Raw genomic sequence first — 287,675 nt, 5'->3', positions numbered from 1 at the left:
CGTGTGCTAGTCTGTGGGCAACAAGATAGACTCACCGCTCTGGAGAGAGAGAGATTTGGTAGTGTGAGAAGGGTTCCCACAACCTGGCATTATACACTTAAAAAAATTTAAATGCATTTATTTATGTGCGCGTGCGTGCGTGCGTGCGTGTGCGTGTGCGTGTGCGTGTGTGTGTGCGTGTGTGTGTGTGTGTGTGTGTGTGTGTGTGTGTTGGGGGGAGGTGATTTTGTACATAGCATGCGTGTAGAAGTCAGAGGACAATTTTCTAGAGTTAGTTGTTACCTTCCACTTTGTTGAGGCAGATTCTCTCTGGCTTCTGAGCTGCGTTCTTGAGGCCAACTGGCCATGAGCTTCCATGTTATTCTGTTGCCCCTTGCCTCTCATCTCCCTACAGGAGACCTGGGATTAGAGGTGTGCCCTATGGCGTCTGGCTTTCTTTGTGGGCTCCAGGGATTGAGGTCTGGTCATCAGACTTGCCCAGCTACACCGTGCCCACCACTCCACCCCACCCCATGGACACAGTTCCAAAAGTTGACACAGTAACAGGAGTATCCATCTAAGTCCCCAAGAACCGCAAGAAAGTATCCAATTCTGGACGGGACTTTGCTCAGTGTTCCAGGAGTCTAGCTCTCCAGGCTGGGTGCCGCACGTGGGAAATGCCTTCTCAGCAGTGAGGAAGGACCATCCCTTAACCGAATGCGCCAAACACTCACCAACACACCTCAGACTCCAGCCGCAGCTTGAGCTCAGCGCGCACGGAGCACACGTCTACTTCTGGTGTTACCACGCGACCTCCGACCCTGACTTCACCTTCAGCCTCCCAGTTCTAAGGACTTACACAAGTGAGTTTCCCACCTAGTCACAGGGGAGGTTTTATTTTTGTTGTGGATTCTATCTTAACCACTTGACAGCCGACACTGGGACATCCTTTTTGCCGTACTCGTCACCTCAGCAAAGCCTCAAACACAGCTGGACTTCAGGGAGTCTGTTCTCTGTTCTTCACACAAGATTTTAAATAAATACATTTCCCCCCCTAAAAGAAACAGCCCTTCCCCCCCATTAATGCTTTGGTTACAGTATTTTAATGAGCTTCATTATGACATTTTCATACATGAACATAAATGTATTTCCATCTTATTTACCTCTCCTGTTACTCTCTTTCATCTTCTCCTATTCCTGCTAATCTCCCTCCTTTTCCACAGTCAGCTCCCATCGATTTTCTTTTTTTGGTGACCCCGTGAATTTTATTCTCTCTCCTGTCCTTCCTCCTCTTCTTCTCCCTCACTTCCCAAAGCCTCATCCCTTAAAAGAATTTTGGCTCAGATTTGATTCTCAAAATCTAGCTCCGCTTCTCAGCTCTTCCAGTACCTCAGCTCTGGACCCCAAGACCTCAGCTCCTCACTGAACAAGGAGGCCTACTAGGCAAATGGCACTTGAAAACCCTCCAAGTGCTGGCTCTGGCTTCTGCAGAGCCTGAGACACTCCAGCCTCCTTGGAACAGCTTCCCCGTCCCCACCGAGGCCTCTGCTGCCCTTTGCAGCCATCCCTGGTTAAGTTAACTATCAATAGTTCTCACAGCTATCTCCCAGGAGGCCTACGGGGCTTCTGTGCTGGGAAAGCTCCTCATGGGTTAACCATGAGTGTTGCCAGATTCTCCAGGTAAACCAAAGGCCCAGCTAAGGGTTCCTACATGACTACACCAGTAAAGAGAGGATTTGGGACCCAGGACTAGACTACCCAGCAGAGGTTGATAAATGATGAGGCATGAATTCTTTGTTAGTGGAAACTGATTAAGCTCTGCCTGGATAGAGTGGGAGCCAAGCTGCCTGTGTTCTGTTCGAAGTAACTGAACAAGCTGTCCTTGCCTTCAAGGCTGAGGCTTCTGGGGTGCAGGTGGGTGGCTAAATCAGAGCTTTAAACATGCTGTACAATGTAACACAAATCCCCCAAGTCTTAAGTCCCTGCAGAGAGGACAACACACAAATCTTCCTAGTTACACCTTTTTTTTTAGGGTTCTGTGGGTAGCTGTCCAGAGCATGCAGGTCTGGGATGGTTGGATCACAGATCCCGGTCCAGCCCTGTAGACCTTGGCCACCACAAAGTCTCCAAACTCTGAACTGTGCATCATGTGCTTGTCTGCCTACAGAACACACACAGCAGGGTAGGTCCTTTTTTGGAACCTGGTCCCTGACATGGCAACTCCTGGTGGGTTTGGGGGTCTGGGTTGAAGCTTCCTGGACAGAACTGGCCATTTTGTGTGGCCTCTTGGCATTTGTTGGGAGTCAGCCTTAGAGAGGAGGCTGAAGATTGTGGTCCAGTAGTGAGCAAGAGGCAGGGCACAGCCTGAGCTTAGGACAGAGGTTGTAGGGTATGTATGGTGCACAGATGAGCTCTATCCAGCTAAGGAGGGACAGGGTTCTCAGCCTTGACATCAAAAGCCTCACCCATAGCAAGCATTGATCACATGAACCTTATCAAAGTTCAACACTCTCTACTGCAAAAGACCCCATGGAAGCTTGGTGTGGTGGGTCCATAATCCCAGAACTCAGAGAGCTGAAGTAGGAGGATTACCTTGAGTTAGTAGTCAGCCTGGTTTACACAGTGAGTTCTAGGTCAGCCTGGGCTACCGAGTAAGGACATATATTTTCAAAGGGGAGGAAGGGCTTTGCTGAAGGAGGATAAACCACACGATGGAAGAAAGTATTTACAGGCCGCAGGTGTCACCAAGGAATAGAATCTAGAAAAGAGTCACACGTCCAACGCTTTAAAATAAATAACAAGCAAGTCATCCAGTTGTAAAATGGGTAAAAGGCGCACCAGAGAAGACCCAGAGATGGGAGGTGAGTGTTGGAAAAGATGACTACCATTAGCCTCCCAGGGAGATGCATGTTAAACCACAGTGGGATATTATTACCTGCCTGTGGGGATGGCTAAAATGATACAGAGTGATCTCAGGGCTAAATCGAGTGGTGATGGTGTACACTTTTAATCCTAGTACTTGGGAGGCAGAGGCAGGCAGATCTCAAGTTCGAGGCCAGCCTGGGCTATCAAGTGAGTTCCAGGACGGCCAAGATGACACAGGGAGACCCTGTCTCAAAAACAAAATAGAACAAAACAACAAAACAAAAATCTCGGGGTAGAAAGGTACCTGGTTCCTGGCCAGGGCTGTTCTGAAATCAGGACTGGGAAGACTCAGGCCCCACCATGGACTCATCCAGTGTTCACTGCTCACTGCTGCCAGCCAGCCTTGGCCACTGTCTATCAACCGCCACCCAGGGTGTAGAGCCGGCCAGGGTCAGGCTGCTCTTGGCCCAGTTAGGAAGCCAAGCCCTGATCCACTCCTCTGGACAGCTCAGGACAAACTGTTACTAAAATCAATTATTTTGAACTTCTAAGTCTGGAAACCCAGTCCAGGCTTTTTAGGGGATCAAAGTGACTGCTTTCTTTCCTCTGTTTATGCTATGTGTGAAATAAACCAGGCAATTTGAAACAGATAAAAGTTTTTTTCAAGAATTAATCTTCTAAACTGTTTTCAACTTAATGTAATAAGAGCGGTTGCTATTTATATGTTTGACTCTATGCCAGGCCCCACGCCAAGAACTTTTTGTGAATCATTTATTTGGATTTTTACGACCTTAAATATTAGGCTACTCCTTTTTCATAGATGAGGAAACAGGTTCGGAAAGGCTAAGTGATTTGTCTGCGATCACACAGTTAGAAAATGGCATTTACAGAGACAATAGCCACAGCCAAAGCCTTGCCCACTGGCCTCCCAACAGAGTGAGGATAGCTTCCTCACTCACACAGCAAAATGCTGGGGTCACCGCTATCAATTCAGAACCGGGTTATTGCCGGAACCTCACATCTCAGTGCGTGACATCATTCCACTGGTCAGAACCTACTTGCATGTACGTTACTAAAATGTGAAGGATGGTGGGAAATGTGGTCCTACTGTGTGCCTGGGAAACAGGAAATGGTTAACTCATAGCGGTACCTCACCCAAGTCTGCCTAAAGGGACATTAAAACGAGCCACACACACACACACACACACACACACACACACACACATCTGGTATGTGGTGATGGTGGTGGGGTGAGGTGTGCCATGACATGTATGTGGAGGTCAGTGGAGAATTTCCAAGGCTTGATTCTCTCCTTCTACTATGTGGGTCTGAGTCCACCTCTGCCCAGGGCTAGCCAAGTGCACTCAAGTTCAGCTGAGCAGAGAGACCTCAGCCCAGACTTCTGGCTCTGGCCTCTGCCTCCCCGACCTGCCAAAGCAGCCCATCTTGTAGACAACTCACAAGCTCCAAAACAGCAGGAATTTGCACTGATTCAATTAAGCAATTAGCCTTGGAGCTGCAGGAGAGGCCTGGACTAACTCCCTCTGCAGACAGCTGGATGGCTCAGAGCCTTGCATTCCTGATTTTGGCTCTTCCACGGGCAGCCAGGACCTTGCCCACTGCCGTGGCCCACCTCCTCGTGAGAGCAGGTGCCAGAAATGCTGATATGCCTTGGAGGAGTGTACAGTTTACCCTCCTTCCAAGAAGGAAGGTCGATGTGAATCTGTCTGCAGCAATGGTACGGCGCCCCCAAAGAGCAGTCGGTGGGCACAGAGAGTCCTGGGGAGGTTACGATGGGGATTATAAGGGGGGGGGAACTCAGTACACAGACTTTCGTGTAGATGGGCACTGGCCTCTTCCTGGGGACACAGGACAGCCTTAGCCATTCAGGAAACTTCTCTGTGCTCTCTTGCTCAGACAGAAACCGGAGCAGTGAAATGTGAGACTCCACTGAGAGACTCTCAGAGTAGGAGCCAGAGCTGAGAGTCAACTAGAAGCCCCTCTTCAGCTCTTTCCCCCGCCACACATGCAGTTTCTGGGGAGCCCTCCAAGAGGATGAGCCCTAATGTTTCAGCAAGGGACTCTTAGGTAGATGCAGTGTGAGGTAAAGTCCTCTTTGAGAGCTCACTGTTGTTCGAAAGCAGTGATTCTCAACCTGTTCTAGGGGGGGTCGAATGACCCTTTCACAGGGGTCACCTACGACCATCGGAAATATCAGATATTTACATTATGATTCATAACAGTAGCAAAATTACAGTTATGAAGTAGCAACGAAAATAATGATACGGTTGGGGGTCACCACAACCTGAGGAACTGTATTAAAGGGTTGCAGCATCAGGAAGGTTGAGGGCCACTGCTCTAGAGGTTGAGATGCCCTCTGCTGTTCCCCTTACCCAGGTCATGTGGCACACGTGGTCCTGTCTTGAGTTCCAGCAGCATGCCATAGGCTGGAGCCCCTGGAGGGCAAGGACAGAAAGGTGGACTCTGGACCCTCACTTCACAGGTCACCTGACAGTTGGAGCAGATGAGAGATAAACAGATGCCCGAGATACATGTGTACTTGGGGATATGGACTGGGCTGGGCAGAAGACCAGAAATCATGTGTGGAAAGCATCCACGGGTCTTCTCTGTCTGGAGCAGTCGAGAAAGGTGAAAAGCCACCATCTCCTGGAGGCCACCAATGGGGTCTCCCCATCTTGAAACTGCCCAGTTGGGGGGGGGGTTCTGAGCTTCTTCTGGGTCCTGATGGGAGCAGGGGCTCTGCAAGCTGCATCAGGGCCAAGTCTCCAAAGCATCGAGCATCCCTAACCAGGCAGAAATGAAGCTGGCCTGGTAACCAATCACACTCAAGGAGGCTGAGTCATCCCAGCAAGCATTGATTAAGCAGCAGCTGCGGGCCCAGCATTGTGGTTTGTGGGGTGGTGGGTGGAGGGCCAGAGGAAGTGCCGGCACACCCCTACAAGGAGTGAGAAGGTGGCAGAGGTGAGACAGGAAGAGCCAAACCCAACAGTGACAGATATGGCGAAGGCAGAGTCATCTTGACCCCTCAAGGCTGGGCGGCTCGTCACCAGCAGGCAAAGCAGCTCCAGGTCATGGGATCCCGACTTGCTCTTAGTAGACGGAACTAGGTCCTTCTGCTCAGTTGCCAAGGACAGTCCTGCCAGGAGGCAGAGGTCAGCGGGAAATGACCGTTGAGTCCTTCCGCCCTGGGGTATTTGTGACTCTAAAACACGAACCACCTCAGCCGCCCACAGGTCCTCTGCCTTACCAATGGTCCCTTCGTCTCCCTTGGACAAGGAGCTCTCGGGAGAATCTGGGGCTCACTTCTCAGATAGCTGAAAATAATACGAAGAGGTTTCTATTTTGGAAGGTAACGCTTACATAAGGTGGAACCTTTCAAAGTGTTCAATTGGATCCTATTTAAGGAAATATCAAAGAACCCCACAGACATGGCTGGGAGGAGGCTGCTCTGGCCTCCCGGCCTCCGTGGGTTGCCGTGGTCTGTTGTGTAGCTGCCCCCCCCCCCAATCCACTTACATGGTCATCTCATCGTGAGTGGGCCTCGTAGTCAGCCCTATGGATGGGGGCCGTCTGTTCTGGGCCACCGCCTGCCTCTGGCTGGCTGAGTCAGGATACCCCCTGGAACCTTGCCTGGATGCCCCAGAGTTACCGCAGGTACCACCAGGAGGACTAGACCTGGAGGCTCTAATGTCTTGGGGTTCTGATCCAGGTTTTCCAGCGTCACATCCTCTGTGCTTAAGCTTTACGGCATGGTTTCTTGGGAACAGTGAGTGCCTATGTGGAGAAGTGGGGAGGGAGAGTTCAGACGCTGTGTTAAATGCCCGCTTACTTCCATTGGCCAGATCTGACTCTGAGATTTTGCCAGAAGGCAAAAGAAGGAATGAGGAAGAAAATGTCACATTTCACGACTTTCTCACACTAACCGGAAGCAGAGTTTCAAAAGCAAGCCTCACTCTCCTCTGAGGGAAGAGGCCTTGATCTCCTGGAGTGTGGCTCTGACCTTCTCAGATTTGAGAACCAGAGAAACCAGACAAAGAGTAGCTCTGCTCTCCATCCTGGTGGGAGAACCTAGAGGGACCCTGGTCCTTCTTCAGAAGGGGCCTCCATCATAACTAACCTTCTCCCCACAGCTTCTGGGACATCACCCAGGCAGGAAAGTCAAAACTACAGAGAAGACTTCAGAAGTCACTTGTCTTCTCAGAGTACCATGGCTGGTGGATTTTAGAATGGTCCTAGGACCTGGAAGGACATTTGCATCCTCTTTCCTGACCCCCACAGGAGCAGATTTGGCAAAGGCCAAAGAGATGGTGTCTTCAGACGTCTGAGCAGTTCTTATATTTTGTTCTTTGGTGTTTTGGATGATGGCAAGCATCCGTGCTCTGCATGCCAAACCCGCAATGGTTTAAGAGCCGTGGCGCATACTTGGAAAATGTTTGGCACACTTACTTTGGACTTGGAAAATTAAGCACACTTAGGGCTATTCTTTCGTCTCCATTGAATTCTTAGAATGGGACATCTGATGTTCCAGGAGGGTACCCTGTTCTATCTATCGCCCACTGAGTATCTTCTGCTTCATTACTGAACATTCTCAGTTTGAAGGCAAAAAACAAAACAAACAAAAAACTTCCACACGGACAAGGAGGTGCAAATCCTCTACACAGGGATTGCCCATGCAGAGGTGCATGGGAGCTGTGGGGAAGCAGCAGTTAATGCCAGTCTTCAAGGGACATGGGGTAAGCATAGTTTCAGGGGTTGCCGAGGTCATAAGAATACACAGTACAGGGTCTTGTGAGCCACGCCAAGCAGACCAGACTGTCTTGGCATGAGCGGAAATTTGTAAAGTTTTTCAGGGGAAAACAAAGGCTCAGTTGACAGAATACTTTTGCTCAGCCTTCATGAAGCCCAGAGTTCAATTCCCAGCACGGCATAAGCCTGGAGTGATAACACATGCCAGTAATCTCAGCGCTAAAGAGGTGGAGGTCAGCCTGGGATATATGAGATCCAGTCTCAAAAAAAAAAAAATGTTTTTTAAAGGGAAAATGAGTTTCTGAGATTGACATTTCACATGTGAGAACACACCTGCCACAGAATCCTTGCTCCTAGGATGTCAAGTGTTTTGCACCTCAACTATGATTTCCTGCTGGCCAGGGGTGCCTTTTAATCTCAGTGGGGACAGTCCCTGTCTGGACCTGGCCCCCTGAAGCAGATACTGCAGGCATAGAGACCTACCTAAACTCTTTGTGGCTGTTGTTCCCTCACACATCATCTCGGCAAAGGAGTGCCTGAGGGTAATCCGAGGATAGAAGCAGAACCCAGTGGGGAAAAGAACTGGACTCATTCTCGAGCCATGGTGTTGATTTGGTCACGGAGTTTGGACTTGGCCAGTTAGACAGGGAGCATGGAGAGAAGAGGGAGAGAAGGAGAAAAGTGGCCCTCGACATTTGTGAAGGGGTTTAAGATTCAGTCTCTTCTCTTGCCCCAGCCCCACCATAGTGTGTGGCAAGACCCTGGGCGCCTTCCTTAGACTGACCATCAGCCAAGCTCCAGAAGACAGCCTTGTATTGCCACAGGAATCACCCACATTAGCCCATAGTCCAACAACTCCTGCCATGTGCCGTTTCAGAGGCCGGAGCTGTAGCAGTTCTTACCCATTGGGGCCCAGCACCAAGCTGATCACAGACAGGGCTTCTGGTATAAGTTGGCCGACCAACTAGATGGGAAGAACTCTTTCCTTCTCTGCCTGAGCCCTGGGTTCCGAAAACCCCTTTGGGCCACAGGACACAGCTGAGGACTTTGTGGTTGGAAGTCTTTGTACCTTCACGTTACCTTGACTAGGAGTTACCTCTCTCAGTGGTCTCACTTCCTCCTTACTATGCGTACCCCTTTTCTTCCCCTTTCCCATTACCAGAACCTTCCCATGTCTCACCAGAGAGAAATCCTCTGTTCCCTTCTACTCCTTCCTGGACGGCAGATGAACCTAAGGCCTAATCAGGCCTAGTCAAGGGCCATGCCTGAGCACTTAGGCTCTGTCCTGGAAGAACTAAGACCCTCCCAGAACTCTGTAGCCCCAGGCTCCTCCAAGGCTTGGAAATCACTTAGGCGGGTCATTATCCCCGCTCCAGGACTAAACCTGGTGCCCCTGACATTAGGGACCGCTTTCTCTTCAAGCCAGGCAGGCTCCTTCCGAAGCAGACAGCATAGGACATCTGAGTGGCCCAGCTTTCAAGATCAAAGTCGCTCCTGTCCTTTGGAGGGGAGAAGAGGAAGATCACATTTCAAAAGAATTCAGAGAGGAAAGAATTAATCCATCTGCTTGGCCTTGGGCCTTTCATTCTGGTCCAGAGAGTCCCTGTCCTTCCTGGTGACGCTGACTCCCTAACCTAAAGAAAACTTAGTTTTCTTAATTAAACCCCAAAGGGGTGTGTGTGTGTGTGTGTGTGTGTGTGTGTGTGTGTGTGTGTGTGTGTGTTTTAGTCAAACCCTAAGCTAAATGAGACAATGTGTGGAGAGGGCTACTCCGTGCCCTCTCCATGGCCACTGGTCAACCATCCAACAGTGATGCTGTGACCACTGGCTTCCTATCCCAGGTAGAACCAAGCCTAGCTTCTCCTGTTAACCCGTGGGAAGAACTCAAGGTCAGATGCTGACCCTCCCATCATCTCTGGGAGCCGAGTCAGCTGTGGACTCCACTCAGAGGATGCTGTGGCCTGGGATAATACAAGGAGCACACTGAGAAAACAGCAGACAGAGAAACAGTAGAGACAGTAAGAGGGCAGGATGTATGGAAAGAAGAGCCTTCAGCATTGGGTACATTTGATGGCCCTGCCACCTAAGGACCTGTGTGACCTTGGGAGGATTCCTTCACATCTCTGAGTCAATTCTTTATCACCTTTATAGCCATATAGGTCATTCAGTGAGTATGTACACTGTGTTAAGACCCTTTATTATCATTTACCCCTTTTAACAACTCAGCTGAGTCAACATTTATTCCTATTTTAAGCATAAAAAAAAAAAAAAAACCTCTAAGGTTTGGGGAGATTACCACATTTTCCAAAGACCAGCCGGCAAGTAATGGGGCCAAGATTTCAACGGGGCTCCATGTGATTCCAAAGACGGTGGGTACGTGGTAGAGTGACCAGCGGCCCTTAAGAAGACATGCTCCCCTGTCCTACGTCCCACATCCTGTGAATGTGTTCTTACCTAGCAAAACAGGACATGTACATGCTGGTATAGTTCTTGAGATGAGGTCACCCCGGGCCATCCCCTATGGGGACAGAGACAGAGGGAAAGAAGCCTGGGAGGTGGAGTCATGTGAAGACGGTGACCCAACACCTTGGTTTGCGCTTCTGGCCTCCAGAGCTGTGAAAAGATGAATGCCTCTTGTGTTGGCCACTCTGTGTGTGGGCATCTGCGGGGGCAGTCTTCAGATACTGCTGGCACAGGGGTGGGGTGGGGTGGGGTGGGGTAGGGTGGGCGATGACAATGGATTCAGCTGCATGGCACTGCTGGCCTTTGGTCCCAGGAGACTTAAAGGATGTCCTGATAGTTGGATCCTCCTCCCAGGCTGGATCGTACTGTTCAATCCTGGTCCTGGTTAGCACATCCAAGTGGCCTTGAGCCACCTCCCTTGGGAAGCCACTCTGAAGGACAGCGTGAGATTCCCATAGACTAGGGATGGGGCGGGGCCCAAGCTGCCTGAGCAGGAGCAGATATCTCCCTCCCTCCTTCTGGCAGCTGCCCTGCTACACATTTGTGCTATGTGTGGTGCCATTCAGCCTCCCCGCCTGCTCCCATCCCAGACCAACTGGGCCAGGAGAACCGGTACATAGAACCTTTGGTGGAGGACCAGGGGCTGGGAGTCAGTCCCAGGCTCTGATGAGTGGAGCTGGCCACTTACCCTGTCTGAGCCGGATCTTGAGTCGACCTTTTTGCAAACTGGACACAGTCACTGCCGTGTCTGTTTGACAGGGACCTTGGGAAGTGCTGTGGAGCCAGGCGGTGGTGGCGCACGCCTTTAAGCCCAGCACTCGGAAGACAGAGCCAGGTGGATCTCTGTGAATTTGAGGCCAGCCTGGTCTACAAAGTGAGTTTCAGGAAAGGAAAGCTACACAGAGAAACCCTGTCTCGAAAAACCAAAAAAAGAAAAAAGAAAAAAAAGAAAAGAAAAAAAGTGCTGTGGAATGATATGAGAAATGATATCAACTGTTTTTGCTGGTGTCCACCCAGGTGCATCCCTTGAAGGACTTCTGGAGGGACAAACAGACAAATGGGTGCTGTTGGACTCCTTATTAACGACTCCTCTATGTTTCCTGTCAGGCTCCTGATATCTTTCCAGGAGGGGTACAGCATCCGTGACAATTCTTTCTCCAAGTCTTCTGGATATGATGGAATAGTACAAGAGCTGGGCCATGGCCAACATCAAGAGAAAAATAACTGAGAAACTTGGAAGCTAGAGACGAACCAAGAATGGGGACAGCTATGGGGCTAACCATGGGGGAAGGGAGGGAGGCAGGGAAGATCCACTATGTGGCTTCAGAAAAAGGGGCTTCTTGCAGGGCGCTGGTGGTGGCACGCACCTTCAATCCCAGCACTTGGGAGGCAGAGGCGGGTGGATCTTTGTGAGTTTCGAGGCCAGCCTGATCTACAGAGTGAGATCCAGGAAAGGTGCAAAGCTACACAGAGAAACCCTGTCTCGGAAAACCAAAAAAAAAAAGGCGGGGGGGGGGGGGGGGGGGGCTTCTGGGATTGTGGCCACAGCAATCACAGTGGAGGTCCTAATATAGAACATGGATAGTCCATGCATCCATCTGGGTCCCCCAAAATGTGTGTGTGAAAGAAGATGCTGTTCTGGGAAGAAGGCTGCTTAATGCTGGGTAGGCAGTGAGCTCAGGGACTCTGAGGCCAGGATCCGCAGCAGCCTGGCGCTGTTCTGGATATAGCCATTGTAGACACCAAAGGCTCTGTAAGACCAGGACAGTTTTTTTTAATTTATTTTTTGCACTGGTTGTGTGCCAGGAGGAGCAGGGAGCTGTCATGGACTCCCAAGAGACGCTCATATGGCCAGGGCAGGAGCCAGGCAGGAGGGCAGGGTCAGCCACAGTTTCTGATAATTTTAGCCTCGTGGGGAGAAGACCATTGTCTTAGTTTAAATGAACCCACCCCAGGGAGGCTCCCCTCAGGGACAGGAAGGCCAGCAGAGGTGGGGTAGCTCAGGGGACAACGGCCTCTGGACCTCTCTGCCAGGAAGAAGCAGCCCCAGGTCCAAACAGCAGGAAGACAATCCAACTGCATCCCCGAGGAGACCCAGAGGACCACTTGCTGATGGAGAAGGGACAGGGGGCAGATCACGGGAACGGAAGCGTTGGGAACATGGCCAGAGTTAGGAGCACAGGCCCAGCTGGAATCAGTTGTTAGTCCGTCCCTTTGGGGACTTTCCACAGGACAAACAAATGTTCCCCATCCAGGACAAGGGGTCAAAGGCCTTTAGGACACAGAGGATGTTCTGGTTCCCTGCCGCTCTACCAGCCCTACTGTGTGACCTTAGAGGGGTCTGAGATGCCAACTCCTAGACAGCATTTTTTTGAGGGAGGTGTATGCTACAGTGGTCTGAGTGTTGACAGGGTTGTGGTACAACAGGTTTCCAGCAGCTGTGTCCCTCAGAACCTGGTAACAAGGGCACTGTCCCAGGGCATTGGCGTAATTAAATAAAGACATTCTGACGTAGTCAGCTTGTCTGTTCTCAATCATTGCATGTATATATAAGCTCTAATGCCCCTTCTTTCCCTGTTTTCCACCTGGTTCTGGCAACTCAAGGTTCTCATGAGACACCAAACACTGTGTCACCCAAAAGTCTACACGACTATCCCAATGTTCAGCTGAGATCATGCCCGGGCAGCATTCTGGGACAAGATCCAGAATTGGAGCTTGGATCCAGCCAGTCTGGCTCCAACATCCATTCTCTTCCCCTGGGGGTGACCTTATGGGACACTCTTAGGGAATGGCCCTTGTTACTGGGGGCTCCCCTTGCTCTTCGAGCCAGCCACCTGGACAGTTAGGATATTGTTAAAACAAAGCCCGGAGGTTTTATGTGGATCTATGTCCTGATAAGGTAGCACAATGCGTTTGATGAAGGCTAGTGTTCTGGGCCAGAGAAACCCAGGGTCACCATTTGCCGGGTGACCTCTGCCAGGGACTTGGCCTTACTTGAGGTTTGTTTTTCTCACTTGTCAAAAATGATAGTATCTGTTTCTAAAGTCACCAGGAGAGTCACATGAAATGTATTTGGGAAGCTATCAGAGCAACCTCTGGTTGGTCAATTTTCTAAAAATATAGCTCTCATTCTAATACACTAACATCTCTTGTTCCTCTGTTACTGGAGACAAATGTATTTGACTGGTTCCTCTGTGTGTGTGTGTGTGTGTGTGTGTGTGTGTATACTCCCCGATATCTCTGAACCCCATCCACATACTTTGGTCTGTCTGCTAAATGGGAACAAGTCCTCCATGCATGCATCTGGTTACTTTGAAGGGTGGTAACAAACGCACTCCACTAAACGTCAAATCCAGGTTGCAGAAGGATAGGGATCGCCCAAGATTTTACATCCAGCTAAAGACGGGGAGAATGTGAGATCTTTTTTTAAAAATTCATTGTTGTTATTACTACTACTACTACAACTACTATTATTTTCTGTGCATTGGTGTTTTGCCTGCATGCATGTCTGTGTGAGGGTGTCGGATCCCCTGGAACTGGAGCTACAGGCAGGTGTGAATTGTCGTGTGAGTGCCGGGAACTGAACTAAGGTCCTCTGGAAGAGCAGTAGTGCTTTTAACCCCTGAGCCATCTCTCTCCAGCCCAAGTGTGAGATCTTAAATGGAGGCATGTCCTGGAATTTTATAGGAAAGAGGCTCTGGCTCTACTCCTGGCCCCGAATAAACTGGGCTTGGTGGCATATGCCTGCAATCTCAGCACTGGAAAAGTAGAGACAGGAGGGTCAGAAGTTCAAAGTCATCCTAGGCTATATTAGTGATATTGAGGTCAGCCTGGAATGCAAATATATATATATGAAACCAAGGACATCTTTCCAATCTGACTTGACTATGGTCCTCAGCAAAGCCTTCTTCCAGAAGTCATTATCTGAGCAGGGTGGTGGTGGCACACACCTTTATTCCCAGCACTTGGGAGGCAGAGCCAGGTGGATCTCTGTGAGTTCGAGGGCAGCCTGGTCTACAGAGCAAGTTCCAGGACAGGCTCCAAAGCTACACAGAGAAACCCTGTCTCAAAAAACCAAAAAAAAAAAAAAAAAAAAAAAAAAAAAAAAAAAAAAAAAAAAAGAAGAAGAAGAAGAAGAAGAAGAAGAAGAAGAAGAAGAAGAAGAAGAAGAAGAAGAAGAAGAAGAAGAAGTCATTATCTGGGTTCAGTGGATCTGGTTTCACTGGATCCAGGATAGGAAATGTTGAATCACTAAGACAGAAAACCTATCATGGGACTGGCAGTCCTGGGCACCCTGGGGCACTGTGTGAGGGGCTTTGAGATGGATGTTTAGGCTGCTGGGTTTGGTCTGATAGGGTAGGGATCCTGCCCCAGGCCTGGCAAGGGAGCTGGACAGAGCCCTCGACTTCATTAGGAGACTGCAGGGGACATACTCCTTTTTCTAGGACAGAGGCCCAGGTCTGGGGTCAAAGGTTGCACTTTGATCTCAAACCTGACCTCAGCTCAGCCTCACAGGTTTCAGGAATTGGGTTGTGAGGCCTGGATTTTTACTTCGTGTTGTGTTATGTCTCTGTTTCCCTGTATTACTGGTAGAGTAATAACAGTTAGCAGGCTTTCCTTAGCTTATGCAAAAGACACAGTTCCAAGCTCGTCACATGGATTAACTCACTTAAGTGTCTCAGTGGTCGACTATTCCTTGTTGTGGTGGCTTGGATGAAATGTCCCCCATAGGGAGTGGCACTATTAGGAGGCCGAAGCCTTGTTGGAGGAAGTGTGTCACTTGGGGGCGGGCTTTGAGGCTTCAGATGCTCAAGCCAGGCCCAGTGTCTCTCTCTCTCTCTTCCTGCTGCCTGTGGGTCAAGATGTAGAACTCTCAGCTACCTCTCCAGCACCATGTCTGCCTGCATGCCGCCATGCTTCCTGCCATGATGATAATGGACTAAACCTCTGAAACTGTCAAGACAGCCCCAATGGAATGTTTTCCTTAGTCAGAGTTGCTGTAGTCATGGTGTCACGGCAATAGAAACTTAAATACTTATCAACTTGTTTTCTGGCTCAGGAAACTGCTGCAGGAAGTTCAATGGGCCACCCAAGAACACTTAGCTAGAAAGTGATAGTTCCCCGGGTCCAAATCCACACTTGGGCTCTGCATGAGGGCTTACCATGCCAGGCTCTGTGGCGGGGGAGGAGTTAGTGGACAGACTCCTTCCAATGACCATGTGTCCTGGTGCCACTGTTTTCATCCCCATTGCGCCCTTGGGGAAACTGAGGCAGGGGCAAAGGTTTTCGGATTTACCTCTAGTCACACAGATAAAGAGCATCAGTGAGAGCCAATGTACTTCATCGTTTTGCACTAGGCTTCACAGAAGACGGCCATTTCTCTGTTGCCCACTGGCCTCCTGTTACTGGAATTCCATGCCATTAATGTTACCACGACCTTCACTTCCGTCTCCTTCACGTGGCCCCCTGGAATGGCCATGAAGATTTTTTTTTCTGCATAGGTTTAGGCTTCTCCTCTTTCTTCCAAGCTCCTGAGTATGGAACTATCAGAAATCAGGGCAGCATCCGGACACTGGAAATACAAATGTCTCTTGTCATTAGAGAACAGGCTACTGGGCCCAGACCCTCAAGTCCTGTCAAGAGGAGAGCTTCCAGAAAAAGCCGTGGCTACTGGTTCTGCTAAGATGGCTAAACAGTTGGGCTGGGGAAGCTGTGCTTCCTGCCTCCCTCCTACAGAAGAGCCCAGAGTGGTCCGGGTCTAGGATTTGGATTGCAACCCTGGCCTCACCTTGGAGTAGGCAGCTTGACCTGACTCTTCTCCAGGGTGACAACGCAGCCTTGATACCCTTGGCCTGAATCCACAGGACTCAGGCCCACTCTGGTAATGGTCCTGAGGTAAAGGTGAGACAGGAAGCACCCGAGGCTGCTAGTACGTCCACGGGTCTTGCTTCTTCTACTGTGAGGAGCCTGCTGATAAATACCCGGGTTTGATGGTATTCCCTCAAAATATGCTCCAAGAAATAAGGCACTGTTACACCAGGGATTCTGTAGTCAAATAAGTTTGAGCAACATTGTCTGCCGTGGTCCACCCCTAGAGAGCCCACGCCAAAGTCAGCGTGTGCTTGGAGAAGCTCCGTTCGAAAGGCCCACGTTCAGTTTCGCTTCACCTAGTATCACCCATGTTCGCTCACCCATAGAATGTTCTAGAAAGCTTCCATAAAGAGCATATTACAGAAACTCTGGCCTCTTCTGCTCTGCACCCTCCTCATTGGAGCCAGGCCCAAGGCAAACCACTATGAGCAAGCACCTAGGGTCCCCTACCTTCCTGACACCTCTGTCTCCCACAATGTAGTTTCTGCAGAGCTCCAAGCAGACAGCAGACTCTGGACTAGTCTACTCCCTTGCCATTATTGCTAGCCTTTTTTTTTTTTTTTTTCCTGAACCTCATAGACAGCGGAAGAGACGGCTGAGCTCCAGAGCCACAGTGGAGGCCTGAGCGGGGTCCCACCTGCCAACAGAATCAGGAGTCTGAGAAGGGCCATTTGTAACCAGGCCTCTGAGAAGGCTTCTTGGAGGAGGTAGCCGGGAAGCTAGGCCTGATGACCTGATGGAATTGGATAGGGTCAGGGCTGGCCACAGCCTGGGGACCACATGGGTATGGGAAAAGTACAGAGGGCAATGTGTCTCTTCTGTGACTCTAAACCCATAACCACACAGTCCACTGGGGAGAGCAAAAGCCTTCTGGCTAGGCAGCTCTGCTCCCTGGGGGCAGAGAGAGATGAGACACATCCTGTCTGTCCTCAGTCCACCAAGGGCCATCGGCTTTGATCTTACACATCCCAGATAGCTCACTGAGGTATTCCTGACAACCGTGTGGCCTTTTATACTTGAAGAGGGTCTGGGGGAATGGTCTTTGGTGTGTCCCCTTCCAGTGACAGCCTTAGCCCTGTACACTGGCGCCTGTCCATTACTAACGTAGCTGTGGTGGGAACGAAAAGTGACACCTGAGGTTTCAAGTATAGAGAATTGTTCTTTTTTTTTTTTTTTTCCCTATCAACAAACACTTACCAAGCACGTGTGTGTTTCAGGTGCTACCCTAGATACTGGGGACCCAGAATGTCCTATGCTCCAGAGAATCCTACGAGTGTAAGCCTTAGGAAGACACTGCTGTTGCCATTTGCCCCAGAGAGCTTCCAGATGTCCTGAATAAGGACGCTTGTAGGAGGAGATTGCTGTGTCAGGAGGTGAAAGTGTATATTTTCCAGCATTCTCCCTGAGAAGTGTCAAAGCACAATGGAGCCCCCTGGGAGACGTCTCTGCAACAGTGTTGGGGTACCTCTTGGGGAGAGAAGGCATGCAGAGGCCTAAAAGGGTGCCCGGCAGAGGAAGAGCCATCCAAACGCACTGTGGTACCAACCACATGAATGTGTGGCTGCCCTGGAGAACTGCAGGTCACAGTTGAAAGTGAACCCAGGTCCGGATCATGAGGCACCCCTTCGGCCATGGTGAAGGGTCTGAACTGTACTTGAGAGCTCTTAGAGGGAAGGGACTTAATGAAGTTTCTATCATTAGGATGTGGTCTAGCTTTTGTTGGGGGAGAGGGCAGAGAGTCTCATGTACCCCGGATGGCTTCAATTTTTTTTTTGTTTGGTTTTTTGTTTGTTTGTTTGTTTGAGACAAGGTTTCTCTGTGTAGCCCTGGCTGCCCTGGAACTCACTCTGTAGACCAGGTTGGCCTCAAACTCAAGAGATCCCACCTGCCTCTACCTCTTGAGTGTTGGGATTAAAGGCGTGCGCCACCACCGCCCGGCAGCTTCAAACTTAATATGTATCTGAACTTCTGATTCTCACGCTTACACCACTCAAGTGGTTAGATTCCAGGCATGTACCACCGCATCTGGTTTTCTATGGTGCTGGTGGGTAACTCAGAGCTTTATGTATAGGAGGCGAATAGTCTTCCCTCTTAGCTACATCAGCCCCATGAAAACTCACTCGCCTTGTGGCTGGAGTATGGGGAACCAGCGAGGCAAGCATTGCCAGAATACCCAGGCTTCCCCAGCTGGCTGGAGCCCAGTACAACTGGAGATCATTTGGCTCTATGAAATGGGGCTGACCATTGATGTGGGTGGGGACTGTGGGTTTCTCTCCAGAACAATTTCCGCACCAGAACTATTTCTTAGGTATCGGAGTGAAGGACCTGAACGGAGATCCCTCTCATCCTTCTGTTCATGTTTTATGTGGCTTCATGCACTGAAGAGGGAAATGAAAAAAAAAGAAGAAATAGAAATGTGCCCTCCTGGGGTCCATGCCAGTTGGAGGTTTTTGTTCATTTTATTTCTGAGTGGTGGGGACAAGGAGGGATGGAGCAGCCTCTTCTCTGAAGGACCTGGGAGAAGCGGGTATCCTTAGGGGGGTGCTCCAGGGAAGCTCAGGCTTTGAGTGGCCTCTTGTACCCACCAGGGGATCTGAGAGGCCTGATAGCCAGAGCCCGGGTCCTGCTTTTTCTTCCAATCAACTGAGAGTCTTCATGCTGGGGAAGAAAGCTTCCCCCTCCCCACGCTCCTTGGCCTCTCTAGAATAAGGAAAACACTCCCCAAAGGTAGCATTGCTGACCCTGGCTGGTCAGCAGTCCCTAGATGTGTAACCTGAGGCAGGTCAGGCCTCCAAAGACCTGGAGGCGGCAGAACACAGGCATGTTGCCTGGTGGCTGAGAGGGAACACTAAGGCCTGGCATCCACTCATGCAAGGCTGGCTCATGTGGTAGTCTGAATGTGATTGGTCCCCATAAGCTCATAGGGAGTGGCACTATTAGGAGGTGTTGTAGCTAGAGTTTTCCTGCCTTGCCCACAGTCAGGACAAATCTCTCTCACCCGCCAGTCCCACAGCCGCTCAGACCCAACCAAGTAAACACAGAGACTTACATTGGTTACAAACTGTATGGCCGTGGCAGGCTTCTTGCTAACTGTTCTAACATCTTAAATTAATCCATTTCCACAAATCTATACCCTGCCACTCGGCTCCTGGCTTACCGGCATCTTTACATGCTGTTTGTCAGGGTGGCGGCTGGCAGTGATTTCTTCTGCCTTCCTGTTCTTTTATTTCTCCTCTTTGTTAGTCCCGCCTATACTTCCTGCCTAGCCACTGGCCAATCAGTATTTTATTTATTGACCAATCAGAGCAACTTGACATACAGACCATCCCCCAGCACAGCCAAGTGCAGACCATCTCAGACACCTGCACTCAGGCCTGTGGTCCTAATCATCCTCTATGCAGACCTGCTGGGTAAAGCCACGAGGAACCCGAGAACGGGCTCCCACAGGACATACAGAACATCCCACAGCAAGGTGTGGCTTTGTTGGAGGAGGTGTGGCCTTGTTGGAGGAAGTGTGTCACTGTGGGGGTGGGCTTGAAGGTTTCCTATGCTCAGAATACCTCCCAGTGTCTCAGTCGACTTCCTGTTGCCTGCAAGATGTAGGACTCTGGGCTACTCCTCCAGCACCACGTCTGCCTGCATGCCACCATGCTCCCCATCATGATGATAATGGACTGAACCTCTGAAACTGTAAGTGAGCCAGCCCCAATTAAAAACGTTTTCTTTGTAAGAGTTGCCATGGTCATGGTGTCTCTTCACAGCAATAGAAGCCCTACCTAAGATAGCTCAGTACTGTGTCTTCCTGGCTTCAGCTTTCTCAGCTGAAAAGAGAGTCTGCCCATTTTTAACAAGGTCCCAGGGAAATGCCCAGGGTAGCTCTTCTGGCCCACGCACACACGCCTATAGAAAAGGAACAATGAACTTCTCAACCCGGACCTGGGCTGAAGTGTGGTGGGGCCCTGGAAGGTGAGACCTCTGTTGGTAGGTGGGTTTCGGGCTTTATATCACCCATCCCTCCCCAGAAATGACAGTCAAAAGCCACTCTTAATGCTTTGCTGGCTTCAGAATTTCAGACGGGACCCACGGACCCCTGGGACCTGAGAAGCATTAACAAATCCTAGAAGGAAGGGCTGTCCAGTATTGGGTTGAAGTCCTCAGGTCTGCTTCCCCCCTTTTCTCTACGTTCTGGTTTCCTTGTTTGTTAGATGGGAATGCCCCCACTGACCCCATAGGCCGAAGCCAGGGAGAAGAAATAAATGAGAGGGGACTGAGGGCCTTGTTTACATTGCTCATCACTATATCCCTGGTGCTTAGCTGGCCTCCAATAAATGTTTGCTGAACAAATCATGCTAGCAAAGTCCACATTTGAGTGACAGGCACAGCATCCAAAGTGGGCCATAGCGCTGTGCCAACTTCCACTCTTCGGCCTGGAGCTACACGTGCACAGTCCCGGGTGCGATTACAGACTGGGACGGTCCACACCCTCAAGAAGATAGGGTCACCGCCCAGCCCTGGCCCAGCTTCATAGAGAGGGACATCCCTTCTGTGTGTGACCATGTGCTGCTCTCTGAAGCTGCCCTGCCGGGAGCCTCCATTGTCCGCCCCGTCAGACGCTGAGATGCTCTGTGAAAGGAAGTGGGATTTCTGGACGCCGCAAGAGGTCACCCACCTCTGCCCTGCCCTGCTTTGTATTGTCCTTCTAGCCTAGAATAGGGCTTGGTTCCTGCCTCCCATCTCCCCTCAGCGCCAGCCTGCCTGGCCTCACCCACTTTCCTCTCCGCCCCCCCTACCTCTCCCCCCCACCCCCCTGTCCCTCGCCGCCCCATCCTGGCTGGGGACCAGAGTCCCCTTCATGCATCTGTTTCTCTGCTTTCCTTTCACGCCCACGCCATCTCCCATAGGCCCGGTTGCTGATTTAGGAATGCCCAGGCCCACTCCTTGACTCTGGCTGGCCACTCCGTAGTGTGAGAGCAATGGTCAGATCTCTGCCGCTTGCTCGTTCCACACTGGCTACTTCAGAAATAGCTTCAAGCCCGCTGCTAGCAGCCATCTGTGGCCCGCGGCATGTGTTCATCAAGTGCTTCCCACGGGGGAGGTCAGGCAGTGGCGAACTGGGGGAGGGGGGGTTGCTGGAAGCACGGAACTCAGGCTAGGACTCTTGCTCTCGGGGGGACTGTCCCAATGGGGGTAACAAACGACCCCTGAGAAACTGAGTCCTCTCCTCAGGACCGAAGCTTGCCCCCGCTATTTCTGTAACTGAACCGCCTCTGCCTGGGAAGGGATCCATTGCAGAAGTCACCTGCAGAGTCAGGATATGAGGACCGCAGGGCCAGCGGAGCCAGCCGGAGGAAGTTGGGTAGGAGCACAACATTTATGGAGTACTTATCGTATGTAGGGTTCAAAGCACACTGGCTGCACTCATCCTGTTGCGCCCCACCCCCCACCCCTCGGGTTTGGCAAGGAGAGCATGATGGTTTAACCTTAATTGTCAAGTTGATTTGACTGAGAAATACCTAGGAGATTAATATAGCGCTGTTGCCATGATAGAACACTATAACCAAGCTGGGCAGTGGTGGTGCACGCCTTTAATCCCAGCACTTGGGAGGCAGAGGCAGGCGGATCTCTGTGAGTTCGAGGCCAGCCTGGTCTACAGAGTGAGTTCCAGGACAGGCACCAGAGCTACACAGAGAAACCCTGTCTCGAAAAGACAAACAAACAAGCAAACAAAAAAACCAAACCAAAACAAAACAAAAAACTCTATAACCAAAGACAACATGAGGAGAAAGGGTTTATTTCATCTCACATTTCCAGAAAACAGCTCAACACTGAGGGAAATCAGGAGCTTACGGCAGAAAAACCTGGAGGCAGGAATGGAAGCAGAAGCAGCAGGAAAACACTGCTTTCTGGCTCGCTCCCCCTGGCTTGCTCCGCCTTTCTTATACAACTCAGACTCACCTGCCTAGGAACAGCACCTCCCACGGCGGGCTGGGTCCCCTTCACAGACATGGCCACTGGCCAGTCTGATCTGGGAAATTCTCCAGCTGAGGTTCCTCCTCCTTCCCAGGTGATGATGGATGGATGGATTGTGTCTGCCTGTGAGATGGGTACAGTCGTGTTTTGTTATATGTGGAAGTCAGAGGGTAACTTCTGGGGAGTTGGTTCTCTCCTTCCGAGTTGTTTTGAGGCAGGGTCTCTTGTCTGTGCCCGGTGTTGTGCACGCTTGTCAGCTGCATATGTGAACTTCTCACCTCGGGATTACAGATGTGTATCACCACATCAGGCTTTTTACACGGGCCCAGGGAACCGAACTCAGGTCATCAGGCTTGTTTGGGGCAAGCTCTTTTCCCCACTGGCTGGCCCCAGTGAGCTCTGTTTTTTTTTTTTTTTTAAAGGTGAGGCCATGTGGTGTGTGGTTCACGCCTTTAATCCCAGCACTTGGGAGGCAGAGGCAGGCGGATCTCTGAGTTTGAGGCCAGCCTGGTCTACAGTGAGTGAGTTCCAGGACAACCAGGGATACACAGAGAAACCTCGTCTCCAAGAAAAAAAAAATGGGGGGAAGTAAGTGTTAAAAAGGATAGGACACTTGTTATACAGCAGCAATTTATAGCGGGTCTGGGTTTCCAAAGCCAGTGCTCTGAATCACTGAGTCACCTCCCCCAGGATGAAGCTCTAGAAAGGTAGGAGGTGAAAGATATGGCACCTAAGTAAAGGCTACCCAGGGTCTCCCTGAGGACGGCCCTCGGGAAGATGGACTGTGATGCGTGGTTACCCTATCTGAGGCAGCAAGCAGTTCAAGGCCGGCTCAGCCTTCTTAACCTGTGTCCCTGTGGTCCATCCCGGGTACTGCTCAGGCAGGCAAGCCTCTGTGAGTCTTGTGGAATGAACAAGGGATACCTGGCCTGGCTGGGAGGAACCCTAAGGGGTCTAGGCAGTCGGGCAGCCACTCCTAGTGGAGACAGCATTGTCTACTGCGGACCCTAGGGTGAAGGAGGATCTGGCAGAGTGGGGGGGGGAGCTCCCTGGTGGATCAGGGTGTAAGTGCATCCTCTGCTAAGACTGATCAGCAACAACAGGTCTGGGTGCCCCCCTTCACTCTGAACAAGCCCAAATTGCTTGCGGGGGTGGGGGCAGGGTGAGCCAGGCACAGAGGGCTGAAAGGCTGACTGGCAGAGGCCCGACCCGGGCAGCAGGATGGGGGAGCAGTAGACAAGAGGGAGAAAGCTGGCCCGACATTTGGAGCCAGGGCTTGAGGGCCTGGTAGCAGCTGTGCTGAGCGGCAAGCATTGTCCAGTTGGAGGGCATACGTGTCTAGACAGGTGGCTGAAGTCCAGTGACAGAGCTCTGGCAATGGGCAGTTGGGTCCTGCATGGCCTGAATCGGTGGCATAGAAGACCTTGCAGATGGTAGTCCAAAGGCTGCTATGGTTAGGGGCAGGAAGCCAGGCACACTGGTGTCTCAGGCACAGCATGAGACCTTGGCACACATACCTGTCATGATGGCTCTTATCTAGTCAATATGGCCTTGGCTGCTGGGGCCAGCCTGCTGAGGACAGCAACCCAAAGCCGGGACCGCAGCAGTGACAAAATGCCACAGAGCGGCTACAGACCGAGGCTGAGGCTGGGAAGGGGAGTGCCTCTGTTTGCAGCAGCTGACTCCCCAAGACCTACTGGCTCCAGAAAGAGAAGGGCCGAGGCTGGTGCTTTGGGCCTGTGCCAGAGAGCTGTCTATCAGTGGCTACGCCAAAGGAGGCTTCTCTACCTTTGTTAGAAAGCCTAAGTGGAGGATTGGGGGGCGGCCCAGTTGGTGAAGTAATGCCTTGCAGGTGTGAAACCTTGAGTTTGATCCCCCAAATTCACGTGAAATAAACCTGACACAGTGGCCTGTGTGAGCCAGAGCTGAGAAGGAAGACACAACAGTTAGATTTCTGGGGCTCACTGGTCAGCCACCCCGGCCTTCCTGGAGAAAGAACTCCAGGCCAGGGAGAGACTGTTTGAAAAACAAAACAACTTCACTAAAACCAAAAACTCCAAACAAATAAACAAAGGCCCCCAAGGAAAACCAAACAAACTCAAGGTGGTTGGCATCTGAGGAATGACAGGCAAAGGGTGTCTTCTGGCCTCCACTTCACACACACACACACACACACACACACACACACACACACACACACCCTAACTAGAACAGTTCCTAGAGAAGCAGGGGCCACATGAAACTTGTACGGTTCTTCCCCTTAGAAATCACTCAGTCTGCTATCGACGGAGCATGGATGCCTAGCAGGGACTCCCACTGATGGTGGAGCAGTGTGATACCCTGGACTGATTCTGGCCAGAAATGAGTCCTTTCTCTTGGTCAGAAGGTCAGGGTGACGACTCCTCCAAATCTCTTAAAGGGACCTGGAAAGGAGAGGAAGGGAGAGTCCTTGCTTAATGAGTACAGAGTTTCTTCGGGGATGAGGAAACCGCTTTGGAAATAGTGGTGTTGGTTGCACAACATTGTGAGTACCATAGCAACGCCACTGGATTCTGAACAAAAGGTCAAAATAGCAAAGATATGCTCTTCTAACTGGGCCCCTCCCCTTTTTGGTGGCTATCTATGTACATTTCATGCTGCACACACATGTATTTCATATAATAAAACAGGGAGACTGAGATTGTAGCCAGCTGCCTAGCATGCATGAAGAAGCCTTGGGTTCGATTCCTAGCTCCCTATACATTGGGTATATGTCTGTGGTTCCAACACTGAGTCAGGAGGACCCGAATTTCAAGGTCGACCATGGCTACATTAAAAATCTGAGACCCCCGATTTGGCTGCAGGAGATTCTGCAAAGAGAGAGGGGGCAGGGAGAGAGAAGGAGCATTGCCAAGGTCACGAGGAACAGGGAAGGACCGAGAATGGGGTATAAGATGATAGCTAAGCACACCACGTGGGAACTGGAACTGGAGCCCGAACAGAGGAAGGTGCATTTACTGTGCATTACCGGAAACCCGATGGAAGGAACATGCAGTCTGCAGCCGGGGTGACAGTGTCACTCGGGTGTTCATTTCTAGCCTTGCCAAATGTGCCTGCTTATGTAAGACGCTTGCCTTAGCAGAAGGTGGGTGAAGGATCCCCGGGAACTCTCGTGTTCTTTCCAACTTCTGTGCACATCAAAGACAAAGGGTCGTGTGGATTGCCCAGGGGAGCTGGGGACGGCTTTAGTGTGTGTGTCTCCGCTCTGCCCAGGGCTGGCTCTCAGTCTCTGGGTGGGATCTGTGGCTAGCTTTGTGGAGCCCAGTCCCCGCTGGAAAGACAAAAGCTTGGGGAGGTGGGTGTTGGAGCTTGGGTTGGGGCCAGGTGAGCAGTGCTGAGCAGCGCCAATGGTCACGCTGGGGGGCTCTGTGCTGGTCTGTGTTGCTCCCCGTCTGGTTCGAAGGGTCTCTGTTCTCCAAAGGAGGGTCCCAATCATCCTTGTGAACGTGAAGTATACCAAGGGACCAACGTTGTGGATCTGGCTGGGCCTCTCACACAGCCACAAATGTACGGAACACACAGGACTGATAGTCCTGTTGTTAGCTGGTCTGTGAGGAGCCACATGCCAGGCTTCTGCTGCTGACAAGAAATGGTTCCAAGTACCTCAAAAACTTCTCCAGACTCATCGCTGGGGGACTAGGGCTCTGGCCATGGCCTCCACCCACCCAAAGGCTTGATGCACGGCTGCTCTTCATTCACACCCTTCATACCCACCAATTCGCCCTGCTGCACTGGCCCGCACAGGCCCCAACATGCCAATCTTCCTCCCGGCATTTGCATAGGCACTTGGGTTTCCCCTTCCTATCTTTCGTCTTATCTCTTCATTATTGATGTCAGTTTTTCACAGTCTTGGTCAGCACTATTCTCGCCCCCTCCCACTCCCACACAGATACACACAAGTCGGTCACAGTTCCTCTCTCTAGCCGCACAGAGTCCCGCTCAGGGCCTGGCACAAATGAGACCTTGTTAAGGACTGACAGGTGTTGCTGTGGTTCTGGGGCTCTCTTGGAAGCTGATCCCGGTGTTGGGTCCAGTCTGACCACGAAGGCAGCAGGGGTGTCCTCCTGTCCTTCTGTCTGAGCCCTGGCTAGGTCTCCACTTTACCCCAGCAGAGCGGGGCGATGCCTCTGTGCCCCTGGTGGAGCAGGAAAGAACCACAACCCTGGGCCAATTTATACAACACAGCCCACTTATTCTTGACCTGGATCAGATCTCTGAACTTACAGAGGACGGGGAGATTCTCCTAGTTTCCGGTTTCCTGGGGATGGCTTCAGACACCTCCAGAGCACAGTAACCAACTTGATAATGTGGCCAGTCAGCCCTGGGCAGCCCGCGTTGAGGGAGGTGGAGAGTGAAGGTAGCCAGTGCCAGTAGCCTGGGGATTAGGGGGAATCAAACAGGACCCCCTGGCTGTCCCCTATCACAGCAACTGTCCTTACTTCTTAGTCATCGGGACTTCCATTTCCGATGTGGTTCTACCCAGGGCTTCTTTCACTAAGAGTGAAAACCTGGGCACAGAGATGTGTGTATCTGAGATGTGCTTTCTCAGCTCCAAGTGGTCATGCAACCCACACTGACCTCCGCTCTGCGGGCAGCTGCAGCCTGAGGCTTCTGCAGTGGAAACCACAGGGGGTGGGGGAGGGAGAAGGGAGTGAGCATTTAGTGAGCATGGACTGCCCGGCAGGCTGACGGACAGATAGTTGGTTCCTGGGTCTCCTAAGACTCTGTTGTTTCAAGACAGGGTCTCATTGGATAGTCTGGTATGACTCTCTGATCCTCCTGCCTCAGCCTCCTGGGTGCTGGCATCCATCACAAAGTGGGTGCTACCATGCCTGGATCCTTGAGCATCCTCACATCTCACCAGCAGCTGCAAGGTGTGCTCAGCCCGTCCCCCACCACCCCCAAATCGAGATACTGGTATGGGAACTGGTAAGGAATGAACTGCCCAAATGTGCCAGGGAGTCAGACTCACGTGGCTTGGCCCCCAGAGTCTGCCTTCTTTCCTCTGTGCTAGAACATGAGAAACACGTGATAAATCGAACCCTCTAGGCTGGGTCACTACCCATGCTGAGGGAGGGACATTCTGAGCCTCCAGGAAGATCAGGTGGCAGGACCAGGGACACAATTGATGGTGTCTTTCCTAACGGGGAAGGCTATGTGGTTAGATGGCCAGTGTTCTCACAGGCTGGGGCAAGGCTTGGCCCAGGAGAAGGCAATTCAGTGCATCATGTTTGGAATTGTGGAAACACAGCCATGGGGTACAGAGCTACCCTCTTCTCAATGCTCCTATAGGCTACTATGCGGGCCCCTTGCTTGTTGTATCGTCCTTGGAGAGATCATACGTGTCCTGGGAAAAGCCTGACGGGATACTCTTCTTTGCCTCTCTGGATCTATCCATCTTTCCAGGCCTTGCTCTCATCGGCTTCTACACCATCACACCTCCGAGACTCTGTAGGCTCGACCTTCCTCGCCACAGTGGATATTTCTTATCTCCAGGCAGCAATTTCCCATCGCCTTAGGAGCTAGTCCATCCTGTCAGATGGATGGATGCTCTGCTGGTACCATAAACTCTCAGAGAACCACATGGTCTCCACGTGCTTTGGTGCCCAGCAAGGGTGGCCTTCCGTGGGCTCTGAGTTCGAGACAGAATAAGAAGCAGGGGTGAAGCCGTACTTTCGTGAGAGTCCTGAGCACAGACCAATGAGACTCATGTTGGAAGCCCCGGCTAGGGTCTAGGCAGCAGGGGACACCCCTGCTTTCCCTGATCTAGGTCTGCGAAAGGCCCATCTTGCATGCGGCCTAGGCCTGGTGCATTGTACACTTCTGCGTACAGCCTCTATTCTGAGCTACAAGTCTCTCGGGCCAGAGAGGAGCGTCTGCCCAGAACATTCTGTGACTACAAGCTGTGGGTGCTGGGTATGATTGCACAAAAATGACCAGTTGTGTCTCTAGGAAAACACAGAGTGACCAAAAAAAAAAAAAAAAAAAAAAAAGCCTAACTCCCCCACTGACCTCAGAAATCCCAGGGATCAGCTGGCTGGCTCGTCCTTGGAAATGGCCCTCTGGCAGGACATGGTGGGGAGGGGGGATGGAGTATTTAAACTGAGGCATCCCTTGCCAGGGGAAGCAGGCGGGGGCTTCCCCAGGCTGGGTACAACCTCCAGGGTCTCTGGTCAGTGAATCATGGAATCGCAGACTTCCTCCCACAAGAAGCCCCGTTCTCGCCCCAGAGCCCTTCCCTAGAGTGCTGGTCTATAGCTACACACCCTTCCCATCTCGAGTAACTTCACCTGCCTTCCTCTGATGGGGTCTCCCTGCAGCCCCAGCCCTTAATTATCTTGTCTTAGGTCTCAGGGACGCATGGGCCAGAGCTTATCCATTGGATATGGGTTCAGGTTGAGGAGTGCCTAGGGACTGAGAAATTGACAATGTTTGCTACAGAGTCAGGCACGCAGCAGCTACAACCATGGCCAGGAAGGTGGGACCAAGGCCTAAGCAAGGATGCAAAGGACGACATAACGGGGAAAGACAGACCTGGCTGGCTTCCTGGAAGAAAGGGCACTTGACACGTGCCCGTCAGTAAAGACAACCATGCCTGGGGGTGTTAGGACAGAAGAAGGGCTGGGGGGTGTGTGTGCCACTCAACAGCACTTGGCTAGCATGAGTGAGGCTCTCGTTATACCCACAGCACTGGGATAAGAGGTCAGGGAGAAAGAGGAGGCAGGCTGGGTCGTGTCCTCGGAGGAAGAACCGGCTACAGAGATGGGTGGGTGAATCCAAGACTGGGTTGAAAAGGACCCGGTTTCTTGGAAGATCATGAGGCCAGTGGGGCCATCGCGCATCATGATATGTGTGGAAAGTGCGCACCCCCATGGGGGACCCAGCATGGTGCTCAAGTCATGCTCAGTTGTGACCGAGTCTAGTGACAGATTGGCATACAGTTAGAGGGAACCCAGTTTCATTGGTTTTCTGAGTACCCGTGAAGACAGGGACTTCTTCTGCACTCGGCATAAACTTAAAAGCACCGCCCTGAGAAGAGATGATGACCACCATTACACACCTTTCTCTTCCGTGGGCAACCAGGCCTGCCTGCCTTGTACACAGCGTGGAAAAGACTACTCACCAAGTCTAGAGAGCTCCCAGACAAACTCCTTTCCTCAGACTGAGCCTAAGGTTGCGCTCCCAACATCTCCTCTGGTCTTCCTGACAAGGAGTCCTCCCAGACCTCACAGAAGGCTACCCAGAGCCCACATGGGCACCAGAAGGAACCATTTACATTAGCTACATGCACATCTGTTTATTCTTTTCCCGGAGTTAATTGCTCAGCCAAGGCCTCCTGCCGCAAGCAAGAGACATCAAAGTGTCCTTGGGGTGCTCGCTCCTCCATGTGCCGTCCTTTTGCTTCCCCTGGTAACTAGGCCGACCAGGACTTGGCTTCAGTTTGCAAGTAGCTTCCAAGCAGAAGAACACACCGAGGTGTCCCAGTCTGCCTCCTATTGCTGTGATAAACATGAAGACCAAAAGCAACTGGGGGAGAAAAGGGATTATTTTATCTTACAGATCGCAATCCATCGTGAAAGAAATCTGGACAGAAACTCAAGGCAGGAACCCAGGGGTGGGAACTGAAGCAGAGACCATGGAGGAAATGCTGCCTATTGGCTTGCTCAGCTTGCTTTTTTTGTATACAACCCAGGATCACCTGCTCAGGGGTGGCACCATCCACAGTGGACTGAGTCTTTCTACATCAATCAAGAAAGTGCCCCCACAGACGTGTGTACAGTCCAATGTTTTGGAGGCATTTCCTCAACTGAGCTTCCCTCTGTTAGATTGGCTGACCAGTCTGGCCTCAAACTCACAATTCTCCTGCCTTAGCTTCCTGGACGCTGGAATTGGAATGGAGCACCATATTCTAAAAGCGAATATTTGTTAAAGGAAACAAATGAAGAAACACACACACACACACACACACACACACACACACACACGAACTGGTGTTTGAGAAAAGGGACCGCCTTGGGTAGATGGCCAAGCTTGGTAGAAATGGCCGGGGAACTGTCACACAAGCACAGGCCCACTCTGGGGAGAGTAGACCACAGGCTCAAGGCCAGACAAGAGGTGTGTGAGCCCAGTGATTTCTGAGCCCAGCCGAGGTGAGCATCCATTAGCAAGAGGCAGGACTGGGGAGGAGTTAGAAAGGGACCCCTGAGCGAGAAGAAGCACGCAGGAGAAGGAAGGGTAAGGAAGACTGAAACTTCTGCCCTCAGTGACTGGAGAGCAGGAGCGAGAAGGGCAGGAGAGGGGAACACTATCCACGCATCGTCACCGTCATGGGATACTTCAGCCATGCACCAGTCAGGTGGGCCCCCCGAGAGGGCCCTGAGTCAGCAGTGCTTTTCAGTTCCACAGGAAAGGTTGAGACTCTGGGTCTGGATGCAGGCAGGGACTCAAAGCCCATGCCGGCATTTCATACGATTCAGGGGCTGTGCGGCTTGTGGCTGGCTCGGGAACCCACACCTCTCCAAGCTGTCTTCACTCTAGCCCCAGGGCAGGTGGCCGGTGGCACAGAGAGTGGAGGAGATGAAGCCTGGTAGTAGACTTCCGGGGCGGGGGAAGGGAGCTCTGTGCAGTAACCCAGGCCCACGATTTGCATGTGTGCGCGTATTTACCAGTGTCTGAGGCAGTCCAGTACGCCTGAGCTGTTTTCTCCTTGCCAACGCAACTTTGCCAAATCTCCTGGCTCGCTGAGACACACACCCTCCACATGGCCAGACCTCAGTACTGCCTCTGTCGGATCACCCCCCCCCAATCCCCAATGTGTCTAACACTGTTCTCAAAGCACCTTCCTGTGCAGGTCCTGGGCACAGACATCAACCAGACACTGTCTAGCCCTTGAAAGGCCAAGTCTGACATAAAGGCCAGGTGGCCCAGCTTTCCAGGTGGCATCTGTGGCCTGGCTCCGTCAAGGGCAAGGATACATTCACGCCTGAGCAGAGAGACTGCCATGCCCACGTTCATGCGCTATAAAATCTGTTTTGAAATCTGTGTCCAGTGTGAAAAAGCTAAATTGAAACGCTGCCATTTCTTTCTTTCACTCTTATTGATTGATGGACACTGGGTTTTGAATCTGTGGCTTTGTGCATGCTAGGCAAGGACTCTGTCACTAAATTATCACCTTGGTCCCCTTGAGACTCATTCTCTTAGGGTGCTGAGAGGACCTGCCCCTGACTCAATGGCCTTTAAGAGGACCCCTTGAGTCTAGGAACAGGGGAATGGACAAAGCTGTTGGACCTTCAGCTGAAGCCTGCTCAGGACTCTGAAGCCAGGTGCCGTCAATAGCCCTGGTGGGATCTGTGTTAAGCTGGATGCCAAGGAGGGCACGGGAAAAGGCCACATAGGAGGTGAGAGCGGACAGACCCTCAGTATGTCCCATGCTGCTCCTAGGTCAAGTTGGTGAACTGGGGCCTCACCTCACAAGGCCAGAGGAGATTGGCCACTGAGTGGGGGCCTTGTTTGTGCTGCAGTAGCTGCTGAAGGAAGCATCTACCACAGAGATGATGCAGAAGTGGAGAGGATCTTCTAGAACAGCGGTTTTGAACCTTCCTAATTCTGTGACCCGTTTATTTTATGGTGACCCCCCCCAACCATAAAATTTGCTACTCAGAACTGTAAATTTGCTACTGTTATGAGTCATAATGTAAATATCTGATATGCAGGGTATCTGATATGTGACTCCTATGAAAGGGTTGTTTAAAATCCCCAGGGAGTTGCGACTCACGGGTTCAAGAAGGAGTAGCTCATACTTTTCAGAGTTTGAGGCTGGAACAAGAGCAGAGGAAGGAAGAGCTGGGCCCAGGAGCTGAGGTGAGCACTTGATCTGGTCTACAAGGACCATTTTCCCTACATTGACTGAGCATCTCCTGGGCTCATGAGTAATGGAGGCAAAGCCAGAGAAGGTAGGGATCCACTCAGGGTTTACAGCCAACAGTCGGAAGACCTCAGAATCTCAGCCCGTACTATGCCCGGGCCACAAGTTAAAACTCCTAGAGAAGACAAGGAGTGTAGGCTGGGTTGAGGGGACAGCCGCTGAACTTGGACGAGACAGTTCTCATGGTGGTGTTGGCTGAATGCTCTCATTTCTCATGTGATAGGAACATTTTTTTCATGGAATGACTCTCTAGGGACTCTCCCTTTTGCTGCGGGCTTCACTTCTGGAGGGCCTCAAGGAAACAGTTGAACCTAATAGCTGCAGGGTTTTACTCTGGGCCCCAACTTGTCTTATGATCCTTAGTTTCCTCAGCATTTAAGATCTTATTCTTGTTGTTGCTTGAGGCTGATCTGGAAACTCTCAATCTTCCTGCCTCAGCTTCCTGGGCACTGGATTACAGGCATGCGCCACCACACCCCCAATGTAGGAAGATCTAATAATATACAGCCAGTTGCTGCAAGGATTATCAGTGCTATATGCAAAGGGCTAGACATATAAATGTGCATAGAACAAGAGCTATGAATATGACAGCTGGCAGCTGCGGCCACCTCCTCCTCGTCAATGGTCTTGGCTTTCCCTCTGAGAGGATTGTGCCCACCTTGGCAAGAGGTATTTGGAGGCAATCTCCCCCAGATTCAGGACATCCCGGGAGAGATACCCTGGACATAAGGAAATCACATGGCCCCTCCAATCCTGCATCCTACCCTTTTTACATGGCATCTGAAGGGAGCTAGCTGCTGATACAGACAGCTGGTCCTGCAGCGTGGCCCCTCACAGGAGAGATTAGCTGTGTCATGCATCCATTTGTAATGAAATAGAAACGTTTTTGATTTCTCTGGGAAGCCGGATTCTCTACCAAATCCTTGCAGCTTTCATCCTTGGACATGAAACAGCTCATTCTCATCTCTTACCAGGCAGCCATTAGAGAGAGCCCATGAAATCTGATCACCTCCTTGTCTCCCCACCCCACCCCCGCATGCACGCACACGCGGCAGCTTTGATGGCTGGGAGGGAGTCAGTTACCCTCTGCCTGCTGCTAATAGCTCTATGCATTATTGAAGAGCTGTGTTTGCAGGGGCAGACCCATCAGTGAGACATCCCCAGCGGAGGTTGAGATTCAGCTGCCTCCCGGGCTCCTCACTGTGGAGTTTCGGGGTCTGGAAGAGCTACTAGAAAAGGGCACCTGCAGTTGGGAGAGATGGCTGAGCGGTTAAGAGCACTGGATGCTTCTCCAGAAGACCCAGGTTCGAGCCCCAGCGTCAACATGGAGGCTCATAACCATGTGTAACTCCAGTTCCACGGGATCTGGCACCTATGCCCTCCCTGGGCACCAGGCACAAACAGGGTGCATAGATGTGCAGACAAAACTCCCATACACATACAAATGAAATAAAAGTTAAAAAAAAAAAAAAAAAAAGCCAGGCATGGTGGTGCATATCTTTTATCCCAGCACTCAGGAGGCAGAGGCAGGCAGATCTTTATGAGGTCAAGACCAGTCTGGTGTACATAATGGGTTCCGGGATCGTCAGAGCTACAAAGGGAGACCCTGTCTCAACAAACAAACAAACCAAAAAGGAAGGAAGGAAGAGGCACCTGACAATGTTATCTGCCTACATACTCTTGTTGGATGGCAGCTGATAAGAGACAAGAAAATAAGATATGGGGTCTGGAGAGATGGTCCAGCATCAGCATGGTGGCTTACAACCATGTGTAACTCCAGTTCCAGAGACTCCAACACCCTCTCCTGGCTTCTATGGGTACCCGGCATGCTTGTGACGCACAGACCTACATGTAAGCAAAACACACATACATATAAAATAAATTCTAAAATTTTTAAAACGAGAAGAAAAAAAAGGCGAAAGATGGAATGATAGCCAGCTGGCAAAGGTACTTGCCACCAACCCTGACAACCTGGGCTCAATCTCCGGACTCAACATCATGGAAGGAAAGAGTCGACTTCCGCAAATTGTCCTCTGATCGCCACATGTATGCTGTGGAGTGTACACACACACACACACACACACACACACACACACACTAAATAAATAAATAAATAAATAAATAAACAAATAAATAAATAAATACAATGCAAAAATAATTAAAACACGTGTAAAAATAAAAGAGGTGAAACCAGTTAGTTACCAACTTTCTCAACTGTCCTAGACCCAAATGGACAGCTAACTGAAAGCCTCCTCAGGAGGGGATGTACTCTTGGAGACACGGTGTTCACTCTCCCCTAAGGCCTCCCTCACTTGGTTACAGTGAGGCTGAGGCAGACAGATAACCCTCTGAGAAGAATTCTGATACCGTGCTTTCCGGGCAAGAAGAGGGCTGGGACTTAGTTATCCCTGAGAATTTTCTGGGCATGCCAAGGAATATGGACATTGTTTGCCTATCCTTGCTGTTCAAATAGAATAACTAATCAAATGGCTTTCATTTACTCTTTAAAAACACTAAACTGGAGAGATAGCTCAGTGGTTAAAAGCAGTTCTTGTTTTTGAAGAGGATCTGGGTTCAATTCCCAGCACTCACATGGTGACTCACAACCATCTCTAACTTCAGTTCTAGGAGATCCAATGCCCTCTTCTGGCCTCCATGGCACCAGGTATACATACATACATGCATACATCAAGCAAAATACCGATACATACAAAAAGGTACAATAAATAAATCTTTAAAAACAAAAATAAAAAATTAGTATTCAAATATCTGCAATGTGCCATGTCCAGAGTGAAGCATTGGAAATCAGATCATGAGAGAGGACAGACATCGAGGTGACCCCAATGACTCCTGCCCCCTGGTACTCCTGTGCTTACCCAACTGTCTCTCACACTGAAGAGTGCTGACCTGTGTGGCCAGTAGAATATTCCATGGGACTACAGAGATGGCTCTGAGGTTAAGAGCATGTACCGCTCTTCCAGAGGAACCAGGTTAGGTTCTCAGCACTCATGGAGGATGGCTCTCAACTCCCTGTAACTCTAGCTTTGAGAGATCCAGTGTCTTCTTTTGCCCTCATGGGTACATGCAGACACAGACACACAGACACACACAGAAACACACACACAAATATATATATATTCCCAAATGATGGACCCGGGGTGGGGGTGGGAGTAGCAGGTGGGCTAAAGTCCATGTCTCCCATGAGTTTCTCAGCCTGGTAGAGAATTAGCTATTGATCAGCTATCACAACAATAGTTTACAATTTGTATAAAAGCCTCTATTTAGGAGGAAGGGACCTAGACAGAGCAGTCAGGGAAAGGCTCCGGGAGAGCCCGACTTGATCCAACTCTACAGGGTAGGGATAACTAAAGAGAACTTAGGTCAAGGGACAGCTCAGACAGGGAGTGAGCTGGAGGCTCGGGAGACTAGGAGACCAAGAGCTAGAGAGCATGAAGTGCTACATGTGTGTAGATGTGGAATTTACAGGCTTGCTATTTAGCCTAAGCACAGCGGGAGCCTTGGCTTCATCACTTTAATCAAATGACTAAAGTGCTAAGGTCTGTGTTTTCAAAGCTTCCTTTAGTTCCCATGGAGCGCGGTTTGGAGATAAAACGAGGCCCAATGCCGGTTGGTGACAGACGCTCAAGAGAGAGATATGGGGTGTTTAGAAAAAGTAGCACAATACCATGATGGTTGGGGTCAAACCAGTTCAGACCCCAGAAAAAAAATGCAGTCCAAGTAATGTTCAACCTCTGGCTCTGAGCATGGTTTTGTCCCATCATAAATTATGGTCTGGTATATACCCTGTGTCCCTATCCCAGTTAATATGTGCTAGCCCTACATGCTCAGGGCCTGGTAGAGATGGTTACGTTTAGAAGAAACCATGGTGGTGGGGGTGGGGTGGGGTGCTTGTACAAAAAGATGTGGAAGAAGCTTGTAGTTCAAGACCTGACTTTCTGTCTGTCTTTGAACGTGGGGCATAGCGAAGGGCATCCGGGAAACATGCTCTCACCGAGAACTACACAGCAGTTCTCACAGGACGAGAGGTGAAAGCTTCTAGACCATGTGAAGGACATTGCTGTTGTCTAAGCTTCCCAGTCTGCAGTCAGAAACAGGCTGAGCCACCCTGTAGGGAGGCCACGGGACCCACTACAGGAGACATCCAGGGAAGAGCTGGTGTGTTTCTTTCCTCACAAAGGGCAGGTCCACGAGTTCAAGACCTAGGTTAGAACGAAGGCCCCCTAGGGAGCCCTGAAAAATGTCTTCAGAAGTCCTGAGGTTAGAAACTATTTATATAAGAATACTAAGACAAAACAAACAAAAAAAACCCAGATGTGGTGGCACACATCTGTCATCCCAACACTTGGCTTGGAAGTTCATTGTCGTCCTTGGCTACATAATGAATCTAAGGCCAGCCTAGGTTACACAAGACCCTGTCTCCAAACAAACAAACAGAACAAAACACAGAGACTAAGACAGTCTCTGCCTATTTTTCAATCTCATTCATCCAGATAATAAAATGGAATGTTCTAGAATCCAAGTGGCATGAGGTATTGCAGGGGACTGAAGGGAAAAGCAGTATCAGAGCCCGTTCACTAAGGCCATTCTTCACACTGTCTACTTTCGTTTGAGTAAATACATTTTCATAAATGTATTTTACTCATATTAACATATAATGGGCATATTACTATTTTAAAGAAATCATTGAGTAATTTGAAATATGCCAAGCTCCAATTATCAGCATGGCAAATATTGAGAAATACAATCTATTAAAATAAGAGGTCTTGGAGAACCTGTAGCTCAAATTCTAATTGGTCCTATAATAAAAACCTGGAGCCAGATATCGGGGTCAATGCTGAAAAATCAGAGGAAACAAGCTCCAGCCACTTCTCACCTCGCCAACTCCTCAGCCAAAAGGGGAAGGTCCTGTTTCCACGAAACCTCAGACTGAATGCCCCTGAGTCCTCAGTCAAAAGTCCCCCCCTCCCAACTCCTGTCTCCTCCCACCTTATATTCCTTCCTCTGCCCAGCCATATCACTTCCTGTCTCTACCTGTCTAGTGCTGGGATTAAAGGTGTGTGCCATCACTGCCTGGCTCTGTTTCTCTTTTAGACTGGATTAATCTCATGTAGACCAGGCTGGCCTTGAACTCACAGAGATTCATCTGCCTCTGCCTCCCGAATGCTAGGATTAAAGGTGTGTGCCACCACTACCTGGCCTTTATGGCTAACTCTATGGCTGGCTCTGCCCTCTGATCTTCAGACAAGCTTTATTTGTTAGGGGTACACAAAATATCACTACAAGAACCTGCTTACAGTGGTACACACCTGTAACTCCAACCCATGGGAGGTGGAGGCAGGAGGATCAGGAATTCAAGGTCATTTAGCTACATGGCTTGAGGTAAGCCTGAGCCACATGAGACCTTGTCTTCCTCCCTGCCCCTCCGCCCCCCTAGATATCTTAGGGGTCTTCATTTATTTGAGGGAGAGTTTTGTTGTTGTGAGTTTTTGTGGTTTTTCTTTTATTTGTTATTATCTGACTCTATAGCCCAGAGTGGCATAGCCCAGAATATCCTCAACCTTGCTATAATCTTCCTGCCTCACCCTCCCACATACTAGAATTATAGGAATAAGGTACCATGTCTGCCTGGGGTCTTAATTTTTAAGAGTGTAAAACGAGGGTCCAGTGACCAAAGAATTTGAGAACTGCTGATCAAGGGTAGGGATGGCCTCCATTTCTCAGCTCTCTTTAGTCGTCTCTTCCATCATTAACCAAGTGCCATAGTGGGTCTGCAACAGAGCCGGAAGCGTCACAGCCTCTGGAGATGGACTGCTGTATACATTAGTCCTCAGCTAAATGATGGCTTATCTTCTGTCACTGAAGGAGTTTTGACCACTCCGAGCTTTTCTGTTCCCCTGTTGATATATATATATATACACAATGATGTTTCAGAAAATGACTCCATCTCTCCCTGAATTGGAACCTTTCCACTTCCCCAATCAACTGGAAATATTAAGGCTCCAATAAGCACTAAGTCATGCCAAGTCTTCCATGGCTTCCAGCATCGCTGCTCCTGACCAGCCTCACCCAGCTACTCTAGGCTTCCTGGAGTCTAAGGGGCTCTAGCAGGACTTTGTGTAGATGCCATGCAGACAGCATCCCCAGTGAGGCCTTTTTTTTTTTTTTTTTTTTTTCCCCTGGAGCTGAGGACCGAACCCAGGGCCTTGCGCTTGCTAGGCAAGGGCTCTACCACTGAGCTAAATCCCCAACCCACTCCCCCAGTGAGTCCTGAAGTACCTTTTCCCCTCCCATCTGCAGCTCTGCTCCCACAGGATGCAGCTCAATAATCATCTCTTTTGTGAAGGTGCCGGGGACCCTCTCCAAGGCCACTAGAATGTGGCAGACTCCTCTGTTCCAAGGCCGAATCCTCACATCTGCGGTAGAGCTGAGGTCTCACCTATACCTGTCAGAATGTTTTGGCTCTGATTGGTTAGTTTCTCATTTCTGACTGCTCATTGTCCTGGTTGTTAAAATATTTTCAAATCCTTCCCTTCCAAAGTCCTTCAAAGAAAGCATTCAAATATTTGCCAAATGACTCAATGAACAAAATGTTCTGGGCTCCAAATGGCACAAGAGACATTGCTTTCTGAGCCCAGAGGTCTTGGCTTGTGATTAGGAAGTTTTCCCCAGAGCTGGGGGTTGAACCCAGAACCTCGCACATCCTGAAACTATGCACCATGACTGAGCATCCCCACCTCCTGCAATCCCAGGCCCTTCTCCACCACAGGTCTTGCATGGGAGGCCGTTCTGAATGCCTCAGTCAATTGTCAGCTTCTTCTGAATCACAACACAGCAGATTGGCAGGGCTTGAAATCTCAACATTCTCTTTCCAGCCCCCTGGCTTATCACCCACCTGCACCAAAGAAGATGTATCCTACAGACTTGGGTCTGTCTAACATCCTTGGTCCAGAAGCGTCTCTACTGAGGCCTCAGGCTCTACAATCCTGATTTACCAACTCTCATTGAAGGTTAAGTTCCTAAGGGGTAAGTGGCCAAGAATTCCAACTATGTGAAACAGTTATGCATTTGAGTCAATATCCATTTATTGCTGGGAAGAATTATATTCTAAATTGAATCCAATTATTCCCTCCATGGGTGGGATACTCAATATTCCACATATTGAGTGGATGGGTGGGATACTCAATAAAGGCTGTGGTCACGACTTTCTTACATGGTACCAAGTGTTGTCTGCTCGATCAGTAATAGCTGGGAGATAGTAAATGCATATCAATGCCATTTACTTCATTCAAGACATCTGTTCAGTGTCTGCTAGTGTGTTAGGCTTTAGACTTAAGTTTATAACACACACACACAGATACACCCACAAGCACACACAGACACACATACACTAACATACACAGACACAAACACATGGAGACACACACAGAGTCAGACAGACACACAAATAGACACACACAGAGACACATAACACACACACATACATACACAGAGACACAGACAGACAGACAGACAACCAGCCAGACACACACACACACACACACACACACACACACACACACAACTTTTGCTTGACAGCATCAGGAAAAGTAGCTTCACAGATAATCAAACATTCAAAATTATCCAAGGAGGAACTGGAGAGAAAACCTCATTCTACATAGCTCTCCAGGGACAGTTAAGGTGATCTAGAAATACCCAGTTTCCCTAAGGTCTAAATTCCTGGCCTGTAGTGAATGGGAAGCTGGTATCAGGCCTTTCAAGACTATGGCTCACCACCCCCACCCCCAATCTGCCTTGTGGTGGTAAAGGCAAAGGAAAGATGCCCTCCCCCTTTACCCCTCCCACCTGTGGTGGGTGAGGGAGCTGACACTGGCCCTTACCAGCTGCAACACTCTGGAGAGTGGACCCTGCACCTTGCCTGAGGTGTAGGTGTGGGAGAACCAACCCTGATGACCCGCCCCGCCCCTTGCTCATCACTGCAAGGGGTGAACTAACCTTGGTGGTGAGGACAAGGAAGAGCCGGCAGGCTGACCAACCCTGCTCAGAATCAGAGCTCAGAATCAGAGTTATGAGTTGGCCTACTCCAACATCCATACCATCTACCATATGCTAGAGCACATGAAGGGGCCAATCCTGCAGACCCAAAGCTGCAGGATCTCCATGACACAGGACAACTGGATATCCAAGAAGAGTCCCAGCGAGGGCCCAGCATCGATAGTGTCGTAGAAACCAGAGGCCTCGAACCAGACCAACGACTCTTTGCAAAGAACACTTCAAGAAGAGATATATGGACAAAAGGGTTTCCAGCGTGACTCACTGTGTCACACTGCAGCTTCCATGACAAGATCGATTTTTTTTTCCTTTTCCTTTTCTTTTTTTTTTTTTCCTTAAATTTTATTTTACTTTGGGGGTGGGGGAGGTTGCAAGGGCAGAGGGTGGATACAAGGGGATGGGGAAATGAATGAGATGGAGATTCATGATGTGAAAGACATAAAGAATAAATAAAAAGTTAAAAAAAAAAAAGACTAGCTCAAGGGGCAGGCTTCTGGGCTTTCTCTGGCTGCTCTCTACTGCCCCCATCTATGGTCATTTGGCCAGGCTGTCTGGAGGCCACAGGACAGCGGGGGGTGGGGGGGTGGGGGGGGTTGGGGGGTGGCGTGGTGTGTGTGTTTGTGAAGGTGGGTGTCCTGTCAGCAGCTGGGACTTTGCTGGGCTGTGACAGCATAGGTAGGAGTGGCCATCTACAGCTCACGACAGGAAGACTTTTCTGCTTAGCTGGCTTGTCCTGCAGCTGTCTAGAAAGAAAAAAAAAAAAAGAGCCAGGGAGATGAGAGCCCCGGGTGATTGATGGGGCTGTGTGTGGCTTTCTTTGGCTCCAGTGCATTGTTTTCAATCGGGGAAGGAGAGGCTTATCTCTCATTTTTAATTGATTTTAATGCTGCTCAGCCAGGCTAGATCAAATCTTAGCTTCTCCATGGCCTATTGAAGAATGGCTTGAGGAACTACCTGAATGTTAATGAGGGCCAGAGAGAAGGCAGAGGAGGCATAGAGGCCCTCATAGGCTTCTGCGGCCAGCCACTGTAGCTCAGCCTTGGGCTAGCCTGTCACGATGGGCTAATGTGTGCATTTCAGGGGCCGTGTAGATATGGGAATGTTCCAGGAGTCTGACCTCCGATTGGTGGAGCTGATGCAGAGGGATGAAAGTGTGTGGTTGTAATTACAGTCTGAAAGACCTAAAACTAGTACAGGCTTTGGACTCGGGTTGGCCAGCTCCACATGACTATAATGAAATGTCTGAGGCAGTTAATACACAAGCAGGAAAGGTCTAATGCAGTTACCAGTTCTGCGGTTTCCAGCCCAAGAGTCTTTGGAGTAGCACAGCCCAGAGGTGAGCAATGAAGGAAACTGCTTACTCGGCGAGACAGGAAGCCCAAAGAGACAAAACTGGCACTCCACAATCCCCATCATTGACACGCTGCTGTGACCTAAGGACCTTGCATAGACCCCTCTTCTCAAATACTTCACCATTTGCCGCCACGAACACTGAGCCTTTACCATGTAGACTGTTGAGAAGCACTCATCTAAACCACAGCAGGACTCCAGCGAGCTGATGCCAGATACACCCACTCTCTTCCCTCACCGGGGCTTCGACCTCCTCTTCAGGTACCTTTGCCGTTCTCTGTGGCGGCTGTCAGGACACCTTCTAGAAGCCAGGCTGCTCTTTCTACAAGCTGTTTTATCTCTTCCCAGCCCCCACCCCAAGCCCCACTGGACTCTGCCTCTCCATGAAGTCACATCAGTAGTGAAGCCTCCCTGGTCCTCAGCCCTCTGCTTTCAAACTGGGATACTGGCATTGTTTGGAAAGTCAAAAAGAAAAGGAGCAGGCTGAGCCTTTGGAGGCTGGTACAGCCCACCCCGGGGGATGGCACTGACTCCTATTCTGGCCCCACGATGAGATGCCCATCTAGTTTTCTTGAGTAAAAAGAGCCAGTAGGTATACCATAAGTTTGGGTTTCAAATCTACTCCTGGAGAGGAGCACTTAGACTTGGTCACTGGGATACCCTAGAAGGTGGTGTGTTTACGATGGGATGGGAAAGAAAGTTTCCTTTCCTAAACAGAAGCATTCTACTTCTGATGGATTTCCTATCAGCCTCTTCCTGTGGTGACCACGGTCATCTCACCTCCAATCTAGTTCTTCTAGATTCAACAGAGCATCCTGAGGGCCTCACAAACTCCAATGGTGGGTAGATGAGTGAGGAGGAGGAGGGTATCTGTCTCTCCTTATTTCTCAGTCCCTCTCTCTTCCTTGCCATTCAATAAGGAGAGCTGGCTCAGTTTCTCATAGAGACTCACACAAGCCAAGAACAGATTTTTCCAGTGTGTCCCAACTCGGAAACACCTTCTTTCAGGATGCCATTGCCTCTAACTGGTGCATACACATACAAATGTGGTTAAAGCCAGGGCCGCCGAAACACACGTCTATGAATACATTGTCAAATATTGGTGATGAGAGGACGGTTTAAGATTCTTTTTTTGTTTTTATTTTTATCCTCTGTGTAAGAGACCTAATTATCTTCTTGGTTTTGAGGATACTGGCAGAGGACATGAGATTCCTGGCCCAGGAATGAAGGACAATTAACATTCACAGAAGTCTCAACAGCCACATTACTAGCACTCAGTTGCCAGTACTGACTTTCACACAGTGTTGTCAAGAGGACTGGATGACACCTGAGTTACTACATTGGGGAGACACCAGTGTACACCATCAAGTGTGAAGCGGGCCTATGCTTCACTTAAGAGACAACTGGATCTACCAAGGCTGTCTACTAGACAACGTCCTTAAAACGATACTTCAGTCTTACTTTGCAAGATCTGAAAAAAAAAAGTCAAGAGATCTATGAAGAATTATCTAACATCCAGGTTCACTCTGACACACACTTTCAGTGTGTACTCTCGTAGCATGAACACACCCAAGGTCTGCATAGGAAATATGCATATTTAGATTCCTACTCTTTGAAGGTAGCCTGGGATCTGTTCCCTGGATGCTAAGATTCTATCATTGAACTGCTTGGAATTTTTTTTATTTGTTTATTTGTTAGTTTTTGTTTTGTTCAAGACAGGGTTTTGAAACCTGGAACTTGTCCTTGAACTTGCTTTGTAGCCCAGGCTGGCCTCGAACTCACAGAGATCCAACTGCCTCTGCCTCTCAAGTGCTGGGATTAAAGGCATGCACCACTCCCCACCCCCACCCCCACCCCGTGAACTGCTTGGATTTTTATAAAGATATTTCAGGTTTGTTCCTTTTATATAAAGACTATTGTCTTCCAACCAGGACCATTCTTTCTTCTTGCTTTTTCTAGAACTCTTGACGGTGAGAGCAAGGTTCCTTGTCCTGACTTCCTGTGGAGGGTGCTCATCACTGTCCTCTGCTTGGCCCCTTTTAGGCTGCCATTTCCGGGCTCTGCTGTAGCTACCAGTTCAGTGTGCAGTCAGTCACTCCCCTTGTCCACGTGTGCTATGTTCTGAGATCCCTGATGGGTGTCTTGAATCCATCCACATAGTACAGTACTCTAGAAAGGCTGTTTTTTTTCCTACACATGCATTCCTGTGATTAAATTGTTAAATTAGACTTGGTAAGAGATTAACAACAATTACTAGTAATGAAATAGATTACTGACATAATTTTATTTAGCAAATATGAATTCTTTCTTGAATTTTTCACTTAATATTTTCAGACTGTAGTTGTATAGTAATTGAGGACTGGAAATGAAACTTCAGACAAGGGAGTCCCTGTAGTCCTTTTTATTTTCCAAGGAACATTATGAGAGAAGGTTTGGGTTTTGTTTGTTTTGTTTTTTGTTTTTTCAAGATGTGTGTGTGTGTAGCCCTGGTTGTCCTGGATCTCGCTCTGTAGACCAGGCTGGCCTCAAACTCACAGAGATCCTCCTGCCTCTGCTTTCTGAGTGCTAGGATCAAAGGTGTGCATCACCCCGGCCTGGCTCCAGACAGGTTTTTACAGTGTAGTTTTGCAACTCAATTGTGAGGTTTTTAAGCATGAACTCTGTAGTTGGCAACATTGTCTCTTCATGTCAAAAGGTTGGCCATGCCTGGAGAGCGGCTCCCTAAGCTCCAGGGGGCCATCCCGAACCCCTTGAAGTTTCTCTTGTCTCTGTTTTGTCCATTGGTGCCTCAGTTTCCCTGTTTCTCATCCACATGTAACCCATCTTATTGGGCTCTTTGGAGTCAATGGGGCATAGTCCATTGGTCCTTTGGTCCATTGGTCCTTTGGTCTTGACTCAGGCAGTGGGCAGTTCTGATTCTCTGCTACCCAGTGCCCCTCTTCAGAAACCCGAGTGAGGGGTAGGTCAGTCAATGGGGTAAAGGACTGTGAAGAGTCCTAACTCCCACCTTTGAAGAGAAGGTGAATCCACAAGGGGCAGGAAAGACACAAGGGCCGGGCTCAGAAGCACAGAGCATGGGGCTCGTGTTCTGTAGTGACATGCTCTGGAGCCAAGTCCTCTGGAGACAGGCTTTCAGGAGGAAAGGGCTTCTTTGCTGGAGAGGCCGTGGCAATTTTAGCAGTTGTGAGTTCAGGTCCACAGAGGGGGCTGTCTCAGGGTGTGTGGGTAGAGTGAGTGGGAGTGGTGTACCGAGGTGTATCCTGGGAGTCAGAGTAAGTGGGCAGCTGGGGCTTCCTAGGCTAAGAGGCAGATGTGAAGGCATCCTGGGCTCTAGGAGTGTAAGGAAAAGTGGAAAGGGCCAGAGTCTGTAGTGTTGTGGAATATTATTTTAAGATGTGTTACATTTGTTTGTGCTGTGGAACGTGTTTTAATGATGCAAAGATGTGTTGCATTCTTTTATGTTGCATTTGTTTAACTCTGTGATGCTGTGTTACTACTGTGCCTGTCTAAAACACCTGATGGTCTAATAAAGAGCTGAATGGCTGATAGTGAGGCAGGAGGAAGCATAGGCAGGGTTGGCAGGCAGAGAGAATAAATAGAAGGAGAAATCTTGAGAAAAAAGAAGAAAGAGCAAGAGAACAAGGAGAAGAGGGCATTAGGGGCCAGCCACCCAGCCACCCAGCCACCCAGCCAGCCACAGAGTAAGAGTAAAAGTAAGGTATACGGAAGTAAGAAAAGGAGAAAGCCCAGAGGCAAAAGGTAGATGGGATAATTTAAAGTTAAGAAAAGCTGGCTAGAAACAAGCCAAGCTAAGGCCGGGCATTTATAATTAAGAATAAGCCTCCACCTGTGATTTATTTGGGAGCAGGGTGGCACACCCCTTAAAGAGCCGAAAAGAGTCAAGAGTAAAAACCACCACCACCACCGTCGACGTCCACTCCACTGCCATCCAGGACAGGAACGGAGCAGAGCTGGAGAGGAGCCATGCAGAAAGGATTCTTATTACAAGCTTGGAGCTGTGTTAGCTGATCTTTTCGTTGATGTGGGAACTGGGTCAGGAGTGGGAGCTGCCACCCCCTCTCCACAGCTTAACCTCCTGTTCCTTCCAGAAGACCAGTTATCTGAACGTCTTCTTCCCCAGCACCCACCCTGCCCGCCCTCCTGAGCAGGCTGGATTCAGCCCTTGGTTCCTCCACCGGCCTGCATGCATGAGGCCTGAGCTTACATCCACTGTTGCTGGGTCTGCCGTGCCGAAGCCCTCAGAGGCAGAACCAGGTCCTGTTTTTCGTGTCTCTCTGGGCATGCAAGTGACTAATGAACTGCACTGTTGCAGGTCTCTCTGCTTCAAGCTTTGCCTGAAAGTCCTGTGCTGACTTCCCCCGAAGTCTACATGCAGCCTTCTACCTAGGAAGCTGCTCCTGCCGCTCTGGTTTCTCTCGTACCCGAGTTCCACACGACAGTTTTAAATTGCGAATAAACTCCTGGACGGTTAGTGGGGGCATCTTGGAGGTCGTTTGAGGGAAGGAGAAATACCAGACAATGAATCTCAGAATTCTTGGAAGTGAGAATATGGGGGTGGGGGGGGGGGGGGGGGGGACGGGGTCCCATCTAAGTCAGCTCACACTTGGACAGCTGTCTGTGGCCCAAAACCGGCTCTCACCTGGCGGCCCGGCAGATACGAGGCTAGCTAGAAGGAGCCACAGAACTCATAGGTTTGGGTATCAGTGTCTCAGATATGAGTCCAGGCCGGGAAGAGTAAATAGAGAAGGTGGTGGCCCCATGGTTTATCTCAGGCAAGCGTCCCAGAGTTTAGGGCCAGAGGATGGCCAGTCTCCCATCCCATTGGTGGCTGAGCAGGTGACAGGACTCAAGGTCACACCCAGGTCAGATGATCTGTTCTCTCCTCAGTCTTGGTTTGGTACAGTGGCCCACCTCCTTGGTCTCTCCAGCCAGGAATCCTGCAGGAAAGGGAGGCTGGCTGGAGCTATAGGACCCTGCCAGGTGGGATATCTGAGGAGGTGAAGAGTAACTGCTCTCTCTCTTCTTGCTGAAATTCTCCCCACAGCTGTGCCCAGGAGAAATAACAACCGAGTGTTTCTCACACACCTTGACCTCTATTACGTTAACTGCAAGATAGGCAGGAAAGAAGTTAAACATACACATATCTTCTTGTTTCTTGGTGTTTTGTTTATTTTGAGTCAGGGTCTGACTAGGCAGCTCTGGCTGTTCTGGAACCCACTGTGTAGACCAGGCTGACCTCAAAGTTCCCAGAGATTCACCTGCTTCTGCCTCCCGGGTGCTGGGATCCAAGGCATGCGCTACTACCCCGGCTCATAGCCTCTTGTTTGAGGGGAGGAGGAGACTTGGGGCCAGAGAAGGAGAGGGCCTTACTCAAGGTCACTCAGCAGAAAATGCTGGTGTCAGGCCCAGGCCCAGCTCCCCTCTGCATGTCCCACTGTGGTGCCCACGGCAGGCAGTACTGCTTTCTCCTTCCTCACTGTTTTCCTGGGGACTGAATGCTGAGGACAGCGGGGACAGCAAGGGATGTGACCGGAACAGGAAGTGGAACCGGAAGTGGATCTGGAAGTGGATCTGGAAGTGGAACAGGAAGTGGAACAGGAAGTAGAGGCTACAGCGCCCAGGCTGTGGGTGATATTAGGGTACAGGGGTCTCTTCAGTCTCCATGGGATAAAGTCTGGCAGGGTGGGGCAGCAGAGTTCAAGAGAACAGTCAGAAATCCACCCCTCACCCACACCCCCAACCCCCCCCCACCCCGATACTCAAGTGTCTCCTGGTAGGGACCTATCCACTGCCTCCTCTGGGCCACCTCTCTGGTCTCACCTGCCTCTTGACACCATTTGGGCTTCTACTTAGCACACCCTCGTTCTCTGTCACTCTCTCAGTTCTGCCGCTCAAGGTCGCAAGGGCAGGCACCTGTCTGGTTCATCTCCGGTCCCAGTACACAGCTCAGGGAATACGCAGAGCAAGTACCGGGTGCACAGTGCAGAATGAACACACGGGTTAAAAAAAGAGCGGTCACTGTGTGGGCCTTGGCCTGAGGATGTAGCGAAGTTCGTGGAGTGCTTGCCTGGGCTCTGGGCTGATGCCCAGCACCTCATATACCAGGTATAGCGATGCTTGCCTCTAATCTTAGCACTTGGAAGACAGAGAGAGGAAAGAGGATCAGCTGAAGTTCAAAATCATCTTTGGTTACACAGCCAGCCTGGACTATGGGTCTCTATCTAAAAAAAAAAAAAAAAAAAAAAAAAAAAATCAAGCTTTATAACATATGGCCTGAGCACAGTAGGGCACAATAGGTACTTACTGGAATAGAGAGAGGAAAATAAAAATCCCAAGACCTAGCTATGATGTCCCCATGCCACCATTGGCTCCCCATCTATTACGCACACATACATGTGCAAGAGCATCCTTCCAGGACGCTTCGAGGAAATCCTGCTCTGTAACAGCCAAATAGTCTTACCCAGCACACCAAGTACCTCACTCTGAAAGCACACTCCCCGGACTTCTGCTGTGACACTGTGGTGCAATAAGAAATAAGTGTGTTTTGTCTCCTTCCCTGGCACACGATTCAGAAAGCCTGTAGCCTCTTCGGAGTGATAGGACATCTTTGTACATTAATGACGTGACAGGTGATTGCTCCCCAGACAGATGCAGGGTGGAAAGCTGATCACCAGCCAAGACTCCAGTGACTGAGGACTGACCCCAACCTCAGCAGGGAAGACAGAGGAGCTGAAGGTCGTCGAGTTGATCTCTGATGGGTAATGATTTAACCAGTTACACCACCTCTCAAAAACTCCAAGGGAACCAAAACAACTAGGTTCAGGAAACTTCCAGATTGGTGACCACAAGGAGGTATTGGGGGGAATGGGTGACCAGAGAAGAGGTAGCAGCTGCCCACCCAGTCTTCAGCCACAACTGGACATCTGTATCACCCCTCACCAAGGCGTAGGGAGGGACCACTGTGGAAGTGGGGAGCGGGTATTGTAAGAAATAGATATTGGGGAGCACTGGAGAGAAACAGTGTCTTCTGGACGTGTCAGGACTGCTACCCATACTCATGAGCTGTGGTTGCCTGCGCGAGACATGCACGTGATCGAGCCAACAGTCTACGGGAGCCCATGCCTGTGCTGACAGAGCAATCAGTGGACGGTTGCTTCTAGGGGAGGGCCAGACAGTTTTTCTTTAAAGGCCTCTGTAGCTTCTGGAAGGTTGACTGTGCTTCCGTGGGTACCACCCCACCCCCACATGAGCACAAACAGGACTTGATGAGCTATAAAAATTAAAGGAGGTGAAGGGGGAGGGGGTAAGGAGGTGAAGGTGGATCTGGGAGGAGTAAAGGAAAGGATGGGTGGTTGATATGATTAAAATACATTATATGAAATTTTAAACTATATATATATTCCCTATTTCCAGTCTTGTCTTATTCATCCCTCTCATCCGGTTGTTCATTTGAATCCTTCATTTATCCTGTAGAATAAATGAGCAAACCTAAGTGAAACGTTTCCCCGGCTTCTGTAAGCTGTCTTAGCAAATTAACTGAACACCAGGCAGGAGCTGTGAGAATCCTTGATTTATAGTTCACTGGAGGAAGCGCACGCTGCCACCCCAGGGCTTATGATCGGCACCTGGAGTGGGAGAAGTGTGGTGGCATGAACGCGGGATGAATGGACACTACCCGCAGGTAGAAAGTGTCAGAACTGAACCGAGCTAGGACTCCCCGCTGCTACCCGCTGAGAACTGCTTAGTGTGTGGGGGTAAATGTCCTCACACGTTCATGGGCTGTTGGACATGCCCTGATGAATGATGTGTGAGAGCAGGAAGACACTGTTTTGTTTTTTTTTAATCTTTGACACCCCTCCCCCATTCGCTCGCTCGCTGGTGAGCGCACAGCAGTTCCAGAGAAGCCACTCAGCTTTCCCACATCTCTGTCAGCTGCATTAAGGAATCAACCCCGGAAGGTGCCAAAGCTTCCTAAAAATATCTCCAAAGCCTTGATGCAGAGCGGCAAAAGTAAGTAAGCTGGAAGTGCATATCTCATCCCCGGGGAGCCTGCCTGGACTCTGGGCTATCCCCACACCCACTTCTCCTCCCCCAGGGCCTACACTGGCCTGCAGGAGCCTGGATCGGAACATACAGACTCCTCAGATGCCTAACACCTCCAGAGAGCAGCTCCAGTGTGCCCATACGCAAAGATGGGGAAACTGAGGCCCAGAATGAAGCCAGCCAAGACACCCTGGATACCGCTAAGGGGCTCTGTCGAGTCTTCTCTGTGGTCAGAGGCAGACAGGAATGAGGACAGAAGCAATTCCCTCTGGACCCCAGGGATGGAACGTTGTGCCTCCGGAACAGCTTGACTGTCCCCTCCCCACCAAGTCACTTGAGACCTTATTTCTTTAATTAAAGAATGTAATTTATCCTTTGAGACTGTCCCGCATGTACACACTGTACTTTAATCATGTCCAGCCCCATTTTGCCCAGGAGTAGCTGTCTTTGGCGAGAGCTTCCTACTGGGTGCTTGGACATGCGATGCTGCTTGGTGTGGGAGAGGGAGGAGATGGGTGGATGGTACTAGCTTTCTAGTTGACTAATGAGGAGTTTCCAGAACTCACCCAAAGTCTCAGCTAGAGGATGGATCCTGTTCCCTGTGGGATCTCCAGGCTCCTAAAGCTGGATGTGTTCGTTCCCAGGGCAGGGAGCCTCTGCCTGTAGTCACCAGCTCTGTCTTATCCCCCTGCTGACTGCGGACCACAAGTCCTCTGAGGGCTCTCCCTCTGGGGTAGTGGAAGCCGCTTTGTGACAACTACTCATGCGTCCCTTCCCTTTTGAGCTCCCCACCCCCCAAACACACCTAAGCATGGCACAGCTCTGCAAGCCACAGACTGGAGCAGGCTGTCTTTTGGGCCACCAACCAGCTCCCAAATAAAGACACGGAGACTTAATATTAGTTATGAATGCTAGGCCTTAGCTTATGCTTATCCTACTAGCTCTTAAAACTTAATTTAACTTCTTTTTCTTCATCTATGTTTTGCCTCAGGACTTTTCGTCTTTCATTCCGTATGTTCTACTCCATGTTTTTTCCCTTATTCTCTTCTTCTCCTCCTCCTCCTCCTACTTATTCTCTCTGATTCCCAGCCTTGCCTATCTCTCTACTGCCTAGCTATTGACTGTTTAGCTTCTTATTAGACCAATCAGGTACTTAGGCAGAGCAACACATCTTTACATCATTAAACAAATGCAGCATAAACAAATGTGACACACCCTTACGTAGTTAAAGTCATAATCCGCCACAGCAACAAATGCAACACATCTTTATATTGTTAAACATTCCACAACGACAGTCAGTGCCTGAGCCAACTTCCTTCTTGAATAGTCCTCTGAACTATTCTAGGATCTATGGTATGGAGACCAGAGTGGGGGAATTCACCCTCCAGCTCTGTACGTCTGCCCAGTTCCCCACGCTCCCGGGTGCCTAGAGCCCTTTGAGTGTCCCTGGGTCCCATGCTCCCACCTTTCTGGTCCAGTAACACGGGCAGGACCCCCAGTGTCACTCTTGTATCCCAGCACTCTGATTGTGGGTACCTCTTCTTTGGTTGTGGCCACACCCAGCTGTGGGAGGCGGGGAACTCATCCCAGGCATCCCTTCACTTCCCGGAGATCTCTTGGCTGCCTCTCTACTTTGTGCGCTCCACTTTGGGATCTCTGGACACTGCAGGATTCGTGAGCACCGGTTGTCCGCTTAATGCCAGGCATATGCACAGGCCAGGTTGCCGTCTTGCTATGCATCTAGTCCTGCAGTAATGTGATCTGGTGAGCAATTTCACACAGGACAAGGTAGGAGAACTTGCTTCATTTGGACCAGCACCAGAGGTTTGAGGGTAGAAGTCTGAGCCTTAGGAGTCCTAACAAGCTAGGCTCAGCCACTTGCCCTCACTACACCAATTAATGACACAAGTAATAGAGAAACATGGAGAAAGGTTTATTCAATAGATCCACCCTGGGAAGGGGAACTAAGAAGGAAGTCCGGTAATGCTGCAAATCCATCTTCAAGCTGCGGACGTGAGATTTAGGTTTAAATGGCCAGCAAGAAGTATGCATAACCATGCAGTCTTGGTCAAGGTAGGCAGGAAACTGGAGACTAGAGATTAGCATATGAACATTAGCCAGTTGACAGAGAAAGGCAAGAAGCTATTGCTACCCTGGCTTCAGATGACAAATGGACATACCCGAGTCAAGCCACAACATACATACTTGGGCAGGGCATGGTGGTGCACACCTTTTTTTGTTTTTGTTTTTGTTTGAGACAGGGTTTCTCTGTGTAACAGCCCTGGCTGTCCTGGAACTCACTCTGTAAAACAGGCTAGCCTCAAACTCACAGAGATCCACCTGCTGAGTGAGTGCTGGGATTAAAGGCGGGTGGTGTACCCCTTTAGTCCCAGCATAGGCAGGGTTATGTAGAGAGGCCCTAGTTGTCTCAAAAAGAAAAAAAAAATTAAACCTAGAAGAGGCAGGTGCTATGTAAACGTCCTAGAAAGGCTCGGGTATCTCCCAAGCCAGTGTTTATGGGCTTTGCCTTGGCTCACAGGCCCCCTCTCAATCTTGGGAGTACTTTCCTTTTCTTGATGAATTCTATTTCCATGTCTAACGTTGTGTCCCTGGTCCACTTCTTTGTCACGGTGGGACAACTATGGATACTTCCACAGGACTTAAATCCTGTATATAACAAAAGTGTGGCCCTGCCCATCCATGGGCTATCCTTGGACCCTTGGTCTGTCCTGCAGAGTGGTGTGACAGGGTTAGAACTGTGTAAAATCTCTCCCCGGGAGACACAGCTCATTCTCCCTCTGTCTGGTACCAAGGTTTCAGTCTTGCCCTTCCCTGTGGCTCGAGCTCCTGAAGTCCCAGCCTTTCAACATTCTGATAAACACAAGGGAGCCATAGCCATCTCTCTTGAGAATATCTTCACTCCTTCCAGGACCGTCATAAAAGAAGCTAACGGTTTAGTAGCCAGCAGGGGCAGGATTCAAGTTCTTTTCCAGGCCAATGTGCCGATTCTTGGGATGGGAGACAAACGCTGGAGGACCGTTATTATTATTATTTTTTTCCTGAACCTTCCAGTCAGAGGCTCTATGCCTGCAGGGTAACCAGAGGACATGGGCCCCAGGGACCCCTGTGCTCCCCCCCTCTCCCCCTCCCCCACCATTAGAGCCCCAGCTGGTCCGTTAGACTAGACAGGAAGAAGGCAGGGAAACAAAGGGGTCTGTGGGTCAGTCAGATACTTCCTCTACAGCACAAAGCCCCATCCCTCCCCCAGACTCAGACCTCAGCCTTCAGGACCCCAAAGAATGCCTGGAATGTAATGGAGCCAGACAGCCCCTGGGCTCCTGAGGACAGAGGAAAGCCGGCCTTTGTGCGGGCAAGCCTAGAAAGGTCACTCCCTGACCTACGGTCCTCCACTTACCCCATTCCCTGGGAGTGGCTGGACTGCCCCTTTCCTACAGGGACCCCCAGCGTCTCTTGCTTGACCCTATTTTTACAACAGCTTCAGGAGAGAGAAGTGGGGTGTTCCAGGGGGTGATAGCCCCCGAAACGGTCCACATTCAGCCTTCCCTCCCTCCATAGGCCACGTGGCTCCCAGGCGTTCACTTGAATGATCAGCGCCCCCACTTTTTATTTGCTGCCTTGGGCTCCACTGCTCTGGGCCCCTGGGCCCTTCAGTGTTGCCGGGTGTCCCAGCTGTCCTTAGAAATGGGGCTCTTTCAAAGCCTATGTGGATCCCATTATGTCAGGAGACGGACAATAAGTCTAAGACAGGAGGAGTAAGGAGCACCCAGGAGAGGGTGGGGGTGGGGCTGGATCTAGTCTGGGCTGAGGTCTCCGAGCGACTACTTGATGGGGGTAAGTTGTGAGGGTTCCCCCTGCCCCTCCCCCCCCCCAATCCATGGAAGGTGGAGAGCGACAGATGTGTAAACACTGTTTGTCCTGGGAGTGACAAAATCAGAGTCAGAAAGAGGAGTCCAGGGAGCCAATGTCGGTTGAATGCAGAGGGACCGTAAATTATAAAGTCATGAAGTTCAGCAACCTGGACTTTTTGCTACTGGGCAGGTTAGAGAGGTGGACAAGGAGGAGGGAGGAGTCTGGGTAGCAGTATAGCCATCCTGGAAGGAACAGAGACATTATGGAGCCGTGGCTCTCAACCCTCCTAACGCTGCGACCCTTTAATGCCGTGGTTCCTCATGTTGCGGTGATCCCCCAAAACCATAAAATTGTTTTCACTGCTACTCCATAACTGTAGTTTTGCTACTGTTATAAATATGTTATATATATTATATCTATATCTATATATCTATATATCTGTGTTTTCCAATGGTCTTAGGTGACCCCCGTGAAAGGGTCGCAACCCACAGGTTGAGAACCACTGTTCTAGAGACACTTGAGTCCCTTCCTTTGGCTATCAGACTATTGTAACAACGGTCTTCAAGAAACTGGAAGCCTGGTCCCTCTTCCCATTGTGGCCATACTAAAGACATCTATCTGCTTTTCAGTGTTCCGCGTCTGTTTAATCGGTATGTTGAGGACAAGTGAGCACGCCCACCTTGCTAAGGCTGTCAGGGAACAGGCTGTCTAAGGACGTCAGCACCCAGGCATCTCTGCTGGTTCCCAGCCGTGGCTCTTTTGAAGGAGCAGGACCTAGGCTGGGCAGCTGTCTGTCACTGCCACTTCATACTCGCTGGGAGAGGACTGGCCCTGGGTGGGGAGGGGGACCAGGATGGAGAGCATAAGACACAGTGGTTTTCTTAAAATATTCCCACCTGATGGGAAGGGAGGAGGATTGTAAGGATTTGGGGGGGAGGGTGTGTCTGGCGCCTTATTACATCATCAGCGGGTGACTACGTCCCAGCCTAAAAGCCGGATGTGCACCCCATGCTCTCTGTGTCTCTCTCTGTGTCTATCTCTGTCTCTCTGTCTCTCTCTCTCTCTGCACCCCTCTATCTGTGTTTGCTTTTCACCAGGCCTAGGCCTGGCGCTCTCTCTCTCTCTCTCTCTCTCTCTCTCTCTCTCTCTCTCTCTCTCTCTCTCTCTCCCTCTCCGTCTCTCTCCCCTTTTCCTAATAAAGCTCTAAAAGATACCACTGGGTTCTGTCGTGACTGTGACCTTTCCACACGGTAACCAGCGCCAGCCACCAGCGCCGATGCCCTTTCAGAGGCTAGCCTAGGTGGTCCTCCCCACTCAGTGCCCCCAGTTCAGGACTGGTGCCTGCTCAGAGACCCAGTAGTTTTCTCTCTGCCTCTGTCTCAAAGTGGCCCTTGGTTTGATTTAAACCTTGGCCTACAGTTCTGGTCTGTGGCTTAAGGTTCTCAGGGGTTGGCGAGTCATCGGACAACTAGAGTCTGAGGTCCCTATCAGGTACCCAGTGGAGCTGGTGGCCAGAGTGGCTTGGTCAGGGGGGGTTGACGATGAGCATGGCCCCAGGTCAGCTCCCTCTCAAAAGCCAGAGAAACATGTTCAGCTTGACTGTGACTCATGCTTCCTTAGAAGAAAACTTTGTTTTTTCCTTCAAAAATCGCAGACTTCCACCTTCAGACAATAGCGTGTTCTCAGGAAGTCATGCGTTTTGTTTTTCTGTGGATGATGCTGGGGGTTGGTTTGTTTCAGAGTAATTTACTGGAATTGGACCTGCAGGCGACCCTATCTCTCAGACCAGGCTGATAGCCAAATAAGGTCCCCAAATCTGGCAAACAGAAATACAGGACCCTAAGTTTTATATATATGGTCTAACTATGTACCTTGCAATATCGAAGGCATACTTAGACTTGGGGAAAATTTATTGATCTAAAAAATCCATTTTACTCTATAAGTTACTTGGTAATCTTGCCCTGGCCTGAAGTCCACAAACAGCTAATCCCACTGGGTATCCATTCCTGGCCCTCTGCTTCCTGATGTCACTATCTGAAGCCACCACAGAACCCAGTGAGTCGTCTGCTCATTGGCCCAGCTCTGCCTATGCCCTTACACTTGGTCTCAGGTCAAAGGCCAGGCCTGAGGCTGGTCCAGCTCTGTCTATGCCCTTATACTTGAGCCTCAAGCTAAAGGCCAGGCCTGAGGCTGAGCTTTTAAAGCATGCTTTGCCTTCCACTTACCACCCTGTCTCCACTTTTGGGAAGGTAGATAGGTAGTGGTGTTTCCTGTCCTCTACCATTACCCTCCCTGGGATCAGTCCCCTTTACCTGATCACTGATAGGAGAGGCTGTGCCCTGTTCTCCAGCTCTTTCCAGGGCTTTCTGGTCTCTTCTTGAGAGGAGGTGAGCCAAGCGTTGGCCGTCCTTGTGTCTTTGGTGTGGAGATAGTGTTATTGTCACCATTCTGAGGAGCTCCCCTAGAACTGTAGGGCCTTAATTCAGACCAAGCCAGGATCTGACATTGGCACTTAAATTCTTTATTTTAGTTATTGATTTTTTTTTTAATTTTGTTTTCTCGAGAAACAAAATATTTTTTGTTTTGTTTTCCTGGGTAGCTCTGGCGGTCCTAGAACTCGCTCTGTAGACCAGGCTGGCCTCAAACTCAGAGATCCCCATGCCTCTGTCTCTGGGATTAAAGGCGTGTGCCACCACCCTCCAGCTGACACTGAAAGTCTTTTCTGGAATTCTGGCTTTGCTACTGGTGGGCAACTTCAAGCGGATGCCTAGGTGAGGGACTCTTCTCCTTCTCATGTCCCCAAGACCCTCCCTGCCTTTCCATTCTGCCTCACTTGGACATCACCTCAATCAGTTCCACAGCCCTGCTCCCTGATGGCAGATTCGTCCGTGGCTGTGGACACCCACAGTCAGCTCCTCTCACTCCCGGCATCTGCTCCACATAGCCATGTTTAGAAGGGGAACTGAGTTAGGCAGTGGCGGCGCATGCTTTTGCCTTTAAACCCAGCACTCAGGAGGGCAGAGATCTCTATGAGTTCAAGGGCCAGCCTGGTCTACAAAGCAAGTTCCAGGACAACCAAGGCTGTTACATGGAGAAACCCTGCCTGGGGCTGGGGAGTGGCTGGGGGTGGGAGGAGGTGCTGACTCTCTTTTCAGGCCGAGTTACTGGGATCCAGACTCTTTGCTTTCATTTGAGAGCCTCGTCCCACAGCTCCTCTTGGGATGTGTGTTTCTTCTACTCATTCCTAGTCCACAGCCTCAGAAGTTCATCCCCCATACTTGGCTTTGTCCCATTCAACTGACAGTTGCCCTCTGGGTACCTGCCTCGGGCATGGCCACACATGACCCCAAATCCATAAGGATACATAAGAGGTTCATGACCACACATGGCCCCGAGTGCATGAGGGTACATAAGAGGTTCGTGGCCACACGTGGCCCCGAGTGCATGAGGGTACATAAGAGGTTCGTGGCCACACGTGGCCCTGAGGTTCTGTTGTGGTTCAGCAGGATAGGAGAGTGGTGGCGATGTCCAGTAATCATCCTGTGGAATCCTCAGGTCTGCTCTGGAGGGCACTGGAGCTACCCATGCCAGAAGACCTGGGGCAGTTTCCGGAACGGCAAGGTCTGAACTGAAATTCCAGGGGTGAGTAAGGTACTGCCCGGAAAACCCTTGGGAAAAGAATGGGCTTTCACAAAGGTGACTCATGGGCGTGGATGGTCTGAGGCTTGGGAACAAGCAGCTCTCCGCATGGAGGGGTGGCAGCGCCTGAGTCCCAGGGCCACCATACTCTTTTAGACTTCTGGAGCCACGGCTCCCTGTGGCCCAGGACCCTAGCTGCCCTTCCTGCCCAACACTCCCCATGTTGTTTGCTTTTTGTCTGTTTTCCTGCGCCCAAGCCATTCCAGTGTTATCGCTCTGTTTCCCTTAAGGGTCATAATGCCAAGCTGGAGTTGGCACCATGGATTAGAAAACAGGCTTGAGAGCGGCTGGGCCCCCTACTGGGTCCTGGGAGGAAGTCAGCCATGAAAGCCAGGAAGACCATGTCCTGTCTGTCCCACACTCCCCTGAGCCCATTTGGCCTGGCAGAGGCTGGCCCTGCCCATAACATGTCTGTGCCCCTGGACATGTGGGTGGAAACTCTTGCAGGGGTGATCTGGTCCTGAACCCTTCTTTGAAGAGCAAGACAGTCCCTGGAGTAGATCTGGGACGTCCTGACATAAATCCTGTTGACTTCCTTCCAGGCTTGCTTGTTTCCTTTCGGTTCGGAGCACCAAGATTTGTATATAAAATAAATAAATAAATAAATAAATAAATAAATAAATAAATAAATAAATAAATAATAAATAACAAGCCGGGCGGTGGTGGCGTACGCCTTTAATCCCAGCACTCGGGAGGCAGAGGCAGGCGGATCTCTGTGAGTTCGAGGCCAGCCTGGGCTACCAAGTGAGCTCCAGGAAAGGCGCAAAGCTACGCAGAGAACTCCTGTCTCGAAAAACAAACAAACAAACAACAAAAAAAAAAACAACAAAGACCTCCCATAGGCCACCCGAGCTCCTGTTTTTGGTTCCATCCTTACTAGCTATGACAAACAGATGAGGTGACTTACACTCACTGAACTCTTGTGTCTTCAGTTGAAAAGGGGTTAGAACGATTGCGAAGATTCAGTGCGATAATGAAGAAAAGGATCTGAAGTCTAATACAGGTTGTAATGGTTTCAGCCCTCCCGCACCTTCCTCCCCCACCCTCTTTTTTTTTAACAGAATCTTGAGCCTGGGTTAGCCATCAGTCTGTCTTGTTAAGTCTTTCAGGGTGCGTGTGGACAGGCACGGGTAAGTAACCATGACTCTAGGGCTGCCATCCTGTGCGTGGCACTTCAAATATCTCCTTGCCTGGCCTCAAGGGAGCAGAGAAGCTAGGACAGCCCGACTGTGCCTTGACAGCCGCCAGGGCCAGAGCCTGGTAGGGGCCATCAAAGCATGTGATAGAATAATGGCTCCCCAAGCAATCAGATCTGACTCTTGGGACCTATGAATGTCCCTGCAGTGGATTGAATGACGTCCACCCAAATAGATATGCTCCAGTCCCCACCCCTGGTACCAGGAGATTAGACCTCATCTGGAAATGGAAGTGCTGTGTCATTTATTTAAGTCTCTTGAGATGAGACCGTTGTGCATTTCATGAGCCCTAAATTGGATGATGGACTCTTTATAAAAGGGGGGGGGGTGGGATTGAATTGAGGACAGATGCCATGAGAAGGCAGAGAGAGGTTGGGGTGATGCTACCAAGGCCCGGGACACTAGGAGCCTGCAGAAGATAGAAGATGTTGGAGGGGGGACCATTCCAGAGCCTCCAGAGGAAGTGTGGCCCCCAATACTTTGATGCTCGGCTTTAGGCCACGGCAGTATGAGAGACTAGAGTTTTGTTGATTTATTTTTTTTTATAATCTTTGGGGACTGGTAAAGGTTATGTATTAGAATAAGTTAACTCCAAGACAACACAATGGTTTTTCCTGCCCAAGGCTGGCTGGAATGGCTTTTCTCATTGTTATTTTTATGGGAGGGAAGGTGGGGTAACTTGTTTGGGTTCCTTACAGTTCAGAAGAAGGAGAACAGCTTGAACTGCTGTCTGAAGGGGGAGAGGCAGATGAGGCTGTTCTGTCGGAGATAACCATTGGCTTCTGTGGGGGCACAACCCTTGTCCATCCCCATCAGTGTGAGAATAGACAAGCGATTCCCTGCCCTGCCCGCTGGCCTTGCTCACCACTGAAGCAATCCTCAGGGAGGCCGATGTCAAAATATGAAAGCATCTCGCACACTTGACATGGTTTTGAAAGCCGCAGAAAACGCAAAATCAGGCCCTTCCCTCAAGATGTCCTCAGCAACCCCGGGAAGTGTCATGTTCACAGCAGGGGGAACAATTGGACTGATTAATTGTGCGTCTGTTGATGTCGCCTTGGCGGCGTGCTCCCGACTTCTGTATGCATTGCTGTGGCATGGCCATCTGCCAGATGGAAGCTGGTACACACACAGCATCTTGGTACAACGCGCAAGGCCTAGAGATTCGAGCAAGCTTGGTAGAATTTCCATTTACTAAATGACTATAATCACTAAGCAAATTATTCATCCTCTAGCAGGGAGATTTGGAAATAGGTGTGTGTGTGTGTGTGTGTGTGTGTGTGTGTGTGTGTGTGTGTGTCTAAAGCCACAACACGTTCTGCTGAAGATGGTAGAAAATATTTCAGCTTCCAGGGGATCTCACCAGTTAATTTTCTGCAAGCCTGTTGTCTGCGGCTGCCTCCTTTCACCTCTGCAGGAAGCTCTACGCTTGGGTCAAACTGGCCTCAGAGGCAAAACCCCCATTCCAGTCTCCAGAGTGGGGAACACCAGGAAGGAATGAGAGCTGGATGGCCAGGGAAAAGGGGTTACTATACATCAAGTCTTGTGGGCTAACAATCCGGCTAGCCTGGTTCTGTTGATACCCAGCCTTCACCCAGCTGATGCAACAGGCATTGCGGGCAAGCTTGGCTTCCTGTTCACATTACTGGAGTCGGCCTCTTTACCCAGCTGTATCCATGGAGCAAGGGTTAAGGGAGACAGGCCTCTCTTTGGATGGACCGAATCATTCCACCACGCTGACCTGGAAAAAAAAATAGAACTCTGGATTCAAGTTCCAGCTCAGGCCAGAGCTAACCCGAGGACCTAGGGGAAGTCGTGGTGGTCTCGGGGCCCCAGTGCCCCCTCATTTCAGTCTACAGTGGACCACGATGCCGGCTTTGCTTGATTTTGGCCGAGGCGACAGAAGGGGAACTGTTTGTTATTCCTGGCATAAAAAGAACCCTTTCCCAGCTCATTAATGTGAATGGTGTAAACGTCTGGAAGCCCGCCCGAGACAAATCCCCGGCCCTTCCCGCATTCCCCACTCACTCCTATATTGTGACTAGGAATTTGTTTTTGGTTCCTCTGGTACTTTCAGAACGTTAAAGGGACGGGGAGGGGGGAGCGGGGGGGGCGGGGGGGAGGGGGGCAGGTCTGCAGCTATTCACAGCCCCTCAGGAAGCATTTGCGGAGCTCAAGGTCACATTCCAAGGGCCAGGAGCCAGACAGGATGTTTACCTGGATCAGTGGGTGCTGCCGGCAGGAGAGAGGCATTGCTGGAGACAGGATGCCCAAAGATGCCCTGGTCCAAAATTTCCCAGGCTTACTGAACCAATCCTATGATTTATTTTTTTATTTTTTATTTTTGAACATTAGGGTTTGCCTGCATGTATGTCTGTGTGAGGGTGTCGGGTCCCCTGGAACTGGAGTTACAGTTGTGAGCTGCCATGTGTGTAAGGATTATGTCCTTAATTACGTCACTAGCCTGCAACGGTGTCCCAGCCTAAAAAGCAGGCATGCCCTCTGTGCCCTCTCTCTTTCCATATTGCCTCTCCTTCCGTATTCTCTCTCCTCACTCTCTCCCTTTTTCTCCCCTCAATAAAGCTCTAGAAAGGTAACCAAGGCTCGTGATTCTTCCGTCACTGATACATCCAGCACTGTCCTCCATTGGCATGGCCACCACCCACCTAGAGCGTCACCGCTTAACCAATGATGTGTGTGCTGGGAATTGAACCCCGGTCCTTTGGAAGAGCAGTCAGTGCTCTTAATCTCACAGCCGTCTCTCCAGCCCCTCAGCAGACTGCTTAAATCTGGAAATGTAATCTCCCATCTCCCCTTCCTATTTGGTCTCCATGGTGACCCTGGTTCTCTGGTTCCTCTTTGTGTAGGCTCCCAAGGGATGTTAAGCAATTCTTGTTGTTGTTGTTGTTTGTTTTTTCAAGACAGAGTTTGTTTTGTTTTGTTTTTGTATAGCCCTGGCTGTCTTGGAACTATCTCTGTAGACCAGGCTGGCCTCGAACTCGGAGATTAAAGGCGTGTGCCTCCGCCACCACCAGCACCTAGAGAAGCCCCAGGATGGTATCAGGTGAGAGGCTGCATGTAAGTGAGGGAGGAAGGGGGCAAGGCTTACCCATTCCTCTGATCTCGGAGTCTGAGCCTCAGTTACATGCTTGGCCCTTGGGCTGGGCCCTTCCATAGGGTCCTGGAGAATGACCCTTCCTTACTCTCTGGGACAGCCTCTTCCTTTGGCCACCAGAGCTAAGGAAGGCAGAAGTGGTGAGGGACCGTGAGGTTCTGACATGAACTCATACCCAAGGAGGGGATGCTTTTTGAAAGACAGCTGTTGTGGTCTTTATTGTTTTTGAGCCCAAGTGTCGTGTATGGAGGCAGCTGGGCTTACAAAGTGTTGGGAACTGAACCCGGGGCTTCCAGAATGCAAAGGAAGCAAGCGCTCGACGAACTGAGCCGCCTTTCCAGTCCCTGAAAAGGCAGCTGTTGTAAAGAGAGGTAATCAGGAAGTTTCCAGAAGTTGGGGGGGGGGGGGCTTGAAGAAAGGGAACTGAAACCTGCCTCATTCTCATACAGTCTTTCTCCTCGGGTTCCTCTGCTCAGTCTTTGCTCAATTTATTACTGTTTGAATTCTTTCTCTTTACTTTGGAACTTTGTCAAGTGTGTGTGTGTGTGTGTGTGTGTGTGTGTGTGTGTGTGTGTGTGTGTATGTGTGTGTATGTATATATGTGTGTATGTGTGTGAGCGTGTATGTGTGTATATGTATGTGTGTGTGTGTGTGTGTGTGTGTGTGTGTATGTGTGTATGTGTGTGTGTGTATGTATATATGTGTGTGTATGTGTGTGCGTGTATCTGATTTTTCCTTGTTGAGACAGGGTCTTACTCTGTGCCAGCTCAGACTAGCCTGGCGCTCTCTATGTAGCCAGCCCAGGCTTTGAACTCTTGAGCAAACTGGAACCTCACCTCCTATGAGGAAGCTTCCCAACACAGTCCTTCCGGCCACTGGTCCAGCTTTCCATGCCTGCCACTCTTGTCTTCCCAACTGCCTTGTAGCTTTGTGGAAACCCAGACTGACTGTAGAGGCTGCCGACACTGCAGCGGAGCTGGCTGGGTGTCTAAGCTCTGCCACAGTCTACCCCGCTGGCTACCGGCATCCTCCCGCACTACGCGTGACGTCGTAGTGTTGGAACGTGATTCGTACCTGATGCCAATACGTGGCATTGGTCCCAAAGTTCTGCAGGGGCCGAGGCCTCAGTGGCACCTTAAAAGTGAGTGGGGTTTATACCAGCATCCAGGGTCTTCTTTTCCATGGCAGAAAAAGCAGCTGTCCTGAATCCAGCCTCGTGGCTCCAGCCTGTTTTCTGGGAAGCGGAGTGTATCGTCAGAGGGACGGTTGCAGTTTCTATCACTCAGAGAAGCAGCTCTTTTCTAAGACCCAAAGGATATACAGTTATATCCTTTTGGTCACCGGGAAACAAATGACCAGGGGACCGAATGCCCCAGGAATGGATCTATTCAGTTGGAAGTCTAGCCTGCTTGGCTCTCAGGAATTCCCTGGGGATTTCCCTGGGGTCATCGGGTCTTTGAACTGAAGTTTAACTCTAGATCTGACGGAATGACAGAGAAGGCCCTGCCTGGACTTACACATTAGGCCAATGTCACCCGTCCTCTGGCAACACCCACCTTAGAGGACTTGGTCACATGTCCCCAGCTCACACCTGAGCAGGCAACAGAACACATGACTCTGGAAATGTCCTGAGATTAGCGACCCACAGACAGTAGATGCCCATAATTATATGACATGCACCGAGGTTCTGGAGAGTATGATTCTGTGAAATAATGCATCCACAGGAATGTGGGAGAGTGTGTGATCATGGGTGCTGGGTAGGTTTTGGAGGAAAACAAGGAGGTGGCTGAGAACTTAGCCTTGGAGACAGCCAGGCGTGGCGGGACCAGCAGAGTGGAAGAAGAAATTCAGCAAGCGGAAAAAGGTCAGGTTGGAGACCCAGGACAGAAGAACAGAAGCCGCCAGGAGGTCACTGGGAGGTGACAGGGAGGTCAGGAAGGTCACAAGGGCTTTGGGTAAGAGTATGTCTGCCTTGGTCTGGGAAGCTGAGCAATGTCACAAGAAAAGCTAGGCTGGGAGAACCATTGGTCTGGCTGCTCCAGGACTGGCTGGTGGGTAGGTTGCAAGAAGGCCAGGTGGCCGGGCGGTGGTGGCGCACGCCTTTAATTCCAGCACTCGGGAGGCCAGAGCCAGGTGGATCTCTGAGTTCGAAGCTAGCGTGGTCTACAGAGTGAGATCCAGGACAGGCACCAAAACTACACAGAGAAACCCTGTCTTGAAAAGAGAGAGAGAGAGAGAGAGAGAGAGAGAGAGAGAGAGAGAGAGAGAGGCAAGAGTGGGAGTGGACTAATCAATGAGCCGAGGAAAGAGCCCCAGCGGCCCAGAACCCTTTCTTTATACAATGTCGACATGACACCCGCTTGGCTCTTTTGTATTTCCCTGGCTTTTTCCACAAATGCTTTGTTCCTCGGATGGAACCTATGTGGGGAAGCATTTCATGTCTTCCTCTGCACACTGGCTTCTTCTTGCACGTTGATGGACGTTTGAGTCCCTATTCTCCTGCTACACGTGGGCACTTGACCTTTAGGCTAGATCAAGATCCTAGAGGAGCAACTCTTCTTGGTAGACTGAAGGTTGCCCGTGGGAGGGGCTTGGTCCAAGTAAGACTCCACTCCGGCCGGGTGGCGGCGGCGGCGGCCGCCTTTAATCCCAGCACTTGGAAGGCAGAGTCAGGCGGATCTCTGTGAGTTCGAGGATACCGAGTGAGTCCCAGGAAAGGCGCAAAGCTACACAGAGAAACCCTGTCTTGAAAAACCAAAAAAAAAAAGTTTCCCCTCCCAACACTAGGCCAGGTTGTCATGGAGCTTCGTAACAGAGACATCGGTGTATTAGCAAAGGCAGGCAAGGACCTGTCTCTGTCGGCCCCGGGATGGCCTCTTCCCTCCAATTTCTTCACTGTGTCTCTGTAACTTCCTTCCCAGCTGGGCTGCGCTGTAGCCTAGAGCAATCATGGATTTGCAAAAGCCAATAGAAGAGGAAGGTACCCGGTGTCTCACGATGATCCAGCAGGCCGGAAAGCTCAGTGTGGAACACTCAGCACTGTGTCACTTCCCCCCTCAGGTAACTCTCCGTGCCTCAGCTGTGGGCCGGAGTGGAGGCAGGACAAAGTTCCTGTCACAGAGCTTCAGCAGCAGGGCTCAGAAGGGCGGCTTGGTGCACAGGCTGGGGACCCAGCTCCAAGTTATGTGAAACAGAGGTCATCATGCGGTGCCTTGCCCTGGGTGACTCCATCTTACAAAGCCGCGGTTGGCTCCAATTTGAAGACAAGCACATCTTTGTGCACACACACAATACTTCGTGTGCGAAATAAGGCATGGGCACAGACGGATAACTTAGCCATATAGGTGAAAGAAAGCCACCTTGGAACTTACTGAAGTAGATCAGGAACATATGGGCACATGGGTGTATTAAGGCCATATTAGAAAACCCGAAACCAGGCCTGTGAACTTATTAAACACTGCAGGCCATTGAAAGACACAACCACCTTTCCCAGAAACGAAAGGAGAGTGATGGCAGTAATGAATGATGGCGCCACTAGCCTGCTCCACTCTTTCCTGCGTGCGTCAGGGGACGGACAACCCCCAGCTGTCCCTAGGGCTTAGCTTACACAGTCTCCAGTCGTCTGTCCAGTCATTTATCTGTCCATCCAGACCCAGTCTTGTCCCTTGCCCCGAGGGAGGAAGGTCATCTGCGTGGACCTGTGGCTCAGGCTCAGCTCCGTGAGCCTCAGCCTGGGTTTGTTCGCATCCAGCTTCATGCAGCCACTTCCTTTGCATTTACATCAGTTCTCTGCCTCCTTCTCTTTGAACTCTGTGGCCTCTTCAACAACTTTGTAACCATGCTGCAACACACACACACAAACACACATACGTACAGGCACATGCACATGCACGGGCGCGCGCGCGCGCGCACACACACACAGTCCATGTGAAGTATAATGTGTGGTCTGAGAGTTAATAGTGATTAAGACTAGAATAAAAGAATCTAGCCGGGCGATGGTGGCGCACGCCTTGGGAGGCAGAGGCAGGTGGATCTCTGCGAGTTCGAGGCCAGCCTGGGCTACAAAGTGAGTTCCAGGAAAGGCGCAAAACTACACAGAGAAACCCTGTCTCGAAAAACCAAATAAATAAATAAATAAATAAATAAATAAAGATATGAATGAATAAATAAATAAATAATACATAAATAAATAAATGAATTTTTTTGCTGACCAGTGACCATGCTATCAAGGAAAACTGAAACTGTTCAGTAAACTGTAACCAATGAAACCAACATAGCTCGTGGATTTATTGTTCTTCAACAAATTCGGACACTAGAAAGACACAAACAAAACGCCCATGTTTCTGACATAACACATTCATGACATAATGGCTTCTTTTGACGAGTATTTGGTGACCTACCTATTCTGAGAGGTAAGCCAGGATACGACTCTAGAGGAGGGCCTTGGCTTCTGTGGGCTACAAGGCAACGCCCCCCAACCTATTTATTACTTGGAACCCAGGGCTGTAGACTTCCCACACCTAGAGCAAAGCCCTCTGGGATGAGATCTCATGGCGCGGATCACTCACCACGGTTAGTAACAAATAAAGAACCCCAGCCAAGGCCGCTATGGCGCCATCCTTGACACTCAGACAACCGGGGCAGTTCCTTCCCCAGGGGCTCTGCAGGTGTCCCTTACAGCCTGTGTCCTGAGGAAGCATGGCATTCCCAAAGACTGGGGCCAGGAAGTGAAAAAGCTCCCATGTACAACACAAGTGATGGGTAAAACGGCCTGGTGGGTTGGTGGGCGCTGGTTACCAGCAGAAGAGCCACGGGCCATGGCTGCCAGAGTTAGAAAGAAGCCAGGCCTGGAGACAAAGAAAGATGGCGGGAGCAGCGTGGGAAGAGAGAGAGAGAGAGAGAGAGAGAGAGAGAGAGAGAGAGAGAGAGAGAGAGAGAGCAGAGAGAGAACACACACACAAAAAAGAGAGGTGTGGGGGGGTCTGTGTCCGGCTTTTTTTTGTTTTTTGTTTTTTTTTGAGACAGGGTTTCTCTGTGTAGCTTTGCGCCTTTCCCGGGACTCACTCCGTAGCCCAGGCTGGCCTCGAACTCACAGAGATCCGCCTGGCTCTGCCTCCCGAGTGCTGGGATTAAAGGTGTGCGCCACCACCGCCGGGCACGTCCGGCTTTTTTTGAAGGCGGGGATTGTGTGACCATGCAGCGGGCACGCCCTCGCCCATGGCCCTGGTGACTTAAGACGTTAGACCCGGAAGAGTGAGAGCAGGATCCTAACAACAAGAACCTCTGCAAAGCTGTGGGGAACGAAAAGGCGAGGTGTCTGTGGTTTACTGGGGCAGGCTATACGCCATGTGCCTGGCCTATATACAATCTCGACCCATGCTTATCACAGAACTCTGAGCAATGTGGCGGTCATCATTCCACAGGGGCGGGAACTGAATGAAGCCCAAGGATAGAAAGTGAGAGGCTCATGGCCATAGGTAGTAGGTGGGCCCTGCTCTATGCCGACCAGTGAGGTGAATACTCAAGTCCAAGTCAAGTGGCCTCAGTGCCCCGGTCATATAGACAGGTGGGTACTGTTCCCTCCCAAGCCGTCCAGACAAAGCCAAGTCAAAGGCCATCCCGGCCCTCGGTTTCCTGCCACTCACAGGGACATTCCTAATTGCACTTGGGTGGTAGTGGTAGTGGTGGTATGGTAGCTTCAGGTAGTGCAGGAAACTCCACAGGATACAGCTGAAGCCGGGTGGCCACCAGATACAGGCTGTGTCCACAGAGAACAAAGGGGGCTTCCCCTAGTCCTTATAAGCACAAGTCTTTTCCTCCGGGGGACACCACCAGCTGAAGCTCCTGAAGCTGCCCGGTGTCCACCCACCACCTCCAGGAACTCTGTCAAGGCCAGGATCAGCGTCTGAGCTGATTGTAGGAGGAGAGCTTCCCTGGGGCTGAAGAGACAGGGCTTCCCCAGCCCCTGCAGGATGAGGTCATCCGCTGTTTCAGGCGGCGGTGGCGCTAAAAGATCCGTAGGCATAACAAAGCTGAGCCAGGAGATAGCCGGCGGTGACTCATCGGTAGGCCAAGCACCGGGGGGCTTCCGGGCCTCAGAAGACACAGACACAGAGGCTATTGTTTGCTCCGGAAGACCCCGTGGAACAGCAAAGCTCAATGGCACCATTTGTTTTCTCCCAAGTCCTCAATCAGTGAGAGTCCTCTAGGCTGCCTGGGGCCCCCCGGGGGAGGAGAATCAATATTCTGTCACTCCCCCGGGAATACACCCCTCCCCAAATAGCAAGTCAAGGCCTGGCTTGAGAGGCAGGCGGAGCTTGGCTCTTAGCCACAGTTTAAGATTCCAAGACGTAGGGGCTGGGGAGAGAGCTCCTCCAGGGGCAAGGGGTTTGCTGAGCAAGCGTGAGAGCCCGAGTTCAGATCCCCAGCATGCAAGCGAAAACTAGGTGAGGTGGCCTGCCTCAGTAATCCCAACACTGGGAGGGGGTGGGAAAACTGGAGGTTCCTGGAGGCTTCTCCCTTCCCCGGCTAGCCAGTCCAGCCAAAATGGTGAGTTCCCGGACCTTGTGTCAAAATATAAGGTAGAGAGCAATAGAGGAAAACATTCCATGTTAATCTCTGAACTTCACGGGTGCACAGGTATGCCCGGGTGTGTGCATTTACACACACACACACACACACACACACACACACACACACACACACGGCCCCCCCAATCTCTAAAACTCATTGATTCAAGTGTCTTCATCTTTCCGGTGGAGATAATTTCAAAAGACAAAGCTCTTATGAGGACGATCGATCTGAGCCAGCAGGCACAGACAGTGACTAGCTCAGGCTGTGCAGCCATGATGACTCCATGCCTAGCCTTCTCATCCCACGTCCCACCCTCCAGGCTTAAAAACAACAAACAAACAAACCAGACACCAGGAATAAACCTCAGGCCAATAGAGGAAGCCGCTGATCCACCACTATGGTAATGCACAGATCAGTTATCCAGAACTATAATATTCTGAACTCACCTACACTGTCTGGCCCCAGAAATGGGCCTACCCTCATGGACACAGTGCCAAGGGGACAGAGCCTGGTGTGGAAAGCATAGAGCCCAATGGATGCAGCTGGGCACAGATGTGGGCATTAAGCAGGGTGACTGAGGGGCTGCCACCCAGCTTGTGGGGTCGGAGGGAGAAGAAACTACCCATCTTAACGAGTTAAAAGGACCGGGGCTGGGCAGTGGTGGCGCACGCCTTTAATCCCAGCACTCGGGAGGCAGAGCCAGGTGGATCTCTGAGTTCGAGGCCAGCCTGGACTACAGAGCGAGATCCAGGACAGGCACCAAAGCTACACAGAGAAACCCTGTCTCAAAAAACAAAAAAACAACAACAACAGAATGCTAGGCATGGCTCTGTGTGCCTCTGTGACCCCAGTGCTTAGGGGGCCAGGGTAGGAAAAATAAAGAGAATTTCGGGAGCTTGCTGGCTACAAACCCATCTCCTGTTTCAGTGAGAGACTCTGTCTCAAGGGACTAATGTGGACAGGGACGGAATAGGACACCATGTGTCTTCCTCTGGACCCCCCTCCCCAACATGTGTATTACACACACAAAGAGGGATTCAGAAAAAAAAATTAATGCAAACACAAGTGACAAGTTCACAATCAGGTGGCCAGGTTACCTGATTATTGGAGAAACACAAACTGAGACCAGAGGGGGCTATGGGAAATAGTGATTTTTTTTTTTTTTAAACAACAACAACAAAACCAAACCAGCCAACCAACCCAGAACAACAACAAGACCGGTTCTCTAAGATAATAATACATGCAAAGTTATGGGGGGGCGAGGAAGTATTGGGAGTTGGTGCTGGGAGTAGACACCCAGACAGACAGGTGATGGGCAAGCTAGCACTTTTCATGAAAAGTCAATATGGAAATTCAGATGTGCAGGTGTTATGAATGGGTATGGATGCCTCTACTGAGGCCAGAGCCCCATAGAGATGCCAGGAGAAGTCTGGTGAGTCCTTCCGTCCACACTCTCTCTGTCTTTCAGGTTCTCATCAGCCAGTCTGGAATCCAGCCCCAGGGAAGGCAGCAGACACCAGACACCAGAGCCCCACCCACTCTCCAACTGCTGACTCTACTGTGAGGCGAGCATTGGGCCAAGGCTCAAGCCCTGGAGAAGACGAGCGAGCGGTCTAAAGCTCCGGTCTGACCTTGGGAAGCCTTCCACCCCGCTGCCTGTTCTAGTGTTATAGTGGATCACAAATTACCACGAATGTAGCAGCTCAGGACACCACCTCTTTGTTTTCTCACGGTTCTCCCTGAGGGCCAGGAGCGTGGGCACAACTGATCTGGATCCTTTTGCTCACTAACCATGAAGCTATTTGTTGGGCTGTGTTCTGGTTTGGAGGCTCATGTGGGGAAGAGCCTATGTCCATCCACACTTATGAATTTTCCTGCAGTGATGTGATGAGAAGGGGGTGAGTTTGGAAGTGGGGGGATCAGCTGGAAGCCGCCTTGGGGTCCCAGCTTCTTTCTGTAGCTCCTTTCTGAGATGGCTTCTCCTCCATCATGTCCTCACGGAGCAGCTCCCTATCCAGCATCACCCTCTCTTCATGAGGGTTTCGTGGGAAGATGGTCACGGACAGATGTGATCTCAAGCCAGATGTGGCACTCACAACCAAGATCCTCAGTCATTCCCGGCCTCCATTCCTGCCTGAGCCTGGCAGGGCATTAAGAGCAAGCGCATGTTGGCTATGGGGGTGGGAGTAGAGGAGTCCTAACTCCCACACTGTCTATCACAGAGGAGGTGGGCCTTCCTGTCTTAAGAGCCTTCAGATACAGGAAGTGTGTTCAGACACTGAGACTGGACCCTCAGGCTAGCATCTATCACAGTCCCCAAGCCTCAGGACTGTTAGCGCTCAACCACTCACGCTCTGAGGGACCTACTCTCCCTGGCAGATCTGAGGACACCCAGAGGTCACTGTTGGGACCTGGCCAGCCATGCCCACATACGGCCCTGTACATGTTGATAGTGAAGGAGATGGCTTGTCCAGTCTGGCCAGTCCCCCAAGTCAAGCAAGGTTGGTCCCCGTGTGGGCCGGGCATTTCCATTCCTGTCTGTTCCTTGGAGTTTCTGATTCTCCTCAGATTCAATGCCTGCCTCAGACTCAGGCCCCGTGATGGATGTTTCAATCCTCCAGTCATATTACTGATCCCTGAGCTATCAGATGGGCGAGGGGGATTTCTTTTGTGATTGTAAGAGATTTACTATTAAATTTCTTCGTGCAATCAAAAAAGGACAAAGCTGTGTTCCCCCCGAGAACCCATGGCTTAGTGTGGGCCATGGGAATTACAGCCCTACAGTGGCTGGCCCTTTGCTACTGGAGGGGGTTCTTGGGGTGTCCCATGATGCAATATCCAGATACTTTGTGTCTGGATCAAAGAACCGAGGAAGCCACGAGTTACCAGGGAATCAGGGTTCTCTTGTGCAGGTTTTTAGCCTTGTTGATAAAACAATTTTAATATGGACTCGGAAACAAACTTCAGGGTCATTTTATTTGAGTTTGAAAAACCACACTGTAGGCAAACCTCTGGCAGATGGAGAAGGGGAAGAGAGAAGGTCAGGCCTTTTGAGTTAGAGTCAGCAGCGGAGGCCTGTTAAGCAGCTATGTGGACAGGAGAAGAGGGTGTCTTCTGAGAAGAAGAGAGATCGCAGAGTGTCAGGGCAAGCACGGTTGGGATTTGCAAAGAAGAGACAGAACGTGGGAAAGAAAAAGCACTTCTGAGTTAGAACTCAGGAGAGTGGGCAAGCTTAACAGTGAGGTTCTGTAATTACCCAGAGGGAGGGGTTCCTGGGGTAAATAAGTACATTATCTCATTAAGGAGATAATTATTCTTCCCATCTCAGCATGTCGTGGGGGTGGGGGTGGGGGGTCTCGCGGCCAGCTGATTGACAGGCCTAGTTAGATTAACTCTGCAGAGAGGGGACAGTCATGGGTAATATTGTAAGCTTTGGAGCAGAATTGAATGGCATGTCTCCAACGTGGGGCCAGAGGAGGAACTCAGATTCTGTTCAACAAAGCCCTGATATTTCCACCTTCTCATATGGTATTTTATTTATTTATGTATTATTAATTAATTAATTGTCAAAGCAGGGTCTCTCTATGTAAGCCTGGCTGTCCCAGAACTCTGTATATAAATAGGCTAGCAGCAAACTCTCAGAGGTCAGCCTGCCTTTGCCCCCCAGTCCTGGGATTAAAAGCGTGTGCTACTATGCCCATCTTCACAAGGTGTTTTAAATCTTAAGGAGTTAAGATGCTTCCTTTTCTGCAAATGAGAGTATTGTTGTGGAAATGAGAGGTGGGGGTCCAGATCTTATCACAAGAGAGGGGTCTGTCCTTAATGGCCTTCCTGCCTGCTAAAAGCCTGTCTAGCTACCTAACACCATGGAGGCAGGCAGCCATCATTCTGGAGGCGTTGTCAGGGGCCTCAGAAGGCCAGGACGGGCTGGTTCCGGCAAGCTTACAGGAGAGAGACTGCTCCCACTTCTGGATCGAGGGCCCCCCCCCTTCTCTGTCTGTGCTCATGGACTGGCCAGGGAAGGCCTTGACTAACCAACCGTCCCTACAACAAATTAGCTCTCAGCTTCTGCCCGTGCTGACTCAGCTTGCCTGCTCCGCTCTCCCGGAGCGCTGAACCTGATCTTAGAACTCCCTCAGCTCTACCTCCCTTCCCCAGCCTACCCACCCACTCATCACAGACTCTAGGGGTGTGTGTGGGGGGAAGGAGCAGAGCCAGGAAACAGGAATGGCACAAGGCTGTCCTCCCAGGAACCTGGCCAAGGCCAGCCATTGTTGCTTAGAGAAGCACCCTGGGGTAGGGGTTGGAGTTTGGCTCTGGCTTCTTGCTCAGGCCAGCTGTGAGCTCACCTTTAGGTGAGGAATTCACCCCTGGGAAGGGGAATCCGATGATTACACATTCCTGAGGCCCTGAGTCAGGCTTGGCTGGGCCTCCCGCTTCTGGAATGTATTTGGGCCACTGGGCTTCAGGGAAAGCAAGGACTCCTGCTTACTCTGCATCAGGCTAGCCCCAAGGCCAAAGGCTGGGGGCTCCTTTTAAGGAGGAGAAGCCCTGGCTGACTCTGGAGACACTAGGACAGTGGTTCTCAACCTGTGGGTCCCCCAGAGGGTGCTGGAGTGCCCCTTTCACACCGGTCCCACATCAGATCTCCTGCCTATCTGATATTTACAGTGCGATTCATCACAGTAACAAAATCGCAGTTATAAAGTAGCAACGAAAATGTGGTTGGTGGGGGAGCGTCACCACAACACGAGGAACTGTATTAAAAGGGTCGCAGCAGCATTAGGAAGGTTGAGAACCACTGCTCTAGGATATTGTCACAAGACCTGTCTGTGGGAGCATCAGCCCCAAGCTGCCACAGAGTTGGTGCCTTGTTTAGAGCTGGCTTTAATTGCTCTCACCGGACAGAAGTTGAAGAGGAGCCAGGCCAAGCAGGGCCTTTCCTATAGCCAAGGGAGCTTTTCCCTCACGCCTTCCTTGTATAGGCTACCAGAGGTCATGGATTGGAGAGGCCCTGGCAGCTCTGGCTCTCCTCAGAACACTGCTGTTAAGTCTGAGCCCTTTGCCCTGGTCCCATCTAGGAGTCTGTGGATGAGTCCATGGTTTTTCAGCTATGTCCAGCATTGGCCACTGCCGGGGAAAACACTCGCGGTCATCGCTGAGAACTTGAGCTGGGCCTTTCACAGAGTGGCCACATGCTCCGGCTTGCTGGAACAGTTCTGGGCCACGAAGGTGTGTGGAGAGAAATACAGCTCTCACCCTGAGGGAATGAGATTATTTTCAGTCAAACGTGAGTAACGATGGCCCAGGAATGTGGGTTCAGGTTGCCCTGAATAGCATGTTCCCCCGGCAGAATCAGTGACATGAGTATTTATAATCACGGAATGGCAAGAGTCATAAGAGAAAGCATTTCCCCAAATACGGTTCGGAGAGCTGCAGACAGGTCGCTCACAGCAAGTGGGGAGATCTCATTCCTGGTGTCAGATGTCACCCGGTGACATTCTTAGCTTTCAGCCCGGTGGAAGGCAGGGATCTGTTAAATTAACACATTCCAAAGGTTTTATCTGATAGTTGAAGGGATGTGGGATCGGACCAGCAGCAGGCAACGAATGGCTGGCTACTAGAAGGACTGACAGGTAGTCCGAGATAACTCCGAATCGCTAACATTCCAGTTCTCCACAATCAGGAAGTGCCAGTCAATCAGCCGGTAGTCTTTCGGCCTTTTACATAGGCGTGGCTTTATTCTGGGAACTTCAGTTCATAGATGATTTTCACAGGGCTCCAGCTGGAAGTTAATTCTACACCTGCCTCTGTTCCACCCGGACCAGGCTGGCTTCGAACTCACAGAGATTGACCTGTCTCTGCCTCCCGAGTGCTGGGATTAAAGGCGTGCGCCACCACTGGGTGGCATCCATCCTGTTTCTGTTTTATGGGCAGTCTTAAATTATTTTGTATTCGAGCCCTACAGTACCTGACAAAGAGGGACATGGAAAAATACCTCCATTTCACCGTGAAGACACTGGGGCTATGTGAAGTGACTTGCCCTACAGTCAACAAGGGGCACATCTGGAAACGGTCAGGAACTTGGCTCTCCACTTCAGTCCTCTTTCGCTCATCAGCCAAGCAAACTCCCTAAGATTCTCCACTTGACCCTTTGAAGCACCCAGAGCGGGTGAGCTCTCTTCCAGGCCCCGCCCCTTGGCGCTCACTTCTTCTCCGTTCCCGGAGGGGCAGCGTGGGCAAAGGCGCCGCTTTGCACAGCGGCATCCTGGCACAAGAAGCGTCACTGTGCCTACCAGGTGGCACGTCTTGCACAAGGTCCCAACCCTGGGCATTAGGAAACTCCCGGGAGGCGGCAGGGCGGAGGCCGGCATTCAGAGATCTCAGCTTTGTGAGGAGTGAACTCTGTCGTGATAGATAGAGTGATGCGCTGCCGAGCTTGGCTCTGGCGTCCTGTTTTGGTCCCAAGGGGCAAGGCTCTTCTGGCACCACAATAGAGATACAAATGGCTTCCTAGACATGGATGAACCCTAGGCTTCTCCTGCCAGGGAGCAGGGCCCTCTACCTTTTGAGCTGGCCTTTGCAACATGCATTCTTCATGGTAAAGAGACTCGGGCAGTGTTTGCCTTTCTTGGTTAGGAAAGGTCAGACATCTTTTAGAACAGGGCATAGGCATCTCCAAGCAGCTGTGGAAAGAGCAGTTTCTGAATCCCAGTCCCCCCACCCCACCCCCACCCCCACCCCCACCCCTCCCATCTCAACACCGGCCTCTGGGGAGGAGGCTACAGCAATCCCATGCCAGATGTTCCCAAGAAAACAGATTTAGGGAAAGGATGTTTTCTCAAAAGTTACCAAAAATAGAGAGATGAAGAGGGAAAGGCAACCTCTGACCCACTTAAAGATCCATTTCCCAGTAAGGACTTTCTAAGTCACAGCCATGGCCGAAAAGGAAGAGGCCCAATAACTTTGGCATAAAAAGGTAGATCTCTGGCACACCAAAAACACGATAGAAGGCAAACTGAAGATAACACACAGTTAAACACAAATATAGGGACCAATAAGATGCCTCAGTGGGTAAAAACACATGCTGCCAGCCGGGCAGTGGCGGCACAGGCCTTTAATCCCAGCACTGGGGAGGCAGAGGCAGGCGGATCTCTGTGAGTTCAAGGCCAGGCTGGTCTACAGAGCGAGATCCGGGACAGGCACCAAAACTACACAGAGAAACCCTGTCTCGGAAAAACAAACAAACAAACAAACAAAACCCACACCTGCTGCCAAGCTTGACAGTCTGTTCTTTGGAGCCCACATCATAGAAGGAGAGAACTGACTCCTGCAAGTTGTCCGCTGACTTCCACATGTATGCCACGGCATGTGCATGTCCACACACACACAGTAAATAAGTGTAAAAGTATAAATATAAACAAATATCAAAATGGTAATGCAAAGCCTGGAAAGTGATTTTTCAATAATTCCATCAAAACCTGGCTAGAGGGGCTAGGAAGATGGATGATGAGTCAGTGGTGTACATCCCTTGCAAGCATGAGGACCCGAGTTTAGTCTCCAGCACCCACACTGGGGAGGTAGAGTCAGGCATATCACTGGGGGCCAGCCTTGCCTGCTGAGTGAGGGCCCCCCGTCAATGAGAGACCCTGCCTTGAAAAGCAAGGTGATTGGCTCCAGAGAAATGACAAGGAAAATTGACCTCTGGCCTCCACACTCACACGTACACACATGAACCCATATCTACATACCAAAGACCAGGTTAGACGAACAAGTAAGGTATGTCATCCACACCCCCCAGACCCCCTCACCCCACAGGACCAGTGACTGAATATATGGCCTTAAGCATGTGAGGCAAGGACTCACAGACACTACAGCCCCAGGCCTGGAGAAATGGTGAGGAAGGAGGATACTAAAAAAAAAAAAAATGGTGACTTAATAATTACACTTTTATTGTTGTTGCTTGTCACACAAATTACAGTTCTGAAATACCATTATCTGCCTTTCAGATGATAAGATTTTTCTCACTGGTATTACCCTAAGCTGGGACAGACAAGCATTTCCTCAAAGAGAGGCAAGCAAGCCAGGGGCAGCCCTTGTGGGAACCATCTGACAAACGCATCCAGGAAATTTCAATAAAAACATACCTTGGAATTTTCTCCGAGGAAATAAGACTTTCAGACAAAAATTTATAGACAGATATGATCAATAAATCTGTTGAATACCAAAAAAAAGTAGAACCCCAGATGTTTTAAAATATGTAATTACATGTATTATGGTACATCTGTAGGGATTGCATGCCTTTTCAAATGCTATTATTGAGGAATGTTCATGCTGCAACAACAAAAAGAAATGAAAAGAAAGATAAAAAAGAGAAAGAAAGAAGAAAGAAAGAAAGAAAGAAAGAAAGAAAGAAAGAAAGAAAGAAAGAAGAAGGAAGGAAGGAAAAGAAAAGAGATTTGGCTCTGTCAATCATGTCTTTCTATACCAGGAAAGCAAGCTATGGTACTTTTCTCTCTGATGCTATGGTACTTTTCTCTCTGATGCCACATCCTACACCATCCATGGTAGTTGCTACCTCACCCCCCATCCCCCCACCCCTACTGTTCTGGGGCTGCTGGGATGTCTGCAGATTCTTCAGTGTTTCTGAGGTTAGATTAGAGACTGGAGGTGGTGAACAGCCTAAGGGAAGGCTGAGGGCATGCAGCCCAGCTGCCTGGGTCTTTCAGGACAGTGGCGGTCTCTTGGTGGACCAGTAGTCAGTCAGTCCAGACAGTATTAGGACCACTGTGTTGGGAATAGGTCTACCAACAGCAACCAAGAGCTGTGGAGAATTTGACCAGTGAGCCGAATGCCTTGGCAGGGGGGACAGGCTACTGTACCCTGAGAACTGTCACTTAGCCCTGCTGGCACATATAGACCTCTCAGGAAACGTCTCCTGATCCAATGCGCCAAGTCGTGGGATACCTCAGGTAGGCGCTCTCAATGACAGTAACGGGTGGCCAGACTACGAACATTAGGGTACCCCATGCTGGCTACCAAAGCAAGTGAACCGATCTCCCCAAGAATTTTTTTTAAGGCTAAAATATAGTTTTAAAAAGATTTACTTATTTTTACCTTACGTGTATGAGTGTTTTCCTGTATGTATGTACGTGTATCATGTGTCTGGTGCTAAGGAGTCCAGAAGAGGGTGCTGCATCCTCTGGAAGTGGAGATTGTTGTGAGCTGCCATATGAGTGCTAGGAACTGAAACTGGGTCCTCTGTGAGAGCAGTGAGTTCTCTTAGTCACCAAGCCATCTCTCCAGCCCCTAAAATGTAATTAGCAATATTTGTTTGGGTTAAAACTTACATTATAAAAAAGTTACCTTATTTTCTATACTTTCAATTTTTTTCTATATCAATTATATATTACTATCAAAACATAAAGGTTGCTGGGCATAATGGGGCACTCCTTTAGTCCCAGCACTTGGGAGGGAGGCAGAGGCAGGAAGATTCTCGGTGAGTCTGAGGCCAGCCTGGTCCATATAGTAGTTTCTAGGCCAGCCTGGGCTACATAGTAAGACCTTATCTGAAACAAACTAATCAACAACAACAGCAACAAAATACATACAGAGAGAGAGAGAGAGAAAGCAAGAAAATATTAAAAAGGCCATTTTTTTTTAGATTTATTTATTTATTATGTATACAGCATGTATGTCTGCAGGCCAGAAAAGGGCACCAGATCTCATTACAGATGGTTGTTGAGCCACCATGTGGTTGCTGGGAATTGAACTCAGGACTTCTGGAAGAGCAGTCAGTGCTCTTAACCTCTGAGCCATCTCTCCAGCCCCTAAAAAGGCCATTTTTTAAAAATCATATACATGCACAGACTCACCAGCAGAAACACAGCCCAAAGAAAAAAAAGACTCTCCATCTCCAGCAGCCATCAATTGCCAACAGCCCCTCAGCTAGGGAGAGAGCTTCACAAGTCTGTCTTGTCCATGATGGGATCGTGATTGGCTTGCTCTTGTGCAGGTCTTGCACAGGTAACCATAGCTGCTTGGAGTTCATGAATATATTGGCCATGCCATGTGCAGAAGACAGCATTCCACAGTGCTCTGCTCCATCCTTCTGGGTCTTAGATTCTGTCTACCTCCCTCTTTTACAATATTGTCCCCAAATGCTCTTCTTCTGTTTTGTTTTGTTTTTAATGATTTGTTTTATTTATGTGTGTGAGAGAGAGACAGACGGACAGACAGAGTGTATGTGCCTGTGAGTTCTGGTACATTCAGAAAACAGAGGCATAGGATTCCCTGGAACTGTAAGCCAGGTGGGTGCTGGGAACCCAAATCAGGTCCTTTGCAAGAGCAATAAACACTCTTAACCACTGAGCCGTCTCTCCAGCCCCATGTGCTTAGCTCTTACACAGCAAAGTGTCTTCTGAGTGATTCTAAAGCAGCTTTTCTGCTAGGAACTGCCAGGGCTGAGTTCCAGTTCCATCTCGGCAGGGTACCGCAGCCCAGCAGGAGAGCTCACAGTCCAGTCTCCTCTCTGGCTGACCAGCATAAACCAGAGAAGCTAGCTGACCAACAGGACTCAGGGTGAGGGCAAAGGTCATCCCTCCTAAGAGGGCTTGCCTAGGAGCCCTTCGACCTCAACGACACTCTTTGTAAAGACACCCGTTACCAATGTTCAGGGATCAGGTATTGTCTTAGCTAATGTTCTATTGCTGTGAAGAGACACCATGACCAGAGCAACTCTGATTAAGGAAACCATTTATTTGGGGCTGGCTTCCAGTTTCAGAGGTTTAGTCCATTGTCACCATGTCAGGAAGCATGGTAGCAAGTAGGCGTGGTGCTGGAGAAGGAGCTGAGAGTTCTAGATCCAGATCTGAAGTAGCAGGAAGAGAGAGACACTGAGCCTCACTTGAGCTTCTGAAACCCCAAAGCCCGCCTGCAGTGACGCACCTCCTCCAACAAGACCACACCTCCTCCAACAAGACCACACCTCCTCCAACAAGACCACACCTCCTCCAACAAGACCACACCTCCTCCAACAAGACCACACCTCCTCCAACAAGACCACACCTCCTCCAACAAGACCACACCTCCTCCAACAAGACCACACCTCCTCCAACAAGACCACACCTCCCCCAACAAGACCACACCTCCTCCAACAAGACCACACTTCCTCCAACAAGACCACACCTCCTCCAAGACCACACCTCCTCCAACAAGACCACACCTCCTGCAAGACCACACCTCCTCCAACAAGACCACACCTCCTGCAAGACCATACCTCCTCCAACAAGACCACACCTCCTCCAACAAGACTACACCTCCTCCAACAAGACCACACCTCCTCCAAGACCATACCTCCTCCAACAAGACCACACCTCCTCCAACAAGACTACACCTCCTCCAACAAGACTACACCTCCTCCAAGGCCACACCTCCTAATCCTTCTCAAGTAGCACCACTCCCTAATGACCAAGTATTTAAATAGATGAGCCTATGGGGTCCATTCCTATTCAAACCACCACAAGTATGCTATGCAGTTGAAGTATCTGATATCTCCATGGAGAGAAGCCAGACTGGATGTTTTGTGATGTCTCATGGAGACCAGATGCTTGCCAAGCAAGCATGAGGTCTTGAGCTCAGACCCCCCAGCATCCACATAAAAGCTGGTTGCAATAGCTGACATGTATAATCCTAGTGCTCTTATAGAGAGATGGGAGGTGGAGGCGCGAGAATTCCTGGGAGCTCATGGGGCAGCTAGTCTGGTGTATACATGTTAAACAAAGCCCTGTCTCCAACAAGGTGGGAGGGGAAGAAGACTGACATCTGAAATTGTCCTCTGATCTTTAGGTGTGACCTGTGGAACATGTGGCACTCCACTGACACACGAACCAGCAGCTGGGCTCTAACAGTTTACAGCTGGTCATATACTCCATGCCCCTTAACGAGGCAGGCGCAAATCTTTCTTGGTGCCACCCATCACCAGGCATCATCAGGCTACAGAAAGCCTCAGAGAGAGTGTGCCTTCTCCCCCATCACAGGAACCACCACCACTCAGAATCTGGAATCCTCAGGAGTTAGAAGCTGTCATGGTACAAAGCTGACATGTTTATTGTCAAGGCTCTGTACCCATGGTACGTGCTGCCCGTCACCTCTATTTCTTTGGAGTCTCATAAAATCGGTTCTGAGCAGCAGACACAGTTACGGGCAGCCGGGTGGAGGAAGCTGTAAATCTGACCCCAGCTAGCAGGTTGCAGGGACACACATCACCCATCATGTCCTTGTATAGTCAAAGGGCACAGAGATTAGAAATTGATCGTGGAGGAAGCTCGCTTCCCCTTTCCTACTCTGCTTAGTGGAGGGTGAGCAGGTTTGCAGGGGGAGCCCATGCTGTCCCAGGGTAACCCCGATCTCACAATCACAGTCCAGCAGATCTCTCAGTTTCCTTGGGGTTCTCGGGGAGTTGTTCTGCTGAACTCAGGCCTGGAATGAGTCTCTGGGAGCAGGCATTGGAGGAATGCACACAGGCCAGGGACCTTGTAGAACTAATGCCCTCCCCCTGCTTAACAACCCGAAAGGAAACTATGTCTAGAAGATGTAAGATCACAGTGATAGCAGCATCCTGGGCCCCAAGGTCAAGAGGACATGGTTGATGATCATATACTTACAATCTCTTTCCTAGTGCTGGTCTCCTTGTTCCTTGTCTCTAAACTGGGGCAACCCATTACATCAGGGCTAGCTAAAATAAGTCACCTCTTCCATATGGACTCAGCCAGCTTTACTGCAGCTGCCTAGAGCACTGAGTGGCTAAGGATTCTGATCAGGGTTTGATCCAGTTGTAACGGGAAAGAAGTCCAGTGGTTCATTAGTGATGTCTGCTATGGGTACAGGCAGGAAGGTGAGGGTTTGGGTGTGCTAAGGTGGGTGAATGATATGCGAGGGCACTCTGGGGTGTAGACTGTGGTAGTCTAGGAGTGATTGATGGCAGAAGAAAAAAAAAAGATCATAGAGGAAGCAAGTAGGCCTCCAATGAGTATCTGCTAGCATCAAAAATCCTTGTTAAGTTCAGGAGATCCTGAGGTCGCAAGAGTGGGCTGTTGGCTAGGAAGACCCTCATGACCTAGCAAGAGCCTGCCTTTTCCTTAGGTCGAAGGCTGAGGTCACAGGACAGTTAGTAGTACTGTCTTGAATTTTGTTTTCTGTGTGACTATGGTGCTTGCTGGTGAGGCCTTAAGCTTGAATCAAGAAGGCCAGGTGCTAGCTGGGGCTGCCCAAGCATCTGCTAAAGCTGTATGGGACTAAGGACTCCCGCCTCGATCCCTTCCACAGCCAACTACTATACACTGGGGGCTAACAGCAACTGCAATTGATTTCTCACAGTTCTGGAGGCCTTGGTCAAGGTACTGTTGGATTCAGGCCTGCTCTCTGGGTCATAGCTATGACTACAGGTGTTAGAAGTTCTCTCTGCCCCCGTGTGTAATCACACTAGTTCCCGTCACGGCCATGGGCTGTGCCATGGTGACATGCTCTCTTCTTAGAAGCCCTACCTTCCAATATCCTTATCTCGAGTGGGATAAGGATTTCAACATATGAGTGGGAGTGTGTGTGTGTGTGGGAGGGGGTACAAGCATTGAGACAGAGGACCTCTTCCCGTCAGACACAGAGCCCACCACACCTCTTCCATGAATAGAGGAGACAGACATTCAGGGAACAAAGTGCTTTGGCAGCCTGGGAAGGGAAACCCCAATACTACTAGACCTCCTTTCCAACCTAGAAGTGTAGATCACGAGGTTGAAAGAAATATGGAGAAGCCTCGGAAAAGAATAAGACCCATGCCAGTATTATGGGTATGCTCTTGCCAAGGGTAGTCACGTTAAACTGTCTTAGCGGGAGACATACATACCACGTTGGCGGCTCACGGTTTGCCTCTGAATGGGTTGCCAAGAAACTCTCTGTGACTTTCTAACAAATGAGATTAGGGGGTGGTTCCAGAGGTGTGTCCGATGGGACTGGGATCTGCTCAGGAAAAGCCAGGAGCCACTAGGGTGGCACAAGATTGTTTAGGGTGTGTCCTTTGGCTGTATTGGGTCACTTCTGGTGAGATTCCTAGACAATTGCAGGTATTCATAGTTAGGAAAGGAGAAAGGCCTTAAGCAAAGGTTAATGGCGACTTGGATTTTTGATTATCAGCCGGCAAGAGGTTTTAACCACACTCTGGTGTGAGAGACCCCTTTCTTTTCCTGTGCTCTTGTAATAGTTCATCTTTCTGTCCTGCCTCAGTACCTCGGTCTAATTTACACAAAAATGCCCTGTGTATTACATCCCTGGTTCCACATCAGCTACTCTCTCAAAGCCATCCTCTTCCTCCTCCTCCTCCTCCTCCTCTTCCTCCTCCCTCTCTTCCTCCTCCTTCCTCCCATGGCCACAGAAGAGTCAGTTAAGCAGAGAGGGAGAAGGAACGCTTGATCTGTACCTATGGCGACCACCGACTCTGTACCTGGTCCTCACCTGCTTGCTGGTGTACTCCTTTTTACACCAGTGCTTTTTTTCTGATTCCCCGACTGCTCGACCACATAGAAGCAAATGAGACAGTGCACTAACTTCAAAGCCAAAGAAGCCGCTGGATGGACTGTCCTCGAAGTCCCCCACCAGGCAGAGGGGTGACTTTACCTATAAGCCATGGGTGCTCCTTTCAGGCTTGGCCAGGTGAGGAAATCTGTGGCTCAGATACCTCCGACTGGCAACGAGACGCCAGTGCCTGGCTAAGGCATAGGCAGTTACTATGAACTCTGGCATGCTTACTCGGCTTTTCCCGGGATGTACTTAACATCTTGGTTCTGGAGTCTTCCTGTGGGGAGAGCCTGGAATATGAAAACCCAGCATTCTTTTCCCATCCCTTTTGGGATCTTGAAGCACTACTGCCAATCTGAGGCTTCTTGAGCACTCTTACCTTTAAAGCTGCGATCAGCCGCCGAGTTGGCTCAGTTGGTGAAGGCACTCTAAGCCCCATAACCTGAGTTTAGTTCAAACCCTGGAGTCTGATGTGGTGGGAGGAGAGAACTGACTCCTGCTTGTGGTCCTCTGACTGCCATCATCATCATCACCACCACCACCACCACCATCATCATCATCATCATCACACCATCATCACCATCACCACCACCACCATCATCATCACCACACACACACACACACACACACACACACACACACACACACACACACACACACTGCTCCTGCCTGACTCTCTTGTATTGTAATAGCAGCTCCTCTGTCATCTTGGAATGGCTCCTCATTTTTTTTTTTCTGAGAAAACTCCTAGTCAACTTCTAAGATTCTACATAAAATATCACCTCCTCTGGGAAGCTTCTACAATGGCCTCAGTCTTTGTGTTCCCTGAATTTATGTGCTAGAAGTTGGGGCCTTTGGGAGGGGATTCCTGTCTTTATAAAGAGGCCCGAGAGACTATCTGACCCCGTTCACAATGAAAAGACCCTGTAAGAAGACTCCATCTATGACCAGACAGTAGGGCCAGGCACCTAGCCAGTGGTGCCTTGAACTTGGACTCCAGCTTCCGGAACGGTGAAGAACAAATTTCTGCTCTACATAAACCATCTGGTCTACAGTAATTTTTTTTATTGCAGCCTGGAAGGGCTGAGATATTTAGCCCTATGTGGTGGTGGCAGAATGGTCACTTCCTCCTCTTCCTGTACTCTCCTTACCTCTCCAGCCTTTGTTTTAAACAACTTTGATGTTATTTTAGGTCCCAGGGTCCTTTTTTTTTTTTTCTTTTTTTTTGGTTTTTCGAGACGAGGTTTCTCTGTGTAGCTTTGAAGCCTGTCCTGGAACTCACTCTGTAGCCCAGGCTGGCCTCGAACTCCCAGAGATCCGCCTGGCTCTGCCTCCCACGTGCTGGGATTAAAGGCGTGCGCCACCACCGCCTGGCCCCAGTGCCTTTTTTTATCTCTTCAATCCCTAAACTGGGTCTTCATAGCTTCTCTTGGGACCTTAGGCGGGATCTGGACTGCATGAGTGGGTTTAGGACCCAGCTCAGGGCTTCCTTGAAGGCCACATAAAGAGGCTTGAGCTGGAGTCACATGTAATCAGTCCCCTCTGGAGGACCAGGACAGACTTGGACCATGAGGCTGAAGGCACCCGTCTTGACCCAGACCGCTCCTTCATGTTTATGACTGGAACATAGAGTTTACAGTCAGGAACAGGGTGAGGCTGTCGGCTACTGCCCAGTAAAACATAGACATGTGTTCCATGACTCTGGAGCCAAAGGTCACTTCCTGGGTCACCCGGACCCAGCCCCCAGCAGCCCTCCACAAGTAACACATCCTCAGTAGTTCTAATTTTGCCCCAACTTTACAGTTTATGTTTTGGGGGCTAAGGAAGGTCTTGTGTAGGTTTAGCGTCCTGGATGGATTTCCATGTGACCCAGATCCATCACGATTTGCTGGGGCACCGCTCTACTGCTAACCTTTTTTCCCACGGCTGTCAGAGATGAAAGTTAATTTCTTTTTTTTTTTTTTCCGAGACAGGGTTTCTCTGTGTAGCTTTGCGCCTTTCCTGGAACTCGCTTTGTAGTCCAGGCTGGCCTCGAACTCACAGAGATCCGCCTGCCTCTGCCTCCCACGTGCTGGGATTAAAGGCATGTGCCACCACCACCAGGTGAAAGCTAATTTTAAAGAGAGAAGATGGAAAGTAAGTGACGGGAACCTTAGGGATTCCACGGAACATGGATGTACTGCCAAGAGGATCCTTCACCTGGGGAAGCCCTCTTAACTGATTTTACGGGTCACAGATTTTAGAACTGTCCGTAAGAACGGAAGCAGGGGAGACACACATTGATAAACCAACCAACCAACCAGCCCAAACCTGCTGGATATGATTTTTCTACATTCGGGAATCTAGAGCATGTTCGGATATGGCAGTCTATTCTGAGACTAGGAGTAGGTGGATTTAAGAGCTGACTGGCTTTCCCTTTCCTAGAAGGTGAATCCTTATCTGTGTCTCCAGGATTCCCATGGTCTTCTATGACTGTACTCTGGCCAGAGGGCTGGGTGGGGAGCAGGCTGCCTCTTTAGGTAGCTTCATGCCAGACCTAGTCTGGGAGTGACGTAGTGACCTAGCCAGGAAGTTCAGCAGCTTGACTTTGTGGGTGTGGCACTCATTTGCTACGCCAGGAAACCTCCTTCTGTGACCTGTCAGAATTAATACCATTTGGATTCATTTCTCTGATCATCATGCTCTTTAAATTCTTCTTAAAAACGTTCCTTTTTCTTTCAGGGGTTTAAAGATGGCCAACTGAGTTTCTCTCTGGTGAGGGGACAGAAGGAACAGGAAAACAGGGTGGGGAGAGAGTGGCCAGAAGGGCACAGTGAGCTGGTATGGAACTAGATATTAAGCGTGGAACCAAAGGTCTGGGCACCGCCCCAGGGGTTCTGAGGCTTGCTGAAGAGGCTGCTAAACCTAGTGAAGGCATCTCTGTTTATCTGTCCAAACTCCTGGCATCCGGTCCAGGCCAAGGCTGCTGGGATTCTGAAACCACAGCCAGGGCAAGAAGATGGAAGACCTGTCAGGGCTCCAGGCTGAGCGAGGATGAGGCATAGGAGCTCCACACAATCCCTCCCTCGCAGCCACCCCTGGGGGCAGGGAAGGACATCCCTTGCTGGCAGCACTACTGACCTCAGGCAGCCAGAGGGACGCCCACAACCCAGTGAGCTGCCTGGGCTCAGGCCCAGCTGGGGACACAGATTTGCGTCACCCCCATCATCCAGGCCACTTGAGTCAAGCAAATGAGATTTAGACGACTTAAAATCAGATTTGGACACAGTCCAAACCAGGCTTCTGTCTGGAAAGGGAGGGTGCTGGGACTGTGAACAGAAGCCAACAAGTTTAGCCTTTTTCTTTTTCTTTCTTTTTTTTTCCCCCTCAAGGAAAATATACTTATGGACAACTTGTGCAACAGAACACACACACACACACACACACACACACACACACACACACACACAAACACACACACCTTTTTCCTTAAAGATCAGACTTAAAAACTTCCAGTAAAAATACTGCTTTTAAACAGATTCCAAACAAGGTCCTTCCCAGAAGTGTGTGTGTGTGTGTGTGTGTGTGTGTGTGTGTGTGTGTGTGTGTGTGGTGAAGGAAGAGTTCTGAGTTTAGACTATGCTTCTTAACTGCTGATTGGTTTGGAATCAGCTCATTTCATGAGTCTTAGTTTCCCCCATCTATCCCATCTCACTCAGAGACGGCAACAAAGAGCTTCGCTGTGTACAGTAAAGGGTAGCCTGTCTGCGCAGGCTCCTTGTGAACATCCGCTGTGGGCATGAAAGAGCATTTCAGATACAGTGTCTCAGATGCTCGCAGGGTATCGGACCACGAGTGTCGGGTATGGGTATAGCTCTAAGGCCATGGGCAATGGTGACGTCACACCCTTTTGTTTGTCCCAGACAAAGTCAGTTAAACTTCCTTATGGGACAAGTTATACCAGGCCACAGAGAGCTTCCGGGGTGCCCCAGCCTCAGGGCCATCGGACCCTATGCGGCCCCTACGACTTGGTTTGTCATACCAGCCACCGAGCAGCCGTGGCCTGAGGGTGTCATTAAGGCAGAGTTGGTCTGGTTAGGGATATTGGCCTAGTGACCCTGCCCCCATCCTGCACCGGTCACTATGACAACAGCTCAAATAGGCCCCAAGGGCTCAGGAATCCCCCTTCCACAGAGGGCGAGGTTGGCTGAGGTCAGACAAAGAGGGATTAATAGAGCCCTGTTCTCATTAAGCCACAAAGTGCCATTATGACAAGCTACGAGGGCTCTACCAGAAGATGCATCATGCTTTCAAGTCACAGAGAGCCTGGCAAACTGAAGAGAATGTTCCCAGCGTGGTCCCCAAAGTCACCATGGTACCTCGACTCAGAAAAGGACAAAAAAAAAAAAAAATAGAAATAACCCGAATACCAAACGAACGGCCGTCTCCTGAGCATAGGCTTCAAACGACAGCATCGATTGTATTCATTAAACTCTTCATGATGCGTGAACACAAGTTCATGTATCATACGACGACGACGATGCTTTTGTAAAAAAAAAAAAAAAAAGACATACAGAAAGTCTAAAAACACTTCAAATGTGTTAGCAGTAGTTGAGTCTGAGGCGATGTATAATATTCTTCTTCATCTGTGTTTTCTGTAATGAGCACGTACCTCTCTTGTCTTTCTTGTGTGTGCTTGTCTGCATGGAGAGGCCAGGTTGAGAGTGGGGATGTTCCTTAAATGACTCCCTATGTTATTTGACATTTATTTTATGTGTATGCATGTGTGTGTTTGTGTGCGGATGTGCGTGTGAGCGAAGGTGCCCGAGGTCAGCGGCTTTGGATTTCCCTGGAGCTGGAGTTACAGTGGCGGTGAGCCGCCTGACGTGGGTGCCGGCAACTTTTACCTTGGTTCTTCTGAGAGAGTACTAAGCCCTCTTAACTGCTGGACCACCGCTCCAGCCCCACCCTACCTTAGTTTTTGAGGCCCAGTCTCTCAGTAAACCTAGGGCTAGAATTTGGCTCAGAATTTGGCTAGAGTGCCTGGTCCGCAAGCCCCAGGGACCCTCTTGCTCCCATCCCCCCAGTACCCAGGATCACCGGAGCGTCTGGTCTTTTTCATAAATGTTCTGGAGATCAAGCCTGAGTGCTCATGCTTGCTCTAGCAGCATTTACTGGCTGAGCTATGTCCTCGGTCATTCTCTTGTATGTTTGTGTATGTATGTATGTATGTATGTATGTATGTATGTATGTATGTGTGTATATATATTTAGGACAGGGTTTCTCTGTGTAGTCCTGGCTGTCCTGGAACTAGCTCCTGACCACACTGGCCTCAAACTCCAAGATCCACCTGCCTCTGCCTCTGAGTGCTGGGACTGAAGGCGTGCGCCACCACTGCCCCGCGGCAGCCTTCTCCCATATTTTACAAACACTTAGTTCCTTACAAATTGGTGCAGGGAACTAGAAGCTGCCATCCTTTTCCTCTGGAGTTCAGCTCCTGTTAGTAAAACTCAAGAAAAGGTGCTGTTTTGAAAAATCAAGACGTTGGTCTCAATTTTTATTGATTCAAGTACTAATACTTTCGAAGATGATTTTATCAGGCTGGTGAGATGGTTGGCTGGATGAAAAGCGCTTGCAGTACAAGGCTGATCACCTAAAGAGTCAGATGCGGTAGTGGGCCCCTGCCATCCCAGCGCTTAGGAGCTCACAGACCAGCCAGCCTGGAGTGGGAACAAGAGAGACCCCACCTCAAAAGTAAGTGGGAAGGTGGGGAGGCATGAACTAACTCCTGAAAGTTACCCTCTGACCTCTCCGCACGTTTTCCATCACACACACACACACACACACACACACACACACACACACACACACACCAATAATGTTTTTAAAAATTAATGTTCACATTGACCAGCGCACAGGTGGCCCTCGGCTGTCACAGATTCAAACAACCAGAAACTATGTCTAGGGGGAAACGTGACCTTAATGGATAGGTACAGGCTTTTCCTTGTCATTGTTTCTCCAGCAATACAGAACAATTAAGAACTAGCTGCATGGTATTTACAATGTATTGGTTTTTATAAGTAAAGAGGCCATTTAAAGTATATAGGAGGATGTACATAGGTTACGCTCCTCGGCTACTTGGAGGGACTTAAGCATCCTGGCACTGGAATTCCAGAGAGATCGATGGAGCTAACCCCGTTGGATAATAAGGAATGACTGTGTAAGCAGATTATCCTAAACAACTCTGCTGTCTTATGCCTGATCATAGAGTATTATGAAACAGCTCATTCTAAGCTTTATCATGATGAAGGATCCAATTCCGACTGTATCATAGAACATGTGGGTCTCAGGGCCACTGGATGAGAAGAACAGTTTGTGACGACATTAAATGGCCCGGGATGACTTGACTTGCCGAGCATGTAGACTTACTCTTTGTAAATTTGCAGTTTGGGGGCTGGAGAGCTACCTCGGTGGTGTAGAGCACTGGCTGTTCTTCCACAGGACCCCGGTTCAATTCACAACACCCACATGGCAGCTCACAACTGTCTGTAACTCCCAGGGGGCTCCAACACCCTTTTCTGGCTTTAGCAGGCCTCAGGCACATCTGTGGTGCACAGACATACAAGAAAAACACCCCCCCCCCGACAAAAACAAATAAATTAATTAAACAATAAAGTTGCAATCTTCTACAAACAGAATGTGTCTCCACATTCTGCCTGTTGCTATTCTTTCCCACTTTTTCCAGTCTGCTGTGTCTCATTTGCCATCTTTTTAGAAAACACACATCCACTTGACACAATGTATCAAGTAAGAGAACATGGGTCTGGGGGCTTTGAAGTGAAGGCACCCACCACCCAGCTGAGACCCAAGGTGGAGTGGAGGCCATGACTCTTTGGGGGCAGGAGCTAGACCATGGAATACCACGAAAGTCATGTTACAGACACAAAATCCTATTGCGTTTTTATCCTGACAGCGGCTGAGAAGTTTCATTAAGGGAAGCATGTTGCTCAGATCTGTGGGTTCTGTGTAATTAATTTTTAAGTTTTTGGTGCTGGGGAGCAATGTCAGAGAGCCTCATATATGCTAAGCACATAATCTACCACCAATATATACCCTCAGCCCTTATTTAATTTTTTAAAAGATGACTGGAAATGGGCTGTGAAACCATAGATCCTCACAGACCTTATATGCATGCTCTCTTTTAGCTGGTCAATCCAAATGCGTGTTCGCTTTAAGAGGAGGCAGGGAGGAGATGCCTTTCTGGCCTCTGTGCCAGAGAAAGTGATGACTCCTCTAAATCACGGATTTGTTTCTATGTCGTGGTCCCGTGGAATCTCTGTGCATATAATTTTACTTCCTGCTCCAGATTATCTTAGATGACTGCTTTCAATTTGCCCAGAATTCTTGGTTGTTGTTGAGGCACAGTCTGGTACACAGTCAATACTGGCTTTAAGCTGACCCTCCTGCTCCAGCATTGTGAGTGCAAGGGATTACAGGTAGGAACCACTATGCCTGGGCTTGCAGAAGTGATGGGTCTTGGCTAGGTTCTCAAATCCCTCAAACTTCTCATTCAGCAGATTTTTTATTTTTTTCCTTCTTAAATCCAGTGATTGTTTCAGTGTGAATTTATATCAAATATTACTTTAAAAAAATCGGGAAAGTCCATGATTCTAAAAGCACCAGCTTGTAAAGAAAAAAAAATGCGATAAGTGTATCAAAACTGAAAACATTTTGGACTGAGAGCAAGTCACTATTGAGTGCTCAGCCCTAAACAGGACATCAATATCACCTCCTCCAAGAATTCAAGGACCATTGCAAAAGAAGAAGGAGAAAGAATGTAACGGCCAGAGGATGGAAAACGTGTCATGAAATGCTGTTTTCCAGAAGTGATGTGGCATTGCACTCAAGAACCAAGCAGTTGTAGATACCTGCATAAGACCACACAAGACTGGGCCACCAAAGCTGGTGGTGGTGGCGCACACCCTTAATCCCAGCACTCGGGAGGCAGAGGCAGGCAGATCTCTGTGAGTTCGAGGTCAGCCTGGTCTACAGAGCGAGATCCAAGACAGACACCAAAACTACACAGAGAAACCCTGTCTCGAAAAACAAACAACAAACAAAAAAGATTGGGCCATCAGCCTTCCATCAGTGGGGGAAGGGCAGTAAGGTCCAGTCTCTTTTTCAGGGGCTATTGGCGGGAAATGGCTGTTTTGGGGTAGAGAGTAACTTTCTCTGGTGCTGAAGTCATTGCTAAGTTGCCTTTGGTTAAATAAGTAAGCCCCCATACATGCTAATACAAGCAACCTTAGTTAAACTTAAAGACTCACACACACACACACACACACACACACACACACACACACACACACGAGACATGAAAACAGGAGTAGGAACTTGTTGGGAAAAATAATGGGTTCAATGGGAGTGGAAGAGGGGTGATTGGGGCTAATTTAGGGTGAACATGACCAAAATCTATTATATACATGTATGAAGCTAACAAAAAATAATAGACGAAAAATCGTGAATGTACACACAAAAGTAATACGAAGTTAAGTCTTCTGGTTTTCAAAGAAAGTGTAAGGATAGCCCACGCAATGGGAACAAATATTCGCGAATCCTGATCAAGGATTTATACATAATATACACAAGGAACACTAACTCAAACTAAAAAGACACAAAATCCAATTAAAAAAAAAATGGGCACAAACTTTAAACAGATGTGTCTCCAAAGATGATATGCAAGTGTCTAATAACATTCACATGAGGAGACAGTCAACAGCATTAGCTCTTAGGGAGAAGTCAACTAAAGCCACAGTGAGATACACTTCAGTGATGGTGGCTAAGAGCAAAAGACAGACATCGGCTAGTGCCAGGAGGGGACAGATGGGCACCTTTGGGCTTCTTTGGTGGGCATGTCAAATGGTGCACCTCAGAAAACAGTGTGCCAGGTCCTCCAAACATTCAACATGGAGTGGCTGCATGCCCCAGCAATTCCTCTTCAAGTCCATGAAAAAACGAAAGCATAAATGCACACAAAACCCCATCGATGGCAGTATTTATAAGAGCCAATAGGAGCTGCTGGGCTTTCAGAACCACGGGAGGCAGAGGCAGGTGGATCACTGATTTTCTGGCCAGCCAGGTCTACAAAGTGAGTTCCAGGACAGTCAGGGCTATACAGAGAAACCCTGTCTCGAGAAACCAAAACCAAGACTGAAATCAAAATAACAGGCAAACAAAGAGCCAATAGGTGAAACAACCCAACAACTGAAGAACGGCTGAACAAAAACGTGAGCCATCCATAGGAAGGAATAATATTTGGTCACAGGAAGGAACAGCACTAACAGATAATGCTGCAGCTAGATGAATCTTGAGACCTACATGTGATGTGGAAGAAGTTGGGATTACCAAAAGGCCATGTGTAAACACCATTCTGTTTGCCGGAAATGTCCAGAGGGAAATAAAACAGAAAGTGTCCATCCAGAGCTTTGAAGACGGGGGTTGAAATGTGATAGCTAAGTAGTGTGGACTCAATCTCTCACCCTTCTCGATCCCTTGTTCTCTCAGGTCCTTCCTTTGCTCTTTCTTTCTGGGACAAGTTCTCAGCATGTAACCCAGGCTGGCCTCAAGCTCATGGGCCTCATGCCCCCTGCCTCCTGAGCATTGGGATTACAGGTTTGTATTACCACACCTGACTTGGGGTTTCTTTCTGAGGTGACGGGTATTCTAAAATTGGTCGTGGTGGTTGTGTAGTCTGTGAATGGAATAAAACCTGTTGAGTTGTACGGTTCCCACGGGTGTGCCGTATGGTGTGCAAATTATATCCTGATAAAGCCATTGAAAAGCACCTGGTAGCTGGGTGTGGTGGCGCACACCTTTAATCCCAGCACTTGGGAAGCAGAGAGAGGCAGGTCTGTGAGTTTGAGGCCAGCCTGGTCTACAGAGTGAGTTCCAGGACAGCCAGGGATACACACACAAACTTTGTCTTGGGGAAAAAAAGAGAGAGAGAGATACACACAGAGAGAAAGAGAGACAGAGAAACAGAGGAGGGTGGGAGAGAGGGAAGAGGGAGGGAGGGAGAAAGGAAGGAAGAGAGAGAGAGAGAGAGAGAGAGAGAGAGAGAGAGAGAGAGAGAGAGAGAGAGAGCAAAGCACCTGCTATTCATCCTCTTTGGGCCACCTAGAAGGCTGGGGATGAGGATGGGAACTCAGGTATGAGCCTAAGCCGGTTCAAACTCCAGCTCAACTACCTGGTCCCAATTGCACAATCCCACAGTGCAACATTCTCAGACAATCACTGCACGTCCTTCCTCGGGGAGACAGTGACACCCGAGGCACAGCATGCTTGTGGGGATCTGGAGGTGTGGGCACACCGGAGGAACTGAAGGGTGTGTCCTGAAAGGCCTGCTATGGTGTGAATGGGTCCCCTGGAGTTCACATGATGGCACCGTTTGTAAAATGCTTCCAGCCTAAGCGTGAGGACCTGAGTCCAATCCCCAGAACTTTAAGAAAGACTGGGCGTGGTGCTGCGCTCTTGGCAATCCCAGAGCTGGAGAGGCAGAGAATGGTGGAGCCCTGGAGCTTGTTGGCCAGTCAGCAAGTTCTGGGGACAGTGAGAGAGACACTGTCTTAAAACCAAAACAAGGTGGATGGCACTTGATGAATGACACTCAGAAGTGTTGTGGGAATCATTGATGCGGGCCTGCTAGCCAATTGTAAGGGGTGGCTTGTCCCAGTGGGCGTGGTCTTCTCTGGAGAAACGTGACCCAATAAGAAGTGTGTGTGTGTGTGTGTGTGTGTGTGTGTGTGTGTGTGTGTTGGGGGGGGATTGTTGCTCTCTTGGACAGTGTGGAGCTGGCGGCAAGCCACGGGGAAGCATGGCTGGCAGTTTGGCCACACACACACACACACACACACACACACACACACACACACACAAGTTGGAAGGAAATCCAATCCCTCAAATTTGTACGTTAATGATATTTGGAGCGGGAGTCTTTGGGAGGTAGTTAACACTAGGTGAGGTCATGAGGGTGGGGCCACTATGATAACCTTAGTGGCTTTATGAGGAGAAGAAGGAACCCTGAGCTGGCATGCTTGCTCTGTGTCACCATGGGATGCCCCGTGTCCTCAAGGCCAGATGCCTAGCAGATGACACACTGCACGCCCTTATACTTTCCAGCCTCCAGAACCATTAACCAAATAAACATTTACTCTTTATAAACTACTCGGCCTCAAGTACTTTGTTATAGCAACAGAAAACAGACCAAGGCAAGTCAATCTAAAGGCCCCTGTCCTCAGAAGGTGTCCTATATACGTGGAGCTAGTAGATTCCCTTTATAGGAACAAACTATTATTGGTCTTGCTATTGTTTAAATAGCAATGTGGGAGGCCTGAGAGATGGTTTAGAGCTTGCTGCTAAGACTGATCTCAATTCCCAGTATCCACACCGTGAAAGGAGAGAGCACTCTAGCAAGCTGGCTCTGACCTTCACACACACACACACACACACACACACACACACACACACACACACACACACCATTGACACACAAACTCCTCCAACAAATATTTAAAAATCAAATAGCAATGCACAAAGTTTATCGGAGTGAGAGCCTCGGAGAGGGAGGCAGGAGCTGCCCCTGTTCCACAGGAAGCCCGTGAATGGTATTGAGGTGGCTGGCTGTCCACACGTCAACGACCTTAAGTGCCTGGGCCTTAGCTGGAGCGGCAGTAGGTGTTTAGTCTATGCTCTTGCGTCCTACTTTTCTGGGCCCCTGAATCAGCAAGTGCATTTAAAGTCTGACCAGATGACTCTGAGTCTGGAGGCCTCAGTTTTAAAGTTAGTGAGGCTGAGGACACATGGACAGAGTGCTTGACCACGGTGGTCTCTCTAGGACACTCTTCTGGAGGCCCCAGGGTTCTTTTCCCAAACCCCTCCAGCACACTCAACTCTGTTCATGTTTCCGGGGTATTCTCCCTCAGAATCCCAATGTTCACCCGCTGGAGATGTTTTCCTTTCCTTTTCTTTTCTTTTTTTTTTTTTTGGTTTTTCGAGACAGGGTTTCTCTGTGTAGCTTTGTGCCTTTCCTGGGACTCACTTGGTAGCCCAGGCTGGCCTCGAACTCACAGAGATCCACCTGGCTCTGCCTCCCAAGTGCTGGGATTATAGGCGTGTGCCACCACCGCCCGGCCGATATTTCCTTTTCTATACAGCAGCTTCACATTAAGAGAGTGGCATGCTGGGAATCAAACCCAGTTTGTCTGAGCCAGAAGTCTGCATGTCTCCCAGCCCCGCCTCCAGTCCCCTCATTTCTGTACCCCAGTGCTGACTTCTCTGTAACTCAGGCTTCGTGCATGCGACCCCTCTAATCTGAGGCTAGGGAGCTTCCGTTTCAAGTCCGATGGGAGAAGAGGAGAAAGAAACACAACGCGCCTCTCCCTACTTCCAAGCTCCGAGTCTGTCTCTCAGGATATCTGTTGTTGCCAAGAAAGATGAAGCAGATGTCTTGGCAGTAGCTTCAAAAGCTTCCTGCCAAACCAGGGGAGAGCTTGTCTTCGGTCTAGCTGCAGCCAAGACAGACAAGCCCCGGCCCACATTAGTCACAGGAAATGTGCCGAGCACACACACACACACACACACACACACACACACACACACACACACACACGAGAGAGAGAGAGAGAGAGAGAGAGAGAGAGAGAGAGAGAGAGAGAGAGAGAGAGAGAGAGAGAATCTCCAACCTGGGAGGCCTGCAGCTCCCACAGCCTTCCTTCACCAGGATTTCAACACTGACTGCTGAAGTTGAAGTTGCTTGGCAAGACTGTGACAGGCTTCAAGTGCTCATCCTCCACTCCCCCAGGCCCTAGACTTTGCAGGTCATCTCCCTGTTTCCCATCATGCATTACTCCATGGCATCCCGGCTTGGTGGGGAAGGAGACCTGGGAGGGATGTGCAACCACAACACCCTAGGTTTATACTTTTTTGGGGGAGGGGATAGATAAAATGCATATAACATAAAGTTCACCACTCTAATCATCTCCAAGTGTCCAATTCAGTGGTATTTAGTACACTCACTCTCTCTTGCAAACACTACCACCACCCATCTCCAGAACATTGTGTCACAGCAGGAGGAATCTTATATCAACAAGAAATCTCTTCTCATTCCTCCCTCCCCGAGCCTCTGGTAATTTAACCTCCCATCTCTCAGTCTCTGAATTTTCCATGTTTCATGTAATTCCTATAAACAATATTCTCTAGCTGGTGACCATTGTGAATGGCTTCTTTCATTCAAAAGTTTATTCATACTTTAACTATACTTCATGTACTTTATGGCTGAATAATATTCTAGTGTATGGATATGCCACCTTGTCTTTATTCACCCATCATGGGCATTCACCCAAGATGGGCATTCAGGTTGTTTCCACTTTTAGTTTATTAAGAATAGTGCTATGAAAAATTTTTTTGTATGTTTCATTTATTCAAACATCTGTCTTCGGTCATCTTGCCTGTCTACTTAGTCGTGGGATTGCTGGGTCATATAATTTCTATTTAGAAGTCTTGATGAAGATTTTAAGAACCACCAAACCAAGCTAGGTGTGGTGGTGTGCACCTTTTAACGCAGCACTCAGGAGGTAGAGATAGATGGATCCCTGAATTCAAGGCCAGCTTGGTCTGCAGAGCAAGTTCCAGAACAGCCAGGGTTACACACAGAAACGCTCTCTCAGGGGGAAAAAGAAAAAAAAGAAGAAGAAAGAAAAAAGAAAAAAAACTATTTAATTTCCTTTTCTGGGTTGTTTTCCATGCTTTCGATGATGAACTTTGATGCACAAAAGTTTCTCTATTTGATCAAGTTTAATTTATATTTTCTCTCCTTTGAGCTGAGTACGCCTCGCATGCACTGGGTAAACCAGGCACGGTGGGTTTCACCCATAACCCTAGCGCTTAGAAGCAAGAGAATCAGAAGTTCAAGGTTATGCTTGGCTACATAGCAAGTTTGAGACCAACCTGAGCTAGATGAGGGCCTGCCTCGAAAAGCGAGGGGGGTGGGGTGGAGGGTGGAGAATCACGTTCCATAGGTGTACAAATTTATATCTGAATTCTCAGTTCCGTTCCATGCATTCGCATGTCCAGCCTCGTGCCAATACCATAATGTTTTCATTAGGCAAGTCTTGAAATCAGGACCTATAAGGCCTTCAACTCTGTTCTTTTTCAAGGCCGTGTTGACTGTTCAGAGTTCCTTGCAAGTCTATCTATTTTATTCCTTTGAGACAAGGTTTCACTCTGTAGTAGCCCAGACTGGCCTGGAACTCATGGAGAGTCTCATGCTTTAGCCTCTGAAACACTGGGATCAGGAATGAGGCATCATGCCTAGCTCCATATGCATTTTCATATTAGCTTTACTGTTTCCCCCTTTTTTTAAGGCCACTGAGATTTAGATATGGAAATCATTATCCTATATATCAAGTCAAGGGCTATTGCCATCTAACAAAATTAAGCCTTAAAATAATTTAGATTTGTTTGTTTGTTTTCTGTGTCAATTGTCTAGCTTGAATGTATGTATGTGTACCATGTGCAGGCAGTGCCCTCAGAGGCCAGAAGAGGGCACAGGAGCCCTTGAGACTAGAGTTAGAGAAGGTTTCAGGGGCATTGTGGATGCTGGGAATCGAACCTGGGTCCTTTCAAGAACAACAGTGCTCTTAATGGCTGGGCCCACTCTCTAGTCCCAGTGTTAATTAAGACTTTCAACCCATGACTACAAGCGTCTTTTCATTCCCCTGGGTCTTCCATTTCTTTGAATAGTGTTTTTTCTTCTTCTTTTATGGGTATGTATATGTGTTTATGTTGCACACACATGTACATATGGGTATTCATGTGTGTGGGTATATGTGGGTGTGGGTGTCTGTAGGAGTGATGTGGAAACACAAGGCTTATGTTGGGAATCTTAGTCAATTGTTCTCTACCTTATTCTTTTTTTCCCCTCTTTGGTTTTTCGAGACAGGGTTTCTCTGTGTACCTTTGGAGCTTGTCCTGAAACTCACTCAGTAGAACAGGCTGGCCTTGAACTCACAGAGATCTGCCTGGTTCTGCCTCCCGGGTGCTGGGATTAAAGGCATGCACCTTCACCACCTGGCTCTACCTTATTCTTTTTGAAGCAGTCTCACAATCAAATCCAGAGCTCACCAATAAGCCAGCTTGTCTCGGGGTCCCTTGTCTCTGCCTTCTGAGGCTAGAATTACCAGTGGGTCACCACGCCCACACAGCATTTACATGGGTGCTTAACTCTGGCTTTAGCTGCTGAGTCATCTTTCCAGGCCCATCAATGGTTTACGGTCCTCAGTGTGTAAGTCTTCATCTTTCTGGTTACATTCACTTCCAAGTATTTTATTTTGTGAATACTATGTACACGGAACGGCTTTCTTAACTTTCTTTCTACATGATATAGAGGTATAGGACGGATTTGTATGTTCCTATGGTATTCCTGGGCTTCGTTGAACTCATTTACTAGCTATTATGGTTTTCTGTCTGTACGCATCTTTTATGAGTGTCTGTCTACATGTAAGATCATGCCATCTGCAGAAAGAATACTTCGACTGCTCCTTCAGCCGTGTGGGTCCCTTTGATCTCTTCTTTTTTTGCCTAACTGCTCTGGCTAGAACTTCTGGTCTGGTTGTTGACCTGAGTGAGTGAGTGTGTGTGTGTGTGTGTGTGTGTGTGTGTGTGTGTGTGTGTGTGATCAGGACTTCACCAAATACTCTCCTGCCTCTTGGGGTCGTCCCTCTGGGGCCTTCAGGGTGGCTCCCACCCCTGCTCACTCTCCAATCATTGCCACAGCTCCGGGTCCCACCTCGGCCCACCATTTCCTCAGGAAACACCCCATGTTTGCAATAAAGAATGTTTGGAGGGCTCTCTGGGCCTAGTCCACGTGGCTCCATCTACTCAGGTGGTATGAGTTCTCCTGGACCCTCCCCCACTACCCTGAACATGCAGGCGTAGGGGTATATCACAAGGGCTGGGGAGCATGTGGGAAGCCTTTAGACTTTTTTTTTTTTTTTTTTTTTTTGAGGCCAGGTTTGCTGGAAGAGCTATGTCTTAAGACATGCCTGGCACAGGAAAAATAAATCCCCAGACCTTCCAGCATGACTTGGCAGAAGAATGACGGTTGTTACAGAATCATAGGTGGGTCTAGGGCACCTGACCCGTGGCAGGTAGCACCTGCTGACAAGCCATAGAAACAAAACCCAGAAGACTGAAATCATGTCCCTTTCAGCTAGAGGAGGCCAGAAGTGCCCCATGCCTGAGCCAAGCACCTCTGTGAAGCAAATGGGTGGGGATGCATATGCCAGGTTAGAACACGAAGCAGAAGGAGCTTAGGGTGGTGCTCAGTACCTTCCCGCAGGAGGCCCAGGGGAGGTATAACATAGACAAATTCTCACAGGGGTCCTCAGACCTGCTCAGGGACAAGGCCAGAGTCTGCCCTGCGGATCCTTAGTCAAAACTAGCACCAAACGACCCCCCAGAAGCATTTGGCAAAATCACCTCGGTGAGATATATTAATATCCTCTCTCAGAGATGATGGGTCCAGCAATCCGGAATAAATAAGAATACAAAACCCTGGGAAATATAACCAATAAGTCTGAAATTGTATATTCTCTCCAAACAAGGTATAATGCAACGAAATTTAAAATGAATTACAAAGGAGTAGCAACCTTGGAAACAAGCATAAACACACAAACGTTATAAGCATTCTAAATAGATTTTTATATTTTAAAGAAGAAAGACAAACTTTGAATTCACACTTGTTGAAAACCAACCAAAATGAGATATGCTAGACGATAAAATGTACAGGAGGTGGCCCAAACTGTGCTTTGATGGATTAGGTAGGAAATACTAGGTGCTGACGAGGCAGCTTCATGGGAAAGGCACACATACAAATAAATCAATGTGGATAGAAATAGAAAACATAGTAATGTGCACATTTTAAACCCGAACTATCTGTTTTTTAAATTTTCATTTACTTATTTGAGACAGGGTCTCACTAAGCAGCTCTGGCTGTCCTGGAACTCACTAGATAGACCAGGCTTATTTTTGTTACTTTATTTATTTATTTATTTTGAGACAGAATTTCTCTGTGTAATAGCCCTGTCTATTTTGGAACTCGCTTTGCAGACCAGGATAGCCTCGAACTCACAGAGATCCACCTGCCTCTGCTCCCAAGTGCTGGAATTAAAGGCGAGATAAAAGGTCAGTAGAAGGGCTGGAAGATGGCTCATTTGGTAAACTTCTTGCCATGCAAGTATGTAAATCTGGGCACAGCAGGGTACACCTCTAACCCCAGTGCTGGGTGGGGTAGAAGGTAGAGACCAGAGAACTCCTGGAGTTCCCTGGCCAGCCAGCCTGACTGAAGATATCAATCTAGTTTTCAATCTAGGGTGTTTTGTTGATCTTTCTTTTAGTGTCTGTGACTCAAAAAATAAAGGCGGAGAATGACCGAGGACAGACACACAGCATTGACCTCTGACCTCCACAAGCATGTACACACACACATGCACACACATATATTAACAAGTCTATATACCACATGCATACATCACACTCACACATACACATATACCTTTACACACATTTAAAACAGAAAGAGCAGTGGCATTCATTGCTCACAGATATTAGTGCCAAGAGAAAGATTTAAAAAACCCTACATTGAAAACTGAGTTGACAGCACAAAGATAATTTTAGAGTTATTGGAGAAGAATGTGCATTTTTTTTTTTTTTGAAATCTAACGAGGAGGATGCTTTTCTAGAAAAAAATATAATGGATGAACATTGACTGGGAAAGAATTAGAAAAACATCTACAGAAGAAATAGATAAGGGCTCCGGAAGGGGTACGGCTGTGTGACAGGCAGGTGAAGATGGGCTGGCCTGGGCTGCTTGTGTAGGGATCTTGTTGGTAGTGTGGGTATTCTTGCTCAGCTCACTCTGCTGTCCTGATCTCCACATGAGCATAAGAACCCTATTCTTGAATTCAGACTCTCAGACTTGTTCCTTAAACTTGAGACCCTTGAGCCTCAGATCTAAGGGGTGTCCCCAAGGCCAGCTCACATGCCAGGGCAGGGAAATGATCTCAGGCAGGCAGGGGCAGCAGCGGAAGCCTGCCTCTTATTTATTAGCAACAATAATGGCTCAGGCTTAAAGTCGGGGGCAGGAGATGACGCGCTTAGCTTGTCCTCTGTAACCAAGAGACCAAACCAAACAAAGCAAAATGAAGTACCCACTTCTTCTTGGTCACTGTCAGCATCAGAGCGAGTACGGCCTTTGAAAGGGGAAGGCCCTGGGACTCACCAGGCATCCCCCTCCTTGCTGTTATCATAAGCATTGAGCAGCGTGAAGTCCTCAGAGATGAAGCCATCACTCTTTGCTTCCTTAGAGTCACACAGCAGCACTTCCTGGATGCTAATAAGCAAAGGCCGGACGCTTTCTGAACCCAAAGGGCTTCGTGGAGACCCTCAGCAGGACCAGGGCTTCACAGCCTGCTCAGGAGGGCTTCACGCCCAGGACAGCCTGTCTTCCCCATAGTCATGTGGCCCAGGCTCCTGGGACTCAGTGAGGGCTTCAGGGAGAACTTTGGACATATTTTCCCCGACTCTTGCCTGACACTGGACAACTTCAGGAAGCGACAGATAGCTGGAAGTCACGGACACAGAGATAAAGCCAGTTAGTGTCCAGGGCCTCCAGGCCCGCTGGGGATTTTGTCCTCATATTTCCCCAGGGGGCTCTAAGAGGAGACTTCTTTTCTTCCACAGACACCCCTAGATCTTTCCTTCTACGTCATTATTCGCTGGATAAGAACCCTGACCACCATGAGGAAGATGTCTGCTAAGCTTTACTTCCATCCCAAATGAGGGTCAGCACAGGGGAGGGTCAGGGTGTAGAGAGGCGGGGCTAACATCTAGGCGTGGCCGTTGTCTTCTGAGTGAGGAGCCCTGCTCCTGAAGGCTCCTATATGTTTTTTTGTAGTCAGGTAGATTGGCGTGCATACATGCAGGTGTGCGTGTGCGTGTGTATGTGTGTGTGTGCGCGTCCATTGTGAGAGTGCATCTGGAGGCCAGAGGTTGATGCTGGATGTCCCCCTCAATCATTCTCCACCTTAGTTTTTGAGAGAGTTTTTGTCTCTCGCTAAGCCTAGAGCTCATCAATTTGCCTGTGAGCTCCAGGGACCTGCTTGTCCCTGCCTCTCTGGTGCTGAGAAATAGGCACACGCCGCCATATCTTTTTTGTTTGTTTGTTTGTTTTGTTTTTTTGTTTTTTGTTTTTTCGAGACAGGGTTTCTCTGTGTAGCTTTGCGCCTTTCCTGGATCTCGCTCCGTAGACCAGGCTGGCCTCAAACTCACAAAGATCCACCTGGCTCTGCCTCCCAAGTGCTGGGATTAAAGGCGTGTGCCACCACCGCCCGGCTCCGCCATATCTTTTTATATGGGTGCTGGGGATCTGAACTCAAGCCCTTTGCCAACGGAATCATTTCTCCAGCCCCTGTTTTTAGATAGAGTGTATCATTAAGCTCATTTTCGGTGTGTGTATTCTACGTTTTGACAAATGCATGGATGTATCTGCTATTGCTGTGGTCCTCAACCTTCCTAACGCTGTACCCCTTTAATTCAGTTCCTCATGTTGTGGTGACCCCTGACCTTAAAATTATTTTCAGTCTACTTTGTAATTGTAATTTTACTACTGTTATGAACCATAATGCAAACATCTGATATTTCTGATGGTCTTAGGTGACCCCTGTGAAAGGGTCGCTCAACCCCAAAGGGGTTAAGGCCCACAGCTGAAAACCGCTGCACTGTAGGATTGTATTGAGCAACTTCCCTGTCCTTCTGCTCATCCTTCCTTCCTCTTGGCCCCTTGGCAGCCGGTGATGTTCTCACTGGCCCTGCAGTATGGCTCTGTCTGTGTTACTGCATTGGCATGGCTCAGTTCCGTCTTTCAGATCGTCTCTTTCACGTAGCAATGTGCATGCTCGGCTCTCCCCTTACCTCTCAAGGCTTCCTAGTGCATCTCTTCACAGTACTGAATCTATCCCCCGGTCTGGTTCCCGTCTTCATCTATTCACCCAGAGGAGGGCAGCTCGATTGCTTCCACGTTTGAGCAATTAGGAGAAAAGTCGCTGCGGTCAACAGCGGGTGAGTGTGCGGACTCCAATCTTTCAGCTCCTCTGGGTAAATACCAAAGTGCACAGTTGCCGGATCGGCTGGGTTAGGGCTGGATTTGGACCGCTGGTTCCTCTTTGAACAGCTTTCCCGAGACAGGGCTTAAAGACAGTAAAAGCTCCCCATTTAAAGTGAGCAGCTTGGTGAATCTGGGTGAATGTGTACAGTTACGTTCCTGTTCAGACCCTTTCCCCACGCCGAAACGTAAATGTTTCCTCATGGCCGCTGGCGGTTGATTCTCTCCCCCCACTCCTCAGTCCCCCAACCACTACCATCTGCTTTCTGCCCACACTACAGTTTGACCCTTTCCGCACACACAGGATCCCGCAGGGCATTCGGGGTCTGACTTCTTCGACGTAGCATGTTTTGGAGGTCCACCCTGCCACTGGAAAGCTCTTCCTCTCCATGCTGAATGGTGTTATACCATATATGGATAGACCGTGGTTTATTCGCCCGTTAACCCGTGGGTATTTGGGTTGTTTCCTGTGGACAGGAAGCTGCTGGGAATAACATCGCCGTGAACATCCATGCCTCAGTGTCTGTGTGTGGCTTCTGGAAAGAAGGGGGTGTGTGTGTGTGTGATCGCTCTGCTATCCAGTGGGAGCGAGGCATGGAGGCGAAGCTGAGGGGAGAACAGGGAAGCCATGCAGGCGGCTGCCTCTGTGCACAGCCTCCTTCCAACGGCACCCAGCCCGCAGCTCTGAACAAAAGGTCAGGGGCTGGGAGAGAGAGGAAGATGTGTTTATTTTCTCATCTCCATGGTGCTGGGAGGAGGTCGCTGCTCCCACTGCCCTGCTGTTAGGACTGAGCCCCATCCGAAGGGCTGGTTTCCAGCGTGTTCCATCCACCCTCCTTCCCACATCCTCGATGGCCCACGCCCAAACAGCATGACCCCGGCCTCGGTGGATCAGGTGATTCTGTGCTGCCATCTTCCGTGGTCCCCAAGCCACCGTAAGGCGGGGGGAGGAATGTCACTACCCAACCCTGCGGACCAACCGTTAATGAGATGAGAGTCTCTTCTTACTCAACACCTGTACTCTACAGCATCACCACAGCTCCCCATTCCACTCAATCTCTGGTCCTCCCTCTTAGGGATGTCACAGTCCAGAAGGCCCGGGTTCGAATCCTAGGGCCACTCAGACAACCAGAAAGAAGCCGCACTGGAGCCGAACACCAGGCTGGGGCAGGAAGTGAGGTTACTGTAGGGTCAGCTTCTCTGCAGCTTTGGATGCCGGGGAGACAGGTGGACACGGAGTCCGCTGTCCTACTTTCTAATCTAAAAAAATAGCCCTCCAGGACCTACAGCACATGTCAGAGGAAGTCAGTAAAGTGGCCATTAAGCCAAAAATGAAAAGACAAGCAAGCATGGCCAAGAGCCTGCACCCCAGAGGCAGGAAACCAGCGTGGGCCAGCCAGTTCTGAGAGAGGGGCACATGGCCTTCATGCTCCGCCAGGCGCCAGCCACCATGGCTTCCTCAGAGCCTTGGCTGACTCCCTCAGAGGCTGAGTGAGAGGATCACGGAGAGATGCCAGGAGGGATGCCCAGGAGCCAGCTGCCTGGGAAGGGTGGGCTATGCAGAGCCAGCCACACAAAGACAATGTTCCGGAGGGCAGGTAAGGCTCCAGAAAAGGCCTCCCCTGCCCTGTAGGAAGGAGGGCAGGCATGTCGCTGTCTCCACCATTAGCAGAGACATCTCTGAGAGTCAATGAAGCTTAGTCGGGCAGGATGCACAAAGAACAGACGCCAAACCACGGGCTCCGCACAGAGCCGGATGCAGCACCAGAACCCAGTATGACAAGACAAGGGGGGAGGGAATACTGTTGGCCCGGGGACACTTGTGAATGGCGAATGTCCAAGGCAGGAGGTGGATAAAATGGATTGAAGAGGGTCTCCTCGAATTTCAAGCCTGAGCCCAGAACGGTGGTTCTCAACCTGTGGGTCGCGACCCCTTGAGGAGTCGCATGACCCTTTCACAGAAGTCGCATATCAGAGATATCCTGCATATTTTTTATATTATGATTCATAACAGTAGCAAAATTACACTTACGAAGTAGCAATGAAAATAATTTTATGGTTGGGGGTGGGGGGTGGGGTCACCACAGCATGGGGAAACTGTGCTGAAGGGCCAAAGCAATAGGAAGGCTGAGAAGCTGTGAGGATGGTTTCTGAGGGATCGAGGCTGTGAACATGGTTAAGAGCGAATGAAGTGTATTGTATACTAGATCGGGCGACACTAGCGTCATGGCTAACGTTCTTACGAAGGGGAATGAGGTGCACAGAGATGTGGGAGAGACCACTCCACTGTGTGAAGACAAGAGACACACGGGGCACAAGTCCCATGAAGCTGGAGGCAGAGACCAGGATGAAGCTGGACACATGCTGGGATATGCCCAGGGTGGCTCAGCAGTCCCCAGCAGCCAGGGAGAAGTAGGAGGTGGTCCTTGGAGGCTATACATACCCACGCATTATGTTCCAGAACTGTTAAGGAGGACTTTTGTTGTTGTTGTTGTTGTTGTTTTGTTTAGATTCACTTTGTTAGGGATGATCTCAGATACCTATGCGGAGACCAAAAACCCGGGCCAGGATGCACAGAACAGACGATATGTGCTGGCAGGTAGCAGAGAGAGGGAAACGTTTTGGTGGTGTTGGACGTTTGGGCGGGAGCCTAAAGAATGGAACTGAAGCTAGATGGCTTCTGGGAGGACCAAGTCGAATGACTCATTTTCCATCAGGTCCATTTCCGTGCCTGGAGCAGGCCCTGCAGACAGTAGGTCAACAGGGATGTTCACTATCTAGACAGCCTGTTCTTCCTTGTGTCCTCTGAGCCCTAGAGCCGTGCACGCCAAACTCCTGCCTGCCTCTCCTCCACTCACACTGTCTGCTCTGTGCCCCCTTCTTGCTCCCGACGGCTTGTGTTCACTTTTCCAGCTCTACTTCAAAACGTGGTCCTTCCGTCACAGGACTGACGTGCTTCTGTTCTGTTTCCCTAGGACACCTGATACCCTGTGTTGATAGGACACAGTTCTGCACACAGTAGGCACCCACTGAACACTGTCTGGAGATGGAGAATTGCATATGACTGGTCAACTTGGTTGTAGGAATTTAACTAATCTAGTTTTACTAAAAAAAAAAAAGTGACGGGAGGCTGTGCTATTTGCTGAGTTGGCAGAGAAGCATCAGGATTTTCAGAGGAACGTTATCCACAGAGGGAAAGCCCACGCACGGAGCCATTTGCTAAGCTCTTGATCTCTGTGCTAGAGGCTGCATGCAGCTTTATCCCGAGTGTGACCTGAGAGGCCTGATCTCTAGCCCCTCTAACCAGCAGCTCTGGCCTGGTTAATTATTATTTCCCTCTGGCCAGGGAAATAAGAGCTGAGGGTCAGCAAGTGAGGTGGGACTGATGTTTGCAAGTCATATTTATGCACTGCACAATGCCCAGCATGTATTCAACGGCCAATGCTGATGATAACAGGCTCGCTGAGGTGAATCCACAGGCTCTGACCATTGCCGCTTGGTAGGCAGCTTGTCTTGGACAGAGCTTCCTCTATGACCAGCTCCTGAAGCTTCCAGCACAGATGAGACGTTTTGGTTATGTGAATCCAGCACCATCATGCTACAGCCTGGGTGGACAAACATCCAGAAGCTTCCATGGCCCCAACTTGACCACCTCCTCACCAAGGTGTGGTAAGTCACATGAGAAGAGCTGGCTAGCTGTTCATGTCACTCCTCTACCGGTCCCTGGCCACCTTTCCCTAGTCAGAGGTCCTTAGAGTACAGAGTATGATGGTGGTGGCCCCAAACAGCAGTCTATGGGCTTCGGGGCATCTTAGGCTGGAACAGAGAGCTCAGCCACTCCAAGGGGCTTTGTGCATCAGGTCTGCGCTGAGCATCCATCTGCCTGTGTGGAGATACAGCTGCACTGGGAAGTGCCTGCCAACCAGGCAGGAGACGCACTGGTGGCTTTGTGGTTCTCTTTCTCCAAATATGTACAGCCAGGTGGCGAGTGAGCCAGAAAACTAAAGACAGCCTTCCACATCGGCCTGACACTGGGCATTAAATCCACGGCAGTTTGGGGACACAGAGCCCAGGTGACAGGTGGGAACAGAAACCGCAGATCCTAAAGAGCAAGACTTGGCTGTGGTTAGCCTCTGATGCAAGGGTTCCGGCCTCCGAGCAGATCCTTAAGCATATGCCGATGCGCAGAGGCGCAGAAATGGTCCCTGTATTCAGTAGGTGGGCACTTCCCAGCAGAGCTCAGGATGCAAACGTGGCCAGGATTAGCCCTAGAACTGGGACTTTCCAGAACTGTCCCAAGTTCACGATGTTCTGAGAAGAACAATGATAGGAGGAAGGGAGCAGCGGATGCAGCCGCTGGTAACACATCCTGCCCACGGGGCCCATAATAGCCTTCAAAACAAACACACGCTGCTGTTCACCCTCCGGTTTCTCTTGCATGGAGACATCTGAACTGAGGCAGGCCTCCCGAGTCTGAGTCCTCAGAACAGCCGGATGGTTCCTTCTTAAGAACAAAGATTCTAATTCAATCCTGACTATGGAGTGGCTCAGCCTGCTCTCTGTACATGCCTGAGAATCCCTGGGAAGCTGTTTGCTCTGCAGGGGACGGCAGCCTGTAAAGTTGTTTGCTGCAGAACCCAAGGCAAAGTAGCACCTTAGGGTGTTGGAGAGCAAGGCCAGGCCTGTGGACATCCACCAGGCAGGGCATGCCTGAAATCATGACAATTCCAGCCCCACGTGGTACCCAAGATGAGGATCTGGGGAGAGGGGGTCCTCTTTCTACACAGGGCTTGGCTGAGTGATTACTGGCCAGAAGCTCCACTGGACCTGGACCTCTGGGCCCTCTGCCTCAGTTTACAGAGTGGGAAAGACTAGAATCCTTCCTTCCTCCTGGTCCCAGCTAAGAGGGCTGGGGCAGAGTCAGCAGATATAGATAGAATACCTTCCCTGGTTGCAAAGGATAATCTTAGCTCCCCATCACAGAGAGAGGGGAGGGAGGGTGGGAGAGAGAGAGACAGAGAGAGAGAGAGAGAGAGAGAGAGAGAGAGAGAGAGAGAGAGAGACAGACAGACAGACAGACAGACAGAGGATGAGAGAGAAAGCGTCAGAGTTAGCAGAGTACCTTCCCTCGTTACAAAGGACAATCCCAGCTCCCCACCACACACACACACACACACACACACACACACACACACACACACACAGAGAGAGAGAGAGACAGACAGACAGACAGACAGACACAGAGAGACAGACAGACAGAGACAGAGAGACACAGAGAGAGTGTTAGTAAATATAGAGTATCTTCTGTGGTTACAAAGGACAATCCCCTACACATACCACCACCACCACCACCACCACCACCACCACCACCACCACCACCACCACCACCACCACCACCACCTCTCTCCCATCAGCCCAGGCACGGAAAAGAACAACACTAAAGATGTGGCATTGTCACCCACAGACTTTACTGGATAACCGGAAGACACAGATCAGCTATGTAGGTCACAGACCTGGGAACAAACCAAGTCATGATTGGAAAACTGCCATCTGCGGAGCAAAACACCCGTGCCAGGGTATCCCAAAAGCTCCACAGCAGACAAATCCCCACTAGTGACCAAAACCACACTAGAGAATGGTAGCTCAGGTCTTGTTAGGGATATCGCCTGGGAATTGGCCCATGGAAACCCCTACACACCCATTTTTCCTATGCTGATCTAACACCCACTTTGGGTGCAAGGTGTGTGTGTGTGTGTGTGTGTGTGTGTGTGTGTGTGTGTGTGTGTGTGTGTGTGTATGTGTGTGTGTGTGAAAGAGAGGTAGAGAGCTGGTAGCCAAGGCACAGAGGAACGGATATAGAGGAAGAAGAAGTGTCTAGGGAGGCCTGGGAACACAGCTGGAAGGCTCTGCAGAGGACTGGGTCATGTGGCCATGTGGCCTCTCCCTACTTACTGAACTTTCCTTTGCAGTCAGTCAAGAGGGAGCTGGGGGTGGGGGTGGAGGGCTCCCGGGGCCCGGGCAGGGTTCTGGGCACCAAGAGATGGGAAGGGGTGAAGGCCTGCTCGTGAACGGAAAGTAGAGTTGGGGTAGGGGCTATCTGGGGTCAGTTCTAGGCTCTGAGGAGACCCTCAATCTGGCTCTGCTCCTCCGCCTACGACCATCTGCGCCCTCTCATCCATCTGGCCCTGCTCAGAACTAGGCGGCTGACAAGGGACACGGTAAGAAAGATGCAAGCCAGGTCAGACCTGGGACTCCCAGCCTGCTCCTGTAGGTCTTATTACAAGGTAAGAGCCGGGGACCCCAGACGCTGACAGCAGCAAGCGACTGGACAGTGCCACTCGGGAGCTCCTGACGGTGGCTCCTGGACCTGAGTGGGCCCTTCTAATGCCTCTGTGAAGCACAACTGAGCCAAGAAACAAAACAGCTGCATTTTGTTAAAAAAAAAACAACAACAAAAAACTATGTGTTTCATACAAAAATAAAAACTAGTTCCTAACACAAAGAATATACTCTGACATTCTTTGCTCCAGGAGACTCCATCTACTGGAAGGCACAGGGTCGATTGTCCTGGTGCATGGCTCCTTCTCCTTGGCTGGTGGCTCCACCGGAAAAAAAAAGCTAACAAGTTCAGATCCTGAGGGCAGACAAGGTCTTGGAGGAAAAACCTCATCGCCTCATACCCCAGAGGTCAAGCTCTGGGAGATGCTATGAGCCATTTTGTTGACACCTGCATCCAAGGAGCCATGGGCTGGCCAGGCCCTTCGTGGGACAGGAAATGGAAGACCTGGAGTTCTGGAAGTCCTCCGTGCCCTAGAGAGGCAAGGCTGGGCCTAACTTTTCCTTTTAGCACAGAAAGCCCAAGGGGATTCAGAAGGGACTTGGGTCAAGGCAGTCTGGATAGCTGGGCCTGAGCAGCCATGCTAAGGAGAGACTCCAGAGGTACCCCTGTTAGCCCAACCTAGGCTCAGGTAAGCCTTCCTTCCTGCACTGAGCTGGCAGAGCCAGTGAATACAAGCATGTGGAAGGCGTCCCTTCCCTGGTGGACATTGTCCTCTGATCTCACTCCAGCTCTGAGGTCAGGCCCCTGTTGAGCCATGTGAGGCCCACACCTCTTTACAGTCAGCTGGGCTGGGACAAGGCAGCTTGATTCCTATGATGTTCCCAACTCTACGCTGGACAGAGAGTCCTTGTCCATCCCACAGCCCAGGAGAAAAGGAAACCGTGTGGTACCGGGATGGGGGCATCCAGGCTTCCACTTCCATTCGTGGTCCTTGCCTTGGAGACAGAACCCACGTACTCACAAACAGGCCTCTTCCCCCGGAGGTCATGCAGCCAGCCGCAGACCCAATAGAGGTTGGAGGGGGTTGAAGTCAGAAGAGGCTGGGGGAGGCTTGGGCAAGTGTGTCGTGGTCTTGGATGTACTGCAAGATGTCCATTTCGTCCATGGCCTGGATCTGTTGCTGCTTCTGCGGGCCAGCCCCAGTTTCTGCCGGGCCCACAGAGGTGGGCGCAGCTGGTTTCTTGGGCGGTACCGGCTTAGCTGGGACTTGAGGCTTGGGCTTAGTCTGGGGCTTGGGTTTAGGTTCAGACCCTAGGCTCAGAATCTGGTCCAGGTCCTCTTCAACTCTAGGGAACCAAAGAGAGCAGTCTTAGAATGCAACTCTATCCACAAAAGAAACAAGAGTTTGGAGTAACACCATTCCGCGCATGGGCACTGAAGAGCTCCCGGCTTGCCTCATGTCAAGGCCTCGTGCACTGTACCATCCAACCAGCACTGAGGAGAAGCCCAAGGGCGGGGCTTTCTGACCTCCCACCCCCACCTCTACAGCAGCCAGGGTAGAGCCAGTCCCTCGGCGGTGACTCCAAACCTGCTGGTGTCTTCAGAGGACTTCCCTCCTAGCCCTTTAGAAATAACTGCATGCTATCTGGTACCAGACTCCTGACCTTCACTGGGCACTTTAGAAACATCACCTCTCTCTCAAATCCCGACTTCAGGGAAGGACATATGTGTGGCTTTTTTTTTTTTTTACAGACAGGAAGCTATAGTCTGAGAGGCTGGGTGGCTCATTGAGAGGGCACTAAGTTACAGTCGTGCCTAAGTTACATCCTAACAAGGATGCCTGATCCAGGACGCCCAACATCAAGCTAAATCAGTTTACCTAGAGAAGCAGTGAACATGGGATTCTGAGCTGCTGTGGGATGGGGCCTGCTGGCCAAGGCCTATCTCTCTGAGTCACTGGGTTCTAGACAGAGCCCCATAAAGGCTGGAGTGGACTCAGCCAGGACTCACCAACATTGGGTCATGTGAGTCTGCAGCAATGACTCAGCAGTTAAGAGCTTTGGCTGTTCTTCCAGAGGACCCAGGTTCGAACCTCAACACTCACACCGAGGTTCACAACCACCTGTAACTCCGGTTTAAGGGAATTTAATTCTTTTGGCCTCTAAGAGCACTGTACACATGGTGCACAGATACAAATGCAGGCCAAACAGCCATACACACAAAGAAATAAAATTTAAAAAAAAATTTTTCTTTTAAAGATTGGGTGATGGCACAATCCTCAGATTGCCCACCGGCTGATGGGATTGAGGCTGCCCTGGTGACTGGCAAGGAGGAGAGCCTGCTTGACTACTGACTAGCTGGACGGACGGCCCACTGCCCAACCGTTCTTAGGCCAGGGGAGCTTGCGTTGTGAGGTTCCCAGCGGAGAAACTGGACGTGCAACACAGACCTCCGCCAACCCACTCCACCCGTCAGCCCATTCGGTGCTGCGGCAAACGAATACCACAGGTCGGGCCTTTCCATGTCTCCAGTTTGTTTGATGCGTTCTCAACACGCTGTCTGGGAGCAGAGACAAACCCCACTCTACAGAGGCAACAGACTGAGCTCTAGTGAAGTGAAGGGCCCTGTCTTGGGCTCCACGGCGAGGGTGAGGATTACAAAGTACCTGACTCAAGCCGGGCGGTGGTGGCGCAAGCCTTTAATCCCAGCACTCGGGAGGCAGAGGCAGGCAGATCTCTGTGAGTTCGAGGCCAGCCTGGGCTACCAAGTGAGTTCCAGGAAAGGCGCAAAGCTACACAGAGAAACCCTGTCTCGAAAAACCAAAAAAAAAAAAAAAAAAAAGTACCTGACCCATAAGAGGCTGGGGCTCTCTAGAGGGCGGTCACCTTCCTGGGTACCCCTGCACGGAGGTCCCTTCTCCAGCGTCAGGGAGGGGCTGTCCCTCGTGCTGACAGTTATTTCCACAGGTGTCCTTCAGCCATGCCAGGTTAGATGAGCACAGCCGCGGAAAAGCCGACAACCTGGGGCGGTGCCGAGGGGGTCAAGGGAGGCACGTAGCTTCTCCACGCTCTGGTTCCTCATCCCCAGGAAGGGAAGGGGGCCATTAGTGCTGTAGAGCAGCCGTGAGCAGGACTAGCTTCTACTTTTTTCTTTTTTTTTTCTTCAAGACAGGGTTTCTCTGTGTAGCTTTGGTGCCTGTCCTGGAACTCACTTGGTAGTCCAGGCTGGCCTCGAACTCACAGAGATCCGCCTGCCTCTGCCTCCCGAGTGCTGGGATTAAAGGCGTGCGCCACCACCACCCAGCCTGGTTTCCATTTCTTATCAGGCAGCCCCCCAGCAAGTGGCCTCAGGCCACGCCACCTCTCTGGCTCTCTCAGTCTGCTCATCCGTATAGGATGGCTGGTTCTTGCTCCCCTAACCTCACAGGAATCCTTACAAGGGTCAAATTAAACAACGCAGAAAGTACTTCCCAAGTCTGAGGGCCTCCTGCGCACACTGACTTTGACTGACAGCCACCGGGTGTTAAACAGGGCGGCCATTAGCTAGACGAGAGCCACTGCCTCCCTCCTCCCGCAGGGCCACCCCAACCCTGCTGGCCAGAGAGGACCTGAACAAAGGCAGGTGCCAAGGAGTCACGGATGGCTAGGGCAGGGTGTGGCCAGGGAAGGTGGGGAAGGGTTCCTAAGGACAGGAAGAGGAGAGATGGCCCTGACATGAACTGGCAGGATCCCGGAGAGGGGAACAACAGAGCAAAGGCAGTGGGAACAAAAAGCAAAAGGATTCAGGCCAGCGTGATGGTGGCTCTCTGTCCTTGCAGAGGGACAAGAGCACCCCAGCAGGACTGGCGTGGGGGAGGGAGACAGGAGCAGAAAGAGGAACATTTGGTCTAAACAATGCTCTGGTCCTCCGAGGCCTGGAAGAGGCCTGGGTGAGCACAGAGATTCACAGTGCATCATGGTCCCAGAGAACTGCCTGTTAGGACTCAGCTACTTGGGAGCTCTGGATTGCCCTGTCTGCTTTCTGGGGTGACCGGGACTTCCAGAACCTGCTTGGGTAGCAGAGAAGTGAACACAAAGTCTAGACCCAGAGGGAATGGGTGGGTCAGTTTCTAGAAAGACCAGCCACTGTAGGGAGGTGTCGTCACCCGTGGGAAGGCGGCTCCTGCCAGTCTCAGCTCCCATGTGTCTCAGCTTTTTCCAGGCAGCCACTGTTTCCCTGGGTCAGGAGCTGGCTTCCTTTACCTTCTCCAGAGGGTGCCCACAAAAAGCTCAAAAGGGCAGAGCTAGCTTCGGAGTTTTGTTTTGTTTTTTGAGACAGGGTTTCTCTGTGTAGCTTTGGTGCCTGTCCTGGATCTCACTCTGTAGACCAGGCTGGCCTCGAACTCACAGAGATTCACCTGCCTCTGCCTCCCGAGTGCTGGGATTAAAGGCGTGTGCCACCACCGCCCGGCCAAAGTTCTTTAGGAAAGACCTGAGACCGATTTCAAGCACAGCCATGACTCCTTGGAACAAGTTGCAGCCCGGTCTGCTGAGGTTGGGAGGGGTGCCCTGGGTGGCCAGCCACAGCAGGGCCAGTACAGCCACCCTTAGCACATGGATGGTTACACAGGCTCCTGAGATCTGGTCTAACTAACACGAGGTTCATCTCCTCTCTCTGTCCAGATCTGTGGTTCGAAGTCAACCACAGCAGTTGAAGTGGTTGTCCTGAAGTGTTCTGTGCCCCTAAGTCGTAGCTCTCTACTCCCTCCTAAGCCCCCACAGAGGGCAGAACCCAGCTACAGAGCGACTTCAAGGCCTGCTCGAGGGGCCTCTTGAACTCTGCTTGGTCTATTCAGCAGCTCCAACGTTGCTGCCACAGGAGAATGGATGCTGAGGTGAGTGGCTAACAGAATAACGGAGGAGCGAGAGCCCGCTATCCGGAGGAAGTCCAATTACTGCCTGAACAGGAACAAGGTAGGCACAAAGAATAATAATTTCTGGCTCCTGCTCTCAAGAAGCCAAGGCTTCACCACCAGATGTCTGTTAATGGAGGGAGGCAGGGATGCAAAGCCCATATTCTTTACACCGTGATTCCCAGGGGGCCGTGCAAGACAGGGAGGCACGATGAGAAGGAAGGGGCCCAGGGACCAATAAGGCCATGAAATGCTGCGTGGCGGTGTTTGCTTGTGCATGACAAGCCCGTTTAAAGCTGATGTCAGCTGGCCACAGAACCCTGTGAAAATTGCCTTGACACACCCACAGAACCAGGATCGGTGGGACGTGGGATGGAAAGCAAAGGGTTTCTAATATGTGCTGCTAGAGAGGCTCCATGACATCTGTCCCACGGGCACAGACCCTGCTGCCAGACTTCCCTGTGCCTCAGTTTCCTCCCGAATGGAATAACAATGATCCCGGCTCCTCCCAGCCAGCAGGATGTCAGGAGCGAGGACACATGATGAGGGAGTGAACAGATGCCAGGGGCCTCTGGGAGATGTAAATACAAGCCCGCCATCGAGGTGACTCAGGCTTGGCAGGCACTTAGAGGGCTGTGTAATAGCCTGGGGCTGCTAACGAGGGGTGCGGATGACAGCCTCCCTGGACCACAGGCCTCGGTGCCATATAAACCATTCCTGGAAAGAGGCGGCTCACTCTATGCACGTCACCAAGCATATACTGCATGCTGGGAGCGTGGACTGGGAGGCAGAGACACCAGCATGGAAGCAACTGGAAGCAGGCTGTTGCACAAGAAGTCAGGGAGACCCCACAGCCTGAGGCAGGAAGGCAGGTCTCCCAGCCTCTCTTCCAAGGGCTCGGGGCTCCCACTGGAACAGAGAGGGGTGACACGCACGGGGTGATACCGAGTGGTGGCGTCAGGCAAGTGATCTTTCCTATACTATTTTCTGTAATTGCAGAGAACAGCAACATCTTAGAGGCTGTGTGAAGGGTAAATAAGATTATCTGTGGTGAGGCAACGCTCCTACAATGCTGGACACACATGGAAATAGTATTTTCTTTTTCACATCAGCCTTCAGATAACAGATTAATCTTGACTTTCCCTTCCCTCGGATAGGACCCTCCTGGTGGACTGGCCATTGTTCTGCAGTACATTTGTGCTCTGTCCCCTCTGAGCATGAAGTACATCAAGGGTCAGTTTTATGTGTTCCCAAACCCACGTATGCCAATTATACTTGTCCATGAATTACATAATTGAGTTATTTTATCCCCTTAAAGAGGCTATTAAAATAGAAGTGTGAAAAGAAAAGGAACACGGTTCTCCTTGGAACCAGTGGGGCTGCCCTGGCTGCTGACAGCCTTCCCTGAGCAAATCCTCACTCTCTTATAGCCAGGAGCGGCCACGCGTGGCCACAGGACTTGGCTAGGCCCGGATCCCTCCCTTGTGGGCTGAAGCTAGTAAAACACTCTCACACCAGGGTAAGAGCCTCTGAAGTCTTCCCCGGGGGACAACGGTACCTGAACAGCTCCTTGGAGGCATCTCTGTATTCCTCCGGGCTGGATGCGGGCCCTCCACTCTCCCGGGCGGTCGGCAGCAGTAAAGGGTCACCCAGGGAGACAGCCCCGCCAAGATCAGGGTCGTCGAACAGCTTCAGGGCTGTGGGAAAGAAGGAACAGAGGGCATGAAGAAACGCTGGTCTGGCCTCAGCCGCCAGAAAGCAGGCCTGCTGAGCCTCGTATTACACCCAAGGAAGCGGGCAATGGCAGCGGATCTCTGGGGGCCCGTGGGGCAGAAGGAGGACAAGGGCCTATCACCTCTATAAAGGTCTCAGCTGCCTGTCCACCTTGCCCTGGCTCTGTTCCAGTCCTTGAGGGCTGCTCACTGCTGGGGTCAATGGCTTCTCAGGATAATGCACCAGCCCCACCCCAGGACTGGACCCCTGAGCTTGCCCACCAGTACAGATGAGTAGGGACCGGGGGCATCCACCAGCCACGGATCTTGCCAAGGTCGTGAATGAGGAGCAGGGGCAGCAGACACGAACTGCTCATGGGGCGCACCTTCAGTAAGCCCAGGTCTTCCCAACCGTCTCCCACCGGACCCACTCACAGCTGCTCTTTGGGAGTATCAATCATATCTCTACTTGAAAGCATTTTCCAGGGTTGGGGATTTAGCTCAGTGGTAGAGTGCTTGCCTAGCAAGCTCAAGGCCCTGGGTTCGATCCTCAGCTCCAAAAAAAAAAAAAATCTTTCCCCAGTGGAGCTGGCCAGGCCCCCTGGTCTTTCGGGGTCCACCACTGCACTCCTTCCCAGGATGCCCGCTGTCCTATGGGAACCCGCGTTTCTGTTCAGCCCTGAAAGAGATCCGTGCTGTGCTAAATTTTTGGGCGATACTATGTATCTCTAGCTCCCTGGGGGCTCTAGATTTAAGGCTGGGGAATCTGAGCTTGACCTTCCCTTGTGGACGCTCACCAAGCGCAGGATGAATCAGTAAGTTACCATCAACTCTCCCTGGCGGGGAGGAGGAGGGAGGGCCTGGGCAGGCATGAGGAAAGGTCAGAGAGACTCATGGAGGAGTCCCAAAGCTACTGAGCATCCCCTCTGGACCCTGCACCACGCCTTGCAGTAGAGTCTATGTGGGTGGCATGCAATCATTCAAATTAAAAATTGTACAAGGTAGGCCAGCATCCTCTTTCCAGGGTCCAGGGAACTCTAGTGCCCATGTAGCTACAGACATAACCAGGGGACTAGGTCTCTAAGTAACCAAAAAAAGGGGGGGGGTCATTCTCTTCCTGTATAGGACATTCAGAATAAGTGTATAATGCCAAAATGTTCCAGCCTGTGGGGACACCAGGTGTGAGGCTCCGATTGTCCCGCAGAAAAATCTCCACATACCTAATCTGTATTCCATCTAAACAGGACAAAGATGAGACTCGCTTGTTCAGGGACACACACACAGATGGTCACCAAACTCCAGGCCAACACCAGTACTTACAGTCCTGTGCGGTCCCCAGAGGTCTCAGAGGGGACGCCTTATCGCCTGGGCTAAAGAGGCCCGCATCAGGGTCTATCTCCTCGTCAAAGATAGTGAGTCGAGGTGAAGGCTTGGGCCTCGTGGCCACCTCTGGGCGTTTCTTGGGCTTCTTGGAGCTGGAAATAAAACACAAGGTAAGGATTCTCATGAGTGCACAGGTGGCCTACTGGTCATTCCCAGGTTCCCAGGTCAGCTGGGGGCCTTCTGGATGCCAAGGGCCGTAGAAGAGCAGGTCAGAAGAGGAGCACAGGAAGGTGGAGGGCAGCCCAAGCAGAGCCATCTTAGCAGGCGGAGCAACCTCAGTGATCCTCAAATCTCCAACACACAGGTCTTCTTGACCCAAGGGGGTCAAACAGACAAGAGGAGGGAGATGGGAGGGGAAGGGCTTGAGCGTGTACTAGGAATGAGCTGGGTCACGTGGTACCGAGGCAGTCTCATACTGTGACTGCAGTGATGGGCACTGGAAGGACAGGGAGATGCCGGGGACTAGCTGGACTAGACACGGATGGCCAGGCAGCTCCTCACCCAGAAGGGCCACTCAGGTGCTGCGCCACCGCATGCCCATGGGCCTGATAACACGCTTCTCTTCTCAAGGTGGGGGGACCTCACAGGCACCTCCTGGGGCTCGAGCTCAGAAAGCGGCCTCTTCACAGCCACTTGGACATGGGACAGATGTGGCCTGTGGCTCCCAGTTCAAGGGACAGGGCCTATGAGGAGAAGCCTTCTTAGTAGGAAGAAGCCTATCAGTGACTTTTCTTCTTTCTCTGACAAAATACCTAACAACCGCAACACAACACAACTCCAGGAAGGCAGGGGTTATTCGGGTGTATGGTTTGAGGGTACAGCCCACTACGGTGGCAAATTCAGGGTGACACATGGCAGCCACGGCCAGGAAGCCAAGAGAGATCAATGTCGGGGCTCAGCTTTCTTTGTCCCTCTTAGGAAGTCCAGGACACCGGACCATGGACTGGTGCTGCCCATATTCAGGGTTGGTTTTCCGACCTCAGCTAATCCAATCCAGAAAATCCTTCCCAGGTATGCCCAGAGGCCTGTCTTCTAGTTCATTCTAGATCCTGTCAAAAACTGATGATAGTAATCATCACACAGCCTAAGCCTTTGTTTGCCTGCACACGACCCTCTTCACTCAGTAGAGTACCTGCCTTCCTTCTCTTAAAGGCTGCGGGTCCCCAGGGTACCCTACTCCTTTGTGAAGTTCTTCTGTTATCAGGCTGGCTTGGTCCTGCTACACCTGTTCACTAACTGATGAGCTCTTGCCCTGGGATGCTTGCAACAGGAGGAAACTGGGGGGTCACAGGGGGGCTTCTGGGATGTGCCACAGTTTCATGTCTTGCTCCAGGTGGACAGGCAACCTTCATGCAGTTAGATCACATGATCCGGGCTGCCTTTGGGACACTGCCTCCAGATGACAAACTTGGTTGTATTTTAACAAGATGACCTCATGCCTGGGGGCTGCTGCCCACATCGGCTGTTTCAAGATTCCTGCAAACAGAAACAGCAAGTTTTTCTTTTCTTTTTTCTTTCTTTCTTTTTTCTTTTTTTTTTTTTCTTTTCTTTTTACTGGAAACTGGGATTGCTTTCGCCTGAATGCCTGGCAGCCAGTTCCACTGAACTGAGGTCATCTCTGAGCTCATGTTGGCAACACTGGCAGACTGCACAGAGGCTGACCATTGCCAAAAAAACTGCAGCAGGTCCTTGGGTACTGCAAGGCCAGGGACTTGGAGGTGACTGTTCCCACGGTCTGGAGGTAGATATATGGGCTGGCTAGTTTTCATGTCAACTGGACACAAGGCATCTGGGAAGAAGGAATTTTAATCGAGAAAAATGCCTCCATCAGGTTGACCAGTAGGCCACCATAGGGCATTTTCTTAATTGAAGATTGATGTGGGAGAGGGCCCAGCCCACTGTGCGAGGTACCTCCACCAGGCAGGTGGTCCCAGGTTGTATAGGAAAGAAGGATGAACAAACCACGGACAGCAAGCTTGTATGTGTGGCAGCAGCGCTCCTCCGGGGCCTCCCCATCAGTTTCTGCCTCGAGGTTCCTGCCTGAGTTCCCGCCCTGGTTTCTCTGGATGATGGATGGACCAAAGTTGTAAGATGAAATAAACCCTTCCCCCCCAAGTTGATGTGGGTCATGGTGTCTTACCACAGCAACAGGACCCTAAGTAAGACACCACCAGCCTAGCCTACAGTCAGAGCTGAGAGCAGAGAAGCTATAGAAGCCAGGAAGGTACTTATATGGAAGGCCACAGGCTAGACAGCTGGTGCTATGGGCTACATACCTGTTGGGAGACACCAGTCAGAGCAGCCTCATTGGCCAGATAGAGAAGCAATGGTTCAGAGCAGTCGAGTGTCTGGCAGAGGCCACACAGCAGACTGGACATTTTGGGGCTGGCAGCAGGGTGGTTACCACTTATGATCCTATGCTCTCATTCCTTACTTTAAATATCCCGTAAATAAGATGGACCTTGCTTTCCTCAGGACAGGAAGGGACACATTTCAAAGGCAATGACAGCATCTGTGTCCCTATTCTAGTACTTTTTCCATCAACATGGCCACCAGGGTGAAGTGCTCTGCTCTGCCTGGGGCACTGGGGTGAACGACGGGAACCAGGATCTCTAGCCTACTAGTGAGTACCCTCCAGAAACCTCAGCTCCAGCTCCCCTTAGATCCTGAAGTGTGGACTCAGCTGCTCCTCGTGGGAAGGCTCCCCTTCATCTCATCCACCAGGCAGAATCAACACAGTCCTAATGAGCCCTGATCGGGGAATGCTAACAGAAGCCACAGCCCTAGCAAGGATGACCGTAGTCCAGACTCCCTGTGCCAATATGCCTGGAGGGCCCTGGGAGCTGTGTGCCTGTCTCTTTGTGGGATGTAACCATCAGTTGGGTGTGGGATCCCCTGGACCAGCCCTGGGGGATGGGAAGAGAACGGTAGGCTGTGTTCCACCACTAATGTATCCCTTGGTCACCTATCCTAACATCCTCTGCTTGCCCGCTGGCCCTGGACCCAGCAGGCATTGCAACAATGAGCCTCCAGAAGGGCAGGCTCGAGGCTGCTCCTCAGCCATTCTGGTAGCTTTGCCCTCCATGTCCTGTACTGCCTTACTCAGAAACCACCTTCTCCGGGGATCAAACACACATGCTACCCAGGCAAAAGGTTCAGAGGGCAGGGAAGCAAAGTTTCCTAAGGATCAAGAATAGTAGGAAGTGCCGGGCGGTGGCGGCTCACGCCTTTAATCCCAGTACTCCGGGAGGCAGAGGCAGGTGGATCTCTGTGAGTTCGAGGCCAGCCTGGTATACAGAGCGAGATTCGGGGCAGGCTCCAAAGCTACACAGAGAAAACAAACGAAAGAAAGAAAGGAAGGGAGGGAGGGAGGGAGGGAGGGAGGGAGAGAGAGAGGGAGAGAGAGAGAGAGAGAGAGAGAGAGAGAGAGAGAGAGAGAGAGAGAGAGAGAGAAAGAAAGAAAGAAAGAAAGGAAGAAAGAAAGAAGAAAGCAAGCAAGCAAGCAGGAAGCACAGAGCAGGGGATGCTGAAGAAGAGGGAAGCCAGCTGAGGTTTCAACCACTTCCCTGCTCCTACCCAATCTAGCCTTGACAGCACAAAGGGCACTAGAGTGTCCTTCTGGGCAGGTGTCCCCCTCAAACCAGACTCATGTTTTGTCCTACTCGGTGATATCTATGATTTTTGCTGAACTCAAATAAAGCAGTTGTCCAGCACAGGACTGCCCAGTCAGGCACTGGCTGCACTCTACCCTACCCCACGGAGCTGTTCTGTACTCCACTTCCTCAGACCTCCCAAAGAAGACAAGGGACATGAGGGGAGAGGGAGCTTTGGGACCCGGAAGCAGGATCTTGTCTGATTGGTCCCAAAGTTGCAGAAAGGTGTTCAGCAAATACTAGAAAGAAGAAGACAGATGAACAGACAGACAAGCAGGCATGCATGCACGCATATAGGCATTTGTCCTCTATGTAGCTGGATAGTCATCAGATAGAAGAAGGAAGACAGATTAGCTGACTAGATAGGAGGGAAGGACCGAGTTACAACACATCTCTAATTCAGACTGTTTCTACTTATCCTGCAAGGAGACACGGAGCGAGGGTCACATCAGTTTCAGCGCTCGTCTTACAAAGCCCTGTCTCTCTTCCAGCACCGCTATCCCAACAATGTCCCCTTGCCAGGCTGTCAGCGGCGAGCAGCCCGTCCATTCCCGCAGAGTGCCTCCTACGACCAGCACTCGCCAAGCACACCAAGGTGCCTGCGCTAGTTGATGTGGACAGACATGCCTGAGATCCGTGACTGCTCCCAGAGGTTGTGAACTGAGCAGTCACAGACACCAGCCATTCCCTCCGGGAAGAGCCAGTCTGTCACAGCTGGAGCACAGGGTGTGGAGACAGTGCGGGCTCAGGGAGGCATCCCTGGAGGAGGCAATGGAAACGGGTGGCTGACCCAGTGGGCTGAGGACGGAAGTCTCTGGCGGACCAACTGCCCGTCACTCTGTACACTCGGCATAAACCAGGAACATAGACCCCTCCAGGTGATGGTGAGGAGAGGGAGGGGGAAGTGGACCCTCACAGAACTTTGCTCATACATAGACCATGGTCTGGCATGAGGAACAGGGCCGTATGAGTGGCCGGTGAGGCCAGCGTAAGTACCAGAGGGAGTTAGATCTACGACACCATTATAAGATCTGTAACGGAAGTGATAGATGGATGGGGTCAATACTTCATCTGGGATCTGAGTCCCTGGAGCTCTGAGTGTTCCTGCTCCCCTAGGCCAACACCTCCACCCAGCTGTCCACAGACACGCAGTTCCCCCTCAGCACCGACAGCAGAGAAAGCACCTTACTGATATGTGGGTCATGCCCCTCTCAGCACCAGGGACTGGGCAGGGTCAGCAACCCCCGACTTCCCGGTGAACCTGTGCAGACCCCCAGGGCCACCTAAAGAGGCGTCTTGCCCAGTACAGGCTGTGTGAGGTAGGCAGGGGCCCCTGGATGGCTGCAGGCGTGTGTGAGCATGTGCATGCTGCTGTACGGACTCCAGTTCTGCTGCGAGCCTGACGGAAGACAGATGCACAGCCGGGCCACGTTCTGAGGCAGGCGTACAGTCCATGCAGGGAGATGCGGCGGCAGCTGCGGCGGCTGCTGCTGCTGCTGCTAACAGCTCCAAAGCTCTGCCTGGCCAAGAAGCGTCTCTCACTCCCCGTGGCTCAGGCACTTCTGGTGACAGTGATTGACACATGAGAGCAGCCTCCCCTCCGGCCACCCAGGGGCCTTGTGGATCCATTCCAGATTCATCCACCTCCCACGGCAGGCAACCAGCGATGGGCACCAGCTGCCCTGGACTGGAGAGCAAGGAAGGGCGGTACAGAGAGGGTCTCCAGACACAGCCAGCCCCCCGCCCCCGGGTCTGGACAGACTGCTGGGGGACCACAGCCAAGTCACAGACCACCTTCAAAGCCAGGGCGATGAGGCTTCACCAAATATGGCCACAAACCTCTTTGCCAACGAGGCGACTTTTCTGCTTCAAATAAAGCATTTCTCCTATCTTCGCCTTCAATGTGGCTGTTTATTCCAATTGTGGAAAATTTGTAGGGTGCCACAACATGGTCTTTTCCTGCGTGTGCAGGTGCACGTGTGTGCATACCTGTGCATGTGTGTGAAGGCCAAAAGAGAACTTCAGCTGTCATTACACTGATGCTATCCACCTTGTTTTTTTTTTTAATCAGGATCTCTAGCTGGCCTGGAGTATAGCAAATAGGATTGGATAGTTGGCTGGTGAACTCCAGGGATCCACCTGTCTCTACCACCCCACTCCCAGGATTATGAGCCTGTGCCCGCACCTCGGGCTTCTTCATGTGGGTTCTGGGTTTCTTTGTGCAATGTCGCCAGTCCAATAGAGACTTTCTGAACTCCATCCCTGGACAGCTTTACCTGCAGCAGCTCCCCGCGGGGCTTCCACAGGGCAGCGAATGCCAGGAGAGGTACCCGCCCTGAGGTAGTCAGGTAGCCTCATGGAGTAGTCGGGAATTTCAGGTAGAAGATGAGCAGAGGTCAGTAGCTGGGCTCAGGCAGGGGACCCAGGAAGTGCAGGGGGGGAGACAACTTGGCCCGCCTGGGTCAGCAGCACCGTCTCTGAGCCTCTATTTTCCTAGTCTGGTAAATGGGAGTTAGGAGGAAGATCTACGAAAATGCTCTGTAGCCCGTGTGCAGGCGGCACCGGGGGAGGCCAGGGGCTGGATGTGGTTTCATGATGTCCGTCTTACAATTATGACCTTAACGAGGAGACAGGCCCAGCGTGAGAGACCACCCTGGATGGCCCTCACTGGGGTGGCTCCCAATGTCATCCTCGCACAAGCAACGGCCTAACTCTCCAGGCTTCCCAGAGCCAACCCCTACCCCCAGGGACCCGTACCTCAGCAGTGACTCCCTCTTCTTAGATTCTGGGTGACACCGTTCCATTGTCTCTGCCTTGTACCCACCATGTGCCATGAGGACACCAAGTAGTGTCACCCACAGGGGGGCCATTCTTTGCCCTAAGGTGACTATCCAGCCTTGCTCATGCTGCAGTTATTCCAAGAGAGAGAATGTGCACAAGGGGACAAGGGCCACCTTCCACGGACACTCTGGCCAGAGTCGGCAGAAAACAGCGCAGGTAACCAAACCTCAACCTCTCTGTGACAGCCAGTCCCCAATGGTCACGATCAATAGCTGCCAGGCTATCTGTCACCTTCACTTCCAATTTAGTGGGACCAGTCAGAGAAAGCAAGCCAAACGAACACGCACCCTTAAGGATTTCCCCAAGACCCAAGACGTCCTTACATGCCCATGCTGACAGACCCCAGCGACAGTCCAACTCTGTCATCGCTTTTGGGTACTGTGAGGCTTCTCGCCCCCTGCCTGCCTGTGAGTCTCTGGCAAACGCAGGTGCTGGTGGTCACTTCCACCCTGGCTACTGCAGAATGAGCAAGCAGCCTTTGTTTGTTCTTTGCTTTTGTCCCCAACGACATCCCACAGTAGTCTAGCCTCTGGCATGATAGAGGAAGGTGACTGCCTGCTCCTAAAGACTGCCCATCACCACGTCATCCAAGCGCATAAAAACAGAGAAGTCAGCCAGGCAGTGGTGGCGCAGGACGTTAGTCCCAGCACTTAGGAGGCAAGAGGCAGAGGCAGGAAGATCTCTGAGTTCGAGGCCAGCCTGGTCTACAGAGCAAGTTCTAGGACAGTCAGGGCTACACAGAGAAACCCTGTCTTGAAAAACAAGCAAGCAAGCAAAAACCCAGAGAAGTCCAGGCCTAGCATAGGTAGTGGTCTCAGCTGGGCACGAAGAAAAGAATCCTGAACCATCCATCAGGTCACCGAGGCACCTATTCTCTGGATGCTCCTGGTTTCTGACAAATGTTCCTCAACGCTATTACCCAGAACACGGAGTCCAACCTCCTCCTGAACATAGACTGTCACACTATGAATGTCTGACGTTGGGAGCAGCCTTAGACGGGAGGATGGGAGACAAGCCCCCTCAGGACTCTATCTCTAAGGAACAGGGTAAGCATTAGTTCCAGCAAGAGCTCAGCCCAGCGGGCTCTTTCTTCTCAGGGACAGAGATGTGGGAGGCAAGCCTGCCACCTCCAGGTGTTCAGGGGCAGCTGGCAGGAGGCACAAGCCCCGGATATCCATAAACTATTACCTGGTGCTGGGATTTGCATAACAAAAGGAAGCAGGCACACTGTCTTCTAGAGCTCAGCTGATGTGGAAGACACAGGAAGAAGGCCTCAGGGCACAAACCACATTTCACAAAGACCTTTCCTTTCTTCCTTTTTGACTCTTGGGCCTAGATGTAGCATGAATCTTAGAGAGTCTTATTAGTAAAAACAAATCCAGGCCAGGTATTGGGGAGAACACTGGAAGATCAGAGAGACAGAGCAAACCACAAGCTAACCTCGCCTGGCCAACTTCTCAGCTGGTCCTGTTTCCTCAGACTGGAAGCCTCTGTGTCCTCATCCCAATGGCTCTCAGCTGAACTGTGCTGCTCAAAGCCAAATGCTGCTAGTTTCTGGTCTTCACGCCTTATATACCTTTCTGCTTTCTACTACCACTCCCTGGGATTAAAGGCTCGCTTTCTGGGATTAAAGGCGTGAGTCACCATGCTTGGCTGTATCCTGGAACAGATGGATTTCTGCCTCTGGAATGCTAAGATTAAAGGTGTGTGCTACCTACCACTGCCTATCCTAAGTATCTAGTGGCTTTTCTGTTCCCTGACCCCAGATAAGTTTATTAGGGTACACAATATTTTGGGGAACACAATACCACCACACCTAGACCCTTAGGGGCTCTGGTGGGAATGGTAAACGTTCCTTGAAGGTAGACAGCCTTTTCTCCACCCCATTGGTTTTGAACCCTGACTGTTTCACAACTGAAGAAGCCACAGCTTGGAGTCCAGCAAACCGCCTGTGGCCTGCTTCAAAGGTAGGATTTGAACGCTGAACCCTACTTTGGGGGGTGACCACACATCTTGGAGTTCCAGCTTTCCCGCTGGCTTTCAGACTGTGCTGTAAGAGACCCCAGTCTTTTCCAAAGCTATCTAGGGTCACGTCAGAGGGCAAAGATCTAGTTCCCCTGCTTGTTTGCATGGAGGGTCTGTGTGAGGCTTTTCTCTTGAAGAGCAGCCTTCGCAACTGAAATAAAAAAGTGCACAAACCACTGCGCTAGCCAGCCATAGTTCCCAGAGCCCCTTCACTGAGGCTGGGTCAGGAGCAGTCAGTACCTGCACGGGAAACACAGTACCAGGGGACAGCTGGGCCCCTGGGTCAGGGTGGCTGAATGTTTTCATTCTGCCCCGCTACTTCAGGGCCAGCTGGGGCCTGGAACCATGGGGGTCCTACTGGGGGTCTCTGCGGCTCTCAGAGAACCTGTTAAGTAGGGGGGTAGACAGCACAGAGAGTCAAGAGGAGCCGGAGGATCAGGAGGCGAGGTATGATGGGGGGGTACCCTTTTCACCCATCCCCTCTGCACGATGTAGGGGCGTCGCTCAGACTTCTGCCTATGCTGGTGCCTGGGCTGCTGTGGGGTGAGTGTGGACACGACTCACACACACGGGCTCCTTGACAAGAGTCTGTGGGAAGGGGCCTGGGAATCGGTATCCCCACCTGGTTCCAGGCAGAACCACGGCCCCTGACTGTGCTCTGCCGTAAAAGAGTATCCAACCAAGGCCTGGGTCTCCTGGCTCAGAGTCCCCAAGACAGGAGTAACACTGGTGTTATTTATTTAGCGAGAGGCACCCCAGGAAGGTTATTAATTCCAGGGTTACTCGGGGGTGGGGTGGGGGTTGGGGGGGGGTTGACGGCAGCAAGGCTGAAGCCACCCCATCCCCCCAGCTCCTGCCACGGAGTCTAGATGCTGGGTGAGCACTAACCAGGGGTCCTATGGACATTCAAACATGGAAGGGTCATCCCAGAGCAGAAATTTCATCCAAATACAAAAAGTCAAGTGTTATTTTTATACTCAACGCAAGCAGTTATTTCACGGAAAAAAGAAGCAAAATCGCTATAAAAATAGTGATAAAACAGTCTCCAAGGAAAAAGGTCTTCGCTTGAGTCCTGTCCCCCCTCCCTTTGAAAGTCTGTGAGGCCAGCCGCACAGACAGACAGGCAGGGAGGGGCAGGGGGCAGCTGTGTCCTCTGTCACTAGGAAGCAGGCTGGGGAAGAAGTGGCAGGCAGCGGTGTTTGGATGGGCAGGGTAAGAGAGAAGAGGGGCCTCCAACAGGGCACATGTGGGGACCCCGAGGAGTCTTTATCAGCCAGAGCCCCCGCAGGACCTTCAGGGACCTTGCCCTGCGGCCACGACTTAGAGGAAAAGTCCCACGGAATGAAAACTCTGTACCCACGAGTCCCCTGAGTTACTGTTTGCGAGAGCAACAGCCCGTGAAAGGTACCAAAGGCTGGAGCCTGACAGTGCCACTCCAGCGCCAGGGCCCGAGGGACCGGCTCAGAGTCCTGGGGAGACATCTGTAGCCATTGATCGGGAAAGACACCCAGCAAAGACGTGGAAAACACCAAATCGCAGATATGAAATAATCCCATTGTTAAGGAGATGTGACGGTTAGAAACTGTGTTCCTGGGGAAAAGACTTTCGCCTGTGTTTCCAATCGTTCCCAATGAGCAGGGTATTTTTTTTTTGGAGCCAGGATGAAAAATGTCTCTAGCACAAGGCACAGTTTTCTCAGAGCCACAAAGATGCTAAAACAGAGTTAAATACGGAAGGTATGTATGACAGAGAAAGGCGCCTGGGACAGAACATGGATTGGAAAAGCAGAGTGTGAAACGGTATGTACACTATGTCTCGAGTCCCGACGGCACCGGCCAGGGTCAGAGAAAAACCCAGGAAACACAAGGAGCGATGCTGTCTGAATGAGCCAGGGTGTGGGCTCTTCTCCGCTCCCCAACAGGGCACCGCGGCTGACTTCTCCCTAGTCAGAGGCAGGTTGACGAGACAAAGAAAAGCCAGGCCAGTCAGGCTCCAGCTTTGTTGCCCATGGCGCCCACCCTCGCAGGCCGCCCTGAAATGGAGCCTGAGCGCCTCCCTGTGGCCACAGCAGGGATTGTCTAAGGCTGAGCATAAGGAAGGCTGATCCAGAAATAATCCAGAGTCAGGCCGGGGACCTGAGCTTGGGAGCTAGGGGTGCTGTGTGTGCAGAGGAGCAAAGGAACTCAGACTATAAACCTCTAGTGGATAACAAGAATATCCCACCAAGGGGTGAAGTGGACAGCCATCGTGTCCATGAAAGAGAAACCCTTGTGTGTGTGTGTGTGTGTGTGTGTGTGTGTGTGTGAACCTGACACCAACCAGAGTTACCTAAGAAGAGGAAGAACCTCAGCTGAGACAATGCGTCCACCAGATTGCCTTCAGGGATGTACGTCGGGCATTTTCTTGAATAGTGACTGATGGGGGAGAGCCTAGCTCACCGTTCGCAATGGGCTGGACATGAGAGCAAACTGAGCAAGCCCAGGAGATGCAGCCCAGCGAGCATCCTTCCTCCATGGTCCGTGCTTCAGCTCCGGCCTCACTTCCCTCGGTGACCTGGGAGTTTAAGCCGAGTAAACCCTGTACCCCCTCCCCATGTCTCCCCGAGTGGCTTTTGGCCATGGTCTATACCACAGCAGTAGAAACCGAACTAGAACACCAGGCTTTGGCCAAGCTCCTCCTGCTCAGAGGAGACTTTCGACTTCTTCTCCCGGGCGTAAAAGCCCTCCCTAGCTCTTGCCACACTGCCAAAGGACGTCCGCAGGTGGCCCCCAGCCCTGGTTCTGCCGTGTGGGGCTGTATGAACAAGCTCCAAGCCACATGACTCTAGACTCCAGTGCCCTACCACAGGAAACAGAATCAGCCTCCCAGGGCTCTGCTTCCCATGTGGCGCCGGTAACGGCCCCAGAAAGCAGTTTGGCGTGTTACGGATCTTTTCACAAACGAAGCAGGACAGGAGCCATCGGCACACAGAGTGCACTTAGCCAGGTTTCCTATGTTCTGGAGCCTCGCTCGGTCTCTCTCTCTCACACACACACACACACACACACACACACACACACACACACACACACATTCACTGCGGGTCATGGCCAGTTTCAGAAGCGCTGTCTCAGGGTTAACATGAGCTCCCTCAAGCAAATGCCAATTAGCTCAGTTGCTGGCACTGGGAAAAAGCTTGCTCGTGGGAGAAAAAAAAAACCAAAACATCACTTATTATTCCTGACAGAGCCGATAATACCAACTGGTGTCACATGGGTCCTTAAAAAAAAAAAATCTGGCAGGAAGGGGAGTCCTCTTAGTGCCGTTTTCCCAGAATCCAGAAGCCAGCCACCCCCCAAAGGCACAGAGCTCCCTGCAGGTGGTCTCAGGCTGCCTAACACCCGGCCCCCCCCTCCCCCCAACTCCGCTACCAGACTAAGAAATTCAAGGCAGCACTTGCCAGCCCCCGAGAGCATTTTCCTACCCAAAAAAGGAGCCACTTTGCTAACTGTTGTTCAGCCAAAGGCTGGTGCAGCCTCAGAAGTCCATTTCGGTTGGCACTGCTCGTGGTTATTTAGAACGGGCAGATGGCGTGAGTTCAAACAATTGCCTTATCCTTAACAAAATAAAGCCCAGGCAGGGCCCTAGGGCTGGGCGCGGCCGATAAGGAGTGGATATCACAGGCTTCTCCCCATATCCCCCTAGTTTCTTTACTGCCTGTCCCTTGTGGACCAGACACCTGCCCCCTCCTCCCCCGCCCCGCCCCAACATACACCCTGGCTGGAGGTTACTGGGAGGAGACTGATTCCCCTGGCCTGGGTACCTTTGCCCAATGTGAGGCCTCATCTCCTCTGTGGTGGGGTACACATACCACATACCCTGGGGGAGGAGAAAGCCTGTGCAGTGTGGGCAGCATTTGGAGGACCTCATTTTGTATGACATCACACTGGACATGCCTCTGTCCAGTTCCTTGGTGGCCTTTGTTTCAGGCAGGCCTCCCTTGTCTGTATACTGAGGACGGCGGTAAATTCCCAAGACCCATTTGTCACAGTGTGGAGAAGGGGGCCCTGGCCCGTGGTCTGGTTCTGTTCAAAGTGAAGTCTATGACGACAGCTACTGTGAACATCTAAGCATCCTAGGTAATCTTCCCCAGAGCTCCAGGTGGTAGGGACTGTCAAGAGCCCTTTTTTTTTTTTTTTCCTTCGAGACAGGGTTTCTCTGTGTAGCTTTGCGCCTTTCCTGGGACTCACTTGGTAGCCCAGGCTGGCCTCGAACTCACAGAGATCCGCCTGGCTCTGCCTCCCGAGTGCTGGGATTAAAGGCGTGCGCCGCCACCGCCGCCACCACCACCCGGCCATTTTTTTTTTTTTTTTTACTGAGGAAAACCGAAGGAAGAGGAAGATAGCCAGGGAGCCTTGGCTCCTGAAGGATGGAGCTGGAATTCAGGTAAGCCCTCACACTCAGTGCCAATCCGGCACCGTTCTTCACCTTCTTCCAAGGTTGCTTGCAAAGCAAGGTACAGATGGGACGCAGTACGTGAAGAGCGGAGTATTATGCCCAGCACGGAAAATTATTAGTATAATTAGTTGCTCTTTGCTTGAGCCAAGAAGGAGAAAAAGCATTCTGGGATGGCTGAGTAGCCGGTTTCCATCAGGGAAGCCATTGCGTTCTCAGCCCGTGTCCACTGGAGGGGCTGTGGCCGGAGATGCCTGACTGTCCGTCTCTTCCTCCAGCCTGTGCCCCGGCCCCACCCCCAGCACAGAGCGGTCCATGGAGCCAGGGCTCCGGCGCAGCTCACTGATTGGCTGAATGCATCAGAGAGGAGGGAAGCAAAGCGGTCCCTGGCGGGTTTGCTTCTCTGTCTGCTTTTGGAGCGTGTGTGAGCATGAGAAGGGGATACTGTCCTGTCACTGCGGCGGTCATCACCCGCCTATTCGTGGAGGCTTCCAATGGTCCTGGTCCTGGAGGAGCTAGCTGCCTTACAGATGGTGAGTCACACTGCCACTCACTCAGCAAGGAGGAGACCTCAGGTCCCAGTGCCAGCAGATGGGGTCCAGCAGGTTGTACTACTGAGCTATCATGGGCTAACTCTGTGGCACTAGCCACAGATGGGGGATACAACTAGGGATGGGCAGGTGATTCCGAGCCCAGCTACAAACAGAGCCGACACTGACGTGGAGCAGAGTGAACTCTCTTAAGCACACCGGGTCAAAGCCCCACGGCCCAGACTCCTTTGAGCAAATGACCCCGGAAGCAGTGGAGACCTACCGCATGATGCCCAGGGGATCCAGCGCCTCTTCCTCCTCTTCCTCTTCTTCCTCCAAGGACTTCTCCACAACCTTGCTGCTTAGGCCCAGCGTGGGCGGCTGCACTTCGTCCTGCTGCTCAAAGAAGTCAAAAGCCTCATCGCTGTCCCCTGGCTGGCTGGCTGTGTCATCCAGGACAGAGGGCTCTCTAGGGGCAAGGCCTGAAGCCCCTGCAGATCTGGTGCCTACGGAGGAAGCAGAAAATAAAGAGCTTGATGTCCACTCTCAAGGAGATATCACCACACCCACCCTCCCAAGCCAGGTTCTCAGGGCTTCCTGTAACTTCCCGGGACCTCAATTCTGCTTCATCCTGAATGGAGAGTCTGGGAGAGGGCCAGGTCCCGTGGTAAGCCCCCCCCTCCCCCAGTGATGCTGGCACCCCAGGAGCCTGGTGTGGCCTACTCATGGGGAATGTCAGAACAAGTTGAAGAAAGGCGTTTCAGAATTTCTGTGGCCCAGGCTTGTGTGAACTTTTCCTAGGGAAACATGGACAAATGTCTATTTGTCCCAGATAGGGGACCACCTGCAGAACAAAGGGAAAACTCCACCCATGTCTAGCTTGATGTGCTGAGTTTAGCTGGGGTTACTTATAGGAGCATGGGCGGCTGGCTTATAAGCAGTTAGACCACGTTTAAAAAAAAAAGCCTTCTTCCTAATAGCTGCTAATTCCTTGTCTATCTGTCCATCCATCCGTCTGCCATCTATCCATCCATATGTCCATCCATCCATCCGTCTATCCATCTGTCCATCTGTCTATCCATCTGTCCATCTGTCTGTCCCTCGATCTGCCCTAACTGTCCCCTGGGGAGAGGTGGGGACTCGTGAGCCCCTCCAACATCCACGAGGAAAGGTTAATGGACCCAATCTTGTGTGCTTCCTATCACACCGGTAAGTGATCACAGCTGCTAAGAATTCAAGAGACCAACAGCTGTGTCGTGCCCGAGGCCTGCGTGCCACATCCCCAGAGTTAACTCTACCCCAGAAACAGCCAAGCCGGTGCCCGGTAACCCAGTGGTGAACCACGCCAGCCAGTGTACAGGAGGCTTGAACAGGACGGTCTCTCTCTCTCTCTCTCTCTCTCTCTCTCTCTCTCTCTCTCTCTCTCTCTCTCTCTCTCTCAATGGTTTGCAGTAGTGAGTCCCCGCCAGGGACTCTGCTGACCCAACCTCAGGCAGACAAGTCCAAGTGCCTGCACTATATCCGCTTTCCACCTGAATGAGCGCAGTGAGCACGTGGGAGATTCCAGAGCAAACGGTGACCACCCCAGGACCACCGGGCTTACATCCGCTCTTCTCAAAGCACCAGAGGCAGGGGTTTGTGATGACAGAGGGGAAGCAAGACCCCCGAAATGGGCACAGAGGCTTGTTGGCATCATTGCGTCATCTGAGCACACAGTATCTGTGAGCGTATCTGTCTGCGAGAGGCTGGGAATAAATAGCTAGTCCTCCCCCACAGACAGTTTGAGAAGCGTAGGTTTGGACTGTTTGTTCATCTCTAGGCAAGCAGTGACTGGGTAGTTACCCTTTGAAACAGTCACTTTAAAAAAAAATCACGTTAGGCGGTGGTGGCGCACACCTCTAATCCCAGCACTCGGGAGGCAGAGGCAGGTGGATCTCTTTGAGTTCGAGGCCAGCCTTGGCTACAGAGTGAGTTCCAGGAAAGGTGCAAAGCTACACAGAGAAAGCCTGTCTTGAAAAACAACAACAACAAAAAAAAAAAACAACAAAAAAAATCACTCAGCCAGGCATGGTGGCGCACACCTTTGATCCCAGCACTCGGGAGGCGGAGGCAGGTGGATCTCTATGAGTTTGAGGCCAGCCTGGTCTACGTAGTGAGTTTCAAGGCAGCCAGGGCTACATAGAGAAACTGTCTCAAATGAATGAATGAATGAATATCACCCAGGACTACACAGAGAAGCTCTGTGTCAAATAAACAAACAAACAAGCAAATATCACTCAGTCGTCAAAAATCTTAAAAAGCACTCCCCCAGCCTTCACGTGTGGTTTATGGGAATTATGCCCTGTCCTGTAGAACTGGAGACCCACAGGATCAGAAAAGAGCAAAGTTAAATGACTGATGGGAAAAGGAAGGTGGGGGGGGAGAGGGGGGACAGCATCCACAGATGTGGCCTGGCCCCATCATCCAGGGCATGAAGGGCAGATGCTTGCCCAGGGGGGCAGGGTTTAAGTAGACAGGAGTACTGGAGGGGGGTGGCCTGTTAATTACCACCCCCTGGACAAACAGGTTCTGTTTAAAGCATTTTATGCAATGTGTTGGTTCATACACCCCCACAATCTCCATCAGTAAATTGCTTCTCTCACAGAGAATACTGATAGGGGTTGGGGAAGAGACTCCCTGATGCTATAAAAAGTGTCTGAGGTCCTCAGAGTTGGCCACAGGACTGCCAGATCACACCCGTACTCTCTATGTGGGGCCTGGGCTGAGTGTGATACCCACAAAGGACCCAGACCAGCAGGCTGGGGGTGGAACCCAGTGTTCTCTGGATGTCGCAGGCTGCCGGGTCTGGTTGGAAGGACGCGGAGAGATAGGTGTACACACAAGTGTGTAAGTGAGGGGAGAGATGTAATGAGGATGGCTAGGAAGGCCATGGCGAGGTCACTCTGTGGATACCCGCTGGCATCCGGAGGTTAGTCCCTTGAGGGCTGGGTCTCCCACTCACCATCTAGCCCAGGCGGTCAATGCGGCCCAAGCACCTCAACAGCTTTGCTAAGGATTGCAGGCCATGGAGGGTGGCAACGGGACTCCCCAGTGAGTCTCAGTGGTGAGGAGGCTTTGGGCTGCAGAGACCTCGGGGACATGGGACGAAGCCTCGGGTACCTAAGAATTCTAGCAGCTCTGGACTTCCCGCCAACTGGGCATCCTTGGAGATACAGCGCAGAATGTCATCAAACATGGCTCTCCTTTCCCGAATGTCAGACTCCCCGACAAACAGGACCTTCCTAGGCAGCGGGGGCAAGCTGGCTGCTGGGTAACGATTGCTCAGTTTCTGGTAAAACTCCTCGATCTCGCTGTATTTTTTGGAGACCTGGAATGAGAGGAGTATGGGGTTGCCTGAGAGAAGAGCCAAGGGCAAGAAACTTCCTCACCCTGACCGACCAGATACGTGCCCGGAGCAGGCCTGCCTGCTGCCCCTCTGTATTCCTCCAGCCTCAATTTCTGGTCCCCAGAGAACGCTCAAAGTCCCAAAGAGGAAGGATGTGATAATGAAGAGACCTCAGGTACCACTGCAGGTTTATGTAAAGGCCTTTATCAGGGACCTACAGGGCCTGCAAATGACCCTGGTCTCCACCTATTCCGGGCTTTCTAAACCCTAGCAGAGCGAGTTCGGCACCTGGCAGGCGACGGGCCATCTTGTGACAGCATTGTGAATCACCTTCTCACAGTGCAGACATCTTGCTCATTCTCTGACTTGAACTGGCCTTCTGACAGGGCCTGTCCTGACATGTGGCAGAGCCGAGTACTGTCCAGCAGGATTCACTGATGCATGGGGAGTCTGGGTGGAGCAGGTTACAGCCCCGGCTGCTGCCACCAAGTGGTCTCAGGTCTTCCTGGAGTCTCCAAAGGTAGCACTTGGCTTCCTGCTGATCACAGGCTGGCTGCCTCGACTGATCATGGCCGCCTTCTCCTCCTCCAAGCTCTGAACCCCCCACAACTCAGCGATCACACTTTCATATACTGTACTCTGGCTATGCATTTGCGGACAAAGAATTCCCCAGCTGGTTCTGGGCCTCGGACAGTGAGGAGCCACAGCCCTGTGGGTTTGGTGCCATGGCTGGGATCCGTACAGTGCATATGAGCTCAGACAAAAGTCACCTGCCTTATGCCACAGCCTTCACCAACACCCTGGGTGTCCTCAGTTCTGGACTCACTGAGGCTTCCCTGGAGGCTAGGCTGGAGTGGCACTTGCTCCGCCCATGACCTTGGGCTATGCACCCTAACAGAGGCAGAGGTACTTCTTTCTTGTTGTATGTGACCTCTTAAAGAGAGGAGAGAAGGGTCATGTGTTTCCTTTTTTTTTTTTCTTTTTCTTCCAAATTTAATCCTGGCGTGATTCTCAGAACTGAACGCAGTTCCTCTGGAATATCAGTCAGTGCTCTTAACCACTGAGACATTTTTCCCCTCACAGCATCCGGATACCTCCATCAGTAGAGCATTCGACTCTTAATCTCAGGGTCGTGGGTTCGTGCCCCATGTCGGGCACCACTTGTTAAGATCAACCACGTGAGCCTATTTAATGGGTAACAGGGATTTATTAAGATATAAATTCACATGAGTCTATCTAACGGGCAATAGGGATTTATTATGATATGAATTGAGGAAATACACTCACGAATACAGAACCGAGTAAACAGCCGAAGTCATCCTCACGCCAGGAAGTAGGAAGCAGGCAGAAGGGACCTCGTGACCCTTCTCCCTTTCCTTTTAAGAGGTCACGGCCAGGCGGTGGTGGTGCACGCCTTTAATCCCAGCACTCGGGAGGCAGAGCCAGGTGGATCTCTGTGAGTTCGAGGCCAGCCTGGGTTACCAAGTGAGTCCCAGGAAAGGCGCAAAGCTACACAGAGAAACCCTGTCTCGAAAAACCAAAAAAAAAAAGAGGTCACATACGGCAAGAAGCACCGCCTCCTTCGGGCCAGACAGTCCGAGGCCGTGGGCAGAGCAGATACCACTACACTAGGCGCGTCTCACGGTCAACATGTGGCAACGTTGAGGACGAAGGCATGAATGACCTGCACCCCCCAGGCCTGGCTGCAACCGTCTTCAGTATGTGTGCTGGTGTGTGGCTGGATTTTAGGTGTCCGCATCGCTGGGACTCTGGAAGGCCTGGCGGCGGTTGCCCGACAGTGTGACTCACAGCTCGTGCACCAGCATACCACCCAGTTTTTAAGGTCCTAGACACCAGGAGGTAGCTGTGCAGTGAGGGTGGGGGTGAGATGTGGAGCTTTAGGAGTCCCCTGCCGCCCATAGTTCCAGCCTGGCTCTGGAACTTTCCTGGGAAGAACTCTCAAGGAAAGGGTAAAAAGGATCCCCAGCGCACCAGTTACTCAGGTTCCCACCTGAATCCCCGCCCCCCTCACCCCGCCCCCCAGTTGTTCTGAGGCTCTGGGAGCTGCAGCCAGGCCACAGCGGGGAGTGAGCTCCCCCTGCTGGCCTACACTGCACCATGCAGGCTCAGGCTACAGACCCACCCATCAGGCAGTTGTGAGCTGTAAGTCCTGCACCATCCAGGGCTCTCACCCATTTGAGAGCATCAAGCAGCTGCCAGAAAATACGATAAGCGCAACAGGGAGCTGGAGTGTGAACACAAAAACCTCCGGGACCTCTGTGTGGCAGGCACTGCAGAGCCCTGGGCCCACAGTAACGCTACCTCACGGTCCTCTGGTATGTGTCCATGCCCATGCAATAAGGATTTGCAGGGTGGCTGCCCGACCTTAGATATATATGTGTTCCTCCCTGGGGGTTGGCTTTACCTCATGGCTAGCAACTAAATGGTTGCTTTTATTAAAAAATATGTATCCTTAAGCCAGGCGGTTGTGGCACACGCCTTTAATTCCAGCACTCGGGGAGGCAGAGCCAGGTGGATCTCTGTGAGTTCGAGGCCAGCCTGGTCTACTGAGCAAGATTCAGGACAGGCACCAAAACTACAAAAAGAAACCTTGTCTCGAAAAAAGGAAAAAAAAAAAAAAAGCCTTTTAAGGAGCAGACACAAAATCCTTAGCTAACTCATAAAATTCTAGGCGGATTTCAGACCTGAGAGCAAAACTCTGGGCCACCGTCCTGGGTACCATGGTGTGGGGGAGCAAATGAGTTTTCCTTTGCCCTCTTAGGTCCTTGCTTCAAGGTCTGCAAAGCACCAGCATGGACGCGCATGCCCACGCTTGTTGTACACACCCCAGCATGCTTATCCACAGGGTGTGGGCATCCCTGTTTCGGGACAAAGCAGCACCAGCGTGGCATGTGGAAGTGTCACAGGGGACCTTTCAGTCACCCTGTTCTGACATGCAGTCCTTGGTGCAGGGCAGAGCAGGCTGCACTGGAACCCCATGTGTCCCCCGGTTGCTGCCTCTCCCTCAGGTCCCAGCATCACTCCCTCCCTTTTTTTCTGCTGCCGTCTCTGACTACCTGGGTGCACTGAGCTCACGCAATCTGAGGTCAGGTCAGATGACCACAAAGGGTCCCACAGAGCAGACCTGCTCTCAGGACACAGCGGACCCAGAACTCTCGGCTCACATTCCACCTAGGTTCCACTAAGAGTTAGTTGGTCTAAGGAGCGATCAGATGAAAAACGGCACTGTTGTGGAACGCCGCCTACAGAAAGATGTGTGGCTTACATTATTCTTATAATTTGGTCCCTTGCTGTCACAGAGCTGGGCGCTCATCACTTTCCTCTTGTTTGGGTTGCCTGGAGTTGTGGAACCAGCCTGCAGCAGGCTGTTCCCTTGTGGCACTAGAGGACTCGGGTTCATTGGACCTTATTCTAAGACCTCACCAGGTCGGGAGCCCTTCATCAAGAGGCCAAAGGGTAAATAAACGTGTGAACACACCGCTCCTTTTTTTTTTTTTTTTTTTTTTTTTAAATTCTCTGTTCCCTTAGCTTCTGTGACTTCAGTCACCCGGCTTCACCCTTCTGCCTGGATGGCAGACTCAACTGCTGCCGGCCTGCTGGTGTCTCCAGGATTTCCTCCTCGGCTCTTCTCTCGGCTACTGACTGGGTAGCTTCATCCACTCCCAGCTCTAACATGACTTCCAAGCTGACGTCTACAGACCTGAGTCTCAGGCCCGGCCCACTCCAATGCTGGGCTTCTTGTGTCCACCCAGTGGGTGAATACGGCACTCAGCACAGTCCCTAACCACCACAGTCCCTAACCTGCTCCTCACCAACGTTGCTGATCTCAGCTGCACACTGTAATCACCTCCCTCTCTCCTTGTCCCACCTATTGTCCTGGCCTGGTGGCTTACTGTGCTGTCCCCAGAACCAGGTTCCCTGTCCCCTGATCTCAATGCCTTGCTGTTACTAGACTCGCTGGTTAAAGCCAGATGTCACTTCCCTGCTTAAAACGACTTGTCAAGCAGACAAGTCCAGGTACAACTGTGTCCTGCATGTCATCATCCACCCTGTGTCTTCCGGTGTCATCCCAAGACCATACTCAACGGCTCAGAGACTCCCAGTTCCCTGCCCCTTCCCAGCCCCTGCGCCTTCTTTCTGGGACACTCTTCCTCTTCCTCTGCTGTTTAGCACCCCCACCCCACCCCCAAGAAAGAGTTTCCTCTGTGTAGCCTGGCTTGTCCTGGAACTCGCTCTGTAGATGGGGCTGGCCTTGAACTCAGAGATTTGCCTGCCTCTGCCTCTGAGTGTTGGGATTAAGTGTGTGTGCCACCATTGCCTGGCAACACCATCTATCCTTTAAAAATGCTGTCCCGCCGGGCGGTGGTGGCGCACGCCTTTAATCCCAGCACATGGGAGGCAGAGGCAGGCGGATCTCTGTGAGTTCGAGGCCAGCCTGGGCTACCAAGTGAGTTCCAGGAAAGGCGCAAAGCTACACAGAGAAACCCTGTCTCGAAAAACAAAAAAACAAAAAAACAAAAAAAAAAAATGCTGTCCTGTTTCCATCTCTTCCAGGGAGTGTCCAGAATCTTTTCTTCAAGGTGTATTAGGTTGCTCCCTCTACACATTCCCAGTCTCCCCTGTGCTCCTGGCAGCAGCCAAGTCTCTTTACCAAGGCTGCCTTCCTGTGGACTCTAAGCACGGATCTACTCTGGCAGAGCCTGTCTACCACACAGTCTAGCCCTCCAGAACCTCCCTAGGCATTTGTTGTGAAGGGAAGTGTCAGCACTCTGATGCTATTGCACCCCGCGGGGCAGACACCCTGCCTGGGCACCCTCAGAGCATCGTGGCTAGGGTCCTCTGCTCACCAAGAACTGGACGACATCTTCAGGCCGGTGCTTGGCGGACTTGAACCCAGCCAACCGGGTCACCCCCAGGATCTGGTATTCCACGTGGCCGGACATCATCTTGCCCCGCACTTCCTGGTGCCGTGGCACAGTCAAGTCAAGGCCTGTGTGCACATTCTGAACTTGCCTGTAAAGCGAAGGAAGGCTGGTCAAGATCAGGTTCAAGGCGGCAGGTTTTGCCAGCGAGGTGCAGGCAGGTCAGTAAGGTCTGTTCATTGGGTTCTGGGACACTGAGTTGTGTGTCCCTGTCAGTCTGTCCTTGTGTTCTGATGGTGTGTGTGTGTGTGTGTGTGTGTGTGTGTGTGCATTATGTAGACTAAGAGAGGCACCCAAGTCTGTGAAGACAGTAAGATTGAAGTCCTCCAGGAGTCCTCAGCTCCAAAGAGGGCAAGGGGGCAGCCGATAGAGTTGCTGAATCTAGGGAACTGGAACGACATCCAAGACTGCAGGCCAACAGTGGCTTCCTCCTCTGGATGACCTAGGGGACAGAGACCCCGGCCTGGATACAGTGGGAACATCCTCTCCGGGCTGCAAGGATGCGCTGGCTAACCTATTGCTCTCAGAGAGCTATGAATGCCCACCAGGGCTCATGGAGTATTTTTAATGCAAACACACACACACACACACACACACACACACACACACACACCTGGGAATAAGACTGTCATACTGAGGCAGCCTACTGAAAGCATGACATATGCAGTGTGTGTGTGTGTGTGTGTGTGTGTGTGTGTGTGTGTAAGCCAGCCCACTTCTTTACCAATGGCCCACAGACAGTGTTCTGTGTGGCGCTGAACGAAGACCACGTGCCACTGGCTCGAGGACAGAAGGGAGGAGGGAGACTGCAGGGGACAGTATAGGGGACGCATCTGGCCCTCTCAGCAGGTAGAATGCATGAAATTACTCCATCGGCTCAGTGCCACCTCAAAGATAGGAACAGACACCCCGAACGGGAGTAGCTTGTCTCTGCTGTCAGAGCTCCAGGGAGTAATCCCAGGCAGCCTCTGCCAGTGGGATAGGAAAAGGAGGCATCTTTTCCTTAGGACTGTTAAGACAATGGAACCGAGGGAAGTGATAACGTGGAAGACTGTTCACCCTGAATGGCGGGAGATGGGAGAGGATCATCAAGTCCCTACTGGAACCTCCCATGGACCCTGCTCCCTGGAGGTGTTCCATAGTCAACCACAGCAGGAACTGAACTCCATAGCCTACCCCTGTGGTATTGACTGTACAACAGGATCTCTACGTCTTCTTCATGCCTAGGGCTGGGCTGGATTAGAAAAAACCCACTTAGGCAACTCATCGCTTCCTTTGCCCCTGTGCCCAGGCAGCTCTGCCCGATTGGCACCCTTATGCCTCCCCGGCCCTCCCTGAAACTCCTGACCACTAACTTCAGACAAGAGCAGTAAGCCTGGGAACACGACCTCATCCAGACGTCGAGTTCTCAAGATGCGGCCCCTGGACGCCATAAGCGTCACCAGGGAACTGGTAAGCATGACACACTTGGGTCACTGAATCAGAAGCCTGAGGGTGGTAAGAGCGGACCTCAGCCATCCCAGGCTTTGCACACTTCCTTTGCATCCACTCTGCTCTGCCTTCAGACACAAAGGGGAAGCAGCCACCTGCCCGGTCCGGGTGTGTGTCCTTTGTACAACTGGAATTGTTAGTTCCCGCCCCCCCCCCAGGGCAGTTACGTCATCACCAGGTGCCTTTCTACCTATGCGACATGCGCAGTCCTTTATAAAGTGTCTGCCAGGCACGGCTGGCTCTCTCGCCTTTTGTCTGTTGCCTGTTCTCTCTGTGTCGGTCTGCCCACCTCCCTCATGTTCCCACTCCAAGAGACTTTCACCTTTTCACTCTTCTCCCCTCCCCCCCCCACCTCTTGCACTAACTCTGTCTCAGGTGGCGTGTTTGCTTAGGGGCAGGCATACCTTGGCAGGGCCCGCCAAATGGTACCCACTTTCGGAATCACAAAAGCGAGTAGTTGGCAGGATATGGCTCACCGTCATCGTCTGCTCACCCGTGTCCTAAAACAGTCTGCTCAATCGCGATGTGGCTACAGGTCCCTTAGGATCCTGTTAATTTCATTCCCACGGCTCACCCGTGATCTGGCTCACACTGCCCTCCACGGGCCCTCACCCAGACTCAAGGCCTTCCATGACATCCCAGGCTAATGGCGCCCCAATTCCTACCTGTGATCCAGACTCTTCCCTCCAGGCCATCCTACCTCTCAACTTACCTAGCATCTCTGTTTGACTGTCAATCACGTTTTAAAATGAACCCATCTGAGCCAAGCGGTGGTGGCACACGCCTTTAATCCCAGCACTCGGGAGGCAGAGGCGGGCGGATCTCTGTGAGTTCGAGGCCAGCCTGGGCTACAGAGTGAGTTCCAGGAAAGGCGCAAAGCTACACAGAGAAACCCTGTCTCGAAAAACAAAACAAAAGAACCCATCTGAACAAATGCTGATTCCCGTCTCACGTGTCCCCATCCCAGGAAGCAGTGAGCCCCTACAGCGGATCTCCATCCCCCCCCCCCCCCGCAACAACTTCACCATTCACAGACCTCAGAGCTCATCATTCAGAAAACAGAGAGCCTAAATAGACCACAAGGATTCCAACCAGTGCCTGCAGAACATGGGTGCAGCAGCGTAAGGGTCTCCCTGCTCCTAGTCATATGTCCTCTGTCTATGCTTTTCACCACACTCTGGTCTTACTCTGTTGCGGGCTCTCCAGGGCCACCTCGCTCCCAATGCTCCCCCTACTTCAGTACACTGGCCTCTTCACCGGGGCTCTTGCTGTCTTCTCTGCTGAGCACCCATGTCAAGATTTTTCTTTCTATAGTTCTCTCCCTCGGGGGACGACTTCCCAAGAGCCTGTTCACCCGCCGTCTCTCAGAAAGATGGTCCCTTGACCACATGATATAAGACTCCTGTCTACCCAGACCTCCCACCTTTTCTCGGCATTTACTATCCTTGACATAGCTTGCCTTTTCCCACATCCCACTCGTTCCCAACACAGCCTCGCCACTATTCTATCCTAAAACCTGGACCAGTATCTGGCACAGAAAAGGGGCCCCTGAGATAACACCTACTGGCAGGATGCATGTGTGACGCCCGGGAGAGCAGGAAGAAGCTGGAAATATCAGCTGACCCTGGGTCCAAGGCCACCTCGGTGCTTGCTAAGGGGTCAACGTTCCTCGCAGGCAAGCTCCCTGTGTCTGCTGTGGCTATCAGAATGGACAGGCCACGACCCCTCTGCCCTCACCATGAGCAGCACTCAGTCACACCCGTGTGCATGCTGTCACCGAGGGACGTCACCACTGCCCTTCCTAAGCACCAGCACCAAGTTCACAGTCATGGGTCTGCTTGGTGTGGCCCACGGGGACATTTACGGCTCGCATGCTTGCTTCTACCTGTCTATATGGAACCTCCATCTACAGCGAGGGAAATCGAGGCTCGGAGAAACGAAACACCACCACCACCACCACACAGGGCGATAGAGACATCTGTTCTAATGCCGATTGTGTGAGTCTGTAGCCTTATTCACCAAACCAAGGAGAGCAAGCAGCTTCCTACACCAGGGGTTATGTACAGAATCATATTTTTTTTTTAGACGGGGAGCTGGGAGTACAGCTGAACCCGTGTTGGGTAATGTGTCCATTTACACAATAAGCTGGGTATCTTGGCTAGAGTTCGTGTAGGGAGCGCAAAGGCAGAGTATACGAACATCCTTTGAAGTTCGCCATTTTAGAGTTACTTAAAAAGCAGCAGAGAAAAGAGTAGGACCAGTCCCCTCCCGGACTTTCCAAGTTCTATCCCGCCCGGGTCTCTTAGGTGTGGCTCAGGGTGGGTGCACACTGCTGCTGACCCCCTTTGCGGAAGCTCCTGAATTCTCTCCAGCGCCAACAGCCAGGCTCTCACTCAGCTCTACCTGGTGCTCCCAGGGCAACTGGAACTTACTGCCCCCTCCCTCCCGCAGCACCAGCCACCCTGGTGCGGGTATCCCCCGCAGGACCAGCTTGTTTGATTCATCTCGTCTCTGGTGCTTAGCATCGGGCAGGTACACACAGAGCTAGCGCTGAAAGGCTGGGGGGCGAGGTAGGGAGGAGGCGGAAGAAATGACCCCAAAGTACACAAGGGCAGGGAGCGCGATCGGACCAGTCCCAGGCCTTCCTAGGGTCTTGGATGAGTGCTTTATCCTCTAGGGGGCCTCGGTTTCCTCGTCGGCGAAACTGGGGGCGCTAGATAGCGCCCCACCGCACCCGCGGGACAGTGGGGTGCAGCGGAATGAACCGCCAGGCTGCAAGGGTACCCGGGACGCGAGGGTCGGAGGGCTGGCTCACCTGGAGGTGACAAGGACGGCTGGGGACTGCATGTCGGCCGCGGGCGGGTGGACGGTCACGGGACACGGCGTCGCTGCGTCCCGGCCCCTCCCAACTCGGGCTCGGCACCGCCTCCTCGGCTCTGGCCTGCCCCCTGGTGGCGCGCCTTGCACCTCGCGGACTCCGTGGCCTCGGGGTAGTGGGGGGGGGGGGGGCTTTGTTTCTCAGCCCTCCCCAGATTCCCCCATAGTCACCTCATAAACCTGGAACCTGATGTCATTTAATGCCAGTACACGCTTAGCCCTCTAACGCGATAGGACTGCAGCCGCTAGTCCTCAAACCTCTTGCCTGCAGCCAACTGCAAAAGCACTTTCTCCTCTCTCTCTCTCTCTCTCTCTCTCTCTCTCTCTCTCTCTCTCTCTCTCTCTCTCTCTCTCTCTCTCCCTCCCTCCCTCCCTCCTCCCTCCCTCCCTCTCTCTCTCTCTCTCTCTCTCCTCTCTCTCTCTCTCTCTGCGTTTAATTAACACTGCACTTGTGAGGTCGAGGACAACTTTCAGGAGTTGGTTTTCTCCTTCCGGGTAGATTCTAGGGTGAGGGTTGAACTTAGGTCACCAAGCCCGCATAGAAAGTGCTTTCACCCACTCACTGAGCCAACTCACAGGCCGAGATTTTAATGCACTTCCCCCGCCAGTCCTATCTTAAACTCTCTCTCCTTTTCCCACCCTCCCCTCCCATCCCCTTTCTTCCTCTTTCTGCTCATTGCAGAAAGGGACCACCATCTTGCTATTCATCTAGCGGATGCTCACCAGCACAGCTCAGGCTTGGGGCTGCAGAAGGAGATTCAGTTTTGTCTAGTGGTACTGAGAAACATATACATAGCGCACAGGGAGTGGTCCTCCCCGGGATGAGGCTGGAGGGAGGAGCATCTTGTGCAACATGGTCTTTGTTACCAGTGCCTCAGCCAGGGAACTGAGCAGGAAGCACAGTCTCAGATTTAGAACCCACATTCCAAGCATTGCACACAATTATGCACGGGAGCCCGTAGGACCCTCGGAAGCAGAAAATGGAATTGCTGTCAAGCAAGTGGGTCACTTTCATAGGAATCCTTGGCAGACACCAGGGGTGCTGAGATTCCTGTAGTGCACAGTCATGGGGAAGCCCATCTCATTAGCTCACAAGGTATCAGTGGCAGGCAGGTTAGCAGCCTGGGTTCTCATGGGGAGTCCTCACTATGGTCTCTGCTTTCCTACACCCTCTCGTGATAGCTCTCCAGGGCTCTCATGGGAGAGGGTGTCACCTGGACTCTTAACCTTAATAATCTCCTTTCCACCCAGGATTCCACATGCACAATATGAATATGTGTTTCTTTCTACCCATTGTCAAGGAGCAGGGTCCCAGAGAAACAAGAGTTGGTGAACCAGAGTGGGAGGAATATCGTGTGGAAGCTCCAGAGACAAGGAGGGGCTCACGAGGGCCTGAGCAGAGGAGGGAAGGAGGAGTAGTCAGGGAATGAAGTACTCAGGGTTTTGAGCTTAGGACTTTGCACTGCCCTGGAGACCAACCCTGGCCACCAGAGAACTGTGAACAAAGCAATGTCCTGGGCAGCTGAGCTGTGGGCAGTAGTTTGAAGATGCACAGACTTGCAGAGCACTCCAGAATGGGGAAAACAGTGAAGGCTGCTGAGGGGCAGACTAGGGGGCAGGTGTGAGAACCCCAGGAGACGGGGGTTTACGGGCACATGAGAAGAGGAGCCAAGGTGCTGCACTAGGCTGAGATGTGGCTCTGTTCTTAGAGCGCTTGCCTGCCATACACGAGGGCTGGAGTTTCACGCTCAGTACCATGTAAATCCATGGCAGTAAGTTGAGCATTCAGGAGGGCTGAAGGAAGGAGAACCAGCAGATTGAGGTCATCCTCCACTCCACAGTGAGTTCGAGGCCAAGTCAGCCTGGGGGTACATGAGACCTTGTCTTCCCAAAATAAAAGAATAAAGATAAAGTCTTTGTTCTTAAAGGTGCTGGTGGTGCACACCTTTAGTACCAGCACTTGGGAGGCAGAGGCAGGTGGATCCCTGTGAGTTTGAGGCCAGCCTGGTCTACAGAGGGAGTTCCAGGACAGCCAAGGCTACACAGAGAAACCCTCTCTTGAAAAACAAAAGAATAAAAATAAACATTAAAAAGATGCTGCTGTGGTTTGGTTCTTGCGAGTAGTTGGATGTTGTTCTATTTTGTGGCGGGACACTTGGAAGAGCCCAAAGGTGGTAAAATGATGAGTCTGTTTTGGACAAGAGAGACTTCCGGAGCTGGGATGTGGAGGTCACTGAATCTATGGTCAGGACCTGGGGACTTAAGAGTCAGATGTGGGATCCTGGGTGGAAAGGAGACTATTAAGAATAAGGGTATAGCCGGGCGGTGGTGGCGCACGCCTTTAATCCCAGCACTCGGGAGGCAGAGCCAGGCGGATCTCTGTGAGTTCGAGGCAAGCCTGGGCTACCAAGTGAGCTCCAGGAAAGGCGCAAAAAGCTACGCAGAGAAACCCTGTCTCGAAAAACCAAAAAAAAAAAAAAAAAAAAAAAAAAAAAAAAGAATAAAGGTCCAGGTGACACCCTCTCCCATGAGAGCCTGGAGATATATCTTGAGAGGGTCTAGTGCTGTGGAACCACTGTTGTACACTGTAAATGTGCATTGCTCTCATGGTCAATAAAAAGCCAATAGCTGGGCAGGAAGAGATTGGGTGAGGCAACCTGACACAGAAAGAATTCTGGGAGGAGATAGGGAGTGGCCAGCCAGATGCAGGGGAAGCAAGACGAGAATGTTCCACTGAGAAAAGGTACCAAGCCATGTGGCTAAATATAGAAAAGAATTATGGGTTAATTTAAGTGTAATAGCTAATTAGTAATGAGCCTGAGCTACTGGCAAAGCATTTATAAGTAATTTTAAGCCTCTGAGTCAATTATTTGGGAAGCAGCTGCCAATGTGGGAACAGGGAGGTGGGGCAGAAATGACTGTTTACATATGGCACCCAAACGTTCGGCAAGAATTTCCTCATAAAGCCTGAAAAAGCTTTAAAAAAGGATTCTAAACACATAAAAACAGAGTTAAACTGGGTTTCTTGGTAGCCGCTTTTTTTTGGGTAGGCTCTGTTTGCTTGCAGTGAACAGAGGCACAGCTCCTTCAAGACATGGCTTCCTGACCCAGTGTTAGTGACAAACACTGCCCTGCTCGATACCAAACACTCAGATGGAGTTTATGAGCAGTGGGTGGCACACTACTCGGTGGCAGCGTGAACCCAAAAACTTCCCAGAGTTGAGGCAGTAAATATGATTCCCAGAGCTGGCAGTAAACATACCTCCACCATAAGACTAGCCTCTCAAGGACCCAAGAAGCGGGCATCCTAGACACATCTGCTCAGCAGCTTAAAGGCTCATGTGCTCAGAAAAGGATAGAGATAGGCAGTAAAGACAGATTCAGATGAAAATATAAAAATAAAATAAAAGTCTCTAAACGGTTTAGAGTGTGTTTAAAAATATACATAGGCTTGGGAGAGAAAGGAGAAGGTAAAGACAGTCATAAAAAGACTATATAGTTTTAAAATAATACAGTAAAGCTCTTAAAGAGGGAATAAAGTAATATAAAAGTATTAAATATTTATATTTATATTTACGTGGCAATATAAAAAAGCCATGTAAAGATGGAAAATATACAGAGAGTCTGGATATACATAATAACTGTATGTTATTGTGCTGTCTTTTATAATTTTTGACTGCTATGAGACATTTGATTATAAAAATTGCTGGATTAAATCACTCTATATATTTTAAAATATCTTGACTCCAAAATTTAGGTCAAAAAGTATGTCACTTTGGGAGAGGTTGTGTTTTTGTTTCCACAAGAAATGAGAGGTTATGGATACATATTGGGGTTAAGGAAAATCAGGTTTGATCCAGGAAGACCCCCTGAAATCTTGACTACCAACATGGGAAAATAAACCTAAAGTGACTACAAGATGTAACATATATTTTACCTGCTAAGACATAAAACAAAGAATTATCTTTGACTGGATTATGTACAATGCACAATTTATATTTGTATTAATACAGACATGTATGTTACTTTTAAAAATTTATATATTTTCAGAGCAAGGGAACCATACACCAATGAAAACAATGGCCCAGATGATCTAGCATTCAAAACAGCTTCAAAGCTGCTAAGATGATTCAGCCTCACAAAATACTACATCCAAGACTTAAAAACTATCCTAAATTTTCTGAGTCCCAATAATATCACCAGCACACACAATCAAAAGGAAGTAGTTTAGAGAACTATGCCCACATTCCCCAAAATAAACTATGGTTATTTGTCATTGTTTAGTTGTTGGTTACAAGTTGTTATTGGTAATGGTGAGAAAAAAAGCTGAACAAAGGATATTAGATTCAGGGATCTTATTATAAAAACAAAAGGGGGATATATAAACTATAGGATAAAAGGGTAGATTACTGATTCTACTTTAATAAAAACAACAACTATTAATCTTACATATTTTACATTGGTATGGATTTTGATTTATTGATACAATTTTAAAGTTAATTCTGTTATACTGTATGTACATTTCTAGTCTTGTTTAAGGTATTATGTTTATGCAACTCATTTAAAAATGTAATATATAGGGGCTGGAGAGATAGCTCAGAGGTTAAGAACACTGACTGTTCTTCCAGAGGTCCTGAGTTCAATTCCCAGCAACCGCATGGTGGCTCACAACTATCTGTAATGAGATCTGGTGCCCTTTTCTGGTGAGCAGGCAGTACATGGTATACATAATAAATAAATAAATAAGTCAAAAATGTAATATATAATTAAGAAATATAGATTAACAGTCATCTATAATAGTCAAAATTATAGTCATGTTAGAAATGATTTCAAGGTTATACAGAGATATATTTCAAATAAATAGATAGTCCTCAAACACTTTAAAGACCTACAGAATATGGCATTTAATATGTTTAATAACCTAAGGCATTTCATCACAGTGAGACATGTCTGCTATTGACAGCATCAATCTACTTCAGAGATGATGGGCACCAAAGAAACTCCATATGGAGTGGTTTTTTATGGCAAAAGCTAGCCACAAGGGCAGAAAAGCTGCCCTTGCCTCAATTGTAGACAGTATATTGTTCAAACTGGACCAGCAGGATACAAGAAAGGTGACTGTCGAACTTTTCCAAAACAAGGTAGGACAGTCCTTCAGAATTCCCTGTCAGATATTCTACTTGGATGCCCCAATGGTTCAGAGGAACCTAGTGTGACTGTTGTGGTGGCCAGATGTCCCTGTCATTAGGTAACCTTTCATTCTTCTGGGGTCTTTGATGAGGTTGAAGACTAGATAGTTATAATTATAGTTTTCACTGATCTCTAAAATATATAAAGAACTCAAGAAACTAGACATCAAAATACTGAACAATCCAATTAAAAGATGGGCTAAAGAGCTAAACAGAGAATTCTCAAAAGAAGAATCACAAATGGCTGAAAGACATTTAAGGAAATGCTCAACATCCTTAGTCATCAGAGAAATGCAAATCAAAACAACTCTGAGATACCACCTTACACCTGTCAGAATGGCTATGATCAAAAACACTAATGACAGTCTATGTTGGAGAGGATGCGGAGCAAAGGGAACACTCCTTCACTGTTGGTGGGAGTGCAAACTTGTACAACCACTGTGGAAACAGTATACTGATTTCTCAGAAAATTGGGAATCGATCTCCCTCAAGACCCAGCCATACCACTCTTGGGCATATACCCAAGGAATGCTCAATCATACCACAAAGATACAGGCTGAACTATGTTCATAGCAGCATTATTCATAATAGCCAGGACCTGGACACAACTTAGATGCCTGTCAACTGAAGAATGGATTAAGAAAATGTGGTACATATACACAATGGAGTACTACTCAGCAGAGAAAACAATGACAGCATGAAATTTGCAGGCAAATGGATGGAATTAGAAAACATCATCCTGAGTGAGGTAACCCAAACCCAGAAGGACAAACATGGTATATACTCACTCATAAGTGGATACTAGATATAAAGTAAAGAACAATCAGACTGCAACCCACAGATCCAGGGAGGCTACATAGCACGGGGGGACCCTAGGATGAGTATGGCTTATAATAAGTTTTGGTTTTACTCAATCACTGGGCAAGCTTCAGTGAAACATTTCACTATTAGGATAAGAATTTGTACTGTATCAAGCTGATAATAGAAAAAAAAATAAAGAGATAAAACATATAGTTTTCCTTAATTATGATGAAAAGGTAAATTAGATGTAAAACTTTAGAGTCACAAAAATAAAATAGAAAATAGAGAATTTTTCTAATTTTTGCCAAATACAAATAGACTAGATATTATAACTATAATTCTTACTTGATAATATTTTGTTGTATATAATCTTACTACATTAAAATTAAAAATCTTCCTTTTTAATTAGACAGAAAGGGGGAAATGCTGTGGAACAATCTTTGTACACTGTAAAAGTGTATTGCTCTCACTGTTAATAAAAAGCTGGTTGGCCTATAGCTGGGCAGGAAGAGATTGGGTGAGACAGCCTGACACAGAGAGAATTCTGGGAGGAAGAAGGGTGGAGACAGAGAGTTGCCAGTCATATGCAGAGGAAGCAAGATGAGAACGCTGTACTGAGAAAAGATACCAAGCCATGTGGTTAAACATAGATATGAATTATGGGGCTGGAGAGATGGCTTAGAGGTTAAGAGCACTGACTGTTCTTCCAACGGTCCTGAGTTCAATTCCCAGCAACCACAACCATCTGATCTGTAATGAGATCTGGTGCCCTCTTCTGGCCTGCAGACATACATGCAGGCAGAACACTGTATACATAATAAATAAATAAATCTTTAAAAAAGAGAATTATGGATTAATTTAAGTGTAAGAGCTAGTTAGTAATAAGCCTGAGGTACCAGCTGGGCATTTATAATTAATATAAGTCTCTGTGTGGTAATTTGGGAAGTGGCTGCTGGGTATTTCAGAGATACTGGCAGGACAGAAACTTCCACTTATAATCTAGGAAAGCAGAGACCATAGTGAGGACTCCCCATGAGACCCCAGGCTGCTAACCTCCCTGCTACCAATACCTTGTGAGCTAATGAGATGGACTTCCCCATGATTGTGCACTACAGGAATCTCAGCACCCCTGGTGCCTGCCAAGGGCACCACAAGATTCCTATGAAAGTGACCCACTTGCTTGATAGCAATTCCATTTTCTGCTTCCATGGGTCCCACAGGCTCCTGTGCTTAATTGTGTGCAATGCTTGGAATGTGTGGGATCTAAATCTGATATTGTGTGCTTCCTGCTCAGTTCCCTGGCTGAGGCAGTGGTAACAAGGACCATGTTGCACAAGACATTCCTCCCTCCAGCCTCTGCCTGGGAGGACCACTCCATGTGCACTTCTCCCAGAGGGAGTCAGACCTCCAGTGTTGTGTGGATTGTCGGATCAGCAGGGGGATGTCTGGACTCTGGCCTGCCATGTCCTAGCATCCCCTTTGATTCTAGTGGGGTGGGTTGTCTGAGGACCTGTTCTTTTTCCCTGCCCCTTAGTTTTAATGCTCCAGAGGTCTGCTCAGCTCCATGTGGTGACGTGGGAGGAACCACCATCTAGCTAGTCATTCAGCCAATGCTCACCAGCATTGCTCAGGCCTGGGGCTGAGGTTCAGTTTTGTTCCATGGTGTTCACTGACCACTTGGGAACAGCTGGAGATCAATAAAAATTCAGGCTCTGGGGGCATGAGGACACCCTGGAGATGGAGAGCTCATGAGTAACAGCCTGGGTCAGGAGGGGCGTATGAGGAACTCTTCCAGGAGCGGATGGTACCAGACCTGAGTGGTGAAAAGTGAAAGCACTTGTCCTGGTTTTCTCCTTGAAGAAATGGGTGTAACAGAACCACAGCAATGCTGACACTGATCACAGCGACTGCGTGAGATGAAATGTATGGCAGGCACTGTGGATCAAAAACCCTCCACCAACAGCCTTGCTTCTGCTTTGACTATGAGGGCTAGAAGAGGAAAATTTTTTCACATTTCCTTGTGGCTCAAAGGGGCCATGGGACTTACTTCTGGAATACACAGGGAAGTCTCTGCTGCTCTTCCAGAGGACCTGAGTTCTATTCCAACCACCCACATCAGGTCGCTTACAACTGCCCGGGACGATAGCTTCAGAGGATCCGATGCCCTCTTCTGGCCTCTGCAGGCACCAGCATGTGCACACACACACATAAAAATCAATCTTCTTTAGCCGGGCGTGGTGGCACACGCCTTTAATCCCAGCACTCGGGAGGCAGAGCCAGGCGGATCTCTGTGAGTTCGAGGCCAGCCTGGGCTACCAAGTGAGCTCCAGGAAAGGCGCAAAGCTACACAGAGAAACCCTGTCTTGAAAAAACCAAAAAAAAAAAAAAAAAAAAAATCAATCTTCTTTACTATGTTTTTTTCCTGAGACAGGGTTTCTCTGTGTAGTCTTGGCTATCCTGGAACTCACTTTGTAGACCAGACTGGCCTCAGCTCACAAAGATCTGCCTGCTCTGCACCACCACTGCCTGGCTTCACCAGCCAAGTTTATGGAGGCAGTTCCTCAGGTGAGGTCCCCCTTCCCAGGTGACTACGGTTTCTGTCAAGTTGACAGACACTAACCACACTGCTCCCTTCATCTTTGTGTATCTAGAACAGAAACCCTGGGTCCTTTGACTATGGTTGGAGGGATGGACCTTCCAAATAATGACACAATGGCAGCTGTGGTTCCGAAAGTCCTTGTTGATGTTTCATTTTTGGATGCTGTCTTAGTCACCGTTCTATTGCTGTGGAGAGACACCGTGACAAAGGTGACTCATGACAGAATGCATTTAACTGGGAGCTTGATTACAGTTTTAGAGGGTCTGTTCATTGCCATCATGGCAGGAAGCAGACAGGCCCGGTGCTGGAGCAGTAGCTGAGAGCCTCACATCCTGATCTGCAGGCAGAGGGAGAGGGTGAGGGAGAGAGACAGGGCCTGGCATGGGCTTTTGAAACCTCAAAGTCCACCCTCCATGACACACCTCCTGCAACAAAGCCACACCCTATTGCCATTCAAAGAGGCAGAGGATGTTTTTGCATGTTTGGAGAGAGAGTGTGTCTCATTATGCAGCTCAGGCTGATTGGAAAGTTAAAATCACTTTGCCTCCTGAATGCTGGGATTAGGGATAGAGGTCAACTCTATCAAAGTCACAAAGGAAGTCCACAGTAATGGTGGTTTGAAGGCCAGGTCCTCTCCCACACTGCACTGTTTCTCTTGGCCTCAATGGATGTGGTCAATTCTTCTCCCAGGACACCTCCCAACAGGGAAGCTTAGCAACCTCTGGCTTGACTAGCCAGGCACTCTTACATACTCTTGCCAGCAGATGGCACTCTCCATCAGTTCTCTGCAGTTTGTCCCAAATGGGAGTCCCTGAAATGCACCCCTGGGAAAGGCCTCTGGGAAAGAAGCCACCTTCTCCCATGATCTCTTCTCCCTTCCCCTACCCCACAGGGTGGTCTGGGCCACAGAGCAGGCCACACCCAGAGGCCCGAGGCCAGGACTTTGAGGACCCCAGTGTGAAGGCCAGAGCTGTGGCTTGGGGCAACCTGGGCAGCCTAGTTATAGGTTGAGCATGGGAAATTCCTGCAGCTTGAGGAAGCCAGGCTGTGGGCATCCACTGGTACTGCTCCTGGACCTGCTGGAATCTTTACTTCTGCTGTAGCAGGTCTTTCTGGGAGAGACCCCTGAAGTCTCCTAGGGGCTGAGTAGAGGAGCCAAAGTCATCAGAAGAAGAGGAGGAGGCAAGTAGATGTCTCTGCAGATTGATGTCAATTCTCTCCCTCCAACTCCCCTGAGGGGGATTTAAGCCAGTACTACCACCACCCCCAGACCACACACACACACACACACACACACACACACACACACACCTGTTCTGGATCAGAGGTCAGGGGCCATGGTGGGTGTGGATGGGCTTCAAAACAGCTTGACCACACAGCAGCCGTGACAGGCTTAGGGGCCTAGACACAGCTTCTGTGACAGGCTTACTGGCAGGCAACACCCAGATCCATGAAAAGCCATAAGCTGACACCACTCAGGGATCCACCGAGGGATGAGGAAGTACCTGGCATCCCAAACATTCCAGTCATTAGATAAGGTGGCCGGATGTCCCAGAGTCTTGCATACACCTGTTTTTGTTTTACAGATACCCCTAGACAAACATCAGGCAATCAGGGTCCTGAACCATGGAAATCCCCTCACCCCAACCTCTGCTATGACTAAAAAAACTCTGCCCAGCCTGGGCTCAGGACTCTCTGCTCTCACTGCTGAGCTGGACAGACAGAGAGACCAAGATCAGAGCTTGAAGATAATAAAGGCTCTTCACTTTTACATGAGGGATTTGGTCTCTGTGGTGGTCTTTTGGGGGTCCCCACGATCTGGGCATAACAGTGAGCCCGCACATAGGATACACACACACTTTCTCTCTGCTCTGGACCATAGGTCGGAGGTCATGGTGGGCCTACACAGAGGACACACTTCTGACCCACTGTCGTGGTTCCACAACCTTTCACTTGTCCTTGGCTGACATGTGATTATCAGTCTCACTGTAGCTGGCAGGAGGCAAAGCCAGGAAGGGTGAGGAACTTGCAGCCAGAGGCCAAAGGGGCAGCTTGAATTCAGGGTTCTTGTCAGTGGGCAAAGTCAGATCTGGAACCAGGACGATAACAGCCCAGAGGTCTAAGTGTTTTCCAACATGGAACCGACTTGTGAAACACGCAGTCTGGACCTGAGAGCCTACTGTGGAAAGAAGGGCAGCGAGGCACCAGGAGCCAGTGTCCCTCTGAACAAAGAGACCCCTGGCTGGCCACTGTGTCCAAGGGTGGGAAGGAATTTACTGTAGGAACCCTCGGTCCTACCAGAGCTACTTCCTCCGGGCACCCAAAGAAGGAAACCCACAATTATGGCTTTTTCCTCTGCTCCCCAACCTAGGCACCAACGGTAGGTTGTCAACCCAGCTGTCTGGCATCCGGGCAAAAGCAGGAAGGCCCTGAATAGGCAGGCAGCCCAAGCCATGGTCCAGGTGCCAGCTATGGGCTGAGCTCAGGGCACATTCACCTCCCATGTAACTCTGCAGCTATTGACCCTGGTCAGAGCTTTCCTTCCAGCTCCCAAACATCCCCAGACCCCAGACCAAGCTCTGCCCCTGTCTCCCAGGTGGCCCGGATGGAGGAGGAACTGATTCACAGGCCCGATTTAGATGTTCAGTTTGGTATCCAATGTAATTTTTTAAAATAAGATTTATTTATTACGCATACAGTGTTCTGCCTGTATGTATGCCTGCATGCCAGAAGAGGGCACCAGATCTCATTATGGATGGTTGTGAGCCACCAATGGGTTGATGGGAATTGAACTCAGGACCTCTGGAAGAGCAGCCAGTGCTCTTAACCTCTGAGCCATCTCTCCAGCCCTCCAATGCAATTTATAGTAAAGGGAAGGGGTGTGGCCCAGACCCTCAAAGCCGCCTGACAGTTGGTTGTCTATTTTTTAGACATTCTTGCTCTGGAGGTTTGTCTGAACTGAATCGCTACAGACTGGCGACCTACCTCCTCAGGGCAGTCTGCTCTTTAGAACCAGGGCTAGCCAAATAAGAGCCCCAGGGTCTGCAAGCTCAGGTGTCCCCTACGGATAGGGCGGAGGTGGACGCCTTTTCCACCTGAGTGCTCTAAGGGTGCTATAACCACAGTGGCACCAGAGCGCTACCCCAAGGGGTCTGCTGCTCACCCTCGGGGCTTGTAGCTACATGCGAACATACCAGCAGCCTGCTGCCTTTTGCCCTCCCGACCTTGAAGAAATATGATCGCCCGCACATCCCCGCGAGCCCCCCATGTCAGGACAGTTGAGAGAAGGTCACCACGATGGTTGCACATTTGAACACTGAGCCCTTACTCTGCGTGGGAGTTGGCTACTCTAAGCCCAGCTGCCTTCCTAATTAATTGAGCCCTTGGAGAGTTTGGCTTTGGCGCAAGATCCCCGCCCAGATCTTTTCCTTTCTGACAGTCGGTCCGAATCCATCTATCTCTTTCTGCCCTGTTCCCCCCGTGACCCCCCCCCCAGCCACTCATCCTTCGTCATAGATCCTCTCCCTTGCTCTGGTGTCCCGCTGCGATCCTCAGAAACACACCCGCTACCCACGCACAGACAACTTTCTTTTCTGTACATAGATACCAACCAAAAGTGCACAGTAAACATCCCCATGTAGCTGCTCCCTGTGGCCTCCGGGTGAGAGTCCACCAAGGGGGCGCAAGGCGAGAAAGCTGGGTGGGAGGGACCCAGTCTTGCCTCGGCCTGGGTCTGGCAACCCTAGCACTTGCAAAGTAGCGGGGAGGGGGTGTTTCTCTGTAAAGAAGTGCGAAGGAAGCTGGGCGGGTATGCGCGACGCCCCATCCTCCAGCCAAGGAGAGCGCTCAGGTCTTAGGGCGTCGAGTGGGGGTTGCAGTGCCTTAGGGTGGACACCGCTTTGTGGCGGGAATGTCTCTCACCTAGCAAGGACAGGGACACCGTGCTGCAGCAAGGGGAGGCGGCTCCTGCCCTGCATTGCGCGACAGGCTTGAGTAGCCGGCCTTAGAGCTGCTGGTCGAGCGTTCAGCAGGGGGCGCTGGGCGGGCATGGGGTGGGAGAGGAGGGGGGCAGCGGCTTGCTGCGCACACTTCCCCCATTATTAAACACTGTGTTCAAAAGGCGTCGCGGGACTTCCCGGAGCCACGGAGCCCGTGTCGCGCGACCGAACGGCCCACGGAGCCCATAGACCTGAGCGCCGCGGCCGCACTGTGTCTCTGGCTGCTGAGCGCGGTTCAGCTCACCAGGCTGTCGCAGGAACGGCTCGGTGGTGCCACACCACTTCATATTGTCGCTTTACCGGAGGCTGGCTGGGAGGGCTCCGGCCACGGCAGCCTCGGGGCACGGCCGCGCGGACTCGATCACCGGCTTCATAGACCAAGCGATTCAAGGTATTTTATGGGTCTTCTGTGCCAGCCCAGCCCGTCTGTTTCTGCTCTGAGACGAGCTGGGGGAGGCAAGTTTCTGCTCCATTGGGTTGTGAGTCAAGGTCCCATGAACCCCATCTTCAGGTGTTAGAAACTTCGTCTCCGAAGTCAGCGCATCCGAACTTGCTAAGCCTGGACTGTGGCGCCAGTTGGCTTGGTTTCTGAGGGCTGAGGGGTTGGAGGTCCCTCTGTGGAAGTGTAGGCTGGCAGGTCTCCCTCAAGCAGGCAAGAGGAGTTCAAGATCTGCTTCTTTGGGGGGAAGGGTCTAGAGTGGCTTCGGGACTGGAGTCCTTGGAGAAAAGGACAGAAATGGGGACCCTGGAGTTCCCGCCAAGAGGGACTAGCAGTGATGGTAGCCCCCATGTCTCTAGGGGAGGATGCACATTTTAAGGAGAATCAGGTTAGAGAAACAGGTATCCGATTAAAGTAAATGGCCTTTCTCTGTATCCGGAGGGCCCCTGTCAGCAGGCTGCATGGGGTGGACAGTGGCTTCTGTGTGGGAAATGTGGGCGCCTGTGTTCTGTGGCAGTCAGGCCCCAGCTGCCAGAGTCCAGGACTTCAGTTGTGTGGGGAGGACAGGGATGCCTGGAGCTCAAGCATCCCATCTTACCCTGTGCTGGACCCTCCAAAGGTAGAGTGTGGGTGGATTTGCGGGGTAGTTGCTGTGTGTCATCTGGCTTTTATTAATCTCCATTGAAGCCATTAAAGCAGACAGATAGGGAAAATTTAACTAATTTCAGGCGGAAATGCAAGCAATTTTGGCCTTAATTCTGCCCAGCCAAAGATCTAGCTTGGAAATCAGGAGGGAAAGGAAGGCAAATAGGCCGGAAAAATAAAGTTGGGCAGCCACCGACAGTCTGCAGGCTGTTGATAGCAGCGTGGAAAAACAGGCAGAGGCCACCTTGCAGTAATCACCCATCTCAGAAACACATACAGTCTTTTTTATTTTTCGAGACAGGGTTTTTCTGTGTAGCTTTGCGCCTTTCCTGGGACTCACTTGGTAGCCCAGGCTGGCCTCGAACTCACAGAGATCCACCTGGTTCTGCCTCCCGAGTGCTGAAATTAAAGGCGTGAGCCTTAGCACAGCTTTCTTTTCGGTACATAGGAACCCTGGGCCCGTCTTCAGAAGGTCTGTCACAGCACTCTGCACTGACTCATGGGAAGCTCTAATCCGGTTACCAAAATCAGGGGAAACTCCAGACCTGCCTCTGCATAGGGTACAGGAGATCAGAGCATGGGAAGGGCCCTAAAATAGCAGGATCATCAGACTTGGTGAGGGCTGGCTTGGTGTACTGTATTGTAGAACCAACTAAATCCTTCTGACGGAGGGAGCTCGGCTTGACCAGCAAGACCCAGAGGTCCGCCGCCTTCCCCCCTCCCCCCCCAGAAGTGAGGTATGGTGGAGGCTGCAGAGAAAGCTCTTTGGGGGAACGCAAGTGCGGGGGTGAGGGTGGGGTTGGGGAGGTTGGGGTGGTGGTGGTGGAGGAGGTGGGACGGGGCTGGGGACACAGCCCAGCACCTCTGCTTAGCTTGTGACCACCCTCTTCAGTTTAGAAAAGGGCTGCTTGAGCAACACACCCAGACTGTAGACTTAAGGCACGAAGGCCTGGCGTCCACGGTTGAACAAATCCCGAAGGTGGGGGGAGTCTGCATGGTCTCTCCGATGGGGCAAAACGAAACCATATGACGCCCTTCAAAGGCAACGCCTTATCTGCTCTCTGGTGGAATTTAAACTCCCCCCTCACCAGCCCACCCCTAAAGAAGAAGGGCCCATGACCAGAAATAAAACCTCAAGCCAGGAATAAATCATACTAGAGTGAAAGACTAAGCAGAGCTCACTATGGCAGTCATCTCGGCCTCTAATCTTTCCTGGAAGGTTCTTTGCATCCCACAGCCTTTTCCCTTCCGGTTTGGTGGCTGCTGGAGCACCAGGAGCAGCCAAGAAACAAGGAAAGCTTCCTGTGGACTTGGGAGAACCTATTGCTAACCTGGGCCTTCATTTCCATTCTGCTGAAGGGAAAAGGTGACCTGGAGGAGAGGAGGTCTCTGTCGTGGTGAAGCTGTGTTCCGTTTCTGGACTATTCTCCGGGCCCAATTTGCACCGGAAACCGAGGTTAGTGAGGGTGTTTAGTAGGCTGGGTTGGGAGAAGAGAAGGAACCAAAGGGGAAAATGTTTTTTAGGAAATGAGAATTTTTCGTTTTGCACAGCCAGGGGTCTCGCAGCTCTCTGGGGGTGCTCAGCCTAGCAGTAAGGAGCAAATGCCGTACAGAACAAGTACCCGAGAAAGTGCGTGCCCTTATTTTGTGCCCACTTGGCTTTCTGGTCACCTCTGACCAGAAGTCTGAGCTACTCTTTAGGCAAAGGCAAGGCGCTGGAGCAGGCAGAATTGAAGAGGCCTTAGGGTTTCGGTCCTGGGGTGCGGTGGTGCGTTCTTGGCCCCGACAGCTCAGCGATTAGGTGTGCAACTATGGTCGTAGTGAAGGCCGAAGAACCAAAGCATTAGGTATAGGAGACAAGAAAGAATTGGCAGCACTCGTTCTGAAGCCCAGATGTGGGAACCACTGCCTGCTCCTATGGGCCTTCCTGGGATGTTATGTATCAAGCACAGAAAAGCCAAAGCAAGCTGTCCCCATGGCTGCGCGTACTGGCTCCACTCTCGTTCAACGCTTTCTGTTTCTGTCCTTCCCACGGAGGAACTAGCTTCCCCGAGCTGAGTGCGGAGCTGCGACCCTCCCTCCGCTGCTGCTGTCCACCTGTCCCGATGCGACCCACACACCTCACCTACTGCACTCGCGGGCTGCCAAGCCCCTAGAAGCCGCGCACTGGGAAGCATTCGACGTGACCGACGCGGTGCAGAGCCACCGTCGCGAGCCGCGCGCCTCCCGCAAGTTCTGCCTGGTGCAAGTTCTGCCTCGGCGATGGCCCCGCTGCCGAGGAGTGCGCGCTGTTGGTGATCTCCTCCCGTACACAGAGGAAAGAGAGTCTGTTCCGGGAGATCCCGGCCCAGCCAGGTCTCCGCGCTCTGGGATCAGGCACTGGGTTTTAGAGAGCATCCCTGGGCCGGACGCAGGCGGCAGCAGATGGCGCTGGCGGGGATCCGGAGAGCGAAGGGCAGCAGTGGAGGCAGGGACAGCGCAGGGCTGATGTCCAGGCAGCCACAAGTCTCTGCACATAAACTTTTAAGGAGCTGGACTGGGGAGTCTGGATCATCGCGCCAATAGGCGTGATCAACAAGCAGTACGAAGACATACGGTGGAGGCCTGCGGGTGCAGGTAGCTTTCCTTCTGGGGAGGACCTTGGTCGCCAAGGACCTCAGTTGAAGAGCAGCCTCATCCTGGCCTGTCACCAGGCCGGAGGGATGGTGGAATATGGCCTCCGCCTGCGCAGAGGAGAGAGCACACAGTTCACACTCACATTTACACACTCCTTCACTCACGCACACGTTTACCATGGACAGCAGGAGTGGAAAGCCTTGTGCGGATGCAACGATTGGATGTCACAGTCATGTTTATATAACATCGATACAAACTGCTGTCTCTTTTAGAAGGGTGTGTGTTTATTGGCACGAAGTCCAAGTAGAAACCGGTTAGCTTTGGATTCTCCATATATAGTTGGAGGCTGGGTGGCTGGATTTCTGGCAATGGACACTGAGTCCCCCTGCAGGGCTGTAATACCCAGAATCTCTCTCTCTAGACGTGTGCATTGGGAATCTTCAAAAAGTAAGGAACCACCGGGGGGGGGGGGGGGGGAGCACCGATCCCCTAAACAAGCCCGATGTGGTGCTGTCTCAGTTTTGAAAAGGAAGCTTTATCCAAAAGAAGTATGTTGTGCTGCAAATATCAATACCGACTTAAAAAAAAATCAATTCCAACTAGGAATGATCCGGGAAGTAGGAAAAATACTTTTCTCGTGGCGGTGTGTGAAATGGCGGAAAGGAGTGCGGAATAGGATCGGCCAGGTGTAGAAGCATCTAGAAGGTGGTAGCAGGAGGAAGTTAGAGCAATGGCTGTACATGGGTGGCAGAGGCAGCTGGGGTGTGTGCCAAGAGGGTTTCCCAAGAGGCTGCAAAGGAGGCTCTGAGGGCTTGCGTGTCCTGGGGCAGCTCCAGGGGAGGACCCAAGCCCACCGGCCAGGTGGGCACAGCCCCCTCCGAAAGGCCGTGTGTGTTTATGCTTTGCTGTCACATCCGTGCTGGCCCAAGTGTGCCTCTCACTGTGCTTGTTGGGAACTTTTTGACAGTGTGACAGTGACAGGAAGTGAAGCCACACACACAGATGCCTTTGTCAGATCTAAGGGCACAGCCTGGACCTGCAGTGCAAGAGGAAGTTGGGATGAGCAGGGAGCGAGCCTGTCTCCCATCTCAGAATTTTTGCTCTACGGAGGTGTTTGATTTCAGGGTGGCTGTCCATCCTTTGAGATCTCCTGTCACTGGCTGGGAAAGAGAAATAATCTGGCATTCTCCACCTCAGATAAATCACAGAAAACATGAGCACCCTTAGTGTAATTTTATTTTTGCATTTCACTTTATATGGTGGGACAAACAGATTTTGTCTTTGGTTCTTTGATAAAGAGTAATGATCAGGTCTTTTAGCTGCAAATTTTCCGCTCCAAATGAATAGTTCATGCATTAAAAACAAAAACAAGATTTAACACACTACCTACCTGTGACTTGCCCCTTTAGCAGATGATGTAAGTGATCCTGAAAAGTTTGTGATTGTTTTGCGTTCTGTTTTATGTATAAATAAAGAGGCAGATCTTTTGAGTCCTCTCACTGTGAAGGTAGTTGCTGAATCTTGAACCTGCTTATAGCTTGATGCTGTGTAAGCAGGCCCTGGGTGGGCAGTGGAATGCGGCACACAGTGAATGGCCCGCAGCTTAAAAAGTAATTTTAACCCGATTCTGATACTGTTGCTTTAAGGAAATGGCAAAACTCGAAGCAGTGGTAATGCCACCAAGGCTCAAGTCCATGCTGTTCCCTCAGCAGCTAAAGACAGAATTAATTAGTTTCAGGGAAGTCACTTTCATTTTGCAATGACACCCACTGTTCCTCAGCTTGGCTCCTAATGAGGTGGGGCAGGAGAGGTTTTGAAAACTGCGATCTCCTTGTTGGCAGTCTTCCAGCTCGGATTTGGCCAGAACAGAGCTCCAAGGCTTGCAGGCTGCAGTCAAGCATCTGCCTGCTGCCCAGCCCTGGCCAATTGGGCAGCCCTGGATGACACTGTATGTAGTCGGAGGAAGGTTTCTCCGGTCCCACCAAGCCCCTGCAATTCCATGGCCTGCTTATAAAAAAGTCAACCAGAAGCTTATATTAATTATATCTGCTCGGCCATTAGCTCAGGCTTATTACTGACTAGCTTTTACACTTAAATTAACCCATAATTCTTATCTGTGTTTAGCCACGTAGCTTGATACCTTTTCTCAGTTCTGCCTTGTCATCTTGCTTCCTCTGTGTCTGGCTGACAACTCCTGACTCAGCCCTTCCTCTTCCCAGAATTCTCCTTGTCTGCTTGGCCCGCCTATACATCCTGCCTGGCTACGGGCCAATCAGCATTTTATTTATCAATCAATCAGAGCAACACACATTCACAGCATACAGAACAACATCCCACAGCAATTGTGCAACACTGTTGTGACCAGGCCAGCTAGCAGAGAACCCTTAGAGGGCAGGCGTGACTCTGTGTGTATATGTCTTCTGAAATTTAAGTAGGTTGTAAATGACCTGTAAAACAGCAAACTATTTTTCTCCACCAGCAAATAGCAGTATATATTTGTTCAACAGCTTGTATGCTCATCATTCACCACTTTAATATTTTGTACAGATAGTCGATTCAATATTTTATTCATAAAGATGCTCCTGACTGGTGTTTGGGGATGGAGGTTTTGACCTCTATCAAGGTAGTTTAGCCTTGTGTGTTATTACAGTTCCTCTCTGCTTTGGAGAGCAGAAGGCAAAGACTTGTGCATCAGAATGAGTGTATCAAAATGGGTAGCTACATGATAGGCCTGGCCCTGCTAGTGTGTGCTGAGCCTGGTCTCCTAAAGTACCATGGTCTTAACATTGGTCAGGAGTCCCAAGCACAGGGCTGCTATACCCTGGGTCCTTGTGACCACTATGAAATTGCAGAGGATCCTATGCACAGCCATGTACTACATAAGGTCACTGAGTCGGCCTGGGCTCACGGGAGAAGAGGCCACAATGTTAAGGAAAAGGTTTTTTTTTTTTTCCTCCGGCACGTGGGATAGCTTCTAAGGAGTGAATAGTCACAGAAAATATAGTTGTAAGGAGTAAATTGGTTTTTGCACCCCAGGCTGCCAAGGAGGACCCATCTCACTGCAGAAAGCATGGGTCCTCTGCTCTGGAGGTTGCATGGTCCAGCCTCTGAAGGCTCAAGGCATAAAGACCATTGAGTAGCTTCTTCTGAGACCAATGATGTATATAAGAGAATCTAGCCTTAGAGCAGTCTGAAAGGCCTTTCTAGCTTGGTCCTCCAGAGAGCACCTCCTTGGCGGCTTCGGCTCCTCTCCCAACAGTCCTGTAGTATGCTCTGATCCACTTCTTTCTTCATGGGAAGTAGGCTGCTGCATTTGTTATTTCTGATTATTGAGAGATGCAGTTGTGACCGGAGCCAGCCCTCTTGAAGGACGGGTGACCAATATGGCCTTTGGGGATATGAAGCCCTCGCAGTGTGACCCACTTTGTGTCTGTGATTGCAGCGCCTGCCCAGGGGATGCAGTGTTCTTGGAATATGTTAATCAAAGTCTCTGTGGCCACGTTTCCCTTCTATCAAAGACACATCTCGAGATTCTCTCTGTGCTCTTAATTTCATTATTGAATGAAAACTTCTTTCCTTGGGAGAAAATCTATCTTCTCCACTAAATACTCTGGCAGGTACAATAAATGTGGAAGCTCTATGACCCTTCCATGGAAAGGTGTAAAGTCTGGTCATGCACTGTTCATCACGTTCCTAGGTTAAAATTCCACAGTTCTTCATTGTCCACATGGCTATCCAGCATGCTGTGCAGGGCTTACACATTCATAGGAGAAGGGGCATTTGTGGGGAGAATGTCAGGAGATTTGAAGTTTTATCCAATTTTCCAAACACAGTTGTGAACAGGTCTAAAAGGCCGACACTGAGGAGGCCAAACTTCTGTTCCCTCCCTGGCTCTGCTACGCACAGTCTGCCCTTGGTGTTGCTCATTTCCGAGCAGACTGAGGTGAAGGTGTCCTTGCTGCTGCTCCACTGAGGATGGAGACTGCTGTGGTCACAGATGTGTGGAGCTCATGTATCCTTGGAACCTGCACTCATGTGGTCAGAAGGATCAGCGATCTGGGGAGAGGCTTTTCCACAGGGATATGTCACCAGAGCTGACTTCGGTGAGGCTGTGGGTGTCTGCCGAGTCCTAATCACATGCAGGTGTACAGTGATGGCCAGTACAAGGAAGCCCAGATGTTCTGCAGAGCCTGAGCTGGATGGATTTGCAGAGGTGGGATTCCAGTCCCTGTGTGAGGGAGCGAGACCTTGCAGGTGTACCCACACCCTGTGGCTCTAATGGACGCCCAGTCAGGGGGGTCACATTCCCATCCCAGAGAAGAGGAATGTTCCCATAGCCATACCTAGGAAGGAAATCCACCTCACTTGTGAGCACAAATCCCTTTATCAGAATGTGTGAGGAATGCAACACGCTCTACTGGGCCTGTCCATTGCCTTGCGTGTTGATGCTGTAATTTCCATTTGGGGTACTATGCAGGGTTAGAGTTCAGTGACTAATAAGCCACATATTTGGTAGTTGCCAATACCTAAACCTCAAAGGTTTTCTAATGATAGCAGAAGAAAAGTAGTCAGTGTAGTCGTATCAGACAAGATGGGCCATGAAGGGTTGTGGCCCTGTTTTGTAGTGTCTTGGTGTCAGGAATTGCACAGCTGTTTTTGAATCTACTCTGCTCAGGAAATGCATGCATGTCTCTGTCCAACACTTTCACTGGCATGCCTAGTTTGAAAAACAAAGTCCCCTCAAATGGGACTTCCTGATAGTCTGACCACTAAGAAACTGCATTCTGTGAGAGTTTGCTGCTGTTGTTCCTGCAGTAATGATGCTTACAGAACCAACAGATTTATGACCAGCCCTCCAGGATGGGCTGGCAAGAGAGAGTTAAATGCATGCTCAGGAGGTAGAAGCAGTTGGTATTTTGGAATAAATCTCAGAGGCTGGACATGATGGAAACTGGAAACAGTGATTCTCAAGGCTTAAGAGCAGGCACACATGCAGAAGAGTTACTGTGTTCGGCACAGAGCACCAGGTGGCGAGAAGTCGTGGCAGAGTGCATCCTTCATAGACACCAGCATGTGGGCTTTTCTCCTCCAAAAATACTGTCTGGTGTAGTTTTTGCCTCTGAAAACCTGACAGTTACAGCTTTCAGTCTTTTACAAGCCTCACTATGACCAATCACATCCTTTTACTTCTCCCTATGTGGGGTGTGTGTGTGTGTGTGTGTGTGTGTGTGTGTGTGTGTGTGTGTGTGTGTGTGTTGGGGTGGAGGGTTCCTCAATTGCCCTTTCTGTGATTCCCTTTCCCATCCTTCCACTCTGGCTAGGTTTGCCCACTGTGGCCTCCAGGAGGCAGCATGGTGTAGTAGAAAGAATTGGACAAAGCCATTTCTTCAGAGCAGTGGCCTGAACTAGGATCTCGGCTCCTACAACCTGTTGGCTAGAAAATATTTTTAAAAGTTTATTATAATTATGTGTATAATTTTGTGTATTTTTGTGTGTGTGTGTGCAAGTGCGTGCACATGTGTGCATGCATCTGATCGCAGGCTCCCATGGAGATCAGAGACACCAGATCTCCCTGGAGAAGGAGGTGTAGATGGTGGTGAGCAGACCCACAAGGGTACCAGAAACTGAACACAGGTCACTGAGTGGTCTGAGCGCTTATCCACTCAGCCATCTTTCCAGCCCCAGCAGCTGTGAAATCTTGAGTGAGGCAGGGCACTTTGCACACAGGTTATTTGAACACTGGGCAAGTCAGAGCCTCCAAGGATTGAGAAGCCTGTATGTGAGACAGGGACAGCTTAGGGGATACCTTACCTGGACCTGTTCTTCTCTATGCCAAACTGACCCAAGTTCTGCCTGTTCTGTATGAGTAAAGGAAGCCCCTGCTCTTCTCCCCCAGGAAACCCCTCTTCACAGAACTATAGCAACACCGTGTTCTCTATGACCCTTGCCATGCTGCCAGGGCATCACATGGAGCTTCAACAGGTATCATGTTCACTGATACCAGTCTTGGTCTGGAGGTGGCAGAGACCCCATTAATGGTCCACAGCTGCTCCCTGTCTGGACCAATGTGATCACTTACCTCTATCTGTATGAGTCACAACCTGTGAGAAAGCAACAAGGACATACTTAAGAGCCTTCATCAGGAGAACTTTATATGATTTATATGTACTCCATTTCTTTATACAGTTAAAAAAAAGATTTATTTATTATGTATACAGTGTCCACCTTTATGTACACCTACATGCCAGAAGAGCGCACCAGATTTCATTATAGATGGTTGTGAGCCACCATGTAGTTGCTAGGAATTGAACTCAGGACCTATGGAAGAGCAGCCAGAGCTCTTAACCTCTGAGCCATCTCTCCTGCCCTGTAATTCATGTTTTAAGGTCAAATCTATAGATAGATAGATAGATAGATAGATAGATAGATAGATAGATGGATGTGAGCAATGAGTCAGTGTCAAGATGAAGCAATGGCCAGGAACATTATCTTATGGGCTCTAAGATGTTTCTACTGGAGTGACACACTTCTGTACCTCTACCCATAAAATGCACACCATCGTTTCTTCACTACATAGATATTTGTCACACACTTGCTCCAATGTTTCATATTATAATAGCTGTCCTGGTTCTTAGTACAGTTGAAAGAGGTTAAAAGGGCAGAGAACAGAAAGAGATAATAATAAAACAAAAACAGTGTAACTAACACACACACACACACACACACACACACACACACACACACACACACACACACACACAGAGTCATCAGGCTGCAAACCAGCAGTTGATCCTGGTATTCTATTGGAACTGTCAGTGGGCCACAGGCTAGGAACTAAGTGACCTCCTGGAAAAAGAGTTCAGGCTTTACCTTAGAGAGGGAAGAATGGCTGCTGATGTTGAACAGAGCCTCTACAGAACAATATAGAACTTGGGGAATGCCACACAACTCTCTTACAGATTGGGAAGTATATTTACACTCACATTCACCCAGACACTCATTTGGCACCGGCACAGACTGCCACATGCCAGGCTGCAACTTGAGCGCACACATATAGCGTTGTCTACGTCTTCATGGGTTCACCACCTTGAAAAAGAGGCACAAAGTTTAAGTCCATCCAACCCTGAGTATAGCCGGTATCCCAGAGCCCTGGGGTCACTTGTAAGGTACCATGTCTTACAAATGGACTTAACCTTGAAAAGGAGCCAGGGTCCCACCCCGGTGCCCCTCATCCTTCTTATGTCTGGCAGTCATGGGCCTGGCTCACATTCTCAGGGATGTGGCTGCTTGACTTATCCTTCCTATTTCCCACAGCGGACAGGGGATAAGCCCCCCATCACCGCTGACATCATTCACTACCCTCTGGATCTTACCCTGTCTACTTTGGGGTGTTGTAGGGTTCGGATGAGTCCTGAAAGCACATGACGGGTGAAACGCAAGTGTGTGTCATGTGAAGGCTCAAGGGTAACTCTCCAAAGCCAGATGCCCTAAGGACACCGAGCGTGAGAAACTGGCCGAGAGGCTACACGTGTTCTCCTCCCACTGTTTATTTTTATACCTGGTCTCGCTCAGTTCCCAGGTGGCTCCTAAATGAGAACAGATGCTAACGTCTAGCCTAGAGCCATGCCTACACCAGCTGCATGCCTACACCAGCTGATGATCATCTGAAACAACTCTTTCTCTGCCACTTAACTGGGGCAGAGGCAGGCATGGGGAGGTAGGAGTTGGGGACTGGGGCACCAGGCCCAAGATTCACCTCAGTGACAATTTCCAGGTGAATTCTGTGATAGAAGGAAGGGTCTGAACCACATGGAAACTTCTGCCCTCTTGTCTCTGCTTGCTTTTTTTGGCTTGAGGGTTTGTCATTGTTGTTGACCCTCAGTGTGGCAAGCAGCAACTGCCACTCTTAGGAAACCCCCAATGCTGTCTCTTAGAGTCTACAGGAAGCTGTTCTAGAGACGGGTGGTCACGGGTCAGACTGGCAAGGGGGAGTTCTGCTGGGGAGTTCCGAGCCTTGCTCGCTCAGCCTCTTTCTACATCCTGTGCCTTCTTTGTACCTGACTGCTCTTCTGAGCTTTCACATGCAAGAGGAGACAGACCACATGCAGGAGGGCTGAGGGCGGGGACTGAGTCATTCCCTTCGCTAAAAGAATGCACATGTGTTCAGCAAATACAGGGTGCACAGGTAAGAGTGTGTGTGGATGAAATCTGATGACATGTTCTTTAACATACCCTAGAAATACATCTGTGTGTCACCTAAATCATGTGACTCCGTTGTGGATCAAGTCATCATTCTGTACTGAAGAGATGCCTTGAGAGGAGCATGCCACTGAGAATTGAGTGTTCCTACCAAACATACATACGTGCATCTAATAAGAAAACAATCAGACCTCTTCAAATTGAAAAATATTCTGCAAAACACGTGACTCAGAGTCTTCAAAAATGTCTCTACACTACAAGTCAAACACCAGGGGACTTAGGGGATGCTTTAGACTAACAGGAGATGCAAGAGATACGTGAGATTCACAAACACTATTGTGAGATTCACGCAATTCTGGATTTGATGCTATCATCCACAGCAGGCAAGAGGAAGAAAGGGGTAGGGTGTGTCCTTTCTTCCTTGGTGTGGGAAAGTAGTCCACAAATTCCAGATGGTTTCACAAATGGTAACCTTGGTCTAGACCACGGCTCTCGGCTTGATAGTACCTTTGTTTGGGGTTGTCTTCTGTACTTCACCAGTTTGATGAAGTCTGAACAGTGAGTAGAAAGAGTCTAAACATCCAATCAGAGTCACACACTTGTGAATAAGAAAGATGCCCACCTCCCGGCCCACCCTCTGTCAATCTACAAAGCATGTGAATGCCAGGACTCTTGGACATTCCCAGAACTTTGATACAATCAAATTCAACAAGACCAGAGGAAAGACAAGGAATTCTGATGACTCTCCAGCGAATGCTTCACTTCCTATTCCGGGCTGTTACTGGTTCAGCCTGAATCCAGCATGAGGTGATCATTGGGGAGGAGCAGCCAAGACCCTGTTGTTTCCCAAACGATTTTTCTTTAACCAAAAAGACTTTCTGCAGCAACCAATAAGAATGCTCCCAGATCTTGTGCCCCAGAATTAAAGGAAGACAGTTACATTTCCAGATATTTTTGTAAAGGTGAGACAACTGAGCTGATTGTATTGTATTTTAAAAAAATGTAAAACCTAGAAGCATCTTTCTTCAATTTCAAGGTTCTTTTTCTTTTTGGTTTTTCGAGACAGGGTTTCTCTGTGTAGCTTTGGAGCCTGTCCTGGAACTCCCTCTGTCGCCCAGGTTGGCCTCGAACTCACAGAGATCCGCCTGCCTCTGCCTCCTGAGTGCTGGGATTAAAGGCGTGCGCCACCACCGCCCAGCAATTTCAAGGTTCTTGTGAGACAAAATGGAAGAGTAGGGGAGCATGTTTCCCAATCCATCCACCACAGCTGGATCCAAGTGGTAGAGACAAGGACACTCTCATGGTTAGAGGTCAAGACTACGGATCAAGAATGATGACCTGCCTGCTGACTTCAACTACATGGCGTTCTGACAAGGACTAAACAGTTACAACACTGGATGACGACAAACGCCCAAGTCCACACATTGTTATTATCTGAAACCATTGCTGCATCTATTCCCTGTGTGACCCAGTATTATTACTGGAAGCCTGCAAGAAAATCTAATCTTCAGAGAGTTTCAGCTTGATTTGCAGAACAAAGCAACAAGAGTATCGTTTATCCTTGGAGCTGTGGACAGAGGAGTGGAGAGTATCTGGAGAGCAAGGGAGTGTTTTTCTTGCCCATATTTCAGCTCAAAGGAACTTTGTGTTTTTTGGCATAACCCAAAAAAGTAATATGGTATTTTGGGAGAGGAAATAAAACACAAAAGATTTACACACACACACACACACACACACACACACACACACACACACACACACACGAGTAAGGGAAGGGAAAATGGAACCTACCCAAACATTTTCAGTTGAGATGAAAACCCCTCCTGGCTATTTGAATAAATTGCTCTTGAAGTAACTGAAAAATCTAACCTATGCTCTTTAGCAAATTCTGGTAATTTCTCTATACCTGGTTTCAAGTATTTTCTGGCTGGCGTCTTTCCAAAGAGTACACCTGTGTGTTAGTTGAACAATGTCTTACTGAAAGATGAAATGAACTAATTTTGTTTGATTTGGATCTTGGTTAAAATTCTGTAGTTAGATATTTATATGCAGAGTCACATTCCACTGAGGACTGTAACAAGATTTCCACTGAGCAGACAGAACATTAGAATATGCTTAGCTAATGAAAACGATTCATCTCTGCTTTTCTATCAAGCACAGTGGTGGGGGAGGGGAGGAGCTCTGTTATTTTAGGTAAAGACTTGTGGTTATTTGACTTTTCCTCTCTTTCATGCTGTGTCTTCTTAAATATGTTCACTTTCTGTTTCTGAACTTTAAAAAGTCCTTGATCTATTTTAATTATGAAAACTCAGTAAAACATTGACTTTGAATTATTGGTCTTTAATGCCTTTGATCCCCTTTTCCCATGTAAAACAAAAGTCTAACGATTCTTATTAAGTGAGAGGGATGAAGTTTTCACAATGACTATTTTCATTTTATGAGGACAAGTTAAGGTTTTGCTTTTGCCCATTAATTATATGGGGAGTATTGAATGCAAAAAGACAAGATTTATTTCCAATTTTTATATCAGTTGTGGTGATGTTTTTGTGCAGAACTCATCTGTACCACTTTCCCCTTGCCCCCCCAAAATACAGGTATATTCAGTAAGAATCTAACATCATTCACTGTGGTGACAGTGTCTAAACAATCATGCTTTCCACTGAGTTTCGGGCCAGAATGGCCTCCAAAGAGCTCCCCATCTTGCTGTCACATGTGTAAACTGTCTTAGCTGTTCAACATGTGGGATTCAACCTGGCTTTGATGGAAAAGAATAGTGCTGGCTTCCCTGGTTGTGATCTGTGGGGGTCCAAACCATGACTTAGTCCAAGACCGAGAGAGAAATCACAGTTTAAGAAAGGAGCCTTTGGATTACATTTAGAGGCCTTCTGGGTTGCTTCTCAAATATTTTGCAAACTGACTCAGGGAAACAAGTGAATGTTTGTGATTGTTGAAAAGATTATTAAACCCTACAATAATAATAATAAAAACTAGAGAAACACACAAAGTAGGATAGGTGAAGCACAGAAATATGAATCTTGTAATAAACAGGCAATGTATATCATACGTGTGCCAGAATAGGTAGGGATGGATGGGAGAACCAAAAAAGTATGAACTCTACATGGGACATGAGATATATCACCAGTTCATGAGCAATGAACACCATGCCATCTTTAATGAGCATTTAAACTCACCCAGCCTTAACTCACCACTTGGTTTGAAATGCTTGGGGCTGGCATGTGGGGGGGGGGAGGCTCCCACTGTGTAAATCTTACTGTTCCTAAACTGTTCATCCTCCTGTCTCGCCTGTCTGAGAGCTGAGGTATAGACATGCACCACTACGTCCAGTTTAGAGTGCTTTTGATTTGACGACAGTATTTGTAGGACATTGCAACCCTCCAGGACATGCATGCACCACAGCACTGCTGTCAAAGAGCCAAGGCAGTCTCTGTAACTCTGAAGTCCATATGTCTCTCCAGTAAACCAGAGGATAACCAGACTACAACCCACAACTCCAGAGAAGCTAACAAGGAAGACCCAAAAGGGATGTATGGACAGCCCTGGGAAGGGGAAATAGATGAGATCTCCATGAGTAAACTGGGGATGAAGGGAGGGCAATGGAAGGTAAGGGGGATGGTCGAGCTGGAACAGGGATGGAGTGGGAAAGCAATGAAAGAGATACCATGGTAGAGGGAGACATCATGGGGATAGAGAGCAACTGGGTGCTAGGGAAGTTCCCAGGAATCCTCAGGGATGGCTCCAGCTTGGACTACTAGAAATAGTGGAGAGGGTACCTGAACTGAACTGCCTTACCCCAGTGACCAGATTGGTGAGTACCCTAACTGTCAATACAGAGCTTTTCTTCAGTGACTGATGGAAGCAGATGCAGAGATCCACAGCCAAACACCAGGCAGAGCTCCAGGAGTCCAGTCGAAGAGAGAGAAGAGGGATTCTATGAGCAAGTGCATCAGGATCATGATGGGGAAACCCTGCAGAGTTGACCAAACCAAACTAGTGGGAACACATGAAAGTTGGATCAAAGGCTGTGGAGCCTGCATGGGACTGGGCTAGGCCCTCTGCATGGTGAGACAATTGTGTAGCTTGTTCTGGCGGTAGGATCAGAATCCATCCCTGGTGCATGAGCAGGCTTTTTGGAGCCCACTACCTATGATGGGACAACTCCTGCAGCCTCCAGGCAGGGGAGGGGCTTGGGCTTGCCTCTACTGGATGTGCCTCCCCATGGGAGGGAGTGGGGAGTGGGAGTGGTGGGGAGTGAGTGGGTGGGAGTGGGGAGTGGGTTGGAACACGGAGGCTGGGGGGGGGGAGGAGGGAAGAGGGGGGTCTTAAATCATTGTGTAAATGAATGAAAAAATTTTCTTAATAAAAAAATAAACAAATAAGTTGTTTTCTCAAAATAAACTTGTATGCTGTCTGTACACAATCTCTAGAATATGCTCCTGAGTTATATCTATATAATCTATATCTATCTTTCTATGTATCCATCTTTCTATGTATTAATATATTTATGTAGTCTATTATTTGATCCATTTCTATATATCTGACTGTGATTCTATCTTCCATTTGGATTTTTGAGATAAATAAGATTAGTGAATTCATTGTTCAGCAACGATATGTAATTTGTGAAGTCAACTCTGTTGTGTCCATCACTGAAGAGAAAGGTACAGTTACAGGAGATGAAGTATGCTTCTGATGCAAAGCAAAGGGAAGTATAATCTGGGCCTTCTAGTCTTACTCGCCTTTTTCTCCTCCCCTCTCTGCTCCCTCTTCAGAGGACCAAAGGCTGTCTTACCCCTGGCTGCTTGGTCAAACCTACCCCATGCAATGTCTGAGCCATGAATTTATTTCTTCCAATTTTCCCTTAACCCCATTCTCAGAAACGGTCACTCAGGAAAGACCCATAAAGCTAATGTCACTGCATACCCTCACAGAAAAAGCTGCCTTTAAACAGTGACCCTGTCGTAGCTCAGAAGGATCCTCGGTAGATGCCTGCCCCATTAGGAAGCACTGTCAATTTTCATTCATGTGATGTCTACTCCTCTCATCCTTTCTGGAATGGGGTACTTCAGAACAGACGGCTCTCATCTTTGCTGAATTCTGCTCTTTGCTCATTAAGCAAAGGTGATCATAAAAAGACAAAAAAAAAAACCTTTACATTTCATTGTTGAGCAAAAGATATAAAAACATTTATGAAATGGTCTGAAGATCTTTAAGGAATACATAGTCTGTCCCAGAAACAAAGGTAAGTGTAATCTGAAACATATGGCAATTAATGAAAGCCCAGAAGACTGTGGAAGTACAGTGGGAGGGAGGAGCGACCTGAGCAGGTCTGGGGAGTACGGTAGGTAGAGACTCTGCACAGAGCCGCTGTCACCTGATTTTATAATGAAATCACATGCTCAGGTGAGAAACACTTGCTTGTTACAATGCTGTGCTGAGTTAAACCTCATCTGACCTAGAAATGCTAATGTCATCTCCAGAATGTTCTGTTTTATACAAGGATCATTTCCAAATTATTGTCATTTATAACAGCAATGACAAAGCAGACCGTTACCCAGTGTGCTCCCCACAAATGGCGTGAAGGTATTTAGGGAGCTGCTTCGAGATGTTACCATTGCTACAGCTGTTCATTCTTTAAACATTCTTAGCCCAATTAGCCGCCCCTTGTCCCTTCCTTTTAGGCTCCTCCAGTGACATCAACATGCTGAGCACAAAAAGTGGTTTGATTTTACTTACATGAGACATTTATATACTCTGAATAACTTCTCCTTTTTTAACTAGAGCAAAAAACAAAGCTATCTTGGTAATGAGTTCAGGGTGTACTCTACCCACAGATTCAGGATCTAAGCCAAGGTCATAGAGTTTATGATAAGCAATTGCCCTATTTGAAATTATGTGCATAACAAGAAAGATTGGCTGTAGCCACAGCCTGCCTCCTCCTCATGTTCATTCATCTGGATGATTGTCATCACCACTCTGCAAAGAAAGCCCTTTGGAAGTAGAGGAGAGGGCACTATTATCACAGTCCAAAGAGATGTGGGAGGAAGGGAGGCTAAGCTATGATGCTGAGCCTTTGGGGATTTCAAAAATACAGAACAGGAGCATGGCCCTCCAAAGAGATCAACAACTCAAGCAAAAAATCATAACAGAAGAAGATTTGGCCCATTATAAAAAGATGCATTGCTGGATCTGCACTTCGGGGCATGGAAGGCGACTCAGCATGGTGTGTAGAACTTCTAATGGTACACTGAGACTATTATGCAGGGGAAGAAAGCCATCCAATTCCTGACAGTATACTAAAAGAATGAGGAAAGTAAGGTATCAAAAGAGGAAGTGAGAAAATGTTAATCTGGATGCTAACAGGAGAGAGAGTTGGAGAACTTCACAGTATTTCAACTTAACAGGCTGAAATCAGGTTGCACACTGAGAAGTGAGAGCAAAGATATGATGATAATGATGATGATGAAAACGAAGCAGAAGGAGGAGGAGAAGAAAGAAGAAGAACCAAATAACAGACAACGTATGCCAAAATAGTCTCACAGTTCAAAGTCAAGGGTAAGCACTGACCAAACACCCCTTATAGCTGATGGTTTCAGGACTTGGGGTCCAAGTAGAAATAACATCTATGTGAATATGGAAAGGAAAATTACTATTAGAGGGATATCATGAGGAAGATTTTGATATGTTGCATGGAAGCACTTGAGAGGCATCCAGTGGGAGACAGCTAAATGGCATAAGATGTACATACCTGGAGAGCAAGTCAGTATCTGCGATAGAAGTGAAGTCACCAGTGTTTACAGCACAAGTGAAGCCACAAAAGTGAGTGTGTTCTTCCAAGAAAAATGTGCAGAAGACAGAGACAAAGATGGATCCTGAGAAGCATTGGTGCTCACTACTCAACAGTATGTTTGGGCAGGCAACTCACTGTGCCTTACATTATTTCTATTTATTTTGCAAGCCTAGCATGGGCCTGGTAAAGGGCAGATACTCATAAATATTCTTTTAGTAATAGAATGAGTGAATTTATAGATAGACCACTTCACCAGAGTGGACACTTAAGAAATCTAATCTTTTCTCAGCATCCACTATCTTCCCTGATATCCGACTGACTAGAAGTTTCTACCTTAAGGGAATAAAATGGTGCCATCTAAACAGTTACAAAGTTTAAAGCAGATTCAACTTTGACAGTGGCCACAGTTCCTATGCCTCCTCAATAACTCGCCCCTACTTTCAACATGTTGTATTTAATTTCCTCTTAGGGAAAGTAGCCCAGATAGTATGTCTAGTGTGCACTTGAGTCAACACGAATAAAATTTCTTCCAACTGACCAGATTTACACAAGAAGTTGACCCAACAGTCAACCTTGGCCCTGGTTTCATCCTCAGACCCAGGAAAAACGAAAACTCTCCTGATGTGGAAGAACTTGGAGGAAGGCTCTCAACTTGACACATTATCTGTTTTCAAGATTATACCGTGTAATTTACATTTTCACTATTATGTCAGCTTAGACAGAAGAATATCATGCTAGCAAGCTCAAGTGGGATATGGAAACAACTCTATGGCTTTAAGTAATCTTCCAATCATGTGTTGGAAAAGGAGCCAACTCTCTTATTAAGATTCAAGTGTCATAAGATAGGTATGGTGACACACCTGAATCCCAGTACTCAAGAGGCCAAAGCAGGCAATGGGCACAGGTTTGAAACTAAAGTGAGACCCTGTCTCAAACATAGAAGATTCAAGAGCCATCACTATACAAAAAGCTACTTCTTAAAAGATGGATGCAATTGCTGATGTGTTGAACAGACTTTCACGAGCGTACTTTATGCATTTTGTAAAGGTCCAAGTAAGGTAGAGATTGAATTTCTAACTTCTTAGCAGATAAGGAAAATAGGAGATTTCATCCTGCACTTCAAGAGGCACAGAACAAGCATGCCTTGCAATAGATAGAAGAATAACCAAGAAAAGGACAGTCATTCGGAGCCCTGGGAAGCTCTGTTGCTTGTCTCCTCTCAGGCTTGCTGCATAAGGCAGTGTTAGATCTGGGCTTGGACTTGACTTCTTCCCTACAGAGGATGATGCTGTTGGACCAGACTCTGCACTAGGCAATTTTCCAGTAACAATGTTCAACAACATCATGCCTTCTGAGTTCAACCTATGCCTTCCATCATTCTAAGCTTCCCCTCTCTCCTAATGCACAGACTGACACTTGGAAGAGAGGATTCTCAGAAAACAGGAACTTGCATTGGTTACTGAGAGCACTACCATGAATCTGTGTGGAATCAGAAAGGAAGAAATCTCCAACAGAAAACTTCCAGAAGAATCTAGAATGACTCGTGACTTGCTGCATATGGGAGTGAATCATTGACGTTTAATATTTGCTCCCATATGAGTTTATCATTATTTCATAATGCTAATGTTTTCCTCATATCCAAACTTAAAAATTCAAACCATTTACCCACTCACAAGAAAATTGTTCTTCATATTAATTTTAAAATTAGTCTTGATTCTATCATTTATAATAGCCTATAAATTTTAACTTTTTTCACTTCTTATTTTCTTATGCTTTCGGTTTATTTTTCTCCTGATGTTTTAATGAGCAATAGTATCGATGATGAGCCAGGAGATTTGAATTTGAATATAATTCCTGAAAACATTATTAAGTTGACCTATTCCTTTTATGTTCAGAGTCCTTACCAGGCCTTTAAAAGATAGTGTTTCTCTGAGACACCTGCTCCATATGACATTGTGAGTTGGAGGCAGGAAGCATATCCAGGAAAGTAATCTAAAACCCAGCACAAGGCAGAGTTCACAACAGGAAGTTTCAACGTTTCCATAGATGTCTCCTATCAGACAGCCCGGGTTCCAGTATGCCCAATTTATTTTGATCGTGAGTCATTACCTTGGTCTTCAGCTAGTTCACGCTGCTAGATGCAATTTCAAAATAACCTAGCACCACTGCCTATACCTTCTACAATGTTTATAACCAGCTCCAAAGATGACAACTTTCCCACCAGAGGACCAAAGTCTTAACGGCCATTGCTCCACTTTGAAATCTACTCAAATTATACATTTATGGTAACTGACCATCATCTAAACCATTTCAGATCAAGAAGATTTGCCAATGTGTCTTTATACATTGTTTCCTACTGTCTGACTATTATTTCTGCTCACAAATATGTATTAAGCAAGCACACTCTTGCAGAGTGCTAGTTACAAAGGCCACACAGCCTCTGGGAGCCAGTGAGTTAAGAGAAAAATTGAAGAACATATTTACAGTCTGAATTTTAGGATTATTTTATAGGAACATTGTCCCCATTTTTATTTTTTATATTTTTAAATATATATTTTATTTTACAATACCATTCAGTTCTACATATCAGCCATGGGTTCCCCTATTCTCCCCCCTCCCACCCCCTTCCCTTACCCCCAGCCTACCCCCTATTCCCACCTCCTCCAGGACAAGTCCTCCCCCGAGGACTGCGATCAATCTGATAGACTCAGTCCAGGCAGGTCCAGTCCCTTCCTCCCAGACTGAGCCAAGTGTCCCTGAATAAGCTCCAGGTTTCAAACAGCCAACTCATGCAATGAGCACAGGACTTGGTCCCACTGCCTAGTTGCCTCCCAAACTGATCAAGCCAATCAACTGTCTCACCTATTCAGAGGGCCTGATCCAGCTGGGGGCCCCTCAGTCTTTGGTTCATAGTTCATGTGTTTCTATTCATTTGGCTATTTTTTTTCAATAATTGAGTAAAACTGAAATTTATTATAAGCCACAGTCGTCCTAGGGACCTCCATGCTATATATATAGCCTCTATGGTTCTATGGGTTGTGGTCTGATTGTTCTTTATTTTATATCTAGAATCCACCTATGAGTGAGTACATACCATGACTGTCTTTCTGGGTTTGGGTTACCTCACTCAGGATGATTTTTTCTAGTTCCATCCATTTGCCTGCAAATTTCATGCTTTCATTGTTTTTCTCTGCTGAGTAGTACTCCATTGTGTATATGTACCACATTTTTTTCATCCATTCTTCCGTTGATGGGCATCTAGGTTGTTTCCAGGTTCTGGCTATTACAAATAGTGCTGCTATGAACATAGCTGAGCATGTATCTTTATGGTATGAATCAGCATTCCTTGGGTATATGCCCAAGAGTGGGATGGCTGGGTCTTGAGGTAGTTCGATTCCTAATTTTTATTTTTTGTTTGTATTTGTGTGTGTTTGGAGGTCCTATGCGTGTAGGTGCATGCGTGTATGCAGGTCAGGGGACAGCCTCAGGCATAATTCCTCAGGAACTGTCTATTTTGGTGTTTTGTTTTTCCCATGTGTATGTGACTATGATACGTATGCATATACTTCTTTGCATTTTTAAGTATGTGAGCACATGTGTGGATACATGTTTGAGTGTATGTAGAAGCCAGGTTTGAAGTCCAATGTCTTCCTCATTAACTCTCCACCTTATATATTCTGACAGGGTCTCTCTCTGATCCCAGAACTTCCTAATCCAGTTAGTCTTGCCAGACAGCTTGCCCTGGGATCCCCTGTCCCTGCCTCACAAACCCTAATTTATGGGTGGGATGCCATGCCCAACCGGCACTTATGTGGGCACCAGGGATTCAAATTCTAGTCCTAATGCTCGTATCACATGTTTTGCCAAATGAGCCATCTTGTTAGCACCCATGTTGTTTTTGGAGACATGATGTCTCAATAGAGCCTGTGGCTCACTGGTTAAGTTATTCTGGCTGGCCAGAGAGCCACTAACCCACCCCAGACTGGGATTACAAGTGTATGCTACTGGGCCCAGCTGTTCATGAGGGTGAGCGGAACTAAACACAGTTCTCTGTGTTCTGTAGCTATTTTTGGCAGTAGAGATCATTTAATCTGATAAAAAGTTCCATGAACATTCTCAGTTTTTTTTTTTTTTTCTGAGACAGTGTGGTAGTTTGAATGTCATTGGCCCCCATAATCTTACAGGGAGTGGCACTGTTAGGAGGTGTGGTTTTGTTGGAGGAAGTGTGTCAGTGTGGGGGCAGGCCTTGAGGTTTTTCTGGCATTAACTTCACAGTGGGTTTCTCCATTGATGGGTTCATTTTGAATGGGCTATTAAGAGGTGGTGTCTGCCTGGAGGAAGTGTATAGTCAGGACAGACCTTTGAGAGATATGCCTGTCCTGGTGCCTCTCTTCTTCCCTCTCTTCCTCCTCTCATCCTTTCCTCTTCTGTCTCCTTCCCCACCATGAAGTAAGCCACTTTGCTTTGCCATGCCTTCCTCCCATGACTCTCGGCCTCACCATGGGCCCTGAAGCAATGGCGCCAGCCAACTATAGACTGCAACTTCTGAAAGCCAATGCTGAACTCAAGTTTTTCTCTTAAGTTTGCTCGGCCTGACATTTTTGTCAAGGCAACAAAAAGTCTGGCCCCCATGCCCTGCATCCGTTGGGATTCATAAGCAAAGAGACAAAGGAGAAGGAGGTCTCTTGCTTCCAGTAGTATGTCAGGGACCTACTTGGAACTATCAGGGCAGTTGAGGGTTATTTTACAACCACCATGGTAATCACCAAGGGGTGGAATTCCTTCAGGAGGAATTTGGATAAGGACTAGGATGTTTGAATCATTTTATAGATAAAATGCTTATTAGTTAAGAAATAGATAATAATTAAACCGCTGTAAAGCTGAGCAATGCCTTAGCCCTCAGGGTCCTGACAGGCTAGACCTCAGCTGCAGCCACTAAGAGTGCCTCCTGTGTGCATTCACAACATTTCCTTATAAAAGTCGGGCCTTGTCCACCTCCCATCTTCTTTCTCTTTCCATTTCTCGCCCCCAGGGACCGTTCCCTGCCCTCTTCTCTGCCCCTTGTCTCTCCCCTCCTCTAAGTAAACCTCTTACGTGGGCTCTGTTTCATGGTGTGACTCCTTCATGCCCCATATTTAAAATACAACAACTCCTAACCTGTGCCTGGAATTATGAAAGTGGTCTAGGGACACTGTTGGCTCTATCACCCAAACTGGAATGTAGATGGTAGGATAAAAAACCATTGTGGGAGGGTCCCTTGTGAAGTTGACGATCACACTGCTGTTATACAAGAGGGCAGCCACACGATGAAAGAGACAGAGACTGGAGTGGCGAGTCTGTAAACTGAGATGATGTGATGTGGGAGGCTAAGGAAAGCTTTTATAAGGTCTCCTCCATAGCCTCTAAAAGATGTGTCTGGTGAGATGGCTCTGTGGCTAAGAGTGCTGGCTTCACAACCTTGAGGACCTGATCTGGGATCCCTTTATACAAGTTAGGAATGGCATCGTGAGCACCTGCAAACCCAGTGCTGTAAGAAGCAGAGACAGAACGATCATGGGGCTTCCTACTTGTTGTTTATCCAAACATTGCAAGCTCTCAGTTCAGGGAGAGACACTGCCTCAAAGGAATAAGGTGGAGAGTGATGGAGGAGGACACCCAATGTAGTCCTCCAGCCTCCTGGAACAAGCACAAAAGTGGACAAGCCACATGTACATGTGCATCTCTAACATACAACATGTTTACATGCAAACAGAGCTAAAAGAATTAGAGTCTGTTATAAAAAGGGAGGCAAAGTCTAATGGATGCCTTGACTCATCTCCAGAATTGTTAAATAATCTGTTGATTTAAGTCACCCAGGGTTGTGATGATTTGGTACAGCAGCCCCAGGAAACACATGTAAAAGGAAAATCTGGACTAAGGGGATAGAGGTAAGCTTTGTACAGCATTCTGCAAGCTTGAAGACAAAGAAACAATGGTGAAGGGATGGAGCAGCTAAGAATCTTAAGGGCACAGTCTGGGTGAAGTCTCCTAACGCAAGGCGGAGACAGTCTTACTGCGAGATGTGTGAGTGCCTCTTCTGTATAACAGGGAGGATTACAAATTGATACACAAATGCCCACGGTATTTTTTAAAGGAATGATGTAAACTTAGATGGGAAACAAGAAATGGAACAAAAAGAAAAAAGAGACCTTCAAATTGTCAAACTACTAATCAGCTCCAATACAGGCCATTTTTATGGAAGAAAGGTGCGGTGGTGGGAAGAAATAAGAACCTAGACACAGACAAGAGCCCTGAGGATCCATCCCTGGGCAACAGGACTGAACCACTAGCCATGAACTTGCAACATTCACCCAGCAGATCTTCAGAACTGTCCTAGATAAATCACTCTGTGGGAGCCCAGAAAGATTCGAACTTGTGGTTTGTTTCTATTTTGACTAAAGTTCCGAGAGTCAGAGTTTATGTTACTCTCCAAGGCTGTATAATAGGATATTTTGGCCAAAAGCATGGTTACCAGGTGTCTTATGCTGGATTAATGGATCATGCCATATTAAACCATTTTATATATTTTGCTGAATTAATCACCTTGACTACAATTCAACTTTCAGTTACCTTCACACAAACGTTATCTTTCAAGGCAAGACTCAAGAACTGTCTTTCGTCATAATTCTCCTTATCTAATGCATAGTTTTCTGAACTTCTCTTTCTTCTTAAGAGCACACTGTCTAACCTGTCCACAAGGTCATTGGCAGCAACAGCATACTTTCACACAGAATAATTGCATCTTTTTGACCGGAAGGAGGCTTTCAAAAACAGGACTAGCACAGGGCTTAGAATATAATAGAACTCAACACATGAGACATTCTCCAAACACAGAATATCAGGTGTGAACTGCCAAAAAATTAACACATCTTCCTGATTTCAACATACTTTGAGATTGATATCTCAGTTTCAACATCCAGAGGGGAAAATTAAAAAGAAAGAGAAGGAAAGTAAAGGGGGGAAGAAAAGAGAGGGAGGGAGAGAGGGAAAGGAAGGGGAGGGGAGGGAGACTAAGTGAGGGGAGGGGAGGAGAGACACAGCACATGCATTCCTAGTCTTCCTGAAATACTAGATATGAAAGGCTCCACACCAGAAGTCTGGAGACTTTAAAGATATCAGAATTCACCAATTCTTTTCAAACTTGGTTTCACCTTTTCAATTTCAGGTAAGAATTCCATACATTACCGTAAATGAAATGGAATCCTGGAATGGATTTGAAGTCTGTATTAACAACATGACTACAGTTCTTTGACTGGAGCTGGTCTGTGAAAAGGTAAGCAAGCACGAGACATTTAAAGGTTTCCAAAGCTAAGAAGGCAAAGGTGTAGTAGAGAAACCACAAAATGCCAAGGACAGTAACAAGTAACACTCAGAAGCGTGACACCTATCCAACCAGTATCATCCACTTATGTTTAAAGCAGAAACTGTCAGGACATCTGTTCCATTGATCTACCGGTCTGTTGTGACTTCTGAAACACATGCAGTCCCTTAAAACAACTGTTCTGGGAGTCAGAATGTCAAAGTTTGTTTCAGTGGGCTGAAATGGAGGTGTTGACCGGCCTATGCTTCCTCTGAATATTTTTACTTTCCCCCAGCAATTCCTGCATCCCTTGCTTTGAGGCTCCCGTCTTCTCTCTACAAGGCAGCAGTGCAGAGTCTCGATCATGTCATTGCTTCAACTATCACACCCCTGTCTCCCCTCCACTGCTTCCAATGTCCCAGTGTCTTCTGTGACTCTGGCCTTCCTCCTCCTCCCTCTTCGACCTTTGTGATTTCTCTGGTCCCATCTGAAGAACCCAAGATAATTTCTCCCTATCACAATCTTCAGCACACTGGCAATGTCCTTTCAAGGAGGAGGGGGAGGAGGAGGAGGACAAGGAGGGGAAGGGGAAGGGGGAGGTGGGGGAGGGGAAGGAGGGGGAGAAGGGGGAGGAGGAGGGGGAGGAGGAGGGGCAGGAGGAGGGGGAGGAGGGGGAGGAGGAGGAGGAAGAGGGGGCAGGAGGAGGGGGAGGAGGAGGAGGGGGAGGGGAAGGAGGGGGAGGAGAAATCGAGCTCCAAAGAGCCATCGTTGCGTTTCCCACATTCGGAAAGAAGAATTGCATGGAAAAGTATTTGGATCTGTGAAAACCCTGATCTTTATTTTACTGGAGAATATGAAGTCTCCATTAAAAAATGAAAAGGAATGATTTGTAAAAGTCCTGAGTACTGTTACTAGCCCACAAAAACTTCACTGAATGGTGCAGTGAGCTTCTGAGAACTTCAATAAAATGGGAACACACTGTGCTGTAAGGTGGAGTCCATCTGTAGCTGACCTGTTTGAGTTTATGGAGATATCTGAACTACAGTGTTCATGTTTTTCTTATCCTTACTCCAACCTGCCCTGCCACTAAAAGCTTCTTTATGGTGTGGCCTCATTGAAATGGACTAATGGACACAGCATGGAGTAAGACAAAAATATTTGGAGTTACAGTGAGATTATATGTGGTGAATTATGTTGAAGGTGTTAAAATACTATTTTATTGTCTCTCTAAAATATACTCACACATGTACATACATAGGTTAATATGTGTATATGTTGTATAATTTTTATGGCAGACACATTTAAATGTTGCTATTTGTCAGATTTTTGTTCAGTTCCTTTAAATGCCTTTGTAAAAAGCAATGCAATAAGAACAGCTCTTTAGGGAGAGTCTCCAAATTTTACAGATGACAGACACTATCTATCTGACTGCCTTCTATATTATTAACTATCATACAGAACACTTTAGTTTTATTAGTGTAGTTGGCAGTCTGTAACTATTATCTCTGTTTTTTCATATACTTGCTAAAGATTAAAATAGCATACTTGTACTTTTCTCTGTTGGCAGCCTGTATAGCACCTTCTGGTATGGAGAGCTTGCCCTTGAGGACAATACTTTCAGACCAGCTCCAGCTTGATTCATATAAGGCCTGTGTCCAAAGTATGTGTTGTCTTCAGCAAGAGGGTCGACCTTCAGGTTCTGGAGGGCAATCAAGGAAAATGGCAATAACCTATACTGTTTGGGAAGTTGCTTAGATACCAGCCTCCTTGACCAAAGGATGTTTCCCATGCCTAGCACTCAGAATTTCTTCTAAGATGGTCTATTGCTCCTGGAGTTAACCCATACAGTGTAACTATACTTAAACTCTGTGTGTGTGGATATATACAGTACCTTTATATATAATGCATATGTATTTTTAGGTGAATTTGTAAGCATGTTTCCCTATGGTTTTGTGAAACATCATTAGTGTGATATTTATTTCCTTCCTTCTTCTTCTTTTGGATTACTCTCCTCCCCTCTCCCCAGTCTCCATTCACCCCTTTGTTTTCTCCTTTTGTAACAATGGTTGGTCCAGCAATATATCCCTGTCTTAGTTATGGTTTTATTGCTGTCAAGAGACACCATGACCATGGAAGCTCTTACAAAGGAAAACATCTACTTGGGGCTGGCTTACAGTTCAGAGGTTTAGTCCATTGTTGACATGGCAGGAAGCATGTGAGTATGCAGGCAGACATGGTGCTGGAGAGGAGCTGAGAGTTCTACATCTGGATCAGCAGGCAGCAGGAAGTGAACTCTGAGCCACTGGGCCTGGTTTGAGTTTCTGAGGCCTCACAGCCTGCCCAGTGACTCACTTCCTCCAACAAAGCCACGCCTACTCCAAAAAGGTCACACCTCCTGAGAGTGCCACTCCCTGTGAGCCTATGGGGGCCATTTTTTTTTTTCAAATCACCACAATCCCCAATGGTATAATAGTAGCACTATTATCTTGGAAGTAAACAACCACTGTCTAACTGGGCTTAAGGCTTGCACAGTTGGAGGAAACTCATGCCTGATACTGTAAACATAGACAACATCTCATGGGTGAAGAGGTCATGGACCCTACAGAAAAAGCCACTACCTCCATTTCCCTGAACTAACATAATTTCTAACTGTATCATAAATACATAAGCTTACACCCACAGATAAATGTAGCTCTCACACCTCACCAAAGATGCGCGGGAACATTATGGAAGAGGGGGTGGAGATACTGTAAGAGAAAGAGGACCAGGGTAACTGTTGCTAGGTAATGTTCCCGGATATGACAGGAGCTGCAGTCAGGAAATCTCAACACTAAGGCTCCTACACAAGCCCTCCGTGATTGCAGCACCATTCAACATGTCGGGATGAACAAGGGAAATTTCACCAGACCTCACTGCTAGATAAAGGGCTATGAGTACCAATGGTTAGTGAGAGGAGGAAAGTAGTGTTCTCCAGGGACAAGTCCCCTGATGGGTTATCCAGTTCCAAGTGGTCAGCCTTAGACATGTACACATCACTGAAACACTAAATTGGCTGAGGAGGTTTTGTGTGTGTGTGTGTGTGTGGGGGGGGTTTAGAAATAATTGCAGAGGAGATCATAAACTTGAGAAGGGCATGGGAGAAGCTGGAGCAATAGAGAGGAGTAGAAATGATGTAAACACAGCATTTATGTATGAAACACTCAGAAAAACAAAAAGATTAAGTTAGAAAAAGAAAACAAGGTTCCTATATGAAAAGTTAAATAATCCAGTATCTCTACAAAAGGCATTTTAAGTTAATTATTTATATCTTATTGATGCATAGTGACCTGGATCTAAAAATGAGAAAAATTTCAAAGAATATATACATATATACATATATATATCGTAAATCTTTTTGTTGAAAATAATATTTTTCATACAATATATTCTGATCATGGTTCCCCTCCCCCACCTCCTCCCTGATCCTCCTTACCTATCCAACTCTATGTCTTCTTTATTTCTCTACAAAGATATTTTTGAAAAATACTTTTTCTTTCTTACACTATCATTATATATTAATCTGTTCAATTTGTTTATTGTGTGTCTATATTATGCAGAGCTTTTTCTTTGGATTCCCTTGCGGACCTGGCCTTGAGGAGTGCTTGGGATGTAATAAGTAGTCAATAAAGTATGAAAGGACAATGCGGTTCTAGTGTTTTTATGCACAAGGTGAAAGCATGTCACTAAAGTCACTATACAGTGACCTCCATTTTATGGCCACCTAGGCTTCTAATGGACTCTTTTATGGAAGTCTGCTTCACTCACTGTGATCAATCACTTTCGCTGGCAGAGGAACAACATGGCCATTAGCACTTGTCATTGGTGACTGGAAAATGGTTAGACACCAGACTAAGCTGGGCTAATTCAAATTCCTCCCTTGGGTATTTGGAATTAAAATCAAATAGAAAGACAATCTCACTGCGGCTATCCCTCTGCAACAACCTGGACAGGGCACACTGTATTCCAATAACCAACACGAATGTTGAAACATACAACAAAGGTTCCTTCTTTTTCATAATATGTGTCCTTCCCAGGAAAGCAGGTAGATGATAGGTAGAAGCAATTGTCATGGACACAGGCTGTTGGCAAAGAGGCCATCTTGAATGTTACCATCATCATGCCAAGTATGAAGTTTCAGGGACCCTCACCCAAGTAATGCACTGTTCAGCTCAAAAGTCACTTTTCATCTTTCCTGTAACTCCTTGGTCAGAGATTCTCCCACATCATTCACCCCTTCCCCCCTTCATCCATCTGACTTTGGGTCAAAGAATGATAAAATAGATGTCCAAAGTGATTTAAAGTCAAGATACAAAAAAACTGTCTCAGCTCCAAACTGTTTTCAGGTCCTCTCGTTATTTTATTTGGGGTCCATCTATAGCTGACCATTGGAGTTCCACTGAAGAGTTGTGGGTGGACTAACTTTATCATGCCCATTTGTCTTTCAAATGGAGATATTTGATGGGCCGATTTACCAACAGGCTTGGAGCTCATTGGAAAGTTCTGGGTTGTCAGTGTGGACTGGAGATTTATCTGCTTATACACAACACTTAAATATATGCAACTGGATGTAATCACCTATGGAGAGATTTTAGACAGAAAAGAAGGGGGCAAGGAGAGTACTGCAGATACAAGGAGACCGAGGAGGAGAAGGAATCTGGAAATATCTTTTACTAGATCATCAGGATGGAGATTCCATGCTTTTTTAGTGGTCACACCTAATTTTTCTTATGTCATCACATGTTTACCTGTTTGCTCACAAGAGAACAAAGAGCTTTCTCTCTTGTTCCTGGCACTCAGAACAGTATCTAACATATTGTGATAAATGATGCTGTACAGATCGATTTCCCCAGAAATATTCTGAAACATCTGGTGTAGGACATACATTACAAGACATAATATTTACCAGTATTTTCATATGTCTACTAATATAAATGAAGATTATTTATCACCTTACCCCTAAGGATTTTCTCTATTATTATTATAGAGAGAAGAGTCACTCAAAATGTCACCTAACACTCACCAGAAGTAGCAGCATTCGGCAACTTGTTTAAAATGCAAATTCTAGCCGGGCGGTGGTGGTCCACGCCTTTAATCCCAGCACTCGGGAGACAGAGGCAGGCGGATCTCTGTGAGTTCAAGGCCAGCCTGGTCTCCAAAGCGAGTTCCAGGAAAGGCACAAAGCTACACAGAGAAACCCTGTCTCGAAAAACCAAAAAAAAAAAAAAAAAAAGAAAAAAAGAAAAAAAAAAAAAAAGAAAAAATGCAAATTCTAGGCTCCATCTGAGAACTACTACATAATCATTTGTCATAACAAACCAGGGAATTCTTACACTAAAATTCAAGAAGTACAAATAAAGATAACGCATAGAAAGTCATTTCAAAATTCTCCAAACCTTCAAATAAGTGAATAATGCACATGGATTTTAACATTTAAAGATTGTAAAAGGATGATTTACAGAGAAATCTCATGTTAATAGGAACTGGAAACTGATGTGAACAAAAAGCATAGAAAAAAGAAAGAGGTACACATATTGTGTCAGTCACTTTTCATCACTGTGACAAAACACCTAAAAGAAATTTAAAGGATGAAATACTTATTTTGACTGGGCATGATGGTGCATGCCTTTAATCCCAGCACTTGAGAGGCAGAGGCAGGTAGACCTCTGAGTTGGGGCCAACTGGTGTGCATAGTGAGTTCTAGGACAGCCAGTGCTATGTAGACAGTCCCTGCCTCAAAACAAACAAAAAACAACCAACTTATTATGGCTTACCAATTGGGAGATTTCAGTCCAGGGCTTCTGCCTGCGGTGAGGTACAGCACCATGGTGGGGAGTGTGTGGGATTGCAAAGCTGTGCAGGAAGGACACAGAGATAAGAGAAGATACCCATCAAAGGCACTGTCCTTCAGCGATCTGCCTCCCTCAACCAGCCCTCAGTTTCTAACAGCCCATTCAGACATGACATTATCAATGGTCAAATCACCTCTCAGGTGCTCCTCCTCTGAACAATCCTGCATAACAAAACCAAGTTTTCAACACTTGGTTATGGGGGAGGGAGGAGTATTTTATTTCCAAATCTCAATACATAATAGCTCCATAATTACAGATTACCTAACACATGCCAAATTAATTCTTCAGGTTTGAGAGACACTCAGCTACTTAAATAAATCACATCAGTTATAGTCTGTCATGTAGCAAAGGGAACATTGTGTGCAAAAATATGACAACTTAATTAGTTAAAGCATGTATATCCTCAAAGCAGAAGGTCTATCGAAGACATGAGGAACAGTTGAGAAGTTGCTGCCGGTAATCTGAGCCTAGCTCTCCCAAATGACTTTGAGAAGTTACTTAGTTTCTCCATACCTCATTGTACATTATGGGGTTATCAGGTCTAGAAGACTGTTGTTACTTAAAGACTGAATCTTTAGTTATTTCTGACATAGGTTCAGTGATATCAGAAACATAAATCAGCTGAGGTAATGCATTACAGATGGGTGTGCATGAATTAAAAGAGATGTTACATTACTGTGTTACTGCATTCTGTCACACAGCCTGTGGATGAAAGAAGGATGGAACAGATACCTAGAGAGATTTGAAGTCAGGAGGTGGAGAGAGTCCTGTACCTCGTCTTCCAGTTGTTTTGAAGATTTCACTTCCATTTTGCATTGACATCAGGATGTATACTGTTGTTGGAGAGGTAGGTCAATTGTGGCATATAAACATAGTTTTATAGCATTAGTGGTGGGAAATTTAAACACATAAACTGTGTGCATGTGGGACACCACTTTGAACATATCACATAATGTCATAGTCACTTATTCTATGTATTTATGTCTCCAGACTTCAATAATCACTTTTAATGCTGACCTCACTGAACTGCCATGAGGATTTAAAATTAGTTCATGAAAAACTCTTAGCACAGTGAATGGCTTTTTCTATAGTCATTAAATGTTACCTATTGGATACGGACAGTAGAACTGACAAGGAAGAGTAATGAAGAAGTCTAGCGGTCTGCATTCCACAGCTGGCTGGATGGTCGCACCATCACTGAGGTGCTGAATACAAGAGCAAAGCTTCGTTTCTATGTGTGGGTGACAATTACTGTGAGTTTTCTAAGTTCCATGCTGCTGCTTCTGGATATAAGAATGCCATATCCGCTACAGTACTTTTTAGGACAGAAACACACTGATCGCCTCCAATGTACCAAGGGCCGAGGATTCGATCTTGGCGTTTGCAGTCAGCTGAATGTACCTCTGGGGCAGTCGCATTGTCCCACAGTGAAGAGTATGTGACGCGGAATACTAACGCTGAGTTAACTGCGAGTTAGCTTTCCTGTGTTCATGACGAAGGGAAGAAAAGCAACTGGTGATGGAAGAAAGGAAATGGGGAGGGGGGCAGATGCAGAGAACAAATGCAAGGACGTGGAAGGAGAGGAAAAACGAAATAATCAAAACCCACGAAGAACAGAAAGTGTGTAAAATTCGGATGAAATAAGGGAAACTCTCTATGTGCTCCCCGCGATCTCGCTGGCTAGGGACCGCATACCTACCAAGCTGCCATCAAAACTCTCACACTCGTGATGCTCGCTAGGAAAGCGTTCTGAGGGTGCCGACTTCCGGGAGTGGCGCGGCGCGGCGCGGCGCTATGGCGTCATGACCGGGCGGGGACTTCCGATTCTGGTGAAGCTTTGCCAGGACTTCTGAGTGCAACCCGGTACACCTTGCAGGTGGACAGGTGAGCTGCCGCGGACCGCACTGTGGGTGGTTTTGCCTGAGGAAGGGGAGGCGTGCTGCGCGGGGCGGTGCCAGGATAACGGAGCAGCCATCACCCCGGGTGCAGAGCCGCTGAGCTGGGCAGCGGGGAACCCTTTGGTACAGCGAGCATCCCACCTGCGGCAAGGTCGCCAGAGGTTCCCTGAGAAAGGATGAGGCTGAGCCTTGTTAGCCAGCCTGCTAGAAATGAGTCAGAGTCTGCTCTGGGGCTGCCCACGCATCTCAGGTCCACACTGCTTTTCATTAACTCTTCCTGCCCAAGTTGCAAACTTTCACCTTTGGCGGGTTTTTCCCCCTCCCCTCGCAGCTCAGAATACAGGTTGAGACACTTCTTTCATGATTCACTAATTCATTTCATCCCTTTCAGGTTATTACTGATCGTCTGCTCTCTGTCCTATATGCTAACCAGTGGGAGAACTTGGAGGCTGCCATTTGAACCCACCCATCCTTCTCTGCCCTTTTAGTTTTTTTTTTTTTTTTTTTGAGACAGGGTTTCTCTGTGTAGCTTTGCGCCTTTCCTGGAACTCACTTGGTAGCCCAGGCTGACCTCGAACTCACAGAGATCCGCCTGGCTCTGCCCCGGCTTACCCTTTTAGTTTTAAAAGCACGTCCTTAATAGCTGGAGTGGGGAATGGAACCCAACAGACCTGAAAGTAGAAAAATCTCTAATCTTTAGTCACAACGATTTGTTTAAAAGAAAACTTTGGAACCATAAGCAGGAGTGTTTGGTGTCTGTTGAATGCTTTTTTTTTCCATCTAAAGTTGAAAGGACTTTCTGTCTCTCCTGGTTTCTCCTGAGAAATCCAAGTGAGAATTACTTTCACCATCACAGATAATATGTTGTTGCTCTCCGATTGATCTTAAGATTTTTTCTTTGTTTTTAGTATTTCAAAATGCATCTTTGGCATGCCTTGTATTTCTGTAAATTTCTCCAGCTTGAGGTTGGCTCAGCTTCTTGAATCTGTAGATTTATGTCCTTCTCAAACTTGGGAAGTTCCCAGATACTGTTTCCTTGAATGTCTCTTTTAGCCCCAGATTTTCTCCTCTGGAACTCTGATGTATGAGTTTTAGGTTGTCATTGTAGTAGCAGTTCCTGGGCCACTGCTGAGTTTTTAGACTATTTATTTACCACTAATTCAAGTTTGTAAATTCTGTGAATCTATCTAAGTTCTCTGATCTGGTTCTTGTCCAGTCCACTCTGCAGTTGATCCCACTACGTAAGTTAATTTTTTTTTTTTGGTTTTTCGAGACAGGGTTTCTCTGTGTAGCTTTGCGCCTTTTCCTGGAACTCACTTGGTAGCCCAGGCTGGCCTTGAACTCACAGAGATCCGCCTGGCTCTGCCTTCCAAGTGCTGGGATTAAAGGCGTGCACCACCACCGCCCGGCTGTTAATTGTTATTTTTAAATCCCTTCTGTAGCATTCTTTTGTAGCTTCTAAACTTTAGTATGCGTTCACATTTTTGTGATGGTTTGCTTTTTTCTGGTAAGAATATTTTAATCAAGTCTTTTCTCGTTTTGGAAACTATTATGTTCCTGATGTCTTTAACATTTTCCCAAACTACTTTGAGGAAGAAGTTGGGGTGTTAGAAGATAGGAGAAACTGCTAAGGTCATCATTGGCAAAATGTCAGGTCACTTTCTGAAGTGTGGTATGGTATACTTGTCTCTTAAAGGTTCAAAATGTTTATCAGTGTGTTGTGAACTAATGCTACATGACTGATGTGGTGAGGTCCTAAGAGGTGAGACAACTTTTATCTCATCCTCAGGAGACACTTGGGTTTGAAAATCAGCTTACCTGCACTGCAGATACCCTATTAAAATGGAGCACGTAGAAAGCATAGGGATGATGTACTCAGGTCTTCAAAACAACAGCCTGTTTTTGTTTTGGAGTTCCCATTGTCAAGCTTAGCAATAAAGTTACTTCCTTGATGACTCCTGTCCCAGTGAACAAGTCAAAGCCAGCTGATGAGTTTTCTTAGTTAACCTACTAAAGACTGACTTCGCTCTACCCTTTTAAAGTTCCTAACCCACATAATCTGTGAGGATATAACATGTTGTCTAAAGGTATTAAGTGTTAGGATGGTGTGCTATGTAGCAAGAATAAATGGGGTACCCTGTATTTCCTGGGAAGTTTTTATTTTTTAAACTGTAACAACTGTCAGTGCATGTCTCTTGGTCTGGAATTACTGGTTTCCCCTAACTCATTAACCTGATATTCAAGGCCTTCATAGTCTGGAGTAGGAGAATCCCAACCCTGATCTAAATGTATGTGTGTGTGTGTGTGTGTGTGTGTGTGTGTGTGTGTGTGTGTGTGTGTTTGTGTGTGTATTTGCAAATCTGTCTCTTGTGACCAGCATTATACTTTGTGGAGTTTTTTTTTTTGTTTTGTAGGTTTTTTTTTTTTTTTTTTGAGACAGGTTCTTCTGTAATCCAGGCTGACCTTGAACTCCTGATCTTACCTCTACCTCCTAGTGGTAGGAGAATAGGCATGAGCCACAATACTTGAGTTTTTGTTTGTTTTTTGGAGGCAGTGTGGGGTGTTTGTTTGTTTTTTAGACAATTTTATGTTATGTAGCTCTGACTGGTCTCAGACTCACAACATTCCTGCCTCAGATTTTTAAATTCTGGGATTCTGGGCATGCACCAACATACTCAAACAATACTTTCCCTATTGGTAATCTTTGAGTCTTCTAGAAAGCCTTTATGGTTATTAACCATCTGTTTTGGGCCATTCTCTTTTATAAAGCACCCTTCAGATATTTTGCCTGTATTTCAATTGGATTGTCTCCATATTACTGATTTAGTAGATGTTCTCTGCATTTTCTGAATATGTGCATGTTGAGGAAATCTATTTTGTATGTATAGCTACTACACACAGGTTTTATAAAAAAATATGGACTGAAGATGTACTCTCAGTGATAGATCAAACACCTAACATATGCAGTGTCCTGGATTCAACTCCTGTCCCCACAAAAAAGTAATTATATGTTCAGATAGATAGTGTACTGGGAGATTAAGAGAATGAAAAGAAAATCACAGAGTGGGAGATCACTGTAAACCTGTCCACAAAACACACACACACACACACACACACACACACACACACACACACACACACACACACAAATGCGTAATGACACATGAGTAGCGTTCAAGATTCAAACCTGTTTCTGGAGAATATCCTAACAACAGTCTTATAACCAGAAAACCGTACACACGTGTGTATCTTTTCCTATTCTATTTCCTGAGTATACTCTCACTGTCAGTGTCTATTGATGTCTGTAGTTCTTAATCTAAAGGATGCATTTTAAAACTCGTATCCTTTATGGTTAAGGTGTACTGTAACTTGCTTAAGTAACCTTTGACTGTCCAAAGGTCAGGAGATATGTTGTAATGGACACACGAGTCTCCTGGAAGCTTTATTGTTGTCTTTTGATCTTAAGCTATATGTGGCACTCTGGTTTATGGTTCATTCATTTTCCATATTGATATCTAGTTGGCGTATGTTGTTTGTTTGAAAAACCATCTTTTCCTTACTTCTGTCCCTATATAGCTGGATGCCCACCCCATTTTCCCTTTTTATTGTCTTCTACATGCAGACATCCAGTTTGACCAAGTACCATTTGTTGAAGATGCTTTCTTTTTTCCAGTTGTGTATTTCTGGCTTCTTTATCAAAAATCATGGGACTGTAGGTGTGAGGATTTATGTCTGGGTCTTCAGTTTGATTCCACTGATCAACGTGTCTGTTTTTATGCTCATCCCATGCGTTTTTTTTTCTTTTATTACTATAGCTCTGTGGTACAGTTTGAAATCAGAGATAGCGATACCTCCAACAGTTTCTTTATTGTTCAGGATTGTATTGGTTGTTTTGGGTTTTTTGTTTATTATATGAAATTAATAGTGACTTTTTTTCAAGATCTGTAAAGAATTGTGTTGGAATTTTGATGGCGATTGCATTGAACCCGTAGATTGCTTGAGGTATGATGGCCATTTATACTATGTTAATCCTACCGATCCATGAGCATGAGAGATATTTCCATCTTCTAATATCTTCTCAATTTCTTTCTTCAAAGACTTTTTTTTTGTTTTGTTTTCAGGGTTTCTCTTTGTAGCCCTGGATGTCTTGGAACTCGATTTGTAGGTCAGATTGGCTTCAAACTCAGGTAGATCCATCTGTCCCAGCCTCTCAAGTGCTAGAATTAAAGGTGTGTTCCACCATGCCCAGCAAGACTTGAAGTTTTTAATCATACAAGTCTTGCACTTGCTTGGTAAGAGTTACCCCAAGATATTTTATATTACTTGAGGCTATTGTGAAAGATGTTATTTCCCTGATTTTTTTCTCAGTCTGCATTTGTATATAGGAGGGCTACTTTTTTTTTTTTTTTGAGTTAATCTTGTATCCAGCCACTTTGCTGAAAGAGTTTATCAGTTGTAGGAGTTCCCTAATTGAATCTTTGGAATCACATCTGCAAATAATGATACTTTTGATTCCTTCCTTTCTAATTTGTATCCTTTTGATCTCCTTCAGTTGTTACTGCTCATCTAAAAGTTCAAGTATTCTATTAAATAGATATGGAGAGAGTGGATAATCTTGTTTTATTCCTGAGTTTAGTGGAATTGTTTTGAGTTTCTCTCTGTTTAATTTGATGTTGGCTATAGGCTTGCTGTAAATTGCCTTTATTATGTTTAAGTATATCACTTGTATCCCTAATGTCTCCGGGAGTTTTATCATGAATGGGTGTTGAATTTTGTCAAAGGCCTTTTCTGCATCTATTGAGATGATCATGTTTTTTTTTTTCTTTCAGTTGTTTATGTGGTGGGTTGTATTTACTGATTTTCATATATTGAACCATTCTTGCATTTCTGGGATGAAGCGTACTTGATCATGGTGGATAATCCTTTTGATGTGATCTTTGATTTGGTTTACAAGTATTTTATTGAGTATTTTTGCATCTGTGTTCATAAGGGAGATTGGCCTGTAATTCTTTCTTTGTTGAGTCTTTATGTGGTTTGGGTATCAAGGTAACTGTGGCCTCATAAAATGAGGCCTTCTGTGTTCCTTCTGTTTGTAGTTTGTGGAATAATTTGAGGAGTATTGGCATTAACTCTTCTTTGAAACTGTGGTAGAATTCTGTGCTAAAATCGTCTGTGATCGCCACTTGCTGAGGGCCGCAGGAATATATCATAAGAACTCAGCTGGTTATGGCAAAGTCACTACCTGGAGGGATCAGGGAATTCCTCCAGAGGAAGCCAAATCCCAAGGAGTTTTTGGTGTTACTTGGTTTGTTATATATAGGCTGTATTCTGTTATGAAAATCATGTGTGCCTTCATAGTTTTCCCAAGAAGGGCTAACAGTGTGGATGATCACTCTCTGGACATACACATTCCAGGTATTTGGAGAACAGCCTGAGGAAAGGCTTTCTCTGGAATCAGATTATCTCCCTTAGCCACTTTCAAGGACTACAGGAAACACCACCCAGGTGGGTGCCCAACTTCCGAGGACTAACAGTGATAACAGCTCACCTGCAAGTCTCCTGACTTAAATTCCACAAGGAGACACCGCCCAGGGGGGTGCCCAACTTCCAAGGACTAACAATGATAACAGCCCACATGCAAGTCTCCTGACTTATGGTAAATTCCACAAGGGGACACCACCTAGGAGAGGTGGACGTTAAGTAATAGCTTTACACAATTTAGCTCGGACCCTCCCTTTATATACTGGGACTTCCAGGGCACAAGGGAGAGAAGAGAAAAGAGAATGGAAGAACTAGATGGGTAAGAACTTGAGAGGAACAAAATGAGATGGGGAAGAACTAGATTGGAGGGCTAAAAGAGAGAACTAGAGGAACGAGATGGAAGATGAGGAAGAGCCAGATGAGACAGGAGATGTGAGAGGAGCTGATAGGGGAAAGAACTAGACAGATGAGAACCTAGAAGAGACAGAACTAGATGAAGAAATTAAGATAGAACCTAGATGGGACAGTAGACAAATACAGAGAGAAATTAGGCAAGAAAGGAGCTAGACATGAGAACAGAACTGAAGCTGTGTATAAAGGATGTTATGCCAGAGGAATTAAAGCAAGTGGACTATAGAACTCGGTGTGCTGAGATTCTATTTCCTGAAAATAGTCCTCACCGTTAGTAGTTCTCTCTCCTGAGCCCCTGGGATGTATAATATTGAGGCTGGTTCCTCTAATATTATACAAGAGCCACTTTTTTTTTAAATGTAGGCACTTATTGCTATGAACTTCCCTTTTAGCGCAGCTTTCATTGTGCCCCATAAATTCGTGTATGCTGTGCATTCATTTTCATTGAATTCTAGAAAGACATTCCTTTCTTTCTTTACTTCTGCCTTGTCTCATTTTTCATTCAGTAAAGCATTGTTCAGCTACATGAGTTTGTAAGTTTTCTCTTGTTTCTCTGGTTGTTGATATCCAGCTTTCATCCCTAGTGGTCCGATAGGATGCAGCCAGTCACTTCAGTGAGACCCCCGTCTGAGAATATGAAGGTCCCTGAGAGCAGTAGACAAAGGTACCTAAAGTTGACCTCTGACCTCCACACATAGCACACTACAGGTGAGGACACACACGTAGCAAGGAAAAAGGGAAAATCTGAAAACCTCCCCTGCTGTCTGTTTCATGTTGAATGTGATTGAAAGCTCTCGGGACAGTCTACCCCAAGCTTTTTAGATGTTCTCCTTGCCAGTTCCTACACGATTGTAGGGATTCTGAGTAGCTAGAATACCCAGCAGACATTTGGATATGAAGCCGAATAAGATACACATACAAATCTACTTTGAATACTTTTGTTCAGCATTTCAGCTTTACTGTTCTCATTGGCTTCATGCAATAGAAATAGTGTATATATTCACATTATAAATATTATAATAAGAATAATGAAAATGTAGTTTTCATCTTCTAAGATTTATACTGATCCAATGCTGGTTCTCTGTTTTACCTAGTTATGCCTATTTATGCAATACTATATTGCCTAGTTTTACATAAGATTAAATTGAACAAAATACGTTGCTACATAAAATTTAAAAATTATTAATACAGATGAGCACCTGTACTTAGAAAAACAGGTTTTTGTAAATTGCACAAGTCCTCATCACACTTGGTTGTCATCCAGCCTGACTCTTGGTGCTTGTCAAATTGATTTAACCCAGGCCTGCTCATAGGCTGCAGGCAAGGCTGAGGGTGGAACTGTCACCCTTCAACAACATATAATTGTCGTCACACTGTCTTTTGTTAATCTGTCCCTGCAGAACTGAATTACTGCGGGGTGTCAGGTAAGATCTTCTTTCCTTCCTCACTGCTTGGTGAGACTCAGACGCATCAGTGAAGGGGAGTGGAAGGTGCCTTGGGGACAGGCGTGTGGACGCCACACTTCTCAGTCCAGTTCTAGTTCTTGAAGTGCTTTAGAATTGCAGTTGTGGTTTTGTTTTCCGGTTTTTATGGACTGTGCTTGAGTTTCATATCTACTTGAACTCTCATAAATCTTGAAGTTACTCAAAGCCCCAAGGTGTCATTACTTGGGATTGATAGTTAAGAGTCAGGAGTGTTTAGTGACTGGATTTCCTCTGGTGAAATGTTAAGTGTGGCCAGTGGCTTCACAGTCAGTGTCCTAATTTAACATTTTGTATTAACCTCCGTCTAATTTTGTCTCTGATGCATTGGAAATGTCAGAAACCCTTCACAAATGCGCTTACTGTGTTCCGATGGTTCTGGGGAGGAGCCTACAGTGGCATTTACTAGTGAATTAAAATCGGTCTGTATAAAAAGGTGACAGGCACTTATTTAGTCGACATAGTTTGTATCAAGAGTGGTTCCCACCCCTTAAAGGTTTTTCATTTTCCTAAGCATTCTTGCTTAAGAAAAATCAATCAAGACTTTTGGTTAAACATGATAATTTAAACACTTGTGTTTATTTCTTCCTCCTGCCTACATTCACAAAAACGACAGTAAAAGGAATGTAAACACAGAGAAAGGGAATGAAGGGACAGCAGATCCTTAGAGAAGTGAAATCATAGAAATTTTAGGGGGAAGGGAAAGCTAAAGGAGATTAGCCAAGCTGTCTCGGTGGGGCGTGTGTGTCCAGAACTGTAGTTTGTCACCCCCTAGTATCGAGTCCTCCTGTAACTGACTGTACGGTCCTCTGTCCCAGTTTGCGTGACTCCATCATGACCACTTGGCTCTTCAGCACTTTGACTGTGATCAACAGCACTCCTTGCATCAATCAGTCTTACGGACATATTTTTGTGATTTTTGTTTATTTAGAATTAATTCCTCAAATGAGGCAAAGTGGTTGCCTTTTCTAAGTATTGGCCCATGCTGTCAGGTAGTTTTCCAGATGTGTGGAATGTCCCATCCCACTGACTCCTAACCATCATTGCCCTTGTCTCATGGCCCATGCAGTCAGATGGTTTTCCAGATGTGCGGAATGTCCCGTTCCACTGACTCCTAACCCTCATTGCACTTGTCTTCGTTAAGATGGTCTGTCTGGGCACAGGCATTGAGACCTTGCCCACTGCTGGTGTAAGTGGCACTCTGGAGACACCCAGCCCTAGCGCAGTGTTTTCCATTCTGGGCATCCTTGACCTTTTGGACTGGATGCTTTATTGTGGCAGCTAGATGTTTAGCTGCATCTTTGGCCCCTAACCACTCTATGCCCGGAGTTCTCAGTTCTGCCAGTGAAAAGCAGCTCCAGTTTTTGCTCCGTGTCGTTTGGTGACAAAATCCTCTCCAGTTGGAAAGCAGCTGCAGGTGGGGTGTCTCGCAGCCTGAACAGCACCGGGGGGTGGGGGTGGGGGGTAGGGGTGGGGTGGGGGGGAGTGCAAGCTGAGGAAGCTCCAGCTGCCACTCTCCAGCCACCCCCACCAAGAACTCAGCATGGCCCCCCCTGACAAAAGCAAACCATTTCAGAGACCAGGGCCAGAGCTGTGAATGCAGTGGTAAGAGTGGGGCTAGAACTGGGAGGTGAGGGGCAGGAATTCAGTCACTGACCACAGCAGGAAAGCGTTCCAGAGCTCCTTGAGGATAAAATGGTGAGCAGCGATGGCAGAAAACAAGTGGGCAGTAAGGAAAGGACAGGGTACCCTGGGGCGGGGTGGGGTGGGGTGGGGGTGGGGCATGAAGGGGCCGGAAGGACAGAGTTTTGAAATCTTGAGACCTGGTGCCCAGCACAAGGAAGGCAAAGGCAGGGATGGGGTGTGTGTGTGTCAGTTACTTAAATATTTCAGGGTCACCAGTTTGTACGTACGAGGTTATTCAGACAATCATGCATGCCGCTGCCTCATGTCCTGGGTAGTCTCTGCCTCCCTCTTTTATAATTCAATGGCATAGTCACACAAAACAGTGTGCTTACAGAATTTGGACAGAAGAGGGTGGCTAGAATGAGCATAGAGGAGCCCAGTGGCTCCCCGTCCTGGGAAAGATGAGCCTCCCCCCAACCACTGCCAGGTGAAGGTAGAGAGAGGGCAGGTCCCAGGTGAGGCACTGGGCTATCAGAGAACTCCAGACTAGGGGAGGGGAGAGTGATCCAAGGGCACTGTGGCTTCCAGCTGGAACAGCCACAGGGGGAGAGCACCTGACTGTGATTCCTGCTTGTCTCTTTCCCGTTCCTGACCACGTGACTGCTGATTCTCAGGAAACCCCCTGATGGTGATTGAATTTGCTTTTCAGTCTTTAATGCAGACAGCTGAATAGTCTGTATCTTTGACATGCCCCGTGGCTTCTCTTCTGGGTGGTTTTGAAATGTCCCCTTTTTATTCTTTAGTGCTGTCTTTGGTTCAGGTTGTCTATTTTTACTGCCTATGTGGGGGACGAGGGAGGGTGAGGCAGGGTCTCCTGTAATCCACTCTAGCCTCAAACTCTGTGTAGCTAGAGATGCTAACCTTGAACTCATCCCTCCCCCTGCTGAGGCCTGAGACTGCAGCTCGGCAGGGCGGGCTCCTCCTGCTTTTTGCTCATCTTTATTTTGTTTCTCCCCCCCCCCCCCTTTATTTAGAGATGGCCTCGGAAGTTCAGGAAGAAATCCCTGTGCATGAGGAATTCTTTCTCTGTGGTGGAGTTGAAACCCAGATATTAAAATGTGGGCCCTGGACTAACCTCTTTGATACACAAAGTGTCACCAGGCCAAAACTGCTTATCTTCATTATTCCAGGTAAGTCGAGAAGTCACAGATCCTCAAAGACTCTGATTTTAGAATGACTGTTGGTAAACTGTGGAGAACCGGAGGGAGATTAAATGACAACTCATAACAAGCAGAGTTACTACCCTGAGAGCGTGGTTTAGTTTCCTTTACATTGATATCCTTCATATGACCTGTTATACAGAGAGGCTTTGTCTTACGCAGAAGGTTCCACATGCACAGTTTTGCAATTTCCCTCGTAAATGTTTTTATACTTACAGCTGTATCAAAGTTTAAATTTTTAACAACGTCCCCCCCACCTTATTTTAAGATGAGTATCTGTTTAATAGGGAGTTTTTATTCTGGGATTTTCTTCCTGGCCATTTGTGACTTTTCTCTGTCGCTGTCAGAGATACCTGGTTGGTCGCAGGCAATGAACTTTGAAATTGTGTTCTGCCTGGCACGCATAGCGAGACTCACTGTCGGTGTGTCTTTGGCTTTATTTCTGCATTTATTGGGTTGGACAGAAATATTCACCATTATGAAACTGGTCAAAACGGCCTTTTCCTTTAAGATTATAAAAACAGCTCTATTTCTTTCACTGTTCCGTTGAGAATCCTTCAGGCTGGACGACATCTGTTTCTCGCTCTCTCCTTAGGTGGCCATTAAGTGGCTCGCACCATTCTTTAGATGGGTGGTTCTGTCTTTGCCCTTCTGGTCTGCAATGTTATCTTCACATAAAGCAGGTTCTTCCGCAGCTGAACCTGTCTGTCCTCTGCCTCCGTGGACTTTTTCTCTGTTTTCCTGTTTGCAGAACACCTTCACATCTAGGGTTCATCCTTGCTCACTGTTTTCCTATCCAGGGTACCTTTTGCCTTTCCTTCATTTGCTTTCGCAGTATTTATTTTGTTATTTATTGTTTGTTTGTTTTGTTTTTTGTTTTTTTGAGACAGGGTTTCTCTTCGTAGCTTTGCACCTTTCCTGGATCTTGCTCTGTAGACCAGGCTGGCCTCGAACTCACAAAGATCTGCCTGCCTCTGTCTCCCGAGTACTGGGATTAAAGGTGTGCGCCACCACTGCCCGGCTTATTTTGTTATTTATTAAGAGATTATTTTGTTATTTATTAAGAGAGAAAAGAAACCATTTAACTGATCTTTAAAATTAGCTATTTTAGCTCTAACAATTCCTCAGGAATACTTCTAACATTGGTGTGCTCTTGGCATTTAGTTCATATTTCCTTTTGTTCTTGTGTTACATTTATGGGGGGGGCAGGTATAACGAGCCTTTTTCTGTCCTGCCAGCCAGCTCCCAAATAATGACCCGGAGACTTCTTATTAATTACGAAAGCTCAGGCCTAGCTTAGGCTTGTTCCTAACTGGCTCTTCTAACTTACAGTAATTTATAGTAATCTATGTTCCATCACACGGCATTACCTCCCTTCCATCTTGTACCTCCTGTGTCCTCTCCGTGTCTCCTGGAGTCTCCCACACACCTAGATTCCTCCTCCTCTTCCTTTTTCTCCCTGGAAATCCCACCTATACCTCCTGCCTAGCTATTGGCCATTCAGCTTTTTATTACACCAATCACAGCAACACACCTTCACATAGTGTACACAGATCCTGCAACAGGGTGGGGTGGACTTCAGGACTAATATCACCCATGTGGAGGTCAGAGGGCAGCTTGGAAGAGTCATCTCTTTCCTTCTATTACATGGGTCCCAGGAATTAAACTCAGGTTGTCAGGCTTAATGCAAGCAATTCTACCCACTGAGACATTTCACTGACCCCATATTACTTTTAAAAAACGTAATATTTTTATTAATTCCTTGAGAATTTTATACAATGCATTTTGATCATATCCTCCTCCAACAGCTCCCAGAACTGTTTCTCACCTCCCCATGCCCTCCTAACTTCAGGTCCTCCCCTTTTTAATAACTGAGTCCAATTTGTGGTAGCCAACTTGTGCTAGGTGTTGGCCCACATTTCTAAATTAAATACTTAATTTCTATTTATTGTTCTATTAGATGTCATCTGCTCACTTCCACCCAGATAAAGAGTACATTTTCCCTCTTCCGTACACAGTCAGACATCCCTCCTTCCAACCCGTTGTATTTTTCAGTTTTTAATCAGATCTGTGTTTAGTGCGTTTGCGATGGCATGAGGCAGTACTGCGTAGTGACTGTATTGTATCTTTGCAGCCTGCAGTATATTTTGACTGCATTTCCCTCCTTTTTCATCGTTGCTTCCTTTCACTGAGGTCATGTCTGTCTGTCCTTCCTCTTAGTTTCTCTCTGCCACAGTCACTTCTTTAACCTAACACGTCTCTACAAGTGAAAAGCAGTCCCTGGGCCACATTGGAGGGATGGTTTCTTGCTCTAGGGGCTGTGGCCCCGAGTGTGCGGTCCTTCGCGTCCGGTCTGCACTGTCTGTGTTCCAGGCTCCTCCTCGACTGCGCTCCTTCGAATTCCTCTTCCTATCTGCCAGCTTAGATCCTGTTTCCTAGATCCCATGACAAGTGCAGGAGGAGTGACCTTGTAAATAATGCAGCCTATCATAGGTTTTGTAAGACTGGGGGTGTGGCATGGTGGGCTGAGTATGTGCAAGGTCTTGGGTTTGATCCCACCACTGAAAACGGAAGAAAAAGAGACACCCTCTTAGACTTGCAGCTTGGAAATAATTTTTCCCTGGAATTCAGAGCCAATAATCCCCTACCCGCCCTTTTTTAAAAATTATTAATTAATTAATTTTGGTTTTTCGAGATGGGGTTTCACTGTGTAGCCCTGTCTGTCCCAGAACTCACAGGGATCCTCCTGCTTCTGCTTACCAAGTGCTGGGATTAAAGGTGTGCGCCACCACCGTCCTCCCCCCACCCCCCACCGGGGTTTGGAGTTGCTTATGAGAAATTCTGGTGTCATTCTGATCTCTTATCTTTAATATGTGAAGTTTCCTCACAGTTCACATCTTTGAGACTTTTTTTTTCTTTTTTTTTTTTGGTTTTTCGAGACAGGGTTTCTCTGTGTAGCTTTGCGCCTTTCCTGGGACTCACTTGGTAGCACAGGCTGGCCTCGAACTCACAGAGATCCGCCTGGCTCTGCCTCCCGAGTGCTGGGATTAAAGGCGTGTGCCACCAACGCCCGGCAAGACTTTTTCATTTTGTTCTAAGAGTTTGAAATTTTTCAGTGAAGTATGGCTGGCATTTCGTACATTGCATTTGGGTTTTAGGGGGCTCTTTTAATACAAAAACTCTTATGCCTAAGACCTTGTATGATTGTCAAGCACGACCACTAAGCCTTTGGTTTGGTGTGTAACTTATGATGGCTTCAAACTCACAATCCTCCCGAGTGCTACACATCTAGCCCCACGCCTAGCTTCATAGACATGGATTCTAAGCTCCTTTCCTCCTCTTCATATGGTCTCTGGGTTCATGGGGACAGTATCATTTCCTTTGGCTTTTTGCATTTGTTAGGTTTTCACTCTCTTCCTTTTTCTGCTTGTTTTCGCTGGTAGATTTTTTTTTTCCCCTCAAAGATTTTACTCTCCACCCATTTTCAAGATGAAGATGGGGAAAACTGATGGGCACTATTACACACAGAGGTAGGGTTTGTCCATATGCCTAGATTGATCAGCTACTGCCGTTTTCCTAGGACTAGGAAATGTAGTGATTCCCAATATCCATGACAACCTATGCTTAGCTCACAGCAGACCTGGGCTAAGAAGAATGATTGGGCTCCCTGGGCAAGCCTCACTGTGGGGTATTGAGTATAACCGAGCATTTCATTAGGAGTCTGTGGTTTTCAGGATCTGTAGCTCTTCCTTCAATTATTCTGTTTTCTGGGAAGGAATCTTCTTCCATGTTCCTATGTAAAGAGTAAGAAGAGCCTGTCTGCTGATGTTCAGAGCTCAGCAGGGAAAGAAGCTGAGAAATCCAGTGTTCAGCTGGACTTACTCTACTCAGTGTGGACTTCACGCTCAGCTGGGCTTACTCTTCTGTTCGGGACTTCACGCTCAGCTGGTATCTCTCTTTGGCTTAACCTTCTCCGGAAACAAATTTATAATCTTCTGGGCATTAACATGCTTCTTGAAAGTCGGTCTGGGAGCGTGTATTAAAATGAAAAAATGGACATACTCTGCCGGTAGTGAATGAGACTTTGAAGTTGTAGTAGGCTAGCTGGTGCTACTCTTTGTAGCTGAGATTTGGTGGTGAAGGGGTATAGAAAATAACTAGACTAGTAATCCTGGACTGGAGGCAAGGTGTAGTCCTGCAACAGGAAGGACGGAAGGAAGGAAGGAAGGAAGGAAGGATGGGAGGGAGGGAGGGAGGGAGGAAGGAAGGAAGGAAGGAAAGAGGAAGTAAGTAAGTTTGGCAGCAAAAGTGGACAGGTGTGAAAGGATTTAAGAGGAGAGTGAAATAATCTCTGCCCCGCCCCCATGGCTGTCTGCTGTTAGGGGTCAAAGTCGTTTTCTGAGGGTGATGTTCGTAGAGGGTGAGGGGACAGTAGATAGAATGGCAGGTATGCTGAATGAAAGGAATGAGCTTCCAAGAGGAAGTTTACGAATTTGTCAGCAGCTTCATGATAGACTAGCAGATGTATTATTGTAAGTGAGGTGTAAAAGGACCCAAGATTCATCTGGAGATTATTCATCTCTGAGTTGGGGTGCTCTGGGTGTTAGTTGTTTCTGACTGGTGAAAGGACCTAAGCTTGAAGTTCTTACACTTAGTGTCTCCATGAGGGATAGCGCCTGAGAACACAGTGTTCCTCTGTCCAATCACCGACTTCTGATCCAGAAAATCTGGCGGAGGCACAGTCACCAGAAAAGGCCCTCCGGGCAACCATGGCCTGCACGTCAGGTCACGTTATGGGCATTTGTTGCTTAAACGTAATGTAGATAAGTTCTTTGGATTTGATAACTGGGCTGAATTGTGGGGCAGAGGTGGTGACGCAATTCAGCTGGGTTTTGAAATCTCTTAAGATGTGCATAACAAGAGGACTGTCAGCTAAGGATCCAGTTTGTCAGGGGATATGTGAGTGACTGAGAAGTTGATAGGTCGGAGTGGGCGGAGTGAGTAATGTCAACAGTTGATGAAGGAAGATAGCCCACTGAACCCCTCACCTGCCACTATTCATTTTATTCATTCATTTCTTCCGAGTATGCTGAAAAAAAAAATTGCTACCATTGAGGTGTGTGAAATGTTAGAGAATCAGGAGTGAGGCCTCTACTGAAGAGATTTGAAAGGCGGAGAACCCCAGGGTTTCCTGTGTGGTGAGGAGGTGGGGAGAACAGTTTGTAGGGTTGCTGCAGATGGAGGGAGGTGCAATCCATTCCTTGTTCTCTGAGCTCTTTTCTTGGGGCACCTTGAGACTTCCAGATGTGTCCTTTATGCTTGCTCTGTTCCCCTGCGGCCCCCACCGTTTTCCTCAGTTTCCCGAGAGGCCCAGGCTGGTTCTGCTTGTTAGTTGGTAGGGTTCTGGTACCCTTTATTTGGGGCGTCATCTATACAAACTGTCAGGAAAATCAGAGCGCACACTTAGAGGTGAAGGCATCCAGAGTTTTGTGTTTTCTCCAGGCATGCCACTTTCAGCAGCCTCTGTGGGTTACACTGTCTGATTGCTCTCCAAACCTGTCCATTTGGGGTTGTATGGAGCCTTCATTGTCAAGACATGATTGCTAATAAAATGGGTAAAGAAGTCAGACCAGCCCAGTCCTCCAACATAGGGAGCAGTGTGAAGAGGATGGCACTGTACTCCAGAACCACATCAGCTAAGATGGAGAAAACCTTACTGCATGTGGAAATAGAGAGATTAGTTGGAGAAATAGTCTGGACATGGTGGCACGTGACTGCACTCCCATCATTTGGCAGCTGAGGGACAAGGGTTGCTTTGAGTTGAGGACATCCCAGGTTCCATAGTACAGGCCAGGATGTGCTAGAGTATGAGAGACTCTGTCTCAAAGGGGAAAAGACAATATGCACACAGAAAAATAGACATTAGCCAGGCAGTGGCGACACACACCTTTAATCCCAGCACTCGGGAGGCAGAGCCGGCGGACGGATCTCTGTGAGTTCGAGGCCAGCCTGGTCTACAGAGTGAGATCCAGGACGGGCACCAAAACTACAGAGAAACCCTGTCTCAAAAAAAAAAAAAAAAAAAAAAAAAAAAAAAAAAAAAAAAGACATTAATGGAAAGAGACTAGCTTTACTAGGTACAAAGACTATATATAGAATTTAGGAATTCTGATTCAGTATTTTGTGTGAATGTATGTTTAAAATTATATCTATATTACTAAGTATATTTCAGACAAGAGGTAAGTTCCACTTTTTCTGTATCAAGATGAGTGTGTGAACATTTCAGTTTATAAATATGACAGATAAAATCAATTTTTAAATGTTAAATGAATCCTGTCAACCTTTGATCAACTCTACTCAGTCACAATGTATATTTTTTAAAACATTTTGATAGATTTAATTTGCCAACCTTTTAGTTCACATTTTTTCATGTATGTTCATAGTGATACTGACATACAGTTTTGCTTTTCTAGAAGTAGCATCTGGCTTTGATATGAGGGTAATATAGACCTCACAGAGTGGCTTGGTAACTATTTCTTCTTTGCATGTTTTCTTGAAAATAATATAAACTGATAGTGTTTTTTCCCTTGAGTGTTTGGCAGAATTTACCAGTGAAGCCACGTAGGTCTAGATTTGTTTGTGAGCTCTTCAGTCTTTAAGCTTGACTTTCTTAGTTCATAGTAGGCCTATTGAGATTACCTAATTCTTCTGGAAAAAGCAGTGATATTTTCTATCTCCATAGAAAGTTGCCTATTTTGTGTAATTACCCAAGTCATAATGTTTTCTAATTATTCTTTTAATGTAGAAAAAAGGATTGAAATCTAGTTTTTTTTTTCCTCTTTGCTCTTTGAGGGCCACCACCCAAATCCTAAATAAATACATGGAGACTTATAGTTACTTGTGAATGCCCGGCCTTAGCTTGGCTTGTTTCTAGCCAGCTTTTATTAACTTAAATAATCCTGTCTACCTTTTGCCTCTGGGATTTGTTCTTTCTCTATTCTCTATTCCTTTCTTTCCTTCTTACTGTGTGACTGGTTGTGTGGCTGGGTGGCTGGCCCCTGGTGTCCTCTCCCTTCTTCTCAGTTCTCTCTCATTTATTCTCTCTGCCTGCCAGTCCTGCCTGTTTCTCTCTCCTCCCTAGCTATTGGCTGTTCAGCTCTTTATCAGACCAGGTGTTTTAGACAGGAAAAGTAACACAGCTTTATAGAGTTAAACAAATGCAACATAAAGAATACAACACATCTTTGCATTATTAAACAAATATTCCACAGCATAAATGAATGTAACACATCTTAAAATAATATTCCACAACATTTCCCCCTTTTTGTCAAAGTAAAAAGAAAGGTTTCAACTTTAACATAGTTAAAACTATATACATATAAAACTCTATACAACAACAACAACAAAACAGTTATCAAGTAAGAATTGCATTTACAGGCCGGGCAGTGGTGGCGCACGCCTTTAATCCCAGCACTTGGGAGGCAGAGTCAGGTGGATCTCTGTGAGTTCAAGGCCAGCCTGGACTACCAAGTGAGTTCCTGGAAAAGGCACAAAGCTACACAGAGAAACCCTGTCTCGAAAAACCAAAAAAAAAAAAAAAAAAAAAAAAAAAAGAATTGCATTTACAATATTTAGTCCATTTGTATTTAGCAAGTTCAGAGAAAATACTCCATTATCTATCTTAGTGATTCCAAAGTTTTATAACTAATTTACTTTCTATCATAACTAAGGAAAACAATAACTCTATTTAGTTTTTAACTCCATCAAAGACCCCAGAAAGATGTAATATTACCTAACAACAGAGACATCTGGCTACCTGGACAGTCACCCGAAGTTCCTGTGTGACGTTGGGGCATCCATCTTCAGCCTACAGGCCTAGACTATCTGGTAGACTTTTCAGGGAAGTAGGAAATTTGAAGGACTGTCCTACCTTGTATTGGCAAAATTCATCAGTCATTTACCTCTGTGTCCTGCAGAATGTCTGGCAGACTCTTCTGTGAAGCAGGAATCTCGAAGGACTGTCCTTCCTTGTTTTGTCAAAGTTCAATAGTCTTTTTCATATGTCCCTGTTTGTCCAGTCTATACAGCATATTGTCAGCAGTTAAGGCAAGAGCAGTTTTTTCCCTAAATGGCCAGCCTTGCCATATTGAAAGCAAACTCCATATGGAGTTTCTTTGATGCCCATTATCCTTTTATGAAATAAATTGGTGCTTCCAGGAGCAGATGTGTCTGATTGTCATGAAAAAGACCTTAGGTTATTAAACATCTTAAATGCTGTATTCTGTAGGTCTTTGAAGTGTTTGAAAATCATCTATCTAAAATATACCTGTTTCACCTTGAAAACATAACTAATGTGACTTATTAAGTTTTATTATTATAGATTAACTACTAACCTCATTTCTTATTTATACATTACATTTTTAAATGAACTGCATAAGCACACTACCCGAAACAAGAGTAGAAACATACATACATTGTAACAAAAACAACTTTAAATTTGTATCGATGTACAAAAATCCATGCAAAAGCAAACTATCTGAGATTAATAGTTGTCTTTTTAATTATGTCCTGTATAATTATGTTCCCCATAGTGATAACAAACATTCATAACCCACCAAATAACCACCATCCATCCACACCCCATCACTTGGGAATGTGGGCGTTGTTCTCTAGACTGCTTCCTGTTGTCTGTGGGCAAAGGCATCTTTAGGGGTCCCTGAGAAAATTGAAAAAATGGCCAAGTCCTGGGAAGACCAGCAGTAACCTTTGTTGATAGAAATCACCTGTCAAATTTCAGGAGGTCTTCCCTGATCAAACCTGATCCATATCCATCCTGAAGGAATCCACAGCCTCTCATTTCCTGTGAAAACAAAAGCAAAACTTCTCCAAAGCAAGACATTTTTTTTTACTTCCATTTTAAAGTTAAGTCATTCTTAAAATATCTAGGCTAATTTATTTCATCAATCCCTCTTTCAATCCCATGTCTCTTAGCAGCTGTTGTTTGCTTATCAGCAATCAAAAAATTCAAGGTCGATACAGCAAGATACATGATCCAGACTCCCTGTGTATTTCCCATTTCTGCGTGGCTTATTCTTTTTTTAATGTTACTTTACTTCTCTCTTTAAAAACTTTATTTTATTATTTTTAAACTTTTTTTTTCTGTAATTGTCTATATCTTTCTCTTTTCTTTTTTAAGCCTATGCATATTGTTTAGTGCACTGTAACCTGTTTAGAGTTTTTTTTTTTTTTTCCTATCTGGGATCTGTCTTTATTGCTTATCTCTAGTCTTTTGTCTGCATGAGCAAAAGACTGCTAAGTAGCACAGCTGGGACCTCCACTGCTGCTTTAGCGGCTGGCTCTGCCCACTTCTCAAGTCCATGAAAGCAAAGCCTAAATAAAGCTTGTAGCCCAGTTGGAGGTGCATTTGACGAGGGACCACATTCAAGCTAAAGCCCCCTACTTCATTGTTTTTTACTCTGTAGGTGTATGTATTGAATATTCTGCTTCTCTATGCCAAATCCATGTCAAAATACCATCTTATACACACAAGAAAAATCATGCCGGACGGTGGTGGCGCACGCCTTTAATCCCAGCACTCGGGAGGCAGAGCCAGGCGGATCTCTGTGAGTTCGAGGCCAGCCTGGGCTACCAAGTGAGTTCCAGGAAAAGGCGCAAAGCTACACAGAGAAACCCTGTCTCGAAAAACCAAAAAAAAAAAAAAAAAAATCATGTGTAGTGTATATGTCCATCAATGGTTGATCACACAGACACACACATACACACACATATACACACACACACATATACACACACACATACACACATACATACATACACATATACACACACACATACACACTCATACACACATATACACACATACATACACACACATACCCACACATACACATACATGTACATATACACACACATACATGCATACACACATACAACAAATACTTGAAATGGCAAGATAACATTTAAAGTTTTTTAAGATTCTAACATTGACTGGCCTGGTTCTTTTATTTGTTGTTGTTTGTTTTGTTTTAGTTTTAGTTTTTGTACAGCTTAATAACTGAGGTGGTCAGATCTTGAAATGCCATAGAGATAGTCTTAGGGGTTTAGGACTTTATTCTGTTAATAGTGAGAAGACATATAAGGATGATTTAAAAAAGTACTTCTATACTTCGGTTTGTGGTTTGAAGATATTTCTTATGATACCTAAGCATAAGTGTGAATATTACTGGATTTGTAGAAAATGATGTGATAAAACCCAGAGCCATCCATCTCTTTCAGCCTGTACATCATCTTTCATGGGCCCATTGTCTTTCTAATCCAAAGTCTTTTCTTTTCTTAGGTAACCCAGGCTTTTCTCCCTTTTACTTGCCATTTGCAAAGACCTTATACTCTTTGACGAAAGGCAGCTTTCCGGTGTGGATGATCTCTCATGCTGGATTTACCTTGGTTCCCAAAGATAAGAAGATTCTTACAGCACCAGATGGTATGTCCTTTTTAACACCTTTTTGATTGACAGCGAATGGGTCTTCTTGTTTCCAGAAAGCCTGTTTGCATTCACATTTCACAAGTGATCAATCACCTCTGTTTGTGGTTTTTAGACCCCAGGTGCCACATTTTAATAATTTTAGCGATAGTTTGTGTTTTGCAGATAATATTCTTAAGAATTTGAGCAGATCAACAATTTAAGTATGAATCACCTTCTTTACTTCCTAACTAGTGACCAGCCATATATTTATTGATAACATACTTCCAAAGGCTACTAGAAGAAATGCTGGAGGAGGAAAAGTATAAGACATTTAGAGTCTAAGATCTTTAGAGGTACATTCTCCCTCTTGTTCAAAGAATGGCGACATGACAGAATGCCCTGCTGGTTACATGAAACCCACAGTAGAGGTCAAAGGAGACGTGGTGGAGTAATGGATGTCATAGTTTGAGCTGCTGTGGCACAATACCATTGAATAGATAACTTACAAATAAATTTATTTCTCACAATTTTCTGCTTTTGGGTGGGGAGGGTATAGGCTTGTGAATTGCACCTGAAATTGTGTGGTGCTGGGAAAATACTCCACTGCTAACCACATCCCCAGCCCATGTGTTGGAATTTCTCAAGGCAGCTTAGTCCAAGGTGAAGACACTGGGTAATGGATACCTGGGAAGGAGATTCCACTGCCTGCTCCATGGAGGCATTCTCTATGCACCTCATCATAGTGGGAAGAGAACCAAGCTCTTGAGATCCCCTTAAGGGCAGTAGCCCTGTAAGAGTGCTCCCCCACAAAGGATTCACTCTAATACATCTGTAGGTAAAGGGGGGGTGTGATCATTAGATCATAGAAGGAGGTTTTGATGCATGGGTGGGTCTGGGATGTGTGGGGGAACATGAGTGTAGCCATGTAAGTGACAGAGTAGCACAGAAGGAAGCGAGGTCAGGAGGTATGTTGCTGCTGTGTGGAGCTAGCTTGAGAAAGGAGAGCTGGGCTTCTGTGTGGTAATGTGCTAGATGGTTTATGAGGGAAAGAAATGTTACTGTAGCATTGCAAGCTACCTGCTTTCTACCCATAAGGATTCTAGCATGTTTACTTACCTAAAGCTTTTATAAGTGAGAGGAAGTCCATAATTTAAATTCCCCTACAGATGTCAAGCTCGAGTCTCCTGCTGTGGGGAGACAGGAGCCTTATTGCTTGTTTCACTCCTGGTTCTTACAGGCCTCTCTGTCTGTTTTAAAGATACAGTAGCATTTGCCTTTGTTTTCTTTATGATTGTATAGTCCCGATTCTTTTAGATATTAGTATACAGATTTCAATATAAAAAACCTGTATGCCATGAATGATCTACATGATATTCAAGGCTGGTTTTGATGATATTTCTTGTTAACTGTGTACTCTGGCCACCCTCCATTTTATCAGCTACAGTTGTTGTCTGTTTTAAAATGATTGTGGTTATGATTATGTATGTGAACTCTTCTTAATACTCTCTGAAGATTAGTGCATTCATCCAGCTTTTGGTAGGTGTTGTAGGTAGATAAATAATGTCAATTTATCTTGTTTATAACTTTATATTTTATAGATCATCTCTTAAGTCCAGTGACTAATACATGATTTTATTCATTTTTTAAAACAATTTTTGTATTTTTCAAATTAATTGTATGTGCCTCTTAGGTAGAATTTAGACAATACAGAAGCTTAGTAAAATGTTTAAAAATTTCTGTTTTATAATTTAAAATTGGAAAAGAATATTATAACCTATGATGCTTTATTTGAATTATGATCAAAAATTGTTCTTCAAAACAAGTAAATATTGGTACATTATCACTGAAAGAATCAATTTTCTAGTACTTTAATGCTGAATACAGTAGCTCAGGAGTTTGGCGAGACTGAATTAAGCCTGTATATTAATATCTAAAAGAATCGGGACTATACAATCATAAAGAAAACAAAGGTAAATGCTACTGTATCTTTAAAACAGAGAGAGAGGCCTGTAGGAACCAGGAGTGAAACAAGCAGTAAGGCTCCTGTCTCCCCACAGCAGAACTGTGAGAACTGTCAGTTGGTGGGTGTATCTTCAGTGAGTTCCTGTTATTATTATTATATTATTTTTTGCCCTTTGTAAAACCATATATTTTACTTTTTTCATGAAGATGCTTTTCCATGTTTATGTACTGCTTCTTACTGCTCAGAAATTGTAGTTGGCAAATATTATGCACCAAGAAAAAGGTCCACTGTAGAATTCTTCCAAAATAAGTAGTAGACTTCCAGTTTCAACTCTGACGAGTAGGGCTCGGAGTCTACCTCTCCTCTCCTCACAACAGGAAACATGCTGGACAAACTGAAAACCAGTGATTTTTCTTAGACAAGTCAGACACTCAAGACAACAGGACCCATGCCATGTGCGCACCACTGTGAAAGAACAGCTCCCTTGAGAGAACTTTAGGAAGCCTTAAGGCAGCAGAACACAGATGGTGTTGGCGATGAATTACGGACCACGGGCGGAAATGCCGACTGTTTTGAGAGTGAAATGGAAACTGTTAGGGGGCTTCCCACACTCTCTTGAGCATTACCTCCAGGAACTCCCATTTCCGTTCTTTGTCAGTGTTGTGGCTGTGACTGTGGTTTTGTTGTTTGTTTTTGTTTTTTTTTTTTGACTTGTTTTATGTTGTGTGTGTGAGTCATGGCTGCGTGTATGTCTGTACACACATCTCTGAGGAGGTCAGAAGAGGTGGAATTGGAGTCACAGGTAGTTGTGAGCCACCATGTGGATACTGGGGGAATTGAACCCAGCCAGGTCCTCTGCAAGAGCAACAAGTGTTCTTAACCTCTGAGCCATCTCTCCAGCTCTCTTTGTTAATGTTTTAAGACAGGGTCTCACTAAATCGCTCAAGCTGTCTTTAAACTTCCAATCCTCTGCCTCTACCTCTCTAGTGGTGGGGTGGTGGGAGTGTACCACCATGCCCAATTCTAGTTTAGATTCTACATGTCCCCAGAATGTTCTGCTGAGGGATTGGTCTCCAGTGCAACAGTTCTCAGAGGTTAGGGTAGGGCCTGTGGAGGTGATTATGTCAGGAGGGCTCTGACCTCATGAGTGAATTACTCCATTTAGGGATTCATAAAGTAATGGGATCTTGGGAGATGGCAAACCGTTTTGGAGTAAGTTGGTCATTGGGGTCATAACCTGGAGGATATTTTTTTTCCCCTGTCCTGTTCTCTCTTTTTACTTCCTGGTTGCCAGAAATCCAGCAGCCTTGCTCTGCCATCCCTTGCCTTGATGGTCTTTCCCCCAAATCCCCAAAACAATGGGGCTAGACAGCTGTGGTGGAAACCTCTGAAAACACGAGTTATTGTCTGTGAGAGCTTTGTCCTGGCAGTAAAACCAACACTGCGATTATCTGAGAACATCCCCCAGGCTCTTCCTGAGGGGGAAGAGAAGAAATCATTTTACAGCCTTCCCAAAGAAGTCTCAATAGCAAAGGCCTACTCTCCAAAAGACTAGACACTGCCAGACCTTGTCTAACCCAAGGGGAGGGCTTCCTGGTCTTCCTGCCTCAATAGAGAAGAAAGTAATTTGAAAAGTATTTTTTTTTTTTATGATCACGGCACAGACTCTAAGCACCCCCCCTCCAGACTGATATTAAGTATAAGGTTGTAGAATGCTTTCCTCTCATATTTCACCACTATCTCAGGAGGCTTCGAATATAACAAAGGTGTGTACACTGCAAGACACAGGACCTATTAAGGAGGTCTTAGGGCAAACCAGTGGTAAGAAGGGGGAAGAAACAAAGACCTGGAGGAAATCAAAGCCTCTAACATATTAGCTGTACTCAGGCCTGGCCACTGTGATACAAAGCTTCATGCAAGGATCCAATACTTGCATTCCTGGAACTGGTACAACTCTAGCCAAAAAAGTTACAAGGCTTTGTAAAAGGCAAGAAAAAAATCAATAAGACTAAACAAATAGTGAAGCATGACCAAATTCAGATGTGCCTCTTGCTGATTTTCAGACTATCAGATAGAGCATTTAAAGTAAACATGACAATCAATATAGTGAACTCTGGTGAAAACTGTAACATATTGCAGAAGAGTAGGAACCCGGTGGCAGATGGAGACTTCTACAGAAGGAATCAAGAGGAAAAACCAGAAAATCCTGCAACAAAGTGAAGAGTGACTCACTGGGCCTGCGGTTCGACCTCGTGCAGCTGAGGAGAGGTCTGTGAGATTGAAAATAGGTCAGTCGAAACTCCCCAAACTGAAACGCAAGGAGGAAAAAGAAGAGACTGTCCGAGAACTATGGCAGTTTCCAAGGCATGACAGCTGCATAATTACAGTACCTGAGATGGAGAGAATAGAGCCAAAATAATGGAAGTCCTTATGTCACATGACAAAACTCGGATTCAGGAAGCTGGGAGACACTGAGCAGGATCAGTACTCAGAATCACATGTTGAAATTACAGGAAACCAGTAGCAAATAGAACCCGTGAAACAAGACAACGATGAGATTTCCGAGAGCCTTCTTATCATACGTGAAGACAAGAATAAAGTAAAATACTTCGTTTTAAAAGACAGAGTCAGGCGGATCTCTGTGAGTTCGAGGCCAGCCTGGTCTACAGACCGAGATCCAGGACAGGCACCAAAACTACACAGAGAAACCCTGTCTCAAAAAACAACAACAAAACTAAAACCAAATATCACCAACCTAGAGTTCTGTGTCTAATAAAATTACCCTTGGAAAGTAAAGTACAAGTAAAGACTGTCTATACAAGGCTTTAGCTCTGCCTCACAAGGGAAGGACAGTGAAGATAGAAACTCACATCTGTAACAAGAAAGGAAAGGCATGGTTAGAGACATGGCTGACCAGTTAAGAGGACTTGCTCCTCTTCAGAGGACCAGAGTTTAGTTCCTAACACCCGTATTCAGTAGGTCACAACCATCTACTTCCCAGCATCCAACACCTTCTCTGGTCTCTGTGGGCACCTGTGCTTGTATGCGTGCATGTACACATACACATGCACACACATGCATACACACACACTCATGCACACCATGCACACCTATATATATATATACACACACCACACACACATAAATGAACACATATACATATATATACACAGGTACACACACGCACACACACACATACACATGCACATACACATATACAAATTAATAAAAATATAAAAAAGAAAAGCAAGGAAGAAGAAATGAGTAAAAGGTTTTAAAAGTTTCATATATATATATATATATATATATATATATATATATATAAAATTTTACAATACCATTTAGTTCTACATATCAGCCACGGGTTCCCCTATTCTCCCCCTCCACCCCTTCCCCTTACCCCAGCCTACCCCCTATTCCCACCTCCTCCAGGACAAGTCCTCCCCGAGGACTGCGATCAACCTGGTAGATTCAGTCCAGGCAGGTCCAGTCCCTTCATCCTAGACTGAGCCAAGTGTCCCTGCATAAGCTCCAGGTTTCAAACAGCCAACTCATGCAATGAGCACAGGACTTGGTCCCACTGCCTAGTTGCCTCCCAAACTGATCAAGCCAATCAACTGTCTCACCTATTCAGAGGGCCTGATCCAGCTGGGGCCCCTCAGCCTTTGGTTCATAGTTCATGTGTTTCTATTCATTTGGCTATTTTTTTTCAATAATTGAGTAAAAGCGAAATTTATTATAAGCCACAGTTGTCCTAGGGACCTCCATGCTATATATATAGCCTCTATGGTTCTATGGGTTGTGGTCTGATTGTTCTTTATTTTATATCTAGAATCCACCTATGAGTGAGTACATACCATGACTGTCTTTCTGGGTTTGGGTTACCTCACTCAGGATGATTTTTTCTAGTTCCATCCATTTGCCTGCAAATTTCATGCTTTCATTGTTTTTCTCTGCTGAGTAGTACTCCATTGTGTATATGTACCACATTTTTTCCATCCATTCTTCCGTTGATGGGCTCTAGGTTGTTTCCAGGTTCTGGCTATTACAAATAGTGCTGCTATGAACATAGTTGAGCATGTATCTTTATGGTATGAATCAGCATTCTTTGGGTATATGCCCAAGAGTATGGCTGGGTCTTGAGGTAGTTCGATTCCTAATTTTCTGAGAAACTGCCATACTGATTTCCACAGTGGTTGTACAAGTTTACATTCCCATCAACAGTGGAGGAGTGTTCCCTTTGCTCCACATCCTCTCCAACATTGGTTGTCATTGGTGTTTTTGATTGTAGCCATTCTAACAGGTGTAAGGTGGTATCTCAGAGTCATTTTGATTTGCATTTCTCTGATGATTAAGGATGTTGAGCATTTCTTTAAATGTCTTTCAGCCATTTGTAGTTCTTGTTTTGTGAATTCTCTGTTTAGCTCTTTAGCCCATTTTTTAATTGGACTGTTCAGTACTTTGATGTCTAGTTTCTTGAGTTCTTTATATATTGTGGAGATCAATCCTCTGTCAGATGTGGGGTTGGTGAAGATCTTTTCCCATTCTGTTGGCTGTCTTTTTGTCTTATTGATTGTGTCTTTTGCCCTGCAAAAGCTTCTCAGTTTCGAGAGCTCCCATTTATTAATTGTTGTGCTCAGGGTCTGTGCTGTTGGTGTTTTATTTAGGAAATGGTCTCCGGTGCCAATGCGTTCAAGAGTGCTTCCTACTTTCTTTTCTATTAAGTTTAGTGTAATTGGATTTATGTTCAGGTCTTTGATCCACTTGGACTTGAGTTTTGTGCATGGTGACAGATGTGGATCTATTTGTAATCTTTTACATATTGACATCCAGTTATGCCAGCACCATTTGTTGAAGATACTTTCTTTTTTCCATTGTATAGTTTTGGCTCCTTTGTCAAAAACCATGTGTTCATATGTGCATGGATTAATGTCAGGGTCTTCAATTCGATTCCATTGGTTCGTATGTCGGTTTTTATATCAGTACCAAGCTGTTTTTATTACTGTAGCTCTATAGTAGAGTTTGAGGTCAGGGATGGTGATGCCTCCAAAGGTTGCTTTATCGTATAGGATTCTTTTAGCTATCCTGGGTCTTTTGTTTTTCCATATAAAGTTGATTATTTTTCTTTTCAAGTCTGTTTAAAAGTTTCTTATTCTAAATTTACCTAATGACTGCTCCCATTAATTAGTGGTGATAATGTGTAAGTGGAATGAGTGTTGGCAGTGTCATAGAGGCTGAAGGAGAACACAGTTGAGAACACTGTGATGTAACATCCCTGAACTAAAGGGAAAGTGAAACACTGTTCCCTAATCTGGGCTTAGATTAAGTACTGCAAACTCTAGGGCAACCACCAAAAAAAAAAAAAACAATTTAAAGAAATATAGCTACAATGAAAAAAGCGAGAAAATGGGACGATTAAATATCCTCAGTTAAGACTAGAAAACGTAGAAGTGAGAAGGGGGAAGGGGAATGTATCAAATAGAAAGCACTTGGAGGAGCTGAAGAGGGGACTCCACAAATAAGAGCACCTACTGCTCTTATTAGGACCCAAGTTGGGCAGCTCACAATCACTTATAACTTCAGCTCCAGGGAACCCAATACACCTTTCTGGACTCCCCAGACACCTGCACTCACATGCACACACCTACACATAGACATTTACATGTATACATAATTAATTTAAAAAGTACTTGTAAAGTAATATAATATTTTTTTTTGTATTAGTAATCAATTTGAATAGGAGTACTTTAAAAGATAGTCTCTCAGAGTAGATAAAAACAAGGTGCAACTATCTGCTGTCTACAAGAAACTCTTTAAATATAAGAGACTAGTGGATCCCTAAAGAAGATTATTATTATCCATTTCCCTTTGTTCAGCCTGAGTGATCCGCAGCTATCATGTCTTATTCCTACATCCTTATCTTGGAGAGAAAGGCATATGGTATAGAGAGAATTCTTACTTACAGCAACAGTAACTGTCACAGTATCCATCCAAAGTTGTACTAAAACCAGAAACAAATAAACAGAATGTGAGCAGCAGCTTTGAAATTGAAAACAGATGTGAAGGATCACCCAAGGCCACGGTTCTCAAACTTTGGCATGCATCAAAATTACCCAAGGGGTTTATTAAAATAAGTGGCTGTCCGAGTCCCTGACTCAGTAGGTGTGGGACACCACCTGAGAATCTGTATTTCTAATGAGTTTCTAGCCATGCTCATGCTGCTGGTCCTAGGACCCCATCTTCCAGGGCCTGGTCATGGATTTTTCCCTACCACTCGGTAGGGCCCCAAACCAGTGAAAGGTGTATGTTGTGAATCAGAATTTCTAGGAAATGTATGTAATTTGTGTTTTAAATTGATATTTGCTTATTTATAACTTGACTTGAGTGCTTATTGTTTGGATTGCTTCTATACTTACTAATCTGTTAATAGCATAGCAATTAAACTGAGCTCTTTGCTACCTAATGAGGACAGTGCCATCTAGGGTTAGCCCAGAGGGCCAACAGACTCTGAGTAGAGGGATGAAAGGGCGGTTTATCATCACCCAGGATTTATAGATAAACTAGGCAATGAGATGTAGTACTGCAGGAGAATTAAATAGAGATGCCCATCTCCTCCTTCTGAGATGACTATTTCCATCTGTACCCTAGGTATACCAAAAGTTCCATGAGGCCGAGTGTAGCCATGGGCCTTACCAACCTACATTACCTAGTAGAGGTTATGTTTATGAGTGTGTGCCATAAAATGTGTTAGTGCAGGCAGGACAGGTACATCGTCCCTATCCAAGATTATCACTCTAAGTACAGGTCGCCTGACGTGCAAAGTGTGGTTTGAAAACTACATAATGACTGAGAGAAAGCTCTAGCAGCCCAGCCAAGGTTGGCAGTAGGCTTTACTTCATATTAGCATATATTAAAATTATGAAGAGTTGGAAATGATATTTTTGCTATAGCACATTGACAGAATTGTAAAGTGGATATAATGACAGAACAGATGTTCTCTGATACCATAAAGGGAGGAGTCAAGACAAACGAAAAGAAATTTTAGCAGATTGGAAGTTTAAATTGTTTTCTGGCTTTGACTTACTAGAGTCAGCTTACTCGATGGCAAATTTATTATCAGCTACTTCAAGTCTTTTTGTTCAAAACACGTGAAATGCAAGCTAGAAATTATAGTGATTTAGCTTTAGCAGGTGAAAACATTACCTGAAGATTTTTACAGTCTTTTAATTAGTGATGAATTTAGTCTGTACAGTTGTAAAGAGAGAAAGCCACGCCCAGCAGTCCACCATATATATAGAGAGACTGCCTGGAGGAGTTCCCTCGTCCCAGGACAGTGACTGGCAGAAGACAGTTGAGAGAAGACTGGCCCAAACATGGGGACAGTCAAGCTGCTGCTCACAGCCACTAGGAATGCGAGCGGGTGTCCAGGTTGAAGTGCAGAACTGGAGAAGGATCTGGGAATTGAGCGCTTTGTTGCAGTCCGAAGGTGGATAAGAGGACTGGGGAGCCTCATTCAGATTTCACATTTCTGAATGAGAGAGGCTTCAGCGAGTAAACTCAATGAAGTATCCCCAAATCAGAAAGAAACAGGAACCAGAAATCTAGACAATTCTGCTGACAAGCATTTCAGATAAGAGGCGCTCAGGATGACGCACATGTTCATTAGCATCTGGATGTTATGTCGGAAAGCCCCAGCTCCTTTCCAAGTGCTTTTAGTAGCCTGATGACTAGGGGCTGTGGGCATGGCAGCTCCCATTGCTGACCCACAGCCAAGCAGTAAGCTTCTGTCTGTGCAGTCGGCATTCCCTGGGTAACGCCCCATGTCCTACTCGATTCGTGACAACTTTCTTTTCTAACCACTCTGTTCCATTTCTCCCTGTAGCTGGTAATGGCCTTCAAACTCTTTACTGTTTCCAAATACTGCACTTCATGCCTCTTCCTTTTGTTTACTGTTTACAGCCTTTTGGTATTCTTGAATTTCCCTCCTGTCCCCATATGTATCCTGTTGAAATCCTTAGCAGGTAATTCATGCCCATTAAATGGAAAGTATAATTTGATGACTTTTGATTATACTATCTGTTTGGAGAATAATAATTTAAATTTTTTTTTTTTTTCCGAGACAAGCTTTCTCGGTGTAGTTTTGGTGCCTATCCTGGATCTTGCTCTGTAGTCCAGGCTGGCCTTAAACTCACAGAGATCCTCCTGGCTCTGCCTCCTGAGTGCTGGGATTAAAGGTGTGCGTCACTACCACCTGGCAATTTGAATTATTGTATAAGACATTCTTGGGAGTCATAGGCTTTTATTTACTTTTAAGTAAAGTAGTGTTTGTTAATGGTTATAGATGCTGGTCTATCATTCTTCAGTGTGTCAAACACTTTCAGAGCTGGCAGAATCTCAACAGTATTCCCATCCAAGGAGCTTACAGAATACTGAGAGAGCTGGGAGCAGATGGTCCTGAACTGTGAGAGTGACCCTTCATCTCAGATAGCAAACCCAGGGAGAATTGTGGAAGAAATGGCATTTGAATCTCTGAAGAAAGGAAGCAGAAAGAGTTAGGGGCCACAGTTCTTACCGAGTTGCCTCTTTGATCCTTAGCATGAACTTACAAAGACCTCTGGGCTTTCTCTGTCCCATTTGAGTGACAGAGAAGCAACTTTCCCCCTGTAAAATAGATGAAGATACCTGAGGACTGCATGTCAAAACTTCTCTTTTTTTCAAACAAAATTCAATATTCATACTTATTTAATAGTGCAAGTTCTGTTATTATATGATGGCTAGCATTGCCAGACTCATTTAAATATTATAAATGAACAAATACATACAATTTTTTTTGTATTTCATCTCTGGTTCTATTTTGAATTTAGAGGAAAATTTTCAGGGCTTTTTAGATTTTTTTGATTATAATATATGTGTCACATGAACATAGTTTTTTTTTTAAAGTCCACCTGTGGAATAAATGGTACACTCACCTTGCTCAAGGGATTTCAAATATGAAGTTCTGATTTCAGCCTCTTTACTTCTACATGTAAGGTGTTTGATTGAAGTTATGAGGATGTCATTGTGGAGTAACAGTGAGGCAAGATGGAAGAACTGTGCAGATGTGAAAATTCCTGTGTGAGATGTGAGGGGTCACCATTGCACACTCATCCCAGCACACAGCACTACTCTCTGGTTCTACCTCTAGTCTCATGGTCATTGAAGTTTTATACATACCGTTCGAATGAAAATACATAGTTAAGTTTACACATTTAATATTAGATCTGTAGCTAAACAGACATATATGGACCTAGAGAGAAGTGTATATAGACTGGTATGCCCACATTCAAATATGTCATTAAACATACACATCTATAGCAGTGTTCAGGTAGTATTTCTAGTGTTCTTGTAGCGTTTCTCTTGGGTAAGTTGGAGAGAGGCCCAGTACTTCTCTGAGTGCAGAGAATCACGACCTTTCAACCATGATCATTACCAGGAGCCTTAGCCAGGGTCATCCTAATAGATTTTTGGGAGTTTCCATTGCACTAGGTTTCTACCTTGCCCCTGAATTGCACCCTCCCCCCCATTCTAGGTCCCTCTCCCAGTACTCTCTCCTTCCATCCCTTTACCTGAACCCTTCTGTTCTTATCCTCACTCACCCTAAGTCCACCCACTATTCTATTTCCCCTTCCCAGGGAGATCCATGTACCCCCCCCCCTAGAGCCCTCCTTGTTACTTAGCTTCTATGGGTCTGTGGATTGTAGCATGATTGTCCTCTACTTAAAGCTAATGTCCACTTATAAGTGAATATGTGTACCATGTTTGTCTTTCAGGGTCCGTGAGCTTAAGCAAGTACAGTTTTTAGTTAGGCCTTGAAGACTCTAGAAAAAGAGTTGGGACAGAAAAGGCCATTTCAGGTCCATGACTGTATGAGTTGACACTGAGGTTTCTACTTAAGTCTTTCAGTTCTTTAAATACACACAGATTATTCAACATAGTCAAGCAGTAGCATGTGTTCTCTTAGTTCACTGGATATGAGTCAGCTTAACCCAGGGGTTCCCAGTGTGTAATCCCAGACTCAGCTTGTCTGCATCTCCTGGAAACTTAGAAAGGAAAACTCTTGGACCCCTACCCAGACTTACTATGTCAGAAACTCTGATGTCATGGCCCAGCCATCTTTTCCAGACCTTCCCAAGTATTCCTGACATGATCAAGCTTGAGAACTGCTGGCCTAAATTAACAGTGGTTCATGGAATAGTTGAAAGTTCTTGGGCTTTGAGAACAGACCTGCATTTGAATCTCAGCTCCCCTGCTTCATGGGTCTCCAGCTGTCAGTCTTTACATAATGTCTGTGAGTTGTGATATTTCAGATAATGCTTCTTCTCCAGTTGTGCGGTAAGGGCTGATTTCTGTAATTTAAGTGTCTAATACTGCAGCTAGTGTATTACAGGCTTAGGACAAATGGTAAGTGCTCAACTCTAAGTTACTTCTTCAAGTCTGGATGTTCTTGTAGATACTTTTTCTACTTTAATAAGGTTGTTTACTTATTAATTAAAACATGTTCATACTTTCCCTTTTAGAGCCAAATGCTCAAGAAATTGAGGACATCTATGGTCTGAATGGTCAAATAGAACACAAAATAGCCTTTCTGAGAGCTCACGTGCCAAAGGATGTGAAGATTATACTTATTGGCCATTCCATAGGGAGCTACATTTCTCTTCGGGTCATGAAGCATGCTCCTGAGCTGCCTGTAAGTATGCCTTAGATGATGGCTGTGGGTGCCTGATTGTGCACTGGCCAAACCCTCATATTCCCTTAGCTTTTTTGTAGAGCAGAGGGAGGGATGCATGGTGGCTGCCGTTATCTTTGTCTCTATTTCCAAAACCTGTACTTAAGAAATTCCCATAATGTCCCAGTGAAAAATGGTGGAAAGATAGAGATTTTTCCAAATGAGTGTCTTTGAATCTAGGGTTCTCTGGAGTTGTAGTGTTATGTTTGACTTGCTCTCTTTTATGAAACAATATTTAAGAACAGTTACTAACAATGGCATGGAAAGGACTCCATCTTTATTGAAAGAGAGTTTTGAAAATATCCATGGGCTGGAGAGATGGCTCAGTGGTTAAGAGCACTGACTGCTCTTCTAGAGGATCCAAGTGTGATGCCCAGCACCCACATGGTGGCTCTCAACAGTCTGTAACTACAGTTCCAGGATCCTATGCCCTCTCCGGCCTCCACAGGCACTGCATCAAATGGTCCCAAAAACTGAAGTAAGAAACTATTCCTATCTCTTTTAAGAAGCAAAATGATGTGCTACCGTCATCATCATTGACAGGCAAATGCCTATCTTTATGGAACATGCTATGTGATCGTAAGTTCAGATTCTTTTCTGTACTGTAGTTTGCTAGCCCTTTTGAGACACATGTGCATCCTTTCAGTCACAAATATTTTTGCTGTGGGATGTTCTGTATGGCAAATGTGTTGCTCTGATTGGTCAATAAATAAAACACTGATTGGCCTGTGGCTAGGCAGGAAGTATAGGTGGGACTAACAGAGAGGAGAAAAGAGAGAACAGGAAGGCAGAAGGAGAGACAGCCGCCTCCAGGACAAGCAGAATGTGAAGATGCCAGTAAGCCACGAGCCACGTGGCAAGGTATAGATTTATGGAAATGGATTAATTTAAGCTATATGAACAGTTAGCAGGAAGCCTGCCATGGCCATGCAGTTTGTAAGCAATATAAGTCTCTGTGTTTACTTGGTTGGGTCTGAGTGGCTGTGGGACTGGCGGGTGAGAGAGATTTGTTCTGACTGTGGGCAAGGCAGGAAAACTCTAGCTACATACTTTGTTTATTTGCCTGTCTTTATGCTTGTTGTTATGATGCTGGGGATGGATTCAGGACCCAGTGCATGATGGGCAAGCCTCTTCCACTGAGCTACACCCACAGCCTCAGACAGCTGGCTCTTAAGTGCAACCGTGTATTATGTACTGAGGGACTGAAGTCACAGAGGCCAACTTAAAGTACCCCAAAAGGGAGTGAGCTCTTTAAGAGCCTTAAAAGTGCGCTTTAACTCACAGATCGTGACATGACCCATCGAGTGGGAACAGTTTACTAGATGATGATGTCTTCGTCTGGCACACATGGGTATAAATTCACTTTTGTGCCATCTTGAGGACACCCCAGGGAACAAGGCATGTTTCTGAGCTAAGAGCCTGGAGTCTCAGGGGATGAGACAGCTAAGCCAGAGGAAGGGATGCCTTCTCAGTGGCCCTGTCCCTGCATTTTTTCACCCCATGTGAGAAAATATCTCCAGCAGGGTCTTGGATCCCACTAGGAATTTGCCTCCTTCCCTGCCAGCTTGCTTCATTCAGTGCTCAAAGCAGCACTTGGAGAGAGTGCAGCTGTAGTCTCCGGTTTTTAGTACCAAGTGGATTTTCATTTTCTCCTTTGGATATAAGAAAACACATTTTTATGTCTAAGCGTGAACTCAGTAAATTGAAGATTATACTCTATTGAATTCTTACTTTTCCTCAGTTGTATTTTTTTCCCTAGATAAGGCATTTTATTCAGAAAGTAGCTTTACTTTTGATGTCAGCCTTGGTGTGACTTACAATCCCTTTCCTATCCTTGAAATTCTGTTCACACTACATGCAGCTGCCATCTGCTAATGCCCATCGGACTCGTGAGTGCTTCTATCCACACGGTCCCTGTGAGCGCTGGCTCTCCATGGTCCCTTAGGCTCAAATATTTTTGTGTGAACTTGGACAAGTCTTTGAGTCTTTGGCCTCAGTTTTCCCATCAATAAATTGAAAGGAATTATGTGTTCTTCAAGGATTTTGTGAGGGATTATGCAAAATATTAAGAGCTTGCCTGGGATTTTATATTTCTAAGCAAGTACTACCTATTATTGTTGTTATGGAAATAGCACTAACTCCTCCCAATCTTTAGGCTAACTACTGTATTGGTTACCTACTGCTGTGTATGAAATTGCCCCAGACTAGTAGTATAAAGTGATGTGCATTTAGTATCTCAGTTTCTAGTTGCCCCAGACTAATAGTGTAAAGTGATGTGCATTTAGTATCTCAGTTTTTAGTTGCCCCAGACTAGTAGTGTAAAGTGGTGCACATTTCGTATCTCCATTTCTGGTCAGATATCTGATCATTGCTTCACTAGGTCCCAGACTGCAGAGCTTTTCACAAGGTAATAGTCATGTTTTTTCCCAGGGCTGCAGTCTCCTGTGAACACTTGGATTAAGATGGGGCATGGGAAAGGATGGACGGAGGGGAAGGGGAGAAACAGGAGCATCACATAATCCATGTGTAAAGATAGGTTATGATTAGAGGTTCAGAGAGCTGAGAAACTGTATTTCCTCCTCTTTAATGGGCTGGAGAGCTGGCTCTGTGAGTCAAGTGCCTGATCCAAGGCATGAGGACCTGAGTTTGAATATCCAGGACCTACATAAAAGCCAGGTGTGAACCCCGGTTCCATGGGAGCAGAGGACGTAGATCTCGGGAGTTTGCTAGTCTGCCAACCTCAACATATCAGTGAACTCCAAACTCAGTGACAGTGTCTCCGAACCTGAGATGGAGCAGAGTTGAGAAAGACACCAGCATTAACCTCTGCCCTCCTCATGTACATGCTTACACATGCACACACATACATGCCCATAGACACACATGCCTATACCACATACATGCAGAAGGAGGCACACACGGACATGGGTGTCTACACTAGAAAAATGTGTGTGACTGTACATACAAGGCACATTTGGGGAGGTAAAGAAGTCACCTGTACAATTTTGTGTTTTCATCATTCAATTACGTTATCTGAGGCTAGAGAGACAGCTCAGCGGTTAAGAATGTTTGTAGCTCTTGCAGAAGATTTGGGTTCAAATTCCCAGAACCCACATGATAGCTCTCAACCATCTGTAACTCTAGATCCAGGGGATTTGACACCTTCTTCTGACCTTTGCAGGCACCAGTCATCTGCATGGTGTACGGATGTACATGCAGGCAAAACACTCATACAAATAAGTAAATCTTAAAAGGTTTATCTGGTTTCAATTATCTGCATTGTTGACATTCTCCAGCCCTACATCCCACCTCACAACCATTAAACACCTGGGCCTGTTAATCTGGTGGTGTGATCCATGCTGAAGTGTTGAAATTTCAGTGTCTCTAAGACAGCACGGTGCCTGCATGCCCGGAGTTAACATGACATGCTCCATTGGAGATGCATTTGACAATCAAGTGAGTCTGTGGAAGCCAGAGTGTTGCAATCCCTAATCACTTTGCCAAAACTAAGTTAGCCGTTCTGTTTTATAACATATGAAGTGTGATAATAAGAAACTTGTGTTTCCATCTCTTCTGTTATTTTTACTGGAATTTTTGACTTCCATAAGATTTTGAGGGCACATTTGCAGTTTACTGGCTGGTGGGTTTGGTCTCCTTTGGCTCAGCCCTTTGCAGTATCTTTGTGTAATTATTGACAGCTTTGTTCTTAAATCATTTGAAGAGACTTATTGTATAATGGCAGACATATTGTCTGACCTGTAGTTTTGTTCAGTATAACATCATTGCCCCTTTTAAAATCTGACATTAAAATTTGTTATTTGTTTCTCTCTTCAATCAAGTTTGACATATAAAAATATAGAAATAGAAGTTTGTCAGATATTTGGAAAGTAGTATCCAGAACAGGGATCTTTTTTTCTCTAAACAAGTTAATTGGAAGAGTGGTAAGTAGTGGCTGCCCTGACTTATGATGATAAACAGAATTGTTTTTAGACCTGTAGTGTCTTTGAGCTGAGCTGAGTTAAATTAACAGTCATCTTTGTTTTCTATTCAGAAGGAAGAGAAAGGGTCCTCATCAGGATTCTGTCTCATCTGGAGCTGAGTCTTGAAGTGGGATGCACCTGTGTTAGCTGTGCTTATAAAGAGGGTCTGGGAAGGTGTCTGATGGTCCTTTGGGTGATAGACTGTGGTGTGCGCCTACAGTGTGCATGCCTGAATTTATGACAGCTGAAGGGGGTGCAGACCTGCAGGTGCTCTAGCAGTGAGGAGTAGCAGTCTTCCCCTGTTATCCAGAACCTGCTTTCTCAGCATCAGCCCTCTGCATGTCAGGAAGGTGCCTTCCCACTGGCCCTCTCCGGGAAGTCAAGATTAGGACCTACCTGGCTGTGGACTGAATTGTGAGGTGATTTCACATTTGGTGATAACATCTCTGGGAGGTAGCAGACCTTCACAGATTTGTCTTGTGGTATTGGCATTCCCTAGGGAAGGTGCACAGTAGTAGAGAGCTTGCTTTTTCTGAACATAAGTGTCTTTCATTACTGCCAGATAGCTTAAGCTTGGTAGTGCGGAGCAGGCTTGTCCAGGCCCAGCAAAGCCTTGTTCATATGTGTTGGTTACTTCGTTTTCTTTAGCAGGGTCTGTGGACCAGAGACGACTTTTCCTTGTAGATTCAGAGCAGGAATAATAACTGTCATCCTGGTGGTGCTTTGCTGTAATACAGTGTAGTCCAGAGATTCTGCTTGTACCCTGAACATGTTTAAGGAACATTTTTCATTGTTTTTAGAAATGTGTCCTGTCTATGTTACAGTTTTTCCATCTCCTCCCCTAGTGTTAGGAGCCGTTTCTGTCCCTAAAGCCCATTGCTCCTGCTCTCTACTGTGGGCAGAAGAAACTGACAGCCATGTATGCCATGTGTAAAGACAAACAGTGTCTCCCTAAAGACACCGGGAGTAAAACTGACCAAAGGAAGTGTATGGGTGCAGTGAGAGCTCAGAGCCTTTCTTCTTCTTCTTCTTCTTCTTCTTCTTCTTCTTCTTCTTCTTCTTCTTCTTCTTCTTCTTCTTCTTCTTCTTCTTCTTCCTCTTCTCCTTCTTCCTCTCCTCCTCCTCCTCCTCCTTCTTTCTGTTTCTGTTTTTTTTCTTTTCAAGGTATTTTGATTTTTGTTCTGACAGGGTCTGGCTTGCTAGCCTTGGGCTTCGGTAACCCAGGCAGTCCTCCTGCTTGATCCTCTCCAGGGGTGATTACAGGGTGAGCCACCACACTGGGCTCCTGTTTTTTTCTTTGAGTGTATGTCACACAGTCTGAATTTTAGACTTAAAATGTATGTCTGCAACTGAGTAGCTTGAAAACCTTCGAAGACAGTTAGGATACTAGTTAAGATTGAACTTGTCCATTCAGGAGTGCATCTCCTCCATAACAGAAGTAAATAAACTCAGATATTCTGCCAGCTGTGAAGCTCTCCAGACAGCCTGTGATGATCGGCGCTGTACGGTGCCTTCCCAGCCCCGACAAGTCAGCCGTGCGGTGAGAACCTCCTGTAGCTCTGCTGCGGTCTGTTCAGGAGTTATGCTAGCCTCAGGGAGGGAAGACGTGATGACTCCTGTCGTAGCAGCTGTGGCCAGAGCCCTGTCCCCACATCTAGTGATAAGATGTAGAAGTAAAGTAGGGAAGAACCAGAGGTTCTGGATGTGTTGAGAGCAGACCCTTCTTCCAGCTCAGAAGATCAAAACCAGCTTCATTGGCCGGAGGTTCTGAACAGAGCACTTCTTCAAAGCCGGGATATTTGCACAGGCTTCTAGAAGTACACGTTCCCGGAGATAGAGAGTGGGAGTCACTGTGCACTCTATGCAGTGAAGCACCGTGGAAAAGAAAGAATTGGCTTTTGTCGCTGGGCCCCTGAAGACAGTAATAGCAGGTACCATGTTCATTGGGGTTGCCGTGTGATAAATCTAAAGAGATTGTCAGCCGTCAGATCCTGGGCTAATAGTTGGAGGCAGACAAATATAGCTTGGCTAGAAGCCACTGAAGGATCATGGATCATGTCAGACATGCAGTAAACTCATTTCTCAGTGCAGAAAATGACAAAAATCAAAGTATACTAAAAAGCAAACAATCAGGTAATAAGTAGTCCAAGTGAGCAAAACGAAATGCAGTACACATGGTATAATTCCCAGTGGAGATTACAATAAAGGGGCCATAGATGTATGTATACTGGAGGAATTGATTCATTTGGTGTGAAGGAAGAGAGAGTGAAAGATGCAGAAAATACAATTGTGCCCCAGATTATCATTCTCAGTCCACAGGTGCACCCTGGGATGTTGCAGCAGGTGGCCAGCGTGGATGGGTGAGACTCCAGGCTGTGCCACACCTGCCCAGGCACAGGGCACAAGCCCGAGGAAAAAGGCGTGTTTCTTGCCTGTAATGCAAGTCCTCTGAGGATAGGCTGTGCCTGTGTAGTTCTCTCTGGACAGTCTTCCTCCAGAATCCAAGTTCATCATGTAACCCTGTCTGACGTATTCTGTCTTCCTGGATAGGATAGAAAGGGGTGCATTTTAAAGTCTCCTGAAGGTAACCCTATTCCTCCCAGTCCAGGGCAAGTCACATGACCAGTGTTTGGCCCATGGTCTGGGATGTCTAAAGCTCTCCAGAGAGAAGAAATCATTTGTGAATGACAAAACAGCACTTAGAAAGAACTAGACCAGTGTGTATTTCTATTGTAATGTAGGTATTTATCGTGAGACATTTGTTTCTCATTTTACAAGTGTGTGCTGCTATCTCAGGTTACAGTCTGGAATGTATATCTAATTGTGAGTTAAGGAGAAGTTTTGAGAATCACTCATCCAGACTGGTCTAGCACAGAAGCTGTGAGAAGGGAAAGGAGGTCAGCAGAGGTGCCGTGTGTGGAGGACTGGAGAGCCCTGGCTCCTTGTCAGTCACCCTCAAGACATGGAGTTCGTTTCTTCCCCTTTGCATTGAGGCTGGGCACCTGACCACAAGTCACTGCAGTGCTCGGGCGTGAGGTTCCGGTACTTCCAAGTCCAGACGTCAGAGGTCTGAGACCTTCTGTTTCCTCCATCTCAGTGGGCAGCTGCCATAGTCAAGGTCTAGCTGCTCTGGCATTGCCTGGCTGGCCGCATGGGAGGGTCCCCAGGCACTTGGCAAAGCAGCCCTTCAGAGCACTGAGTGCTGCATCAGTGGCCCAGCTGATCCGGGAGCCGCACTGCCATCCAGCTGAGCCCTGTTAGAATTCCTCACCTGCAGAGTCCTGAGACAGAGAAACGCTCTACAGTAATGGGTAGCTGAAGGAAACTGATGGCTGCTTAAGGAGATAAGGAGGTGGAAAGCATCACATTGCTGGAGTTAACACTGGAGGTTACCCTGGAGAGTGCATCGTTAGTGAAATAAGAGAAGGAAGCTGCAGAATGTTGAGTGATAGATATTCACCTAGAAGCCAACCAGTGAGGAGAAAAATTCAATACAGGAAATAAGGAAGTGGTGGAGGGAAGAATCATATTTTTTATTTTCCCATTTTTATCTTCATGCATACGGGTGCTTTGCCTGCATGTGCATCTGTGTGCCACATGCATGTATTGCCAGGGGAGACCAGAAGAGGGGGCCATATCTGCTGGGACTCCAGTTACAGTCCTTTGTGAGCTGCCCTGCCTGCTGGAAATCCAGTCCAGGTCCTCTGCAGGAGCAGCTAGCACTCCTAACCACTGAGCCATCTCTCCAGCTCCTTTTCCTTCAGTAAAGATGTTTGCTGCTGTTTCTTCAATACCTGAGTTCTTCAAGGCCGTAAGGGGAGCTGTGATGGGAAGTGGGTGAATGTTTGCTCTGCAGGGAGTTTGGGGAGAATTTGGAGGGATCAGAGCATGCGTGGATGTTGTCGAGGCAGAAGGTAAAAGAAGTTGGCCTTGAGATGTGGCTAAGGGCAGAAATTGAACTACAAACAGGATCAGACTTGTAGAACTGAGATGGAGGCCTATGGGACAGTACAGTGAAGGATCTGGATTTCACAGGAGCAGTGCAGTCATTGGACACTTGTGTCCCTGGGACCCACTATTGCCCTGGGGTGAGAAAACACAGTGATCAGATAGTCAGCCGTGACTACTCGGACTTGTGAAAGACTTCCGTGTTAGAGAACGGTGAATCTATTCTGCGGAAGTTCCAGCGAGTTCTTAGACTCTGACTTCGTATATATTTGTCTTTTAAATGTTCTTTACATTTTAATGTATTCTGTGCTTTTCTGGGTGTGCAGATGTGTGTGGTCGTACATGCCAACACTACACACGTGTGGAGGTCAGAGGTCAGCTTGTAGGGGTCAGCACACTCTTGCACTGTGTGGGTCACAGGGATAGAACTTGGGCCATCAGGCTTGGCAGCAGGTGCCTTTACTCATGAGCCATCCTGTCCGATCCAGAATGTGTTCGTTTATGTGTGTACACACATGCTGTCTTCCCTAAATCACTCAGACTGCTTTGTTGAAAACTGGACACATGGAAGATTTCAACTTTTCAACTTCGGCCATTGTTAGCTATCTGAATATTTTTGCAAATCCTGAAACTGCTTTCAAAGTGGAAAATTTATGTGGTCTTTTTTTCATCTTTTCATAATTCAAAACTATTTAATATATTCGTCTCAAACTTTGCAAAAGTAATCACCTTTGGGCTGAAACTAAGCATGGAAAATTTCACCACAAAAGGCTAATTTTTTGGAAAGCTGCAAGCAAGTGAAAATGGGTTTATAATAGAACGGTCTTCATGCATGTCAGCACTCGGGGCTTTATCGAATATTCTTCACCTGGGGCTTCCTGAGCTTCGCGGATCTATGTCTACACTGTCGGGTAGAGAGCTTCCCACTTCCTGCCAGCCCTTGGTGAGGTGTGCTTAAAAGGATGGATAAGACAGGTGAAGTGGCTGCTGGCTGTACACATCTTGTCTTCATTAACTTTTTGTGATGCCACTTTCTGGTCCAGGAGGAATTTTTTTTTTTTCATTTCTGAAAAGATCAGATACCTTAAATTTATTGTTAAGATTTTTCAAATGTTTCATAATAAAAATGGAAAATTAGCACTGGGCAATGGTGGCCCACAATGTTAACTGCATCACTCAGGAGGCAGAGGCAGGTGGATCTCTGTGAGGTCAAGCCCAGCCTGGTCTACAGAGCAAGTTCCAGGACAGCCAGAGCTACACAGAGAAACCCTGTCTCAAAAAAAAAAAAACAAAAAACAAAAACCAAAAAACAAAAAAAACCCCAAAAAACTAATAAAAAAAGGTAAAATTAGCAATTATCAAAAGAAGTTTATATTTCCCTTTCCCTGCATGTTACTTTTGTATATCTTTCACAGAGATGATGTTCTCCTGAATATGCTTGGTTTTTTATGTTTTTGTTCTTGTTTTTGTTTTAAGACAGATACTTAATCTAAAGTCCAGGCTGCTTAGAACTCACTTTGTACCTGAGCTTATCCTCAGACTCACAACAATCCTCCTGCCTCAGCACCCGGAATACTGAGATTACAGGTGTGGTCTAGGAAATCTGGTTCTGAATATACCTGTAAGGCCCTTAAATTCCCTTAGCCAATGTCTAATTTCCTTCCTTACACAACAGTGATTGTCTTACATATGACAGATGGATGACTTCCATTACCATGCTTGAGAATGTTAGTATACTGAGGCAGGAGGATGACTGTAGTTTGAGGCTACGTAGTGAGTTCCAGGCAGCCTGAGTTATAGATTGAGACCCTGCTTCAAAACAAAATAAAAAATAAATTAAAAAAAGAACTGTTACATTCAGCAGCAAACCATCTTATCTAATAGCAGTATATGCTTTCACATAGGGCAGTGAAGAAATGAAAAACTTTTCTTCATTGATAATTTTACATTTTTATTATGAATTTGTTTCAAAGTTTTAAAAATCCTTATTATAAAATTAGGATGCTTAAAATTTTCAGAAATAAAATAATTATGTAATGAATCTATGAAAATCCAACATCTGTAGTAGTGTAGGTACTAATATGTAGTTACTTTGATCTCATTGTTTTCATGAGTATCTTGAGTAAATTTCAGTCTTCGTGGTGGTTCATCCTTATATTTATTTCTTTATGTGTATTAAGAAATGGATGTAGTCTGTGTGTTGATTTTCATTTCATCCAGAATTTCTTTTTACCGTATTCCTTCTTTAAGGAATTTGTTTTCTAATTATGAAAGTTAAGGTATTTTCAAAGTTCAGGAAGATAGGAAGAACATCTAAAAAGCAAAGGTAAAGAAGCGTCCCGAGGGGCTGTGTTTCTACCCCGCAAGTGGAGTCTTAAACAACGTGGAAACACCAGGGGCAAATGCAGTTAGAACTGCCTGTGGTTTACCCGGAGATGGCGGCCATAGTTACTAATTCGCCTGTTACTTTAAAGATACCTGACTTGGGCAGCGAGATGGCTCAGCGGCTAAAAGCTGCCAGGCCTGACAATCTTAGCCTCCTCTCTGGAACCACGTGACAGAAGGAGAGGACTCCTACAAGTTGTACCCCAACCTCCACACGAGCTCAGTGGCATACGTGCACACGTACATGCATACATGCATACGTACATGCACACATACATGTGCACTCACGCGGGCACACATACACACACAAATAATTACTCTCAGACTAGCATATCCCTTATCCCTGTGCTCAGAACAGAGAAAATAATGTAGTACTCTCTTTTAGTTTTAGTTCATGGAGAAGTAACAGAAATTTGAGCTCTTGTAACATTCTTACCTTTAGAATATAAAATTTTGTTTCAGGTATGCAATTCCCTTGTGGTTATTTACAGTAAGCTTAATAAGTCTCATTGGTCATTATATCACAATGAGGAAGGCTCTGTAATCCTTTCAACAACCTGAAGAGGCTTTTATTATCTTGTTCATACAAGAGGAAATGGAGACTTGCAAGGACCTGGATAATTACTCAGGTCCAGGCAGCCAATGAGGAGCAGTGCTGGGATTTGAACCCACCACATTCTTACCTAACAAGCTTAGTAACTAACCTGGTATTATTAAAGCGAGAAATCCATGGATTCTTCTTAAAGGGCAAAGGAATTTATTAGGGGAGAAAAACTCACTGTACAGAACAGAATTATCACAGGTTCTGGGGGCCAAGTCTCACAAGGTTCTGGCCATCTGAATCAGTCCCGAATCCAAGCCTAGGAGGGAGAGAAGAGAAACTATGTATGTGCATCTCTAGTCTTAAGGGTAGCTGAGAGGCCATGCCCAGGGACACGGACTTCAAGGTCATAGGCAGGTAGAGCAGTTACCTACTATGTCTTTAGGGTTGTGCTTCAGGGTCATAGAACAGATACCCACTACATATTATTAAGGGTTTCTAGAAATCCATGAAAAGAATAGCCAGCTCTCAGATAAAGGTGCGAAGAATAGCAATGGATAACGGACCTGAGAACTCTAACGACTCTGAAGATACACACCTGCCGCAGTGTGTGACGTGGTCCTTACCCGGTTAGTGTCTACAGAATGACAGTGTTCACAGTGTCTGGTTGATGAGCTGTGCAGTCATCACATGGACCGCCACATCACAGAGTCCAGGACGTGCGTCTCCTGCACACAGTTCTGACAGTCTGAACATGGAGACCCCAGGTGGCTATGGCTGTTATCCCTGGAGTGACGACTACCTTGTTTTCACTTTTTTTCTGTGACGATCTCATATTATTAGGGGGAAAAGTTTCTGTAAAGGATGCTCATAGCCTTTAATTTATTAATCCATTTCTTTGGAATCTGTGTAAGAAACTATTTTCAAGAGATACAGGAAATACTCATGTGCAAACATATCATCCATGATAAGAAAACCGGAAACGTATGTTCTCTACTAGCTCTTCTGTTGGGCTTAGAGCTCGGGTCTAATTTTGTCACAGGCCCAAGAACAGAAGCTGAACCTGCAAGTTGGAAGGTGGGGTCTTACATCTCCATATATCCCCCAAGGAATTGAATCAAATTAAATTAATTGAATTACATTTAAGTACACATGTGACAGTTATATCAGCAGCTCCTGCTGGCTAACTTTGTCAGTGGTTTCTGAGGACAGCTGATTTCTTCTCTTCATGTAAGGACTCTGACGCCTGCCTTGACTAAGAAAACATCTGCCCTGTTGTCAGGAAGAGATCAGCAGAGGATATGTGTCCTAGTCAGGCTTTCTATTGCTGTGAAGAGACACTGTGACCATGGCAACACTTATAAAGGAAAACATTTAATTGGGGTTGGCTTACAGTTCAGAAGTTTAGTTCATTGTCATCCTGGTGGAAGGCATGGCAGCATGCAGGCAGATGTGGTGCTGGAGAGGTAGCTGAGAGTTCTACATCTGGATCCTCAAGCAACAGGAAGAGAGAGCCATGCTGGGCATGGCTTGAGCATCTGAGACTTCAAAGCCCACCCCAGTGTCCCACTTCCTCCAACAAGGCCACACCTCCTAATAGTGCCACTCCCTGTGGGCCTCTGGGGGCCATTTTCTTTCAAACCACCACCATATGTAAAGTGTCAATTCTAGTTTAATTTCTACAAGACTGAACTGAGTATTAATGTGGCCTCAGACTAGCTAAAGTTTTAATTTGCACAGCACAAACTTTTGTACAAAATCCTGTGACACGGAAGAAGAAAGTGAGCATGCGTGTGGTGGGCCGACCCTGAGTGTCCTCCTGTAATCTCGTGTCCACTTCTCATGCCCATGTTCATGTGTAGTCTCCATGCTTACAACTCCTACCAAGAAAGCACAGTAAAGGTGGGAGGAGTTGTGTGATTTCCTTACCTAAGGCGTTAGCCTGTCTTGCTGAAGTCTGTCCCTCTTGCTAGCTTGAAAAGCGAACTGCCATGCTCTTAGCTGTCCTGCTCATGTGTAAGGGAGTTCGTCAGCTTCTAGAAGCTAAATGCAGCCTGGAGCCAACAGCCAAGAGAAACCAGAGCCATGGGTCCTACATTGCAAGGAACTGGCTCCTGTTGACAGCTTTAGTGATCCTTGACCCTTTCCCCATCAAGCCTCATGTGAGGTCCCTGTCCCAGCTGACATCTTGATTGCAACAGAGTGAATTCTTGCATGCTAAGTTATTGTTCTTTATGGTGCACACGCATGAACACACACACACAGACAGACAGACACACACACACTTTTAAACACACATACACACACATACCTATAAGACATTCACAAAGTCTGTAATCCAACCATGGGGATTGTTAGTTTCCAAAGTAGTTGTCTCTGCTTTGGTGTGATTTGGAATTTAAGGCGTGTACAGTTTCCACTACACACACCAATTTAAATACATTAATGAATGGTAATTTTAAAGACATTACAATATGCTGTATGAGAGAGCATGTCAGACACATTTACCCTCATGAGACTGAACAAATGTGTCATGGCTTATTGTTAGAGATGTGTCTTTGATTCACTGGATTGTAATTGTTTGTTCCATGGTCTCATTATTGTTACATAGGGAGTTTTCAAAGGAGGAGAGGAAATATTTTTCCCTCAGAATAAAATCTGGAAACCACTACTTGCTAGTGGCATTTGATCTCTGGGTACTTTTTTTTTTTTTTTTTTTTTTTTTTTTTTAACAAATGCACTTTTCATGTAGTAACTGTTTTCTACCCATGGAAACTGCAATCCAAAGAAGGTTTTCTAGAACTTGTGTGGTGTTGAAGACAAAGTAGGTGCTTTGTATCTTTAAAAAGATAGATGAGCTTAACTGAGAATATCATAGAGTTTCTTAGAATCACACTAAAAGGAGTTGGCTGTGATAACTGTGGCAAAATGTGTTTAATAAGGACAACTTTGTATTCACTTAACATGAGAATTAATTCAATTAGAAATATTAACCATGTTTACTGAAAAGCTTTCTGGGGCCTCTGAATTGTCTTAATTTATCAGTTCCTAGATGAAAGTTGGATTGGTAACCACGTACAGTTCCCCCATACAATATTTTTGATTCCATGGGCACCTTTGACCGGTAAACTGATGCCATGTCTCTGTAAACCAAGCATTCTTGCACTAAGAAGTAGACACCTCCAGGCCACCAGGGATGCTGTGTGGTCCTTTCAGGGGTGTGAGGACCTTCCTGGAGTCAGATGTCCTTTCTGTGAGCTATGCGGGAACGAAGAACTCAGAAGGTCAGATGTCATGGAAGGAACTAACCTGGATGGTGTGGGCCTGGGAGATGAGGCACCTCTGGTATAAGAGCTGCCTCATGAAGCTGGTGTGTGGGAGCCAGTGAGGAAAGGGAACATCTCCCTCAGAGAGACCTGTGAGGAAGAAGGTATTACAGAATGGCTCTCTGATGGGCCTTTAGTTTCCCCTGAGCTGAACAGGACAGATCTCTTGCTTCATCATCACAACTAGTGTGAGCATAGACACTCCCTCAGTCACTCCTGCATGAGCTTTAGCCTGTGAGATAACTCTTCTATTCCCAGGTTGCAGTCTCTATCTCGTGGGGTCGTAGCTGCCCTGACTGATTGGTTTGCTCTTGGTTGAAATGGAACTGGAAAGACAAGATCTATGCCCCTCCATTTGGCTTCTGGGGAGCTGGGAGTCATGCGCAGTTTTTATGGCAGAATAGTTTGCTGCCTGTACTGTATGCTGAGGACCTGCCTCTGTGTGTGTCTCTTACATGTCTCTTTAATTTGGCCAAAAGGATGTGAAGGAATCCTTTACCTCACCTTAGTGCAGGCATTAAAATGGCATTTTTGTGTACAGTACAGAAATGTTTTTGGATGTCTCTCACAGTTAAATGGGAAATAATCTGCAGTGAGTTTCCCAAGTGACCCTTTGCTCTGCTCTCAGTGCATTGCTCATGGAGATGTCCAGTGAGTGCTTTCAAAATTCTCTGTGAGGCCTTTTACAAGGATTGGGGCACAGTAGACAAGACTCTGGGGCCCAGATTTGTCCTGCTCTTTATTTCCAGAATGCAGACACCTGTTGCACAATATCATGCACACACACACACACACACACACACACACACACACACACACACACTCACACAGCACTTCTCTGAAGTCAGAGACTACATTGTTTGTCAATCTTGTCTATGTCACTTGGCACAGCATCTAACATATTAAGGATACTCAATACATTTTCTATGAATGAAGGAAGAAACCATGAACAGCCAGTAGACCCAATGCATGGCTCTTCTCATTCCAAACCTTCCCTGTAGAAGACTGGAGTCTAATTTAGGCCAGTCTCAGTTTCTTTGCCCAGTGGTTGAGGTGTCCTGACTTAACGACCTGTAGCAAACACTGGGTGTAAAGGCTCACCATGCCAGAGGCCATAGTTGTCAAAGTGAGAAGTTTGTAGCTGTGGACATGAGGGTGAGTTGCGGTGGTCACCGCTCACTATTCCGATCCACCTGGAAAGCACTCTTCAGTCAGAGCAGCAGGTGCATCCTAATAGATTCCGTGCTTAGAGCAGCCTGGAAGTGTGATCTGCAGTGAGCCTGGGGTGTTCCATCTTCTCAGGGGTTCTTAGTGGAAGCATCAGGAGGATTCCTTCCAAGAGCACCCTGCATCCCAAGGAACAGAAATGTGAGCTGTAAAGATAAAAGCTTCACCAGTAGGAGGACGGGGTGATCAGGAAACACAATTCAAATGTCTGTGTAATAAGTCGTACAGATTCTCTGTGAGTATCCATGTGTTCCCTGTAAATTAGCCACTCTGGCCTGTAGATCAAACACATGGAGTGACCTGTTTTCCCTTTACATTGGGGTAATTAAAGTTTAGAAAAAGCATGAGGTGAAGGATGTCAGGCTTCTTAGGATGTGGAGTTAGTTTTTTCTCGCTAAATGACTTCAAAGATTTGTATAGACTGCCTGGGAATAATGGCGCTAATTGTTTCGTCGTGAGGAAACTGATGTTTCCAAACAATAATTATTACAAAACGTTTTTTTTGTAGATGTGATTTTTAGTGGTTAGCACCCAAATCAGCCTGCTTGGGTTTATGCACCGTCTTTATCACTTTGTAGCTAAACCTCAGTTCTTCTCGTCTATGAAAATGAAGGCACCCACTTCACAAGGCTGTTTTGTGTATTAAATGAGAAAACGCTCAGGAAGTGCACTTCTGTAATGCCTAGAAAATGGCAGATGATCCCACTGCTAGGCCAAGTGCTTGCCTAACGTACCGTATTTCCGACTTTCTGATACATGAAATTTTAATGACAACGATGTCTCAAAAGCAAGCTCTCTGATTGAAATAAAGTGACATCTGCAGTTTGTAAACTGTATGGAGACCAAGAAAGCTAATATGCTTGTGTTCCTGAAAGGACACTGAGGAGAGGAAAACATGACGTTATGGGGAAGGAAACAAACAGAACTAGATGATTTCTAGATCTTCACTTTGCCTGTTCCCAACTTGACTTTGGAAGGAAGGTTTGTTTTGCATATTTGTAAAGAACTGGGGGCAGTCAGGGGGAGAAAGGCTCTGTGCGGTGTTTGCCCAGTTCACGTTGTGGAGCAGGACAGCACGCACCCTGACTGTGCCCACGCGGGTCACCTGATGGACAAGTAGCAAGGGTGTGGTGTGTCCTCCGGACAGTGTCAAAGTGTTACTGTCATGGTTTCCCTTCGTCACCACATGACAGCATCACTGTTGCTCTTCAGGGACAATGGAGGCCTCTGTAATAAGCTAACCAAAGGGTGAAATGTATGGAGGGCTTTTAAGATTTGCTCTACTTTTATGTTACATCCATTTCCTGTCTGATTTCCAGATACTGTGGAAAATAACTAAATGATTCTTGCTGAAATGCTGCACAAAAGCCGCCCCTGAGCGTCATGCTCTTTCCCCTAGCCACAGCTCTGATGTTTCCTGACTTCTTTTCTGAAGAATGACTAATAATGGAAATTCAAGAAAAATAAACACCAAATACTGCCACTAACCCCCAAATGTAGCCCGTATGCAGAGTTCTAATGTGCATATTTACTTTTTTCTAATGTCTAAGACAACCTGATTTTGCCTTAATTATCAAAACTTGACTCAGAGGTAGGCATGGTGGTACATGCTTTAATTGTACCACTGGGAGGCAGAGGCAGGGTGATCGCTGTGAGTTGGAGACCAGTCTGCTCCATAGTTCCAGGCCATCCAGGGCTATATAGAGAAACCCTGTGCAACATTAAAAAAATATATTTTAAAAATCTCTGGGCCAGTGAGATGGCTCGGTGGGTACAGGCACTTGCCACCAAGCCTCGTGGATGACCCACGTTTGAGTCCCAGAACCTACATGGTAGGAGAGAACCTGCTACCAGGAGTTGTTCTCTGACCTGCACATGTGTGCACATGTGCATATACCTGTGAACACACACACACACACACACACACACAAACAAACACACACACACACACACACACACACACACACACACACCCCACAATTAAATGTGCAAACAATAGTCTTGAAGCCGACTCTGCTAGGTTCCAGGTGAAAACGTTCCCGTAGAGCAGACGAGCTGGGCAGTGTGGCCGTGCTTTCTGTAAGGAGGCAGAAACGTAAGAAGATGGCTGGTCATATCAGAGAGCTGGAAAGCTGCTCTGCACAGCTGTGTTAGAGAATTGGGTCCACTTCCTTGGCCTGGGGGATTATTTCTTTTGTAAGTAGGTTTCTATATGAAGAATAAAAGATATCTCGACAGTGGCTTTTCCTACCAAATTTCAGCTATAAATTTCACTGAAATTATGGTGTCTGGCGAGAGTATGTTTCAGTTGAGCAGTAGTTAATTGTTCTCCGCAGGCAGGAGAGGAGCCTGTCCCATCCACTGAGTGTTCATTGTGACAAACAGTCTCTGGTCTTCTTGTGTTCTTGCGAGGCAATGAGGCGTTCAGAGCAAATGTCAGAACTTCCTTATTGTTGTGGTCCGTTCCCATGATTTCAGAGTGCACTTGAATTCTCAATTTGTTTCGATACAGATCAACCAGATACAGCCCGTGGTTGCTCGCGTGTGTTTGGTTTTCCTTGCATGCAGTTTTGTTTTCACGTGGGTCACAGTGAAGGATCATTTGTAAAAATAATGATTGCTTCCTGTTTCTGCCAGCTGATTTGATCAGCCCCAAGTTCCTTAAGGACTGTGGATTACACAACTAGTGTGGAATCTGGGTGATACTTTCAGTTTGGTAGAAACTGAATTAACCATTTATAGTCTCTACATCTCTGAGGACAACATGGTAAACATAGGCGTCTGATTTTGAAATGAATGAACTTGAAACAAAAGTGAACAGTGAGTTTCCAAGCAACTCAATTATCAGATTTTTCAGGAAGACAGGTTGTTTTCATTAATTGATTGCACTGGTTAGTTATACACTTATCAGGAGATCTAAAAATATTCATTTCCAATGACACCATTTGAAATGTTCATGATGTGTGCTATCATATTTACCTGTGTTCAGAATACAAACGGGTAGGGTTTGGTTTTGCTCTCCTAAAGAAAGCAGTGGTGTGTATGCAGGGAGATGGTCCTCTGCATCCTTACTTTTTAAAGATTTGTTGTAGTTTTAATTACCTGTGTATGTGTCTGTGTGCTTATGTGAATGTCAGTACAGGTGCCTGCTGAGGTCAGAGAGGGCGTCAGATCCTCTGGAGCTGGAATTGCAGGAGTTGTGAGCTTCCTGACGTGGGTGCTGGAAGTTAATCTCTGGTCTTCTGGGACAGCAGCAGGCATTTTTTTCACTGCCAAACCATCTCTCTGCCGCTTTTTTCATTTTTTAATCGAGTTACTTGTTTTCTGGTTATTGAGGTGTTGAATTCCTCATCTGCTTTTTATATTTATCCCTTGTTAGAAGCATGATTTGTAACCATTTTCATACAAGTGTGTGTTCTTGACATCTGTCTTTTAAAATCAAGTGTGAGAAAGGGTCCTTGTTTTTAAGTTTCATTGTATATGTTCATTGTACATGATGTTGTATTGCATAAGGACATTTTCATACAAGTGTGTATTGTCCTTTGGCCATACTTTGTTTAATTGCCCTGATTAACTTCTATGCCATTACCATCCTGTTTAGATGACTATAGCTTTGTAGTGTATGTTGATATCAGTTGATGTGATGCCTCCAGCTTTGTTCTTTTTCTTAAAGATTGGTTTGGATATTTGGAGTCTTCTGTAGATCTGTGCACAGTTCAGGTTTTATAACTGTGAAAAACACCTTTGTAACTTCGGTGGAAATTGCATTGATCTGTAGATTATGCTAGGTAGTATGGACATAGAAGACTTCTAAATCATGAACATGGGATCAATTTCATTATTCATATATTCAGTTTCTTCAGTATTTTATACATCAGAGTATACAGATCTTTGGTTATATTAATTCTTTTTACAGATTTTTATTTTTGATTATGTTTATGTGATGGGGGATAGGAGAGGAGGTACACATGCTTGCAGTACCAGCAGTAGCCAGAAGAGGGTGTCAGATCTCTGGAGGGTGGAGTTGAAGTTGGATGTGAGCCACCTGACATGGATGCTGGGATCTGAACTCTGGTCCTCTGGACAAGCAGTAGATACTTTAAACTGCTGAGCCATGTCTCCAGCCCTACTGACTAAACTAAACTCATTCTTAAATTAAAAAATGGAATTGCTTTCCTGATACCTTTTAGGGAGAAGTTTGTTGCTGCCATATGGAAACATTGCCAATTTTCTTTAAGTGTTATTTTCTTGTCCTTATCCTGCAACTTTACTAAACTATTTTTTTCGTTCAAACAGATTTTCAGTGTGCCCTTAGGATTTTCCATATGCATCTTACTGTCCACAGTGGTTTCACTCCTTTCTTTCTGGTTTACAGACCTATTTCTTGAACCTAATTTCCTTGGGAAGGATCTCCAGTAGTGTTGTCTTGTTCCGTGTGGGGAAAGCTTCCAACTCCCTGCCATGGAGTAGGATGTTAGCCCCAGGGATATCATGTATGGCCATTGTTGTGAGACGCATTCCTTCTGCACCTAACTCGTGAAATTTTATCATGAAAGGATGTTATATTTCTCTCAGATGATTTGTCTGCATGGTTGGCTGATTGTGTAGTTTTTGTTTTCCATTCTTAAGGTGTGGCCCTGGTGTGTTTATAGATTTATATTACCTTTATCTATTAAAATGTGATAAGAAAGATAAAGAAATATGGAGATAGCCTAAAGGTGGGCTGGGAGAAGGGACCTGTGTACCTTGGGTTCATACATAAAACATTAACAGTAACTTTAGATGAAAATGTATTCTCACTAAATTGTGAGATTCAATAGAGGAAAATTCCAGCCATGTCCTGTATAGAAATGTAGAAAATAAAAGAATAGGAAAAGTCTTATCTTGAAATATTTGCCAAGAGAAAGCTGTTTTAGCTGGGTAATACTATACAAAATAAGCCCCAAGAGAAAAAGTTAACTAAAAATGAAGTGACTTGCTTTATAGTTACAAAAGTGTGCTCCTTCAGGCACTATAGGCAATATAGAAATGTGAGTAGTGATATCATTGCTAGTAGTGCCGAGATTGAAGTATAAAACAGGATGTTATAAATAACCTTATGCGAGTGAATTTGGAGATTCAAATAAAATGGACGAAAGCCCAGGGGGGAATATATGAAAGCAAATTCGAGAAGAAATATCTTGGATAAACTTGAACTATTAAATAAATTGAATAAATCAATAGTCCATACTTTTCTAGAAAATAAAAATTAAGACCCAGATAGCTTCACTGATGAGATCTAATGAATATTCAGAGAATATACAATTGTGTTATTTTACTAACCCTTCTCGATAGTGGGGAAGGGCCCATGCTCTGCAACTCAGCAAAGTCTTCATGTACCAAGGAACTTAGACACAGATGAGAAAAGAAAGTGACAGCCCAGCCCTCCTTACCTGCACACAGAAGTCTACCCGAGGATTATGAAGAACACTGACTGTCCAAGAAGAGCCTGTGTGGCCATAGCTGTGGCCAGCCTGGCTTCCTTACCAGATTGTCACCCCAGGACCTAGCAACTGAGATTTCAGTTTCTCCATCACTCTTTTCCTGCCTCAGCTGCTACCAAGCACCTTGCTCGTTGGCCTGGAGGTGAACTCTTCTTGCAAGATGTGAAGGGGAGGTAGCTCCCCACCTGGGAAACCTGCACAGGACAGAGGAGAGCCATTCCTGTCTCACTATGAGGGAGACTGCTTTGCATAGACCCGCCGCCCATTTGAAATCTGTTAAGTCTCCCTAAGTCTAACACAGCATCTCTATCACTTTCAGGATCAAAGGACTCGTGACATTAGAATTACCTAAAAAATGGAACTCTGAATTGGGAGGTGGAAAATCATTGGTTAATATAACACCGTTCCGATTCCTGAAAGATTTTTCATTAGTTTCACCGCTCAGACTCCTAAAGCATGCTGCTTGGTGTTGAAGTAACATGGCAAATCCTTGCATTATAACATGAGAAATTTTACAAAATGGAGTGTCTGTGTGAGTTTCAGAATCTCAGATTATATTGTGGCCGAAATGCTGCATTTTGCTCAAGAAGCATTTGGAAGCATTTCCAATGTATTGCTACCAAAGCAGCATTTCAAGTTGTCTGAAAAAGCTCGTGTCCCCTGCCCCTCCCCAAAGCATTTTTCCTCATCATCCAGGCCATACAGGAACTCTAGGAACAATACATTTATACTGGACAGAGGAGGAAAGCCAGAGAAGCTCATTTGTAGTGACCGAAATGAAACAAAATATCTCAACTATTGTGGTGGAAGAAAAGGTCTACAGGAAATAGCTGAATATTTAGCTGAGAGATAGGAGCAAGAAAAAACAAGATATGACTAGAAAGAAAAATCTTCCTCAGTTTTCACTCTCACATCTCTGTTCCATATTAGCGAGAGACACAAAGGGAGCATTCCAGGGCACACCTGACCAAATTTGGCATTTGGGCAATGTCATCCAACAGGTTACCATGAGAAAGGAACTGGCCACAGCAGAAGATGAAAAAGAGACAGAAACCCACCTCTCAGGAAACTCACCCACACACACACAGGAGAAATTGCATTGATTTCACACAGAAAGAGACATAAATGCATGAAGGAAATGGTCAAACATTCATTGATATCTGAAATCAGAGAACAGACCCACAACTGCTGTAAGACAGCCAAAGGCTTGGGACTACACTGCAGAGAAGATAAGGAGCAGCATGTCTAATTCATTATAAAGAAACAGTTTGAATGAAAAACAAATTCTTGATTCCAAGTTACAGATGAATTTCTTTTTTTTTTTTAATTTTTTTTTTATTTTTCGAGACAGGGTTTCTCTGTGTAGCTTTGCACCTTTCCTGGGACTCACTGGGTAGCCCAGGCTGGCCTTGCAGATGAATTTCTTAAACACACACACACACACACACACACACACACACACACACACACACACACAGTGAGAGAACAGTAACTGGAAAAGAAGAGACCAGGTGGGCACGATGGCTTCTTGGGTAACGGCGGCATGGGCTCACAAGCCTGACAGCCTGAGGTGGATCCCCGAGTCCCACATGGTGGACGGAAAGAACCAGCCCCCTCCCAGATGCTGTAATGTATGTGTGTGCACTTCGTGTGTGCATGCTCCCCCCACAAACACCATAAACAACGGTTAATATATAAAAATTTTTTGAAAAGAGAAAACCAAACTCAATTAGGAAAGATCAAAAACTTGATTAGATATGTCTTCAAAAGAGAAATACCATTGGCAACACATGTCTGAAAATGCGTTCAACATCACTAATCACCAGGGACATACACCTCAAAGCCAGAAAGTTGTATCACTGAGGATATGCCAGGGTAGCTATTGTGGCACATGATCCTCTAGACACCATGTGGCCATTGTCTTGTTGAACAGTATGCAGCTGTAATTACTGGAAGGATATTTGTACAGAATTGAGCTCATTAACTTTCCATCATAGGGCAGGGGAGGGGCTCACAAAGTCCCACCCCCTCCCTAGGGAGTAACAATTAACAGTTGCTGGGAAAGAGTTTCTTTTTCTTTTTTTTAATAACAGTGTAGCCACCCATAAGTTGCTGCTAGTCCTGAAAGTAACTGCAGGTAAACCCATTGGGTGGATCATTTCTGTCCTTGATGCCCTGTATGGGTGAGAAGATGCTGATTCTCTTTCTTCAGGAACAATTTCACACAACCGCTATCTAAAAATCGAGAGGGATCTGGGGAGATGACCCGTCAGGCAGAGCCCTTGCCATGCGTGCGTGAGGGCCGAGTTCAGATGCCCAGATCCCTTGTAGAGCCAGGCAGGCCTGAGGGCCACCAAAGATCAGAGGGAAAGATGGGGGTGTACAAGGTGTGACAGCTTAGCCGAGTGGAGAGTCACAAGTTGACACCCTGGTGGGAGCCAGTGCCGTGGTAGGAAAGCTGCACAGTGCTTGACTAATTCCTGAAGGCTCGGAGTAGAACACTGTGAAGTTTAAAATATGCACAAGGTCTCAGACGTGTGGGGACCATATAATTTTGAAATGACTCACCTAAGGGCTCAACCAGGCTCTCACAGAAGATGTTATAGAATTATCCGCTTGTACTTCTGACACATAGAGAGACAAAGCTCCATGTGAACTACACAAGAATACTGAGTTTCTAACACCATCATTGCAGCAGCTAATTTCCCCCGGGTGTCTAGCTAACAAGAAAAAAAAAAATATTACAAGACATGCTGAGTAAAAAAGGCACAACTTGAGAAGTGGAGTAAGCAATAACCCCGTGTATGCAGGGATGTGAGGATTTTCAGGTCAGGAATTTTGAGCAGCTGTGACGAACACATTAAAAGTTCAAATAGAACAAGTGGCCAACATGAGCAGAGAGGGGACTCCTTTGAGCTGTGGGGATACTGCCCATCAAAACTACTGTAACGGAGTTGAAGATGGCCTTCGTTAGGTTCGTGAGTAACTTGAGCACGGTAAGAATTTCTGAGCTTGAGGATATCTCAGTAGAAACCTTTAAAGTCAGAAAGCAAAGAGAACCAGGAAAAGTTAGTACAGGAAGACTGTGGGACTCTACAGAAGATGTAACAAGAGTAACAGGAATACCTTGGGGAGAAAGAAACAGAAAGTAATGTGAAAGATAACAACTAAATTCATGTCAGACATCCCACAAGGGAGGCAGGGACCTCAGGAGACACCACACTGGATTTACACCTCCCTTGAACACCCTAGTTAGGCATGCGTTTCCCAACTACAGTAAGTCAAAATGCTGAAATCCAGAGAGACAAGGAGAAAAAACAATCGTGTTTCTCACAGAGAAGCGAAGGCAGGAATCATTTCCAACTTCATGGAATCCACACAGACAGGAAGAGAGAAGATGTGACATATTTAGTGTCGAGGAGGAAAAAAGAAAGAAAAAATAAAAACACCAGTCTGGAATCTCTGCCCTGTGAGGGCTATCCTTCCAAGGTTAGGAAAAGTAACCACTCTCAGACAAAAACAGCTGAGGAGAGTCCTCAGGACCTGCCCTTGCAAGAACAGTGTTATGTTCTTCGTGTTGTGTTCTTCAGTCAGAATACACCGGATCAGAAAGTAAGATCTGAACAAAGATCGCACACCACTCAGACAACTATCGGTAAAATGAAGGACGTGTGTGCGTTTGTGCGGTGGAACGTTAGCGAAGCTGAGGTCAGCAAGGATGGTTTGTAAACGTGAGCTGAATAAAGAAGGAACACTCGAGTGTGCTGTGGTCCACAGACTTCATTACGCAGAGGATCTTGGTTGTGAAGGGAGGGTGAGCGCTGATGGGAGCCAGAGGAAGAGCTGCCATTGGGAGGTGATGGATGTTGACTTGAAGCCTCGTGACTGGAGACCCACGGCAGGCTTGGGCTCTGCATCCTCCCAGGCTCCCTGTTCACTTTACAGTGACCTGCTGTGCTGCACATTTATATGTGACGTGCCTACCTGTGTGTGTGTTATGTTTACCTTAAAGTGTTTCCACATAAGCCCAGGACTGGTGCCAAGCTGGACATCCTAAGGCCACAGTGGAAGGAGTGAACTGACTCCCACAAATTGTCTCTAATTCCCAGATGTGCACTATGGCATACATGTGTACACACACACACACACACACACACACACACACACACACACACACACTAAATAAATAAATTTTCAAATCTATGAAAGAATTAATGGATGGAGCTGGAGACTTGCACATTGGTTAAGAACACTGCTTGCTCTTTAGGGGAGCCTGAGTTCTCCCCTAGCACCCACATAATAGCTCACAACTGTCTCCAATTCTATTCCCAGGGGATCCAACATCCTCTTCTTGCTTCTGAGTACACATGGTGGACAGACCTACGTGGAAGCAAAACACCCATACATACAAAATAAAAATACCGCTGCAAAAACTTAAATCAATAGCTTCTGTTCTCATTTTCCTGTTCTTTGATCCTTTACAATTATTGAGGTAGCCCATTTGTATTCATGTTAATAGATTGTGCATAACTATTTTGGCTTTTCTGAACTTTTATAGAGATCATTTTCATATATTTCAATAATAACCACGTGGTAAATGCTATTTGATTTAAAATGGTTTTAGGCATGCTCATTTTCATGCACAGAACTATTTGGATATATTGCCTGTTTTTCTGATTGAGCTGTTTTGATGTTTTTATCCTTGAGATAAAGTTAAGATTGAAGTTAGGAGAAACCCACCTTTCTGGTCCAATCCATTGTTGGGAACATATGTGGTTCTGTTGATGACTATTCTTGGCTGTTAGATTTAGGAATAGAAGAGCTTTCCAAAAGGGAGCTATCTCCAAGTCTAATCAATAAAAGAAATGCCGATAGCAATGGAGCCTTTCAGGTGGCCCTGCTGTCTTGGGTACCATCAAAGTTAAGTCAGTGTATCGTTCCTACAGTAATCCTTCAAGGGAATGGTGAATTACCATGGTGATCTAGGAAGTGTCCGTCATTCCTCCTCCTTCTGGCACTTAGCCCCAGTGCCTCCAGGAATGAGCTTAGGTCCTCTCCAGACTGGTCGAGGTGTGAGAATACACTTGGCTTTAGTTGGGTCTGGCCACATCTCTAGTGGTGTCCTAGGCCTGCTCACTGCCAGGAGAGTCTAGGAAGAACAGCCAATGTGTGGGCTAGTCCGTAAGAAACCTCTCATCCAAGTGTGTTTCTTTCTTGTAGGTCATCCACACCTTCCTGCTGTTTCCCACGATTGAGCGCATGGCGGAGACGCCCAATGGCCGGATTGCCACTCCGCTTTTGTGCTGGTTTCGGTATGCGCTCTATGCTACCAGCTACTTAGTACTTAAACCGTGTCCTGAAATAATAAGGTCCTTCATAACCAGAAAAGCCCTTGAAAGACTGAGCTTTACTACCGGCGAAATTCCTTTGAAGAACCTTCTTCAGCCATTCTGCCTGGGTAAGCATGGTTTTTGTTTGTTTGTTTGTTTGTTTGTTTTGGGGTTTTTGTTTGTTTGTTGAGACAGGGTTTCTCTGTGTAGCTTTGGTGCCTTTCCTGGAGCTAACTCTGTAGCCCAGGCTGGCCTCAAATTCATGGAGATCCGCCTGGCTCTGCCTCCCAAGTGCTGGGATTAAAGGCATGCACCACCACCCGACTTGTAAGCATGTTTTTCAAAGGTGTGTGTCTGTTGTCCTCTAAGGGACTGTTGACAGAATAATCTTGGAATGTTGATGAATATCAGACAGTTATCTATTTGACTTTTTCTACCCCAAACAAATCTAAGAATAGAACTTGAGATTGAGTAAAGGGAGTTTGTGTGAAAAACAGGGAGTTTTTTGTTGTTTTGTTTTTAAACATTTATTTATTTATTATGTATACAGTGAGTGTTTGGCCTGCAGGCCAGAAGAGGGCACCAGATCTCATTGTAGATGGTTGTGAGCCACCATGTGGTTGCTGGGAATTGAACTCGGGACCTCTGGAAGAACAACAGCCAGTGCTCTTAACCTCTGAGCCATCTCTCCAGCACTGCCTCATGCAGCTTTAATGTTCCCTTCAGCTCCTGGTTCTGCACTGTGGCTACAGCATGGTGAGCTGTGCCAAGCATAGTGCACAGCATGTGTGGAGTCCTCCCAGGCATCCAGAGGTGGCCAGTAGTTCAGTGTCTGCCACAATGGCCCCACAGAGTGCACGGGTTACATCTTGATGCTTAATCTTTAAGTCAATTTAGAAGAGTTTAAGTTATGAGAGAGTAAATATCATCATGCTAATATATTTTAGTACTGTAATCTTTGCTATATATACTTTGAGAATATGCCGGCGATTAGATTTTCTAATCTGTACTTTTGGATAATAATGACTTGTTAGTATTTATAAATTACTTAAGTTTTTATTTATTTATTTTTTATATGGGTGTTTGCTTGCACGTACGTCTGTGCACCATGCTGACCAGAAGAGGGCATCAGATCAGGATATGGAACATAAGACATTTTGTTTTTCAATTATGTATCTAATCTTTAAGTATAATAATGAAATGATAGCTGTATGTCAAGTGAATATACAATACATATACAATCACTTATTTTTTGTTTAAGCAAGTGCTTATGTAAAGATACTTTTTAGTCTTTTCTACATGAGAGTTATAAATACCTTCCTAGAGAAACATCCCCCCTGCAGTCACCAGTAAGGAAGGAACCTCCATTGCAGTTGTAGAGATTGGCCTCTAGCCACATCCTCCAGCAGTCTCAGCTGCAAGACAGTTTAACCCCAGTACGCATTCCCGTTCTTGACACGGCCAACCAGAGCCTTCCACGCACATTGTTGCAGGCTTTTCCCCACAGCCATAGTAGACTCACCATTTTCAAAATAGACCTTAAAACCAGAGTGAACATTCGTCATCTCTTCAGAGGACCAACGTGCAGACAGATGTATATGTGTACACGGCCCTCTTGCTGCTGATCTGCCTGCTTCATCTGGTCTTCCAATTCCTTGGCTCTGGATCTGAACTAACAATATCAAGGAATGAGTCCTTCAGTGGTCTCGGTTTTCCCAGTCTGTGTAACTGTGGTTACAGGGAAAGGAAGCAAGAACTGCTTCTTATCTTTTCTGGTCCTTGGCTCATCTCTGCCTGGATATTTAATTTAGTTCAATCTGGTAACATTGACCAATGTCTCAGATATCACAACCAGCACATGTATTTTCTCCTCTGGCTCTCCAGACCCACTGCCTCATCTTGCAACAATCATCACAGAAGCTGCCCCTGTCCGGCCACACCTTTGGCAACTTCCTGAAAGGGGGATGCTCTCAAGAGATGTCCTCAGCCTAATGGTGGTTAGGGGGCCCAGCCACATCTCATGCCCTGGAATACTGGTAACCAGTATTCCCAGGGGCCACCTCAGTGGTGTAGTTAAGAAGAATTAACAGAAGATCAGGTCAGAAATCATTCCCAGTGCTCCTTTTGGTCCAGCTACATAAGTCCACGGTCCAGTTGCCCTTCAGAGGACGACCTTTAACTTGCTGGTTGGACTGCAGGCCGCCGTGGTGTGTGTGTGTGTGTGTGTGTGTGTGTGTGTGTGTTATGTAATGTCTGTGCTCCAGGAGAAATCTCATGGAGACAAATGCAGGAAGTTGGCTAGTCCAAGTGGGAGACTGTAAATCCTGCCCTGTCCAGATAGGACATCCTTCTGTGTCCTTCAGTTTGTGCTCACGTTTTTGTTGTTATAGGCTCAGAAACTTCATGAACCAAAGTGCCCAGTCATTTCAGGTGCTGCCACCCCTTGGCAAAGAGGGCACCTCTGCTCCATCACGTCCCCACCCTTCCTCTCGCAGGCCCAGTTCTGTGGCATTAGAGTTCTTCTCCAGTGGGAGGGAGAAAAATGTCACTTCCCAGCTAGAGAGCGGCCCTGACTCAATTAGCATACAGTGTAAGCATTACCTCTGCAACCATGGGGCAATTAGATTGTAACTAGATTGTCTCAGATGTTGTTCTTAAAGACTATACATGGATTTCCCCCCATTAATTTCAACTCTGGAATGTTTGGCACTACATATTTTCCCTGGAGTGGATGGGCTTCCGTTTCATGAGACATGGTCTTCCCACTAAGACAGCTAAATTAGATTTTCTGATCAAAGCTACAAGAGCTCTTTGTAATCCATGGCACTTGTGCCTGATTGAGGGAAACCTCCTGCGCATCTAGATGAAGAATGGTGCCTCCCTTCTCCCCTGCTAGGGTTAAGCACCGCATCCCCTTTGCTCCGAACAAAATACCCAGGAAATTCAGAGATTTGTCCCAGCTTTGTTTTTTACAGGTTGGAGTGAGATGGACTACTGTTAACAGAAAGTTCAATCCCCGTGGCCACAGCAGATAGGAAGCTGTTTGTCCCATGCACCAAGAGAGAGCTGCACCCACCGTGCAGAAATAAGCAGCACCCCATCCCCACAGCTGTCGGGCATGTGGACACTCCAGTGTTCTCATTCTGCTGTCCTTAGCGGGCTTTTCTCCGGGTCAGAATCCCATGGTCATGTGACAGCTCCTACACCCTCCTCTCCAGCACTGACAGAGAGAAGAGCAAGAACGGGAAAAAAGACTGACACCTGCCTAGAAAGAAAGGTGTCTCCCACAGTCCTCTTCCTGTAGATTAGAAGCTTCATCCCTCCGTGTAAGGAAGTTGAAGTCATTGATTTTGACTTTGAGTTTCAGGAGAAGAATTAAAGGGAATGGGTTCATTCCTGTTGGTTTCAGGATGATTACATCACACCTGCCACATCCCCACCCAGGGCTGATCCTGAGACCGGAAGTTCATAGAGCTAACCTCCTTCCTAATGCCTCACTCAGCCAGTTCACAACACTCCCCTTGACCACGGCTGATCCGTCCTAGTGTGATAGCCTCAGACTAAGAACATCCGTTTGATCAGGCTAGCCCTCTTGATAACTTACCACAGTGCACCTGTCTGTCGCAGAGCCCCTCTGTTCCCATGATTATGATGGTTTACATTGTGAAGAGAGTTTAAAATGTAAGTTTTTACCCTTTGATTTTTATTAATGCTCACAACTCCCCAGTCACCCTTCTCCTAAGGAGGAGGTTGCATAGGAACTCTTCTGCCCAAATGAGTCTTGTAAGGAACACCAGAAATTCCCTCCTGTAAACATGAGTGATGTGAACATAAAGGATCTATTTACCTTTTAAAAGATGCTTGGGGTAACTAGAGTAGTACCTCAGTCACAAGAGACCACGAAGAACAGTCATAGTGTTGGTGATGGTAATGATTGGCAGTGGCCTTGTGTGTTCTGTTTTGGGAAACAGGGACTGTCAAGTGTTCAAGGCTAGCCCCAGACTCTCAGTCTTCTACCCCAGCCTCCTGTATACTGGAATTGCAGTTGTGTACCACTGCACTGGGCCGGAATAATCACATTGTGCAGAACAGTACATATACCCACACACAGTAAATGTTCTACCTCCACAGTTCCCCTGCCCTGATTAGACTGGGCCCATTTTCAGTAATTCCTTTCGCTTCAGGACCAACCATCTTTATTCTCCAGAGTGATTGCAAAACCAAACAATTCCAGGACACGTTACTGTAAACCCTACTGGTGGCTCAGATCACACGTCTCCAAAGAGCTGCACAACTGATGTCCATTCTGCTCAGAAGGTTTTGGTGGATCTCTTTAGAACCTTGCATCATTAGTTTATTGTGGTCTTTCTTCCCTTGCCTCATCCCTGGGAGTTACAAGTTCATGGCCGATGTCCACAGAAACACTTAGACCCCTCTTACCTGTGCTTCTTCACCCACTGTGGACCTGCTTAGCTTCTCCGGGTGTGTCAGCCTCCATCCTTGGCCTGCACAGTGATGGCAGATCAGGGACCACTTTAGATGAAGAGGCAGGCTTCTCCTCCGCACCCCTCCAAAAGCATCTAGCCAAGCACCGTCTCCCTCAGTCTCTTCCCATTTATGTCACTTAACTCTTTTCTTATACCTGCTGCAAGCAAAGCACTGGATAGAGTAATGGATGAGGCACAGCCCCTGCCTGTAAGTTACCAGTGGAGTGGAGAGGCAGTGGGGGCCGTGTGAGTGTGTCCCAGTGTCTGCTGTCAGAAGAACAGGACGTGAGTGATACTTAGAGGAAGTCAGACCTAGGTCAGTTACAGAACAGAGGTGACTGAGCCTGGCCATGTGGACAGCTTCAGGACAGGCCACATTTGTACAGAATGCAGCCTTTGTTGCAGGCTTTGAGCACTTGGGAAACCCAGCGACACTGTGCTATGATGTCAGTGCCCTATTGGTCCTGGGCCATCCGCCCTCTCTCAGCTGCCCTGAACCCTTCAGCCTTTCTCCTGGACACTTGAAGATGAGACATTTCTGAAGGAGGTCATAACAAAGAAAATAGAGCATTGCGCTCCTTGTGAACCTTTGTGCACCTGTATTTAGGCCTTAATGAAGCCTAAGTAAACCACTGTTTTCCTGTGTCATCCTTAATGCTCTCATTTCCACTGTCCTTGTACTAGACGTTTCCAAAGGCCACCCTGAGTCCTCTAGATCTTGTGTTGTTCATTAAGAGTTTTTCCCCTGCTTGGAAGAAACAGTATCCAGTTCAAGGATTGTTCCTGCAATCCCTTCTGAAGTTTCATTCCATGAATTCTGACTGTCTGTCACATGACTGTGCTGGTCAGTGCTCAGCTAGAACTCAAGGGTGACCCTTGTCGATCTCTGGAGCTTTCAGTCACTGGAGTTCTCTCTTCTCCACTGCTCTGCTCTGCCAAAGCCCCTGCGCTCACCTTCCCGGAGGCCCTCCTCCTCGATGCAGAATGCTTTTAGAGTTGTGTCAATCAGTTATGGAGGAGGATGGACATGCAGACAGCTGCCTTTGAGAGGAGAGGAGATTGCCTACAGCTCCCAGTGGTGGGGACATGCCACACCAGACAGGTCCACACAAGGAGGCACCCTTTTAGGTCAGGAGGCAGAAGGGACAGATGACCCAGAGCCTGTGTTGTAGATTTCATGGAGGATGGGATGAGGCGGGCTGGGCACCTGGCTGGGGAGATCTAGGATTGCCTGTTATAATATCTAAAGTCTCTGGGTGGTCTCTTGTCTGGTACCTAATAGCCCTGGGTGATGTCAAGAGGAGGAAGGGGATGATGCTGGGATGCTCTGTCGGTGTTTCCAGAGAGTAAACACCTGGGAATTGAGACTTTGTTGGGGTGGCTTGCAGAGGAAGGGCGTGTTGTTCACTGAAGAGTCTGTCCCTGACCTACAGAGTATGGGTTTCTGGGAATAGGAGCTTTGATTCCATACCCTCCATCTTCATAACACTCCAGCCTGGGACTATAGTAGAAAGGCCACCTGAAAATGTTGGGTGCTTACTGATAAAGCTCTTATGAGGGCTGTAAGAGGGCCTAACCCCTACATGGCAGCCAAGGAGGGGCCTCCCAAGGTCTCATAAGTGTGACTTGAATTCTACTTCTCTGTAGTACAAAATTGTGACTCGGTGCCTTGTAGTTGGTATTTTGACAAAATCTTGTAGCCAGGAAGTATCTAAACTTAAGCCAGTGTTAGTCAAAATGATTTCTGAATTTAATCTGTATACGGAGTTACAAAGTCTTCCTTTGATGAAATCTGAGGGGTGTCATGTTTCTAGATGTTTCCAGAGACAGAAAGTGTCATCTGTTAATGAAGCCTTCTGAGTTGTAAAAGTGGCAGCCAACGTGTTTCAATTGCTTGTTTCCAAACCCCTCCATTGGGAAAATCTCAAGTGGATTTTCATTTCCAATGGCAATAACTTCACCTAGCTCCTCCACTCCTGAGATGAGTAAGATGGACTTCATTTGCCCTCTGGCCTAAAACAACTGAAAAAAAAAACAAACAAAATGTGAAAGCAGAAGTTGTTAAGACACTGGGTGCTGGACAGCGAAAAGCAGAGGTTCTGAGAAAAGAGAAACCAGTGAAGTGAATTTTACAATTCTCTGCTTTTATCGTTTGATGTTCCCAGGCTGTCATGGGGTTGGGGGAGAATACAGGAGGGGTTCTTCTCACTTGCCCGAAGGGTGTTGGTCATGCTCTTGTGACCTGTGATGCATTGGTATCGTGGGGCCTTGCTGGCCAGGGTCGGCTGCCTCTCCCAGGGTCAGCTAAACCTTGGAGACATGTCCTCTGCAAACACACCTTGCCTTTGCCAGCCTGCCAGAGAGCTCATGTACATCTTTTAGACCCCCATTCCTAACATCACATAGCACTTGGCCTCTAGAAGAAGGAAGCATGAATTTGTTGAAATTATATTTGATATTTGTGTCTCTTCTGTATATTCTAAGTGTTTAACTGTTTGTTTCTTTGTTTTTTAATGAAGCTAATGCTGCCTACCTTGGGAGCCAAGAAATGATACAAGTGCGGAAGAGAGATGATGAAATCATAAAGGAACATTTACCTAAGGTAACCACTTTGAGGCTGCAGGCACGTCAGTTGATGGGTAGAAACACTGACTGAGGGCACGAGGCTAGAACTGGCTAAGAACTGAAGGCGTTGAGCCTTCGTAGATTTAGACGAGGTTCTGTTACCCTTGAAAGTTATATGGAGAAAGTAAAGCTGATTACAGCTACAGAAGTTTATTTTGCCACTTGTTTTGTTAAATTGATTTTAAAAAATCCATGCTTTTAATAATGTATTAAGCTGAGAAGTCTCAATAGCACTGTAGAATAAATGAGTTCTATTGAAGTGTAACAATTCAAACAGTGGAGAGGAGCTAACCTTGCATGTGACCTAATGAACAGGAAACCTGGCTTTCTCATTCTCCAACACACAGGGCTGTCTTGTTCTCACATAAAAAGCAGCTTTCTGAGCTATCAGGACATGTGTGATACCTGCAAATGCTAGACTCACTCACACTACATTTGGAAATGCTAATAATATCCGAAGCTCTAAAGCCACCCTGGTTTAGAATATGCCCAAAGGTCCTAATACGTAGATAGCAGTGGCACTTCTGGGACATCATCTCTCTGTGTCATCCTGCAGCGGGTAGATCAGCGCTGGGTTTTGTTTGTTTGTTTTAGATATTTATTTATTTTATGTGCATTGGTGTTTTGCCTGCACGTATGTCTGTAGAGAGAGTTGCAGATACCCTGGAAATGGAGTTACAGATGGTTGTGAGCTGCTGTATGTGTGCTGGGAATTGAACCCGTGACCTCTGGAGGTGCAGCCAGTGCTCTAAACATCTGAGCCAACTCTCCAGCCCAGGTCTGCACTGTTTTTGTTCAGTTGCTTCAGTTCCATCAAACGTAGGCCCTTGCACATGCTGAAGGCACATGACCTGCGCTGAACTTCACCCCAGCCCAGAGCTGCACTTTTAACCTCCCACACCCACACACCAGAAGTGCTATGTGTTTAAATTGAGATGTTTCATAAGTTAAGTGCACATTGACTTTCAGGACATTAGTACCTGGTGCTCAGGATGCAGATCAGTGGTAGAAAGTTTGAGTGGTATTGTCCAGGACTGAGTTCAACCTCAACATAGGCAGAGAAACATTATGTCATTAATATATTGATTACATGTTGAAATAGTTTAGATGTATTGTAGTAAATATGTTTAATATACATCTACAGTAATTTTACTCAGTCCTTCAGACTCTTTAACACCGTTACTAGAAGTTTCTTGAAGTGCATGTGTGCCTTGCTGTATGCCTCTGGAGACGACACTGACCTAGAACTTTACAGCTGGTGTGGAACACTGACATCTGCTGGGGACAGTAGAATGATCCCTGACGGATGACGCACTCTGATAGGACCTGCACGTCAAATCCTGGGTAGCGCCCTGCAGTGAGGATCTCTTCTTAACTGTGAGACATTAGACTGAAGCTTGTCCACAGTGGTGATTCATAGTTCTCTAACCCCCAACACAGCTTTCTGAAAGCAAGCATTATATCTGTTGCTTAGAAAAGATTTCCTTGTATTAAAAATATTCACTCCAGCAGTACCTGGGAAAATGTTATTATCTGTTGGTTTATATCGTCATATTTACATCATCATATGATCATCATATTGGTGGTCTTCATATTTCCTAAGCAGCAGTTGTCTAGAGATAGAAATGTTGACTCAAGAGGAAGCTGTTCCTAGCTCACTGGAGAAGGTTGGACAAGGAGGACCTACTTACTCTCCAGGGCTCTGAAATACTTCCAGCATTGAGGGTATGAAATTACCAGAAAACAGCATTTTCTTTTGTAGTTAAATTATAAACGAGTCTGTTTCCAGAATGCATTTAAGTTCTCCAGGTTGGAAGTTTGTAAAAACAATTCACCTCCTGCTTTATAATAAGACTGGCAGACACTCACTTCCAAACTTCACACTTGGGGAGTGAGTGGGCTGTCACGTTAGAGGCGGTCCTGCCACCTGGGGAAGCCAGCTGCTGTAAAATACTTCTCATTCTGGATCCTGTGTGTCCGCTGTGCTCAGAAAGAGGTCAGAGAGGCGGCTAACTTATCCTGTGCTAAGTTAAACCCATATGCACGTGTAACCATTCCCAGGTAAAGGTCTGCTCATGGCAACTGCCAGGGCTGGATGTTTCCTGACACTTTCTCAGGAGAAACCTGGGAGCATGCTGGTGGTCAACATTTCAAGGTTGATGTTAACACAGGCTCAGGAAGAAGCTCTCAGGCTCCAGGGAATAAGTGTGTTTCTAAGGCGACAACATCAAGTGCATGGTAGAATAGAAGTCTGGTCCGGTGTCGCTGGTCCTGCTGGTGTGCAGGTCCATAACTGTCTCACTGCAGCTCCCTTACCGTGAGGTCAAGAAATGCCTTCACCAGCCAAAGAGCAGCTCTCCACTCAGCTAGGGTGGTCCCTGGTCCCCAGCATTCCTGAGCAAATACAGACAGGAAGTGGATGGCAACTTCCTGTTATGAAATGAAATTGGGAGGAAACGTGGTACAACTTAATTTTGATAAAGGTGACTCAACATAGTATGTCCCGTCAGCTTAGGAACATGAGGGGAGTTAACTGGACACACAGTTCTAGGAAGGTGGGCATTGTCTCCCCGATTCCAGAGATCGTTTCTTCCAGTGGCTCTCAGCCTTCCTAACGCTGTGACCCTTTAGTGAAGTTCCTCATGTTGTGGGGACCCCAACCACAAAATTCTTTGCATTGCTACTTCATGACTGTAATTTTGCCACTGTTATGAGGTGTTATATAAATATCTGTGGTTTCTGATAGTCTTAGGTGACCTCTGTGAAAGGGTCCTTTGACTCCAAAGGTGTCCCAACCCCCAGGTTGAGAACTGCTGTTTTAGTCAAAGCCAAAAGCCAGTTCCTGAGACTGCAAATGGCTCTGCCTTGGATGCTGTGTTCAAGGATGCCTTCTCCCATTTCCGCTGAGGCAGAGGTACTCAGAACCTTCGTGCCTATTCCCACTGCCCAGCGTGAAGTTTCTGAACCATCGTTGATGCAAAAACTTGCTACTATTCAACTCAAACCACTACATAAAGAGTATTTTTGTACCATCTAGCCAAGAATCCATGCGAAAACTAGTCTAAAAACGGTGTCTACCACATCGTGCCGAAAGCTTCCTAGACCCTTCTTCTACCTTGATCGGCTGGCTTCGGCTTTAAAGTCACAATTAGATTTCTTCTGTTGATTTCCATTGCTCACACAAAGAGAGGTGTGAATATATTTAGGGAAACTGACCAATTGAACTCTGAGAAGTCGGGGCCAGCTGTCTTCCTTGCAGGAGCTTCAGAATGGATTCCCAGTCCTGGACAGCTGTGCTGGTTTTCAGTCTCCGACAGTAAAGAGTTGCTTCCCTTTCCGATGAAAATACCGCATCATAGTTGCTTCCAGCGGAGTGTAGCGCGATGCTGACATCAGAGGCTGCACTGTCTCTTCCCCGGGCTAACTCCACCTTTCCTGGAACTCGGCTCTCACTGTCATCTCCAGGAAGTTTCCCCAGCTGCAGCATCCCGTGGCTCCCCTGGCTCCCTGTTCAGAGTTAGAATATCACATTTGTCACACACGGTGTGAATGCACAGCCTTCCTCTCGCCCCACCCACGGAAGAGGACTGATTTTCATCTGAGGGTCCAGCACAATTCAGAGTCTCTGGTGAACCATCAGTGAATGGGTACTAGCTGGGTGGGTGGAAAGACAGATCAGTCAGGAAGCTTTTATAGGATATGGATGATATTGAAATACAGTCAACAACATACTCTAAAATTAATTTGTGATCCAGTACACGGGCACCTTTATTAACACATTGAAGAGGAAGAGGTAATAACAGGTGCTGGAGAGATGGCTCAGTGGTTAGCAGTGGGCACTGTTCTTGCAGAGGACCCAGGTTCAGTTCATGCATCCACATCAGGCAACCCACAACTGCTGTATCTCCAGGTCCAGGGGTTCTGATACCTCAAGCCTCTGTGCAATTCCACTTATGTGTGTAGACACACAGGCAGACACATGCACACACATATAATTAAAAATTAAATATAATTAACGATATAATAACAAAGTTACTACTGTGAGTTTGCAGTAATGAGTGTCAATCTGTTTTTCCTCAGCTACAGTGAGTTTACTATGATTTGAACAAATATGTATTAATAATATAGTGGCTTTGTGTCTGTATAATTGAAAGAAATATTACATTATAGTTAGGGGTAAATGGCCAGTTTATACTCCCAAACACTGGATCTATGTGGACTCCAAGTTAAAAGCCCCATTTGGGAAAGTAGCTGGGTACATGATGTGTGGTTTCGGGCACTGATCAAGTCATGAACAGGGGACAGCATCAGGAGCAGCCATTCTCTACCTGTGGGTCACAACACATTTGGGGCAGAAACCACCCTTGCACAGGGGTAGCCTAGGACCAATGGAAAACACAGACATTTACATTAAGATTCTTAAAAGTAGCAAAGTTACAGTTCCATAGTAGCAATGAAAATAATTTTATGGTTGGCATCATCAGAACATGAGGGACTGTATTAAAAGGTCACTGCATTAGGCTGTGAAACACTCAACTAGAGGATATTACAAATATTTGACGACATGATATAGCCACTGCCCAATCAGAACCAGCCGCCAACAGCCCATTCAGATATTCCTGTATGTATGAGTTATCCTAACAAATATGGTAAGATCACCCCACTTGAGGGATAATTTCAGGGAAGTGTTGGAAGAAAATTGGTAAACAGTACATTTTAGGTGCCATGTCTGTTTGTAGGTTTTAGAACAATGAATGCAGTGGGGTTGGGGATGAAATGATTCAGGAGGAAGACTCAAAGGCCCTTAGTGCAGGTGGGATGTTAGCAGATGGGTTGAAGGAATCTGAGACTGTTGCCCTTGGTCTAGATTTGGTGGTGAGGGAGGATGGGAAGAGCCCCAGGTTGTGGGAGGTGGTTGGTACTTGTATATGAGACACCTGTGGAATATCCAAGCAAATACAAGCCCAGATGTATGCTATGAAACTTATAAAGAGGAGTCTGGGCTCAATTTTGGTTTGGGCATGGCAGGCCTAGAGTTGGAGCTGTGAGCATGCATGGTGGCCTCCTCTGGAAGTCTGTAATATAAAGGAAGAAGCCGTCTGAAGTTGGATGCTTGGCCATTTCAAGTTAAAGGTTGGAGACAGAGGAGCCATTGAATATAATGGGAATAGAGGCAGGGAGGAGGGGCATTAGGTGAGCTGTGGACTAGAGGAAGCCAAGGGAAGAAAGTCAACCGTACACGTGGCCGCTCCAGATTTGTGTGGGCGCCTGCGGGGTCTGCTGTGCCTGACCAGGTACCTGGTGTATCTGAATAATGAGAAGGTCCGCGTTCCCTTATTCTGTCCTTGTTCTAAACCATCAGGAGATACATGTCTCCTCATAGACAAGTGAATGAGTGTTTGGTTCTAAACTTGACATTTTCATTGAAAACTCACTTCGAAGGGAAATTCTAAACTGCCGTGACCATCTCTGACCCAGGCTTTTGGAAACAGCTGTTATGTGCTGCTTCCGGATAGAATCTGAATATCGCTCTGGGTCCACAGGGGCCTGCAGTTGTTCACAAACAGAGCACGTGGGCTGCAGCCTTTGGAAGAAGGTGGGCAGCTCTGGAGGGGCAAGGTGGTGTTGCCTCTGCCTCTGGCCCGGGCTACCATGGGGCTTACAAAGGGGGCGGAGCGCTCTCAGGAAGGAGCTTTCCACCCTAGCTCTGCCCCCATCTTCTGCTTAGCCTGCCTCAGCCAGAGGTGCGCGCTGCCTGTGCGAATGGACCTGGGCCCACCAGAGGGCTGTGTGAAAACAGTCCGTGTGTGGCCACCACTCTGCCATTGACTGTATCATCTTAACTGTCCCCTCCCCTCCCCTCTGCTCTCCCATGTCCACTCCAGCCTCAGTGCACATGACCTTGTCAGACCTTCTCTCTGTGGGTTAGAGGAGTCTGCCCCACAGTCTCCTGATGGGTGTCTTCCCCTCACACGTCCTTAATGCATCCCGTGGTCTCTAAGGGCTCTGGAAGGGACCTTAGGACCAGTGGGCGGAGTCGGGCACAGGTGCTCCCTCCAAGCACTGCAGTCCACAGGGGTCAGGTGACATTGGGAGGGGACAATAAAATGCTGTTTCTTGTCTTTCAGCTGACGTTTTACTATGGTACGACAGATGGCTGGTGTCCAGTAAAGTACTATGAAGACATGAAGAAAGATTTTCCAGAAGGCGACATCCGACTCTGTGAGAAAGGAATATCCCATGCTTTTGTCCTTGGTTTCAGCCAGGAGGTGGCTGCCATAGTTGCTGATTGGATGAACCATAAACTGCCCAAAATATAAAAACTGGCCCTGGGAAGACGTACCTACAGCTGATACATGGGAGCTGTAGGTGTGTTCTGATTGTGAATGTTTAATCTTAATGCTTGAAAAGGAAACATGAGACCCTTTTGCTTACAGACTACCAGCTCCCTGTGCTAAGACTAAAGTGAACACAGTTGATGACTCATTCCACATGTTCCCTGACTCAGGATCTCCACAGTGATCTCCACAAAGATTCTTCTTTTGACAAGAAGCCTGACAGCGCTGTACAGTGCATTTTGCCCAATAGGTTCCCGACAAGCCCTAGACAATCTAAATATAGGTGATTCCAAGTGAATCCTTACTTTAGAATAGATTGTCCTGGATGAAATTATGAAACACTGACTAGAAAATGAAAACCCACCCATGAGTGCGAAGTGTACAGTGAGGTTTGTAAAATGTGTAAGACTGAGAAGAGCACCTTTGATCTTCCAGCTGCAGGGAGGAATGAGCAGAGATGCTGGCAGTGAGCTTGGTTTCCCTTCAGGGATGGGGGAAATCAAGTCAGATGTTGTATGGGTCTTGGCTGAGGTCATCAGCATGTCTTCCTGCTCCTGCTGCAGTAAACCAAGAATCAAGGTTGCCCGACATTATCAACTAACTAGACAGAGTTGCTGAAGGATCCTGACTCTGACCTGCTGCCAGATGGCCAGATGGCCAGCAGGCTCCACCTGAGCCCTAAAATGCCAGGTCCTTGCAGGCTCCTCTAGAACAAGAAGGGAGGGACGGACTGTCCACATCAAGTGGGTATGGCCGTGGAGTGGCTCATCACTGTGATTCCTCCAGTGAAGCTCCATGGACAGGAAGCTGTGAACTGATGCCTTCATGATGCCTTATGCTACCCTATGATTCTTCGCTTTTGAAAAATCTAGTACATACTTTTTGGAAAGATGTTTTAAATTGTTCAGTAAAACATTAACATAAATTTATTCCCCAGTTGCCTAAGCTTTATTAATTGGAAAGAAATTTTTTTGCACATGAACAGAAGTATTCCATTAAATTTTGAATTACTTCACCTCTGAAAGTGTATTCTTGACTGAGAAGTGGAGGACCAGCTGCCTTCCCTTAATTGACTCAATCCTAAGATCCCAGAGTCCAGGAAACCCCACTGTCTTTAGTGACAGCTGATGCCCAATTGGAAACATTCCATTTTCTTCTAGAGAAAAGCTCCCATAGCTGTATCATTCCTCAGGGGCAGTGAGGTGGTCCTTCCTCTCACAAACCTAAGATGCTGATGGAAGATTTGGTTGTTATGTGCCACCCGCTCATTGGTACGTGAAGAAAGTTCTAGTCCTTTGTATGGCTTCTGCATCTGAGCTCTATCTTCTCAGAGGGGAAAAGCCAAACTCCAGACAAGGAGGGCTCTTAGACCATGGAGAAGACCGTTAGCTACACAGTAAGGGTTGGTGCTACACACAAGTCCTCACTGGCATCTGCACACCGAGGCCTTCTGGAGAGCCAACTGGGAAGCCAGGATTCATGCTCTGAGGACCTTGGTTAGAGGACAGGTCCAATCCGTGGTGGAAAATCAGTGAACAGAAACAAGTGCTGTTAAATCAGACCTACCGGAACAAAACTGCATTCATTGATTGCTTCCAGAAATTACTACTCTGTGTCTTCCAAACTCTACTTTAACGACCCTGATGCCTCATTCCTGTTCCCCATCTAATCACCTAATGATATTTATAATAAATGTTTTACCTGCAGTTCCTACTGTGTCTGGTCTGATGTCTGTGTGCTGTGGGCAAGGATACAATGTGAGCAGTTGGCCTAAGCTAGACTCACTGTTAAGGGGAAACAGTACTTTGTCATTGCACTTTAGAAAGAAGAAAGAATCCGGTTTCAGGAGACTGAATCTTTAATAATTACAGAGGCTGGAAAGATGGCCCAGTGGTTAAGAGCACTAGCTGCTCTTCCTAGGACCAGGGATCCACAGCCAATCTCCACCACCCACATGTCAGTTCATGACAGTCTGTCATGAAGAGGATCTGACACCCTTCTTCTGGCCTCCCTGGGCACCAGCTGTGTACTTGGAGACCATCTTGAACTACATGGCAAGACCTTGTCTCCAACGTAGAAGGAGGAAGATGAGGAGGAAAGCACTGGAGACAAAAATTGGTCACTAGTGGGTGAGATCTGTTTCCCAGTGGTTCTGCCTGTGTGTTCCAGTTAGCCACGTGATGGCCACTGTGGTCTTCCTAGTGCCTCTTATAAAGCTGTCTGATGCTGTGTGACAAGCATTACTGGGACCCTTGATCCAGGCCCATGGTGACCCCTTGAGCCATGAAAGAAGCTCCAGAGGCAGCTCAAGGTAGCTCATGTCTGGGGCCTTTCCCTATTTGCTGCACTCAACCACTGAACCCTTGGACAGCCAGGCACGTCCTCTGTTTTGATTTCCCTCACACTTATATTAAAGCTGTGACAATTCTGACTAAAGGAGCATGACAAAATAACACAACCCCTGACTCTGGATTGAATGTTTTTATTATAAAACAAATGTTGGGGACAGTTTGGATGGTGTTAAAGATGGTAGTGTTCATTTTCTTTTCTGACTTCAGTAATTATACTAACCATAGTAGAATGCCTGTGTTATACTGTTAAATATTGTTATATATTGTGTTAGGGTTTCTATTGCTATGAAAAGACACCAAGACCATGGCAATTCTTTCAAAGAAAACATTTAATTGCAGTGGCTCTCTAGCAGTCCAGAGACTCAGTTCATTGCCATTGTGGTGGGATGTGGCAGTGTACAGGCAGACATGGTGCTGGAGAAGCACCTGAGAGTCCTACATCTTTCAGGCAACACGATGTGGTCTGAGACACTGGGTATTTATCTTGAGCATGTATGAGACCTCAAAGCCACCCCCACAGTGACACATTTCCTCCATCAAGACCACACCTATTCTAACAATGCCACACTTCCTAATAGTGGCCTCCCTTTGGGGGCCATTTTCTGTCAAACCACCACATTCAACTCCCTGGCCTCCAAAGGCCTGTAGCCATATCATAATGCAAAAATGCGTTCAGTCCACCTTCAAAAGTCCCCAGAGTCTCTAACAATTTCAAAAATTATTATTTAAAAGTCTAAAGTTCAAAGTCTCTTCTGAGATTCATGCAATCTCTTAACTGTAATCTCCTATAAAATCAAAAATGCAGATCACATACTTCCAACCTACAATGGCACAGGATATACACTACCATTCCGAAACAGGGAAGGGAGCATAGTGAGGAAATGCTGGACCAAAGCAAGACTGAAAACCAGCTGGGCAAACTCCCAAACTCTGCATCTTCATGTCTGACATCAAAACATTCTTCAGATCTCCCACTCCTTTCAGCTCTGTTGACTGCAATACACTTCTCTCTCTTGGGTTGGTTCCTCTCCATTAGCAGCCCTCCTTGGCAAGTATCCCGTGACTCTGGCATCTCCTACATCTTGGAGTCTCCAAGGAAATCCAAGCATCAACTTCACAGCTTCATACAGTGGCCTCTCTGATCCTCCATTCAGGGACATTCTGACACATGCCAGGACTCAGCAACTTTTATTAGTCTCTGGGGAAGCTCTACAATGCCTTTCTTCTATCCTTGACTCTAAAGGCAGAATCACATGGCTGAAACCGCTGAGTTCTACTGCTTGCTGGCACTGGAACATGGCTCCCTCATTCAATTACATTTTCACATACTTTCTGTCCTTCACTGCCCATGCTTTGCTGTTGTGGAATTTGCTCTGTAGACCAGTGTGGCCTCAAGCTCACAGATCCAGAAGCCTCTGCATTCCAAGTGCTGGAATTAATGGTGGGCCCCACCACACCGAGCTCTAAGCTTTTCTTTTAATTTCCCTTCACAAGCTAGAAACTTAGCTGGGTAAGATATGCCTGCCTTTGCCTCCCTAGTGCTGGGATTAAAGGTGTATACTACTACACCTGGCTGTAATCTTTTAACTCCTTTTCACAAGTTGGAACTTAGCTGGGTGGGATCTTGCCCTGAAGTTACCACTTCCTTTATTCTAGTTCTTTTTTTTTTTTTCCCCGAGACAGGGTTTCTCTGTGTAGCTTTGCACCTTTCCTGGAACTCACCTGGTAGCCCAGGCTGGCCTCAAACTCACAAAGATCTGCCTGGCTCTGCCTCCCAAGTGCTGGGATTAAAGGCATGTGCCACCACCCTGGCTATTCCAATTCTTAATGTGTTTATTTCCTCGAACACAGGACTTAGCTTTATTCCACTTCCTAGTGTCCCTTTTCTCTATCTGTACATTTTTTATTTGCTTAGTTTGTTCTTTTCATTATAAATCTTTATCAGAGTTATCACTAATAACCACACAACAGAGTTCGTGCTAGGCTGTTTTGAGATTTCCTCTGCCGTGGGAATTAATCAAAAACTACTCACTTTAGCCTCAGGCAGACTTTCTGGACAAGGGCAAAAAGCAGCCCCATTCTTCCCCAAAATATCACAAAAATAATCTGTAGACCACATATTAATATTCTGCTCTGAAACGTCTTGAGCCAGACCTTCACAGTTCAAATAACTCTTAACACCACTGTCTTCCATTCTTTTTCTAATATGGCCCATTAAGCAGCACTTAAAGCATTCCACCTCTTTCCTAACCTAAACTCCCAAAGTCCATTATTATTCCAATCAAAAACAGGGTTCAGTCTATCACAGCAATACCCCAGTCCCTGGTACCAACTTTAGTCTTAGGGTTTCTATTGCTGTGAAGAGACAACATGACCACAGCAACTCTTAGAAGGAAAACGTCTAATTGTAGTTTCTCACTAACAGTTCAGAGGTCCAGTTCATTATCATCGTGGTGGGACAAGACAGTGTGCAGGCAGACAAGGTGCCAGAGAAGTAGCTGAGAATCCTACATCTTTCAGGCAACAGGAAGTGATCTGAGACACTGGGCATTATCTTAAGCATAAATGAGACCTCAAAGCTGACTCCACAGTGATGCACTTCCTCTGACAAGACCACACTTATTCCAACAAGGCCACACTTCCCAATAGTGACACTCCCTTTGGAGGCCATTTTCCTTCAAACCACCATAGTGACAGTGATTATGATAAAGAGCATACATGGCATTTATTTAATACTTAGAGATACATATCTTAGAGTCATTTCCCCCTTCTTTCAGAAAATGTACAGGCCAGGATGTATTGTTGATATTTGTGAGACCAAGAGAAGCTACATTAACCAACTCTGTAGTGACTTTAGTTCTAAATAGGAGGATCATGGCAACCCTTCTACAGCCAATATCCAAGAGTTAGTTACAATGTGAGATCTGGCAACTTACTAGCGAACTATTTTGTGCTGTTACATGAAAACCCATTGTCCTTTAATGCCTTGTTCATAGAAATTTTACCCATATGATTTTGTGACATGATACATTGGTCTCGTTGAAAGCACTCGTCCGCTGGGTTATGTAGATCTTTCAAATATAGATAAGAATATTTCATTTAACAATATGAGATACAGCCCCATCTGCTAATAACTACTGCCTGCCCTTCCAAGCTCACAGTGGCAGACACAAATTTTCCAGATTTTAGTTTTTCAGTTAAAGATACATACTGTCTATTCTACAATCAATACAAATGTCACCACAGAAAAAGACAACTGGTATCTTGGTATTGTCATGAAAACAGTCCTTTAAAGGGATTTGGGAACTCCCAAGTCTCCATGAACTATACTTTGTGAATCAATGAGACAGAATTGAGGACTAAACTCCAATGTCTTGGCTTTGGCTGATCATGTGAAAGAAACACAAAGCTGGAATTGTATATTTGGAGATTAATGTACACCTTGATTAATTTTGGACACATTGGAGTCTGAGTTATGGCCATGACCCTGAAGGGAAAAGAAAAATGAACCAGGCTCTCTCTTTTGAGAGCTGCTTTAAAATATGGTTTTGTTTAGTGGTGTATCTGCACATCCCATTGAAGGAAAACACCACGGAGCTAGTCAAATGACTCAGGAAATGATTATGAACTCCCACATCGAAGCAGAGAGGTGGACAGATGTCCATCAGCACCATTGCCAGTGAGATCATGTGACAGCTCATGGATCAATGGGAAGCGTCATCTGAGACTGGCAATGTTGAGTTTGACCATTTGGTTAAAGTCAATTCTGTGTTTAGAATATGTTATGTTCATGTTTCAAGATGGTTTATGAAACTCCAATTGTGAATATGACTCTTGGTGGCTTTAATACTGTATTTGTACTTTGAAAAGAATTCCCTACCCAAGTTAAGTCCATATGCAGGCATTCCCTCTAAATATGCTCATTTACTTATTTACATATGCTTATTTATTCACGTTTTCTACAGCCATTTGATTTTCCTGAAGAAAAAAAAAATGTGGGCTTCTATCATAAGAAATGAGTTTTGTAGGCACACCATTCTCTGTGGGGCAGACTCAGGGAGTACCTTCTGCAGACAGATTTCTCAGAGGTCTTTGCCACCCGAATCAGCTTGCCTATCCAATGGATCTGTTGGAGGAATCAGGAGACTGTTTTCCTCTGAGACTGGGATCCCACTCTCCTGCTCTGGGTCTTCCAGCCCCATCTTCCCAGGACACAATTAACTTTGTCCCTGTATTAGTTTGCTTCTCTGTGGCTATGATAAGCACCATGACTAAAAGAGACGTGGGGAGGAGAGGGCTGATTCTACCTTACAGGTTACAGTCCACCATCAAGGGAAGCCGAGGGAACTCAAGGTAGGAACCTGGGGGTAGGAACTGAAGCAGATCATGGACGAACACTGCTTACTGGCTTGCTTCCCATGCGTTGCCCAGCTTGCTTTCTTATATAACTCAGGTCCACCTCTCCAGGGGTAGCACTGCCCACAGTAGGCTGCCCCTCCCCCCATATCAATCATTAATGAAGAAAATACCCTTCAGACATGCTTACCAGCCAAGTTTATGGAGGCAGTTCCTCAGGGGAGGTCCCCCTTCCCAGGTGACTACGGTTTGTGTCAAGTTGACAGACACTAACCACACTGCTCCCTTCATCTTTGTGTATCTAGAACAGAAACCCTGGGTTCTTTGACCAAGGTTGGAGGGATGGACCTTCCAAATAATGACACAATGGCAGCTGTGGTTCCGAAAGTCCTTGTTGATGTTTCATTTCGGATGCTGTCTTAGTCACCGTTCTATTGCTGTGGAGAGACACCGTGACAAGGTGACTCATGACAGAACGCATTTAACTGGGAGCTTGCTTACAGTTTTAGAGGGTCCGTTCATTGCCATCATGGCAGGAAGCAGACAGGCACGGTGCTGGAGCAGTAGCTGAGAGCTTCACATCCTGATCTGCAGGCAACAGGGAGAGGATGAGGGAGAGAGACAGGGCCTGACATGGGCTTTTGAAACCTCAAAGTCCACCCTCCATGACACACCTCCTGCAACAAGGCCACACCCTATTGCCATTCAAAGAGGCAGAGGATTTTTTTTTATTTATTTTTTTTTTTAGCTTGAACCATCTTTATTTATACTTCAAAAACAAACATATTTTTCCCACCCCGAAGCATCAACCCCAGGCAAAAACAAACATGTGTTGCCCAACTTTTAAATCAAAACAACTTTTAAACCAAAGACAATGCTCAGTATTTTGCTAGCTTGGCTAAATATCTAGCCAGGTACATCTTGTCCTTACAAAACTAAAAGGTGATAGATATAGGTGCACATTCCCAAGAACAACAGTATCATTGAAAATTTAACAAACATGTTTAGAGAAATAGGGGTCATTTGCCATAAGCTGCTTGCATACAGTTAACTTGAGTTTCTCTGACGGTTCCCTTATCCTACAAAAGAGTTCTGCATGCCTAAGCCTTTCTATAAAGGGCAAACTTTTATGAGGCACTCTTTTTCCATCATGCCACAACATTCTTGATGTTTTTCCCCCAGAATTGAGAGATGCAGTCAATGTCTCCAGTGTTGCTTTCTTTTTTTTTTTTAATATTTATATATTACAGGAATAAGTTGTGTTTATTCAGGACATAACATACACATATCATACATATACTATATGTTATCTTGTTTAACATTCACAGCATCCCTCTGAAATAGAACCCATTTTTTTATGAAGTTTTTATGATGGAATGGGTACTCAAATAGATTTAAGACAAGATCATATGTAGCACAATAGGGAACTGAGCCACTTGATCTCTGTAACCCACCATGCAGAGCTGCCAAGGCCTGAGTGGGAGGGCACTGTGAATGAGATGGCAACACTCTAGCTCTGGGGACCTGCTCAGTGCAGAGGGCAGCCTTGGGTCACCAGGTTTCAGGGAGGCTTTGTTTTTTTTTTTTTTTGTTTGTTTGTTTTTTCCCTATCACGTTTTATTAAACCTCATGAATTTAGGGAGTTAGGATTTGGGTTGGCTTGCTCCTTCTTCCACACAGTGTCAATTGAAGTCATTGGTACTTAATCTGGGATTTGAATTGGTCTGAAGGACACACAATTGGAAGACTGGAATGTGGTCTCAGCGTAGTGGGACATTTTACATGAAGCTGCCCCATATAGGATGTACCTGGAGAAAACCAGGTACAAGTTTTATGAGCTCTTGTAATTAAGCCCCAGAAACCATGCTGAGTTTAGTTTGTTAGCCACCATGCAAGGAAGACACCTTTAGTGGCAAACTCTTATACTCAAAGTCCACCCTCCATGACACACCTCCTGCAACAAGGTCACACCCTATTGCCATTCAAAGAGGCAGAGGATGTTTTTGCATGTTTGGAGAGAGAGAGAGTGTCTCATTATGCAACTCAGGCTGGTTGGAAAGTCAAAATCACTTTGCCTCCTGGATTATGGATAGAGGTCAACTCTATCAAGGTCACAAAGGAGGTCCACAATAATGGTGGTTTGAAGGCCAGGTCCTCTCCCACACTGCACTGTTTCTCTTGGCCTCACTGGATGTGGTCATCTCTTCTCCCAGGACACCTCTCAAAAGGGAAGCTTAGCAACCTCTGGCTTGACTAGCCAGGCACTCTTACATACTCTTGCCAGCAGATGGCACTCTCCACCAGTTCTCTGCAGTTTGTCCCAAATAGGAGGCCCTGAAATGCACCCCTGGGAAGGCCTCTGGGAAAGAAGCCACCTTCTCCCATGATCTCCCCTCCCCTCCCCTCCCCCACAGGGTGGTCTGGTGGTCTGGGCCACAGAGCAGGCCACGCCCAGAGGCCCGAGGCCAGGGCTTTGAGGACCCTGATGTGAATGCCTGAGCTGTTGCTTGGGGCAACCTGGGCAGCCTAGTTATAGGTTAAGTATGGGAAATTCCTGCAGCTTGAGGAAGCCAGGCTGTGGGCATCCACTGGTACTGCTCCTGAACCTGCTGGAATCTTTACTTCTGCTGTAGCAGGTCTTTCTAGGAGGGGGCTGAGTAGAGGAGCCAATGTCATCAGAAGAGGAGGAAGAGGCAAGTAGATGCCTCTGCAGATTGATGTCAATTCTCTCCCTCCAACTCCCCTGAGGGAGACCTGAGCCAGTACCCACCCCCCACCACACACACCCATTCTCTCTCTCTCTCTCTCTCTCTCTCTCTCTCTCTCTCTCTCTCTCTTTCTCTCTCTCTCTGCTCTGGATCAGAGGTCAGAGGCCATGGTAGGCCCGCACAGAGGACACACTCCTGACCCCATTGTCGTGGTTCCGCCACCTTTCACTGTCTCTCGGTTGACATGTGATTATCAGTCTCACTGTAGCTGGCAGGAGGCAAAGCCAGGAAGGGTGAGGGACTTGCAGTCAGAGGCCAAAGCGGGGGCTTGAATTCAGGGCTTTCCAGAGGACACATTGAGTGCTTTAAGTTTGGGTGGCTGCAGGGACCCAGAGTCCCCGACAGTGGCCAGGACAGAGGCCTTCATCTCAGGTCTCACGTCATTCACTGGTGCCCTGAGCAGAGCAGAAACGAGAGTCTCCAGGCTGCAGTGAAGAGCAAAGGTTCAGCTAGACTCAGAAAGGGCTTGTGGGTCCAGATGGCTGTGACGCCACGTGACAGGCTGTGCGTCACCTCTCTTGGCTTCAGACTTGGCTTCCTCTAGTGGATAATGTGGGCTGCACAGCAGGTCACTGCTAAGGGACCCTAGTTCCTTTGTCAGCACACAGGAGGACTAGACATCTGGGTGTGGCAGGAGGGCCAGCAAGGCCATGCCTGTTGCCGGCAGCTGGGGCTTCTTTAAGTTCCAGTACCCAGAAGCCACCACAACAGCTCTTGGGACAGGATCTAAGACCAGATTTCAAAGACCATGATCCCAGGTCCTAGCAAACTCCCTACAGGAAAAGTGACTTTGAAAGTCATGGTCCTCAGGGGTGCAGTCTATAGATCTGCTTTCCACCCAGCTCTGAGAAGACTGCCTGGGATCCGCCAATGTAACTTGGGCAGCAATTTATTAAGACTGAGGCCCGGCATGGAAAGGTGGTCTACATTACTGTGAAGACCTGTGACTGAGGCAGGGGCCCAGAGTGAGGCAATCCTTTCTGCCAGGGTGATAGACCGGCAATCCATCCCCAGGGAGAGGACTTAGGGGTGATATCACAGACTCTCCACCCCTCCTGACTGTGCTGAGGGCTGATCACTACAGAGACAGGGAACAAAAGTGATGACTTCCTGTCTGGTTTGCTCCCCACCATCCCTGAACTCTGCCGTCTGCCACTGGGATGTTACAGCCGCTTTCCTGTGAGTCCTGTGGCAAAGCCCTGGACAGGCATTTCCTTCCAGGGTTCTTAGCCAGCAGTGAGCACAGCTCCAACATCATCTGGCTGGGATCTCTGGCTCACTACTGCCCAGACAGTTGCCAAAGGCTCCCTGCACACAAGGTGAACCCCACAAGCACGCCTGGGCTAGGTTTGGGATTGTGGGCACCATCCAAGGGGCACCATCTACTCAATATCAGGACTTGAGCTACACACAGCGAAGGTTGAATGGCTGGAGAATTTCTTGACCTCCTTTTTCTCTGTCTTCTGCATTTTCACTGTAGATAGGAATTTATTCACGGGCCTTGGAAGCCCTGGGCAAAAGAGCGGGAGTGGGGGGTGTGGGAGGGTGGGAGGGTGGGGTGATCCCTGCTGCTGCTCCTACAGGCTGTTTCTCAGCACAGTGAGTTCCCAGCTCAAGGCAGAGAGGAGAGTCCGCTGGGGGATTCTCTCATAATCTTTAGACTTTAGAGTCACTTTCTCTGCTGAGAAGCTTCTAGTCCACCAGAGAGGGTCATGGAGGGAGTTAGCAGACCCAAGCCCCTCACAGTCTCGTCTCTTTAGGGCAGTAGAACAGCTCCAGACTTTGCTACTTCCCACCTGACTCTGGGCAAATTGTTACCATTTTTTTTTGTGACTCAACATTCTAGAAAGTGATATACTAATCCCTATTACCGGATAGAGCAGCTGTAGGGAGGAAATGGCATGGGGCATATAAAGCAACAGATAGGTGATAACTTGTTAGCATCATTTAAGAGCAGAAGTAAGGGAAAGGAGCCAGGCAGGCTCCCAACACCCCCATGCTTTCCCCCTTTGGGGCTCTGCATTGGTGTGTCCTCTGCTGATCAAAAAGACCTCTCCCATCCTCACGGTTCTCAGAGCATCCTTGACAGTATGTATGTTAGACACTGGTGTGATACTGTTCATTGTGTCTTCTGCCCACCGTGGCTCTCCATGAGTCTGTCTTGCAGTGTTGATGAATTCATAACACACGGAAGGGTGCCTAGCAATAAGAAGTTGCTGCAAGAAGGAATGAGCAGAGAGATGGGTGGATGAACGGGTCTGGACCAAGAAGTACAAGCGAAGACGTTATACCCTGCTTTGCTTACAGCTGGTAGGCTGTGCTAAGCCTCCCATGCCTTCCATTCTCTTCCGAAGCCTTCACGGGAGCTCACAGAATCTACTTCTCTTTGAGATTCACGGTTAGCAGTCAGAATATCCCGGGGGAAAGGGGACAAAGTGATCAAGCCACCTCTGTCACAGATTCAGAGACTAGGGCATCCAGTCTCAAAGAATCGCTGTGGCTTACCCAAACCCACTGCAGGAAGGATCACCAATCTATCCCAGCTTCCAGAGGCCTAAGTTGGCCTATGGTCAGAGGTGTCATGCAGTGCCAAGATAGTGCCAGATCCCTTCCTCTACATACAATCGAAGACACTGAAGCCAAGTCAAGTGAGGGACTTGCCAAGATGGATAATGGGCAAAGCCAGATCTGGAACCAGGACGATAACAGCCCAGAGCTCTAAGTGTTTTCCAACATGGAACCGACTTGTGAAACACGCAGTCTGGACCTGAGAGCCTACTGTGGAAAGAAGGGCAGCGAGGCACCAGGAGCCAGTGTCCCTCTGAGCAGAGAGTCCCCTGGCTGGCCACTGTGTCCAAGGGTGGGAAGGTTTTACTGTAGGAACCCTGGGTCCTACCAGAGCTACTTCCTCCGGGCAACCAAAGAAGGAAACCCATAATTACGGCTTTTTTCCTCTGCTCCCCAACCTAGACACCAAAGGCAGGTTGTCAACCCAGCTGTCTGGCATCCGGGCAAAAGCAGGAAGGCCCTGAATAGGCAGGCAGCCCAAGCCATGGTCCAGGTGCCAGCTATGGGCTGAGCTCAGGCTTCGTTCACCTCCCATGTAACTCTGCAGGTATTGACCCTGGTCAGGGCTTTCCTTCCAGCTTCCAAACATCCCCAGACCCCAGACCAAGCTCTGCCCCTGTCTCCGGGTGGTCCGGATGGAGGAGGAAGTGCTTGGGAAGAATCAGCTGAGTGTGTGTGTGTGTCCCAGTCCATCCACAGGGCAGGATGGGAGCACACCTGGGCCACAGTTGATCTGGAAGCGGCTTTTAGAGAGCGCCTTGACCTGCAGACTCACAGGCCCCATTTAGTTGTTCAGTTTGGTATCCAATGCAGTTTTTAAAAAGTAAAGTGGAGGGGTGTGGCCCAGGCTCACAAAGCCTGATGACAGTGGCTCATCTATTTTCTGGACATTCTCTCTCTGGGCTTTCTCTGAACTGAATCGCCACAGGCTGGCGACCTCCCTCCTCAGGGCAGTCCCCTCTTTAGAACCAGGGCTAGCCAAATAAGAGCCCCAGGGTCTGCAAGCTCAGGTGTCCCCTACGGATAGGGCGGAGGTGGACGCCTTTTCCACCGCGCTGGAAGGGTACTATAACCACAGTGGCACCAGAGCGCTACCCCAGGTTCTGCTGCTCACTCTCCGGGCTTGTAGCTACATGCGAACATACCAGCAGCCTGCTGCCTTTTGCCCTCCAGACCTTGAAGAAATGTGATCGCCCATTACTCAGACGGTTGAGAGAAGGTCACCACGATGGTTGCACATTTGAACACTGAGCCCTTACTCTGCGTGGGAGTTGGCTACTCTAAGCCCTGCTGCCTTCCTAATTCATCAAGCCCTTTAAGAGTTCGGCTTCTGCTTTGGCGCAAGATCCCCGCCCAGATCTTTTCCTTTCCGACAGTCGGTCCTAATCCATCTATCTCTTTCCGCCCTGTCCCAACAGCTACTCGACCTTCGTCCTTCGCCACAGATCCTCTCCCTTGCTCTGGCCTCCCACTGTGATTCTCAAAGGGCTATGGTTTGGAGACGCTACCAACCAAAAGTGCACAGTAAACATCCCCATGTAGCTGCTCCCTGTGGCCTCCGGGTGAGAGTCCACCAAGGGGGCGCAAGGCGAGAAAGTTGGGTGGGAGGGACCCAGTCTTGCCTCGGCCTGGGTCTGGCAACCCTAGCACTTGCAAAGTAGTGGGGAGGGCGGTGTTTCTCCGTAGAGAAGTGCGGAGGAAGCTGGGCGGGTATGCGCGACGCCCCATCCTCCAGCCAAGGGGAGCGCTCAGGTCTTGGGGCGGGGAGTGGGGGTTGCAGTGCCTTAGGGTGGGGAGGCGGGGCACAGAGCTGTGGCGGGAGCCTCCGGCGGGTGGCCCTCACTTGGCAAGGACCGGGACACCGTGCTGCAGCGAGGGGAGGCGACTCCTGCCCTGCATTGCGCGTTAGGCCTGAGTTGGGGGGCTCAGAGCTGCGGGTCGAGCGTTCAGCAGGGGGCGCTGCTCCGGGCGCTGGGCGGGGGTGGGGTGGGAGAGGAGGGGGGCAGCGGCTTGCTGCGCACACTTCCCCCATTATTAAACACTATGTGCAAAAGGCGTCGGGGGACTTCCCGGAGTCACGGAGCCCGTGTCGCGCGACCGAACGGCCCACGGAGCCCATGGACCTGAGCGCCGCCGCCGCGCTGTGTCTCTGGCTGCTGAGCGCCTGCCGTCCCCGCGACGGGCTGGAAGCTGCCGCGGTGCTCCGAGCGGCGGGGGCAGGACCAGCCGGGAGCCCCGGGGGCGGCGGCGGCGGGCGGACCCTCGTCCCGGCTCCGGGCCCTTCAGCTCTCCAGGCCGCCGCAGTTCCCGGGCCCCGCGCTCTGCGCCGCGCTGCGGGCTCTGGCTTCAGGAACGGCTCGGTGGTGCCACACCACTTCATGATGTCGCTTTACCGGAGCCTGGCTGGGAGGGCTCCGGCCATGGCAGCCTCGGGGCACGGCCGCGCGGACACGATCACTGGCTTCATTGACCAAGCGACTCAAGGTACTTTATGGATCTTCTATGCCAGCACATCCTGTCTGCTCCTGTTCTGGATGAGCTGGGGGAGGCAAGCTTCTGCTCCATTGGGTTGTGAGCCAAGGTCCCATGAACCCCATCTTCAGGTGTTAGAAACTTCGTCTCCGAAGTCAGCGCATCCGAGCTTGCTAAGCCTGGACTGTGGCGCCAGTTGGCTTGGTTTCTGAGGGCCGAGGGGTTGGAGGTCCCTCTGTGGAAGTGTAGGCTGTCAGGTCTCCCTCAAGCAGGCGAGAGGAGTTCAAGATCTGCTTCTTTGGGGAAGGGTCTAGAGTGGCTTCGGGACTGGAGCCCTTGGAAGAAAGAAGGTAGAAAAAAGGAGAGGAGTGGGGACCCTGGAATTCCCGCCAAGAGGGACTAGCAGTGATGGTGGCTCCCTGTCTCCAGGGAAGGATGCACAAATTGAAGGAGCTAAGGAGAAACCAGGGCAGAGAAACAGGTATCCGATTAAAGCAAATGGCCTCTCTCTGTATCAGGAGGGCTCCTCTCAGCAGGCTGCATGGGGTGGACAGTGGCTTCTGTGTGGGAAGTGTGGGCGCCTGTGTTCTGTGGCAGTCAGGCCCCAGTGGCCTGAGTCCAGGACTTCAGTTGTGTGGTGAGGACAGGGCTGCCTGGAGCTCAAGCATCCCATCTTACCCTGTGCTGGACCCTCCAAAGGTAGGGTGTGGGTGGGTTTGCCGGGTAGTTGCTGTGTGTCATCTGGCTTTTATTAATCTCCATTGAAGCCATTAAAGCAGACAGATAGGGAAAATTTAACTAATTTCAGGCGGAAATGCAAGCAATTTTGGCCTTAATTCTGCCCAGCCAAAGATCTAGCTTGGAAATCAAGAAGGAAAGGAAGGCAAATAGGCCGGAAAAAATAAAGTTGGGCAGCCACCGACAGTCTGCAGGCTGTTGATAGCAGTGTGGAAAAACAGGCAGGGGCCACCTTGCAGCACTCACCCATCTCAGAAACACATACAGTCCTAAGCACAGCTTTCTTTTCGGTACATAGAAATCCTGGGCCCAAATGGCCCTTAGGACCAGCGTGAGTCTTCAGAAGGTCTGTCACAGCACTCCGCACTGACTCATGGGAAGCTCCAATCTGGTACACAAAATCAGGGAAAACTCCAGACCTGCCTCTGCATAGGGTACAGGAGATCAGAGCATGGGAAGGGCCCTAAAATAGCAGGATCATCAGACTTGGTGAGGGCTGGCTTGGTGTACTGTATTGTAGAACCAACTAAATCTTTCTGACAGAGGGAGCTCGGCTTGACCAGCAAGACCCAGAGGTAGAGGCTGAGGAGAAAGCTCTTTAGGGAAAAGCAAGGGTGGAGGAGGTGGGACGGGGCTGGGGACACATCCCAGCACCTCTGTTTAGCTTGCTATCACCACCTTCAGTTTAGAACAGGGCTGCTTGAGCAGCACACTCAGACTGTAGACTTAAGGCACCAAGGCCTGGCGTCCACGCTTGGTGAACGAATCCCGAAGGTGGGGGGAGTCTGCATGGTCTCTCCGATGGGGCAAAACGAAACCATATGACCCCCTTCAAAGGCAACGCCTTATCTGCTCTCTGGTGGAATTTAAACTCCCCCCCCCAGTCCATCCCAAAAGAAAAAGGGCCCATGACCAGAAATAAAATCTCAATCCTGGAATAAATCACACCATAGCAAAAGACTAAGCAGCGCGCACCCGTGGCAGCCATCGCCATCGCCATCGCCGCCCGTCATTTTTCCTGGAAGGTTCTTTGCATCCCTCTGCCTTTCCTCTTCTCTTTGGTGGCTGCGGGAGCACCAGGAGGAGCCAAGAATGGGGTTGAGGAGGGGGGAAACACACCGCGGGACTTGGGAGAACCTGTTGCTAACCTGGCCCTTCCTTTCCATTCTGCTGCAGGGACAGGGTGGCCTGCAGTGGAGAGGGGTTCTGAGTCACAGTGCTGTTGTGTTCGTTTCTGGACTATTCTCAGCGTCCGATTTGCCTAGTAGGCTAGGTTGGGAGAAGAGAAGGAACCAAAGGAGAAAAAAAAAATGTTTTTAGGAAACGGGAATTTTTCGTTCCCGTAGGGCCAGGGGGAACTCGCAGCTCTTTGGGGGCGCTCAGCCCAGTAGTAAGACAGAGCAAGTCTTGGGGAAAAGGCGCGCCTGACCGTAAGTCTGACCTACTCTTTAGGCAAAGGCAAGGCGCTGGAGCAGGCAACGGAACTAAAGAGGCCTTAAGGTTTGGTCCTGTGTGTGGTGGTGCGGTCTTGCCCTGCACACTTCAGCGATTAGGTGTGTGTGTCTGTGGTCGTCAGCAGTGGTGCAAGAACCAAAGCTTCAGGTGTAGGAGACAAGAAAAGATTGGCAGCACTCGTTCTGGAGCCCAGATGTGGGGATGACTGCTGACTCCTATGGGCCTTCTTGAGCTATGTTGCCCCCACGGCTGCGGCTGCGTGCACTGGCTCTATTCTCACCCCGCTCTTTCTGTTTCTGTCCTTCCCGTAGAGGAATCCGTGGCCGAGCCTGGCCAGAGCTTTCTATTCGACGTGTCCGGCCTCCCTGATGCCGACGAGCTGGTGAGTGCTGAGTTGCGCGTGCTGCGCAAGAGATCTCCGGAGCCCGACCGGGACGGTGCGACCCTCCCTCCGCTGCTGCTGCTGTCCACCTGTCCCGACGCCACCCGCACACCTCACCTACTGCACTCGCGGGCTGCCGAGCCCCTAGAAGCCGCGCGCTGGGAAGCATTCGACGTGACCGACGCGGTGCAGAGCCACCGTCGCGCGCCGCGCGCCTTCCGCAAGTTCTGCCTGGTGCTGCGAGCGGTGGCCGGCTCCGGGAGCAGCCCGCTGTCCCTGCGGCGACTGGGCTTCGGGTGGCCGGGCGGCGGCGATGGCCCCGCTGCCGAGGAGCGCGCGCTGTTGGTGATCGCCTCCCGTACACAGAGGAAAGAGAGTCTGTTCCGGGAGATCCGGGCCCAGGCCCGCGCGCTGCGGGCCGCCGCTGAGCCACCACCCGATCCGGGACCAGGCGCTGGGTCTCGGAAAGCAATCCCGGGCGGACGCAGGCGAAGGCGGACGGCTCTGGCGGGGACGCGGGGAGCGCAGGGCAGCGGTGGAGGTGGCGGCAAGGGCCATGGGCGCAGAGGCCGGAGTCGCTGCAGTCGCAAGCCTCTGCACGTGGACTTTAAGGAGCTGGGCTGGGACGACTGGATCATCGCACCATTAGACTACGAAGCGTATCACTGCGAGGGCGTCTGCGACTTTCCTCTGCGCTCGCACCTGGAGCCCACCAACCACGCCATCATTCAGACGCTGCTCAACTCCATGGCACCCGACGCGGCGCCAGCCTCCTGCTGCGTGCCCGCACGCCTCAGCCCCATCAGCATCCTGTACATCGATGCCTCCAACAACGTGGTCTACAAGCAGTATGAGGACATGGTGGTGGAGGCCTGTGGCTGCAGGTAGCATTCCTTCTGGGGAGGGCCTTGCTGCCCAGGACCCCAGCTGAAGAGCAGCCTCATCCTGGCCTGTCACCAGGCCGGGAGGGACGGTGGAATATGGCCTCCGCCTGCGCAGAGGAGAGCACACAGTTCACACTCACATTTACACACTCCTTCACTCGCGCACACATTTACCATCGACAGCAGGCGCGGAAAGCCTTGTGCGGATGCAACGATTGGGTGTCACAATCATGTTTATATAACATCGATACAAACCGCTGTCTCTTTTAGGAGAAGGGTGTCTGTGTTGATGTTGCGGTAATTGGCACGAAGTCCAAGTAGAAACGGGTTAGCATTGGATTCTCCATTTAGTTGGAGGCTGGGTGGCTGGATTTCTGGCAATGGACACTGAGTCCCCCTGCAGGGCTGTAATACCCAGAATCTCTAGGCGTGTGCATTGGGAATCTTCAAAAAGTAAGGAACCACTGGGGGAAAAAAAAGCACTGATCCCCTAAACAAGCCCGATGTGGTGCTGTCTCAGTTTTGAAAAGGAAGCTTTATCCAAAAGAATGGGTTGTGCTGCAAATATCAATACCGACTTAAAAAATATTAGTTCCAATTAGGAATTATCTGGGAAGTAGGAAGAATATTTTTCTCTTGGAGGTGTGTGAAATGGCGGAAAGGAGTGCGGAATAGGATCGGTCAGGTTTAGAAGCATCTAGAAGGTTGGTAGCAGGAGGAAGTTAGAGCAATGGCTGTACATGGGTGGCAGAGGCAGCTGGGGTGTGTGCCAAGAGGGTTTCCCAAGAGGCTGCAAAGGAGGCTCTCAGGGCTTGCGTGACCTGGGGCAGCTCCAGGGGAGGATCCAAGCCCACCGGTCAGGTGGGCACAGCCCCCTCTGAAAGGCCGTGTGTGTCTATGCTTTGCTGTCACATCCGTGCCGGCCCAAGTGTGCCTCTCACTGTGCTTGTTGGGAACTTTTTGACAGTGTGACAGTGGCAGGAAGTGAAGCCACACACAGATGCCTTTGTCAGATCTAAGGGCACAGCCTGGACCTGCAGTGCAGGAAGAAGTTGGTCCTTGCTCCTAGACTGTGGTCCTTGGTGTGGGATGAGCAGGTGCAAGTCTGTCCTGTCTCCCATCTCCAGAATTTTTGCTCTACAGAGGTGTTTACTTTCTTGGTGGCTGTCCATCCTTTGAGATCTCCTGCCAACGGTTGGGACAGAGAAATAATCTGGGCTGCACCTGTCGGAGGGCTTAGACATTATGCTGTGTTTTCTCCTTTAGGCTGTGGGAGAGGTATTAATTCTACCCTTGTCTTGGATGCCAAGGTCCAGGACAGTTTATGGGTATTTTAGTTATTAGTGGTTACACTTCACTCCCCAGAGACAATGAAGATGAAGATTTAGACCCAGCTAATTTATTTAAGAGCCCCATCTGAGTCCTTTTCATTTTGCAAAATTTCCCCCCAAGGGGAAAATAATCCATGTATAATTTATTCTTAAAACATAGATTTCTCTTCTTTTAGAATGTGAACTTGTATGGCTGTGAATAGCTGTAACCAGAAAATGCAACAATTTCAGTTTTGTTTTGTTTTAAATCACAAAGTGGCTATTCTTGATAGGATTTCATCTCTTTTTGGTGACTGGGCAGAGATATCTGTCCAGATTTTGGATTCTGCAAGATTCCCCTCTTCTGTTTTTTTCTTTTTTCCTTCCTTCCTTCCTTCCTTCCTTCCTTCCTTCCTTCCTTCCTTCCTTCTTTCCTTCTCTCTCTCTCTCTCTCTCTCTCTCTCTCTCTCTCTCTCTCTCTCTCTCTCTCTTTTGCTTTTTGAGACAGGGTTTCTCTGTGTAGTTTTGCACCTTTCCTGGAACTCACTCTGTAGCCCAAGCTGGCCTTGAATTCACAGAGATCCCCCAGCTCTGCCTCCCACATGCTGGGATTAAAGGCATGCGCCATCACTGCCCGGCCCTTCTTCTGTTTTAAATGATGGTTTTAATAGTGATTGCTTTGCAGTCAAATTGGCATGATGCCACAATAATAAAAATGGCACTCAAAGTTGTATTAGAAAGTTATAAAAAAATTAATGAAAATTACAGTTGACTAATTTTTTTTGAGAAAATTTTTGGGTATTTACTACCTTTGGATAGAACCAAACATTTTGACACTTTTTTTTGGTGTGTGTGTATGACTAGGCCAAACAACTTTTGTATAAAAATATCTTGAGTTAGGTTGGGCATTGTATAGCAGGGAAATGTCCACCCCCTTTTTAGCTATGACCTCTTTCTAACAAGATGTGTTGCAGGTGATGGTTGAGGGTAGTTACTTCCGTGCATTTGAGGCTGCACCACAGAAGGCTGTGGTCGTTAGACTGGCCACCTTTGTCCACTGCCTCTGAGGCCTCGCGTGTTCTTTGTTTACTGAATGAAAGGAACATCGCCCAGGTCTCCCTTGGACCTCTGGGAAACCATCACTAGGGCTCCTCTTCCAATCCTGCTTCTGATGGCCGTTTTCTCAAGGATGCATTTTAGGACCACAAAAGGACCATTGCATGTGGGGCAGATGGGATGTGGTTAAACTAGCTTTGCCCAGAGGCGGAGAAAGGCCGCTGTCTGTACAGTTGGGAACAACTCTTCACCATTTGTCTGCCATCTGAGATCTAGGAAGGCTGGGTGACCAGGACAAATTCAGCTGCTCCCTGAAATTCCTGGGCTGGAAGCTGTAGTCGACACTGAGCTGGCTGATCAGGGACCCTGTCTGTCAGGATGTCCTCTTCTCCCCAGGCTGAGATCACCAAAGTATCCCCGCTGAAGTCCCGAGAATTCTCGGCTTTGTGAGGAGGAGAGAGCACTACTACGTCAGATAATTTCAACCACTACTTCCAGGGAGCTAAGTTTAACATTCCTGCTCAGGAAGCAGGGGCAGCGTGGCCAGCTGGGCCCAGGGGCCTGCCAGACACCAAGCTGGTCTGGTATGGTGCTTGAAGCTATAATTTATGGATTAAGGTAAACCCCTCCATTGGCAGGAAGGCATTATAAGGATTCCTAGACTCTGGCCTTGTGGGATTGGGGGGTTACCAAGCAGCTGGGCTGGGCTTTGCAGAGAGGGTGGTCCACTTCTTAATCTTATTGTGGGGAAGCATGGCTGGCACTGCACTGGGCTGTAATGTTCATGCTTGGCCTTTGTTCACTTCCCGGGCATTTTTATGCTCAAGAGGCATGAGGGTAATAAGCTCGTGCACTGTGTGGTAGTGCTGCCGAAGGCCAGCTGATCGCTCTGTCCCACGTTCATCTTCCCTGACAGCCATCGTGGCGTCAGCAGGGACAGAAGCTGGGTGTGAGGGAGTCCTGAAGGGAGCCTGGACACACCCTGGATGAAACAGGAGATGGCTAGTCTTACAGATGCTCACCCCACCAGTTACTCGCACTCAAGGCCAACCCAAATGAGGCCGGAGGTTGCATTTGCTCTTAGAGCAGGGTGTCGAGTCGCATTCTTCCCAAGAGAGCGTCTTGTTGCCCCAAGAGGCCAGCTCCTCTCTTGATGGAGTCTGTCCGGAAAAGCAGAGAACACGCTGTCATGGGCCTTGCTGGTTCTCCAGAGTGTGTGTTTTTTTCTCGAGTCCGGGGAAGCAGAGCCTCTCTCAGTATCAGACCCAGGATCAGCATCAGCAGTCGGCAGCAGATGGGGTGGGAAGGAGAAGGGTCCATAGCAGCTTTTTGTCAGGGAGCTGTGGGCCTGCATCTCCCTTTTAGAAGTGTCTGGAGTGGGAAAGGAGGAAATTGTAAAGTTTGGGGGGTGGATGAGACGTCACTAGGTCTCCATAGGGTGGGCAGCTGATGTACCTGAGGAGTCTCAGGGCTTCTGTACACTAAGGGGTCAGCTCTCTTCACAGTGTGGCCTGGGTCTGCCTCATAGGAGGCCACTCAGGTATATATATTGTACGACAGGGCATCTCCTGGGAGAGACACCTGAAGCAAGTCAGTCTTCTCCCTGACTAGACCTTTTGTCTCTTAAATGAAAATGGATTCTGTTCTGAGGTTCCAAGATTCTTCCTAGAAAACTGTTTGGACTTTCCAAGGCAAAGTGAATAACCCTAGTCACAGTCATATCACCAGAGTTCGTTCCCTCCCTCCCTCCCTCCTTTCCTCCCTTGTTTTTTTGAGACAAAGTTTCTCTGTGTAGTCCTGGCTTTCCTGGAACTTGCTCTGTAGACCAGGTTAGCCTCAAACTCAGAGGTCTGCCTGCCTCTGCCTTCTGAGATCTGGGATTAAAGGTGGGTGCCACCACCGCCCGACTCTGGCTTTTTCTGTGAGTATGTTTGTATGTCTGCCATCGTCTCTAAATGCTAATCTCTACTGGGGCTTCACAAATGTTGCTTCAGTTTCTACCTGGGGTGAGTCAGGTGCAGGAGAGTCCATGGACCTGAGGCATAGGGTTTGGCCTTTCCACCAGCTAAGAGCTGTCCTGTGTCCCCTGGTTGGAGAGTGTGGCTACCCTGGCTCAAGATGAGCTTGTGTTCACATTCAGCCACATCCTGGCTGAGCCTGCCAGGTGACCCAGTGCTGGGAAAGGATTCCTAACTGCCAGTGAGTCCTCTCTGGTGAGAAAGTGAAAGCTGGGCTCTGGTGGCCACTCAGAGGCCCCAGGGAAAGTATAAGAGAGCCTGGCCAAGATAGGCTGCCCTCCCGGGTCTCCTCTCCATGCCATGGGTGCAAGGCCCGGCTAAAGCTCACCAGCAGAGTGATTTGGTGGCAGGGATCAGAAGACTTCTTGTCTTCCTTCATACAACCTGGAAAATGGTGGTAAGCACTAAGCATTAAGACGCTCTAGAAGGGAGAAGTCCAAAGGAGGTTTATTTAGATCCCCCCTCCACCCACCACACACATAGCTCTTCTTTTAGTAGCAGAGGCCTCTGTAGCTTTAGGCTGAAGCCAAGTTGCTGTCTTCCTTCCTTTGGTGCCAGAGCACAGAACGGCGCAAAGGGGCAAAGGGGTGCCCTCCACTCCCTGAGTGAGGCGGTGGTGAGGGAAACCTGTTCCCAAGGGGGCCACATTCCAGGCTTCAGTGAGACTGGACGTCGGTTCTGAGTCAGCAGGCTAAACCCAGGGCTGTGAGCTCTGAGAATCAGTCAGGGACGGGTGTGTGTGTGTGTGCGTGTGTGTGTGTGTGTGTGTGTGTGTGTGTGCGCGCGCGCGCGCGTGTGTGCGTGTGTGCGTGCGTGCGTGCGTGTGTGTGCGCGCGCGTGCGTGCGTGCGTGCGTGCGTGCGTGCGTGTGTGTGTGTGTGTGTGTGTGTGTGTGCGCGTGTGTGCGTGCGTGTGTGTGTGTGTGTGTGTGTGTGTGTGTGTGTGTGTGCTCTGTTTCTGTGCACACATCTATCTTCACCAAGGCCCACCCACGCTGTGCTTGTAGACATTTTACAGTTTGAGTCTAGACCAGTGGTTCTCCACCTCCCCAATGCTGTGACCCTTTAATACAGTTCCTCATGTGGTGGTGAGCCCCCAACCATAAAATTATTTTTGTTGCTACTTCATAACTGTAAATTTTCTGCTTGCTAGGAACCGCAATGTAAATATCTGTGCTTTCTGATGGTCTTTGGCGGCCCCTGTGAAAGGATCACTCAACCCCCAAAGGAGTTGTGACTTACAGGTTGAGAACCGATGCTCTAGGCCTTCAGCCAGGCAGAAGTGGGGATGACGCTTCCTGGCAGCTGTGGCAGCCGTTACAACAAGTACAAGTCAGCATGGACTTGGGAGGGCTTAAGGTCACTGAAAAAAAAAAAAAAAAAAAAAAAAAAAAACAGCCTGAGTTTCAAGGCTCTATTGCTATTATGGCTCATCCAATGTAACTTCACAGCAGCAAGCCTGGCCAGTATGCAAAGGTCCATTTCTCCCTCTCAGTGCCGAGCTTGCAGGCCTCCTCCAGCATCTGTGAGGCAAACAGGGCTGGTTTCTTGCACATGCATCCCCTTCAATGACCAGAGGGCTGTGGCAGCCACAGAAACTTCCTGAGACCCATTTCTGGGTTTGGTGTGAAGGGGTGAGAAGCACATTTTGTTCATCAGGGGAACTTCTGTCTAGAGTAGGAACTCTTTGCTCAGAGGGAAGAGAGCGTTGCAGGTCCAGAAACTTCTTATCCTTCTTAGGGGATGCTGAAATAAACTAAGGACATCAGGAAAGGCTCAGGGCCAAACCCAGGCACCGTGCTGCAGGCCTTCAGGATGAGCCCAGTTATTTTGTTTTCGTATTGCTGTTTTTCTCTCCTTTGAGTGGTGGTGGCCGCGGATGTGGCCAGGCAGGAGATGGGCACGTAGTGGTCTTTTGTGGCCATGTAGTGCTTCATCTGATCAGCACTGGAATCCACCACACCCAGTTCCAGTGTCTAGAGACGGGGTGAGATGGAATGTTCTGCATCTAGTGCCCCCTGACTCTTGGCTGTCAGTATCTCGAACTATGTCTGGCCCTTCTGGTTATGTGCACACTGTGGACCAAAACAAGAGTCCTGGGAAAGCCGTTGCAGAAGTCTGGCTGAATGAGAAGTAAATGTGAACTGATCCACCAAGAGCACACAATCTCCACTCCCTTGTGGGAGTGCATGTGGCCCTATGCCTGTAAGCCACTTGCTAAGAGAAATTGCATATAACCTGTCCATGCTTTGACAGTCAGTACTTTTAGACACCTCCTGACAGCCTGGCTCCTTTCAGATAACTTATGTGGGCTATGGGCAGCCGTTGCCTGGGCTCTCAGTGGGTCAAACCTGCAAGGCAGTGCCAAGATGTTCTGGTGGCCTTTCCCTGATGCAGGAGGGAGGTCCTTGGTACCTCCAGGTGTGCAGCAACAATTTGCTTTGAGGATTACAGGATGGCTGGAGGAACGGGCCCCACTTTTGGAGGCTGCCTGTCAGAGTCATATATAATCAACCAATCTGCACTCTGTTTAGAAATGATGATCCAGTTTGGTGAGAACGTCCAGCATGCAACATGCTTCCTGGCTGGGAAACAAGCTAATGTTCCAAGATGGGAACCAAGACTCTCCAGAGAGGAGTTTCTCTGGAGTTCTCCACCTCAGATAAATCACAGACTAAACATGAGCACTCTTAGTGTAATTCTATTTTTGCATTTCACTTTACATGGTGGGACAAACAGCTTTTGTCTTTGGTTCTTTGATAAAGAGTAATGATCAG

The 287,675-nt window shown here is 47.9% G+C and overlaps 3 protein-coding genes, 2 long non-coding RNA genes and 1 pseudogene across 6 annotated transcripts; 4 read left to right on the top strand and 2 right to left on the bottom strand.

The window, feature by feature from the left end:
* Positions 1–19,600: 19,600 nt before the first annotated feature.
* On the top strand, positions 19,601–40,049 carry LOC119086510. The gene is made up of 3 exons (XR_005089809.1): positions 19,601–19,635; positions 38,773–38,923; positions 40,011–40,049. It is a non-coding gene; the product is annotated as an uncharacterized LOC119086510 (long non-coding RNA).
* A 67,978-nt stretch (positions 40,050–108,027) lies between these two features.
* Positions 108,028–143,071, bottom strand: Hs1bp3 (HCLS1 binding protein 3). The gene is made up of 7 exons (XM_028867604.2): positions 142,965–143,071; positions 138,584–138,749; positions 133,490–133,697; positions 130,614–130,836; positions 116,785–116,939; positions 115,311–115,449; positions 108,028–110,207 (listed from the first exon to the last, which is right to left on the bottom strand). The coding sequence occupies exons 1-7, from the start codon at positions 142,994–142,996 to the stop codon at positions 109,952–109,954; spliced, it is 1,179 nt and encodes a 392-aa protein (XP_028723437.1). The 5' UTR covers positions 142,997–143,071; the 3' UTR covers positions 108,028–109,951.
* A 10,679-nt stretch (positions 143,072–153,750) lies between these two features.
* On the top strand, positions 153,751–159,779 carry LOC114692023 (annotated as a pseudogene).
* A 1,808-nt stretch (positions 159,780–161,587) lies between these two features.
* On the bottom strand, positions 161,588–189,321 carry LOC114692034. The gene is made up of 5 exons (XR_005089763.1): positions 189,244–189,321; positions 188,277–188,377; positions 187,467–187,545; positions 165,393–165,414; positions 161,588–163,541 (listed from the first exon to the last, which is right to left on the bottom strand). It is a non-coding gene; the product is annotated as an uncharacterized LOC114692034 (long non-coding RNA).
* A 21-nt stretch (positions 189,322–189,342) lies between these two features.
* Positions 189,343–264,248, top strand: Ldah (lipid droplet associated hydrolase). Of its 2 annotated transcripts, none has more exons than XM_028867605.1 (7): positions 189,343–189,428; positions 199,476–199,631; positions 210,019–210,162; positions 222,664–222,833; positions 248,983–249,220; positions 256,099–256,181; positions 262,333–264,248. In XM_028867605.1, exons 2-7 carry the CDS (start codon positions 199,478–199,480, stop codon positions 262,522–262,524), a joined length of 981 nt encoding a protein of 326 aa, XP_028723438.1. In that variant the 5' UTR covers positions 189,343–189,428; positions 199,476–199,477; the 3' UTR covers positions 262,525–264,248. The 2 variants fall into 2 exon arrangements, with proteins under 2 accessions (XP_028723438.1, XP_037054030.1); XM_037198135.1 differs by lacking the exon at positions 189,343–189,428 and adding an exon at positions 196,555–196,758.
* A 12,330-nt stretch (positions 264,249–276,578) lies between these two features.
* On the top strand, positions 276,579–282,230 carry LOC114692035 (growth/differentiation factor 7). The gene is made up of 2 exons (XM_028867649.2): positions 276,579–277,069; positions 279,562–282,230. The coding sequence occupies exons 1-2, from the start codon at positions 276,703–276,705 to the stop codon at positions 280,518–280,520; spliced, it is 1,326 nt and encodes a 441-aa protein (XP_028723482.1). The 5' UTR covers positions 276,579–276,702; the 3' UTR covers positions 280,521–282,230.
* The last annotated feature ends 5,445 nt before the right edge of the window (positions 282,231–287,675 follow it).

Source organism: Peromyscus leucopus, chromosome 22, assembly GCF_004664715.2.
Source record: "Peromyscus leucopus breed LL Stock chromosome 22, UCI_PerLeu_2.1, whole genome shotgun sequence".
NCBI classification, from domain to species: domain Eukaryota; kingdom Metazoa; phylum Chordata; class Mammalia; order Rodentia; family Cricetidae; genus Peromyscus; species Peromyscus leucopus.
The sequence above is the reverse complement of the archived record's forward strand: the minus strand, read 5'-3'. Positions and strand labels throughout refer to the sequence as shown.

What these genes read in the sequence shown, in the direction of transcription:
- LOC114692035 (XM_028867649.2), top strand. Translation starts at nt 276,703, where the DNA reads ATGGACCTGAGCGCCGCCGCCGCGCTGTGTCTCTGGCTGCTGAGCGCC. An exon ending in CATTGACCAAGCGACTCAAG is followed by an intron (nt 277,070 to 279,561) that starts GTACTTTATGGA and finishes TCCTTCCCGTAG; the next exon opens with AGGAATCCGTGGCCGAGCCT.
- Hs1bp3 (XM_028867604.2), bottom strand. Translation starts at nt 142,996, where the DNA reads ATGCAGTCCCCAGCCGTCCTTGTCACCTCCAG. An exon ending in GATCCCCTGGGCATCATGCG is followed by an intron (nt 116,940 to 130,613) that starts GTAGGTCTCCAC and finishes TTTTATTTCCAG; the next exon opens with CTCCAAGAAGCCCAAGAAAC. An exon ending in GCCTCCAAGGAGCTGTTCAG is followed by an intron (nt 110,208 to 115,310) that starts GTACCGTTGTCC and finishes TTGGTTCCCTAG; the next exon opens with AGTTGAAGAGGACCTGGACC.
- Ldah (XM_028867605.1), top strand. Translation starts at nt 199,478, where the DNA reads ATGGCCTCGGAAGTTCAGGAAGAAATCCCTGTGCATGAGGAATTCTTT. An exon ending in GATTCTTACAGCACCAGATG is followed by an intron (nt 210,163 to 222,663) that starts GTATGTCCTTTT and finishes TTTCCCTTTTAG; the next exon opens with AGCCAAATGCTCAAGAAATT. An exon ending in TCTTCAGCCATTCTGCCTGG is followed by an intron (nt 249,221 to 256,098) that starts GTAAGCATGGTT and finishes TTTTTAATGAAG; the next exon opens with CTAATGCTGCCTACCTTGGG.